The 226363-nt window shown below is 37.4% G+C and overlaps 6 protein-coding genes and 1 long non-coding RNA gene across 21 annotated transcripts; 3 read left to right on the top strand and 4 right to left on the bottom strand.

Moving 5' to 3' along the window:
* Positions 1–10708: 10708 nt before the first annotated feature.
* LOC120419090 (uncharacterized) lies at positions 10709–29827 on the bottom strand. The gene is made up of 6 exons (XM_039581682.2): positions 29474–29827; positions 19009–19419; positions 18616–18951; positions 18024–18551; positions 16909–17767; positions 10709–10967 (listed from the first exon to the last, which is right to left on the bottom strand). The coding sequence occupies exons 1-6, from the start codon at positions 29612–29614 to the stop codon at positions 10816–10818; spliced, it is 2427 nt and encodes an 808-aa protein (XP_039437616.1). The 5' UTR covers positions 29615–29827; the 3' UTR covers positions 10709–10815.
* Positions 29828–35246: 5419 nt separating this feature from the next.
* LOC120419452 (uncharacterized) lies at positions 35247–131937 on the bottom strand. Of its 14 annotated transcripts, XM_052710250.1 has the most exons (12): positions 131168–131937; positions 88822–88953; positions 86892–87327; positions 85031–86511; positions 67110–67201; positions 56649–56882; positions 56161–56588; positions 55787–56097; positions 55564–55722; positions 55416–55489; positions 43956–44279; positions 38677–39715 (listed from the first exon to the last, which is right to left on the bottom strand). In XM_052710250.1, exons 3-12 carry the CDS (start codon positions 86896–86898, stop codon positions 39631–39633), a joined length of 3195 nt encoding a protein of 1064 aa, XP_052566210.1. In that variant the 5' UTR covers positions 86899–87327; positions 88822–88953; positions 131168–131937; the 3' UTR covers positions 38677–39630. The 14 variants fall into 14 exon arrangements, 12 of the variants coding, with proteins under 12 accessions (XP_039438115.1, XP_052566210.1, XP_039438095.1 ...); XM_039582161.2 differs by having other exon boundaries at positions 85031–87327; XM_052710251.1 differs by lacking the exon at positions 86892–87327.
* Positions 131938–149526: 17589 nt separating this feature from the next.
* On the top strand, positions 149527–214908 carry LOC120418577 (myotubularin-related protein 13). 2 transcript variants are annotated; one of them, XM_052711086.1, is made up of 9 exons: positions 149527–149670; positions 149733–150219; positions 201771–201856; positions 201916–207215; positions 207272–207427; positions 207485–207706; positions 207768–207892; positions 207958–208046; positions 213769–214908. In XM_052711086.1, the coding sequence occupies exons 1-9, from the start codon at positions 149617–149619 to the stop codon at positions 213859–213861; spliced, it is 6612 nt and encodes a 2203-aa protein (XP_052567046.1). In that variant the 5' UTR covers positions 149527–149616; the 3' UTR covers positions 213862–214908. The 2 variants fall into 2 exon arrangements, with proteins under 2 accessions (XP_052567046.1, XP_039436960.1); XM_039581026.1 differs by lacking the exons at positions 149527–149670; positions 149733–150219 and adding an exon at positions 181104–182106.
* LOC120419030 (zinc finger protein 316-like) lies at positions 150345–167320 on the bottom strand. The gene is made up of 5 exons (XM_039581593.2): positions 166343–167320; positions 165707–166281; positions 165558–165650; positions 156813–157277; positions 150345–150490 (listed from the first exon to the last, which is right to left on the bottom strand). The coding sequence occupies exons 1-5, from the start codon at positions 167162–167164 to the stop codon at positions 150415–150417; spliced, it is 2031 nt and encodes a 676-aa protein (XP_039437527.1). The 5' UTR covers positions 167165–167320; the 3' UTR covers positions 150345–150414.
* On the top strand, positions 167841–169942 carry LOC120419378 (uncharacterized). The gene is made up of 2 exons (XM_052711087.1): positions 167841–168425; positions 168490–169942. The coding sequence occupies exons 1-2, from the start codon at positions 168171–168173 to the stop codon at positions 168583–168585; spliced, it is 351 nt and encodes a 116-aa protein (XP_052567047.1). The 5' UTR covers positions 167841–168170; the 3' UTR covers positions 168586–169942.
* A 5134-nt stretch (positions 214909–220042) lies between the features above and the next one.
* Positions 220043–221441, bottom strand: LOC120419308 (dehydrodolichyl diphosphate synthase complex subunit DHDDS). The gene is made up of 2 exons (XM_039581980.2): positions 221215–221441; positions 220043–221148 (listed from the first exon to the last, which is right to left on the bottom strand). Exon 2 carries the CDS (start codon positions 221132–221134, stop codon positions 220181–220183), a length of 954 nt encoding a protein of 317 aa, XP_039437914.1. The 5' UTR covers positions 221135–221148; positions 221215–221441; the 3' UTR covers positions 220043–220180.
* Positions 221442–222309: 868 nt separating this feature from the next.
* Positions 222310–224532, top strand: LOC128093448 (uncharacterized). Its single transcript, XR_008212476.1, has 2 exons — positions 222310–222789; positions 222848–224532. It is a non-coding gene; the product is annotated as an uncharacterized LOC128093448 (long non-coding RNA).
* The last annotated feature ends 1831 nt before the right edge of the window (positions 224533–226363 follow it).

Below are 226363 nucleotides of genomic sequence, written 5' to 3'. Positions count from 1 at the left end.
CCAAGTTATAATTACAAATGTTTACGGTAGTCGAGCTCGTACTTGTGTCAAACGCGTTCTTACCCCTTTGGCCAGTTATCGCACTTATTAAAATTTTCAGGCTGTGTCAAGATAGCACGAAATTGAAATTTCTTTTATACGAAAAGTTACAAAAATGACCGGGTTTTTTTCGGGTTTTATTTAATATCTTAGAATTGAAATCGAATTTTGGCGATCTGTGAAGGTCAAAAGGTGAGCTGCACGAAATGGTGTTCTTAACTCAATAATTGGCCCAAGTTTAACTGGGCAGATTTAACTGAAGCTGGATTGCATGAGTGAAGAGGGAGATCAGAAACCTGAAGAACAACAGAGCTGCCGGCAAGGTTCGGTTACCCGGTGAGATCTTCAAATATGGAGGAGAGAAACTGGCGAGTGCGCTTCACTGTGTGCATGATCTCCAAGATCTGGTAGGAAGAGAAGCTACCGGAGGAATGGATGCCCAACGTGCCCCCACATCACATCTTCATCGATTTCAAGGCGGCCTATGACACAGTCGACCGCGAGCAGCTATGGCAGATTATGCACGAGAACGGGTTACCGGATAAACTGACTCGGCTGATCAAGGCTACCTTGGATGGTGTGATGTGTCACGTGCGTGTTTCGGGGGATTTAACGGAACTCTTTGGATCACGCCGAGGGCTGCGGCAAGGTGATGGCTTATCCTGTGCGCTGTTCAACATCGTCCTTGAGGGCATTATTCGAAGGGCGGGCATCGAAACGAGTGGCCCGGCGTCCGAAGCTAAATTGCATTTGAAATATCCGTTTTTAGCTCGGTTTTTGGAGGACGATAGTTCGGCAGACGAGTGTCACGTCTGTTTGTCTGTGGTACAAGCAAGGCGTGTAGGACTTGGCATGAATACGACGAAGACGAAGTACATGAGAGGAAGTGGATGGTGATGAGTTGGAGGAGGTGAGCGAGTTCGTGTACTTGGGATCGCTGGTAACCGCCGACAACGACGCCAGCAAAGAGATCCGGACTCGTATTTTTGATGGGAATCGTGCGTACTTCGGATTACGGAAAACCCTCACATCTGATCGAGTGCAACGCCACACGAAGCTGACGATGTACAAAACACTGATTAGACCGGTAGCTCTCTATGGCCACGAGACCTGAACGATGCGACAAGAGGACGAACGGCCCTTGGAGTTTTCGAACGGAAGGTGCTGCGAACGGTCTACGGTGGAGTGCAGGTGTCTGACGGAGTGTGGCGACGACGCATGAACCACGAACTGCACGCGTTTCTCGGGAGGCTCAGTTGGGCCGGCCATGTCACCCGAATGGACGAGAGCCAGCCTGTCAGACTGCTATTTGACCGCGCTGAACAAGCTGGGGAGATCAAGTGAATGGTGATATCCGGAAGATCTGTAAAACAACCGGGATTTAGAAATGAGGGTTGATTTGGATAGGTTTGCGGAGCAGAAAAACTCGATGTTGTCCGTTTGGAGTTCAGCGGTAAAAAGAGGCCGAATCGAGCGCAAGCTCGTTTATTTAAGGTCAGATAGAGAACGCGCGTTACATGTATTTGTGCTGTCATTTGACGGCACTCAAACGAGGGGTACTCAACAGTCCTCCCCCCTTTGCTTAAAACTAAAGTTAATCGAACTCATTGATAAATGATAACAAATAAATGGATATAAAGAAAACTGTATCAAGTACAAATCTAATTCAACTGTTTGTATTAATTTGAAAGAACAAAGTGTTCTGATTAATCATAAATGAATTCACTGTTCGAAACAGGCTTCCTGTTTTTCTTCGAGCGCCGAAGGCAGACCGCCGGCAATCCGCCGCGGATGCGTCTCGCTTCCGGCTTCTGGATCGTGCCGCTGCAGCTTCCGGGAAGCCCCGGAACAAGCCGCTTCCGCCGTATCCGGCCCCCAACATATCTTCATCCAAATTCAACATCTCAACGTCCAAATCTACCACTGCCGCGTCCGGCGCAGACTTCTCGAACGGCGTCATCAGGTTCGGCCGTTCGTCTTGTTGTTGGTAATGTGGTTTAAGCTGATCGCGATGCGCTAGCCACACCGCGCTTCCAGCCGACACCGATGTCTTTCGAGTCCACAACACGACGATTCGTGCTACTAGGCGCCATCGCGTTTTCTTGTCCTCGCTCCACTGGGAACCGTGTTGAACGAGTATCTGTTTAAAATACAAATAAAATCGTTTTATGACATTTATAATGAAAACTGTAATAACAAATCTATAACTTAGGACAGAAATCCAGCATATCATCCTGTGAATAAAGCCAATAGACCTTGATACAACAAGTAATTCATCACTATTGTGGATTTTCGATTGGGAATTAATGCAAACACTGCATGGAGTCGAAATATTTTGATCTATTTTATGAAAATATATGCTAGGTATGTCCCAAGTTAAAGAGACTACCTCATTCACCACCCTTTCAAAAAGTTTCCATTGAAACCATTGAGTTTCCACATCTACTATCTGATCATCTGTCAAACACTTCTCTTGAAAAGTTTTAGTTTTAGGTATGCTATAGTTTAACTTGTTTATAATTTGCTTTTCATTCAATGTACCATTGCACACACAACTATTTGAAATTAAACTAAATTTCCATGACAGACAATCATCGTCTTGAATAAAATAAATGAACTGAATTGAACAAATGACCAACAAACTAAAATTATGGAATTCTCCATTCGTCACTTTCGTTAGCCCGCGATTAAGATTTCTTAGCAAACAAATTGAGAAAATTAATCTCAAATATATAAATGACACAATGACTATTGCCAAACTGTCCAGCAAACAATTACATTCAAGCGAACAAACCAACAGTTTTGGTTTGATGCTTTTAATAAGATCTCTGTTCAACATTTGTTGTTTCTCAATCGTGTACCAAATATGACTTTTCAAAAACAGATTTAATGATTTGGCATAGATGACTTGTAAACATTTCAATTTCCCGCTTTGAAAAAATAGCGGTTTGCCAACTTTGTCATTTAACAACCAGCAATCGTCCACAAATTTTTGATCATGCCGACCACAAAAATTGTCAACAAAGCGATTGTCTAACTTTTTAGCACATCCTTTACTCAAAATCAAAATAAATTGCAAATTTGCAATGCTCGTCAAAATTTCAGTCATCAATTTGTACAGAAACAACGAATTTTGTATAGCTTTAAACCCATTTTGGCAAACAATTACAGCAATCATAATCAAAAATATTATCATCAATTCAATGTTTTGCATATCATACTCGTTTTTCAAATTAGATTTACATAGCTTTAAACTCAAACTACTACCTTTTCGCCCTGACATCTCAGAAACTTCGTCAAATAATACTTTTTCAAAACAAACACTTTCCGAACTTTCTTGAAACATTCCCCAAATTGGGGTTAAAATCAAATTCTGAACATCATCAATACAACACTCAATTCCACAACCATCATTGCCAATCAGCAGCTTTTTGTCCGAACTCTCACAGTTATCAAGATTTGCTTGATTTGAGTTATCAAATAAACATTCCAAATCAAAATTATCACTGTCTTCCCAATTTGAGGTATAATATAAATTTGCTGCTATTGCATTGCTTGAAATATTCCTTTTGTTATCAAAATTATGTTCAATCGAACCCACGTTATTTTCCAACATCACATCTTGTTTCATATCCAAAACATCGTCATACAAAAATAAGTTATTCAAACCACACACAACATTTTCTTCCCAATTTGGGGCACCTTCAAAACTCACGCTGACATCTGCTAAAAGTTCATTAAAACCTACATTCTTACATTCACCACCTTCCATGTTCTCATCCTGTAAAAATCCAAAACCACAAAACAAATTTTCATCCCAATTTGGGGCATCATCACAATTTTCATCAATATTATAACAAGTCTTATCAAACACATCGTTCAAATCCAAAATCGAATCATCCTCCCAATTCGGGGTAAACAAACTTTTCAAATCAATGTCAACATAACTATCATCATCAATTGGTATAGAAAATGTGCTGTCATTCAACAAGCAACTATCATCAACTTCCAAATCAACCATTTGGTCCTCTATTTGTGTTTCATCCAATTTAACATAAGTTGTGTTCAAAACAGTAAAAATTTTCATGCATTGGTCGTTATTATCTTGAAAGTTTTCTTTTTGGTTGAACATTTCCGCATTTGCGTACTCAATTTCACCACCTTCATTGCAGGAATAATCATCTGCAGTACTCTCACCCATGAAATTCACAAATTGTCTGTTAAAGTAATCAAGTTTGAAGCAATTTTGCTTAGAATGACCCATTTTCCCACAAAAATCACACGAAATTCTAGTCTGAGGATATCTCCTATCATAGCTTTTGTCAAAATACCTTTGTTGTTGTGTTTGGTTATTGAACCTTCGGTTAGTGTAAACTTGAGAATCAGAATTGTAGTTTTTATAAGGCTGAAATCTGGAATTGTTTCGCCTTTCTGGAAAATTTTGCCCTTGCAACCCATCATTTTGTCTGTAATTTCCGTACCGTGAAGACCCTTGTCTTTGTGTTGTTGTCTTTTGAATGTAATGAATTTGTTCTGGTGTAAAGTAACTGTACTGTCCCAATTGAGATCCTCCAGGTTGATTGTTTAATGCTTTAACGTTTTGTTTTGCTATGTTCCATGTTGTGATGAACTTGTCCATCTTGTCCAAAGTCAAACCTTCCTCCTTCAGCAAATTCTCTTTGAGATTCCCGTCAAGAAGACCCGCCAGAACCCTGTCCATGATGGCCACGTCCTTAAACGCCCCAAAACCACAGAATTCCGCCTGCAGCTTGACCGCCTGCACGAAATCCTCATTGGATTCATCAGGTTGCTGGTTTCGCTGACTAAAACGAAAGCGCTGGACTAAGTCCGGCTCCGTTTTGTCCAATTTTTGTTTCAGTTTCAACACAATGTCAGCATAAGAGGCCTTATCCAGCTCATCTTTGCTGTAGTGCAATTTTAATTGAGAAAAGAGAAATGGACCACAGATCGTCATGAAATGCGATTTCTGACGATCATCCGGCACTTGATTTGCGTGAAAGGTATAGGCTAGTCGATCGGACCAATCCGTAAATGACGTATCCTTCCTAAACATCTCAATAGAGGTAGAAATCCCGTTCGAACCCATGTCTTAAAAAAAAAATCACGAATAAAATCAAAATTCAAATTTCCCAAAGAAAACAAAATAAAAGAAAAACACACAAAAATCTCAATTACTGCAAATCCAGGGATCAAAATAAAATAGCTTTTCACTCACCGATCTCCTTCCCGGCCTTTGCCAGCAAGCAAACTTAACCTCCTGCACAAACTCGTCGCGCGCACCGTGCACCAGCACAGGAAAACGTCGATCAGCGAAGCAAAAGTTTGTGCACCGGCTCAAACAGCTGAATTACACCGTGGCGATTTGGCCTCACTAAATTAAAGAAAAAGAAAAACTCTCTTAATGAACCAATAAATAAAATGGCGAAACCCTTTGTTCAAACGAACAAAAGATTCACACACACACTTACAAAGCAACCCGGTTTTAGTCGATTAATAAGCTCACATGAATTTTTCCTCACAAACTCCTCAGTGATACTTGCTAAGGAATTATTTTTTATTGAAATTATTTTTGGCAAAAGATCACTTGACCCCAATTGCCCTAGCTTACCAGAGCTGCTTTCTCCCGGTTCAAGAATAAATCGCCTGGCCACCGCCGCCAACGAACGCTCTCCTTTGTCCCAAAAATGCCGCCGGAACTGCCGACGCTCCAAACTACCGCAAAAGGCAGAACCTTCACCGCACCGAATCAGCAAAAAACCACCAGAATCCGCCGCGCAAAATCGTGCCACTTGCCGCTCGAACCACGGAGTTCGCCGTGCTGCAACCGTTCCGATGCGAATCTCCGGCCAACAGGTACCGCACTTCCAGGCACACCGACAGAATCCTCGGTTTTTTGCTGCTGCTCACTCGGCGTCGGTTTGTAGAAAACAAAATGGTGCCGCCGCTACTCGCACACAATGGCTAGCAAATTTCTTCCCCGATGCGTGCACACTAGGGTGCCCAGAATATGGGACTTTTTTTCAAAACCTCGCTCCACACACTGAAAGAAACCAACATAGCAAACTCAAGTGTTTTTTCACGTGAGAGTCGCCAAAAATCAACACAATAAATTCACGTGCTTTTCCTTTGATCCACACATGTTTTACATATCAAATAGATGTGAATATCATTTAAAACCAGCTGATCGCTATCCAAAGACCTTTTACTCTCTTTTCGAATGCTGTTCACTTCATGTTCAAAGGAATTTCGTTTAGATTTGCCCCATTTGACATTTCCTTTGATTTCGAAGTGGAAATCACGTTAGATTGGAATGTTTTGGTTTTGAAATGCGTGTGGCAAAAAAAATCTCCATTAGTAAGATGGCCACGGACGAAGCCGGTGCAAAATTTGCGATTCGGAACAAAAAAATCTTTTTGCCAACGAATTACCTAAGTTTATATATTTGTCCGCTGGTGGTAAGTAAAAACAAAAGAAAACCAGTACATATGATTGAAATTAATGTGGATTTACATTATCATTTCCAGAAAATCAGGTTCCAGTCAGAGGTCGTCTATCAAATCTGCTCCGATTCGGAGCTCTTAGTCCTGGCGAAAAATTGCAAGTGGTGTTTTCGAGATTCACCATGGACATCAAGGGCGGGCTACGCATTCACCAGCTGCCGGATCGAGAAGTGTTTGATGGTCTTGGGCACTTTTATTCGCCCAGCTTGAACCCGTTCGCGAACGAAGTTGACCGTGACATTACACCGGCCCAGCAGAGCGTATTTCTTGAGCGCCTAGCTGGTCATGTATTGCAGAGATCGGCACAACGTCGTCGGAACCTGGTCTGCATTCTTCATTGCAGCAGTGAAATTGAAGTGAAATGTGTGATTTTATGCAATGTATTCAAAAATATGTTTTGATTTCGAAAAATAAATCTTATTTATGTTTGAAACCGTGGAATAATTTTATGAAAAAGCTAATGAAAACCTCTCTCTTTGTTTTACACGTGTGGTGCACCTGAATACCATTGGAAACCCATTTTATTTGCACTATACACTCATTTAACATTAATAAGAAAAGCATTTCAAATTCATAAGCATCGTCACGTGAAGTTAACGTGTTTTGCTTTTGAATTTACCATGTCGCGCAATGAAAATTTGTCAAGTGATTTGCACATGACATTCATATGCAACGACGTATGGGGCAGATTCACGTGTTAAACATGTGATATTGCTGTGAGCCTTTCTTTCAGTGCAAGCTGAGTATTGTTCCTTGACCTATTTTAGGACTCTGGGCCAAATATGAGCAAAATCGGTCATCATTTACCCATTGATACTCGGAGGTGAAGTTTGTATGGAAAAAATCGAAAAAATGTATGGAAAACCCTAGTTTCTTACGTTTTGGTTTACACGGTGCGCTACTTCCATCCAAATATTCCCAAAAGTGAGATTCTTATTGAAAATTTAATGCTCTACAACTTTGTAGAACATACCAAAGCTGTGAAACTCGACCCTGAAAAGTTATCAACGATTTAAAAAAGTAATTTTTGTATGAAAAACATTATTTTTACCATCTTTAGGCTCGAGTATCAATGGGTTAATCTCATCCAATTTCGCTCAAAATTTACACAGATGCTTAAAATAACCCAAAAACCCGTTTTCCGCTTGTGGAGCAGGGGGTCATTTTTTCTGGGCACCCTAGTGCACACCCGAACAGGACGATCGTTTCAATCCCGCAAAGGAAAAATTGATAAAAAAAACTGTCCGATTAAATACACCACCGAAAGAAAAAAATCGCTCGCGTAGTTCTTCACTCCTTCGTCGCCAATTAAAACAACCGGGATTTAGAAATGAGGGTTGATTTGGATAGGTTTGCGGAGCAGAAAAACTCGATGTTGTCCGTTTGGAGTTCAGCGGTAAAAAGAGGCCGAATCGAGCGCAAGCTCGTTTATTTAAGGTCAGATAGAGAACGCGCGTTACATGTATTTGTTCTGTCATTTGACGGCACTCAAACGAGGGGTACTCAACAATCTGTAACCTGGGAAATTAGCATTGCCTCAAGAGAGAATGACACCATCAAATGCGTCAATCTCTCTCGTCACAAAATTTGTATCGAATAAACAGTATCGAATAAACAGTATTATGAAGTCCTGCTCAAAGGGCTGGTTGTTCCTAAACGGGGCAGGAAACAACGTGACGCGGATACGGATGAGGTGGAATACTTTGATGATGATATGGACCCACCAGAAGCTGAAGATTGAAAGTGGTTTGATAATCTCGTTGATTCTCCAAAAGTCAGTTACTATGTTGTGATAAATAAAACGATGTGATACATAAACACCATTTTGTTTTAATGTTCTTTTTTGAATTATTACAAAGTCTAAAGAAGCAGCAACTTTAATCACTACAATCGCCATAGTTATGAATAACAAATTTAATTTAATTATATTTGTCTTAGAACGCATTGGGTAACCGAAGAAATCGATTTACGGGCAGCGGTAACTTCCAAAATTGCTTCTGTTGGAAATGATGATCAGGTAAGAGTCCCAAACTTGATAAAAAACGTCTTCAGAGTTGACTGGTAAACTGGTTCAATCCTCTCACAATGTTTTAATTACCAACTCCGACTTAAAATCAAATTAAATTAGGGCACAATTGAAAACCAACGTCTCAATAAAGGGCACAATTGCTTTTGTTTACAAGAAACTGATGGGACTAAAAACATGACAGATCTCCAAAAAGGCCTATTCGAAAAGGGCTTATTATAAGTTTGGAAACTAAAAGGGCACATTAACTATTTTTGGACTTTTCAAGGCTTAATTAGCAAAAAAAACTATCGACAAGTATACAGAGTTGTAATAACCGTTCTTTGTTATCAATCGCTGCTCAAAAATCTATATAATTTATTGCAGATTTTAAATAGGATTTAAAATAAGTGACCAAAATTTCAAACTCGATTTTCTCGAATCGTCGTTTTTGGTTTTGTGCCCTAATGAAATGTTTGGCTCGAAATCTCCAACGAAGGCGCGATTTTATGTTTCTGTTGATGTTGACTTTGCAAAAAAAATGCTGATAAGCTTTATTCGAATGCTCTGAGTCATTTTAAATTACCCATTTTGATTGAAACTTTGGTTTTATTTCAATGTTTAAAAGCTTGTACTGATTTAATTCCTTTGCAAAGCCGATTTTTGTTAATTTATAGTGTTTGTTTTGTTGAGCTTATTTGTTTATATGCGACGAAATGACCGGCAAATCGTCTTCAACGCCACTTGCTACGGATTCATCCTTGGCGGGCCGACTGGAGCGGCTGGTCAACAACGAAAAGTTCGCGGACGTGGCCTTCCGGGTCGGCGAACCCGGTGAGGTCATATTCGGCCACAAGGCCATCCTCTCGGAGGCGAGCGAAGTGTTTCGGGCGCAGTTTTCCGGAATGTTCAAGGAGTCCCGGGAGAACGTACGGGAGCACGAGATTCCGATCGTGGACATCGAGCCGGGCACGTTCAAGGAGCTGCTGCGGTACATGTACTGCGAGCGGGTCACCGTTACGGCGGACAACGTCGTGGACATTTCGTACGGATCGAAGAAGTATCTGCTGACGAAGCTGAACCAGCTCTGCGAAAGCTTCGTACAGCAGAACGTAACGGAGGACAATGTGCTCGGCGTGTTCGACAGTAACCGGCGCTACGAGCTGGAAGGGATCAACCGGATTTGCCTGGATATTGTTTGCGACAATCCGATTAGGATTTTTGCCCACGAGTCGTTTCTGACGCTGGCCCGGGAATCGGTTCGGTTGATTGCCTCCCGAAAGGCCATGAATTGCCAGACGGATCAGCTGCTGAGCGCCATCGAACGGTGGCTACAGGTCAACGAGGATGAACAGGAGGACGGGACCAAAATTGTGGCCATGGTTCGCGAGCAAAAGGGCCGCGGTGTGGTGTGCAAGAAGATCCACAACTTTGCGGCTGGCCACTACGTGACTAGCAACGGGTTTCTCAAGCCGGCTCAGCTACCTCCACCACCCTTTAGTTATGAAACCGCAAGATCACCATTTGGCGTAGTGTCAGCACCCTCAAATATAATCGAAAGACCATTATTTGGAAGTTCGCCCATTATGCCGGCCGCTCCAACCAATAGCTCACCAACCCAGAAGACGTTCATCCTGAAAATTGACACCGACAAGCCGTGCTCGATCTACGGCGTCGGAATCTACATCAAATGCAAACAGTTTGAGCAAACCGTCACCATGGACATTTCGGTCGAAAGGACGGGCATGTTTCCGACCAATGAGAAGCGCACCGTAACCGCGCGAGAGGACCTTTACGTTGAGGAAGTCCTGTTCCAGAAGCAGCCCATCGATGCGGGCGTAACGTGCACGATCAAGGTGCAGATGCACCACGGCATAACGTCGCTGTTCTGTCGGAAGAACTTTGAATCGGAGCAGCCGGAGAGCGGGTTGCGCTTCGCCTGCAGCAATGCTGCGGATCCTTTGATGGTTGGCGGCCAATCTGGCACCAACTGCTGCGTGGCGTACGTGCTTTACAATTTTGGACCGGCCGGAGAGGAGCGGAAGAAGCTGGTCCCGGTTAAACAAAAGTTGGCGGTACAGTTGTAACGTGAAACGATGAATCATCAAACTTTTAAAGAGTGACAATATAAATAAAATAAGGATTTTAATTTGATACAGAACTTTATTCGAACAATCTGTAACGAGCTAACTCGGAATGAAAAGATCGAAAAATTTTGAAATATTCATTTGGAGATGAACAAGCAGCGTCCTAGTAAACGTCCATTCCGGCACACAGACAGGTACAGTTCAGCCCCATGATGACCTTCTTGTCCCGGGCGCGCAGCTCCAGCCAGCGCTTCTGGTTCGGCACGAACATCTCCGGCGGCAGGGGCGCTTTGTCGTCCTCGGTGGCGGGTGGTTCTTGGAAAAAATAAAAAAAGAAAGACGGTTTTTTAGCGTTTTATATGAAGCAGCAATTTGTTCGACTTTCTAGTGGTTTGGATTTGACTGAAGCTGTGAGAGTACTTTTTGTTTGACCCTCGGTTTGACCAAAGAGACAATTATACGTGCATACAAATCTTCATACAATTTAAGCAGCTGTTCTAATCTAATCTAATCTAATCAGACCCTAGCGCAGCCAATCTTTCGAAGGGATCCTGGAGAGTGCCTTAGGTTAGATGACGCCTAGCACTCTTCTTGTCATTTATTAACATTTGTAGTGCGCCATTGCATTAGAATGCATTGAAACATCACAAGCGTTAAAGCGGCCAGGCCTACTGCGTAAAGCCGTATCGCAGAGATGACTCGTAATTGGGTTGAGTTTGAGCACTGAGTGTTCGAACAACAACACAATTCTGAATCGACAGGGGAGGAAGAAGCGTGGGGACACACCACCATACGCTCCGAGATTTTGGTTGTATTCGTTGGGAGCACCATGCTAAGAAGGTTTGGTACTCCGGGACCCTCTGGGATGGGACATTGTATTTCCACGAATGTCCTGGACACTATTTGCCGTGGTTATAGCGCCACAACTCGCTCTCTGTAACAGTATTCCTAATTCCAGTCCACGCTCACCAAGTCGTCATGGCCTAGTGGTTAGCATTTTTGCTTACCAATCCAAAGGACGGAGGATCGAACCCCGCCGCGAGCGACTTTAATTTTTCGTTCATATTCATCATTTCAAATTTCTGTGTTCTTAAACTTTCTCGTTGGGAGCAGATGGGCATCGAACCCAGAACCATTCGCTTACAAAGCGAACACCGTAACCAGTCAGCCACGGCCGCTCTCTTCATACAATTTAAGCAGCTGTTCATAAAAAAACTAAAATCCCTCCAATATATTCAAGAATCAGTATCTTAAGAACGAATTTTTCTGATCGATTTGGTGGCTTTTTCTAATGCAAACATTGTTTTTATCAAAAACAAGCCGATTTTTTTTTACATCAATCGAGATTTTTTGGATGGTGAGTCATATTCAGAGAACGAACATAGGCACCATGTTTTGCGAAATATCAAAGGTGCAGTGCTTTAGTTGTCACCAGAACCCATTATTTTGGGTGCTTATAATAAGCACCCCAGTTTGAAGGTGCTTATTATTAGCAACATTTTTTTTTAATTTAATTTTAATTAAATTTGGCATTCGGTTTGATAAATTTGTATTTAGATTTGGAGATAATTGTTGTAGCTGTTAGTTTAAATGTCAATCTTCTTGCTTCTTGGCATTTTTTGAAAACGGGAAGAATTGCCGCAGCATTTCCCTCAGCATAGGTTTGACCTTACGAGAATTGACGCCTGACATTTTTGAAACGTTTATCATAGAGATCGAGGGGAACGAGGGGATTGTGTCCTGCGTTCAAAGTGGCTTTTATGACTCATATTATGGCAAAAATGTAAAAATTAAACTTAATTGAAAAAATACAAAACAAATATAAAAAAAAACGAATAAAAGCATTTGAAAAATAAATAAAAAATACAAAGCTCAAATCAAAATAATCAAAAATCTCAACAATTCTGAAAATAAAAAAATCTAGATATTAAAAAATTAAAAATAAATGAAAATAAAAATTATTATTTAAAATTAATTTTAAAATTATTAAAGAAAAAACTTAATATGAAAAAATACAAATAAATACAAAAATGCAGATAAATAAAAAAAAATAAGGAAATAAAACAATACCAACATTAAACATTTAAATGACAAAAAAAATATTCATGAAAAAAATCTAAAAACCTTCAAAATTAAAAAAAAAACAAAAAAAGTATAAAAATTTAAATTACGAACCATGGTTTCAACCTTTTAATGAATAAAGTAGAGGTGGGCAAAACCACTCTTTTTTAGGAGCCGCTCATTTTCGTTCGCTCATTAAAAAGAGCCGCTCTTTTGAACGGCTCTTTCGCTTTTTTCCAAATCTGGATGAAAAGGTTTTTTTTAGAATCGTGTGATTTTATAAGTTATTTCACATTGGACTTTTACAAATTATTTGATAAAAAAATTAAAACTGAAAACGAGAAGATGCCCTTGAAAACCATAGGTCTTGGCGGTCTCTATGTCAAGATTTCTACTCGAACCTAAACATTCGAGTAATTGAATGGCATCCAAACTTAAATCTAGGATGTTGGAAAAATTGCTATTAATTTTAAAATTGCGTTTATTTCAACAAAAATTGAACTAATGCTAATATTTTATTGGGAAAAAAACATTCTGTGAACTCTTTTCTACATTCTGATTTAATCGATAAAATATATAAACGCTAAGGTTTAATCGGACAAAAGGATTTTTTTTCCAAAATCTCTAAACTATTCAGTAGATTTTTGGTAATATTTTACAAATTATGCAATTTGAAATGCTCAAATTTGTATTCCGGTAATACTTTAATGTACAATCAGTTGTAAAGTGAAAAGTTTTTTTCATGTTGTTTAAAAAATCATTTACTTTTGGGATTAATTTTTATAAGCATTGAAATATTTGAAATTGCATTTTCAATTCTCAAAAACAAATTTAATACTAATTTTTTTTGAAATTCAATAAATTATATTTATAACAAAAATCATGCCATCTTGAGCCGGTTCTTTCAAAAGACTGAAGTTTAAAAAAGAACCGCGGTTCTTTTTTTGTGTGCCACGGTTCGTTCGCTCTTTTCAGTGAACCGGCTCTTTGAGCGGCTCGCTCTTTTTTTGCCCACCTCTAGAATAAAGTGTTTTAAAATGCATTATACACCTGTGCAGTTGATTTGCCATTATTAGTTTTCAAAATATCTAAGTATTGACGAGATTTTCATTTTTTTGCGAAAAATAATTTAATAAAAATTCAAAACACTTTTAAACAAGCCCAAACATGCTAATTATGATTATCAATGCAGAAAAATGCATTTTAAATTGTTTTCAGTAGATTAGAGTTCTATTTTCATGAACCCTGATTTTTCAGACCAATTCTGAAGGGTGGGGGGGGGGGGACATAAACTTCGAAAAATATTTGCAATGGCCTATGGCATTAAAAATATAAAATTAAAATAAATAAAAAAGTGACATAAGCTCAGAAAATTATAAAAATCTAAATTCTACAAAATTAAGCATAATATTATTAAAAAATAAAAACATTTAAAAAATGTTAAACTTCAAAAAATCATAGAATTTAGAAAATTTAACAAATTAAAATATTCTTATACTCAACATAAAAAATCCTAATATACAAAAATGCAAAAATTCAGAAAACAACGAACTAAAAAAAACTAAACAATTTAATAGTAAGGCAGTTGAAGCAGTTGTAAAAAAATATGTTCTCCTGGAAAGAACCAAAGTTTTTTTTACATCCGTAAGAAAAAATTGTTCCGATTTTGTGGCTTTCAAGGGTCAATGTTTTTATTCAAAAAAATTGATATAAAACATGAAAAATTGCCGTCGGTCTATACATCAATCGGAAGATCACAACAAAAGCTTTCAAATTGAGGTAAAAGGTAATCATTATGTTCGATTATCGATTTTCTATGACTTTTTGAACATTGGTCGATCTGTAAACCGTTCCGAATATGTGGGATGACTGTACTAAAGTTTAAAAAAATTAAAATATAATGAAATTTAAAAATAATCACAAATTAAAAAATCAAATGCATAAAAACAAAGAAATGCAAAAAAAAACAAGTTCTAAATTAAATAATAACGCAATAAACGATTTTTTTACACCAATCGGAATTTTTTAGATGTTAAGTCGTAATATAACGATAGCAAAAATTCAAAAATAAAAAATAAATAGATCAATCAACACAAATAATATACATGCAATAGTTACAGTACAAAAGTAAAAAATAAATACAAAAGCAAAAAAATAGCGAAATTTAGAAAATTTTACGAAAAAAATCAAATGTATGAAAACAAAGAAATAAAAAAAAATAAAATTAAATAATAACGCAATAAATAAAAAATAAAATAAAAATGAATCAGATTTTTTTTTATTCCGGTCGAGATTTTCTAGATGGTAAGCAGTGATGTCAACCATCGCGACGCTCATTTTTGGTTCGCGGCACATTTTTTGTTTGTAATGCTTTACAGTTTCGGAAAGCGACATTTCTTCAGAACATTGTATAGCAGTAAAATTCATACGCAAAAAGTTACAAGAAGATTTCAGACCGCAGGACCAATGGTTCGCGATGCTTTCGTTTGCCTAACGCATATTTGGTTGTAACTTTTTTTGTATTCATCAAAAGTCAATACTATGTTCAGCAAAGTTGTACGATTTGGTGTGTTCTACAAGTCCTTCATACACAACTTTGTCAAATTCCGTAACTGAAAAGCACTACAAACAAAAAATGTGCCGCGAACCAAAAATGAGCGTCGCGATGGTTGACATCACTGATGGTAAGTCGTAATCTGACGATAGCAAGAAAATAAAATAAACATAAAAAATGAAATAAATGCATTAAAAATTCAAAAGTTTCAAAAAATAAAAAAAAGATCCCAAAAAATCGTAGAAAAGTTACAAAAAAAAACAAGTTTTGTAAAATCAAACATAAAAAATCGTAATAGATAATTTAAAATAAGCTTAAAAAAAAACAAAGAAAAAATTCAGATAATAAAAAACAGCAAATAAAATAAATCTAAAAATAAAAATTACTAAAAATTGCAAGGAAGGGAAAAAATATTTTTTTTAAGAAATAAGAAATACGAAAAATAAACAAAAAGAAAGAGACCCAAGAAATATTTTTTTTTCAATTTATATGGTGATGTACTAATTATGTATGCAAAATCCGGCAAACGGAAGCAAAATTTCAAAATCGGTTTAATTAACAAAAATACCATCAACCTCACCGAATACACCAAATCCATCAGAAAAACGTTACTTAATCCACCCTTAGGTGGTTGGTGCCTTCCTCACATTTAAAGGGTAATGTTATCCAAAATAGACAGCAAAGGGCGGACCTTTCAGTGTTCTATAAACTTGACTCTTTTGTCATACCATCAGATTGGGTAGTCAGATCTTCATATTTCAGGGCACTTATGTGCTTACAACTTATGATAGGGTAGTCAAATGTCCAATTCAATCCATGCTCGCTGGAAAGGTCTTTTAATTACCTATCCAAAGATAGGTCGCATGATATATCTGGATAACGTTTTCATCAAAATATCTGAGATCCGGCCTCCGAAAAGTGTATAAAAAACACTTAAGTGCTTATAACTTTTGATAGGATTGTCAAATTTTCAATGTTTTGGACGCGTTGAAAAGGTCTTTTGATTACCTACCCAACGACAGATTGCATGATAGTTCCGGGCAACGTTGTTATCAAAATATCAAAATATCTATCTAAATATCACTTAAGTGCTCATAACTTTTGATGCAGTTGTCAGATCTTCAATGTTTTGGCCGCGTTGGAAAGGTCTTTCAAATTTGTTTCTAAAAATATATAACATGAAGGGTTTTCTTACAAAACACCCTTACACCCTTTTTACAATCTTCCGGACTCAAGTCGAAATCGTTTTTTAAGCATAACTTTTAAAGTACTTAACTAAACTTCATCATTTTCTATAGCGACTTATGGGACCCCAAGACGGATCGAATGAGCCCAAAACGGATAAAATCGGTTCAGCCAGTGCCGAGATAATCGAGTGACAATTTTTTGATCAGCACACAGACAGACATTTGCTCAGAATTTGATTCTAAGTCGATATGTATACGTGAAGGTGGGTCTACGAGGTCATATGACGAACTTCAATTTCCGAATGATTTTATAGCCTTTCCTCATTGTGGTGAGGAAGGCAAAACCACTCCAAGGTACTAAAAGATTGAAGTATGAAGATTTGTAAGGAAGTAACGCAATTAAATATTTGATGTTCAAATTTCCACAGACCTGCTCTGGGAGCTACGCGCTTACCTTCCTCTCCCCGGCGGCCGGTCTTCGGGCTCGGCAGAATCGATATGGTTTCGTCTGGTTTTCGCAGCAGCAGCTTGCCGACGCCCTCGCACATCCGCAGCACCTCGTGCTTCGAGAGCATTTCCTTGAAGTTCTTGTCGAGGACTTTGATGCTGTAGATCCAGTCGGCCACGCCGTCAAAGTCCTTGAGCAGGTTGAGCGCGCCGGTGCTGCTGAACTTAGTCTTCTTCATGTAGATGTGGTCGAGCCAGGCCTCGCAGATGATCTTGAGCGTGAGCTTGAGAATGTCCAGATCGCGGGTGGCCTGAATGACGGGCAGGTAGACCTGGTTGAAGAAGTACGCGACGTAGTCGTTGGCCGCGTCCTGCAGCAGTTCCGTCTGCCAGTGGCGCAACGGTGGAAAGCACAGAGTCAACGAGGCGAGGCTGGTCGTTCTGCAGACCGCCGCTAGCACGTCGATGCATTCGGCGCTGGCTTGCTTCAGCTTGCGAATGTTCTCTTTGATCTCGGACACTAGCTTCTCGCGCAGAGCGACACAAACCTGCACTTGGACCTCGAGCGCGCTCGGCGGAACCAGCTCCGGGACGCGCAGGTACTGCAGCTGCTCCAAACAGAGCCCGATGTCGTTGTGGACCACCTTGAAGAACATCATCATGTTCCAGTCGGTGCACAGCGAGCGGGCCCGGTTCGAGGCCCAGATTCGCATCGAATGGATCGAGTGGTCGAGCCGGTGAAGCACCGGAATCTGCTCGACCAGTGGCAGTTCGTTCGGGATTGTTCCTACGTCGCAGGTGTTGGAGATTTGCGCCAACTGGTACAGGAGCTCGCTCCAAACCTTGCCGCAAACGGTTCCCTCGACCTGTAACGAGGGGAGAGTGTAGGGGGGTTGTCTTTCAAAATAATAAAAATAATAAAAATATCTCGATAAATATATTGAGCGTGTACTTGATTTTGACAGCGAATGAAAAGTGGCGCGTGTTTATGTTTACGGTGTGGACAGTTGAGAGTGAACGTTCGGCGTGGAAGTGTGAGTGTGGTTGAATTGTGCTGGAACCGGTTGGCGGAATCCGGAATAGGACACGACGCAAGCGGACATGGGGTCAGGGATAGCTTACCGTCATGTTGGCACTGTAAAACTCCGACTCTTCGAAGGGATAGTCGACGGGGAGGCTGGACGCGACGACCGCCAGCCGGAACTGTCGATCCCAGATCGTGCTGGTCACGTGGACCGTCAGCGTTTCGGCGAGACCCTTCAGCATGGACAGTATCGGTTCGGGAGCCTCGTCCGGGGTTATCAGCAGAAGCCAGTCGCGCAGGTATTTGGCGCAAGCGGCCGGCCGGCAAGCCAACGGTGAACTGCTCCACCAGAGGACCACGTGCTCGAGGGTGCCGCCGACCTGCGTCCAGAGGCCACGCGTGCCCCGGTTAACCCACTTGATGAGTTCGGACTTGTCCAGGGTCTTGTCGAACGCGGACGGGCACAGTTTGACCACCTTCATCAGGATGTTTGCGATGAAGATCTCCTCGTCGGCGATCAAGTTCTCCAGCAGGTCGATCCCTTCCGGCTCGTTGACCAGGTAGTTGATCGAGTTGTACGCAGCGGCTTCGGCGGCCATTTCGTCGAAAAAGTTTATGGCAGGATCCTGCAAAGAAGGGTTCTTGTTAGATTGCGATGCCCAGCGCGCAAGCCGTTGATCGCGAGTTCACGTTATGCTCCGACTCGTCCGGTTCCCGGGATTCTGGCTTCACGATCGGACTGATCGTGACGTGCTTGTCCGTTGGAGGTGGCAGTTGGCCCATGTGAATTTCACCGCTGGCGATCAGATTGATGCTCGCTTTCCGACGTGTGTTCAACTCCTCAAGAGAGGGGTCCACTTGCTTGTTGCCCTCGTTGAAGTTGGCCGTCAGGGTGCGCAAGATCTCCACACTGGAAGAGTCCGACTCGTCGTCCTCGAGGGCGGTCGTGGTGGCGCCCTTGCACGTGACCAGCAGACAGTTGATCAGCATCGCGCAGCACTGCTCCGACCGTTGCTTCGTTACGACCTGCGATGCGTGAGATCGTCGAGTTGGGGTTGTGAACCTTTGAAGAGACTATCCTACCTGCAGTATTGTTCCAATGTCCAGCTTCTTCGGCAGATACATCAACCCGGGAAACGAGTTGCTACAAACTTGCGCTCCGTCCTGGGTGCGCGCCTTCGTCGTCCTCAACGCCAACGCCACCGCTTCGTTGTGCAACGTGGACAGCAGCATGGCCCCGTCGATAACCACCTCCGAACTGTACGTGAGTCCCAGCATCAACCGAACCATTTTGTGCAAGATGAACATCAGCTGAAAGTGGCGCTTCCGCAGACTCTGCCGGATCAGGTGAGCCTTCCGGTTGATCAAAATCCTGAAGAAACTACGCTCGACATTCTTGTCCGCCGACGAGGCCGACATCCGGATCAACCGCGTCTGGATGTGGGCCGACAGTTCAAAACTCTGACGACTCTGCTGCAGCAGCCGTTCAAATTCCTACAAGTACAAAAACCAAGCATGAATGAAAGCCAGGATTCTGCGCCGTAGGCGCCCTCCGTAAACAACAGGATTACGATCAACCCCCACTAATCAAAATTTCGTTTAACGAAATCATCATCGTCGAATTTCGCGCGCTCGCCTGTTTCAATGAACCTCACCCTCACCCTAGGTTGGCTGCCTTCAGGCCTTCACGAAAGCAAACAATTTCTGTTCGGCCGTGATTTTGTTTGGTGAAAATTGACACGACACGAAATGGAAATGGTCTAGGTCGTGAGCAGGTAGCACGCGAGCGAGTGAAATTCACCGTCACACAGAGCATAAATCCTTCACTGGTGTAGTACCACGTGGTGGCCGTAGTGGAAGGAACTCGGGTTCGTGTTGTTTGGCGATACTGAGTAGGGAGGTAGGGGGGCATTACTAAAATTACGTTTCCTCCCTGCTATTGCTCAATTGAATGGAGTTCCATTGCTTCTCGATGTTTCGAATTCGTGTCATATTTTCAAAATTCTAACGAAGAAGGCGTTCTAACAAATTCGTTAACAGAAAAAAAATAAGTTTTCATGGTCTCCAGTCGCTTCATGCATTTGTATTTTTTTATCTGGTTCAAACCTCGGTCTCGGTCTGAAAAGTTTCAGGTTTTAATTAAGGGATAGTGTTTTTTTTTTGTAAAAACTGTTTTTTTTTGTTTCGTGTACCCATTTTTTCTGAATATTCCTTATAAATAATTACAACTTGGCCGAAGACATTGATCAGAAAATTCCAAAATGCGTACCATTTTTGTATGGACAGCTGCCCAAATAGTATGGGTGAACAGGGGTGAACCAATGACACAAAATGACCCTTTTGGTGATAGAGAAGGCCCTCTCAAAGTTTGAAACCAAAGAAAAAAAACAAATACAAATGCACAAAATCGGCTGATTTTGTAATGAACTGCTCACACACAGGAAAGAAACACGTAAATTGGAGTTTACTAAGTCTCACCCAAACAGCCTCTCATTTCCAATTTTCAATGAAACAAAAATAAAAATTTATAAAATTTTGTAATGCTTTTAAAACAAAAAAAATCAATAGAAATAATTATTACGAGACCCTATATATTTCTAAAATTTCAATACAGTAACTAAAAAAAAATAAAAGTCTTGGACTTAAATTTTAGATTTTTTTTATCGAGAGGATCAGAAAATTTTATAGAAGTTTAATTTTTTAACCCTCTACAACCCAACCCCGCCTCTAGACGGGCTTCGATTTAAAAAATCGCCAAAAATCCATTTTTCAATAAATTTTTGATCTTCAAAAAGCATTGGAAAGAAGAACTTTTAAAATTTTGGAAAATTTTAGGGTTTGAAGTTTTACTTGTTTTATGTGACTTTGCCAATGTTTTTAAAAATGTAATTTTTTTAGGGGTCAACTTTGGCTGTGTTTTTTTTACTAACATTTCTTATATTTTAAGTAAAAAGAAGTATGCAGTAATTTTTGTAGTGTCCCAGACTATGCCTCTACGCGTTTGTTTACAATTTTAATGATGATGGTGCCATTCTATAGCGGAAAATGTTGAAAACATGCAAAAAATTGAAAAAGTGACTGTAAAAACGTGAAAAAATTAGTTAGGAAAAATGTAATTATATTAGGTGGTAGAATAGGCCAAATACTACCAAAAACAAACATAAACTAAACAAGAAAAATGCAAATTAAAATACTAAAAAAAAAACAAGAAAAACATAAAACAAGAGAAGTAAACTTTTTCGTAGAACAATTCAGCCGGTTTAATGCATTTGTATTTTTGTTTATTTGGTTCAATCTTTGTCTATTCAAAAATGGTACGTATTTTTTGATTCAAAAATCTGTATTTTTGTGATCAATGTCTTCGGCAAAACTGTAATTATTTATGAAGCCTATTTAGGAAAAGTGGGTACACGGAATAAAAAAAATGTCTGTTTTAACAAAAAAAAAAAAAAAAAAAAAAAAAAAAAAAAAAAAAAAAAAAAAAAAAAAAAAAAAAAAAAAAAAAAAAAAAAAAAAAAAAAAAAAAAAAAAAAAAAAAAACAATTTCCCCTACCCAAAATTCACAACTTTTGAGCCACCGAGAAGACTCAGACACAAATTTACGATTTTTTTTTGGGAAAAATGGAATCTTAGAAATTTTGATAAAGTGCGCCGTTTTGAGCCGCCACAGTTTGATCTTAACTGAAAAAATCAGTTTCAAGTGTTTTAGAGAGAGTTTTGATTAGAATGTCCATTTCTGAAAATAATTTCCTATCCAGATTTTTAAGCAAAGATTGCGTTACAAATGGTGCACGCCCGAAATGTCAAAATCACGCAGTGGTACCAACATTGTGGTTCTTGATCTCGTTACTTTAGATACAGCTGATAAAAAAAGGTAAATTGAAGTTTACTATGTCGTCAGTTGTGTGCTATCTTGTGACAACGACCATTTGGTACTTTTCGAGAAAATCGATTTTTAAAGTTTGTTGGTAGGGGAAAGTGGGGCAAGTGTAACAAGCTAAGGAAATGCTCGTTATAACCCATTAAAAACGTTAAAAAATCTGTCAGATTTATTAGAATCATCTTATTCCAGGTCTTGACTGAGACTTTGATAGAACAAGTTTTAAAAAAATCCTGTTTTTTAATGCAAAAAAATGATTTAAAAAAAATGATTTTCCGTACGTTCTACTCAACTGGTGGGGCAAGACGAACAACCCGTTGGGGCAAGAGGAGCAATGCATGAAAAAAACATGTTAATTTGCTAACAATTGAACTGTTATCACTTAGATACATCAGATTAGGATGTATTTGAAACATTTCTTTCATTTTTAGATTAAATAATAGTATGTTACTTAAAATTTGATCGCTTTTACGAAAAAAAATATTATTTTGATGAAAAAAGGGAAATTTTCATAATATCACTATATTTTGCATGGACAATTTTTTTAACAATTGTTTACCAGTGTTTAAGTACGTTTATGTATTTATTTTCCAATAAAATATGTTGTTGCAGCAATTCGTATTTTTTTCCATACTAAAAATGCATATGGTACACTTGCCCCACCTGAAAAAGATTTTTTAAAAACTCTCAACAAAAATAACCAAAAGTTAAATCATACTTTAAAATAGGTGCAAGTCATTGGTAGGGACACTACTGATCTAGGAAAAATTGCATTTTGATAAAATGAGCCTTAAAACGAACCCTAAGCCTTATTTTGTACTTTCCAAATATTAGAAGAAAACAAAGGGTTTGAAAAAAACTTCATTAAATCTTATGCTCCGTGGCGTTTACGTCGTTTTGGCAGTTATGTGGTAGTAGAATCAGCTAATTGCATTGTTAGCAACAATTCCTCATACTGGAAATAATCAAAATTGTAAAAATTACGGCCGTACGAGCGATTGTTCCTCTTGCCCCATATGGTCGTCTTGCCCCACCTTCCCCTAAATAATTTCAAAACTATGAATGATGTAGCCAAACTTTTTGAAGCAATCGGTTCGAATACTATCGCTTAACAAACGCTCCAAGTTTCAACTAATTTGGTTACACCAATTAGAAGATACAGTAAATAATGTAAACAAAAATCTGAAAAGCATGTGTCACAAGTGTGTTTCGAAAGTAAATTTGTACTACGTGTCACAAGTGTGCACAGAATTCCCATACAAACTAAAATAGACATAAATCAATAGTTTAACCGACTTAATCAGTATATTTTCGAAAACAAAAGATTGCATTGCCTTTAGGAAGTGTGTATCAACATAAATTTGTGAAAAACAAGAAATTTTTTCCACATTTTCCAACAACATGTACGACGTATCACAAGTGTGCAAGATTATTTTGATGATAAATTGGTCTATGTCACAAGTGTGTATTGCGATATCCGGGAAACGGAAGCGAGTTTCCAAAATCGGGTTAAAGCATCTTGTAGTGTTTGTTAAGTATAGCAAAACGTTATCATTAACTCATTTTCGACCAAAATGGTCTATGTCACAAGATAGCACACAGCTGACGATGTCTCACCCAAACAACCCCTTATTCCATTTTTTTAATGGAACAAAAATAAAACATATGTAAATGTTTTTAATGTTTTCCGGATTTTTTTTTATGTTTTAATAGATATAATGATTACGAGACCCTTTAAATTTCCAAAATTTAAAAATATTTTATATTAAAAGACAATCACACCGTCTTTGCAGACTGAATACTAATATTAACGGGACAAACATTGAACGAAAAGCTCCAGGAGGATAAGGCGGGAATCGAACCCGCGCCCCATAGCAACTTAGGGATCGGCAGCCGTAGCCGCTAACCATTGCGCCACGAGGCCCTCCATATTAGGCCATTTTTAAATAAAAGTCTTGAATTTGAATTTTAGATTTATTTTATCGAGAGGATCAGAATTTTTTTTGAAGATGTTTCATTTTTTAACGTCCAATCACGGACACTTTTTTAAAAATAAATTAAACAACTGTTTTTTTAGTTAAAATTAAACTTATACCTCGAAAACGGCGCACTTTATCAAAACTTCTTTTGAGCACTTTAAAAAACTAAATTTCAAACCATATTTTAAAATTTTTAAAGCGAAAAGTATCACAAATTGTTTTATACATCTTTACAGTTATGCTAACATCAAAAGGTTACAAAATTTCAATGATTTTTCGTTAAACGACATATATTTTTTTCGCTTTCAATACTTTCACAGAATTCTTGCTACATGTTGGTTAGATTGGTCTCTGCACGTGTTGATACTTTTTGGTAACGATATTCCTTTTCTTGGTAAAGTTATGAAAATCATCATTAATCAATGACTGTTTACACGGTAGTCAATGATTACTTCACAAAATTATATAACATTTGCGACACATTAGATTCAGATTAGCTATTTCTGGCTCTCGGGGAGCTAATGATTAAGCACATCTACAATGGACAAGGTTGAAAAAAATCACTGACTGCCACTTGATTGCTGAGTGTGGCAGAGACGAATAAAAATTTGAATAATTGGGTTTAGTCGTCAACTTGCTGCGATCTGATTATAATTTTAAGATAGGACGTGTCACATCACAGAAAAAAATATTCCTGTAAATTTACATTATTTATCATGTACCAAAAGGTATCATGATAAACGATGTATATTTACATTAGATCTTTTGGAAATTTACATGTTTTTCATTGTAAATGCTTCCAACCAAAATATGATAAAATCGTGTAAATTTCCATCAAAAAATAATGTAAATTTACCAAAGCAAAAAAAATTTTTTGCTCCGCTGGAATTAGAATCCAAATTGATTCTAAATCCAACGGAGCAATAACATTATGAAAAAGTAACGAACGCTGATTTAGATCATCACCAACAAAAAAAAAACAGAATGAGAAAACATCGTTTCAGAAAATAAAGATGAATGGAAATTCTAAATCAAAACAACAGCAGACTAACAAGCAATCGACAGCCCTGGCCTTACTCACCAGTACAATGTTTTGCAATTCTTTATGTAAACTAATGTCAAAAACCAAAACAATGACTTTTATATCCCGCCGTTTGACATGCAAGATTTTTTAAACCCGCCAAACAAATCGCAGCAAACTAGGCGTTGTCAAGTTATTTTTTTTTTTTGACGGAACGTTCAAAACAAATGTTCAAGTTTGTTTCAACGTTCAAGTTTGTTTTGTATTTAATAAATTGATCTTTAGCTATTTTATCTTAAATCGGCATAATCCAACCACGTCCTCCCCAGGTTTGAAAATACCAACTTTCGCTTCAAATCATTGGAACGTCCGGCTCATGTATAAGACGGCCGTGAAGATGGCCCTGTAACCGCCTCCGGTTAACTGATGGAGAACGCAATAGCAAAGCAAAATGTTGTTTGATCACTTACCCGCGATTTTTGTGTAGGTCATCTGTAGACCAACAACAGGTTCAATGGGCAAATTCCATCCAGATGCGGCCGGAAGCGTCGTTGTTAAAAATGTTGTTCGCTGGTTGACTTTCGCCCTCTTTGTACTTCAGCGGACAATTCTCGTTCAGTGGGGCTTCTCGACGTACCGGCACAGTTCAAAATAACTCCACGCACCAAGCATGACTCGTCGGTCCATTCACCGGGAATCTACTCCACCTTTGACCACCTCCTCTAGCTTGGCCTTGCCTGCCTTGGCCAACGGAACGCAGGCATCCTCCTACAGCAGCTTGGTCATGTCCTCCAAAGCCTCCCGGTACGTCCAGATGGGAACCGTCCGATGAATCTGTTGCTGCAGGAATTGCTCCGCCACGGCCAACATTTCACCGGCAATCACCGAGGTGGTTCCATCGTCCTAGGTGCTGGCAATCTCGATCATACTCTTCGTCGCTGTATTCAGGAATCTTTGGTTTTTCTGTTTTGACCTGAAAGTGGCCAAATTTATTTAATTCACATCTCGCGCCCGATGAACCGTCCACTGGTCGCTTACCTATAGCGAGAATGAGCTTTTTCGGAATTGTACGGCGGATTTTGTGAATCGAGCTGGACATTGTTTACTTTTGGCGCACGAAAAAAAACGGTACTTCGGGAGGATGACAGCTCCCGCAGCGGTGTTTGGCTCTTTCACTTCTTTAGGTTGGTAGCACAGGAGAACCTGGGTTGTTGGACACTATTAAATTTCTGGGGCAACATTTGAAAGGGGCGGTACGACATTGCTCTTACGGCCTTTCATTACACGCGTTTAAATGGGACGAAAGGCCGTAAGAGCAATGTCGTACCGCCCCTTTCAAATGTTGCTCCAGATTTGAATCGAGAAATTAAAAGTGTGCGTGCAACACGAAGTTAAACTTTTTGAAGTGCCATGGGAAACTTCACAGCAAATGCACAGAAAGTTTAACTCCATGTTGCAGATTTTTACAGCTCGATAGATTTTTATTATCGCTTGAACATACCTTGGTTGAATGGTGAGAATATTTCGTTTATTTTGCCACTTCGCGGAAGTCGGTTCAACCAATGGACATTCTAGCAAAACAATGTAAATGGCCCAATTTCGAAGTGTAAACAAACAGTCTATCCTGCTCACGTCAGTTGATGTTCTTATTGAGGCCGAAAAGACTCTTTGTTTACACTTCAACATTGGCCCAATTAGGAAAAGCGTGTGCAAAATGTTAATTGTTTTTCAAAAATGTATTGAAATTTTGAAGGTTTTGTGAATATCTACATGTCGTCTCGGAATTTACACAATAATTCCAGCTGCTCTTCAAATCCATATTTTTTTCTATAATACCTTTAAAAAAAAACTTGAAATGTTGCTCCAGAAATAACTACCCGCATAATCAAAAACCATCGGGGGAATAGTCCAAACTATATTACTACTAAAAGAGATGTAGTTACCACATACTTAACCATTATCATATAGTTACGGCACTATACAAAACCATAACGAAACTGATCGTCAAATGATGACGTTTTTATTGAAGTAAATCTAATGATTCTAACTATTTTTGAACTATTTGGGGTACAATAACCTTACACTAAACAGTTCGGATTGTTTAGACAACGTGACGTGCGAAAAAATGTACAAGTCCAAATAGTTCAAACAATTTATCAACTGTATTGAGAACAATATATCAAAATTCCACAGATTTTAGATTTTTATAGTCAGAACCTGTAAGAACTAAAAACCTACTATAAATGCTATAGTAGAACACAATTGATGGCGGCCACATTTTTTTCGATAAGTTTGTATAATCCAAATAATTTGTCAACTTACATGAAGTAAAATTACTATACACCATACTATTTTGAATTAAAAGTTTCTATAAGTCCAAATAGTTCAAACAATATTTCAACAGTATGGAGTACAATTACAGTTTGTTATATAATCCAACTATATGTTAAACGATTGGTACAAAAATTTCAACTTTTATCAAGTAAATTGATCACAGTCGATTCCTCTGGATGATAGAGAACCTTCAACACCCCCACTTCTCCTCAGATTATCAGAAAACTCCCCAAAAGAAGAAAAATGTTACGAGGGCTCATGAAATTGACTTTCACTATTCCAGAAAAAGTAGGCATGCTGTTCTTACCATACACCAAAAATATGTGTACTACATGGTGGATTATTACTGTTCACTATAAAATGAGTCAATTGTTTGGACTACTTGGACTTATCGAAAAATACTTGCCCCCGAGCTTGCTCCCTTCTAACACAACATGTCACCAAAATCACTGAAAAACCACCAACAGATATAGATCAATCGGATAAGGCGGCAGCAGTTCGGCAGCAACGTAAATAACATCACATATAATGGCGGTAAACATTCACCAACTATCGATAGAACTTAAAAATCAAATTTGATTATATCCGAAGTAGTTATCACAACAATTGTAGGGTTCATTTTTGCGGTCTTTTTTAAAGTGTCGGCAAAGTAGTGTCGGTAAAGTAGTTTTTCAGAAACTATATAGGGAATAGTCAATTTTTTGGGCAATGACTATTTGACGTAAAATCCAAGTTTATAAAAATATTTACATATGTATGAAAACCTCATATAGTTTTCTGCCTAACAACTAATTTCTCATATAGTAAAATCGACCAAAACTATTTTGGGAATGGAATTAATGGTTTGATATATCGTACATATATAGTTGGGTTACAATTTAATGAATAGTAGAGACCATTTGATAAATAGTTGAGTAACTATTTGTCATATAGTAGTTATATAGTTCATGACTATGCGGGTAACCAAAAACTATTCAAACTAATGGGGGTCTAGTGCACTCAAATGTGTTATTCCTTTTAGTTATATGCCTTTTGGCTTATGTCTTTTTTCCAATCCCTTTCTTTTTGACAAGTAGTCTCACACGTTCCTGCGTGCAGCAGGCTCCTATAAATTAAATCTCCCATGAAAAAAATATTTTGATTTTGTGTCTACCTACCATTTCGAACCGCTTTACGGAAATCGGTTACTCGTGAAGGTATTTACGTTTGATACGGCTCGTTTCTTGTAGTGTCCCCCACTGGGCATTCGTTGATCGATTTTGCTAGAACGTTTCAGCCAGATCTTCTAATAATCTCGGAGCCGTCAGTGCTTTCTGCCTGCATAAACAACACCCGATGCATTGCTCCTGAATTCGTTCACGACCATCCGGCGGATCTGGCCCCGAAGGATGTTTGGATTCTGCCTACAATCACCACTCGGATTCATCCGTTCTCGACTAATCTCGAAATGAATCAAACCTACGTGAGGTGCGTCGAGCGTTTTCACCTGGGTAGCAACTCGGAACTGGACGAGGGTCAGCAAAAAGGTAATTCAAGTGGAATTATTAGGTATAAACAATTTTGAGAACAAGAACTTACCGTTTCCGCTGGAATCAGTTCTCTCGATTCCCTGCAGACAGCGTCGGAACCTGCGTCACTGTTAAATCCAGCAGCCTCCGCTGTGCCCTCGACCTCGGATATAGTAGGAAATAGGTCTTTTCTGGCGCAGCGGAGACAGCAGCTCAACAAACAACATGATAATCTTTTCCCAGAAATTACCAACCGACGTGATAATTCTCTTTGCTGCAAACTATTCAAACGTTCGGACAATGTTTTTTGAATGTAAACATTGTTTGCATTTAGATAATATAGTCACTTACTTGGCAAAATCGACAAAAACAAGCTATTATTACTAACAACACTTCCACTCTGTTCAAAACAAACATCTATATTGAAAGCAAACTGTTGCTGTCAAACTAGATTTCCATTTGAATTTACACGATTTTTGTTTTACATCACGAATATTTTACATTCAATTCGTCTTTTACATGATTGAAAACATAGCAAAATTGGAAAACAATCATGCATTTACATGAGATTCAGCAATTACATGTTTTTTATATTTACATAACAGGTTTTTACATAAGATTTAACCTTTTACATTAAATTTAATTTGTACATTGAGCAAGTTTACATGCATAATACGGTTTACATGAGATGGAAATTTACATATTTTTTTCTGTGTAGATTATATCCTCCAATAAAACAGAATCCAGTGCATCGAAAAATCAATACCCCCCCTTCCTGCCAGAGGCCAACTGCGATGAAAGTTCCTCCGAGCAGAACCATACTCACATAGTAATCCGGCAAGTCCAGGTTGATATCCGTGGCGAACTTTTTCCCGAGCACCCGGAACTCCCGCTCCAGGGCCCGGGTCTGGTCGAACAGCTTGATTACTTCATAGTGCTGCTTCGGTAGCCATTTTGAGATGTTCATTTCGAGGGTTTAGAAGGTGGCAAAACAGCGCGTCGAATATTCCCGTGTCTACAACTTCCGCTCAATTAAACAATCCCACGGGAGGCACCACTACTATCCCTGCGCCAAAGTAGGTCACTTTCATTTTCACTGCAACAACCCAACGGGGCGGACGGGGTCTCTCCCGTGGTTGCTTCTTCAAAACTTGGATCACGACTGGCCTACTATAGGATGGGTTCGCGCTTTCGGCCTGAACCTAACCTTGAAGCGAGTGCAGCCTGCTGGCGCGGAGAGGAGCTGTTTTATTGATTTAAATGCGGTTCCCATGGAGACGGCATTGTTCCGCGGGACCGTCACTCGGGTTGTGGCGCCCGCGGAAAGTAAGGTTAGGTTCGTTCGGAGCGCCTGGACAGCCAAGGACCTCCCGAAGTTTGGTTTTAGGGGGTTTTGAGTCGTTAGTCATTAGAAGTCTTTGAAAAAATGCCTTTTTTGAAATTTAAGTAAGATGATTGGAGGTAAAATTGAAGATTGATTTCAGGGCTGACAACAACCGCTAGCCACCCTCCCCTAAAGCGATCTCGCTGCAATGCAGCACCTCAACGGTCAAGGGCCAATTTCTTTCCAATGACTACTGCGATTGCTCCATTTCGTCACTTAGGTTTATTTTCAAGTATTTTTTTTTGTTTGTTTGTTGTTGTGTGTTGGTTGGTTTGCATTTCCTCAGACATAACCCTAGTTATTGTTAAGTATTTTTATATTCATGTGTTACTTAATTTTGTTCCTTGTATTTTTTTGCATTTCCGCTCGCGCACGCCCGCACGTTTCGTGCGGTTGACTCAATCTCGTGTTTTTTTTGTTAAAGAATAAATAATGTTACTTAAAAAAATACGTCACCGCACAAGGTTAACTCTACAAACTTAGTTTAGTGGCGTTGCTCTCTCGCTACAAATTCAACTTCATTCATACAAAATTAAAAACAAAAAAAAAGTTTCACTTCCTTTCGTAGTATTTTTTGTTTGTTTGTTTAAATATGCATACGTGTGCTAGAGCTTAGAAACTGTCTGGTTTGACAGTGAAATCACCTTTATGTTTCGATTTCCGACTTATACTTAGTTGAATTTTTATAAATAGGAGCTGGGGGAGAAACGCACCACTACAGCGGGGGTAATTTGTGTACCTTTGATAATAATTTGATCTAAATAATTGGAGGCGCGTGTGTAGATGCGATTTTGAGGAGGGGAAACGCAAATTTGTTCAACACGATGAAAAAGCTCGACGAAGTTGTTTGGTTCTGCGAGTGAGAACCCGAAAGCTATACTCAGAATAACTCATTTCGTTTAATGGTTTTGTTTAATAAATAATTTGAATGTACCTTAAAGTCAGGTTTTTGCGTTGGAAAACTTAGCATAAACTAGTTTAAAACTTAACAAGTTCCGACCGTCGCTGCAGTATGTTTCAATCTGGTCAGAGTTGAATGTACATTCGAAGAAGCAATTTTAAAATAATAAATTAGACAGTGGGTTTATAGCGATATAGATTGCTTACACGTGAGAGAAAGAGCGCGCTCAGCTTGGCATGGATTATAGGCTCTCTCTCGCTCTCACCTTCTCTTGCTTGGATCTCTCGTCACATAATCTTCTGGTTAGCACAAATTGGACTAGATTAGGGTTACGAATTAAATAACTAGATATGCGCTGGTTGGTTTCTGTTGGTTTGTTCCTAATCAATTAATAATATGGAGTACAAACAACTGTTGAAAGATTACATAGGTCGATAAACGTGGTTTTGGATTTCCTTTCTTCATACTTTTCTTCTTTTTTTTTTGCTGCGATTACATCGAGGAGTTGAGTGACACTTATGTTGCAGTTTGGTAGACACATTTTAGACTGCTCGCATATCCTAAGTTGGTGTGAATCATTTCCAGAGAATACTTATATTTTATGTGTTCGGTTCTGTTCTTTTTTGTTTTGTTCTGTAGCATATTGTGCTTGGCCTTAGAAAATTTTCTTAGAAAAATGTCCTTATTTACTAAATGTTGTTTTTTTTTTGTGTTTTTCCATCTATCGTATCAAATTTTCCATCGTCTATTTGGTTTTCTATGCTTGTGATTTGTGTTGTTTATGTGTATGAATTTCCAGAGTTTGCTAGCCATAAAATACATTGAATCTCAGCCGTACTCTTTTCTCCGTGTGTATCTCTCTCTCTCTGTTTATTTATACTTAAATCCTTTGGACTTTTAACCACTATCATCATTCGGGGAAAAAGTTTGATTATAAAACTAATCGATTTCTCTGCCTATGGTTAGTCACTAGAGATAATTTCATGGTATTTGTTTCATCCGTTCTGCTTCGCTTCACTTTAACGTCATGGCATGGCGTCAGTAGATTGGGGGAAAGAAATTCGTTTTTTTCATCTTTTTTTTTTATTTGAACAAAACTGTGGTGTGTCAAAGTTTGGGGGAGCAATTTTCTCGAAAACGAGCAATTTTGTTTGGAATTTTGTTTTTTCACTTCGGCTTGTATTTCTGAAAGCCAGAGAAGCATTCGAATTAATTCAAAAGGTCTTCTATTCATTTTTGACAAGTCCATAAACAATTACAAAAAAAATGCCGATGCATCTTTGTCTTGAGAACAACTTTACTGATAAATTTGCTATACTCAGCAATGTTTGTGGTAATTTTTAAACTATTATATTTTAGTTTTAATAATCACATTTGAAAAATTATCATCTTTTGGCTTAGATATTGGACAAAAATGCCACCTTTTCAGCACGGACGAACGGACATGACACGGGGTTTCAAAAAGTGAAGCCGGTTTTCTTTTACTTCTTCTTGGCGCAAACCTGCGCAAGCGAGATCGCTTGTGTCAAAATCATCGCGCCACGTGGTTTCAAACGTAAACAAAGCCAGCTGATGCTGCAAATTCATGGGCACTTTTTGAGATGGGTGTATGAATTTATAATAAAAATACATTTTTTACACATTTTTCGGCAATTCTACTAAAAAAAAATATTACCTAGAATCATAAAGACAAACTTAATGCCAAAAAACTGTTTCTAATACCATACAAATGCTGAAGATTTTAATTAATTATTTCATAACACATTTTGAGAAATCATGCGTAATCGCTCGATGCTACTTCGACAACTTGAATGTAGATGGTGCTAGTGATAGTTTGCTTCAGAAATTCGAAGAAAATTTCTAGATTAAATTTTCAAAACAACCTATCCCTCATGGGTTTCCTATGCAGATAGGGCCTTTTGAAAATTTAATCGAGATTTATTCCTGGTGTCATGTCCGTTCGTCCGTGTTTTCAGCAAACACAAGGAGATGTAAAATTATTTTTCAGTTAGCAACTATATCGAGTCCAAAATTTAAGACGATAACTCGAAATAATTCATCCAGGTTTCAATGTAAAAATATAGAACATTTGCACAAAACAAAACTATTTTAATAACATGTTTGCCCCATTTTGAATAGCATGGTTGATTATACAGCAATTCCACGCCAAATCAGGAAGATCCAAATAAAAAATTACATTTTTTGACTCTCTCTTTGATTAAGTTGGTCCTTGCCTTGGTCCTTTTTATAGGGTGGACCAAAATATAGCATTTTTCAACATCCAAAAACACATTTAAAAAAAATTCAGACATTTTGTTTCGTTTATTTATAGATGATTCATATGATATATCCAAAAATGGTAAATATCCATCCGCAGGATTCTCAGATATGATTTAAAAAAAATAATTTATCGAATTCTGTACATTGATCGAACCTAAAACACCTTGCGTCTCCAGCACAATGTACTGGAAACTTATTTCTATGGAGAAGCATGGTACTCTAAATTAAGATCGGTGTACCGAAAATTGCTGATTAATATTCAAATAATCATATCTTAGAATCCTGTAAATTGATACTCACAATTTTTGTTCATACAAGAGTGTACCCCTCTCAAACCTTATGTAAAATGTGATTTTAGTGAAAGCGATACAATCTTGTTTACAAAAGTTATGCGCCCTTTTGAAGTGTGAGGCTCCAAATATCCCAAAAATATATTTTCAGATGTAGGATCATAGGTCCCGAGGCCGTCAAATCAACAAACAAAGTTTTCATTTGACCTATTTGTATACAGTCGTGCCTCGGTTTAGCACCGCATATGGGGGATGCAAAACCGAGGCGTGCATAACCGAGGTACAGAGCTTATGGGATTTTGGCTATATGGGAGACATTGGCTTTAATCGTACGAAAAATCATGCAAACATCAAAAAATTAAAGTGTTTTGGAATCGGGATGATGTCAGCTATCCATTGAAATTATTATTTCATGAAAGTTTTCACAAAAATACGTATTTTTCCTGTATTTCGAAAATGCTTATTTTTTCTCTAAAGAAACCAAAAATAAATTGTTCTTGCAATATGGGTATCGAATGATCAGATTTTTTTCATACATTTTGGATGTAATAATAACATTTTTAGAAAATACTCAAAATTTTCACAAAACTACGTTTTTTCGAAAAAATACTCAAAATTTCAATTTTTACAATATGGGTATCAAACGATCGGGATTTTTTCAAACATTTCGAATGTAATAACAATATTTTTTGAAAATACTCCAAATTTTCACAAAAATACGTATTTTCGAAAAAAATACTCAAAATTTAAATTTTTACAATATGGGTATCAAACGATCGGGATTTTTTCATACATTTCGAATGTAATAACAATTTTTTTAAATACTCCAAATTTTCACCAAATTACGTATTTTCGAAAAAAAAATACTCAAAATTTCAATTTTTACAATATGGGTATCAAACGATCGGGATTTTTTCATACATTTCGAATGTAATAACAACATTTTTTGAAAATACTCAAAATTTTCAAAAAACTTCGTATTTTCGAAAAAAAAATACTCATAATTTCAATAATTACAATGTGGGTATCAAACGATCGGGATTTTTTCATACATTTCGAATGTTATAAAAACATTTTTTGAAAATACTCAAAATTTTCACAAAACTACGTACTTTCGAAAAAAATACTCAAAATTTCAATTTTTACAATATGGGTATCAAACGATAATAATATAACAATAACCGCAATAACTGATTTTTTTTAAATAAGAAGTTTTGTGAAAATTTTGAGAATTTTCAAAAAAATTTATTACATTCGAAATGTATTAAAAAATCCCGATCGTTTAATACCCACATCTCAAAAAAGGAAATTTTGAGTATTTTTTTCGAAAATACGTAGTTTTGTGAAAGTTTTGAGTATTTTCAAAAAAATGTTGTTATTACATTCGAAATGTATGAAAAAATCCCGATCGTTTGATACCCACATTGTAAAAACGGAATTTTTGAGTATTTTTTTCGAAAATACGTAGTTTTGTGAAAATTTGGAGTATTTAAAAAAAAATGTTATTACATTCGAAATGTTTGAAAAAATCCCGATCGTTTGATACCCATATTGTAAAAATTGAAATTTTGAGTATTTATTTCGAAAAAACGTAGTTTTGTGAATATTTTGAGTATTTTCTAAAAATGTTGTTGTTACATCCAAAATGTATGAAAAAACCTGATCATCTGATACCCATATTGCAATAACAATATATTTTTGGATTTTTTAGAGAAAAAAATGCATTTTCGAAATACAGAAAAAATACGTATTTTTGTGAAAAATTTCATGAAATAATAATTTTAATGGATAACTGACATCATCCCGATTCCAAAACACTATAATTTTTTGATGTTTGCATGATTATTCATAGAATTATAGCCAATGTCTCCCATATAGCCAAAATCCCATAAGCTCTGTGCTTCAGTTAAGCACTCGGCCGTGCTTAACCGAGGCAGCTGAACGGTGCAAAACCGGGGCAGTGCAAAACCGAGGCGTGCAAAACCGAGGCATGACTGTACTCAGTTATGTTCTGAAAACTTTTTTTTCATAAATTCCAACTTATCATTTTGCTTTTGCAACGCAGGTTTTGCACAAATTTTTAAAGAACGTAATTTTTTGGACCACCCTAACCCGGCTTAGACCACCATAATAAAAAAAAACAATTAAAAAAATACGGGTCTAATTATTTTAGTTAAGAAACTCCTAGACCAAATTTGAACAATTTTTTTATTTGAATCCTGCTGTTTAGTACTTTTTTTGTAACAAGTTGATTTCCTCAACCGGAAAAAAAATCGCTGAAAAAAATCGAGTTTTGCAACGCAACTTGTATTTGGTCAACTCAAAAATCAAAATAGGGTCGACAAGTGGAACTTTTCAGCACACAAATGAATGCTATTGACCTTTTTTGGAAGTTTTTTTACATTGAACTAATGAGTGCCTTATTTTTGATGATTTTCAATGATCAATTCTGAATGCCTGTCACAACCCAGTAAGAAATGAAGTACAGCGAAAATTTCAGTAGTACAGTGAAAAATAAACATAATTTAACCCAAAAATGACAAACTTCTCATCACAGTGTCCTGATGCAAACAATGATCGAGATCGAGCTGTCACAGCCCTGCGAAATATGAAAAAAAAAAATGCTAGAACTTTTGCTAGAAAGAGATAGCAAATCTGATGCAAACAAACCCCCAGCTGCCATGTAAACACACTATGAATGTTTTGGTCAAGCTTTTCAGTGGATCCGCTAATATTTCAAAATGGCTGATTTTTAAGTTTCATTTTTTAAACAGTGCGACTTACTACTACACAGAAAAGGCTAAAATAATTTAATCAAAATTAGTTTTTTGCTTTAGCGTACTGACTTCATTGTCTTATGAACCAACGCTTAATACAAAACTTCTTGAATCTTTCAGCAAACATGTTATCATAATTTTCAAACAAGGAGTTTCAAAGACGGTCTTATTTTGAAATTTCGAAAATATCTATTTTTATTTTATTTATTTACAAATTTTGAAATAAAATAACTTTTTGAATCACTGCAAAATTGCGATGTGTGACTTACACACTCAGATTTTTTTTACCAAATCCGGTAAAGTCTACCGAATTTTCAACTGCTGAATAGTTCGGTAAACTGAAAATTCGCGAATTCGGTAAAAACTTACCGAAATTCGGTAATGTTCATCGTACAGCCGAAATTCGGTAAAATTTTGTCATTTTGACAGATGGTTAACCGATCTAAACATTACCGATTCTCCAACTAATGAATTCGGTAAAATAATCTAAGTGTGTACAACGGAAAATTAAAAAACACTTTTTGTACAATCTTAAATAAATGTCTAAAATTTCATAATCATTTCATAAATGGCAACACTACTAAAAGAATTTTGACCATCTTTGGTTCAAATCTCATATTAAAAAAAAAAACAAAAAACTAAACACAGTTTCTTGTGTTATAAAAGTGAAATAAAATAAAAGTTACTGCAACCATTGAAGTTGTTGTCTTCTTATTCCAAAATTGTCAAACTTACGGACCCAATCCTGCAAAAGTCTAACTTTGTTTTTTTTTTATGTTTTGGGGATGAATAAAAAATTATACCGATAGTTCCCTTAGTTTTGAAGATACTAAAAAGTCTGTAATATAATTCTTGGTGCAACAGCTCTGGTTTATGTGCTCCATTAACTGCAAAAAGTTTGAACAGTTCTAACTTAAGGGGTTAGACATCAGTTTGATTGAAATAAAGTTCTCAAGACAAAGATTTATTTAAAATTCTTTGAATGCTTGTATGGACGAAACATCTTTGATAAATTATTTATCAGGTCATAGACAAAAATACAAGAAGTAAGATCTCGTACAATATTGAAAAACGCGTTTCAATAATAACGGTCATTTCGAAAAATGCTGCACCGTGAATGATGTGCACGCTCCCAAGAAAATACGCAAAATATGGGTGATTTTTGTTTCTACAAAACACTTTGATGCCACTATCGCGATCCTCATTTCCCACCAAAGAATCTCAATTAATTGTGTTTTACCTACACTCACGTTCAAAATCACTCAGTTTTCGTCAAAATCGCACCTTTTCAGAAATGAGTAAAGGGGGCATCTGTCAAATTTGAGTGAATTTCACTTTTGAATTCGTAGAATTCCGAGTTAAATTCACTCCAATCCAATGAGTAGGTTCGGTTTTGACGAAAATTAAGCGATTTTGAACGTACGTGCATACCTTCTTTTTCAAAATTGACAAGGAAAGGGAAAAGCAAACTCATTACTGGAAGGATTAGGGGGGCACCCTTTCTACTTCCTCTTCTTCTTGTTGCGTCGCTTGCGCAGGTAGCGCTCCCGCCAGCTTATCCGCAGGCTGCGGACGTTCTCCGAGTCCGAGTCCGAGTCCGTGTCGCTGCCTTCCCTGCTTAAAACAAGACCACAACAAGACATACATTCGACATACAAAACGGCAACAGAGAGAGGAAAAAAGAAGAAGATAAAACTTGTTTAGTTTCGTTACGGGTTTTTTTTTTGGGAAGAAAGCAAGATGGCGAGACGCTTTGACGTTAGTGGCATGATGTACACGCTAAAATGACGCGACGCTGATTTTAAATTGATGAGTTTAGTCTGCTAAAGCTTTGGACGATGGTGGTCGCAACTTAAACCGCTGGCTGTTACATTTTGTGTGTGTGTGTGTTTGGCACCGCTGGCAGCCTCTCGTCAATTTTTAAAACTTTGTGTATACCAATTTCAACTCCCTTCGCCCTATCGGCTAGTTAGGCAAACACATTCTACCGATTAAAAATGGGTCCCTTTAAAAAGGGATTTCCCCTTTAATTCCGACTCAACTGAGTGAGTGCTTTCACCGTTGACACACCAAATCCGGTCTTCTACTAAATTTAATGCAACATTCAAATGTTTTATCAGTTATTTGTGTGTTGTTTATCTCTCATAAGTATGAATCTTTTCGCTACTGATCAGTGGCTTCCCTAAATTTCAAGTCTGGTTCTGTGTATTTTGTTTTCTAGCACATCGATTTCGCCCTTTTAATATCATCCGCTTGATTTTTTTCTTTAAATAAAAAGTTTCTACAAAATCAACTAGCATGCAACAAATGGCGATTCAATCGAGCTTTGTTCTGTTTGTCATGATTTGTTTTGGTAACTAGTAACACACTTATCAAATAAGAGAGAGAAATGAAAGGTAAAACTATACAATATGATAATTTTGCATTTATCGCTACATAACAAAATTAAAATCATCAAAATTTGACAACGATTACTTCGATTTGTTTGTTTTGTTTTTGGCTAATAAGCAGGCGTGTAGACTAAAAAGAAAATGATCAACATTGTTCTCTTCATCAACGGGTTGTTTCTCTTTGAACGTGTGCATATTCACGTGTATGACACTAAGAATTCAATTGTTTTTTTGTTTTGTTTCGGTAGTTCTGTGTGTGTACGTTTCATTATAGAATAGTTTGAAAAATACTTGCATGTTAAAATACACACACAAAAACCTGTGTTTTTTTAATCAGCACATTCTTACACAGTTTCCACGGAATCGACGACAAATGAGTAACACACTGGTATGAGCTACCGATGAGACAGTGAAGGTTATGATGATGACGCGGCGCTATGATTCAGTTCTACATCCGATCCAAGGTCTCATTCACTCCAAGAGAAAAAAAAATCCTACTCAGGCTAGAGGGGAAAAAATCTACAGGCTATACAAAAGAAGTTCACTTTTCTCGCGTCGTCACCACCTCGGTATCTCATCGCTGAGTGACCCGACCCAAATGAGTTACCGCGAGCACGCCCGCTCGCGCTCCCTCGTTTACGCTCATCTGATGAGAGTATTGTGTGGTGCTGTTGGAGTGAGTGAGTGTCGACACTGACGATGAGTGACTCGCGCGCTCTCTTCCGCTCTCTCTCCCCTCCCCCCTCTCTGTCTAAAACTGGTTCAGCTCGTCCAAAATCTCCTGCTCCAGCCGGGCCAGCTCCTCGTCCGGCAGCGGCGTATCGTCGTCCTCATCGTCCTCCTCGTCATCGTCGTCGTCGTCGATCCCGATTTGGCCACTTTGCTGCTTTTTTCTGCGTCGCGCCAACCAACCGGTGGTGAGCAACTTGCGGCGGCCACGCGGTCCGCCGGTGGCCCCGTCTCACCACTCGTTCAGCAGGCAGTCGTCCAGCTGGGACTCTAGAATATCAATGTTGGACTCGTAGTCGTCGTCCTCGTCGTACGACCTGCGGAAGAGAACGAAGGCGCGTGGGGGGGAAAGGGATGGGGAACAAGGAATTTGGGATGAGTTCCGAGAGCGAATGATGTGAGTGAGTGAGTGAATGGATGAGTGGGTGAGAGAATGAGAGAGGGAAAGTCGGCGTTCGCAGAGAGAAAAATACGTTTGTTAGTGAGTTTTGTTTTTGACGGCTTTTCGCTTGGTTTGAAGCGGCTAGCGTATGGGCACTGATGAGTTACTTAGTTACTATCGAAAGTGAACGTTATTATTGATAGTTATAGTGATGATAGCTTATAGAATGCTTTACGTGATGCAATAAATTTGTCCGATGAAATGAGCAAGTGAGTGGAAATATTTTAGTATATGGCTTATGCTAGGTAGGATAGTTGGAAACGAATTACAAACAGAAAAGCATTTACACAGACATAGCTTCATAGAGAAATATAGATAAGGTTAATAATAACATATGGCACATAAAACAATACAAAATATATACACAAACATAATTAAAGTTATCCCTTTTAACATCAGTCTACAGATCATTGAGTTTAAGAAATGGAGATTTACATAATATTTTTTTTAAATTGATTTGCTTTTTCGATTTAAAACAATTTGTAATTTGTTTAAACTTTAAGAAGATTTGCAGTAAAGATTTTTTACAGCCCAGCTTGGAATATTGCTCATCGAAAAAAAATATTTGTCTTTCATATTTCTTGAAAAAAATCTTGACATAAAACTTTAAATTTGTGGTTTTTGTCATTTAAAAAAACTAGATTTTTTAAATTTCAAATTTAATAAAATTTAAGAAATTGCAAGTAGGTTTTTTTTTATCTGATTCATTACACAGCAAATAAAGCAGTAATCCAGCTGCTTGTAAAAGGCATGGGTGTAAAATAATTTTTGCATTATTTTATGAAATTCTGTGCAATATTACACCCTAAAATATGTAGCCCATCAGTATGGGTATGGGTAATGTCAAGCTCACATATACGTTTATCCTTTCCATACGTTATCCTTATACGTTTATCCTTTACAATCTTGACAAGACTGACACTTTGACAGTTTAGAAAACTTTAGCATTTTTTCAAAAAAAAAAAAATGATTGTTTATTTTAGTTTGTTAACACTAAAAACTCTAACGTATCGTCAGCACGGGAGACGTACTATATTAATTTGCATAAACCCTTTTCCACAGTGAAAAACTATTCAAAATTTTGTGTTTTTCGACACCCATATTTCAAATTATAAACATTGGATTTGGAGGTGAAATTGAGTCATACAAATTTCTGCATTTTTGTATAACCCAATATTTTGTGAAAATTTTAGTATAATCTAAAAAAAAATTAATCGTCCATAATACATTATTATTATATAAATTTGGAATTTTCTTAATAATTCTGCTAGAATCAGCTAGAACCTTGAGATGCGATTTTCTGATCGATTTGGTGTCTTCGGCAAAGTTGTAGATATTTGTTGGGACATTTCAGAAAACACTAGGTACACGGAAAAAAATCCACAATTGTTTATTAGACTTTTTACACAACACACATATTTTTTTTATTTTTGTAAATGTTTTTTTTTCAGGATAAAAAGGCATATTAAGCGCTATAGTTTAAGATTATGCAAAATCTGGAATCGGAGTACACTCAAACCCCGGTGGTTGGTCACTTTTTCGTTTGAAACTTTTTTAGTTTGTACCCCCTTGGTTGGTCAAAGTCAAACTAAAAAGTGACGAACTGTCACTTTTTACACGGCGCTCACGCACATTATCAAAACAAACGTGTGTTAGTGTGTGTGGACTCCGTGTAAAAAGGGTGTCAAACTAAAAAGTAACCCCGTTCGTTTGACAACAGTTGGTGTCAAACCATCGGGGTTTGAGTGTAATATTTTTGGAAGAAACTTGTTTTATGAAAAAATCTAATTTTTTTCTAACGGAATTTCAAAAATCCTTTTTAGGTGAAAAATCAAATTTGCAACAATCGAGACTTACTTAAGGAGGTATTAGACTATGGCAAACAAACAAACAAACTTGCACTTTTTGGCACTTTTTTAGACAGTTTGCCAAACTCGCAAACAAGAAAAAAAGTATGCAAGCTGACGTTTCTGCAAACAAATCCAACTTTCAAAATGTGCGAGTTTGTTTGTTGTTCAACACAATTTGTCAACTCCTTAGCTCTAATTTTTAATGGTAATGTTGTAACCCTTGGGAATTTTTTTTGCTCTTCTCAATAAAAATAATTGAAAGTATTGTTAAATTGCAAAAAAATTAAAAAAAATCGAGAAATTTCATAATAATTTGCTTACAACTTGAAAACGGTGCCATTTATCAAAAAGTGTGTAAAGTTATTTTTGATTGCAAATTTGATCATGCACCTTGAAACTTATATTTGAAATTTTGTTTGACAATATTTTAGTTTTTTTTTCCAAAATCGCATTTTTTTTCAAAATTGACTCAATGATTTACTTGGTACCAACTTTTTGCACCACCCTATGCTCTAACGCAAAAGAGGCCTTTTTGTAATTTTGAAAATAAAAAATACGTTTTTGTGTTGAATTCACTTTTTATTATTAATAAAAAGTCAAATAAAATAAATAGGATTTTTTTCCGTGAACTTGTTTTTTTTTCTGAAAAGTTGCAATTATTTTCTGCAACTTTGCCGAAGATACCAAATCCATCAGAAGATCCCTTATTATTATACAGATTTCGAATATTCACATGCCCATTTTCTATGACCCGCAACATGGTATGAAGCTGTGTATGGAAAATCCAATTATAGTCTAGACTCGATTATCCGAAGGCCTCGGAATAATTTTACTTCGGATAATCGAACCATGAAAAAAAAATTCTCGTTGTCTTATTTTAATTGTTGTTGTTGTTAATTTCTTTATTTCCGGCAGCTTTAACCTTTCGGTCATTCGCTGCCCCATTATTTTAATTGGTTAGCTTAAATATGACTCCTAAACTACTCTAAATTGATTTAAAAAATTGAAAATCCAAGATGGCGGCCAAAATGGCGTTGATGAAATATTGAAAAAATGCATTTTTGTTATTTAGTAGGCAATCAACCATTCTAATTTAATTTAGTAGGCAATCAACCATTCTAATTTGACTTAAATCGAGTTATTCGATATTCCGAAGTTCTATCCAAACCTTTGGAAAATCGTGGCCTGTTTTGATGTACAAATCTGAGAGGGATTTGTTTCAATAAGTAAATTTAAATAAGCTAATAAAAACGAGTTATCGTCGATTGCGACTGATAACTTATCGCCAACTATCAACAACGAAAATTTCATCAGGATTAATTCGCCATTAGTAAACATTTCCTATCGACAAATGTCCAATAAATTCATTATCCACAAAATCATGACAACACATTTCGCGGTATTTGAAGGTGTTTCACATGTGAACGTTTCAATAAGCTCAAAATTTCTCGCGATATTTTCGAAAATCGTTTCCCCGATATCTCACGAAAGAGAGAAGAATGATTTTATATTCGATGCTTTCTCTAAGTGCATTTTTAATTAAAAATTTTGAGAAGATTCACGTTGATTTCATTTGCTTAAACAAACATTTACATTTTCATTCTAAATTTTGAACAAAATCTTAACAATAATATAGTTTTTCATGAAAACATTCAGATTATATTTTTGTTAGAGGGAAGGTAAAAGGAGCAACATGTAACAATAAGATATTTGAAACCATCTACATAAATACTCGCATAACATCGAGGCAGACACTAGAGAGCGTGTGTGTGTGTTCGAGAATGTGGGAAGGAAAAAAAAGTAGACATAGACAAACAGACTTTGGATCGAGAACAGTATCCACAGGGAAAGAGGACGCATACCGAATCTTGTCTTTATCAGTTCACTTTTTGTACACATCTACACGCACGCACGCACGCACCATCTATATGTGTGACAGGAAAAAAGTGCACGATTTTTCACGAATTTGCCAGATTGGAGATTTTTTGTTGGTTGTTAAGTTTGTACAAGAGACACATGGAGACCAATTAGGTTTAGAATAAAACATTGCTTTTGGAAGTCGATTCATTTTGTTGAAGCTAGATCGGACATATTGAACACAGAGAAGGTCATTCTTTGGAGAAGATTTTACAATACAAAGGGAACTTTTGAAGGGGGGGAAGGAAACTAGTTATCGAAAATAATGAAACTGGCTTGGAATTGCAATTTTTGGTTGAGGTGTTTTTTTTTCTTGGTAAGGTTTTTGCTTTTAAAAAGATTACTTACACACAGAATGCGTTAAAAAATGAGCTAGAATCTTTCGGTTGACGGCGTGGTTCATCGTCCGCTTGGTTAGTTTTGGTGCTGGAAAAGGCTTTCGAGGAGGATCTGGTCTTGGTCGTGTTGGCGGTGGCTGTGGTGTTGGCGCTGTGCTGACGGGTCGTACCCCTGGCGGAGGACACCGTACTAACGGTCCTGCCGCGGGTGCTGACACTTGCAGTGCCCAACGCTCCGTGACCCGGCAGTGGCTTTCTGGCCAAACCGTCTTCGCCGTTACCACCGTACAGGTCGTCGAGGTCGTCGTCGTCGATGGGCGCGAAACAGCCAAATCTTTTGGTTGTATTTTTTTTCCGCGTGAAAATGTGTGCAAGGAATTTTGGTTTGGTTAGGTGGCACACAAACACACACACGTGAATATATATTTTGTTATTTTTGTGTTGGCATTATACGGTATCAACGGGAAGAAAATATGAGAAAAAATAAATGTTAGGCCAGAATTTGGTAGACGAACAACTACAAAGGGGGGGAAAACTGCTAGCTTTACTTCAATATAAAATGGACTGGATTAGGCTACTTGGGAAATCCGGGAGCCAAAAAATGGTTCATCTAAATGAGTCTAGCTAATGTTCAAACCCAAATCACTACGCGTCTCCATTGATTTTTTAAAATGGGGGACGTTTGGTTCTACAAGACAATTTGTTTATAAAACAGTAGACTTCCTTACACTCTTTAAAAATCAAATTGGTCTCCATTTTGTGTTTACGTTCAATAGTTCAATGAAAAATAAAAGTTTTCCAAAGTTTTACAAAAATATTTAAAATTGACCCTCACTTAATAGTACTTTTATCTTCTCTGATTGTAAAAGTATCTTCCCAGTTCAAACTTCAACCCTAAAATTCATCGTATCACAGAAAACAGTAATCCCGGCACATCAGTGTTAGCTTCATTTTAAGAAAAACCTACTAGATAGAAAATAAGGGTGTAAGGGTGTAAGTTTACAAATCGCCATGTCGTTGAAATAACGTTCTTGTTCAACGTGGATCAGGGTGGCCACTTTAAACACATTTGGATCGGTATTTTTGATTTTTTATTTTTTTTGGTTTGGATGAAATTTTGTGCATGCATTCTCTTTGTCAAAAGAAGCAATTATGTATCATTAGTTTTACAGTTAAGGGGCTATTATAATTAAGGGGCTGGTCAAAGTGTGTACGTAAATTTATGAAATTCTGTATCTTGAGAAGGGATTTTCCGATCGTCTTCGGCACAGTTGTAGGTAACATTTGAGACTTTTTGGAAAATAGGTACACGGAAAACAACAATTCCATTTTGTAATTTAAATTTTGATAACTAAAAGCGAAATTCCCTTAATACGTGTTTTATAATTTTCGATATTTCTATATGTTTTAGGGGACTAACAAGGAAATCTTCTGAGCCATAGTGCGTGATGATGCTGCAACATCTGGTTTAAGAGCTATGTTTTTTTCAGTCGTGTTTTTTTTTTGAAAAATATCGAAAACCTGGACGAAAAAATTATGCAAAATAATTTATTGAAAGCAAAATCGAAAAGTACTTAATTTTTGTTTCTTGATAGAATGCACCATATTGATGTTACAGCTTCTTTTAGGTAAAAATTTTCGAATTCTTTTCGTTTTTTTACATTTTAAATTTTTTCTTGGAAGAAAACCACCCACGAAAAAATATTTAAAGTTGAGAAAATTGCCAACAATTTTCTTTTTGGAACTTTGGAAATTTTGAATTGACTATATCTCGGAAAATGAGATTTCTTGCGAAATTGTTTGATCGATTCAATAAAAATATTTCAATTTTTTTAACGTCTATAATTTTTTAACACAAGTTAATTTCATAGTCAACAATTAAGAAAAAAAAATTGAAAAAAAAAATTAAAAAATTAAAATATTATTATTGAAAAGCTAAAAAAAAACGTTACTTAATCCACCTTAAGGTGGTTGGTGCCTTCCTCACATTCATGTTTTATTTTAGGTTGTATTTACAAATTAATTTAAGGGTTTTTTTTCATATAATTTTTTAATAATTATTGTTTTTACCATAACAGCAATTTTCAATTCTTTTTTTACCAACTCTCCAAAATAAAGAAGAAAAGGGGGGGCTGTAATTGAATTTAAAAGTACTGATATGCCAACATTAGGTGCGCGAAGGAATTGCATGCTGCCCCCCTAGTCTTAGTAAACAATGTCTTATGAGTTGTTATATTTCAGTAAAAAGTTTGTGTAAATCCTTGTCTAGACAAAATGATGTATTCAGCAACATAATTAATACAGACTTTTTCCAGAAGAGACGCAGACACTGATTAGGCATTGTGGCAACCAGGCGATACGCATGCTGTGCGACTCTCGCGCGTATGCAAAAAGACCCGGCCTTTGAGGTTATGCAAAAATCACCCTTTTTTGTAACTACAAAAAAACTTTTTCATGGCATAACGTTAAAAGTACTTCACTAAACAGAATAAAATTTAATAGGGTCTCAAGGGACCCCAAAACGAACAGAATAAGGCGAATCCGGCCAAAATCGATTCAGCCAGTTCTGAGATAATCGTGTGGAAAAAATATCATGTCTACACACATCCCCACAGACATTTGTTCAGAATTTGATTCTGAGTCGATATGTTAATACGTGAAGGTATATCTAGGAGTTGTATTTAAGAAGTTCATTTTTCGAGTGATTTTATAGCCTTGCTTCAGTGAGGTGAGGAAGGCAAAAATCGCTAAAAGTCTCATTTTCCGAGATATTCACAGTTGAAAGTTACAATTATCTATTTGTAGACCTTTCCTAAAGTCATGCTCGATTTTAAAATTAAATTGGATGAAATTAATTTTTCTAAGCGTCACCTAATTAGCCTGCAATTTTTAACAGACAATATCTCCGAAACTATTGGTCTGATTAAAAATGTTAAAAAATTAGACCTTTTGCTAAATTTCCTGATTTTTCCAATAAAAATATTTCAAAAATTTGATAATTTGGTCTATGTCTAAATTATAAATTTTTAAAATTTAACTATTTGTCAAAGTCAGGCTCGATTTTGAAATTTTGAAATTATTTTCAATTAAAACATTACAAAATTTCACAAGAGTTTCATTTTTTAACATAGAAAATCGGACCAATAGTTTCCGAAATATCGTCAGTTGAAAATTACAGGCTACACGCAAAAAAAAAAATGATGGTAACATTCATCAGGAAATGGTGACAGATTTTGTGTAAAACAAATGATTAATTTTACCCCAGAAAATGATGAATTTTCATCAGTTTTTGATGAATATTCATCAGGTTTACATTTTTGCACATTTTTTAATGTAAGGTAATATGAGGTAATATTCAACCTACCAAATTTTCAACATTCCAAAATTCAACTCTTTTTTGCTGTGTAATTAAGTGACACTTAAAAAAAACTTATTCTCATCCATTCGAATTCTTGGTTAGGCAGTATCTCAGAAACTAATTGTCCATTTTTTAATGACTCCGAGAGAAAATTGCAGTATAAAATATTTATTTCGAAGGTGCTTATCAAGTAGTTTGAAAGTGCAAAAAAATAAAATAAAAGAAATCAAAAATATATACCCAAAAGTGGCTATATTTTCATAACGTACATTTGATCAAAAAAATGTAAAAAACTTTTCAATAGCAAATACAATTAAATTTTTAGAATCCTTTTTTTTTTTTCAATATTGTTACTTTTTTTTTTGGGAAATTCATACCTCCGGAACCAAATTTTTCACCATCTACACAGAAAAAAAAATTGAATCTTGGAATGTTGAAAATTTGGTAGGTTGAATATTACCTCTTTTTTTTAGTGTAAAAATGTGAACCTGGTGAATGTTCATCAAAAACTGATGAAAATTCATCATTTTCAGAGGTAAAATTAATCATTTTTTTTGACACAAAATCTGTCACCATTTCCTGATGAACATTACAATCATTTTTTTTTCTGTGTACCACTATTGGTGGACTATGGAAATATTTATTAGTCCCCTGAACATAAAAATAAAAAAAAAAATATTCAGAATTCAACTTTTAGTGATAAAAAAGTTATATCAATAAAATTAAAAACCTATAAGTCCTAATCATAACCGACAACATTGCCAAAGACATCAAATCAAATCGATCAGAAAATTCCTTCTCAAGATACAGAACCTCAAACATTTTATAACCATTTTGTATGAAAGGCACAAAAATTTGTATGGAGATTTGTGCGGAAAAAAAGGAAATGTGGATTTTTTGGTAAATTTTTAAAATCGGGAAGGAAATATGAAATTTAAAATAAATTTGTACCAGCCTGCGACCACAGATTGGAAAAAAGGCGTAAAACTTAATGTAAAAAACACAGAGTAAAAACTCTTTTGTAAATCCATTGATATTTTGCAGAGCAGTAGCGTAACATTAATCATTTGTAAAGCATTTTGTGTCACCTTTTGTTTAAATATTTTGCAGGGTAGGCTTGAAATTTCAATTAAGGTTTTTATTTTATGTTCCCCCTCTCTCGACTTTGAGGTCGACCTAGGCTATTTAGACGACGGCAGAATCGAATTCTCGTGAATTTCGCAGAACTTTAAGGTGTTGGAGTTGTGTTCTCAATTTAAACAAAAAATCGATAAATTTAGTTTTTTTTCTGAATTGTTGCAAAATATCGATTGGTTCTCAGAATTACCGATTTTTGACATGAGTGGTCACCATGCTGGACACGGCTTGCCTGGATGACTGTTTTCTGTGATAGTTTAAAATTTTCCACTCGAATCTCTAGAAAGGTGCCACATGTTACAAATTAGTAAACCTTAAGATACAGGCAGTTATGAGAGTTAGTCACAAATCGTATACACTTGCTGAAATGCACGAAAAATGGCATGAAATTGGATGCATTTTGTTTCGATATGAAAAATGTACAGGCAAAATCTGTTAAGCATTTTTTTATCCAGTTTGGTATCGTGAAACGTCGAAGGGCGGGCTTGGAAATGATTTTCGTTTGGTACCTACTGATTGGAGATTGAGAAAGGACACCTTTATGGTTAGGTTGAGCGAATTAAGGATTAAGATTTTTATTTCAGCAGCGCGATTAGACAGATACATATTTGCTGATAGGGGCGGAGAGCATTTCGCTGAGTTTTTTTTTAGCATATCGCTGAGTTTTTTTTTATTATATTTTTAATAAGAGCAAGAGAGAACGAGCACGAGATCACGCGTGAGCAGATGAGCAAGAGACAGAGCGCACTAGTTTAGTGTTAAATGATTCATTTGTTTGATGTTTTGTTGTTGATTTGTGAGTGTTTTTTTTTTGTTGTTTTCTCTTACCCCCGAAATTTTCACGCTTTATTTCAACACTCAAAACTCATCGCTCTCTCACAAAAACCATGTGGACCGAGACCCCATCATTCCTATTACAATTGTGTGCACCCGCGGGAAGGGTTTGTGTTCTCTATCGGGTGGTTTCTTCCTCCCTTCACGCCGTGAAAAAAAAAAAAAAACAAACAATACAAAACACAAATCGTGTGTGTGTAATATAAAAACGGGAAAAAAGATATGAAACGAAAAGAAAAACTTGTTTGTAATATGAGACAAACCGTGATTTTGTTGGAAGAGGGTGGCAAGTACAGATTAAACCTAATTTGAGTAACTTAAGTAAAACTTAAACAAAAAATGCGTTGCTTTCGGTTCTGCGAATCGGTTGCCGGTAGGGGTAGGATGCCAAAAATCAAATTATAAAAATTAGAGGAGGAAAAATGCTACACACTAATAATAATATCATCATCAACGCTAGTAATAGTAGTAGCAGCTGTTTGGAGAGGGACCTTTGCATTGGATCGGAGCTTAATGGATTTTTTTGGTTGTTGGTTTGATTAGGTGGAAATGCCTTTTAGTTTGTTGGTTTTTTTGGATGTAAGCCGACTGAATTAACTGACACATGAGGTAGAGAGGTATAGAGCAGATTGAAGCTAAGTACGGAGCTCGGAAGAAACGCGGTCGAGAAAAACTGCGGATTCTCTTCTTAATTTCAAAAAACACCTAGATTTTAAAATTCTAAAACTACAAAATTCAAAAATAAAAAAACAAATTCAAGAAATAAAAAATTCAAAAACTTCCAATTTTTAGATCGATTTTATTTTATTTCGAATGCAAGATTTGTTTTTATTTAATAATTTGTAGCATTTTAGAATCTAAATTTTCATAATTTTAAAATTTTCCGAATTATCAAAAAATTTCAAACTTTTAGAATTTTATAAAGTTTTTAAATTTTAAGAATTTTTAGCATTTTTAAAATTTTCATATCTTTAGAATTTTTAGAATTATCATAAATTTCAAAATTTTCAATATTTATGTTTAGATTTTTTTTTAGAATTTTCAGATTTTTCAGATTTGTCAAGTTTTAGAGATTTTTTATTTTTTTCAGAATTTTCTGATTTTTTTTAATTTTTAGAATTTTTTGGTTTTTTTAATTTTCAGAGTTTTTTTAACGTTTTGAATTTTCTGAATTTTCTGGATTTTAGAATTTTCTAAACTTTCTAAATTTTCTGAATTTTCTGAATTTTCTGATTTTTTTTTGAATGTTCTGAATTTTCTGAATTTTCTGAATTTTCTGAATTTTGAATTTTCTGAATTTTCTGAATTTTCTGAATTTTTTGAATTTTCTGAATTTTCTGAATTTTCTGAATTTTCTGAATTTTCTGAATTTTCTAAATTTTCAGAATTTTCAGAATTTTCAGAATTTTCAAAATTTTCTGAATTTTCTGAATTTTCTGAATTTTCTGAATTTTCTGAATTTTCTGAATTTTTTGAATTTTTTGAATTTTCTGAATTTTTTGAATTTTCTGAATTTTCTGAATTTTCTGAATTTTTTGAATTTTCTGAATTTTCTGAATTTTTTGAATTTTCTGAATTTTCTGAATTTTCTAAATTTTCCGAATTTTCTGAATTTTCTGAATTTTCTGAATTTTCTGAATTTTCTGAATTTTCTGAATTTTCTGAATTTTCTGAATTTTCTGAATTTTCTGAATTTTCTGAATTTTTTGAATTTTCAGAATTTTCTAAATTTTCTAAATTTTCTGAATTTTCTGAATTTTCTGAATTTTTTTGAATTTTCTGAATTTTCTGAATTTTCTGAATTTTCTGAATTTTCTGAATTTTCTGAATTTTCTGAATTTTCTGAATTTTCTGAATTTTCTAAATTTTCTGAATTTTCTGAATTTTCTGAATTTTCTGAATTTTTAGAATTTCTCAATTTTTTAGAATTAACAGAATTTTAAAAAATTTCAGAATTTCCAAAATTTTCTAAATTTTAAGAATTTTGAGAATTTTGAGAATTTTGAGAATTTTGAGAATTTTGAGAATTTTGAGAATTTTGAGAATTTTGAGAATTTTGAGAATTTTGAGAATTTTGAGAATTTTGAGAATTTTGAGAATTTTGAGAATTTTGAGAATTTTGAGAATTTTGAGAATTTTGAGAATTTTGAGAATTTTGAGAATTTTGAGAATTTTGAAAATTTTGAGAATTTTGAGAATTTTGAGAATTTTGAGAATTTTGAGAATTTTGAGAATTTTGAGAATTTTGAGAATTTCGAGAACTTTGAAAATTTTAAGAATTTTGAAGATGTTTGAGAATTTTGAAAATTTTGAGAATTTTGAGAATCTTAAGAATTTAAAAAATTTTGAAAATTTTGATAATTTTGAAAATTTTGAGAATTTTGAGAATTTTGAGAATTTTGAGAATTTTGAGAATTTTGAGAATTTTGAGAATTTTGAGAATTTTGAGAATTTTGAGAATTTTGAGAATTTTGAGAATTTTGAGAATTTTGAGAATTTTGAGATTTTTGAAAATTTTGAGAATTTTGAGAATTTTGAGAATTTTGAGAATTTTGAGAATTTTGAGAATTTTGAGAATTTTGAAAATTTTGAGAATTTTGAGAATTTTGAGAATTTTGAGAATTTTGAGAATTTTAGAATGTTCAGAAATTTGTTTTTAGAATTTTCAAAATTTTCAGAATTTTTAAAATTTTCAGAATCTTCAGATCTTTGTTTTTTTTTGTATTTTTAGAATTTTCAGATCTTGTAAAATATTCAGAATTGTCAGAATTGGTCAAATTTTTAGAAGTTTCAGAATTATTCGTATTTTCAGAATTTCTAGAACTTCAAAATTTTGAAAGTTTACAGAATTTTCAAAATTATCAGAATTTATTTTTTTCTTACAATTTACAGAATTTTTAAATTTTTTAGAATTTTCAGAAATTTTAAATTTTTTTAAGATTTTTTAGAATTTTCTGAATTTTCTGCATTTTCTGCATTTTCTGAATTTTCTGAATTTTCTGAATTTTCTGAATTTTCTGAATTTTCTGAATTTTCTGAATTTTCTGAATTTTCTGAATTTTCTGAATTTTCTGAATTTTCTGAATTTTCTGAATTTTCTAAATTTTCTGAATTTTCTGAATTTTCTGAATTTTCTGAATTTTCTGATTTTTCTGAATTTTCTGAATTTTCTGAATTTTTTGAATTTTCTGAATTTTCTGAATTTTCTGAATTTTCTGAATTTTCTGAATTTTCTGAATTTTCTGAATTATCTGAATTTTCTGAATTTTCTGAATTTTCTGAATTTTCTGAATTTTCTGAATTTTCTGAATTTTCTGAATTTTCTGAATTTTCTGAATTTTCTGAATTTTCTGAATTTTCTGAATTTTCTGAATTTTCTGAATTTTCTGAATTTTCTGAATTTTCTGAATTTTCTGAATTTTCTGAATTTTCTGAATTTTCTGAATTTTTTGAATTTTCTGAATTTTCAGAATTTTCAAAATTTTCTGAATTTTCTGAATTTTCTGAATTTTCTGAATTTTCTGAATTTTCTGAATTTTCTGAATTTTCTGAATTTTCTGAATTTTTAGAATTTCTCAATTTTTTAGAATTAACAGAATTTTAAAAAATTTCAGAATTTCCAAAATTTTATAAATTTTAAGAATTTTGAGAATGTTGAGAATTTTGAGAATTTTGAGAATTTTGAGAATTTTGAGAATTTTGAGAATTTTGAGAATTTTGAGAATTTTGAGAATTGTGAGAATTTTGAGAATTTTGAGAATTTTGAGAATTTTGAGAATTTTGAGAATTTTGAGAATTTTGAGAATTTTGAGAATTTTGGGAATTTCGAGAACTTTGAAAATTTTAAGAATTTTGAAGATTTTTGAGAATTTTGAAAATTTTGAGAATTTTAAGAATTTTAAAAATTTTGAAAATTTTGAGAATTTTGAAAATTTTGAGAATTTTGAGAATTTTGAGAATTTTGAGAATTTTGAGAATTTTGAGAATTTTGAGAATTTTGAGAATTTTGAGATTTTTGAAAATTTTGAGAATTTTGTGAGAATTTTGAGAATTTTGAGAATTTTGAGAATTTTGAGAATTTTGAGATTTTTGAAAATTTTGAGAATTTTGAGAATTTTGAGAATTTTGAGAATTTTAGAATGTTCAGAAATTTGTTTTTAGAATTTTCAAAATTTTCAGAATTTTTAAAATTTTCAGAATCTTCAGATCTTTGTTTTTTTTTGTATTTTTAGAATTTTCAGATCTTGTAAAATATTCAGAATTGTCAGAATTTGTCAAATTTTTAGAAGTTTCAGAATTATTCGAATTTTCAGAATTTCTAGAACTTCAAAATTTTGAAAGTTTACAGAATTTTCAAAATTATCAGAATTTATTTTTTTCTTACAATTTACAGAATTTTTAAATTTTTTAGAATTTTCAGAAATTTTAATTTTTTTTAAGATTTTTTAGAATTTTCTGAATTTTCTGAATTTTCTGCATTTTCTGAATTTTCTGAATTTTCTGAATTTTCTGAATTTTCTGAATTTTCTGAATTTTCTGAATTTTCTGAATTTTCTGAATTTTCTGAATTTTCTGAATTTTCTGAATTTTCTGAATTTTCTGAATTTTCTGAATTTTCTGAATTTTCTGAATTTTCTGAATTTTCTGAATTTTCTGAATTTTCTGAATTTTCTGAATTTTCTGATTTTTCTGAATTTTCTGAATTTTCGAAATTTTCTGAATTTTCTGAATTTTTTGAATTTTTTAAATTTTTTAAATTTTTTAAATTTTTAGAATTTTTAGAATTTCTCAATTTTTTTGAATTAACAGAATTTAAAAAAAATCAGAATTTTCTAAATTTTAAGAATTTTGAGAATTTTGAGAATTTTGAGAATTTTGAGAATTTTGAGAATTTTGAGAATTTTGAGAATTTTGAGAATTTTAGAATGTTCAGAAGTTTTTTTTTTAAATTTTCAAAATTTTCAGAATTTTCAAAATTTTCATTTAAATCATTGAATTTCAGAATTTTAAAAATTATCAGAACCTTCAGATCTTTTGTTTTTTTTTTGAATTTTTAGAATTTTCAGATCTTGTAAAATATTCAGAATTGTCAGAATTTGTCAAATTTTAAGAAGTTTCAGAATTATTCGAATTTTCAGAATTTCTAGATCTTCAAAATTTTGAAAGTTTACAGAATTTTCAAAATTATCAGAATCTATTTTTTTTACAATTTACAGAATTTTTAAATTTTTTAGAATTTCCAGAAATTTTAAATATTTTTTAAGAATTTTTAGAATTGGGAGAATTTTTCAGAATTTTCAGAATTTGCAGAATTTTTAGAATGTTCAGATTTTTTTTTTTTAATTTTCAAAATGTTCAAAATTTTTAAAATTTTAAAATCATTAAAATTTCTGAATATTTAAAATTTTCAGAATCTTCAGATTTTAGATTTTTTTTTAATTTTAAGAATTTTCAGATCTTGTAAAATATCCAGAATTTGTCAAATTTTAGGAAGTTTCAGAATTATTCGAATTTTCAGAATTTCTAGATCTTCAAATTTTTGAAAGTCTACAGAATTTTCCAAATTTTCAGAATATTCAAAATATTCAGAATTTTCATAATATTCATAATTTTCAGAATTTTCAGAATTTTGAGAATGTTTAGAATTTTAACTTTTTTTAGAATTTTTGGGATTTTCAGAACATTTATTTTTTTATAATTTTTAAAATTTTCAAAATTTACAAAACTTTTAGAATTTTCAGTTTTTTTGATGGTTTTATTTTTTTTTTGAAATTTCAGAGTTTTTAGAAACAAAATGTGACTTTTCTTGACTGTTTCTTGAGCGTTTTTTTCCATTCCTTCCGAACTCCGTACTAGCCTAAAAAGAAGATTCAGAGAGAAAGATAGACAGGTTCTCAAAACGCTGTTAGTAGTTTGAGTTGGTAGTTAGATTTGAGAGTTTGAAAATGAGAGTAGTTGGAAAGGTTCTATTCTAGTTGGTGGTGCGTTAGTTGGTTTGGTGTTTAGTAAGTTCAAAAATAACCCTTTTGAAGCGGGCTGAGAAGGTGAGTGCATTGTTTCATAGTCATAAATGTGAGTGGATTCTCAATAGCTTTAGTAAAAAAATAAATAAAACTAAGCAAACAAAAAGAGCCGACTTACCCTTGCGTATCACCTCCCTCTTCGGCCACCAGCAGCTCGTACTCCTGTGCTGCGTACCGATCCCAGTCGGAGAGCTGAAATTAGACACAAAAATCAGGATTGCAATTGCGATTGGGATTGTGAGCGTTCCAGCCGACTGGATTCCTACATCGTCATTATCACGCTGCGCGAACGGATCCCGCTGTTCGTGCTCCATGTACTTTTCCAGGTTGAAGAACGTGTCGAAGAAGATGGGCGTCATTTTGCAGCGCTTCAGGTCCGCCAGCGTGATGCAACCGGGCGTGGTCGGTTTGATCATATCCAGCATCTGGGAGGAATATACATTATCGTAAATCATTCGTTCTGAACAACAATGCCGCCGCCGCAATTACCTGGCACAGACAGTCTTCGAAGGGGAGCGTCTCGATGCCGAGCGACTCCATCCGGTGCTGCTGCTCCTCGTAAAAGTACTCCAGCTCGTACATCGACAGCATCCCGTCGCCGTCGACGTCCATGCAACGAAACCAGTACTCGATGGCCGTCGGGTGCGTCTTGTCCTCCTCGGCCAGCAGGAACCACACAAAGTCCGTGTAGGACATCTTCGGCCCGTTCGGGCCCATCACGATCGGGTTGGCGTTGCCGCGGCGTGGACCCCGCGTCACACACCCGGAGAAGATGCGCTCGATCATGCGCGAGGACAGGGCTGAAATGAAGGGAAAATGTCAACTAGCTGCTCAAACCTCCCCTCAACCAAGAAAGCACCTACCGTGGTCATTGTGCCGCGCCAGGTCCTGCTGGTCGATGAACAGGTCGTGGTCCCGGTCCAGCTCCCAGAACTTGCAGTAGATGACGTAAAAGTGCTCGTAGCTAAAGTACGCCATAATCTGGTTGATGTCCTCCTCCTCCTCGAGCAGCTGCATAACGTCCAGCAGGTTCGACTTGCGCAGCTCGGGCACCGTAATCTTCCCCGTCCAGCTGCGGTTCACGCTGTAGAAGATGCGCGCTATCACGGTGTGCACGTACCGCGAGTGGAACTCGGCCGCCTCCTTCAGGAACGCCAGCCCCGGGTGCGTGTCGACCACGTCCTGAATCAGCGGCGCAAAGTCCTCCGGCAGGATGAAGGACCGCGTCCGGTCCCCGCGCGACATGATGTACACGAAGCGGGACGCCGGATCGTGGCAGAAGGAGGTCATTCTGAAAAATCCCAAAAAATTAAAACCCAAACTCAATTCGTACCATGTTCATGCCACTCACTGCCGCCAGAACGAGATGAACTTGTCGCCGTTGACGCAGCCGGTCGCGGTGAGCGGGGTGCACATGAACAGGGGGACGCGCCAGTACAGCGGCACCTGGCACATCGTCACCACCTTGTGGAACTTGTCCCGGCTGCACTCGTAGTTGGGCAGCGAGTCGAAGACCTGCTCCAGCCGCTGCATCGTCGTCTCAGTCGTGATGGCCGCCGGGGGCTTGCCGTTCGGGAAGTGGAATCTGTTGGCGGTGGAAAAAGAAGAAGAGGTGATTAGAATTACACGCTTCAATTCAGGCAACAAGAAACTAACTATATGACAAATAAGCTTTGTATCACTGAAACACCATGCGCCTCCTTTATATCGAAAAATTCGTCATGGAGGCGCATGGTAGACTAAGTATTTTACTCTAACGCACAGTGCATTTATTCCGTCTTCCTTGACCAAGTGCGTACACGGCTTAAACAATTTACGTCCATACAAAAATAATATGCCTCCGGAGACTCCAATTCTACCTCAGATAAAAAGTTTCCGAGACCTCAGATAAAAAGTTTCCGATACTAATTTACATGTACAATTTCTAGAGGGGTAATTCTCCGCCAACTCACACAGCAGTTGCCCCGACCCCTCTTCGATTTGCGTGAAACTTTGTCCTAAGGGGTAACTTTTGTCCCTGATCACGAATCCGAGGTCCGTTTTTTGATATCTCGTGACGGAGGGGCGGTACGACCCCTTCCATTTTTGAACATGCGAAAAAAGAGGTGTTTTGCAGCCTGAAACGGTGATGAGATAGAAATTTGGTGTCAAAGGGACTTTTATGTAAAATTAGACGCCCGATTTGATGGCGTACTCAGAATTCCGAAAAAACGTATTTTTCATCGAAAAAAACACTAAAAAAGTTTTAAAAATTCTACCATTTTCCGTTACTCGACTGTTAAAATTTTTTGGAATATGTCATTTTATGGGAAATTTAATGTACTTTTCGAATCTACATTGTACCAGAAGGGTCATTTTTTCATTTAGAACAAAATTTTTCATTTTAAAATTTCGTGTTTTTTCTAACATTGCAGGGTTATTTTTTAGAGTGTAACAATGTTCTACAAAGTTGTAGAGCAGACAATTACAAAAATTTTGGGGTTTGCTTATAAACATCACGAGTTATCGCGATTTTACGAAAAAAAGTTTTGAAAAAGTTGGTCGTCATCGATCATGGCCGTTCATGGCACTCGCGACAGACACGGACGACAAAACAAAGAGAAACGCAAAAAGTAACTTTTTCAAAACTTTTTTTCGTAAAATCGCGATAACTTGTGATGTTTATAAGCAAACCCCTTATGTCTATATATCAAAATTTTTGTAATTGTCTGCTCTACAACTTTGTAGAACATTGTTACACTCTAAAAAATAACCCTGCAATGTTAGAAAAAACACGAAATTTTAAAATGAAAAATTTTGTTCTCAATGAAAAAATGACCCTTCTGGGACAATGTAGATTCGAAAAGTACATTAAATTTCCCATGAAATGACATGTTCCAAAAATTTTTACAGTCGAGTAACGGAAAATGGTAGAATTTTTAAAACTTTTTTAGTGTTTTTTTTCGATGAAAAATACGTTTTTTCGGAATTCTGAGTACACCATCAAATCGGGCGTCTAATTTTACATAAAAGTCCCTTTGACACCAAATTTCTATCTCATCACCGTTTCAGGCTGCAAATTATTGAAAAACACCTCTTTTTTCGCATGTTCAAAAATGGAAGGGGTCGTACCGCCCCTCCGTCACGAGATATCAAAAAACGGACCTCGGATTCGTGATCAGGGACAAAAGTTACCCCTTAGGACAAAGTTTCACGCAAATCGAAGAGGGGTCGGGGCAACTTTTCCCGATTTCGTGTGAGTTGGTAGAGAATTACCCAGAGTTTGTTTGAAATTACCAAAAAACTGAAGCTGAATGTACCAAAAAGACGGAACAAAACTTTTCTAAACAATGCAAAACTAAGAGTTGTCATTAAAAAGTAAAAAGAGGCTTTCAACATTTATTGTACAACCCCTATCAATCAAACCATGCCGTTTCCATACATCATAGCCGCAATCAGATTGAACAAAAATCTCCAGATTTGTAAGCGAAGATGGCATTACGAATGGTGCCACATTTTTTCTAATGTTGGTACCACTTCGCGATTTTGACATTTTGGGTCATTGGAAATAGAAAATAGGATTTCAAAGAAATAGGTAAGCATTAGGAATTATGGAGCTTTTGGAGAAACGGTAATATTTTTTTCTGTTTTTTTGTAGAGATCCTTTCAGAAGAATATTTTTAAAAGGAAGCTCTAGATTTTTTGTTCACTCTTGAGTAATTTGGCAATTCATTAGAATTTGGCAAATTGCTCGAGATTTTTAATTTAGTTTTTTTCTCAATTTGGATGAAATTAGTCTATGCATTTCCTATGTTGAAAAAAAAAAAACATTTTGCATTATTACATTTTCCATACAAAGTTTTACAATTTTACAAGCTTTTACAATTTTGCGGACTGGACATGTAAATATTCGAAAATCTGTAATTTACAAAAGGATTTTCCAATCGATTTGGTGTCTCGGGTAAAGTTATAGTTTATAATAAGGACTTAACAGAAAAAAATAGAAAACAATTGACTTTTTATAACTTCAAGATAAATTCCCAAAACACGTAATTTTTATTATTTTGGATTGTTTTTATAAAAAAATATTATCAATTGAGATGACCCATGGGATATTTATACGTAGAAAATTCCTGATTAAGATTAAGTTCGATTCAAAATATTCTATCGGTGAAAATTGCGTTTTTTTAGAAACACGCATCAAAGAATCACAGGAGACGCATGGTGGCTCAAATAAATTTGATTATTTTTTATATAAGTCATATAATATGATGTTATTCAAACTGTTTTGCATTTCTATTAACTTTAATTAGAATGAACTTAAAAAAAACCATTTTTAATTTTTATTTAGTGCAATTGTTTTCGGAAAAACACAATTTTTACCGAAAGAATATTTTGAACCGAACATATTCTTAAAAAGGAAGGTGAAGTACAACTTTCTACACATAAATCTGTCATGGGTCATCTCTAGGGCTAGTGATTTGCCATTTGGCATGCCAATTTCAAAACATTAGAATTTCACGCCAAAATTTGTTATTTAAGAATCATTGTGTACCAGTTTGTTTACTGAAAAAGTTAACAGTTGTAATGCATACAAAAAAAATCATGGCCAAAAAATAATAACTAATTCATTTAAAATTTTGCAAAAATATTATCAGCAGAATTTTTGATCCAGCTATTCTATTTTTACTATGATTTTAGAAATTGAAATTTCTGAAATATTTGAAAATGAAGATCATCCCTAACGAAGAATCCGCCAAGAGAAGAATGAGTTAAAATAAATATGAAATATGTATTAAATTTGGTTTTTATTTCAAAAAAGTTCAGTTAAAATTCCAATAATTAAAGTGTTTTTATAAAAAAAAGTCAATATTTCCAGCATACTTGAAAACCTTGCTAACTGCCTAACATTTTTCTTACAACAAAAATTGTATTTTTCGCAAACCATAAAAACAATATCTTCAAAATTTAAATCCAAAATACGTTATGTTGAATATCTATCTTGTTAATTGTTTGAGATAAAAGAAGTCGATGTTAAAAAAAACACTAAGGAGCACTTTCCCAACAAATTATTTTGAATTTCGCGGCATTTCGCGATATTTTCCATTTTCCACGCTTCTTCTGCAAAATTTGATAAAAACACATCAAAATCTCCCGAAATTAAAAATGTGAATTTTCGTGCAATTATTTTTTAAAGCAGCAGTGGGCGAAATGGAACCCAAAAACGGACCTTATTGAACGCGGCTGGTTCCCTGGTATGAAAAATAGTGTTTCTTATGTAAAAAAATCCGGGGAATCGATTGGTGATGGTTTCATCCACCGCACGAAACGGCAAAGGGTTCATTTTGCCCCAATTCCTTATTTTTTTTTTTTTTTTTTTCTAGAAAATCGGTCGGTATTTAGAGCGGAGGCTTTATGCGGCCATCCAAAATGCACTCAACTTGTGTGAAAATGTCCCAGGAATCCAGTAAAAATAACCACTTGCACCGCAAAAATCATCTAGGGTCCATTTAACCCCAATTCCACTCTCAAAGCGTTTTTGGCCGTTTTCAAATGTTAGGTCAGATTTTAAAAATCTGAAAATATTTTAATCGGAAAGATCAGACAATTTTACATAAGAATGACGGGTTGCACTTGATAGTTTGACACATTTATGTTGATAAAGAAATTAAACTAAAAAAAAAGATTGAAGAATCATTTTTGGGCCAATTTTCCCAAACGCAGAATAGACTGCCTTTTACATAATATTTATTTTCATCAACATAAATTTGTCAAACTATCGAGTGCAAATCGTCATCTTATGTAAAATTGTCTGATCTTTACGATAAAAATATTTTCAGATTTTTAAAATCTGACCTAACATTTGAAAACGGCCAAAAATGCTTTTATAGCGGAATTTGGGTTAAATGGACCCTAGATGATTTTTGCGGTGCAAGTGGTTATTTTTACTGGATTTCTGGGACATTTTCACATAAGTTAAGTGCATTTTGGATGGCCGCATCCCAGTCACGACGTTCTAGCAGGATTCTAGCAGAGTTCTCACAGAGCTGGATATTCTTACAACATTCAGCAGAAATGTTTCACCGTTCTAGCAGGATTTTGGCAGAACCAGCTCTGCTAGAATATTTCGTGACTGGGATAAAGCCTCCGCTCTAAATACAGACCGATTCTCTAGAAAAAATGTAAAAAAGGGGAATTGGGGCAAAGTGGACCCTTTGCCGTTTCGTGCGGTGGATGAAACCATCACCAATCGATTCCCCGGATTTTTTTACATAAGAAACACTATTTTTCATACCAGGGAACCAGCCGCGTTCAATTAAGTCCGTTTTTGGGTTCTTTTTCGCCCACTGTGCACTATTTAACATTGTTTGAACTACTCCTATACATGTTTAAGAAACATAAATCTTGAGACAAGCCTTATCAGTTGATAAATATATTTAAAAATAAATTGGATTCTTATCAATGTCACCCCTGTTAACATAAAACTAAAACTTCAAATCCATTTCCAAATGTTCATCGCAAGCTGCGAAATAAAAACTATTTAACGGTGCACATCAACCAGAGCTTTGGCACCCAGATTTTTGTTACAGACATTTTAGTATTTTCAAAACTACGGGTACTATCGAAATATTGTTTTATTCATCCCCTAAAGTACTGTCCACAAAGCAATTTACAACAAAGTTTGTTTAATTTTACAATCCCGTTATTGCAGGATTGGGTTCGTAAGTTTGACAATTTTGGAATAAGAAGACAACAACTTCCTTCGTTGCTGTGCACCCTTAAATAAAACGACAGTCAAATATACTGTCGAATTTCCTTCGTCTTCATTTAATTTTTGGCACCGCTCTTTTGGCAGCAGTTTTAAATTCCACTGCAAATCCAGCGAAAGTGCTCCAGGGCGGCTTACATCGTCGACGACGCAACATTGGCACACGTACTTACGTACAGCTATTCGGTACCTACGCCAAAGCCAGTTTTGCAAATGACTTAACTTTTGCACGTTTACCTCGTCGCCCTGCAAAGACCGACCAAGTGACGCGGCTTAAAAATTTTATGAATGAAAAAACAACTTTTTGGCCGCACATGCACACACACACACACATTCAGTAAAAAAAAACGTGTGTCTTTGTCGCTGCTGGCATGTTTCCCTATTTGTTCAGTCTGTGTGTTTTTTTTTCTTTCTGTATTTTCAAACAGATTTGAGAAATTTTTGGCACATCGTGAGTTTTGCTGTGATTTTTTTTTTGTTGCTTCAAATTGACACGCCAAGCTGTTTTGGGAGTGTCATTGGCGACGCCGCCACCGCCGTTTGGTGACTTTCGAGGAATGTATAATTTAATTTGAAAATGAATTTTGTGTCTAATGGCCGGCGACATCGTCGCTTTCATTGGCAAACGCAGTAGGAAGGTGGGGCAAGACGACCATATGGGGCAAGAGGAACAATCGCTCGTAAGGCCGTAATTTTTACAATTTTGATTGTTTCCAGCATGAGGAATTGTTGCTAGCAATGCAATTAGCTGATTCAACTACCACATAACCGCCAAAACGACGTAAACGGTACGGGACATAAGATTTAGTGAAGTTTTTTTCAAAACCTTTGTTTCCTTATAATATTTGGAAAGTACAAAATAAGGCTTAGGGTTCGTTTTAAAGCTCATTTTATCAAAATGCTATTTTTCCTAGATCAGTAGTGTCCCAACCAGTGACTTGCACGTATTATAAAGTATTATTTATGTTTTGGTTATTTTTGTAGAGATCTTTTAAAAAATCTTGTTTAGGTGGGGCAAGTGTACCATATGGATTTTTAGTATGAAAAAAAATAAGAATTGCTGCAGCAACATATTTTATTGTGAAAAAAATACATAAAAGTTCTTAGAAACTGATTAACAATTGTTTAAAAAATTGTCCATACGCGATATAATAATATCATGAAAATTTACTATTTATCATCTAAGTAATATTTTTTTTCGTAAAAACGGTCAAATTTTTAATAAAATATTATTTTTTAATATAAAAATGAAAGAAACGTTTTAAATACATCCTAATCTGATGTATCTAAGTGATAACAGTTCAATTGTTAGTAAATTAGCATGTTTTTTCAAGCATTGTTCCTCTTGCCCCAACGGGTTGTTCGTCTTGCCCCACTGGTTGAGTAGAACGTACGAAAAATCAAAAAAATTGAAATCATTTTTTTACATAAAAAAACAGATTTTTTTAAAAACTTGTTCTATCAAAGTCTCAGTCAAGACCTGGAATAAGATGATTCTAAAAAATCCGACAGATTTTTTAACGTTTTTAATGGGTTATAACGAGCATTTCCTTAGCTTGTTACACTTGCCCCACTTTCCCCTACATTTTTTTCGCTTGAACACTCTTAACCGACGAAGGTGGTGTGACTCAGGGTTGCGCGATTTGCATCAGAGCAACGGGGGAGGGAGGATGGGATCGAACGTGACTGTGTGCTGGTCATAAATTACGCAACACGTTTGGTAGCTTTCACTGATAGTTTTTTTCTTAGCGAGACAATGACTGGGCATTATCTTCATAAAACTACGACCAATTTAACCTACGAAAATGAAAGATTTTATTTTTCGAAAATCCTATAGTGCCCCTGATTGCATAAATGTCCCATATGCATTTTCATCCCTTTTGAGTTAATGATGCAGTTTGTTTCAAAATCGAAAACCCAAAAATATCCAGTACTCTGTTCTACAAGTCTGGAGGAAATCCAGTTTCTCCGCGAAAAGTTTAAACGTAGCCTTAGTGTGGGACAAACCTGTCTTGCGTTTTTATCAGCTTACTGTTTTTGCAAAAATATTATTTCAAAAAACATTAAAATTTCAATGGAAATAGAAGTCTAATCAACTCAAAGCAATCTTAAATGCCCTTTTCTGCATTGAATATCATATTTAGCTTAATTGAGCTAGTTTAAAAATATTTTGATCTTTTGTGAAATTACAATGTTTAGCCCCGCTAATACTTTTTTTCTCACAAAATAAAATTTTCGTCAATACTTAGAAATTTTGGAAACTTATGATTTCAAAACAACTGGACAGGTGTATAATGCATTTTAAAACACTTTTTTCGTTGAAAAGTTGAAACTGTGGCGTAATTTCAATTTTTAACCTTTTTTTCAAAATATCCAAAATATTTAAAATATTCAAAATATTCAAAATATTCAAAATATTCAAAATATTCAAAATATTCAAAATATTCAAAATATTTAAAATATTCAAAATATTCAAAATATTCAAAATATTCAAAATATTCAAAATATTCAAAATATTCAAAATTTTCAAAATATTCAAAATATTCAAAATATTCAAAATATTCAAAATATTCAAAATATTCAAAATATTCAAAATATTCAAAATATTCAAAATATTCAAAATATTCAAAATATTCAAAATATTCAAAATATTCAAAATATTCAAAATATTCAAAATATTCAAAATATTCAAAATATTCAAAATATTCAAAATATTCAAAATATTCAAAATATTCAAAATATTCAAAATATTCAAAATATTCAAAATATTCAAAATATTCAAAATATTCAAAATATTCAAAATATTCAAAATATTCAAAATATTCAAAATATTCAAAATATTCAAAATATTCAAAATATTCAAAATATTCAAAATATTCAAAATATTCAAAATATTCAAAATATTCAAAATATTCAAAATATTCAAAATATTCAAAATATTCAAAATATTCAAAATATTCAAAATATTCAAAATATTCAAAATATTCAAAATATTCAAAATATTCAAAATATTCAAAACATTCAAAATATTCAAAATATTCAAAATATTCAAAATATTCAAAATATTCAAAAAATTCAAAATATTCAAAATATTCAAAATATTCAAAATATTCAAAATATTCAAAATATTCAAAATATTCAAAATATTCAAAATATTCAAAATATTCAAAATATTCAAAATATTCAAAATATTCAAAATATTCAAAATATTCAAAATATTCAAAATATTCAAAATATTCAAAATATTCAAAATATTCAAAATATTCAAAATATTCAAAATATTCAAAATATTCAAAATATTCAAAATATTCAAAATATTCAAAATATTCAAAATATTCAAAATATTCAAAATATTCAAAATATTCAAAATATTCAAAATATTAAAAAAATTCAAAATATTCAGAATATTCAAAATATTCAAATTACAGTCCAGACATTCTCCGAAATCTTGACTATCCGAAGGTTTGTAAGGGATAATCTAACAAAACAATTTGTGTGTATTTTTTTTTATTATACGACCAAATTCAGTCAAATTTAAATGTTTGATTGCCTTTTAAATTAGCAATCGCATTTTCTCAATATCTCATCACCGCCATCTTGGCGATTGGATCTAAAAATCTGAATCACTAAGACTGGTGTATGGGTTATATTGAGCTGGATAATAAAAAAAAATAAAGCAAAAAAAAAATCCTGATTGACTCAAGTAAATTTTTGCGGAGTCTAGAGTCTAGACTGTATTCAAAACATTTAAAGTATTCTTAAGTTGCACTGATCTACAAGACAAGGAAATTCAAAACTGACCACAAATTGAGTTTTGCTTTGCTCATCAAATCAAATCTGTGTCATTTTCAAAAAGGCACGCCATACAATCGGTAAACATCACCCTTAAAACCAAATATCATCTTGAGAGTGACAGGAAATTCTAGAAGCTAGTCAGACAGCCGGTCTTGTGTGTCTCGCCAGACCAGACCTCTCGCGGAGACCGACTAGTTATTTAGAGCCCCGACAAAACACAAACAAACAACCAACCCACAGCAGTGATGCCAGACGAATTTCTGCAATAAATCTCTAGGGAATCAATTATGTTTCGTCGGCTAGCCAGACAGGCTAGCGGAGAGCACAGATTTTCTAGATCTCTTCTTTTTTTTTGTTTTGTTGCTCGTCCGCCAAGGATACAGAATACACATTTGAAAACACTCGACGATGAGCATCTGCTCATCATCGTTTCAAGAGTGTGTGTGGTGGCAAAACAGAGCAAAAATAAAAAAATGAAGAAGCCTTTTGTGACACTAGCCAGCGATCAAATGTTCTAGCGGGTCACATTTTTCAAACGACTTTACGAGACGCACCAAGCGAATCAAAACAAAGTTCGTGGCGCCGTATACGTCAAAAACAACGATAAATAGCAGATGAATTAGGGTCACAACGCCACACACAAAATGACAGTAATGTCTGCAAGGTTGTTGGACAAAGGTGACAACATGGTTTGAATTTAAGTTGACAATACACAGAAAAAAATGATCGTGGAAATGGTGATAGATTTTTTGTCAAAAAAATGATCAATTTTACATCAGAGTTAATATTTATCACATTTTTACACATTTTATAGGTAAAATTACTCAAAAAAGAGGTAATATTCAACCAACCAAATTTTCAACCTTCCAAAATTCAACTTTTTTTTTCTATGTAGCGATGAATTAAATTTTGTGTAGTACATCTTATTCAACGGTTAACATCGATCAGAGTCTTTTGTAATAAGATTTTTGTTGCATATATTTCAGTATTTTAAAAACTACGTAATCTATCTACATAATTTTGATACGTCTCTGAAGCTATGCCTAAAAAAGGATTTACAACAAAGTATGACTATTCTAAAAACAAATTGAATTGAAATTGAAGTTTGAAGTCTCCTTAAACTAAGCAAACTGAAGGTGGTATCCAACTACGGCAATCTTTCCCACAAACTTTTCTGACATTCACAGAAAATATCTTTTCACAAGTTGGCAAAAAAAGTTTCCCGCAGTGGAATACCTCCTTAATTTAACAATAACGTTCAATACTTACTGTGGTATGTAGGGAGCTTTCGTTGAGTTCTTCAAGTGTCGTTGAAGCGTTGTGTGAATGTTTGGCGGGATCAGTCTGTTGACGGGTTTGGACTGCGAAAAAAACAAGATTGAACAAAAAAAGAATCGTCAGCGGATAATGTTAACACTCTCAGTTCGGTGAAATGCTTCTGATTTTTTGTTTGTATTTTTGTTTCAGAAACATTTCACTTTCCTTTCGGTTTGATTTCTTGGTTGATTCGTGTTCTTTGTTGTACTGTTTCTGACGGATACTTTCCGGTATTTTACTCTTTTTTGGGGTGGGTTGGTGACAGGAAATTTGCCGGCTCTTCTTTCCCACGTAAGCACACTTACGGTTTGCCTGTGTTGACATGTATGTATGTATGTAATTGGCTACTCTCTATAGAGTGGTGGGTGGACCAATGACCGACAGCTCAAGAGCACGTCAATTTGTTCCGCCACGGGGACGTGGCGTTGAGTGACATGTGAATGATTGAAAGTTTGGGAGTTTATTTTTTTCTTTTTTCAGTGACCAGATGCTGAGGATGCTGGATGTATAAAAAACTGATAAAAGGTGGCAAAAAAGTTCTGCAAGTTGAACATAGATTCTGATAAAAATTAAAGTGTTTTGAATAACAATTTAAAGATTTAAGGAGCAAGAAAAAAAAACAAATTCTTTAAAAAAATGGGCAGCAAAGCGCACTTGATAGTTTTCATACCGGAGTAAGATAATTCCCCACGTTTTCCACCCTAAGCCGCCTAAAGGTGCCAAGAAACCGTGATAACTTTCAATATGGAAGGCCCCGTCAACAACACATATTGGAAAACATCACCCTCACGAACCGTGACGGCACGACTGCGGTGTTTTTTTTTCGAGTCGTCGAGTTTAATGAAATGATCGTAACCACTGATGAGCAAAATTACCGCATGATCACCGCCATTTCCCTTCATTTAACGCCTGACTGACTGACGAACTAAAACTGCACACACGTTCAACCACCGTCGACATTTACATACGATTTTTTTTTTGCATTAATTTTGCTTGGATTTACATGCTTAAAGCAGTGCAGTTGTAAACTGAGCAAGATCTGCCAAAACGACAAAATTCCTATTCATATGCAGTCCCTTAGATATGTTACGAGTCTTATAGTATTCCTCCTTTACCTTGACTCTTTTTTCCCATGCATAAATGCACGTGAGCAAATAAAGCAACCAGCAAAAATACCTTCATAATCTGCTCCAGAATGTAGGTGAGTTTGCATACCACGGCATACAATGGCGCAGACTAATTCACCTCGCAGTGCAGAAACATGCTCTTCAACAATATCATCTCCTTTCAATCAACCTCCAAGAAATCAAACATAATTGACCTTCAACCAAAAATTTCAAAACAATTATTGAACTTTCACACGGCACACACGATTTGAGCAAACAAACCATTCGGTGTTTACACGCTCGACCGGGCATAAATGCCCTCTCCAAGACACATGCCATTCGGCGTTGTGCATGGCACCTTAGGCGAGGTTCCTTGTAGTGTAGTTGCTGCTGCTTGCTATAATGATCATAAAAATAGTACGTAAAATCCTTACCGTCAAGGTGGGTTAAATTGAGCGTGCATCAAAAGTATTATGAAAATATTCGAAAAATTGTTCCTCTCGAATGATTTTTCATTCACTGGTGGTTGGTCACTTTTTCGTTTGACACTTTTTAGTTTGTACCCCGTTGGTTCGACAAAGGCAAACTGAAAAGTTACGAACTGTCACTTTTCACACGGCACTCACGCACACTATCAAAACAAACGTTTGGTAGTGTGTGTGAACTCCGTGTAAAAGAAGTGTCAAACTGAAAAGTGACCCCGTTCGTTTGACAACAGTTGGTGTCAAAAAATCGGGGTTTGGGTGTTTTTGATCGATTTTATGTCTTCGATAAAGTTAAAGTCTGATTAAGTTTGTTCTAAGCAAAAAGCATATTTTTTTAAGTAGCGGATTACAGTAGGCCAGACTGCAAAATAAAAGTTGAAATTTGATGTTTTGTTAAAATGCGCTATTTTGGTGTTAATGTTGTTTCAGAAAATATGTTTTTTTCAGAAATATGTTTGGGATTGTTTTGCTTCAAAAAAGTTGTTGGGTTATAAAAAATGTCGTGCAAAAATGAGAAATTTGTCAATTACATGATTTACCATTAAAAAAAAGTTACCAAAAATCTATATTTGACGGTTTACTAAAATTTTACGGACAGTCTCGGAATAAGTGGGCATGAACATCTTTTGACATTATTAGGGTGGTAATTCTTATAAACCAATGTATCTCAACCGGTGAGAAGTTCCACTCTGGGGAGTAGTTTGACTATTCTTGGAGGGATAACGATGCAATAGAAATCCAATGCGTTTTTGTACAACATATAAATCTTTATCTGTACTTTTTCTGAACCATTAAAGCTCACCATATATTTGAATTTATGTGAATTTAATTGATAAGATACACCCGCAATTTAAATGTCCTTACATTTACACAGTTAGTTTTTTTCGCCGAAATCGGTAAATTTTACCGATTTTTCAACTGCTGAACAGTTCGGTAAACTATTAACTAGGGAAATTGGTAAAATCTTTCCGAAATTCGGTAATTAAATTCATTATTGTTCATGTTCATCGTATCACCGATTTTCGGTAAAATTTTGTTCATTTGGCAGATGGTTTACCGATTTTTCAACAACCGTTATTCGGTAAAATAATGTTAGTGTGTAATATTTGCAGGTGTTTTAAAAATATAGTTGACAAAAATTAAAATTCAAATATGCTTATCGAAAAAATAGATTCCATAAAATAAAAAGTTTTCTAAATATATTTTCTCGTGTTTTTTGCAGTCTTTTTTGAGATAATATTTTATAATTTTTGTTAGTTTTTGCATTCTCTCAAACATGAGATGTTTTTGAAAAATGTGTTTTATATCAATTTCTGTGAATATTCACATTATCTTAAACAAGAGCAGAAGTTTTTTTTTGTTATGATTTTCAAAAATGAGCTGCACTTAATTTTTTTCAAGATAATGTCAAGAGTTGAGTTTTTTTAATTGTATCGATCATGACCTATTTTTTTAATTTTTGTCAGGTTTTTTTAGTTTTTTGTTGGGTTTAGCAAATTTTTTGAAAATTACTTTAAATTTAAATTCTTTGAAACTGAGCAGCTTTAGAAAAAATATATGTGAGGTTTTGCGTTAGTTCGATTTTGTCAGAACATTATTAATAAATTTCTGAGAGTTTTTGAGTCTTTTTAAGCAAAGTTGTATTACTTTGAAAAAAAATCGCATTTATTTTTTTTACTTTTTTGACATCTTAGTTTAAAACTGTAAGCTTTTGCATGTGTTGCATGCAGGAACATTTATAAATAGATCATTTAACAAATATTTTCCGTGAGGTTGTACATTCAATTATATATGAGCAGGTAATGCAATATCGTTTTAAAAATGCTTTAAGCATTTGTAAATTGCTGCGAATGAAAAAAAAATAATGCGGTAAAAAAATATCTTTCTGCAAACATTAATGCCAGGTGAAGTTCTTGAAATGATGCCAAGGGGGAATGGATAATAAAGGTTAAAAACCACTGTTATAAACTATAAGTCCGATTTAAATTTTCATGAAAATCGCATTTTTAATTTTTGATTTAATTTTTTTCTTTCGATTTTCTAGGTTTCATTTAGGGAGCTTTATACATGTAAATCAGTCAAACTTTAAATGTTGGTATAAGCTAAATTCTGAATATTTTTAAAAATCTGTTTTGAAAGCATTTAAATCTACAATTTCAACAGCTCAAAATTTCCCTTTTATTTCATTTGGTCAAAACAGACTGAAATATGACAATTGTGAAATTACAGGATTAAATATCGAGTGTTTTGATATCTAATGACTACTAAGTTGATATTATCGGAATTACATGGAAAAAAATAGATCAACTTTGATGGAAGATGATTAACATCCTTCCGGATCAAATGCAACAAACCATCAAAATCTGTTGAAATATCACAAAGCTCGACCCCGGTATCGCTGTATGTGTTAAACAATCATGAAAAATAATTTTAATAGTTTTATAAAATGAAATCCGGCTTAGTTACACCCGGGGAAATCTTGTGAAAATATTACTCACAAATTTAGCTCATTTGGTCCACCCGGGCTCTCTCATTTTTTTATATCTCAATTTTTTTTTTCAAAGGGTTGAGAAGATTCAATTTTATTCTTTTTTGGAACTTTGTTCATCGGACCATGAGCTTATATAAAATTATTTAATGTTCCAGAGTTGTCTGGGAATAAAGAATCCAAGATTGTGGCTTTTAGGCAAGCATTTAGAATATTGTTAAATATTGCGATTATTCTGTAGTCAAAAAACTTGAATATTTAAGCTAACAGTTTCTACTCAACCATGGAAATAAAGGACAAATTTTGCACAACGAATCCTCAAACCACGGTAAAGCGGTGTTGTTCCATTCACACACCACTGCCACAATGACACGAATGTCGGTTGGTTGTTGTTTGCGACGGCTCTGGTGGTGGCACAACCTGATCCACGTGCGTCGTCGTTACCTTGGGCTCGTGGTTGCCCGCGCGGCCCCAGAACAACGGGTCGGCCATAAAGATCCAACGAGGTACGTACCCTGCTAGAGAGGTAACATCTTTCGCGCTTGAGAGGCCTATATAGTGTCAGTTTACGACACATACCCAAATGCACACATGTAGGTAGTCAAGTAGGCATAGACACACATTTTCACACAACACTTTTCGTTCTTTTTCTTCTTCTTCTTTTTTTGTTGCTTGATTCGGCGACTCAATATCTCTATTATTATTTATGAGGGGTGGGGGGGCGAGGGGAGAGGAATCTCCATCCCTCCCCCCTTTTTTCCATGATCCACCCACAGTACATGACCCTTCATTCCTAAGGTACCGTGGTGACCCAGTGTGGGAAAATCTTGTGTCGTCTTGCAAGAGCCTGTACTTTGCACCATTCAAGTGCGAGTACAAAGAGTGTATTCTTAACGAGACGACCTAGTGTTGTTGCACCCGACTAGACGGTAGAACACAATTATATGTAGTTTTGTTGTATGATTGATTTTTTTTTTTTAGATTTGGAAAACAGTCATCAAACACAAAAATAATCATGTTGTATTGACAAAAAAACAACATCATAATAACAAAATTTGTTTTTCAACTGTTAAACCCTTCTGCTCGGGTTCTGCCACAATTCAAAAGCTTTAATTAATCGACCTCGGCGAACTCTTGGCGTTGGCGCAAAGATCTTTTAACCAAAAGCAAGAAAAAAAAACAGACATTGTAAGGGTGTTACACTCTCGCGGTGAAGAGCATAAGATAAATTCCGAGCTTGATCTTGACGGATGACAGCCAAGAGTTTGAGATGGATCACCACCGCAGACACATTCGGGGTGCGACACACTCTAATGGCACGAGACGTATGAACTTATATCGTGGCGTATAAAAAGTTGCTCAGTTGAGAATTTAAGCTATGAGGAAGTTGAGAGAATTCGCAAAAAAAAAGCTTTGGTCCATTATTATTGAGCAATTCTCTACGAAATCGGTCTTTTTTCTTCAATTTTAATTTTTGTATTTTTTAATCCGACTGAAACTTTTTTGGTGGCTTCGGTATGCCCAAAGAAGCCATTTTGCATCATTAGTTTGTCCATATAATTTTCCATAAAAATTTGGCAGCTGTCCATACAAAAATGATGTTTGAAAATTCAAAAATCTGTATCTTTTGAAGGAATTTTTTGATCGATTAGGTGTCTTCGGCAAAGTTGTAGGTATGGATATGGACTACACTGGAAAAAAATAATACACGGTAAAAAAAATTTGGTGATTTTTTTATTTAACTTTTTATTACTAAAACTTGATTTACAAAAAAACACTATTTTTAATTTTTTTTATTTTTTGATATATTTTAGAGGACATAAAATGCCAACTTTTCAGAAATTTCCAGGTTGTGCAAAAAATCTTTGAGCGAGTTATGATTTTTTTATCAATACTGATTTTTTCAAAAAATCGAAATATTGGTCGCAGAAATTTTTCAACTTCATTTTTCGATATAAAATCAAATTTGCAATCGAAAAGTACTGTAGTAAAATTTTGATAAAGTGCACCGTTTTCAAGTTAAATCCATATTTAGGTGACTTTTTTGAAAATAGTCGCAGTTTTTCATTTTTTTAAATTAGTGCACATGTTTGCACACTTTTGAAAAAAATATTTTTGAAAAGCTGAGAAAATTCTCTATATTTTGCTTATTCGGACTTTGTTGAAACGATCATTAGCTGCTGAGATATTGCAATGCAAAGATTTAAAAACAGGAAAATTGATGTTTTCTAAATCTCACCCAAACAGCCCACCATTTTTTAATGTCGATATCTCAGTAACTAATGGTCCGATTTTCAATGTTAATATACGAAACATTTGTAAAATTTTCCGATCTTTTCGAAAAAAATATTTTCAAAATTGTTATACCAAGACTTACTTTTTAAAAGGGCGTAATATTGAATGTTTGGCCCTTTTGAAATGTTAGTCTTGGTTTAAAAATTTAGAAAATATTTTTTTCGAAAAGATCGGAAAATTTCACAAATGTTCCATATATTAACATTGAAAATCGGACCATTAGTTACTGAGATATCGACATTAAAAAATGGTGGGCTGTTTGGGTGAGACTTAGAAAACATCAATTTTCCTGTTTTTAAATCTTTGCATTGCAATATCTCAGCAGCTAATGATCGTATCAACAAAGTCCGAATAAGCAAAATATAGAGAATTTTCTACATCATAATTCTAGAATAAATTTTCAAAAGGTCCTATCTGCATAGGAAACCCATGAGGGATAGGTTGTTTAGAAAATTTAATCTAGAATTGATAAAAATGTAAAGGAGACGCATGGCACTTTAAATTAATTTTAAGGAGGTATTAGACTATGACAAACAAACAAACTCGCACTTTTTGAACGTTTGCCTGCATTTGTTTGTAGAAACGTCAACTTGCATACACGAAAAAGTCGGAGTTTTTTTTTGTCATAGTCTAATACCTCCTTTAGTTATGTGCTTTTTTGATTTTTTGAATAAACAATATTTTTAGTAGAAAACGTTTACGTCACTTGGCAAAAATATCAACGTTTATATTCCTTTTAAAACCGCAATTCACCCACTTGCTGGTTTATAAACAAACAACCAAAAAACAAAATATTGTCCAGAAAGCAGAGCAAAACAACCTTTCACCACAACAAGCGCCCAATCAACCAAGTTTCGAGCCACCGGCATCAGCTCCCCGAAGCTCCATCAACAACAACAACAACATATCAACAGTTTTACTTTCATCTGAATAAATTCCAAACATTTACCCCTCGTCACTCCACCGTCTCCTCCTACTCCTCCTTCTTTGAAGATTGCTGATCATTCGCGCATTATTGTACACACATACATTATGGAGGAGTGTTTGTGTGTGTATGCTCAATTAGAGAAATTATCAGTGTTTAAAAGTGTATTCGAGCATTCGCGCGAGTGCTCAACGCGATCTGGCGCTCCTGAAGTCGAGACTTCTTGTTGGCCTTTTGGGGCTCATTCGCAACATCAACACTCAGGTCCAATTGGTGCGAGTGGAACGGAAGATTACTTTAATTAGTTTAAAAGATAAAAAAAAGAAGATTAATTTGAGTTTGGCTTATTCTTAAATCTAAATAAGCAGACTTTTTTGGGTTTTTTTTTAATCTAGGCAATCATCTGCTGAAAATTTCTTCGGTAAATTTCTGACGTTAAAAAAATAAAAACTGTTATAGATGCAATGTTGGTATTTCGTCGTTGTCGTGCTATCATGTCGCACGTGCATTTTGGGGCAAATTGAGTTAAGAACGCCATTTTGTGCAGCTCACAATGACCTCACCTTTAACCTTAACAGATTCCCAAAATTTGATTTCAACCCTGAGATATTCAATAAAAACCGAAAAAAAACTCCGTGCATTGTTGTCACTTTTCATATGAAAGAAGTTTCAATCTTGTCGTGCTTTTTTGACACACCTTGAAAATTGATATAAGTGCGACAACTTGCCAAAGGGATTTCAGGTCAGAACGCGTTTGACACACGTACAAGCCCGGCTGCCATAAACATTTGTAATTATAACTCGGGACTCCGGCGACCAAATTCAACCAAACTTCGGGACAATGCACAGAATGGTCAACTAAACAAAACGTGTTTGTTATTGTTTAAATTGCGTGTTTTTTTTTTTGTTTTTTCAAGGTCAAACTAAAAAACGCCTTTTTCTCGGAACGCAAAAATTTGACGTGCGACAAAATAGCACGACAGCGTCGAATTTGAGCAGTTCTCTTCAAAATGAGCATTTCTTCAAATTTTAAATTTTGTATTTTTCAATATGGCTAAATTTTTTTGGTTGCCTTCAGTATGCCCAATGAAGCCAAATTGCATTAACAGTTTGTCCATATCATTTTCCATACAAATTTGGCAGCTGTCCATACAAAAATCGATGTGATCATTCAAAAATTTTTAGCTTTTGAAGGATTTTTTTTACTGTTTTGATATCTTCGGCAAAGAACTATACCAAAAATAGATAAATGAAAAAATAGATAATTCTTGAAATCACGTTTTGTCATTAAAATTTAATTTAAAAAACACTATTTTGATTTTTTTTGAATACGTTCGTCCCTTTCAAGCCATACATATGATGACTAAAAAATCAAAATTTCCATAACTATCCTATAATTTTAGTATGATCATACAAATCATTTCCCCATCGTTAACCTAAAAAATATTCAAAAAAAAATGAGGACTGGAAGGGTTAACGGGGCATATAAAATGTCATCTTTTTAAAAGAACTCAGAATAGGCGTGATTTTTAGAAAAAAGGTCATACATTTTATATAACTTTTTTTACTGTAAAATTTAATCTGCTGTTTGATAGTATTAAGAAATAAAATTTTGATAAAGTGCACCGGTTTCAAATTATATCCAGATTAAAATAACTCATCTGAAAAAAGTCGTAGTTTTTAAATTTTCAAAAATACTGCCCATGGTTCGATTTTTATTTTTATTTAAATGAAAAAATCCTGAAATTTTCTAATCTCCTCAAAAACATTTGTTTTCAAAGGTTGGAATTTGAGTAACATTTCAAAAAGCAGTGATTTAAAAAATCAGCATTTTTTTCGGTGCCGTCTTCATCCAAACCTACAACTTCACAGATGGCACCAAAAAAAAAGCTGTCATTTTTGTATGGGAAATTTTATACAAACATACATTTTTCTTGTCATGCATTCGGGCATTCCCCATACAATTTGAATGATTTGATTGATAAGTGCCCCAAGTTTCTTCATCTAAGAATTTTTGTTATAAGAATCAGAAATTTTCATGAAAATATAATTTTTTGACAGAAAAAAAATTCGAGCTTGAAGAATTGCTCATTATTGAGAAAAAAAAAACCCAGATTTTAGCTAAAATTTAAAACACCAAACCATGTCCTGGCAAAAAAAACAAACTATCAGGATATCGTTTAAAAAAAAATTACGATTTGCCTTGAAAAATTAGAGAGCCTATATGGAGGAGTCAGATTGGAACCTTAATCAAGCGAGAATACTACTATAAAATTCTGTTCAAAGAATTATGTTTTATAAAAACAACATTTTCACCAAAAAAGTTTGATAATAGATAGGGTAGGGTAGTCATCAATGAGACACTTTTGGTTTTTAACTTTTAACGATTTTTGTATTTTTTTTCATCAGCATGTTTTAATGAGCTTTTTGTTGCATTTTCTTTCTTTTAATGTGTTCTAACATTGACCAAAATATGAGATCGATCCGACCTCTACAGCCAGAGCTATCCAACTGTCTCATTGTAGACGCACTTGGCAGGAACAATGAGACAGGTGGGGAACAATGAGACACTCTACAAAAATCAATACTTTTCTAGTAAAACATCATGTTTTTATATTGTTCCATTGCAGGTGACTTACTTTGAACATTTTCAAGCAATTTTGTCAACATGAAACTTCAATTAACAAAAGTTATACTAAAAAGTATTTAAATTTTGTAAAATCCATATATTTTACCAAATAACTTTATATTTTTGGTTAAATGAAGTTCAAACTCAATAAATATGTCAAAAATCACTACCAATTCAAGTTTTGAAAGATTTCCATAGATTTTGAAAAGTTTAATGAAGAAAAATCAAAGTGTCTCATTGTTACCCATGGGCCGAGAACAATGAGACAGCCCTGGATTCTGGGTACATTCTAAATATTGGTCAAATCTAATAAAAGGACATTGTAGCCCATTTCATGCTCTGTGAAATGACGAAAGAAATTCGGAGAAATATTAGTTTTTGTGTTAATGGCAGCCTGTGAGCGAAAATGTAATTTTTAGTCATAATTTACTTTTACACCCCAAAATCAAACATGTATGAATAACTTTGCAAGGGAGCGTACATAACCAAAGCCACTTTTATGGCAGACGTGTATCTAGTAGACACACCTTTCTCCCAAATATGAGCCTGATTGGTTGAAACTACGTCTTGTGAGAGCCATTTTATCATTGTTCCCCGTGTCTCATTGATGACTACTCTACCCTATCTCGATATTTGGTCAGAAATATGTTAAAGTGATATTTCAATCCTATACTTGCGAGGTCATTCGAATTTATTGTTGATTGTTGTTTATTGTTTGAAAAAACAAAATCTCAGGGGATGGTATTTTTAATTTAAATTTGGTTTCAAAGATGATATTTTATGCAATTTTATTTTTTGAGTTTTTTCTCAATAGTTCTGATACAGCAGTACACAGAAAAAAAATCATGGTAATATTACATCTGGAAAAGGGTACATCTTTTATGTCAGAAAAAAATTGTAATTTTACCTCTGAAAATGTGTAATTTTACCACTTTTCTGTTGTAATGTCGCTTTTTCAGTCTAAATTGAGGTAAAATTACATCATAAAAGAGGTAATATTCAACCTTCCAAAATTACACCTTCCAAATTTACACAATTTTTTACTGTGAGCTAACGAAAAAGTTGTCAAATCATCAAAGCTCACGAAAAGAAATTTTAAATACTGTCTGACACTGATTACATTAAAATGGTTTCAAGGTCATTGAAAAATTTATTCTGCTTTGAAATCTAGAGTGTTGCTATAAACTCATATAAAAAAATAAAAATAAGATGAAAAAGAAACATAAAGTTTATCTAAGCGAAATGGTAAACATTCTATCCCGCATAACATGAAAGATAAACCTCTCAGCAACTCAAATTGAAAAATAAACGTGATTAAAGCCCGCTAATTATAACCGCTCTAATCTCTGAAACAAAGTTGCCAAAACCCAAAATCAAAAATTCAAATTTCCCTCTCAACCGGCTCCGTTTAGCTCATTATCAGCCGTTTTGTAAATGTTTTTTTCTTTCTTTTATTCATTTTTGTTTTCTCTTTTTTGTTCAACCGCATGGTAGCGCGCATATTTTGTTTTAGCTTCTTTTTTTTCAGTGTTATTATACACTTTACATTTTTTTCCCTCTCTCTCGCTCAAACGATAAATGAAACAAACAAAGTTGGCCGGTGGCGCTGCTGGCTTGCGTTGGGCATGAACATTCCTCAAAGTCAGTGCCAGAAGTGACTCTCCCTCCTCGCCCTTTTCCACGATCGCGAGGTTTGTTTACATCTTTCGATTGACTTATTTTCTGCATTTGTTTTTTTTTTCTTGCGCGTTCCCTCGCCTAGATACGGGGCCAATTATACCGTTTGTGCTCAAGTATTTGTGAGCGAAATGCACTCCAACGAGCTGCTGTTTTGTTTCAATATGAAAACGAAGCAAAAGAAGGACCAATAATGCAAATAAGTCACTCATTTAGTGTTTGCGATAGTCGTGGTAAAGTATCGCACAGCACTACTCGACAAAAAATGGGTGATATTGTATCTGAATGAAACTGATTCAATTTTTGAAGAACTTGGCTCTTTCCAATTCAGCGTATACAAATTAGAAAATCTGTAACGTGAACGTAATTTTTATGTAGAGCAGTGTAATGTAAACCACCACCAACAACAAATGGCAACAAGGCGAATAATGATTGAGCTTCGTGCCAAGTCAAACAGATGTATAAGGGCTAGAACTATTTTTGAAAAGGACGTAGAGGATGAGATTAAATGTTTTCTGAAAAAAATATTTGAATAAATTGTAAAAATATGTCAGTTTGTATTCAATTGAATTTTATCAACAATGCATCTCTTTGAACTGTACATGAAGTTTCAAGTGAAATCTGTCATTTCTGTTGTAACTGGATAAATGGTTGGATCATCGGTCCAAATTCCAAGAATCCACAAATGAATCGTTTTGAACTCGAAGGAGGCCACTTTGTTCTTCATAGTGTCGATGCTGGCTTGGATAATAAAATTCCATGTGTTTTACATGATTTCTCATCGAATTTCAAATTTTGGTATGTAATTAACCTATTTTTGTTTGGTAACAATAATAAAAATATTGAGAATAATCTCATGCAAGGTTTTTAACGACAAACCTATCGTGTTCGATAACGATAACAGTGGAATTATTGCTATTGTTATCAAAATACGATAACCAAACTTTAATGTAACTCATTTAATATAACTTTTTAAATGTTACGTTGACCATTGCAAACTTTATTTCAAGTTTATTTTGTTCTCAATAAATGCGGGGAAAAAAATATTGACTAAAATTTCAATTTTCAGAGGAAAAAACATGGATAATGCTCCGCCAACTCACACAAAAGCGGAAAAAGTGTTCTGAGGATTTTTTCGATATCTCGTGACGGAGGGGTGGTACGACCCTTTCTATTTTTGAACGTGCAAAAAATACGTATTTTTTCAAATTTTCAGCCTGAAATGGTGATATGATTAGGAAATTTGGTGTCAAAGAAACTTTTAACTGAAATTGGATACCCGATTTAATGGCGTACTCAGAATTCCGAAAAAACGTATTTTACCTAAAAAACACACACACAAAAATAGTTTTAAAACCCTGCAATTTTTCGTTACTCAACTGTAATTTTATTTCAAATCTGCAATAACACAGAAGGGTCATTTTTTCATTCAGAACAAAAATTATCATATTAAAATTTCGTGTTTTTTTTAACTTTGCAAGGTTATTTTTAAGAGTGTAACAATGTTCTACAATGTTTTAGCCTTTTCCCAAAATTGATCTATGAACTTAAGGGGTTTGTTTGTAACCATCTCAAGTTGTTTTGAAAAAGTTATTTTTTGACACGCCTTAAAAAAATGTTACAGTTGAGTACCGAAAAAAGCACAGTATTTATAACTATTTTTGTGTTTTTTTTTCGATGTAAAATACGTTTTTCCGGAATTCTGAGTACGCCATAAAATCGGGTGAGTTAACAAAGAGACAACGGCTGAAAACTTTGTTCGTGGTTTCAAATTTCATGAACACTTGTTTACGATTTTGGGAACTGATTTTTCTCCGTGAAGGAATTGATTTTAGTTTTACATTCGTCGGAAAAAAACGAATGAAATAGATTTTTTTTTACGTTTTCACGAATCGACTTTTCTTTAATTTTTTTGATTAAATCAAAACATTGTTTATGTATTCTCCATGTTAAAAGAAGCCATTTTGCATCATAAGATATCCATTCAAGGCTTAACAGGTAAACAAATCTGTGTAAAATCGCATGCAAAAGCATGCACATCACCTTTGTGAGCAAAAGCATGTTATTTTGTATGAGAAAACGTGTACATAAAAAGCATGTAGGGAAGGTGACAAAGGTGATTTGCATGCTTTTGCATGCGATTTTACCATCGGATTTTTTGCTGTGTTCATACAATTTTGCGGGCTGGTGACATACAAAGTGAGTATGTGAATATTCGATAATCTGTATCTCGAGAAGGGTATCGATCTAATCGGTTTGGTGGCTTCAGCAAAGTTGTAGATTTTTTTTAATGACAGGCGTAGTCGATGTCGTATTTTTTTTTTTTTGCTGATTCGACTGAGATAAGTCATAGATAGGTCCTACGTTCAGCCAGTCATAATTCCGGATCAATAAAAAAAATCTTATTTTTGAATATTTTCAATGAAAAATTCTTGGTAAACAGAATTCTAAAAAAACTATCAAAAAAACTCTAGATCATCAAGTTGGTCCATGTTGCGTTTCGTGAAATTTTTGAAAAAATACGCTAAGAAACCGAAAAATCTGACTGGAAAGCAATAACCCCACCGATCAGCAAGCCCGGAAATCCGAAAACGTCAGAGCCTGCTACTGCACCATGTAATTACCCGTACGCCGCCGCCTACGTGACTCAATTTCCGAGGTTACGTCGCGAATCTGTACTGAGTATAGCTGTGCCCTCTTCGAGAGCAAGCGGTCAATTTGTCCGCGGACCAACGAAAGGCCCTTGTATGGAAAAGTGTTCGGCATTGAGGCTCCCATAAAATTTAATTACCCCCTCCCAGCATCAGTAGCATTTTGTACGACGTCTACAACTCTTTGTAGAGTTTTTTGTTGTTGTGTACAGTTGAGAGCCTGCGGATGTAGCAAAGTGAGTACAAAACACCAGCGGATCGATTCGTTGTAGTCGTTAGTCGCAGGTTGGACACCTCTTTATTCGCTCACCTAGTGAAAAGAGCTAAAATTTTAGGGTTTTGGAGGAGTTTTTCAGAGAATTTGAAGTTTTGCGCAAAAAACACCACTCGAATCGAACTCAACCGAGAACCAAGCCCCAGCATGGGCGCATAATTCGGACCGGTTTTACCTGTGGCCAAGAGGCGCCCTGGCAAACCACACTTGATCCCACCACCGCCGACTGACTGACTGACTGGTATTCGAGGGAAACATACCACAACAGACCTCTAAGGTTGGTTTTCGTGTAGGTTTTACCTGTTTTTGTCGACTTTTTCAAATATAGACAAGGTATCATTTACCACCACCGTGCTGCTGCTGACTTTAAAGAACCAAAACCTAAACCAAATGGATTCGAGTATTGTGGAAGCCTCTGTAGAGAGAGAGAGGACGTGCTTTGGGCTAGGTCAGGGTAGAAATCATGATTAGTCGGTATAATAAACCGAATGGAAATCGAACCCCGACTCTAATCTGTGTGTTGATATTTTAGTTTTTATTATATAAACCAAACGCTTCGTTCCGGTAAAGCTCTGGGGGAGGCATTGGTTGGATCAAAATTGCGAGATTTTATAGCGATGAATCATCATCTTGAATGTGAGTTTCGTAAAATATTGAGGATTGTTTCGTGCTTGTTTTGGTCAACGATATGAAACATAAATTTCATTAGATTTTTTTTTTCAATAAGATGCCATGAAACTGAAAGATAGTTTTGATTTTATAATTTTGAACATATGATCAAAAGACCGTAAAATTCCACAAAAGTTGTATTTTTACATTATAAATCGAACAAATAGTTTTCGAGATATCGTCAGATCGACATTGCCATGCAATATCGCAGCAAGTCACTTTTTGACGTTCCGGGAAAAAACACGTTGTAATATTTGACCCTGAATAAACAAAAAATAGAACACACAATGTAAACAATAACAAACACGTTTTGTTTGGTTGACCATTCTGTGCATTATCCCGAATTTTGGTAGAATTTGGTTGCCGGAAACCCGAGTTAAAAATTACGAATGTTTACGGTAATCGGAAAACCAAGCTTCATATAAAAAGTTGGTGGTTTCTTATGTGAGCAATTCTCTACGGAATCGGTCTTTTTTCTTAAATTTTAATTTTTGTATTTTTTAATCCGACTGAAACCTCTTTGGTGCCTTCGGTATGCCCAAAGAAGCCATTTTGCATCATTAGTTTGTCCATATAATTTTCCATACAAATTTGGCAGCTGGCCATACAAAAATGATATGTAAAAATTCAAAAATCTGTATCTTTTGAAGGAATTTTTTGATCGATTTGGTGTCTTCGGCAAAGTTGTAGGTATGGATATGGACTACACTGAAAAAAAGTGATACACGGTAAAAAATTTTTGGTGATTTTTTATTTAACTTTTTGTCACTAAAACTTGATTTGCAAAAAAACACTATTTTTAATTTTTTTTATTTTTTGATATGTTTTAGAGGACATAAAATGCCAACTTTTCAGAAATTTCCAGGTTGTGCAAAAAATCTTTGAGCGAGTTATGAATTTTTGAATCAATACTGTTTTTTTCAAAAAATCGAAAAATTGGTCGCAAAAAAAATTTGCAATCAAAAAGTACTTTAGTGAAATTTTGATAAAGTGCACCGTTTTCAAGTTTAATCCATTTTTAGGTGACTTTTTAAAAAATAGTCGCAGTTTTTCATTTTTAAAAATTAGTGCACATGTTTGCACACTTTTGAAAAAAAATATTTTTGAAAAGCTGAGAAAATTCTCTATATTTTGCTTCTCCGGACTTTGTTGATACGACCTTTAGTTGCTGAGATATTGCAATGCAAAGGTTTAAAAACAGGAAAATTGATGTTTTCTAAGTCTCACCCAAGCAGCCCACCATTTTTCAATGTCGATATCTCAGCAACTAATGGTCCGATTTTCAATGTTAAAATATGAAACATTTGTGAAATTTTCCGATCTTTTCGAAAACAATATTTTAAAAATTTTCAAATTAAGACTAACATTTTAAAAGGGCGTAATATTGAATGTTTGGCTCTTTTGAAATGTTAGTCTTGATTTGAAAATTTTGAAAATATTTTTTTCGAAAACATCGGAAAATTTCACGAATGTTTCATATTTTAATATTGAAAATCGGACCATTAGTTGCTGAGATATCGACATTAGAAAATGATGTGTTGTTTGGGTGGGACTTAGAAAACATCAATTTTCCTGTTTTTAAACCTTTGCATGGCAATATCTCAGCAACTAAGGGTCGTATCAACAAAGTCCGAAGAAGCAAAATATAGAGAATTTTCTCAGCTTTTCAAAAATATTTTTTTCAAAAGTGGGCAAACATGTGCACTAATTTAAAAAAATGAAAAACTGCGACTATTTTCAAAAAAGTCACCTAAAAATGGATTTAACTTGAAAACGGTGCACTTTATCAAAATTTCACTAAAGTACTTTTTGATTGCAAATTTGATTTTACATCGAAAAATGAAGTTGAAAAATTTTTGCGACCAATTTTTCGATTTTTTGAAAAAATCAGTATTGATTCAAAAATTCATAACTCGCTCAAAGATTTTTTGCACAACCTGGAAATTTCTGAAAAGTTGGCATTTTATGTCCTCTAAAACATATCAAAAAATAAAAAAAAATTAAAAATAGTGTTTTTTTGCAAATCAAGTTTTAGTGACAAAAAGTTAAATCAAAAATCACCAAAATTTTTTCTACCGTGTATCGCTTTTTTTTCAGTGTAGTCCATATCCATACCTACAACTTTGCCGAAGACACCAAATCGATCAAAAAATTCCTTCAAAAGATACAGATTTTTGAATTTTCACATATCATTTTTGTATGGCCAGCTGCCAAATTTGTATGGAAAATTATATGGACAAACTAATGATGCAAAATGGCTTCTTTGGGCATACCGAAGGCACCAAAAAAGTTTCAGTCGGATTAAAAAATACAAAAAAAAATCGAATGACCGAAATCTGAGAGAATTGCTCATGTAAACAAGGTTTTATCTCATACACGTTTGACAGTTGAGATTTAAAAAGTTTTAACCAGCTTCAAGGAGCACTACAGGAAACACCACAAACATGGAAGTGGCCAAGCCTACTTCGTAGAGTTTACCGCAAAGATGTTTCGTTGAAGCTCGGGAAAGTTACTTATTTATGTGGGATTTCCAATTTTTGGAAGATTACTTATTGAAAACTATTCTCGACAAAAAAAAAAACCTAAATATGAATAGATATATCATTTTCTAGACAGAACAGAGAAAGAAGAGCCAGCCCTCAATACAACTACAAGTTCTAAATCTCAGACTCACCTGCACCTTCACCGGCTCCTTGGCGCGCTCGCGGGGCGGCGCCTTCTCCGGGCACTTCTCGAAGATGAGCACCCGCTCGGCGACCGACCCGCGCGACAGGAACGGCCTGATCGGGCTCGGAATGGTTTTGGCCTGGAAGTCCTCCTTCTTGTCCTGCTGGCCTCCCCGGCCAAAGTCCTTGGGCAGTCTTGTGGTTGCGACGTTGCGGGTAAAGTTGGTGGAGAGCTTCTGCTGCTCGTGGATCTGGTGCAGGCTCATAATCGGGATGTGGTTCGGCTTCATCGGGACGCCGTTCCAGTGCTTGACGCCGGCGGCGTTTCCGCCCGCGTTGTTCTGGCCGTCGGCGGCACCGACGGTGGTGCCATTGCCGTTGATGCCGTTCCCGTTGGCCATTAGGGTTGACGAGGTCACCATGTCTGCGCCGGGACTGCTACTGCTGTAGCCGTAGTCGGGTACGTCTCCGCGGTCGGGGACCAGCGTCGAGGTGATCACCTCCGGAAGTAGTCCGTCAGTGTTGTTCAGTACGGTGCCCGTTTTGAGTGCGTTTATCAGACGTTCCTCCTCCCGGGACACTTCATCCATAAGCTCCGCGGTGTTTTTGGAGATGAGAGAGCTGTTAAGGCCACTGTTACTACTAATATTACTACTACTGCTTCCGGGACCGCTTCTGGGAGCTGACGAACTGTGGTGATGGTTTTGCTGTGGTTGTTGTTGTTGTTGGGGTTGCTGGCCTGGAGTCTTCACTACACGATTCTTGAGCGGCCAGCTAGGAACATGGTTAAGCAGATGTTCCGGTTTCACCGGAGTCTGTGGTTTTTCACGGGGTTTCTCGACGACGATCGTATCCTTTAGCACATCCGGTACATTGTTCTTGTCCAAGGTCCCGAGATTGTTGTTGTTATTGTTGTTCACTACCTGTTTCACGCCGGGTCGGATAAAGTTTGGCTTGTTGACCGGCGAGGTGTTGAGGCTGCTTTGAGCACCGTTCTGTTCGAACTTTTGTAGCACACTCTTGATGGCGGAACCGGCGGCGGCTGTCCGTCCGGCTACGGGCGATCGCTGCTTCTGGGCGGCGATCCGAGCTTTGTCTTCGTTGACGAACGAACTGACCAGCTGCTCGAGGCTGTTGTTGGACAGTTCGGGTGCTTGCGCGAGTAGCTTTGCTACACCGGAAGTAGACGCGGAAGCGGCACCTGCTGGCGATGCTGTCGGCGATGGCGCTACCGAGGATGTCGGGCTCAACGTCCGGCTAAACGCATCCTCGCCGTCCACGGTCGGCAGTTGGCAGTTGAGGATCTCAGTTGGCGCGAGGCCACGAGCCTTCCATGTCTGGTAGATCGCTTCGGCGTGATCGGAAATCTGCTTCGCGATCGCGTCAAGGTCTTCCTGTTGTTGTTGCTGATGTTGCTGTTGATGTTGCTGCTGCCCTTCGACGAAACTGCGTACCGTCGAAGAAGGCGACGAAGCAGACGACTGCTTCGCTGCGGTCGCCATGGTAATCCGATTTGCGCGTTTTCGTGACGTCACACAATTTTCGTGCCAATTTTCACGCACAGTTCACGAATCATAGATTTGTTTCACACATTGAACACAGATTTTGATATTTTTTCCCAATTTAAAACGAAACGAAATAGAGAGAGATTATTAGGTTTTGAGCTTCGCCGGTCACACGTGCATTCCAAAACATGAGCATAAATATTTTGGTGTTTTCCTTGGTTCACATTAATCACAACAAATAGATGACGCACATGAGCGAGTGACACATAGAGAACACAATCCTTCTTTACTTTCTCCCCCTTCTTTCTTTTTTTGCGGCAGCTATTTTACAAATATTTTCCTATGATTACAATACTTTTCTTACACATCATATTATTCCACAATCAAGGTTGGCGCTGCTGCTGTTTCGGGATGCACTGCACACAAACACACGAGCAGCAGCAACGGCACACGCACACAACACACACTGGTAACGATGGTGATTGCGCGCGATGAGTGTGATTGCGTGTGTATTGGTGTGTTTACTGATTCGCTTGGTTCTTCATCTGGAATGCAGCGGCAGCAGCGTCGCTATTGGTTGTGATGATGACGACGACGACGACGACGCAGACGCCTTTGTGACGTCACGTCGCCCACAGCAAACACACACGCACGCACACATATGTATAATTTTGTTGTTGTTGTTTCGATTTTGGTTGTTCACTTTTTTTTTGTGCACTGATCTGATATTTTCAACTTTTTTAGATTTTTTTCCAAGCGAATTATTCCTTGCTAGTTTGTATTCTTTCCCAAAACACTAGCTTTTTCGTAGAATCACACACGCACACATAAACAAAAAAGAGAAAGATAGAAGCAAAAACACGCACAAAGACAAACACACACACACAAGTTAGTCAGGTGAGTGAGCGTGATTGTATGTAAGAGAGAGCTGTTGCGCTCACAAATACAAGCGCGCGCGATTCACAATGATCTCGGTGGGAGAGAACAATATCGCGCGCAGTAGGCGCGCTCTCTCGCATTATGAATCAGGTGAGCGGATATCAGCGGCACACACGCACGGTGAGTGTGAGAGAGGAGGATGGCGATCGGTTTACAGCGGAGAGCGGTTTGTGAGATTTGGTTAGTGTTATTTACACTGAAGTGTTAGTAGGTGTTAGGATTTGTTATTTTTTCTTGTGGTTTCCTGTGGCAGGGCAAACAGTTTCATTACCGATTGCTTTCGGGGTGATTTTTTGGGTTTATAACATTGATTTTTTTGCTGGGGGATGTTATTTCATTAGTTTTCCTTTTTTTTTTGGTTCGCACTTTTGGTTTTTGGTAAATTTTAAGGGTACACGAACGATTGGTCACCGGTTTGAATTATTTGGTTTTATTTGTTTTAAAAGGTTGCTACTACTGGTTTGTTTTTTTTTTTTGGTATTGGTTGGTGAAGGAAAGGTGGGTCTAAACACATCACATTACACAGTGTAACGTTTGCAAGCGACACCAGTATCGAACTCACTTATCGAGAACAAGTTTTGATAATAGAAATTGAATGCCTCATTCATTGAGGAGGATGTTTGGTTTGCTTTGGGTTCAGTGTGAACTAGAAAAAAAAACTTTCGAGATCCCCGATCGAACAAGGTCGATACGTTCTTCACTTTTCATCGAATCTTCTTGCCGCCGCGCGCATCATCTTATTCTGCGACTTGACGACGAACGTTGCACAGCAGCACACGAGGTGCCGCCACTTTCTCGAGATTTCTAATTTTAGAACCGCACTTCTTTTTCGGTTTCGATGGGGAAAAACTCGAACCACACACCCCAACCCGAAAATGAATGAGATTTTTCTTCACCGCGCGGAAAATCTTTCCCCTTTGCACTTTTTTCTTCACTTTGTAGCCATTATTCAGGGTGGCGCTTTTGAGACTTTTTTTTCACTTGCAATTTTCCGCAAGTTTCACTAATTGACCACCAGAAGGCGCACGCGCACGAATCACTTTGGGACCGCCACGCGCAATACTTAAAGCCACACACGTCCTACGAGTTGAATCGTTCTCTCGCGACTGAGCTAATCCGCTGCGATTCCCAAACTGTGTTTGCTGGGCCTCTCCCAAACTCACAATATTCACCGCCCTCTCTCTCTCACTCACACCGCGTGCCGACGATCACGGCGAGATAAATCTCCGTCCGCGCTGATCTTCACCACACGAAACGCGCAATACTGGTGTTACGAGCACACCAACACACAAGTAGGCTGATGTTCTAGGCAGCGCCTACTAGATGGTGACGATCGCGGGATTAGACACACGTACCCATTGGGGGTGCTATTTGAAGAGAGAGACCCGTACACGTCACGGGTTGCTGCGTCGTGAAGTTGGTGTTGTTCTGCGCGGCGTGGTCCAAAGTGTTGACTTCGCCGAACTTCGCCGCGGGTATATTTAGAACTGAAAGAACAAGAGGAAAACCCCGAGATTAGTACTGGACGCGTGTGCGTGAGTATTACGCAAGTGTGTGTGTGTGCATGTGCGCGGGTATGTGTGTACATGAAAACGAGGAAGGGTCGTCGCCGATGGACGGACGGTTGTTGTTAATGGTTCGAGTTATTTGAAAATTGTTTTATTTTCGTTTTCGTTTGCCCAGCATCAGAATCTAGCCGGCTAGCTCTCGTGGCGGCGTGTTCTGACCTGGGCGACTCTGTAATGTTATTATGGTGTTTGGTTCGGTTGATACCAGAGGTTATGGATCCAATCATTTACTCGAGAGTTCAGTTCAGTGGTCAACTGGCCCCGGGCAGGCAGTTATGGCCGGTGTAGGTATCTCTGTGTTGGTCAGTTCATATTGGATGAAGTGCAGACTAATGATATTACGCAAGAACCGTGGTTTATAATTGTAATGGAATAATTAAGCTAGCAGATTGGACGAAAGCTTTAAAAATCAATCAAGATAATGTTTCAAAACTTCTATAATATCACAATTTAAAAACTTTCTTTATAAAGAAAGTTTTGATTATCAAATTATGAAAATAGTTTCGTTTCAAATTTCAGGTTTTTGACCTCTAATAGGATCCCTAGAAACTTGAAACGATCCAAACGAATCTTAAAATGTGTAATTCAAGATGGCGGCCAATATGACTGCCACTCAAATTTAATTTTAAATTTAAATTGTAGTTACCAAGCCAAAATTTGTCAAATTTGATATATTTCAGTAATTGATGCATTTCACAATCCCCCAGAAATATTTGAACTATTCGACCAGTGCCAACTTGGATTGAACACAATCTCAAACTACTTTTTAGGAATGTTTGACATAATTTCGAATATTAAAAATAATATGACGTAGGGTAGTATTTCTGAACTAGGGCAGCGAATAACCAAGAAGGTTATCGCAGCCAGAAATAAATGAATGAATAATTTCCATAAGGCTTTTAAATTTTCTTTTGCATGCCCCAATTTTTTCCTCAAACGTGAAATTACTAAATCTTCATTTTATTTTTGATATTTTTTTGAATTATTACAGGATTTTGATTTTGAGTTGAACTTTAAAATTTTAAAATGTAACATAAGATTATATTTGAAATACAACAAAAACAAGCCACTTAAAATTCAATTTTGGTATCTTTCCATATAAAAGTGCCATGAGCGGTTAAAATCGGTATCTATTTTTTTTTAATAATCGGTTTCGTCTCTTCAGCAAAATTGTAGGTATTGATGAGAATTCTAGGAAAAACTTAAGTGTAAAAATATCCCCCTTTTTACTCAAACGGAATTGCGCAAAATATATTTTTTATGTTTTTGATTACTAAGGATTAGGGTTTCTGAAATTTCACGTTTTCGCGGACAGCCTGAAATTCGCGAAATTTGTATTTTTCCGCGAATGATAAAGTGAAACTTTCTCAAAATATTTTATCAAACTCAAAAAGGAATAAAAATAATTCATAGAACTACTGTAGAATTAAGCAAGTGAATACCCTTGTTCAATTACTAATAAAGGGTTAGTAAATTTTGATGATTTCCGGGCGGTGTGAAATTTTTTAAATTTATAAATTTTCTCAAATCATTTTTTTTCTTCAAATAACATCAATATTTCAACCATAAAGACTATTTGAGTAAATGTTATAAGATTTCAATTGAAAAGCTTGATATGAACCATTTGAAGAATTATTTAGATTTTTCAGTTTTTTTAAGAACTAACAAAATTTAGTAATATTTTTTTCGAAAGTAGTAAAAATTTTACTACTATTTAATTTAAAATGTAAAATTTCATAAGAAATTAAAAGAAATAAGCTTTGTTTTATCACCTTTTAAAAACATTTCCGATTTTTTTTCTAAGTTCTGTTTAATTTTAACTATATTTGATTATTTGGGTGGATGATTCCCGTGAAAGTTGAAAAATGCCATCTTTTTTTTGTTTTTTGTTCTCATTTTTAATAAAAATTTCGATTTGGTACAAGTTATATTATTTTTGTCTATTGATTTCAAAGTTGAAAAGAGAGATGAAATCCTTAAAAAATATTTTGAATGGGCTAAATGTCGAAGAAAATTCAAACTATTTCACTCATTTTGGCTGAACAAGATTGTTGAATCTTGATTTGATATGAAATTCAATACAATGTAAACTGATAAAACAGAAGCAAATTAACGAAAACGTTTTTGCTTTAGTCGAATATAAAAAAAATAGTTCAACCAATGATAATACGCATGCAGCATGCCCTACATTTTCTTTTAAAATATAAAAAGAGCTCATCCATAAACCGGGTGAAAACTTTTTTGAAAATTATGAGATTTTTTTTGTGTCACTTTCAAATTTAGTGAAGATTATTTTAGTTTATTGAAGAATAATATATAATGAAGCATAAAAAGTAGTTTCTGTGATTTGAAGTCAAACGTTGTTTGTTGCTTTATCACATGAAGAATCAATTAAAATCAACAAGAACCCCATTTTTGTTCTCATGTTTTATATGCCTAAAAGTGATTGTTTGCCTAATAAATTACTCTTTTCCAGTAGAAGTAATAATCAAGGTTGACCAACTAAAATTCCTGTAAATTTATATTATTATTTTTAAAATATAGAATTACTTAAAATAAGAAAGATATGGAAATTTTAAAAATATGTTAGGTTTCAAATATCTAAGACATTTATACATTATAAAACTAGAAAAAAATATTCCTAAATCCCAATTCCCAAAATTTATACATTATAAAACTAAAAAAAATGTCATTTTTTCTCATGAATTTTGGCCATTGCAAATAATTTTCAAGGTTTATTAAGGACTAAAATTGAAATTTACATTGAAAAAACTTCTAAAATCTATTGTGGATTATTCACAAAACGTTGTTTAATGCATTTTGTGATTCTTTTTGTTGCGAAATTTCGAAAAATAGGCTTGACAGTTATTTTTTTAACGATTTGAAAAAAAATCACATATTTAAAAAAAAACGGAAATTCTCATTATCTTCCGGAAAATATTTGATAAACTGAAAAAATATGATTAAACTAAATCAAAAGAAATGTTCCTCGAACTAAAATAGGTACTCAATAAAAATTTTTTGAAAATTACTATTTATCTTTAAAAAAAACCAAAGAACCCGATTTTTAATATTTGTCTTTTAAATTCCCTGTCCGTGTCATCGAAAGTATTCCTAAGCACAACAAAATGTCCCTAAATAATAACTAAATAACACACATATCCTTTCCCCTACAATGTCCCAAAACACATCACACACCATAACAAATCATTCAACCGGAGCGTTTGGAACGGTATGTCCACGCATCCTTCCTCCCATGGTGATTCTGTGAAATATGATCCGAGTACAGAATATGGCTTTGCGGTTAATGCAACGCAGTAGGTCTGACAGCTTTAATGGTCGCGTTGCATCTTTGAATGTACAGAATTTTTTTAAAAGATATAAATGATAAAAAGTTTATTTAAAAAAATGCCAGGAACTGTTCATATAGAAAATTAAGAAATCATGAAAATAAATACAAATTGTAGGAATTAAAAGAACACAAAATGAAAAAGAAAATAAAGCATTTAAATCTTAAATTAAATCTGCTGATATTAAAAAAAAAGCAGCTCACAAAAAGGCTAACGAAAATTGTAATTTAAGTTTATGTCTCGGCTCAAATAAACTTTTCCATAATTAAATAATCCGAAATGAGATTGTGTGGCAAGCACCTTGTGTTTAATCGAATCAGAACTATAATCTTGATAGTTTACATCCTGCAGTCTCAAGTTTGTTCAACCCATAAATTACGACAAACTATTTAATGTCAGCCCTGATGGGGCGGCGCCACTGCAGATGAAAATCCTGGGAGAAAATCTACCAAGGACATCTCGCCATAAAAGAGAAAAGTCACCATCATCTTCAAACGGACCATGTCAAACACAGAAAAAAAAACGGAGAATGCACATCTTCACATCGATTTGTTCTGTTCTGCTGGGGCGTATGTGTGTGCGCCACGTATGTACGTGTGACATGAGAGGATGTCTGCAGAGAATAGCTCGTTTTGGTTGTGCATTGTAGTCGTACGAAGGTTTTTGAAGTTGCAACGCTCTAAAGGCAATGTTTTGTATGACGTGTGGCAACATTGCAATTTTTTTTTAGTTTTTGTTATACCGTAAAACGGGGTGACTTTGATAGCCGGGGTGACTTTGATAGGTTTGCGATTTTTCCGCAAAATGAAGAGTACATTTAAAATACGTAAGGAATGGTTTAGAAACATACTGACCGTGGTAGAGAAGTGTTCAAAGTACCTCAAGAAGAACTTTTCTTAAATTTTTGAAAGGTTTATAAAGTTAGTTAACTATAGTTAAGAAAATGTTGATGGAAGTCATTATTTTAAACTTCTCAAAGTGTCATGATTTTCTCAATGAACATGATTTTTAATCGGAAAACGGAATGCATTTTCGGATTCTTTGGACAATTTTCCACTAGGAGAAGGTTAAATAAGTTTGTAAATAATAAATAATATGTGTTTTTGAAACACAATTAAAAAAAAATCTCCAAATTTATAGGCAATTTCAGTTGAACAAATTTCATGTAAAATGTGAAAACTTGTGATTCGTGCTTCGAATTCAGTATAAAATGCAATATAAATCGATAATTTTATAAACAAAACTAGTTTTAACAAATTCCAGGCAAAATTTCGATTTTTTAACAATTTTACCTAAAATTTATATGTATTTTGTTAAAAAGCTTATAAACTTAGTTAACTTAACATAAACATTGATTTTTTTTCTTACAAACTATATCAGCTACTTTAGTGATGGTACATTTAACGTACAAATAAAGTTTGAACATCTTAAATATGATTTTAACAAGAAAAACTATGACTATCAAAGTCACCCCGGAATTAAAACTAAGAATTTTTAACGTAACTATTTTTTCTAAACACTATTGAAAAAACTTTTTTTCCAAAATAGTGCATGGACTTTGTGTGGCCTACCCCCAAAATAATAATCTTGAGAAAAACCTTACCTGTTGGAAAATATTCTAAAAACAAATTGAAATCCTATCAAAGTCGCCCCGGTTTACGGTATTTATTTGCTTTAAAACCCAGGTTTGAGAATCTGTAAAGGTCACAAGATTAAGCACGGGAAGCTGTACAAAATGACGTCTTTAACGCAAAAACGACGTGCGTCGGCAAAGCACAACCACGACAATCTTTGAAAACAAACAATGACGGGGCATCGCCATCTCCGATCTGACGGCAACGACGACCTTGGCTGACACCGTCGAACTTTCTTCTTTTTGGCTTTGAGGGGTTACTGTCTCTGTTAAGCCATGCACAGTTCTTGACTTTTTTTTGATAAGGTCCTATAAACAAATGTAAACATTGAGTGTATCCCTTTCACACCTTATGTCAAAGTCCATCGGAGTAAGCGGGATACACTCAATGTTTACATTTGTTTATTGGACCTTATCAAAAAAAAGTCAAGAGTTGAAAACGGATATGCGACAGAGACAGGAAACGGAAACAGGAACGAATAGAAAGGGGGGAAGGTAAGTTGCACGGTCATGTAACTTTTAATAAGTATTATTAGATTTATTTTTTCAAATTTAGGTTCATACATACGCTTTTGATAATGTACAAAATTATGAAATGATATCTAAGATGATTATTTAATTTCCTTCCATCGATACAGCATTTAAAAGCCATAAAAGAAAGAAATTACATTATGAAACATATGAAAATTAATTATAAATAAGTTTGAAGCTTCCAGTGCTGATTTAGAACTTTGCTAGTGCTAGTTGCTACACGGAGAATGACTGAGTGCTCACTTTTGCGTCTTCGCTCCGTCCAATCAACCTGACGTGACCGCATGCACGGTCAATTGGTTTGAGTGAATTTAGAAATTCTATATTTGACGAGAAGCGGACGTAAATTGGGAAAGGAAGTAAACGCCACCTCCTCCCGACCCCCTCCCTTTTCGAATGTTTTGTCAGCAGCGCCACCGACGGATGGACGTCTGTCGAAATCCGGATCATGCACGTAAAACCGTTATCGCGCACGGACGTAATATTTACATGTCACGAGGAAGGGAGAGAGAAACAAAAAAGTCATAGCCGTGTGACGGCGAAGAACCGTGTCACGAAAACAAAACTCACGTCGAAATAGACAAGTGTATGGCATAACAGCTCAGGCCCAGGTTCGTCAGTAAGACAAAACATATCGGAGAGGGTAGTTTGTCAATAGTTGTACTCATCGTGACTTCAACTTTATTTTAAAACAAATCAATCGAGTAAAGCAGAATAATCTAAAATAAAATGTTTAAAAATCACCAACAAAATCCTCGTTAAACAACTGCCAAACGACCCCGCTAGAGCGGAGATCGTTCGATCGGAAGAACGCGGTTCGGTTCTTCGTGGAAATAGGGAGAAACCAAAAAAAAAAAGACGATAACCGCGCCGCAGTCGCGCCTCGAACGGAAATCATTTATCGAGAAAGCGCCCGAAAATCACCCGATCCGAGAATTGTCGTCGTCGTCGTCGTGACGGAATTCGGAACACGGATCGCGGGCGGAAAAGAACGAACAAACGAAAGAAGAAAAGTATAGACGGATAGACAGAAACGGAGGGTGTGATAAAAATAGAACACTGTTCAATCGAATTGACTAGCTTTTCGATGGGTTAAAATTTCATGGGGAGAAAATTTGATCTAATTTGTAGGTTTTTCGTCGCTTGGTTTGGGTGCGCTAGAATTAGGTTACAACTAACGCGTGTCGTTGGGTAAGTTCAAAAAGATTGAGCTGTCTCGTGGTGACAGAAATGAACAGATTATTTTTTCTGGAAACTTTGTCGATTCCCATTCCCTATGTCAAAAGAAGCTATTTTGAATCATCGATTTGGTGAAAAATAGGTACACGGAAGAACAATCCCGATTTGATTATATGACGTTTTATTACTAAAAGTTGAATTCCAAAAATATATATATTTTAAATTAACAATACTTTGGAGAATTCCCAATGAATTCCCTAAAAAAAATCAAATGTAACATCATTCAGTAATTCAAAACTTGAGGAACAAAAATAACAAAATTCTTAAATTGTCACCATCTTAAATTACAGAATATTAAACAACTTTGGATAATTTTTGAAGTCATATTTCGTAATTCGGAACCAAATGTTGGAGAGAACTTCGTACAATCGAGAATTTTAAAATTTTCATGTTATTGATTTTAGAATTTAAATTTTTTTGCAATTCTCGATTTTTTTTAACTTTCAGTGCTTGAATTTTAGAATTTCTCAATTTAGCTTTCTCGATATTTGTTATGTTTGAATATCATTTATTTTTATTTTGGAATTTTGACCTTTTGCAATTTTTTGAGTCATATTTTAGGTTAAACGTCGGATAATCGAGTACGAACTGTATTCAAATTTTAAAAGTCCACAGATTTTAGAATTTTAAAAGTTTCATGTTTATGATTTTTGAATTTTAAAACTTTTGTATTTTTTAATTCTTGTTATATTTTTTAATTTTTAGTGTCTGAATTTTAGAATTTCTGATAATAACTTTTTTGATTTTTTTTATTTTAAAATATATTTTTTTTAATTTTGAATTTAGACTTTTTGAAAGTTTGAATTGTGGAATTTTTGAATTTCAGAATTTAAAAATTTTAGAAGTTTTGAAGATTTTTAGAGTTTTTTTTAAGTTTCAATAAGGCCGATGCAAATATTTTTCAAAGTTTTTGTCCCTCAGCCCTGGCCGAGGTCGAGGGGGAACAAAATACAAAAATTTAAATAACAAGCCATAATCTCAACATTTGAATGAAAAAGGTATTTTAATATGCATTTTACACTAGTTAAGTTGTTTTGCAATCATTATTCTTCAAAATATGTTAGATTTGACGAAAACTAAAATTTCAACGAAAAAAACTTTTTTCGATACAAAAGATCGAAAAATTTCCAAAATTCAAAACATTTTTAAATCAACCCAAACATACTAAAAATTATACTCAACTCAAGGGAATGCATTTTAAATTAATTTCAGCTGATTGCACTTAAATTTCCATTGCAATTTTGAAGTTTTTTGAAAAAACAAATAATATTTTTTTGCACTCTGATTGTTCTGGGCCTAAACAATATTTTATTTTATTTTTTTGCTTTCTGGGTTTGTTAATACCCCTGCCTCAATGCGTTTCCAAAATTTCCCAAAAGGTAAAAAAATGAAATGAAAAAAATGAAGTAAAAATAATAAAAAACTTCAGATTCAGATTACTGTATTTTTTATTTTTCAATTATCATTATTTAAAGTTATTTTTGAATATTTTGAATTTTTGGTTCTTTTTGTCAGAATAAAAAAGGGGATTAAAACAGGTATATTTTGCGCTAGAGTTAAGGATGATAACCTGGTACCGAAACTTTTTGAAAAAAAGATTTAAAAAAAATATATTTTTCAATTAAGTACACCGATTTCAAAAAAATACAAAATTCAAAAATATTGTCAAACCAAATAAAAAACAAGCTTGTGCAAACAAGGTGCAAAATCCATTTAATAATTGAAATTTTTTTGATAAAGTGCTCCATTTTCAAGTTTTATAGGCAATTTTATGCGATTTTTTCAAAAATATACAGTTTTGGGCAATTTAAAAATACTTTATGAAGGAAAACCCTGCCAAAAATTTGAGGGACTCTTATTTTGACTTTGTTGATCAAACTATTGGAAACTATTGGTCTAATTTTCAGTGTTTAAAAATGAAACCTATGAAAAATTTCTTCTCTTTCCCATAAAAATAATCTCGAGATTTTGTTTAAATTATTTTTTTACGGTTTTTCCAGGTTTTTTCGAAAAAATATATTTTTGGTTCCAAATAAAATAAAAATCAAAAAAGTCAGTTTTTCCGTGTACCTTTATCTGGTAGGTCCTTCTCACAACCTACGAAAAAAAACTTTGCCGAAGACACCAAATCGATTAGAAAATCTCTTCTAAAGATACAGATTTTCAATTATTCGCATGCCCTTTTTTGAATATTTTTTATTTTTTTTTCCTGATGAAAAAGTCTGGAAATTTTTCCGTGTACCATTTTTTGCCTGAAAAGTCCTTATCATAACATACAAATTTGCCGAAGACATAATATACATTATGCTGCATTAATATACCGAATGCTGCTCGCTAACTGGGCTAAAAGAAAAAAAAAAAAAGGGGACGACCGATGCATAATTTTTTCTCAATGAAATACAAAAATAAAAGTTACTCAATTTTTTTTTGCAATGTTTACTTTTCATATTTCTCTGATTGTGACCTGAAATTTATAAAAGTTTGAAAAAGTTGTTTTATTAATTGAACTTTTGCATAAAATAATCCCTCGGTCATTTTGGGTTGTTTTGGTTTTTTGACGTTTGTCTGTTTTTTTTTTTAACTGGGCTACGGCCCTGTTATCGAGAGCCCAGTTATGCAACGCCGAGTTACCGAACAAGTACTGTAATCCGTCTCAAGATAAAGATGTTCGAATATTCACATGCCCGTTTTGTATGGAGACTTGTATGAAAAATCTTATGATGCAAAATTGCATTTTTTGACATGGGGAATGTAACACCAAGAAAAGTCGATTTGCAAAAAAGTAGAAAATAACTCGTTTAAACTTTTGTAAATTCTTATTTCCAAAGGGTCAAAAATCTCTGCAGTTTTGAAAAACATAAACATACCATCATTAATAATAAATTATGTATCCAAGTGCAATAAATCGTTGCTCAACTTGTTGATACCGTCAGGTTGCGGCGCATCCTCGGTCGACACCACCAATCCATCCATCTATCCAACGTACCTCGGAGAGCTTTACTGCGAACCTCCACGGTACCTACGCGATAAATTGGATTTCAGGTTGTAATTTATATTTGATGTAAATTTAATGATTCGATTCGTTTCGGTGTAACGAGGCACACAAATTTCACTTTACCACCAGCCATGGCTTGCAAGCCGCGCATCGCGCTGGAAGTGCCTGGTGCAAGTGTCGTGCCCCTCGCCGAAGAGAGTGTCCGCGTCCATGTTGTGGCCAAGAGAGCGAGGTGCAGGTGCACAACGTCCGCGGGGTTGGGACAAAGTTATTCCGTGCTGCAGTTATGTTGAGTGTGTGTACGGAGAGTTTGTTGAACTTTTGTGGGGGGTTTTAAATGTTGTTTAGGCTGTTAAGAAATATTTCTAAAATAGTTTAATTTAAAAAGTGTTGCAAGACCTTCAGAAGCTTCGACTATATACCGGCGAATCTTCAACCGTCCAAATTAACCTAATCTAACCCATTGTTGGCTTTATTAGTGACAATTGCGACTTGCGCGGGTTGAAAAAGTAGCCAACTAGTTGCACTTTTGGCCTTATTCGCCTCCTTTGGCTTATGTGCCAGTCTGCCGGTCTGGCGGCCAGTCAACGCGACAAGTTGCATACATATTTCAACTGGAGAGTCACTTTTAAAAAGGACTCATCATATTTTTTTCTTCAAAATTCAAAAAAATAAGTTGAATAGAAAATTCTAAAAACATGAATTGTTGATCAAATTTACGTCATTTTTAAGAAATGACCAACAGTCGTAAGTTAGCCGCCGGATGGAGATCCCACTTGCTATGGGGACATTTCGTAGAAACAGTCAGTTGGACAGACCAACGTGGCTATTTCTAGCAGTTCGTTCCGCGTGCGGCTTTTGTGGTGCTCCTCGGGATGAATTTTGCCAGGAAGAGAGCGCGAGTTGCATATATGTGCAGCGGCTGAGACTTACAACTGTCACACGTCATTTATGCATGAAAATGAAGACTCGTTTGTACCCCCCGCGCGAGGTTTGCTGCCCGTCCTCAAAACCCTAATATATCCATCATGGATGAACGAGGAGGGGTGGGGCACTTTTGATGTTTGCAGTTGTTCCTAATAGCCAGTTTTGCTCAAGTGAGTGCTAATTCTGACTGACTGCCGAAGTAACCACAAGCACTAAATTGAAGTATTTATTCAGTACTAAATCAGCACTCGAATGCTTTGAAGTAGTAAATAAGCTTTGCGAATGCCTCAAAGTACCAAAACTTTGCAGGATTACAACTGGCATTAAATCACCATTTACGACCTTGAAAATGTGCTTCAAAGCATTTGATGTTTATCAACAAAGTAACCCATCCATACGGGAAACATTTCAGCCAGTCACGATCTTATTGACTTTTATCCTTCTCCCGTTATACTGTTCCAATAGGCGTGCGTGCTAAGGCGCATTTCCCCCAGTGTGCAACAGTTTTATTTTTGCGTGAACTGGGTTCAATTCCCGCTGATTGAAGTTTTTTTTTTGTGGAAAACTGCAGCCTGTAATGAAGCCAATTTTTTTTAAACATATGCCCATAGCACAAAGGACATTATCAAAAAATCTCCGGTAAATTGAATGACTTTTCTCGCAAGCAAAAAGCTGCTTTCCGGAAGTCTGATACACTTTGTGAAATTTTGTCAACCGTGGACCAAGCACTCCTCGTCCCTATTAACCCCAAGCCTTCCGTAATTGATTGTACTGTACTTGACTGGATGGCCGCAATTTGCTGAGTGACTCGTCAATAATTTTCGTCCAACAAAATGACAACGGGTTTTTCTCATGAACCAGAAACTCGAAGCAGCAGAAATAAAGTCTTCCTTAATGTTCGATGCATCAACCACATCGATTAAAACTTTCAAAATAAACACTCATTTCAGAATACATCAGTTGGCTGGCGCGCATCCTGGAGATCGACGAGAAAAATGCAAGAATAACATCAAAGTGTCACACTCACACATGAAACGCAACAGGAGAAAAAAAAACAAAGGAGGCCCACCACCAAGTGTGTGGAGAGCAGCTAGCTGTCCTTTTTTTTCCCCCAGCCTTGACGTCGATAAAGCAGTTTTTTTTGTTCGAGCTTTCGGTGAGGCATTAAATCGGCATCACTGTGCGCTAGCCTGTCCCATTTTGAGGTCATGTCGAGGAATTTCAGGTGCTCACTTCTTAAATGATAGATTATGATGTTAGGAACAATGTTTTCTTAGACAAGAAAAAATAATAAAATACTTTCTCGCACCCCCTAGTCGATTTACTGAAAAAAGTCACTTTTTTGAACAAATTTTCTAAAATCGCTTGGAATCAGTACAAAAACTGTTTCGATCAGGTGTGTATTATCTTCAAACGATAGGTTTTTGTCCATAGATTAAGATGCACTATCAATATTGGACCAAAATTTAAGTTTTCGGACTCTCCCAGGCGGATTTGTGTCGAAAAAATCGATTTTTTTCGAATTTTTTTTCAGAAATGTTCATTTAATTTAGGGTAGCCTATTTTTCCCAGTAAAACCAATACATGCAGCTTGTAGGAAATTTAATGGCGAACATTTTTCCCTCTGAGAAAATGCAATTTCGACACTCCAGAGCCGAGATATTTGAGTTTTAGTGAGGAAAAAAGTGCCAATTTTCAAAATTTCTCAGAATTCAGAAGCAAGGCCTACTAATTACACGATGTAGCAAGCATATGTCTCAAAGGTCAGGGTATGCTTTTTATAGTAATTTTGGCCACTAAATCCGAATCTGAAATCAAATTTCATGTAAACAGTGATGTTTTGGAGCTACACCCTTTTGGAATGTTATTTGCGTGTTTAAGAGGCAGTTTTTGTAAATATTGCTCGGTTTGTTCTAGAGGTCGTATCGAGGTGCTCCGATTTCGATGAAACTTTCAGCGTTTGTTTGTCTATACATGAGATGAACTCATGCCAAATATGAGCCCTCTACGACAAAGGGAAGTGGGGTAAAACGGGCATTGAAGTTTGAGGTCCAAAAAACATAAAAAATCTTAAAATTGCTCGCATTTTAGTAAAACTCCATCAATTCCAACTCTCTTAGATGCATTCGAAAGGTCTATTGAAGCACTTCAAAATGAGCCATAGACATCCAGGATTGGTTTAACTTTTTCTCATAGCTTTGCAAATTACTGTTAAAATGGTTTTTTTTTAAACCTCAATATCTTTTTGCAACAGACTCCAACACCCATACTCTTTTAGTTCAAAAGTTTGGGAATTTCATGGACTATAAGCCTACGGTAATAACTTTTTGGCCAATCGCAGTTTATCTCATAGTTTTTCGATTTTTCTATAACAAACATTTCACAACGTTTGTTATTGTCCTGTAGGCATCCATAGCGGCACTTTTTAGTCTCACTTTTGTCATATTCGAAATCCTCGGAAAATTCAAACTTCAATGCCCGTTTTACCCCACTTCCCTTTGTCGTAGAGGGCTCATATTTGGCATGAGTTCATCTCATGTATAGACAAACAAACGCTGAAAGTTTCATCGAAATCGGAGCACCTCGATACGACCTCTAGAACAAACCGAGCAATATTTACAAAAACTGCCTCTTAAACACGCAAATAACATTCCAAAAGGGTGTAGCTCCAAAACATCACTGTTTACATGAAATTTGATTTCAGATTCGGATTTAGTGGCCAAAATTACTATAAAAAGCATACCCTGACCTTTGAGACATATGCTTGCTACATCGTGTAATTAGTAGGCCTTGCTTCTGAATTCTGAGAAATTTTGAAAATTGGCACTTTTTTCCTCACTAAAACTCAAATATCTCGGCTCTGGAGTGTCGAAATTGCATTTTCTCAGAGGGAAAAATGTTCGCCATTAAATTTCCTACAAGCTGCATGTATTGGTTTTACTGGGAAAAATAGGCTACCCTAAATTAAATGAACATTTCTGAAAAAAAATTCGAAAAAAATCGATTTTTTCGACACAAATCCGCCTGGGAGAGTCCAAAAACTTAAATTTTGGTCCAATATTGATAGTGCATCTTAATCTATGGACAAAAACCTATCGTTTGAAGATAATACACACCTGATCGAAACAGTTTTTGTATTGATTCCAAGCGATTTTAGAAAATTTGTTCAAAAAAGTGACTTTTTTCAGTAAATCGACTAGGGGGTGCGAGAAAGTATTTTATTATTTTTTCTTGTCTAAGAAAACATTGTTCCTAACATCATAATCTATCATTTAAGAAGTGAGCACCTGAAATTCCTCGACATGACCTCAAAATGGGACAGGCTACTGTGCGCCACTGGAAATATTTCTCAAGGGAAAAGTGCTGATTTAATGTTTTGAAGCATTATTTGCTGGTATTAAATGCCAATATAATGCTGATTTAATGCCGCTATTTAGTGCCTCGCGGTTACTTGGGTGTACAGTTACTGCTGCTCAGGCTTAATATGAATAAATAAAATGAATTTATTCTGCTGTTGCTTAGCATTTTAATGTTGAAAATACTCAAAACATTTAAAATATTACAAAATTTTAAGCTTCGACAAATCGACAAATTAATAGAACGAAAAAAAAACATTTCTGGCTGCACTGCGTGAAAAAATAACTCATCCGCTAGCACTGCATCCCGAAAAGCACCGCCATCATGATGTTGTTGCCCCCTCCAAAAGTCACGCAATTTTAGTTGGGGGAATGCCGGCTTGCGGTGTTGGATTTGACCTTCAAGTTTTGTCGATATATAGGATTCTCAAGCTTTGCCACAGCTTCGAGTCAAACTTTATATGGTGAGCTTGAGTCGATTTTTTTCTTTCTAAGGTAAATTTATTGATGAAAAATGCATTTATAGTTTTCCAATGCGGCAATTCAATGAAATTTTTAAATCACTAGAAAATCAGCTGTTTTCTTTTTTGCCAGTTTCAGTAATTGCTGAAACCTTAAAAAAGTTCATTTTGGTGAACGTTGACCCTTTAATTTTATTACGCCAGTTTTGGTTGGAAGTTCCATTTTCTAAGAGTACTGGCTCATTATCGAGGTATTTTCGCAAAGGTCATCTCACGGGCACAAAATGAGACGTCTTATTGTTGCGAAGGTGAAAATTTCTTCCGGTGACCTTTTGCGAGGTGTTAGACCATTGAGAAAAGTTTGCAACATGGCGAGATTTATTTGATTTATACGCGTGGGTTAAATAGGGAAATTCTTGCACTTGACTTTTGCCTGTGACGGCAGAATTTTTTACACATCTCGAGTTTTTTTTGAAAAGGTCCTATAAACAAAATTTTTAATTTTTGCTTTTTGGGTGTTTTTAGAACCGCCTTGAGTCAGGGGTATTCAAAAACACCCAAAAAGCAAAAAGTGAAAATTTTGTTTATAGGACCTTTTCAAAAAAACTCGAGACATGTTTAATTTTGCCAAGGAATAAGTTTGATTTGAAAAGGTACACATCTGTTCATACATTGTATCATTAGATTAGTTATTTACACCTTGTCAAATTACACCCTGAAATATGTAGCCCATCAGTATGGGAAACCTGCTTGACTGAAATGTCGAGCCCATATATGAGCAGTTCTCTAGGATTTTGGTCATTCGATTTTTTTTTGTATTTTTTAATCCGACTGAAACTTTTTTGGTGCCTTCGGTATGCCCATAGAAGGCATTTTGCATCATTAGTTTGTCTATATAATTTTCCATACAAATTTGGCAGCTGTCCATACAAAAATGATGTATGAAAATTCAAAAATCTGTATCTTTTGAAGGAATTTTTTGATCGATTTGGTGTCTTCAGCAAAGTTGTAAGTATGGATACGGACTACACTGGAAAAAAATAATACACGGTAAAAAAAATTTGGTGATTTTTTTATTTAACTTTTTATCACTAAAACTTGATTTGCAAAAAAACACTATTTTTATTTTTTTTTTTTTTAATGTGTTTTAGAGGACATAAAATGCCAACCTATTAGAATAAGAAATACCTCCTTTCCTCTAACTATCCCCTATCTATTAGCAATTTCGAAGGTTATTTTGTAACTTTTTTCCTTCCCCTGCTCAATTTTTCTCCCGTGTACCAGTAAACTCTAACACCGTTTGAATTAGTCAGCTGTTGAAAGGTACCCCATATCTCAGCTTAGGATAATTACTGCACTTATGTTTTTGCCAAAACAATCCAATAAATGAAATGAAATGAAATGAAAAAAAATGCCAACTTTTCAGAAATTTCCAGGTTGTGCAAAAAATCATTGACCGAGTTATGAATTTTTTTATCAATTCTGATTTTTTCTAAAAATCGAAATATTGGTCGCAAAAATTTTTCAACTTCATTTTTCGATGTAAAATTGAATTTGCAATCAAAAAGTACTTTAGTGAAATTTCGATAAAGTGTACCGTTTTCAAGTTATAACCATTTTTATGTAACTTTTTTCAAAATAGTCGCAGTATTTCTTTTTTTTTAAATTAGTGCACATGTTTGCCCACCCTTGAAACAAATATTTTTGAAAAGCTGAGAAAATTCTCTAAATCTTGCATTTTTGGACTTTGTTGATACGACCTTTAGTTGCTGAGATATTGCAATGCAAAGGTTTAAAACAGGAAAATTGATGTTTTCTAAGTCAGCCCCCCCCCCCCAAACAGCCCTTCATTTTTCAATGTCGATATCTCAGCAACTAATGGTCCGATTTTCAATATTAAAATATGAAACATTTGTGAAATTTTCCGATCTTTTCGAAAACAATATTTTTAAAATGTTCAAATCAAGACTAACATTTTAAAAGGGCGTAATATTGAATGTTTGGCCTTTTTGAAATGTTAGTCTTGATTTGAAAATTTTAAAAATATTGTTTTCGAAAAGATCGGAAAATTTCACAAATGTTCCATATTTTAACATTGAAAATCGGACCATTGAAAAATGGTGGGCTGTTTGGGTGAGCCTTAGAAAACATCAATTTTCCTGTTTTAAACCTTTGCATTGCAATATCTCAGCAACTAAAGATCGTATCAACAAAGTCCAAAAATGCAAAATTTAGAGAATTTTCTCAGCTTTTCAAAAATATTTTTTTCAAAGGTGGGCAAACATGTGCACTAATTTTAAAAAAAGAAAAACTGCGACTATTTTGAAAAAAGTTACATAAAAATGGCTATAACTTGAAAACGGTGCACTTTATCAAAATTTCACTAAAGTACTTTTTGATTGCAAATTCAATTTTACATCGAAAAATGAAGTTGAAAAATTTTTGCGACCAATATTTCGATTTTTTGAAAAAATTAGAATTGATTAAAAAATTCATAACTCGGTCAATGATTTTTTGCACAACCTGGAAATTTCTGAAAAGTTGGCATTTTATGTCCTCTAAAACATATCAAAAAATAAAAAAAATTAAAAATAGTGTTTTTTGCAAATCAAGTTTTAGTCATAAAAAGTTAAATAAAAAAATCACCAAACAGCTGCCAAATTTGTATGGAAAATTATATGGAAAAACTAATGATGCAAAATGGCTTCTTTGGGCATACCAAAGGCACCAAAAAAGTTTCAGTCGGAAAAAAAATACAAAAATTAAAATTAGCATAAGCATAAGCATAGGTGCCCACCCGCAGTTGCTACTCCGTTATTGACCAGGACCTCCAGAAGTTACATCCACGAGCCGTGGAAGATGAGTGGGTGCTATCTTTCCTCGCTTCGCAACTTCTCAAAGGCCCCTATCATGCTGATCAATACCGGCGCCGGCCACGACCAGTGGTAGGGTCACGGGGAAGTGGATGGGAATGTTAGTCCGATACTTGAGTGATAGAGACCGCCCAATCGACTGCTTCTCCGACAAAGTATCACATGAGTTTTGAGGGGGTTAGTAGATGGGTATGAGGTCAGGATTCACGAGTGGCAGTGATGTGACCATGAGCATTTTGTTTATCGGTTGAAATTTTTAAATCTTAGGCAGCCGGCTGCGGAAAGATAGATAATTGATTATTTAAAATGGTTTATTTTTATCGAACGCGTGCCAGCCGAGCATTAGTGCTATGGGCTGGACTTATCAGTATAATTTTACTGTTTTTACAATTTAGATAACGCGAGCAAATTTCAAAAATAGTGAATAAATGACGCTTTACTCTTCATAAAATCGATAGTTTGATGAGTTAATACTAAAACTGAAAGTTGGAATAATTTTTACGATCATTTACGACGAAAATTATCGCGAAAAAACCGGACTGTGCGTCCCCAGAAGCACTGCACTTATGAAGGCATTATTCAATTATTATGACCAATCACCCCATGCACACAAACAGCGACACAAAAGAGACAAAAATTATCGCGAGAAAACAGGACTGCGCGTCCCCAGAAGCACTTCAATTATGAAGGCATTATTTAATTATTATGACCAATCACCCCATGCACACAAACAGCGACACAAAAGAGACAAAAATTATCGCGAGAAAACAGGACTGCGCGTCCCCAGAAGCACTTCACTTATCAAAAAATACAAAAATTAAAATTGAAGAAAAAGACCGATTTCGTAGAGAATTGCTCATATGCGTTTATCCTTGCAATTCTTCATCGGTCTGATGGCCGAGCAGGCTAAGGCGCCAGTCCTTACTGTTAGTGGTTGGTTTGAATCTATTCGGTTGCAACTTTTATATGAATTGGCCACCCCTCCAGAACCGACTACACAGGAACGAATGTCGAATTCTACATCAAGAGTACGGCTTCCGACATGTCAAACGACACTGAGTTCTGGAGTCATTTAGCCACCCTGCCACCAACCCGGAATATCCGTAAAATGGTTCCGATGGACCAATTTCGGAAAAATCACAAGTGTACCTTCCGACATATCAAACAACACTGATTTGGCTAAGGAACTCAAAGTATTTTTTTCAACTTAAAAAAAACCTTTTTTTAGGGAACTGAAGAGTTTGGTACGGTATGTCCACGCATCCTTCCTCCCCTGTAGATTCTGTGAAATGTGATACGTTATCAGAATCCTCTCTGCGGTAAACAATACGCAGTAGGGTTAGCCGCTTTAAAATACTGCAGAGTTGAGCAATCATATGAAGGGCCATTGCAATAAAATAAATAGTGCTTTCAATAAATGGTGGGCCTCGCGGCGCGGTGGTTAGTTGGCGTTTTTGAGTTATTTGGGCAAAATTATTTAATTTAACATTTTTAAACATTAAATATGAAGGGACCAACCTAAACTGCCCATGAACACTTAAACGCTTGGGTAGTGATTTTGACCCTATTGTTTCTTTAGAATCTTCTAACTTTTTATAGTAATGACCAAATTGGTCCTTTCGGTTGCAAACGATCCGGATTTGGCTGTATTTTTAACTATCAAGTACCCCGGGGCCCTGGAACCGGTCCCAAATGGTCAACAATGGACATCAATTCAGTGATAACAACTCTTCTTAGCAAATGACTATCCAGACCTGTTTCGAAAGGTACCGGTCAATTTGGCAACTTCCGATAAATCCGGAATTCCGGTCCCTGATGGGATACTTTTCTAAAATGATCGGATATATCATCCGACATATCAAAACACTTGTAATCAGTGTTATACACAAATAAAAAGATGTAAAAAAATCAGTTTGGACCATCTGACCAAAGTGGCCAATTCCAGTCATTCCGGAATTTCGGTCTCTACTGAGATCTTTTTTTTTTTCAATATGGTCGTTTATATCATGCGGCATGGCAAAACCCTTGTAATCAGTGTTATTAAACATAAAAAGATGTAAAAAATCAGTTTGGACCAGCTGGCCAAAGTGGCCAGTACCGGTCAATCCAATATTTTATAGTTATGGGTCAATTTCATTTATTTTTATTTTTAATGCATCAAACTAAAGGTAAGTTTTGTTTTTTTTTTAAATATTTTGATAAATAAGTAAATACGAAAATTGTCGAAAAACATGTGTTTTCATAGCAATTAATAGACATAATTTGTGCACAAAAAGACAAAACAAACTTATAACTCAAATTCAGCTCTATTTCCCTTTTGAATTATGCTGCACTCTTCCGAAAAAAGAGACCCGTTTTGCATTTTGAACTTTTCCAGTTTGGAGACAATTTGAATTACCATAATTGCTTCATTTACGGCTGCTCACACTACAAAAAAAAGGTTCAATGTTCAGTGAATTGTCAAGTGTTGCGTGGTCCCGAACCTCTGGTTTCCAAACGCCCCTGACTAACACTTAATTTTAATAAATTAACACAACTTTTGAACCTTTCCGGGGCCGCGTTGTCAAGACGCGTTCCCTGCCGGAGAAGGTGGAGGAATGTATAATAAGGGGATGTTACGCGGCAGAAGTCTACATTTCGTTAATTTTCAGTACGACACACTTGGGCTTGTTCAAACTGGGCGGAGGTTCCGCAACTTTGGCGTGGGTGTTTGGTGTTAGATATAGTTTTTGCTTTGTCGTAGGTGTTGGTGGATGCTTCGCTGGAACGAAGATGTTGGGAAATTGTTTCGAAAAGAAGAATCTTGGGTCAAATTTGTTTCACTTTTTATGTAGTTTAGATGAAATTTCCTGAAATTAAAAATTATTGTGGAAGAATTTTGTGTCAACTCAAATTAACAAATTAATCAAATTAAACAAAATTACTGTAAATCTAACTGATAGTTTGAACAATCACCCACTATCTCCTTCATATCCGGTGGAGCAGCTTTGAAAAGTGTCCAACGCCGACGCTGATGGTCTAGCGAAAGACGCCGTCACCAAGCCAAACTCTCGAGCTAATGACATCGCGTAAAGTGATCGAACAGCCAATGTAGGATCCATCGATAGTTTGTTGGAGGTATTTTTTGGTCGCGTGTTAATGTCGGTCAAAACATCAATTTCTAGCGGAATTGGCGACGTATTTGGTTAATTTCATGCAAAGTTGGGCGATAAATTTTAGAATTAATTTTATGGGTAAAATTTTTATTAGATTTTGTCTTTAAATAGTTCAGAATATTGGCACGTGGTGAGATTGGAATAAATAGAGATGAAATTGATTTTCTACACCCACAGGCAATAAATGCTGCAGAATGTGTCGTCCAGGGGTTGCTGCAATTAATGATGAGTATACTGTCAAAATATGCATGAAACACACTTTTTTCCAAATGACACCTTGACAGCGATGTTTTTTAGGCTGGATAATTATTTGTTAATTTTTAATCAGAAAGTAGATGTTTAACGAACATATTTGAATGTTGCGTATCCCAAGTAACATTTTAAGCTTTATCAAAGCTGTCACAACCGCTATAAAACCAATCGGCCAAAACCAACATTAAAAATACTTAGTCGTAACAGCCTCACAGAACTCCGATAAACCTCTCTAGGACCTAGGAGTTCAAGGCTTTATAATTGAATCCTAACAACCTCTTCAAAGACATTTCATACAAGATATTTCATACACCTTCAAACGTTTTATGTCAGACAGGCTTTATTTAGGAGCTTATGGTTTTAAGCACTAGTGTGCACAGGGTGGGGCAACATGGGGCAACTGCCCCACCCTCCCTATGAAATTTGTTCTAAATTTGGTCAGGGGGTGTCCATATATGACGTAGCTTTCAAAACGTCCATATTATTGACCCACCTTCCTCAAAGAGCTGGGCACGCTAGTGGTTTTAAGTAAGCTTTTTGCATGCCTAATGGCACTTGACAGCTACAACACCCTTGGTTTTAAAGAAGCATGCAATATAACTGTTTGGCATGACATTGCCATCGGGTTTCCAAGACTCTTTCAAAACTTTTATAAAACCTTATTGAAAGCCATTTGGATATTATTGGCACCAGGCATAAAACCATCTTAGAACCTTTAAATCAACCCATGCTTATTGGTTGTTGTGAATGCCATCATAAAACTTATAAGCAATCAAGATGCTATCATAAAACCTCAATAAAACAAGGTGGTGGCTAGTTGGTTTAAAAATTTTGGTGTTTAATTATAAACAATAATTTTTTTTTTTCAAATATTAACAAACTGAATTTTGCAACCCCACGATCAAGTCACAACAAAAAAAAACTTGCCTCAAATCAAGTCAATCATAAATTCGCACCAGATTTGACCGATGCGTCGTTCGTTTGGCAATAAAACCCAGTTACAGCAGAAAAAAAAGGTTCACCGCGACCAATTTCCCTCTCACTTTCGTGATGATTACGATCTCGCACTGCGGGCTGGCCGGTTTGATGGTGAAACAGAGCAAACGAAACGACGACGATCATCAATCGTTACAAATTTTGAAATTGGGTTATAATTGTGCTACCGATGCCACTGTTGTGCGTTTTTTTGAAGATGATGACCTAGTATTTTTTCTCAAGTAAACAAAACAAATTCGTTGAAATTTTGTTGCTTTTTTGTCTAAAAAGTAGCAATGACAAAATCAGACTTTTCCCATGTTTGAAAATTTCTTGAAAAGAAAATGTACACTTTAAGCCATTTTTATAAGTTAGGCACGGATCCTTTCACTGCCGATACGTAAACCACTTACTAGAGTGAAAAGTGCCCTTTTTCGAACCAGCAAATCGACTGCCAATTGATGGGCCAATGATCGTTTGATGGCTGATGGTACTTGCGCGAAGAAAAACGTTCATGGGCCCGTGAAGGTTGTCTGAAGTGTTTTTTTTTCTAATTTGCTATTTTGAATGCAGCATATTTTGGGAATGGAATGAGTTCTTTGAAGACTGAGCGTAAACAAGAGTGTAATTTAAGTCGTTCTTTGATTTTCTTCACATCTAAAGTGCAGTGTTGCCAGAAAGCATAACAAGCGTTTCTAACATGGTTACCATCGCTAGAATCACATTAACCTTCACGTCGCACTGACACCCCGTGTCACGCAATAATGGTACCAGACCAGAAGAAAGAATCACTTTTAGCCCATCAGCGGCCATTATAATCGGATTTAACGTCGGTTCTTTGTAGTTTCAACGCCCAGCTTCCTCGCCATCGTCTATGTTGGCCTCCTCAACAGTGGTCGTCAAGCCTTTTCAGTGTCGCATCATTGAGGGGATTGAGCTCATTCAAAGGGATTGAATGAAAGCTCGAGCACGCTTTGATTGTTGAAAATTAGCCAAGGCAAAACGGCCCACCACATGGGCCACTCGGACAAGTGCCAACGTCTTTTTTGTGGCCAGGGATGCAAATATTCAACGAAAAAATCATCTCGATTCATTTCATCGCCTCTCCCCTCGGGATATGACAGTAAGCCAGACACTGAGCAAGAGAGCAACTCTCTTTCCACCAGAATGCGGGAGCAAAGCTTCTGTTTTGCGCTTTCACCGTATCAGACGGGAGTAAAACAAAGGAAACGGGAGAAATTTTGAAGTAAGAGATTTGCTCTCTTGCTCACTGTCTTATTTACTGTATTGCTCACTGTCACGTTCCTAGCATCAGGCTGACAAGTTTTAAATTTTGAGTTGTTGATAAACTCGAGTGACCGAATCGAATCACTGGCTGTGATGATTGTTGTCGTTGGTGGAAATTAGGTTCGTCTTGCCAGCAGGTGGCGACACCGGCATAAAATTGATTTTTTCGCCACGGGGGAGGTCAATTTGACTCGTCGAAGAACGCGCGCGGCTATTTTCGGCAAAGAAGGTCGAGGTTGGGCCAACATGTTGTACTACAAACGTCAAACTACGTCGCGTCGCCGACGTCTCGTCAGGATTCGACGGGGCCCCTGTGTTTACTAAAAAGTGGCAAAATTAGAAACCGCAAGCGCATGCCTTCGAAGGGTTCGTCGACGTAACTTCCCCGGCCGGAAATTTTGCGCTTGGGCCGTAATTATTGGCTCTATTCGATACCCCCATAACCGGGCCTCGCGTCACGTCACGTGTGCGAGTCCTCTCCGGAGATCGTAGTAGGCCGTCGAAGCTGTGCACACATTACGTATTGAAACGGTTGGCACCATCAGGCAGAGAGTAGACCAGAGGTGAAAGCTACTTGGATTGGATGCTGCCGACCGGCCGACCGAGGGCGAAAACCCAGTCTATTTGCGGTTTTATCGAGATAATCTCCATTATAGTAGTAGCAGCGGCAGTAGGTAGGACTGTGGCCACCAATTTACCGCTTCCTTCCACGTGCACGTGGACCTCTTTCTCCGATTTATAGTGGTTTTGCAGGCAACACTAAATTCGAATTGTCTCGATTGGAGATATCACGTGAAGCTCAGCCTCTTTGGTGCAAGAATGAAAGGGTATTGAAGTCAGAGATTGCTTTCGAGATTTTCGTTTGGGTTTTCCCCGGCAGCACTTATCTATGTGAAGAAAAGTTATATTGGAAAGTGTCTAAAGTATATTAAGCAATGATGCATCAGATTATCTTATCGCTGGGACGATAACTAAAAATTTTATAGTTCGCAAAAATACTAAATTCTAATAAATTAAACAATGGATACAAGTTATGCGTGAACTTTCAAAACGTTGATACTTTTGCACTCAAATTAAAACAATATGACTTTCATACAGTATACTCAAAATTGTATACAGTCATGGCCCGGTTTTGCCCGCCTCAGTTTTGCACTGAACTTGTAACTGAAGTACAGAGCTTACGGGATTTGGGCTATTTGGGAGATATTGGCTATAATCCTATGAAAAATCATCCAAACTTTCAAAAATTATGGTGTTTTGGAAACGGGATGATGTCAGCTATCCATTGCAATTATTATTATGTATTTTGAAAATGCAATGTTTCTCGAAAAATACTCAAAGTTATTGTATTTGCAATGATCGAATACATTGAAATACGCAACTTTTAGTACCCAGACATGTATTGGTCATCGCTGACATTTTTAAGTTATCGCAGTTTTAGTGAAAATAGTTGATTTTTGCCGATTCCGTCATTTTTCTGTTTTTGCGCGTGGCGCGTCGAAAAACTCAGTTTTTAATTTTCAAAAAATCAGGTCTCGGAAACGTACGGTTCGACATCGCCAATTTTTGATATGTTATGTGAAATTTTCCGAGGAATCCGATAAAAATATTTTCAGACAGGCTTTTTGATCCAGGCACGGTCAAAACGCCATTTTAAATTTTCATACGACTTTTTTCAAATGTTAAGCTAGATTGTTTAAACTTCTTACTATTTTTCTCAAAAAGGCAAACTAATCACCTTTCCTTTGCGTCTAAGACAGCTAAAATCGGATAAAGTGACGCGGAAATATGATTTTTTGAAAAAAATAGTTTTTGCGAAAAATTACGAAAATTGCAATTTTTCGAACCACCCTAGCACGATGTAGGTCACCCTAATGGCCAAACAAAAAAAATACGGGTCTAATTATTTTGGCCAAGGAACCCCCAGAAAAATTTTAAGCCGAATCGGAGAACTTTTTTTTCGGTTTAGGCTCTTTTCAAATGGAATTGCTGATAAATATAACTTTTTTTTAACACTCCAAATTTTCACAAAACTACGTATTTTTGACAAAAAAAAACCCAAAATTTTAGGTTTTAACAATATAGGTACAATTTTTTTTCATACATTTCGAAAGTAATAACACAAATTCTTGGCATTTTCATAAATAAAATTTCCTTTGAAATGTATGGAAATGTACTTTTTCAAAAATACGTAGTTTTGTCAGAATTTTGAGCATGTTCAAAAATGTATGTTATAACTTTCGAAATGCATGAAAAAAATCTCGATCATTTGCTACCATATTGCAATCACAACAATTTTGTTTTCTTTTTTCGAGAAAAAAATGCAATACATTGAAAATACGTGTTTGTGTGAAAATGTTCATGTAATTATAATTGAAATGGAAAACTGACATCATCCCCATTCTAAAACACAATATTTTAAATGTGATGATTTTTGATAGGGGAACATCCATAAACCACGTGGACACTTTTTTGGAAATCTCAAACCCCTCCCTTCCCCTGTGGATTTCCATACAAAACAAATCTTTTTGTATGGAGCGTGGACAAACGCCAAATATTTTTACAAATGTTTTTAAGAAGCAATTTTCTTATCGATTTTGTGTCTTTGGCAAAGTTGTAGGTTATGCTTAGGAGTTTACACGGAATCAAACAATTCTTAATTTTTTATTCCACAATTTGTCACTAAAATTAAAATTCTCGAAAAACGTAATTTTTGATTTTAGATTTTTTAATATTTTTTAGAGAACTAAAATGCATTTTTTAACACTAGAGTATAGGATGGTGCAAAAGCTTATACCGGAGATATGATATTTTTTTTGAATAAATGATGATTTTGCGAAAAAATCTAAAATAAAAACATTGTTATACGCTAATCAAATTTGCCACCGAAAATTACTATACAATAGCATTTATTTTTTTTTTTTTGTAAAATGTTAAAACATTTCTTGCATCAAAAATAACTTTTAAAGAAAGGATAAAGACACTTATTTTGGACATTTTCAAATGATGGCTGTATTTTAAAATTTTGAAAAAAAAATTAAGGCTCTGCAAGGTATCACTCCCGGTCGGCCATTTGATTACCATGTTTGTTTTAGAAAAACATTCAATCTTGATTCAGAATGTATCAATCAAAAATGATTTTCTTTGTGTTGTTTGTCATTTCAATGTGCTATTTCTGGACCCTGAATTCAGAACCATCATTGACAGTCATTGCCCCTAGAGTGAATGACACCATAAAAAAGCAAAGTAATCCACTTTAACGACCCCCGGGTCTTTTGTGGTCTCTGTTGCAAGTTTCTGCTCATTTCTAGGCGTCCGAAGGTTATGTGTGGTGAGTCACCCAAAACCTCTTTTACGCGAATGGACCGACGACGTTTTACTTCCCCATCCGAAAGAAGGCGTGGTCAGGCAAATCTCGTCTCGAAAAATGCCACCAGGTCCGTCTGGGATTGAACCCAGGCCATACTGGGGTGAGAGGCTACCACGCTAACCACTGCGCCACCGGACCCGGCATTGACACCATCTACGACCTTAATAGCTTTACAGCATTTCGAAATAAATTTGTCTCAAGTGGTGGAGTTTTGGAAAAAAAATCATTTGTTCACATTATAGGCAACCAACCACTTGAATTTCACTAAATTGATTTTGTTGAACACGAATTTTAAGTTTGTTAAATCAATAAACAAAAAATCATGACTTGATATCTGAAGATTCTTTAGGATAATCGGTATTAGAATTCAATTGGCATTTCCAAATCAAATCGAAACATTTTATGTTACGCTGAGAGCTGAAAGTGTTTGGAAAATTGATTTGGAGTTCTACCGGAAAAAAGTGCCCCAAAGTGACATGAGCCAAATTTACGCGTTGATGCGTGGTCCGGACGAAATTTGGTGTTAAGCTCTACAGATCGTCCGTCCATCGGACGTCACGCAGCAATCGATGCGGTTCAAAATTAGAAGAAGAAAAAAAAAGATCCACTCGTTTGCCAGCGATTGGCTAAGCTATGCGTTTAGAGGTACACATACAGGGTAAGTTGCCCTTATATGGTCTTTAAAAATATTTTAATTTTCAGCTTTTTCCGTAAACCAAATTAGATAACCATAGAGTTCAAACAAAAGCTGCATAAACCAATAATAGGTCCTTCTACCCTTTGCCCAGTGGCGGAATGGTGGATCAACTTTCGCTGCGGTGTTTATGACTTATTTCGGGATGCGTTTGAGTGCCGTATAAAACAAACTGCTAGTGTTGCTGCTGAATTCATCACATAAGCCATCAATGCCGAGACTCGAGTAGGACGGAAACCTCAATTTAATCAATTTTCAGTAAGTTATTTTTTTTTATAATTGGTTAGTTTCAAAACATGTTAATAGAGTTTATAAACTAAACCGTACAGCTCGAGGGTTAACTGTAACCATTTCCGTCAGCGTTAGTCGTGGCTTGGGTACATGTTGCAGTAAAATCAATGCGATTAGCATATTTTGCTCCCCACTTTAGCTCAAGGGGAGGTGGTAGTCCAAGGCATGTTTCGTGCCTCCGTACACGCGATCATCACCAGCACCATTCGTCTAAACAGCTGGAGAGATCGTTATAGGAAAATTTTGTGTCACAGAAGCTGAGAAGGTACGGAATTTAAAAATTCATGAAACAATTTCTCAAATTATTTTTTATGTTTATTTAAAATTACACAGAACAAAAGATAGACCTAAAACGACTAATGTAAAAGATTTAATAAAATTTTCAATGTCAGTAGAATTGAAACAGTTCTCGAATGTTTATAAATAGAACCTTAATCTGATTGGGAATTCTTAAATCTGGCAAAATTCCCCGTTTTCAAGTGCCGACCGGGCCCCAAATCCCACTTCAGCTCAATTTCAATAACTCAAAATCCGCTTACTTGTCAAACCGGACGAAAAATTTCAATTACTCCTACACTCTCTTTTGTTGGGCCCACCGAACCAAACCAAACGAACGAACCAACGTAAACGACGACGACGACTACATTCTCGTATTGAAATTGTACTTGAAAAAGCTCGACAATGCCAACAACACAGAAAAAAAAATGATGGTAATATTCATCAGGAAATGGTGACAGATTTTGTGGCAAAATAAATGATAAATTTTACCCCAGAAAATGATGAATTTTCATCAGTTTTTGATGAATATTCATCAGGTTCACATTTTTACACATTTTTTATGTAATATTACACAAATAAAGAGGTAATATTCAACCTACCAAATTTTCAACATTCCAAAATTCAACTTTTTTTTTCTGTGAACCATGAGGGTATTTGTAGCCAGCCAGCTGGATGTGTTATTTGATTTTTTTTGTCTCAACACAGCACTCGCTGTTTATTTTATTGGTATTTTTCCCGATTTTATGCCCCGGCGCACTTATACACGGCCGACGAATAAAACGTGTTTGGTTTGCAAGTGAACACCCCGGGTTGTGGTCGTCGGTGCAACCGGAGTTGTCACTGATCAAGTGGAATTGTTGATGATGTTTAAAACTATAAACAATTTTTGTTCAAAAACATTTCGAAACAAAAAAAATCGTACTTTTGAACTTGTTTTGAAGATCTTTCAATAATCAATCCCAAGAAATTCTCTATGAAATCGGCCGATTTCAACCATTTTTATTTTTTGTATTTTTTTTTCACACAATCTTTGTGGGGGCCTTCTCTATGACCAAAGAAGCCATTTTGTGTCATTGGTTCAACCATACAAGTCTCCATACAATTTTGGCTGCTGTCCATATAAAAATGGTATGTAAATATTCAAACAGCTGTAACTTTTGAGTGAATTTTCTGATCAATTTGGTATCTTCGACAAAGTTGTAGGTATTGTTGAGGAATGTTCAGAAAAAAGAGTACTTGAAAAGCCGCATGAGTATAGTCAGAAATGTTGCTGCTTAGTTACTATTTTTTGGAAAAAAAATGATTTTTGGAAAAAAAATGATTTTTGGAAAAAAACGAAATTTTATGCATTTTTTTGACATAATTTTTATATGTAAATTTGAATTTGCAATCGAAAAGTACTTTACAGATTTTTTGATAAAGTGCCTCGTTTTCTAGATATAGCCACCGAAAGTTTGATTTCAGTGAATAATTTTCATTTCTGGAAATACATTTTTTTTTTAAGATTGGAAAATTTGCTATAAAATTTTCTAAGAGATATTTTAAGTGTTAAAAAATGAAAAAATCGTGAATTTTTCCGATCTTTTCAAAAACAGTATTTTTATTTTTTTTAATCAAGACTAACATTTCTAAAAGGCGTAATACTGAAACATGTATAAAATCTCAAACATAAAAAAATGCTATTTTTTGGGAAATTGAGTTTTTGTTTGGTTTTTGTAAAAAAGTCAATTAAAAAATCAGCAAGTTCGAAAATTAGGGGGCATCACAATTTTTTTCTCAAAAAAAAACAATTATCGTCGATAATATTATCGTCTAACGATAACGATAATGGTTATCGTTATCGTCGATAATCCATCGTTATCGTTATTCCGATAATTCTATCGGCGATAATTTTATTGACGACGACTTATATTCAATATATTTCTAAAATTGACTAAAACCAACCAAATTATGTTGAATTTTCAAGCATCCACTAAAAAAACACAAAATACCGTATTCTTTTGAAAGTACTATTTTTTTAATAATTTGCAATATGGGTATCAAACGATTCGAAATTTTGCATGCATTTTCACTGTTTTAGAGTTTTTTGAATGAAATACTCAAATTTTCACAAAATACCATATTTTCTCGAAAATACTCAAATTTTTATAATTCGCAATATGGGTATCAAACGATTTGAAATTTTGCATGCATTTTCACTGTTTTAGAGTTTTTTTTAATGGAATACTAAAATTTTCACAAAATACCGTATTTTCTCAAAGCGAAATTTTACCTGCTTCTTCATTAAAAAAAACTCTACAACAGTTAAAATACTTGTAAAATAATTATATTACAGATCATAAAAATTTGAGTATTTTCGAGAAAATATGGTATTTTGTAAAAAAAAATGTATTTCATTTAAAAATCTCTAAAACAGTTAAAATATCGCAATTATTGCAAATTTTAAAAATATGATTATTTTCGACAACTTACGGTATTTTGTGAAAATTTTAGTCTTTCATTCAAAAAACTCTAGAACAGTTAAAATACATGCAAAATTTCGAATAGTTCGATACCCATATTGCGGTTTACAAAATTTTGAGTATTTTCGAGAAAATACGGTATTTTGTGATTCTGTTCTGTCACAATTTAAAAAAATTAAAACTTCGACTATTTATTTAAAAAAAGCTGCCTAAAAATGGTACTTTTTGATTGCAAATTCGATTTTACATCTAAAAATGAAGTTGAAAAATTTTTGCGACCGATATTTTTTTTTTTAATCAACATTGATTCAAAAATTCATAACTCGGTCAAAGATTCTTTGCACATTCTGAAAAGTTAGCATTTGATGTCCCCTAAAACATATCAGAAAAAATTTAAAAAATAAAAATAGTGTTTTTTTCAAAACAAGTTTTAGCGACAAAATGTAAAATTTTAAATCACCAAAAAAAATTTCACCGTGAATAATTTTTTTCAGTGTAGTCCTTGTCCATACCTACAACTTTGCCGAAGACACCAAATCGATAAAAAAAATCCTTCAAAAGATAGAGATTTTTGAATTTTTATATATCATTTTTGTATGGACAGCTGCCAAATTTGTATGGAAAATTATATGGACAAACTAATGATGCAAAATGGCTTCTTTTCTTTTTCGAGATTTTTTGATATGTTTTAAGAGACCAAAAGCCGTAACTTTTGAGCCATAGAGATGTACAGGCAAAATTTTGCCCCTTTTAAATTATGATTTTTTGAAAAAATAGTCATTTATGGAAAAAATCTAAATTTCATACATATTTTTTGCCAAATTTTTTAATGTAAATTTGAATTTGCAATCAAAAATTACTTTGCTGATTTTTTGAAAAAAATCCTCGTTTTAAAGTTTCAGCGAAATATTTGAAGTTTTTCGATTTAAAAAAATAGTGAACTAATGGTCCGAATTTCAGTGTTAAAAAATTAAACATTCGTGAAATTTTTCAATCCTTCCTAAAACAATATTTTCAATTTTTCGGCATCAATATTAATATTTCAGAGGGGCGTAATAATGAATCATATAAAAAAATCTTTTTGTGAAAAAAAAGTTAAATATAAAATCGGCAAGATTGTTTTCCCTTCAAAAGCATAATTTTACAATCCTATCTAGAAAAAAAAAAGTTTGTGCCATTTTTCTATATCTCAGTAAATATAAAATCTCCAAAATAAATTTGCAATATTTATTTTGTCAAAAATTTAAATTACAATTTAAATTTTTAAATTTAAATTTTAAAATTTAAATCACAAACACTGAACCAATCCTACAGCTGCCGCCCACTTTTAGCAGCTTTGACTAACGCTCCAGCTATTCAGTGTGCGGTGCGGATTCTTTGCGCTGTGTGTCTGTATTTTATTTTATTTTTCGAAAAGCCTCTCAGCACTCTCCAGCATCTCCCACACGATCAAGAAATAGAATCCACCGCCGTAAAATTGCCATCTAATTGCAAATTGGCTCGTCGAGCTTCCTCTTCTTTATTTGTTTTCGATTGTTTTTTTTTGCAATTTTTTTTATTATTCTCCGCGATAATTATGATGACATTTTTACAAAACTCAATTTCGTCTGCTCCATGCTAATTAGGCTGCATTTATATTGCCAATTTCGAACCACATCGCGACCGTGTCACGCATATTTTCGTTGAAAACGACAATACCGTCACGATCGATAAACAATACACTGGCGCACGTGCTAAGGGTGTACTTAAATTGGAATATTAAAAACAAGTTACCCGTACTCCGTCTGGAGGTGTTGTGCGCACCTTCACATAAAATAGAGTTTAAAAAAAAACGTGCGCGCGCGCGTTGTTCGCGATAGAAAGTTTCGCGCACGGTTAAAAACAGGAAATTGCGCTAGTCTGCCGTGCACACACCTTTTTCCAGCCGTCACCACACAGAGCATAACTCCAGTCAGTGTGTGTGTGTTTGTGTTTGGGTGTATGTAACACGCTGCTCATTTACTATTCAAAACAGCGCACCCTACTCACTCTCGAAACGCGACAATATTCAGCGATTTTCTCCTTTTGGCGGCGCTGGATTGGCGCAATTTCCGCGACAAGCGCAATATCTAGTTTTATCCTGCGATTTATAACACTTATTTCCACTCTTTAGATTTACCCAGAAGCCAACACTTTACACAAACCGAGATCGACAAGATAAATTGCGCAGATTTATTCCTCCATTCCCGAAACCGTCGTCACCGTCGATCAACTGGAAATCAGCGAAAAAAAATCCTCTTTGCACACTTGAAAATTCATCGCACCCACGCGCTCCAGGAATTCGCGCCACAAAAAATGAATTAAATCACGTCGCAAATAAAAAAAAAATAAAAAGCTCAGAACCACTCAGAAAACACCCCCGCACGTCCGTTCACGCGCGAGCACTTCCAAACGCCGACTCTATTTTTCCCTCGAAACCGACAATACCTTCGCCGCGCAAGTGTCACCGAGAGACTGATCGTGATCGACCGCTCTTCCAGCGAGCAGCCAGCTGCGATCACCGCCGCAGCCCTGTTCGATTCTGGAGAACAAGAGACAATCTCTCACGATCAAAGTCACCTCTCGCGGAAGAGAGCGCGCTCACCTGGTCTTTGTTTTCGTTTGTGCTCGCGCGTGCGCGCGCTCGCCCTCTCTCCTTGTTCCATGCTCTTCTATACAAACAACAAAATCAAAGCGCACTGCGATCGCGCCGATCAAAACGGCTGGATATTTTTATTGTTGCTTCTCATTCTCCCGTCGTTCGTTCGACGGTCTGTTTATTAAAAATAGTTAGGAAGGGGAGACCAGAATTTCGGGCGACACCAATACTCGCGTCACAGTTTGCGACACCGCACACCAGTAGCGCGCACTGGTGTGAAATTCACAATACAAACATGGCGGGGATTGATCGCTTTATTAAATTCTCTTGCAAGATTGCAAGAGCTGCTGGAATTTTTCGATAAATTATGGTGGACTTATTTAAAATTTATGATCCCGCGGTGAATCATGACTAAACCATACTTCTTGAAAAAATAAACAACTAACATAAACTTATTAAAATGACTTTGAATCTGCTTAAACGTATTTGTTTTTCTACACAAAAAAATGATTAGAAACAGACTTGGAATCATAACTTTATTGTCTTTTATAGACAACAAGAAAGCTGTTAGGGGTCGTGCGTAAAATAAGTAATCACATTATTTCAATGTTTTAAAGGTGCACTACTTCTTTGTGTTGCTGTGCACTCTTTAGGCAAGAAGAAGTATGATTACTATTTGACGGATTTCTACAGATTTTTAGATTACTTTTGGCTTTATTATATTTGCGATAGTCCCTAGGGTATCTTTATTCTTTTTTTTTTGCTTCAATGTGTGAGATTAAAAAAAGTCGTAAATATGATTTAGGTAAATATTTAAATGTCAACTCGCAAAATAAAACTTAGGCCGTTGCAAATATTTTTTGAAGTTTATGTCCCTCGACTCTGGTCGGGGTCGAGTGGGGGGCAAAAAAATAAAAAAAATATAAAAATTGAAATAACAAGCCATGGTCTCAACATTTGAATGAAAAAAGTGTTTTAAAATGCATTTTACACCTGCCCTGTTGTTTTGCAATCATTAGTTTTTAAAATATCCAAGTATTGAAGAGATTTTATTTTTCGCCGAAAAAAAAACTTTTTGTGGTGCTGTACATTGGAATTCTACAAAAATTTAAAATAGTTTTGATCGATCCCAGACATGCTAAATATGATTTTAAACACAGAAAAATGCATTTCTAATTGTTTTCAGTTGGTAAGACTTCTATTTCCTTTAAAATTTTGAAGTTTTTTGAAAAAATATTTTTTTGCCCCCTGATTTTTCGAACCGATTTTGAAGGGGGGCGACATAAACTTTGAAAAATATTTGCAACGGCCTTACAAAAATGGAAGGATTTTTTTAACGAAGTTGAAATTAAACAACAAAATAGCGATTTAATGAAAGTGTTTCGTTTCTAAATTTATTTTTTAAGTAAAAAAAAGCTGGCCAACTTACATTTAACCCTTTATAACCTAACCCCGCCTTTAGGCGGGCTTCGATCTAAAAAATCGCCAAAAATCAATTTTCCAACCGATTTTTGATCTTTAAAAAGCATTGGAAAGAAGAACTCTTAAAATTTCAGAAAAATTCAGGATTGGAAGTTTAACTTGTTTTAAGTGACTTTGCCAATGTTTTTAAAAATGTAATTTTTTTAGGGGTCAACTTTGGCTGTGTTTTTTACTAACATTTCCTATATTTTCAGTAAAAAGAAGTATGCAGTAATTTTTGTAGTGTCCCGGACTATGCCTCTACGCATTTTTTTGCAATATAAATGATGATGGTGCCATTCTATAGCAAAAAATGTGAAAAACATGCAAAAAATTGAAAAAGTGACTGTAAAAACGTGAAAAAATTAGATAGGCAAAATGTAATTATATTAGGTGGTAAAATAGGCCAAATACTACCAAAAACAAACATAAACTAAACAAGATAAATGCAAATTAAAATACTAAAAATAAAACAAGAAAAACATAAAACAAGAGAAGTAAAGTTTATCGTAGAACAAAAGTTGCTCAAAAGGAGGTCACGGGAAAAATAAATATTTTGGAAGAAAAAATTTGGGCAGTAGAGGGTTAATTCAACCAAATCGTGTTTAATTTTCATTGTTTTCTCCAACAAAATATTTTTTTAAATGTAGTAAGTTTCAAAGTATAGATACTCAAAATTGTTCACAAAATACCGCATTTTTCAAAAAGACTAAAATTTTTATAATTTGCTATATTGGTATCAACAAAGCGAAAATTTGTGTGCTTTTTCACTTAACTAGAGTTTTTTTTAATACATACTAAAATATTCACAAAATATCATATTTTTTTCGAACATACTTAAATTTTCAAAATTTGCAATATGGGTATCAAACGAATCGAAATTATGTATGCTTTTTCACTTCATTACAGTCTTTTTACAAATACTAAAATTTTCACAAAATACCGTATTTTTTCGAAATTACTCAAATTTTTAAAATTGCAATATGGGTATCAAACGAAGCAAAATTTTGTATGATTTTTCACTTCATTACAGTATTTTTGACAAATACTAAAATTTTCACAAAATACCATTTCAAAAATACTCAAATTTTCAAAATATTCGATAATTCAATTGCGATTTTATTTTTTTAAACAAAAAGAGTAAAAAAAACATTATTCACTTCAAATTTGCATTAAAAAGTATCTTAATCAAACTTGCAATAGAGACCACAAAAGACCCGGGGGTCGTTAATGTGGATGGTTTGATTTTTTGAGAGTTTTTTTTACAAATACTAAAATTTTCACAAGATACCGTATTTTTTTCGAAAATACTCAAATTTTTAAAATTTGCATTACGGGTATCAAACGAAGCAAAATTTTGTATGATTTTTCACATCATTACAGTATTTTTGACTAATACTTAAATTTTCCTAAAATACCATATTTTTCGAAAATACTCAAATTTTCAAAATATTCGATAATTCAATTGCGATTTTATTTTTTTAAATAAAAAGGGTTAGAAAAACATTATTCACTTCAAATTTTTATTGAAAAGTATCTTAATTAAATTTTGATAAAGTGCACCGTTTTCCGAATACATATAGTAAATTTTAGGTAACTTTAAAAAAAGATTTCTCGGGAACTATTGGTCCGATTTTCGACGTAAGAAAAAAATAAAATTTTGTGAAATTTTCTGCTCTTTTCAATAAAAAATATTTCGAATCTTTGAAATCTAGCCAAATATTTGGAATTGTCAAAAATAAGTGTTCTTAGCTCTTTCAAAAAGATATTGCTAATTATAAAAATTCTAAACCTGGTAAATTTTTTGCCCTTTCTGAAATTTTCTGAAAAGACGGCATTTTATGTTCTCTATTCACAATTCGTGTCAGTGGTGATCGATACTTTCCCACAGTTGGCCCAGTTTCTGTATGCAGTAAAACTTATTCAAGATAATGCTCAACCAGTGAGCATTATTATCCTTAAGAATAGGCACAACGAAGAAAGAAGCGTCAGCTAAACTATCGTAAAATGGGCGTATTATTTTTTTTTCACCCCCGAGAGGTCGCTTCCAAACGAGAACTAATTTCCATAATGGCAGGAAGAAAAAGACTGGTTATAAATGTCAGGAAGGAAATGGTTAGCCCAATTGTGCCCATTGAACTGAAATTCTATATTTTGAGATGTAAAAGTAAATTTCATGAAATAAAAAAAAAGACTAAATTAGTTGTTAAATAAAATTGAAATTGATAGAAAAATGAAATTAATTTGAAAAATCAAAACTGAGCCCGAAAGGGCCAACAATCCTTCTCGTCGTTGGAGACGGCCTTGGGCCACTTTCCGCAGCACTGTTGGCCTCCCACTATTCACGATTCGTGCCGGAAGGACGTGTCGTGTGCAAGGGAAAAGAGGTGCTTATTTACATATCGATCATCATCATTATATTACGTTGCATATTGGCAACGCTAATTAACGAAAAGTGATTTTTAAAATCTGGCCGATATTGCAAATTGGCTCTAGGGCAGGGAGAAAAAAAAGCGCCATAACGATGGAAGGTCATTAATTATTTCCAATTTTTCAGCCAGCTTTCAGGCCAGGGTGCGAAAAGAATAGAAATTTAATTAACTGAAGGTGGTGATTTTGGGGAGTGTCGCTAGCTGAGAAAATTGATGGATGATTTTTTAAAAGTTATTAAATAATTCCAAAAATAAAGAGATATCAATATCACGTGTGATTTCACCAACCAGGTATCATTTTTCAATTCCATGTGACGAATTTTACGCAAAAAAAAAATCCCAAATCAAATTCACACCATTTTCAGTCAGTCAGATGATATTTCATTTTTCGATTCCCAGCCCAGTCGAAGCCAATTCGGCATGATGTGTGCACTCGCTTCGGTGATTTTTCCGCGTGGTGGTACTTTTCAATCTTCTTCTGCTTAATGTTGGTGTATTCCACTGACGAGACTCCGTGCACGTAAATGAGCAACGCAAATATTTGCTGAAAATTCTAAATTTAGCGCCGGTCGAAATACACTTGTACTCTCATGGGTTGATGTACAACACACGGTGGGAGGATTTCTGAAAAAATGGCAAAAAAAATAAAGCTTTTGCCCAACAAACAACAGATTTCATATATTTTTTAATCATATTCATAAATGATGTAGTTCACAAAAAAATTAAAAAAATATGAAGATGTGAAACCAACTATTCACCAGTTCATGAACAAAAATGCATGACTTCTTGAATACTTTTGTCCGTGTAACGACCCTAAAACATCACTCCAAAATTTTGACCAGTTTTCCACCCAAACTATCCCCACTGTTCCCCAAAATCAGAAGACGCGATTCTCTGCCGTCTTCGTCGTCGTCACGTTCGGTTTCGACGCATAACGAAAACAAAAACAGAAACCGAGGGCCTTTGGGACCGGAGGTTTTCCCGGACCGGGGGTTTAGGTTTTTCCCCTCCTGGATTGCAACCAGCAAAACTGCTGCCGCTGACTCGTGCGTGCGTGCGAATTTGTGGATCATGTGGGAAATGGAAAATGGTGCGGAAAATACGAAGCCGCGCACGATTTTTTTTTGCTTCTTCGAAATTTTGATTTGTACATTTGGCAATAAATTTTGTTCGTGGAAGAAGACATACATTAATTTCGAGATGTTTTTGCGTTTGGGCTGACATTTTGGACGTGTCGTGGAAATTATGAATAAAACAATTTGTTGGAATGACAGCTTGATAAACATATAGAAATAGAAAGTGAAAAGAGAAGAAAAATAGACAAAATACACATAAAATCATGCAAAAGATCCAGTCATCATAGTAGAAAACATTGTTCACTTTTCAATTATTAATTTCAAGTAGAAAATCTTATTTTTTGTGCCGAGACCATTGAAAAAAAAAATCCTGGAAAATCAATTAATTTTTTTCGGATCCCAGATGTATGTTAAAATTTCTAAGCATTCTCCAAAAATTGAAAAAAAAACTGTTTTCGTACAAATATTTAAACTTTGAAAATGAATATACATAAAAAAAAAGACAAATATGTATCAAAGTATATGTTTTCAAATATGAAAAATCATAAGTTTTATTCAGGACAAAAAAAATTAAAACAGTCAGTCCTTTAAATATAATTAAAAGCTTTATTTACAATACAGAAAATTACAAGTTTCATTAAAAAAGCAAAACTTAACATTCATCCACACGGCGTCTTTTTCAGGGGGGTAGTATTTTTTGAGAAATAGCAAGAAAACTGTCATATACATATGAAAGTGTGGAACATCCCCGTTCATTTGCGGATTTTCTGATAAAATTGCACACCCCTTTCCCAAAAACCGCAATGTTTTTTGATATTCAGATCATTATTTCGATGAATTATTTTTTTAGAAATGTTTCTGGGCCCCGAGAAATTTTCCCCGACCAAAGATTTTCGTTCGACCCGCAAATGAACGGTGATGTTCCACACTTTCATATGTATATGACAGTTTTCTTGCTATTTCTCTTTAAAAAATATTACCCCCCTAAAAAAGACGGCGTGTCCAATATCCAAATTTATTTGGCAAAAAGTGAAAAATAACCAAATTTTATTATAGTGTAAGTAAATTTGTTGAAGTTTCAACAAGATTACAGTTATGATTCTTTAAAAAAAAATTGAAAATATCTAGGAGTTTGTTAAAAATATGTTCCAATCAAGCTTCCCTTTTATATTTGAATGGTTTTGATATTGAATTTAAAATTCATCAATGCTGATTTAACAAGTTTTCAGCATTTGTTTTTTTTGTCTCATTTTATGCCAGATGAAAATTTCTTGTGTTCATTTTGTCAACCTCTTTTCAGTTAAGAGTTATGAGTAATATAATTGAGCTAATATCTCTAGAGTTGTTTTTTTAAGGTCCAATAAACCAAATTTTCATTGTTTTGCTTTTTGAGTGTTTTAAAAACTGCCTTAAAAAATTTCCAGATCAGTTAGGTCATACTTCCAATTTAAATGCTTTAAAAGGAAAGGCAAATTAATGGAAAATTTAACGAGATTTTTAAAACTATTGTCAAGACTGATAAATGACCACAAAACAAAACAAAATTGTCGAAACCCCCTGATTTCACAACATTTTTTTAATCATTTTTATTTTTAAGCCGCTGTATATACAGAAGGAGTGAACTTAATACAATGGTCAATATGCAGACTTTTATATAAATTTGAGTAAAGAATCGATTCGGCGGTTTTGAAAATTTTGACTTCTAAACCACTTTTCAATTTTGTATGGAAATTTGTATCGGAAACTCGATCTAAATCTTAAATATTATTACAGATTCGGATTAGAAATTGGATTTTCTACAACAAGTGACTACGGAAAACTAATTTTAAGTCAAAAGGAGGTATAAGACTATGACAAACAAACAATTTCGCACTTTTTGACTGGATTTGTTGCCAGAAACGTAAGCCTGCATACATTTTGCGAGTTTGGCAAACTGTTAAAAACGAAAAGTGCGAGTTTGTTTGTTTGTCACAGTTTAGTACCTCCTTAACTTCTTATTAGCCACATCGATTACTCCGTGACGTTGTACCGGAGTGAGAAATTGCGAAAAAAAATGATCTTTGTTGGTTTCATATAAATAAAACAACTCATGTTTTAGTTATGACTAAGACTACCAACTCTTGCTGAGCAACAATCCGTACACTGAGCCGATTTAGCTGAAAAATGGAAATAAAATAAAGTTTACAAAATTTCAAGTTGTCTATTCCGAATGATATTGCTCTCAGCACAATTTTGGAGTTTTTTTTAAAAAAGGTCCAATAAACTTTTTTTTTTTTTGGTTGTTTTTATTAAACCGCCATGTGTCAGGGGTACAGGGTGCCCACTAAAATCCCATTTTCAAATTCCCGACTTTTTCAGAAACTCAAATAATAGGTATTTTTTATCTAAAGTAGGTATGTTTAAAAAACGGAAACTCTTTATAAAAAAAAGTCAATTTAGCCATCGAACAAAATAAAAAAAAATGTTTAAAAATAAGGAATTAAATTCAAAAAAATACTTCAAAAATTAAACCAATAATAATTCAGAATGAAAACAAACAATCAGTCTTTAAGAAATTACCAAAAGCATAACAATAAAATTTCAATCTTATTTTTAAAATTGCCAAACATATAGATTTTGATATTTGGTTTTAACTGGAAATGAAAAAGGGGGCACAAAATTTAAGATAAATTTTACATGTTATTGATAATTTTATATTTTTTTTATCGAAAAGCGCTTTACAGTTATTATTCTTTCAAAGTATTTCAAAATACCTAAAAAATCGTTTGAAAGATTCCAGGTTCCCTTAATATTTCGTAAATTTTACTATTTATTTTAACCTTTGTTGATTTATCGCGTTGACAGTATTTAAATGTTTTAATTCTTTTCAATGAAAAATCTGGATTGATAAGACCCCATGTTTTACCACAAATTTTATGCGAAATGATTGAAGAGACAAACATATTTGTAATAAATTAAACTAACATGTCTAGAATTTAATTAATTTTCTATATTTTGCATTTTTTCAATAAGATTTTATTCGATATTAAAGTTTTCCGATAACTGAAAAGCTTTATTTATAATTTATAACGATTAGCTGTTTACTCATACTCGCAAAAATGTTTGAGGGAATTAAACATATGGAAAATATATTTAAAATGGCCTAATAAATTTCTTTTGGTTCATGAAAAATTCTATGAAAATCAAATGCTTGCAATATTAATCATCCAATATTCATTACGTATGTAATTTTTGTGTAATATCTTAAATAGCCTCAAATGAGTGAAGTAGTGAATAAAACCTTAAATTTAAAGTTAATTGCTGAAAAATAATTGATTGTAATTGGTTAGTAAGCAGTAAACAACATTATAAGATAATTCAAGGGATAAAAAATAATGTTCAGAAAAATCGAAAATTCCCGACTTTTTCCCGTTTTTTACAGATTTTGGTGAATACACGACTTTTTTCCGACTTTCCCGATTTCGCGACTTGAGTGGCCACCGGGTTACAAATATTCAAATAATTCGGATTTTCACAGGTTTTCACAAGCTTTTGATCAGCAGAAAAATCATCTCAACCTTCTGGACTTCAAAGAGCCTTGTTTTGTATCACCCTGTCTAAATTTTGGACGGGTAAACTTGCTTTGTAAGAAATTTGAAAAGAACAATTGATAATGCAATTTTAACATAACATTTTAAAATCAAACTGACAGCCTTGACAAATAAGCAAAAAAGCATTTAAAATACAAAAAAAAAAATATTATCACCATTAAAATCGGTACAAAACCGTACAAAAATCCCCCGATATTCTGTAAAAATCCAATAGGAGTTCCATATGCTGAAATGTTTTACTTGAAACAAAACAAACATTGATGTTCTGATTGCAAAAGTATAAATATTTCCTATTGGATTTATCTTGTAAAAATCCAATAAAATTAAAAACAAACTAAGCAACCTGAACCAAAATGTTTGCAAACACTAAAATCGATTCAGTAGTACTACTACCTTGATCCGAAAAACCTCCCCGCTCGACAGGACGGCACACACAACAGCGCCCAAGTAGCCGTCCCCTTATCGACACTCTGGACATTCAATCCACACGCAAGTCCTCACTCATTTCTCTGTGGGCTACTTGACCCGGCTGTGGCACCTTCGCCGTTGTCGTCGTCTGCCTGGCCAACTATGCTGCACCGGCCGAGTGTGGGCGGTGGAAAATTCCTCCCCTTTCTCCCCCTCTTACGGCTCTGACTTTTCCAGACTACTTGGATTGTGTGTTGTTGATGGAGAGAGGAACTAGGACAGGGTAGAGGAGCAGGGGTGGATGCAGATTTTACACTCCACAACAAGGTTTATGGCCCGTCGTAATTTATGGTGGCACCATTTTTCCAAAACCAGTTCAGCGCAGAGATAAAAATAGTGGCAGAGTGCAGTGGACTCACCGTGTGTGTTGGAGCTCCCCTTCCGGTGTCAATGATTGGCTTGTCTGCTGCTAGTCGGGTTCGCCATGTTTTGCGACGACCTTTTGCTCACTCTCTCGGCTTCGCCGAAGGAATCCGATCCGCGGCAAGTATCCTTTTCTAGTTCCGGTGGCAGGACCAGCAGCCAGGAAACCGGAAATCACGCACTTCACCGTGTGTAACTTCAGTCACTGTTTGCAAATCTTATTTTGCGTTCTTCCCACGGCGGCTAAATTACCGCAAATATCGATTGCAGCTTTACAACAACACTTTCACGGTGGTGTACTGTAATCCAACTTTTCTTCACTTGATTTGCGAGGAAATTTTCCATCAATTCCACAACCAATCAATTCAACCCGAACTTTCACTTAATTTTCAACATTTATCCCAACTTGCAACACACAAACTCAAAAACTTCTCTTTTCCAGACAAAGAGCAACCCATCCAAGCAAGCTTGGAGCGGAGCGGTTCTTCCTTGAGATTAAATTCCTCGCACAAAATCCGCGTCGCCAAAATCGGGGGAAAATCGAAGTCCGTGTCCCTCCACTTCTTAAAGTGTCCAGTCTGTGTCTGTGGTGGCAAGAACGGCGCGCACTCTCTGGGGCTGCCAAGCTGGCTGGCTGCTGGTCGTCGGTGTCGTTTCCAAACTCTCTCCCGACGAAATTTTCCTCCTTTTTCCACGCACGCACACTCACGAGTCGAAAGTGCAAGATGTTTTCCTTCAATGAAAAACACTACACCAATACTCGCGCGCAAATGTTGTCTGCTGGTCAGGCGGGGCTGAAAATTGAAAATTTATAATTAAATAAAAATTACACAATTTTTATAAAACCATTAAAAAAATGTATTCAAAAAAACCTAAAACTAAATAAAATCAATTTTAAAACCATTATCCCGCAAACCCACCGTGCGGATTGTTTTCCAAATCCGTCCCTGCACCAACACAAACGTGGCTCCCAACAGAAGGAAATGTCACCCCAAAATACTATACACATTTACACCGGGAAGGGAAGTCACAGGACATTCATGCTTGGAAGAGCGCAGCAAACAGGAAAAGATTCGGCCGCCGCCGTGTAGAGGATTTTCCAGGTGGTGAATGTGTGCGTGTGAGTGGTGAGCACGGGAGAGAGAGTAAAGAGAAATAGAGAAGAGCGAATGGTTTGATCGATTTGTCGATGATTGAGCATACTCACCGCGGATCATAATGTTTTAATGTTTGAGTCTTTGGAGGAAAAGGTGGTGAGTTTATGCTGGTGAATGAATTTAAACTATAATAACCCTCGCATTCATTGCTCCGGCAGAAGTCTCAGCGGTTAGTCGTGTTTTTTCGCGGTGTGTTTGGCGCGTTTTTCACGGCGATTCCGAGGCGTGTGCGAGCGGACAAGCCCGTTCCGGTGGTCAGAGAGGCCACAATCTGGTCGTCGTGGACACGGCGGCGGTGCAGCAGCGGAAGAGGAACGAGTTCCTGCATCCGAGCAGCAGCAGCAGGAGGAGTGAGCAGCAGCGGCCGCGGAGGCAGCTGAGGCGAGAGACGGTCGTTGGTCGGTGGAATCGGCCCCGGAGAGTCGACTGCGGTCGGCGGACCAGTTTTCGGCCAGGCCAGGTCGGAGACAACCCCGTTGTTTACGTGGCTGGCAGCAGGCAGCACAACAACAACAACAAGCGCGCGCAAACGAGCTTCCCGCGCATCCCGCTGCGGGCGGCAGCCAGTGCGGCCAGTTCGGCGGTGAGTGCGAAAGGCGAGTTTTTTGTTAGCGTTTAGTTTTTTTTTTTTTTTTTTTTTTTCTCATAGTTTTTTTTTCTCGGTTAGTTTTTTTTTTTTTCCTTTTCTCCTTTTTTACTTTTGCGTTTAGTTTCATAATTTTCATTTTCGTTTAGTTTATCGCGTTTCTTCGCAAACATGGATCCGACCAAGTCGGACCATGAGGAATCCGATTTCGATTCAACCCTTGAGGGTGACGAGGACGTGGAAATGGAGGACTCCGTTTTGGGAGTTCCTTCAAACACCACCAACAGGGACCTCTTCCTGAAGGATAAGAATGATGGCGGTAAAGGGGGATCCACGGACGGGTCTAAGAAGACGAAGCGAAAGCGTCCTAAATCAGATCCGAATCCGGTTCCCCCTCAACCACCGATTCCTCCCTTGACTCCAGACCCGATTCCTCCCTTGACTCCAGACCCGATTCCTCCCTTGACTCCAGAACCGATTCCTCCCAATCCAGATCCAATTCCTCCTAAAACACCGGTGCCGAATCCGGATCCAAATCCTCCCCCGCCCCTGAATCCTCATTCTCAAAAACCGATTTCTCGTCCTCGTCAGTATCAAGAGGGATCGCAAACGGAATGGGTGGTCTTCTTCCGGCCCAAACAGAAGCCGTTAAACTTTGTACAGATCACCAAGGATTTGCAGAAGCACTATCCTGGGGTGGTCGAATGTACCAAGCTGAACAAGAGCAAGCTCCGCGTGATCGTGAACTCCGCGGTGCAAGCTAATCAGATCGTAACTGATCTGCGGTTCAGCATTGAGTACCGTGTTTGGATTCCGGCCCACAAAGTCGAGATCGACGGCGTGGTGACCGATGACAGTCTGTCGCTTGTCGACCTCTCAAGGGCGGTGGGACGCTTCAAGAACCCTAAACTTCCAGCTGTGGAGGTACTCGAGTGCCGGCAACTGGGCAACGTCACCACCGAGGGTGGCCAGAAGAAGTTCATTCCTTCTGCCTCGTTCCGGGTGACTTTTGCAGCAACAAGAGCAAGTGCTCAAAGTGCGCAGGCCCCCACAAGGACGTGGAATGCCAAAAGCAGGCTGAAAAATGCCTGCTTTGTGGCGGGGAACCGCACAAAACTCGGCAGTGCCCAAAGTACAAGGAGCGCGAGGACAAGATGAAGCGATCCTTGAGGGAACGCTCCAAGAAGTCCTTCGCGGAAATCCTTAGTCAGGTGACCCACCCCAATCGCTTCGCTCCTTTGGCGGACGAAGATTCGGGGGACGAAGATTCCGATGTGGAGGTCCTCTTCCAGAGAGACGAGGAAAGTGACTCTTCCGGGCCAAACCCGAAGCGCAACAAGGCTTCCAAGTCCAGAAAAGCCGCTGGCGGCAAGGGTAAGGAAAGTGACTCGTTGAACTTCGAGGAGGATTTTCCTTTCGGTCCGTCGGGTAAGCCCGCTCCGAAGCCGGCACCGAAGCCGGCACCGAAGCCGGCACCGATTCCTCTCAAGCCGCTGAAGCCCGTTCCCAAGCTGCCAAAGATCCCCCTGAAACCGGTTCCTCAACCGAATCCGATCACCGATGCCTTCAAAGGAGTCCTTACTTTTTCCACAATCGTGGAATGGCTGTGCTCTTTTGTGAGTGAACCGACGCGTTTAATCATAAAGCGGTTTGAGCCTCTCGCTAGACACATCGGGAAACAGCTTGCTAGCACGATGCCCCTCTTGTCGTTCATTTCCTTTGATGGGTAATACACCAAAAACGAAAAACGGCATCTCCTTTCTACAATGGAATTGTAGAAGTTTAACCCCCAAGTTAAACGATTTTCAACAATTCGCATTCGAACGAGACTGTGATGTGTTTGCGCTGAGCGAAACGTTTCTTATCGGAGATGAGACGCCAGCTTTCCGGGGGTACAACATCATCACAGAGAGCAGGGCAGGACCAAATAGAGGTGGAGGCGTACTGATTGGGGTCAGGAAATGCCACACTTTTAGAAAGGTCACGCTCCCGAAGCTAGGAGGAATCGAAGCAGTCGCAGTACAGGCCAGGATCAGAGGACTGGACATTTGCATTGTGTCCGTCTATGTTCCCCCACAGGTGTCGTTAACTCGACAAAAGTTGTGGAGTATGCTTGAGCTGTTGCAGGCACCGCGACTGGTTCTGGGTGACTTTAATCTTCACAGCACCGAGTGGGGAAGCCACAAGTCAGACCCTCAAGCATATCTGATTCATGAACTGTGCGACGACTTCCAGATGACCCTCCTAAACAGGGACAAGCAAGTTACGCGGATTGCAACACCACCAACGCCAACTTCGTCCGGTACGAAGGCGAGTGCCATCGACTTGTCGCTCTGTTCCAACAGTCTGGCAGTTCTTTGTGACTGGAACGTGCTTCAAGATCCTCGTGGCAGTGATCATTTGCCGATCGCTATTCTGGTTAGCCATGGCCCACAGCAATCGACAACGGTGGAGATGCCTTACGATCTGACGCGAAATATCGACTGGAAACAGTACGCGGAGGCAGTCTCTATTGGAGTTGAGTTGCGAGATGGGTTGGCACCGCTTGAAGAATATGCGTATCTGGCTAATTTGATCTATGACAGTGCGTTACAAGCTCAGACGAAACCCGTCCCGGGACCATACATCCGAACGCGCCCTCCACTCCCCTGGTGGGACAAGGAGTGTACGGATCTCTCGGCGGCCAGGTCTGAAGCTTATGTGGACTTCTGCAAGTGTGGAATCCGAGCGAACTTCCAAAAGTACAGAGCTCTTGATCGCAGGTACAGTAATACTCTGAAGCGGAAGAAGCGAATGTACTGGCGGGAGTTCGTTGAAGGACTACCAGCAGATACGTCCATGAGCACTCTGTGGCGCGTTGCGAGGGCCATGCGTAGAGGTTCCGTTCCGAACGAGAGTGTGGAAAAATCGGACAAGTGGATATTGGATTTCGCCAAGAAGGTGTGCCCGGACTCGGTGCCGACACAACCATCATTCGACGTTGTTGATGGGAGCGATTCTAATCCTCCCTTCTCGATGGTAGAGCTCTCCATAGCACTATTGACGGGCAACAACACTGCTCCTGGTCCGGACAAGATCAAGTTCAGCTTGCTGAAAAATCTTCCGGACGTCGCCAAGCAGCGTCTGTTGAATCTGTTCAACACGTTCGTGGAGCAGAACATAATTCCACACGAATGGCGACAGGTCCGGGTGGTTGCCATTCAAAAGCCCGGTAAGCCGGCGTCCGACCACAACTCGTATCGTCCAATCAGCTTGCTGTCGTGTCTACGCAAGCTGCTGGAGAAGATGATCCTCGACCGCCTCGAACCATGGATGGAACGAGAGCACTTGCTGTCTGACACGCAGTATGGCTTCCGGAGAGGCAAGGGAACAAGCGACTGTCTAGCCTTGCTGGCCACAGGGATTGACATAGCCCGTGGTAAAAAACAGCAAATGGCTTCTGTCTTCCTAGACATCAAGGGTGCATTCGATTCAGTCTCCATCGATGTGTTGGGAGTAAAGCTGCGGCGGAGCGGTCTCAATCCGACGATGTGCAACTTCCTCATCAACCTGTTGTCAGAAAAACACATGCACTTTGTGCAAGGTGATCTGGCAATCACCCGGATAAGTTACATGGGTTTGGCACAAGGCTCACGCCTTAGCCCATCCATGTATAACTTCTACGTCAGCGATATCGATGATTGCTTGACCGGAGACTGCACCCTTATACAGTACGCAGATGACGCAGTGGTTTCAATCGCTGCCAAGAAAGAAGTCGATCTGCTAGAACCCTTGCAAGATACTCTGAACAACTTGGCCCATTGGGCAGTTGGAAAGGGTATTGAATTCTCTCCGGAGAAGACGGAACTGGTCGTTTTTACGGGGAAGCATGAACCGCCGCAGCTCAATCTTTCTCTGTCGGGAAAGACTATCGAGCAGTCGGACCACTTCATGTACATGGGTACCATCTTCGATCAAAAGGGAACATGGGGGAAGCACATTAACTACCTGAAGCAAAAGTGCCTGCAAAGAACTAATTTTCTGCGCAGCGTCTCTGGCAACCGGTGGGGTGCTCATCCTTCTGACCTGCTTCGACTGTACAAGACAACGATACTCTCGGTGCTGGAATATGGCAGTTTCTGCTTCCAGTCAGCTGCGAAATCACGCTTGTTGGTTCTCCAGCGGATACAGTACCGAAGTCTTCGCATTGTCTTGGGATGCATGCACTCAACTCACAACATGACCCTCGAGGTCTTGGCGGGAGTATTGCCTCTGCGAACTCGTTACTACGAACTGTCTTACCGGTTCCTGATCCGGTGTGATTACAGGAATAAACTGGTAATTGACAACTTTGAAACGTTGCTGAACCTTCACGTTGAGTCTCGGCGCATGCTTCTATATTATGACTTTATGTCATCGTGGGAGTGGAGCCCGAGCACAGCGGTACAGCGCACGCCTCCGTTAACCAGCAGCACCCTGATTGGCTTCGACACGTCCATGAAAGCCGATACTCGCGGTATCCCAAACCATCTTCTGCGGGGAGTTGTACCGTCGATCTTCGCATCTAAGTACAACCATGTTCCTCCAAACAACAGATTCTTCACCGATGGCTCCAAGCTTGACGGCTGTACGGGCTTCGGTGTTTATCATGAATCTTATCAGCTGTTCTTTAAGCTGAAGGACCCGAGTTCGGTTTATGTCGCAGAGTTAGCCGCGGTTTACTGCGCACTGCGAATCATCGAGACCATGCCACCTGACCACTACTTCATCTTCACCGATAGCTTTAGCTCTGTTGAGGCTATCCGGTCTCTGAAGCCGACCAGGGAGTCTACGTTTTTCCTCACGGAAATACGTAAGACTTTAAACAACCTGGCGGCTCAGTCCTTCAGCATCACGGTGGCATGGGTCCGCGCTCATTGCTCGATTCCGGGTAATGAGAAAGCGGACTTGCTCGCCAAGAAGGGTGCTGAGAGTGGAGACATTTTTGAAAGGCCAATTAGCCTACAAGAATGTTACGGTTTCCCGAGGCAGCGTGCGCTTATGGATTGGCAAACACAATGGGACGGCGACACCAAAGGACGTTGGATGTATTCCATACGACCTAAGGTGCAAAGAAAAGCCTGGTTCAAGGGAATGGACTTGACGCGTGGATTCATCAGAACGATGTCCCGCCTTATGTCGAACCATTACTCGTCCAAGGCTCATCTGTACCGTATCAACATGAGTGATACGAACCTTTGCGACTGTGGGCAGGGTTATCAGGACATCGACCATCTCGTATGGGCGTGTCCAGATCACCAGGCTCACAGAATTAAGTTGAAAGATACCCTCAGGGCCCGAGGAAGACCACCAGAAATCCCGATGCGAGACGCGTTATCTCAACTTGACCTTGATGTTCTCTATCCGATCTATCAGTTCCTCTCAGATTCCAAAATATCCATTTAGCTTTCTTCCAGTTAGTTTTCCTTCAGTTAGTTTTCCTTCTGTTAGTATAACTCGCCTTCGCACAAAGCCGTCGTTTCTGGATTGCACCGGAAGCAAAGCAAGAACGCCCCAGCAGCTGGACACCGAGTTGCGGCTGAGGACAAAACGCAAAGGCCAGCAGAGCCAACCAAGACCCCTACACAATCCCCCTTCCCTTCCCACGCCTTGTCTTTAACATCAATCCCTTCCCTACTAACCCCGAGTAGGCCGCGGGTAATCGGCTCCCCTCCCACTAACATTTACACACAAGATCCTCTGTAATTATTAAGCCAAATGTAATTACAAAAGCCGACTCGGTCCTAACCAGGTCCCAGTACCGAAAAGGACCTAATAAAAATAATTTTATGAAAAAAAAAAAAAAAAACCCTCGCATTACAATAAAAACTGACTTTTTTGCTATATTTAATTTGCTAAATTAAAAAAAAAATCGTTGGAGGACATGGGTTACATGAGCTTATTTTTTTGATCAGGTTTTATTTCTGTTATAATCTATGAAAAAAAATCGTATTTTTTATTTTATTTTATCACCGCCATTTTGGCCGCCATCTTGGGTGATGTATAAGCTCAACAACATAAAATAAGTCAACGAAAAAAATGTGTTTCGCTTATTCAATGTAAAATTTTCCGAGGACTCCGGATAATCGAGTCTGGACTGTATATTTATTCAATTTGCCCAGAAAAAGAAGTGCTTTAGAATATCTAAGTTCTCTCTGGAATTTTTTTTTTTTTGAATGAATGAAGAACTCTTGAAATTTTAGAATATTTATGGGTTGGAAGTTTTACTTGTTTTATGTGACTCTGACTTTGCCAATGTTTTTAAAAATGTATTTTTTTAGGGGTCAACTTTGGCTGTATTATTCACTAACATTTCCTATATTTTAAGTAAAAAGAAGTATGCAGTAATTTTTGTAGTGTCCCAGACTATGCCTCTATGCATTGTTTTACAATTTAAATAATAATGGTGCCATATTATAGCAGAAAATGTGAAAAACGAGCAAAAATTGAAAAAGTGACTGTAAAAACATTTAAAAATTAGATAGGCAAAATGTAATGAAAGGAGGTGGTAGAATAAGCCAAATACTACCAAAAACAAATATAAACTAATCATGATAAATACAAATTAAAATACTAAAAAAGAAACAAGAAAAACATAAAACAAGAGAAGTAAAGTTTTTCGTAGAACAAAAGTTGCTCAAAAAGACAGGAACACGGGAAAAATAAAAAATTTCAAAAAAGATTTAGGCAGTAGAGGGTTAAAGAAATGCATACAAATAAACAATAAATACCAAAACTTGATTCTTTTTTATTACAAAATATGTGAAAAATGAAAAGAAACTGATTGGAATAAATTTCTTAATGATTTTTTTTCGATTTTCCCTTTAATAATTTTTTGTTATTGTTCATTTCAGATCAAAAAATTTTATGTTCAGAAAAAATGTCTCAATCATAAAAATGAGTAAATTCTTTTCAGTCATACAACTTCATAAAACATATTTTTTATAGCTTTTTAGCTTTTTTAAGGGTTTCAAATCCTATCCTATCTGTTGTAATCGAAAATTCACAATTAAAAAATATATAATGCCGCCATCCTAGATGTTGAAATCAGATTACATTTTTGGAGTAAATTTTTAGGTTAGATATTTTTTGAAAAAAAATTCGATTAACCGGAGTGAAAGTTTGGCGAGGACTTCGGATAATCGAGTACATACAAGCTGTTATACAAATTTTGAAATCCCCAGATTTTTTCAAATTTTGAATAATTCAGATTTTTTTAAAAACTTCTTAAGAGCGAGTCCACGAGCAAAACATACCCATCTCGCATCGACCTCACCAATATGCCTGAAATTTTCAGGGGTTGTTTGTACATATAAAATTAGCATCTGGCCAAAATATGAGCACTCTAGGTCAACGGGAAGTGGGGCAAATCGGGACACAAAGTTTAAAGGTTTAAAAACGTCAAAAATCTTAAGAAGGCAAGTTAGGCAAAATTCAATTTAATTTCAAAATTCAAAATGCATCTGAAAGGGCTTAAAAAATGCAACAAAATGCAGGGTGGAGCATCCCAATTGGTTAAATCTAACGGGAGTTAATGGCATTTTAGTGAAAAAATAGCATAATTTTCAAACTCAAATAAAAAAGTGTTCCATCCAGATATCAACTCGGTTCGACCTGCAGCTTGTAGGGGACATCTGGGACTACCATCTGAGACTGAGAACGCTTTGAGTAAGGCAGTTTTACATATTAAATAGACACTTTTTCTTTTAGTTATTTTTTTGGTTGAACATTTTTGCTCGGGGGACCCCTTAGATCACATTTTCCGGTGATAATTTCATCATATTCGTGTTTCTGAGACAATTTCACAATAGAAACATGCATAGAAATGTTTGTTTTTATCCATTTTAACCCTTTAAAAAATGATAGTTAAAAAAATTCTTCGATTCACATTTCTAATCTAATCTAATCTAACCCTAGCGCAGCCAGTCTTTCGAGGGCATCCTGGAGAATGCCTTAGGTTGATTGACGCCTAGCATCTTCTTGTCATTATCAACATTTGCAGTGCGCCATTGCATTAGAATGCATTGAAACATCACAAACGTTAAAGCGGCCAGGCCTACTGCGTAAAGTTTACAGCAAAGATGATTCGTTGAATTGGATTGAGTTTGAGCACGAGTGTTCAAACAGCAATACATTTCTGAATCTACAGGGGTGGAAGAAACGTGGGGATCCCCCGCTCACGTTCCTGTTTGTTTTGGCAATTTATCGTTGGGAGCACCATGCTAAGAAGTTTTGGTGCTCCGGGACCCTCTAGGATGGGACATAGTATTTCCACAAATGCCACACTATTTGCCATGGTTATAGCGCCACAACTCGCTCAAAAAAAAAAAAATCTTCGATTCACATTTATTGAAAATCAAGTTCGTTTCCAAGACATTGCTCCGGCAGAAGTCTCAGCGCGTAGTCGTGTTTTTTCGTGCTCTATCGAGTTGTGTTTGGCGCGTTTTTCACGGCGATTCCGAGGCGTGTGCGAGCGGACAAGCCCGTTCCGGTGGTCAGAGGAGCCACAATCTGGTCGTCGTGGACACGGCGGCGGTGCAGAGGCGGAGAAGGAACGAGTTCCCGAATCCGAGCAGCAGCAGCAGGAGGAGTGAGCAGCAGCGGCTGCGGCGGCAGCTGAGACGAGAGACGGTCGTTGGTCGGTGGAATCGGCCCCGGAGAGTCGACTGCGGTCGGCGGACCAGTTTTCGGCCAGGCCAGGTCGGAGACATCCCCGTTGTTTACGTGGCTGGCAGCAGGCAGCACAACAACAACAACAAGCGCGCGAAAACGAGCTTCCCGCGCATCCCGCTGCGGGCGGCAGCCAGTGCGGCCAGTTCGGCGGTGAGTGTGAAAGGCGAGTTTTTTGTTTGCTTTTAGTTTTTTTTTTCTCATAGTTTTTTTTTTGTTAGTCATATTTTTTTTTCTCTTCTTCCTTGGGTTTTTTTTTCTTTTTCGCGTAAATCTTGATTAGCTTTTGTATTAGTTTTTCTTTCGTTTTTCATTCCAACCATGGATCCGGATGAGGACCAGGTGGAAAAAATGTCCGAGTCCGAAGACTGGGACACGGACAACGAGGGTGAAGTTGATCCTCTCCCAGGAGTGCCTTCTAACCAAACCGCGTTGGAACTCTACGGAAAGGACACCAAGGTCGTTGTGAAGGGCACTGGTGGGCGCAAGGCGAAGAAACGCAAGTCTCGACTGTCTCCGAAACCATACCCAAAACCTGATCCCACTTCCCCTCCAACACAAAAACCGGATCCAGCTCTTCCACTGAATCCAAGTCCTCTGGTCCCAACAAATCCAACTCCTATTCCAACGAACCCAACCCCTCCGATCCCGCCAAATACGAATCCAATTCCACCGGCTCCAACCCCTCCGATTCCGCCAAATCCGAATCCTATTCCACCTCCAAATCCAAATCCACCAGGTGACAAGGAAAGACCAGTTCAAGCTCGCGCTCGCCAGTACGTGGGGGGCTCGCAGACGGAGTGGGTGGTCTTCTTCCGGCCCAAACAAAAACCCCTTAACTTCGTTCGGATCACAAAAGATCTGCATAAACATTATCCTGGGCTGGTACAATGTACTAAGCTGAACAAGAGCAAGCTCAGCGTGATCGTGAACTCCGCCGAGGAAGCTAACCAGATCGTGAAAGACATTCGGTTCTGTGTCGAGTACCGTGTTTGGATTCCGGCCCACAAAGTCGAAATCGACGGCGTGGTGACCGATGACAGTCTGTCGCTTGTCGACCTCTCAAGGGCGGTGGGACGCTTCAAGAACCCTAAACTTCCAGCTGTGGAGGTACTCGAGTGCCGGCAACTGGGCAACGTCACCACCGAGGGTGGCCAGAAGAAGTTCATTCCTTCTGCCTCGTTTCGGGTGACTTTTGCAGGGTCAGCTCTGCCGGACTACATTGAGCTGTACAAGCTTCGGCTTCCAGTTCGATTGTACGTTCCGCGTGTGATGAGCTGCGAAAACTGCCAGCAGTTGGGACACACCAAGACCTACTGCAGCAACAAGAGCAAGTGCTCAAAGTGCGCAGGCCCCCACAAGGACGTGGAATGCCAAAAGCAGGCTGAAAAATGCCTGCTTTGTGGCGGGGAACCGCACAAAACTCGGCAGTGCCCAAAGTACAAGGAGCGCGAGGACAAGATGAAGCGATCCTTGAAGGAACGCTCCAAGAAGTCCTTCGCGGAAATCCTTAGTCAGGCGAACCAATCCAATCGTTTCGCCCCCTTGGCAGATGATTCGGGGGACGAGGAAAACGAGGAGGAAGTCCTCTTCCGGAGAGACGAGGAAAGTGACTCTTCCGGACCAAATCCGAAGCGCAACAAGGTTTCCAAGTCCACAAAAGCCGCTGGCGGCAAGGGTAAGGAAAGTGACTCGTTGAACTTCGAGGAGGATTTTCCTTTCGGTCCGTCGGGTAAGCCCGCTCCGAAGCCGGCACCGAAGCCGACACCGAAGCCGGCACCAATTCCTCTCAAGCCGCTGAAGCCCGTTCCCAAGCTGCCAAAGATCCCCCTAAAAACGGTTCCTCAACCGAATCCGATCACCGATGCCTTCAAAGGAGTCCTTCCTTTTTCCACAATCGTGGAATGGCTGTGCTCTTTTGTGAGTGAACCGACGCGTTTAATCATAAAGCGGTTTGAGCCTCTCGCTAGACACATCGGGAAACAGCTTGCTACCACGATGCCCCTCTTGTCGTTCATTTCCTTTGATGGGTAATACACCAAAAACGAAAAATGGCATCTCCTTCCTACAATGGAATTGTAGAAGTTTAACCCCCAAGTTAAACGATTTTCAACAATTCGCATTCGAACGGGACTGTGATGTGTTTGCGCTGAGCGAAACGTTTCTTATCGGAGATGAGACGCCAGCTTTCCGGGGGTACAACATCATCACAGAGAGCAGGGCAGGACCAAATAGAGGTGGAGGCGTACTGATTGGGGTCAGGAAATGCCACACTTTTAGAAAGGTCACGCTCCCGAAGCTAGGAGGAATCGAAGCAGTCGCAGTACAGGCCAGGATCAGAGGACTGGACATTTGCATTGTGTCCGTCTATGTTCCCCCACAGGTGTCGTTAACTCGACAAAAGTTGTGGGGTATGCTTGAGCTGTTGCAGGCACCGCGACTGGTTCTGGGTGACTTTAATCTTCACAGCACCGAGTGGGGAAGTCACAAGACAGACCCTCAAGCATATCTGATTCATGAACTGTGCGACGACTTCCAGATGACCCTCCTAAACAGGGACAAGCAAGTTACGCGGATTGCAACACCACCAACGCCAACTACGTCCGGTACGAAGGCGAGTGCCATCGACTTGTCGCTCTGTTCCAACAGTTTGGCAGTTCTCTGTGACTGGAACGTGCTTCAAGATCCTCGTGGCAGTGATCATTTGCCGATCGCTATTCTGGTTAGCCATGGCCCACAGCAATCGACAACGGTGGAGATGCCTTACGATCTGACGCGAAATATCGACTGGAAACAGTACGCGGAGGCAGTCTCCATTGGAGTTGAGTTGCGAGCTGGGTTGGCACCGCTTGAAGAATATGCGTTTCTGGCTAATACGATCTATGACAGTGCGTTACAAGCTCAGACGAAACCCGTCCCGGGACCATACATCCGAACGCGCCCTCCACTTCCCTGGTGGGACAAGGAGTGTACGGATCTCTCGGCGGCCAGGTCTGTAGCTTATGTGGACTTCTGCAAGTGTGGATCCCCAGCGAACTTCCAAAGGTATAGAGCTCTCGATCGCAGGTACAGTAATACTCTGAAGCGGAAGAAGCGAATGTACTGGCGGGAGTTCGTTGAAGGACTACCAGCAGATACGTCCATGAGCACTCTGTGGCGCGTTGCGAGGGCCATGCGTAGAGGTTCCGTTCCGAACGAGAGTGTGGAAAAATCGGACAAGTGGATATTGGATTTCGCCAAGAAGGTGTGCCCGGACTCGGTGCCGACACAACCATCATTCGACGTTGTTGATGGGAGCGATGCTAATCCTCCCTTCTCGATGGTAGAGCTCTCCATAGCACTATTGACGGGCAACAACACTGCTCCTGGTCCGGACAAGATCAAGTTCAGCTTGCTGAAGAATCTTCCGGACGTCGCCAAGCAGCGTCTGTTGAATCTGTTCAACACGTTCGTGGAGCAGAACGTAATTCCACACGAATGGCGACAGGTCCGGGTGGTTGCCATTCAAAAGCCCGGTAAACCGGCATCCGACCACAACTCGTATCGTCCAATCAGCTTGCTGTCGTGTCTACGCAAGTTGCTGGAGAAGATGATCCTCGACCGCCTCGAACCATGGATGGAACGAGAGCACTTGCTGTCAGACACGCAGTATGGCTTCCGGAGAGGCAAGGGAACAAGCGACTGTCTAGCCTTGCTGGCCACAGGGATCGACATAGCCCGTGGTAAGAAACAGCAAATGGCTTCTGTCTTTCTAGACATCAAGGGTGCATTCGATTCAGTCTCCATCGATGTGTTGGGAGTAAAGCTGCGGCGGAGCGGTCTCAATCCGACGATGTGCAACTTCCTCATCAACCTGTTGTCAGAAAAACACATGCACTTTGTGCAAGGTGATCTGGCAATCACCCGGATAAGTTACATGGGTTTGGCACAAGGCTCACGCCTTAGCCCATCCATGTATAACTTCTACGTCAGCGACATCGATGATTGCTTGACCGGAGACTGCACCCTTATACAGTACGCAGATGACGCAGTGGTTTCAATCGCTGCCAAGAAGGAAGTCGATCTGCTAGAACCCTTGCAAGATACCCTGAACAACTTGGCCCATTGGGCAGTTGAAAAGGGTATTGAATTCTCTCCGGCGAAGACGGAACTGGTCGTTTTTACGGGGAAGCATGAACCGCCGCAGCTCAATCTTTCTCTCTCGGGAAAGACTATCGAGCAGTCGGACCACTTCATGTACATGGGTACCATCTTCGATCAAAAGGGAACATGGGGGAAGCACATTAACTACCTGAAGCAAAAGTGCCTGCAAAGGACTAATTTTCTGCGCAGCGTCTCTGGCAACCGGTGGGGTGCTCATCCTTCTGACCTGCTTCGACTGTACAAGACAACGATACTCTCGGTGCTGGAATATGGCAGTTTCTGCTTCCAGTCAGCTGCGAAATCACGCTTGTTGGTTCTCCAGCGGATACAGTACCGAAGTCTTCGCATTGTCTTGGGATGCATGCACTCAACTCACAACATGACCCTCGAGGTCTTGGCGGGAGTATTGCCTCTGCGAACTCGTTACTACGAACTGTCTTACCGGTTCCTGATCCGGTGTGATTACAGGAATAAACTGGTAATTGACAACTTTGAAACGTTGCTGAACCTTCACGTTGAGTCTCGGCGCATGCTTCTATACTATGACTTTATGTCATCGTGGGAGTGGAGCCCGAGCACAACGGTACAGCGCACGCCTCCGTTAACCAACAGCACCCTGATTGGCTTCGACACGTCCATGAAAGCCGATACTCGCGGTATCCCAAACCATCTTCTGCGGGGAGTTGTACCGTCGATCTTCGCATCAAAGTACAACCATGTTCCTCCAAACAACAGATTCTTCACCGATGGCTCCAAGCTCGACGGCTGTACGGGCTTCGGTGTTTATCATGAATCTTATCAGCTGTTCTTTAAGCTGAAGGACCCGAGTTCGGTTTACGTCGCAGAGTTAGCCGCGGTTTACTGCGCACTGCGAATCATCGAGACCATGCCACCTGACCACTACTTCATCTTCACCGATAGCTTTAGCTCTGTTGAGGCTATCCGGTCTCTGAAGCCGACCAGGGAGTCTGCGTTTTTCCTCACGGAAATACGCAAGACTTTAAACAACCTGGCGGCTCAGTCCTTCAGCATCACGGTGGTGTGGGTCCGCGCTCATTGCTCGATTCCGGGTAATGAGAAAGCGGACTTGCTCGCCAAGAAGGGTGCTGAGAGTGGAGACATTTTTGAAAGGCCAATTAGCCTACAAGAATGCTACGGTTTGCCGAGGCAGCGTGCGCTCCTGGATTGGCAAAAACAATGGGACGACGACACCAAGGGACGTTGGATGTATTCCATACGACCTAAGGTGCAAAGAAAAGCCTGGTTCAAGGGAATGGACTTGACGCGTGGATTCATCAGAACGATGTCCCGCCTTATGTCGAACCATTACTCGTCCAAGGCTCATCTTTACCGTATCAACATGAGTGATACAAACTTATGCGACTGTGGGCAGGGTTATCAGGACATCGACCATCTCGTATGGGCGTGTCCAGATCACCAGGCTCACAGAATTAAGTTGAAAGATACCCTCAGGGCCCGAGGAAGACCACCAGAAATCCCGATGCGAGACGCGTTATCTCAACTAGACCTTGATGTTCTCTATCCGATCTATCAGTTCCTCTTAGATTCCAAAATATCTATTTAGTTTTTCTTCCAGTTAGTTTTCCTTCAGTTAGTTTTCCTTCTGTTAGTATATCTCGCCTTCGCACAAAGCCGTCGTTTCTGGTTGCACCGGAAGCAAAGCAAGATCGCCCCAGCAGCTGGACACCGAGTTGCGGCTGAGGACAAAACGCAAAGGCCAGCAGAGCCAACCAAGACCCCTACACAATCCCCCTTCCCTTCCCACGCCTTGTCCTTAACATCAATCCCTTCCCTACTAACCCCGAGTAGGCCGCGGGTAATCGGCTCCCCTCCCACTAACATTTACACACAAGATCCTCTGTAATTATTAAGTCAAATGTAATTACAAAAGCCGACTCGGTCCTAACCAGGTCCCAGTACCGAAAAGGACCTAATAAAAATAATTTTATGAAAAAAAAAAAAAAAAAAAAGTTCGTTTCCAAGGATACTAGATGACACCAGAAAAAAAGCAGAACAGAATTGAATTTTAGTGAATTATATGCCAATAACTAAAATTGTTATTTTTCGGGTATTAATGCTATGAAATCATATTCAGCAATCATGCGCACCCCCTTATTTTTACTACTCCCATAGATAAAGGAAATTTACAATTTTATGTATTAGCAGCAAATTCACTAAAATTCAATTCTGATTATTGGATCGTGTTCAGGGAGCCAAAATCTATTAAACCTTGATGATACTGAAGGGTTTACTAATAGAAACTTAAATCTCGAGTTGTGTAATTATTTAAGTTTTTGTCTCTCTACCATAAAACAAAATTTAAAAAAACAGATTTTTCATAAGCGGTACGCAGCTGAAAAAAAAACAGTCACGGAAAGTGTCATTCTGTCGATTGGAGCTTGATCAGGAAGACCTAATCTATCATACCTAGTCGAAACTGAACCGTTTACTGTCATCAGCTTCAAAAATGTCGAGTTGTCCTGTTTGCAATTTGAGGTTCGAATAAGCAAAAATCTTCTCTATAAAATTAAATATAATTTGAAAGTCCAACCAAAGAGCATTTTTTTAAACAAGTACGGCGCAACTTTTTGTTACTCAAGATTAAAAATGAGATCACATTTATTTCAATATATATTAGGGGAAATATACCCTTTCTAATCAAACACCTATCTTCGTCATATGAAGAGTTTGATGCTCGATTAAAGCTCCAAAAATACTATTTAGGCTATAAACTTACCAGCAACAGCACCGCCTCGAGTAAGCACGCAAATTTATGCCATTTACTGGCCAAAAAGATCAAATTTAATGCACTTTTGATCATAATTTCTATTTTGCGAGACCATTTCTCATCATTTTGGTGGCACACACATCCACACGCAAGATCAGAGGTTAACTGCTTAACGAAAGTCGCCATCAATATCTTTTCACTTGCGCTAACGATTTCAAAGCGCTTAAGATATAAAATTGCTTCCAACTACCGGCAACATGTTCTTTTGCACATTAGTTAGTCACTCACTTGAAAAATAATCCCGAAAAATGTAAATAATTAGCAAGCACCATCAAAAAAACAAACGCGCTAAGTCTTTTGACGTTTCAATTTTGAATACCCATTCCAATCGAAGGCTGAAGAAAACCGAGCGAGGAGCGAAGGCAAATAAAGAACAAAGGGTGGCCACCAACACTACCAGCAGCGCCTGTTGGAGTGAGCAAGTGCTGCCAGGAAACTTTCGCTATAAATGCTACTTTTCGTGAGTGTTCGCTTAAAATTTCATCAATTTTGGCAGCACTAAGCAGACCCAAAAGAGCGCTGGAAGAAAAAAAGAACTAAGCTGAAAATAGAAAAATGGGCGTGGCCCAATGCACTCGACTGATTAGAATGCATTTGGGAAATATTTTTTTTAAATGCTTGTAAAAGGAATAGCATAACTTTTAATAAAAGTGAAAATAAACAGAAATGTTTACAAAAAGTTGCTCTACTCGCTGGTGTACTTGGTTTTAGTGAATTTCAAGGAACAATCCAGATTATCCTGCATCATTCAAACACGACCGCTTATTAGGCTTAAAATGGGCATATTTCCCCTAGTTAAACCAGTTTCGATATATAAAGACAGGAGCCAACCTATTTAAAACGCTCATTCATGTGCGGGGTCGTGTCTTCGGAATGGAAACCAACAACAAAAATCGCCTGCTTCTCACCTCATTCATAAAAGTGGTGAAAATAAAATGCCCGGCTCTCTGTCACCTTTTGTTTGTGTTGCCATTTGGCAGCGTCTATCATTCGCAAAAAGAAAACAGTTTCAAAATGTATTAGATTTTGTACCCTTTTAATCATGTAGAACTACTCTTAAAAATGGGATTCAAACCTCACCCTAAAGTCCCGTCCTTTCTGCTGCCAACGATTCGGGTATGAATGGTCTCGTTTTCATTCATGAAAACCTTAAATCTTCACCAAAACTTATCTTACAGTACGGTTTGTTGTTGTTGCTCTCTGCCGGCTGCTACTGGCACGCCCTGCCCGGTACCTTCGTGTTCGATGACTCGGTGGCGATCGTCAAGAACCCGGATGTCACCGCGAAGGACACTCCGCTGGGGGACCTCTTTCGGCACGACTTTTGGGGCGCCAACCTGACCGATCCCACGAGCCACAAATCGTACCGACCGCTCACGATTCTCAGCTTCCGGCAGGAGGTTCAAGCTTTTGGGCTGGACGCAACCCGGATGAAGACCACCAACTTTTGGCTGCACACCGTCATTGGGCTGTTGCTGCCGAGCTTCTATCGGGTGGTGGCTTCCGGTGGGAGGAAGTTCCGTGGGGAGGCCTACCTGGCGGCGGTTCTGTTTGTGGTGCATCCGATTCACACGGAGGCGGTTTCGGGCATTGTGGGACGGGCGGAGCTGCTGGCCACGTTTTGGTTCGTGGTGGCCGTCCTCGTGTACGGCAGGTTGATCAGAGGTAAGGGGGTTCGGATATTCTAAAACTTGAGGCTTAGACTTTCTAGAGAAATGGTTATAATTCAAATCTTAAAATTCAATGTACAATTGGGGTTTTCTCTAAAATACTGTCCAAATAACTTAAATAAGAACACTTCCTTATCATATAGAATAAATACAATTCATAGAAAACTATAATCAGCAAACAATGCAGTACTCACCTGCAGGCGGTCATCCGGCGCGCCTTATAGGCCGAGACAGATTGAACCGAGCGGGACATTTCGCGGACCGATCTGAAAGAATAGAAAAAATGATATAGTACGATGGTCTTCAAAAAGGTCTTCATGACTATCAAGGACCTGCACTTTCACCGCACCACAAGACTTAGCAGTTTTGTAACTTCCGCAGTTAACGCACTTGACGTTCGAATTGTATTCCTGGGAATTGTCGTTTGCACTAGCAAATTGCGCTGTCCGCTTTGTAAGTGGATGATTCGATTCCCATCTGCTCCAACCTTCCATCGGATGAGGAAGTAAAATGTCGGTCCTGGCCTTGGTTGTTAGGCCGTTAAGTCATTCCAGGTGTAGGAGTCGTCTCCATGCCATAAGTACAAACAACACACCAAACCAAGCCTACTCCGGTGGAATCGCTGGCGGCGGTTGGACTCGCAATCCAAAGGTCGCCAGTTCAAACACTGGGGTGGAAGGTTCCTTGGAGTAGAAAGAGGTTTTGGTGCTCTCCCCATTCAAGCCTTCGGACTTCTAGGTTCGAGCAGAAACTTGCAATAGAGACCACAAAAGACCCGGGGGTCGTTAATGTGGATGGTTTGATTTTGACTAGCAAATTACTGTTGATTTTTTGTTTGCAATGTGTGTATGATTGTCATACCCGCATGCAACTTGGTACTGGTAGAATAAAATAGATGGCATCGCCTCTCCCCAAGCAAAGGAAATTTGAAGCGGCATTAGGGGCACTTCGCATAGACGCCCTTGTTCACATTACGAATAATTACGAATTTGCTCTTGTTTTAGACCAATAAAAACGTTTCAAGTTGACTTTATTAAAATTATCACTGGGTAAAAATAAAGTTAGAATAACTCAATAGATGTGAAACCCGTTGACTAAGTTTCCATATTTTCAAATTTAAAAAAGTATTTGATTTATTTCTTGAAAACTTATCTTAAAGTTTCCAGTACTTAGAAAATAATGTTACAAATTATGAAAGATTCCGAAAAGACGTGAAACCTCAAGAAAAAACATTCATTCAAATTTTCTTTTGCATTAGCATGACTGAATAATTATTATTTTCTAAAATTCTAAAGGAAAATTTTAAAATATCTAAATTTCAGAATTTAAATAATATTTTAAAATTTCCAAACATCTGAAGTACCAAAATTCTAAGATTGTGAAATTCTATTTTTTATGAAAAAAAATCCTAAAATTCTTTGATTTTTTAATTCTGAAATTATATAATTCAAAAATTTGAAAATAATAAAATTCTAAATTTCTTAAATTTCTTAAATTTCTTAAATTTCTTAAATTTCTTAAATTTCTTAAATTTCTTAAATTTCTTAAATTTCTTAAATTTCTTAAATTTCTTAAATTTCTTAAATTTCTTAAATTTCTTAAATTTCTTAAATTTCTTAAATTTCTTAAATTTCTTAAATTTTTAAAATTTCTTAAATTTCTTAAATTTCCTAAATTTCTTAAATTTTTTAAATTTTTTAAATTTCTTAAATTTTTTAAATTTTCTTTAATTTCTTAAATTTTTAAAATTTCTTAAATTTCTCAAATTTCTTAATTTTTTTAAATTTCCTAAATTTCTTAAATTTTTTAAATTTCTTAAATTTCTTAAATTTCTTAAATTTTTTTAAATTTCTTAAATTTCTTAAATTTCTTAAATTTCTTAAATTTCTTAAATTTCTTAAATTTCTTAAATTTCTTAAATTTCTTAAATTTCTTAAATTTCTTAAATTTCTTAAATTTTTTAAATTTCTTAAATTTCTTAAATTTCTTAAATTTCTTAAATTTCTTAAATTTCTTAAATTTCTTAAATTTCTTAAATTTCTTATCTTTCTTAAATTTCTTAAATTTCTTAAATTTCTTAAATTTCTTAAATTTCTTAAATTTCATAAATTTCATAAATTTCATAAATTTCTTAAATTTCTTAAATTTCTTAAATTTCTTAAATTTCTTAAATTTCTTAAATTTCTTAAATTTCTTAAATTTCTTAAATTTCTTAAATTTCTTAAATTTCTTAAATTTCTTAAATTTCTTAAATTTCTTAAATTTCTTAAATTTCTTAAATTCCTCAATTTCTTAAATTTCTTAAATTTCTTAAATTTCTTAAATTTCTTAAATTTCTTAAATTTCTTAAATTTCTTAAATTTTTTAAATTTCTTAAATTTTTTAAATTTCTTAAATCTCTTAAATTTCTTAAGTTTTTTAATTCTTTGGTTTATTTTGCAAATTCTTAAGTTTTTTAATTCTTTAGTTTATTTCTCAAATTTTTAAAATTTTTAAACTTTAAAAAATTTTAAATATTGAGTTAAAAATTTCTAAATTTTGAGTTAAAAATTTCTAAAATTTCAACCTAGCATTGCAAATTGTAACCCAAAATTTGTAAAATTTGTAAAATTTGTAAAATTTGTAAAATTTGTAAAATTTGTAAAATTTGTAAAATTTGTAAAATTTGTAAAATTTGTAAAATTTGTAAAATTTGTAAAATTTGTAAAATTTGTGAAATTTGTAAAATTTGTAAAATTTGTAAAATTTGTAAAATTTGTAAAATTTGTAAAATTTGTAAAATTTGTAAAATTTGTAAAATTTGTAAAATTTATAAAATTTATAAAAATTATACATTTAAAAAATTTCTATAAATTTAAATATTTTGAAATTTTTAAAAATTTCTGAAAAAATCAAAAATTTAGAAAATTATTTAAACTCTATAACTTTTTTAAAATTCTAAAATTTTCCAAAAAAAAAAAATCTTAAATTTAAAAAAAATTCTAAAATCTTCCAAAAATTTAAATTTTGAAAATTTCTAACATTTTTAAAATTTCTATGTTTTTAAAATTCTAAGATTCTGAAATTATGAAATTCTATAATTCTCGATTAAATTTTCAAAAGGTCCTATCTGCATAGGAAACCCATGAGGGATAGGTTGTTTTGAAAATTTAATCTAGAATTCTATTATTATTTTAAAATTCTGGATTTCAATAAGAGAAAAAAAATAAAGTTATAAAAACAAAAACTCCAAATTTAATTCCTTAAATCTTTTAATTCTTTAAATTTGAAAAAATATCAGTTGAATTTAAAAAAAAACTTGTTTTAAATTGTTTAATTTTTGAAGTTTATTTTTCATATTTGTTGTAATAAATGTATATTTACGTCGTTGGTTATATTTGCAGGCCAAGGATTGATACCTAAGAGCATGCAATGGCACTGACCTTGTTGCGTGCTCTTCGGTTGACGTCCACGTAAGGAACATCCTGGAAGGAGCGTAACTAACTACATCCGTAGTTCTGTTAGATCATCCGAATTATCTTGATCAGAACAGTATAGCTCTGGTTCCTTGCGAGTGTCCTATTTTCTTACCTCCACGTTGGCTTGGTTTTCATGATGACCTAGCTGGTGACCTGTGGAAACGGATCGTAAACCTTTGACCACCGCGGGTCAGAGTCGAGACGGCTAAAAGAAAGGGGCGCGACAATGTGGGAAAGGGAAGTAATTTGTGATTGTAGACGGTATTGTTTTGATTCGCAGTATGTTGAGTCAACTGCTGTGGATGTACCTGAAACATCGCACAACGGGGTTTCTCTTCTCTTCATTCTCAGCTACCACCTATCTCCTATTTTTATTTTGCTCTACTGATTCTCACTTCTTCACTGATTCTTCTATTTAATATCCATCATTTGATTTTGATTTTACTAACTTTTGATTCTCTTATCTCTCAAAGCTTTTCCACTCTTTTTTACCAATTGATACTGCTGTAACAAACTTTGATTTTTTCCTTAAAAATATACGTTTCCTTAATGTACTAGTAATATCAAGTCTATTTATCATTTGCCTAATGTTTTTTGATTTTATTGCGAATTTATATATTTGATTAATTCTTTATCTGTCCTATAAATTATCATTACTATTATCTAAGCTTGTTTTGTATCTCTATTTATTAACTATTGTCTAATTTTACATCTAATACATCTAGCTTCTCATTTTTATTCTTTAAAATACGCTCATCATTCTCTTACTATTGATTCTTTGTTTTCTATTGTTTTCAATCTTCACCCTTTTTTCAAACAAGTGAGGTTTGAGCCCTTACTCAATTTATGGAATGGTTAAAGGATTAAAACAAATATTACTATTGTACTTTTGAAAAACTTTTATAACATGCTTAGGACCAAAAATTGTAACAAAACACCGCGACAAAAGAAATAGCTACATATAAACACGACTCAACAATAGGGAAGATTTCAGGAGAAAACAATACACAGTTAATAACAATTAGTTTTTGAATTCAAACTAAAAATAAAACAGTTCTTGCTTTAATGAAAATTGATAGGAACACTATAAATGGTTAGGCGCTTATACTTACATCAAACCCTACGTAATGTACCACCCCCGGCCGAGTTAAAATGCGTAACCGGAAAAGAAGGTGTGCATGCCTGGCACGAACACTCAAAGCGTGTTCTAGCGTGCTGCTCGTACTGACTCAGAGCAAGGGTGAGATGTAGGTGTAAGGGCAGTGCGTGTTCGTCGGGAACCTAGTGCATAAGATCGGTCAAGGCCCGTTCTTACACTGAAAATTGCGAATTGCGAATTTACGTCGTTGGTTATATTTTCAAATTTTACAATATAAAAAAAAAATATTCTCTTCCATCTTTCCAGCACGCGACACCTCACCAACCTTGCCAACCCACCTGGCCGTGCTGACCTCCGTCATCCTGCTCACAATCCTCTCCGTCCTCTGCAAGGAAACCGGCATCACCATCCTAGTAACCTGCGCCGCCCTGGACATCCTAACCCACGTCAACCTTCACAACCCGCTCGCATCCTTCCTCCGAAACCGCCCGCTCATCGCCCGCGTGACCACCCTACTCGCGGCAACCTGCGCCATCGTGTACGCCCGCCTCTGGCTGCAGGACTTTAGCCGACCCCAGTTCCGCGACAAGGACAACCCGGTCGCGGTCAGCGCTGGGGTCACGCGGTTTCTCTCGCAGAGCTACCTGTACGCGCTGAACGCGTGGCTTCTGCTGTGTCCGGACTGGTTGAGCTTCGACTGGGCGCTGGAGTCGATTGGGTTGGTTGGGGGGTTGTGGGATTTGCGGGCTTGGGTTGTGGGGGTGTTTTACGGGGTTGTTGGGGTTTTGGCGTGGCGGAATCGAGCGAGGGGGACGGTTTTGAAGGGGATGGCTTTGGTGGTTGTTCCGTTTTTGCCCGCGAGTGGGCTTGTGCGGGTTGGGTTTGTGATTGCGGAACGCATTTTGTACATTCCATCGCTTGGGTTTTGCTTTTTGGTTGCGGTTGGGTTCTATAGGTTGTTGAACGGTTGTAGAGGGGTGAGTCGGAAGGTGTGCGGGGTTGGGATCGTCGTTACGTGTGTGCTGCTGGCCGCTCGAACTCACCAACGGTCGTCGTACTGGGCTAACGAGCATTTGCTGTTTAGGTCCGCGCTCCGGGTTGTACCGGGGAACGCCAAGGTGCACTATAATATTGCGAGGTTGGCTACCGATGAGGGTGATCGGACGACGGCGTTCCAGTTCTACCGGCAGGCTATTGAGTTGTATCCGGAGTACGAGGCGGCCCACATGAACTTGGGGAATTTGTACCGGGATGAGGGGAAGTACGAGTTGGCGCTGAAGCACTTGAAGAAGGCCATAGAAATTCACGAGGACTTCCATACGGCCTGGATGAACCTGGGAATTGTCTACGCGGCTATGAAGAACCACGCGGAAGCCCTGGTCTGCTACCAGAGGGCACTGCAGAGGCAGAAGCACTACCCCAACTGCGTGTTCAACCTGGGGAATCTCTACAACGACATGGGCAACGCCAGCCTGGCCCTGGCCACGTGGAACGAAACGGTCCGCCAAGATCCGCAGCACATCAAGGCGTGGAACAACATGATCAACGTGTACGACAACGCCAACCGCCAGCAGGAGATCCTCGTCCTAACCCATCGAGCCCTCGGCCACCTCCCGGACAATCCAACCATCCTCTCATCCCGTGCCACCGCTCTGGCAAAGCTGGGCCGCTTCCTGGACGCCGAGCAAATCTACGCCCAACTCGTCCACGCACATCCCCGCGTCGAAAAGTACCTCCAGAACATGGGCGTCCTGTACCACCGCTGGGGCAAACTCGACAAAGCCGAACGACTGTACCGGCAGGCCCTCGCCCTCAACCCCAACTCCGACATGGCCAAAAACAACCTAGCGAAGCTACTCTCGGCGCGACGAACGCCCCGAACTACGTAAAACAATAAATCGAAAAATACTTTTTAATAAACCCAAAGGGCGTTCTTTTTCCTGTTCTACCGAAAAAAAAATGTCCACCTCTTCAAAATAAATAAAAACATCTCTCCTCTTTATATCGCGCGTCCTCCCCCCCAAAACTCACCCACTAATGATCCGGATATTGCCGTAGTCCCCTTCAACCAGCCCGGCGACCTGGTTCGCCGCCAGCACCGTCACCACGTTCAGCAACGGGTCGTCCCCAACATCCGTCCCGCCTCCAGCATCTTCGGAGACCGCCGCCGTCGCCTTCGCAATCATGTAGTCGCCAATGTTGACGAGCTGACCGAATGGGTTCACGACGCCACCATCGCTAGACCCCTCCTCCTCGTCTTCGTCGTCGTCGTCCACCAGCCGGAAGTCGCTGGACGCGCTCATCATGGCGTCATCTTCGTCCATCGGTGTGACGGAGTCCGCGGCGGGAGTAGGGTCGGAGCAGCTGCTCTTCAGGTGGTTGTTGTTGTTGGTGGTGCTTGTGTTTGGTGAGGAGGAGGATCCGCCGCGGTAGTGGGTGTTCAGGTGGGCCTTCAGGTGGTGCGATTTGGCGAAGCGCTTGCCGCAGTCGGGACATCTGGAAAATACATTTGATAAGCTCGATTTTTCAAAATTTCATGAGCTGTTTGTATGTGGGTACAACTTTGCCGAAGAGTGCGAAGAGATTAGTTCACTCTGAAGATTTATAAAAATTAGTAACATCAACCCTCATTCTAACTTTTTACTTAGGTTTTTCGTCAGCACTATAAGCTTGCTTAGTATGCAACCATTTATCTTAACATGGAAAAAGAACATTTTTGGCAGTTGTGTAACGTTCTTCAGAGTGGACTAATCTTTTCGCAATCTTCGGCAAAAACCTAAAAGCATCCATTACTTTTCAGAATTACAACGCCAGATTATTTACACCTACTTTTGCTAATTTTATCATTTTATGTGACTCTTCCAATCTAAGTTAGTTGAGGAAAACTTTAAATTTTTCATTATTTTTTTTTAATTTTAAGTGCTCTGGTGACGTTTGGATATTTGATAAATTCTGTAATCCAACGTTCTAATAACCCTAATTATTCATATTTTTTTTCCGGAGTATCGTATGACCAAGATTTGGGCTTACCGAACTCAATCCAATTTATTTTATAATACGTTAAGATAGGGAAGGGGGAATTTGTTTGCAAACTTGTCGATTTTCCGTGAAATTGAAAAAAAACGATAATAAGATTTAAATAAATTGTCAACTCGGCTCGGCTCGGCAGAAAACATTTTTTCAAAAAACTTCGAAATTTAAGTGGAAATTCAAGTGCAATCAGCTAAAAACAATTTAAAATGCATTACCCTGCGTTTATAATTTAGCGTAGAAAATTTTCACCGCACGAAGCTTGCCTTATTAAGAATTTTATTTAAAAAAATAAATCTTTGGAAATCTTAACTTTTTTTTTTAGATATTCATAGTTTTGTTTTTGTTTCATAATCTCTTGATACAATTTAAGATAAGGTCCAGAGTTTAATTCTTAACCAGTCTCCTTAACATTTTCGATGACAGTACTTGTTCGGTAATTGGGCTGAAAGAAAAATAACGATGGGACCACCGATGCAAAATATTTTCTTTGCAGAATAAAAAAACAGATCGTTTTAATGTGTTTGCAGAGCTCACCTTTAAACGTTCCTTTATTTTTGACGCTAAACTTCATTAAAATTTCAAGAATTATTTTTAATTTGTTAAACTTTGGGTTGAACATGCTTTTTGCATCCACTGGCCCCTCGATCATTTCGGTTTGTTTTTATTTTTTTACGTTTGTCTGCTTTTTAAATGGGCTACAGCCCAGTTACCGAACAAGTACTGTATTTCGAACTTTGAATGTAAACAAAAATTGGATGGAAAACAGGTGAGATTAAAACTCATACTATTGAATTGGTAGACTAAGGCTTTATCCAGTGCAACCTAGCCGCATGATTTAGTGTTATATATTTCGGGATTCCTCGAAAATACTGCATTCATTAAAATTGTCTTGAAAAATGATGAGATATAAAATGTGATAGAATTTGAAACATCTTTAACCGATTAAAAACATTGAAAATATTATTAATAAAAATGTATCCAGGTTTTTAAGCGTTACGAATGGTGCACGCCCGAAATGTCAAAATCACGCAGTGGTATCAACATTACAAGAAAAAGTGCCATGACATGACAGCCACACGTTTTTTTTCTCATGTTGGTACCACTGCGCGATTTTGACATTTCGAGCGTGCAACATTCGTAACGCCATCTTCGCTTAAAAATCTGGATAAAATTTGGCTAGGGAGGTCCTAAAAAATATTTAAAATTATGTTGTTGAAATTTTTGAAAGAAATTTATAACTCAAAAAAGAATCTGAGCAACGAATAAGGGGCCTTCCATAAACCACGTGGACACTTTAGGAGGGGAGGGGATAGTATGAGATTTCCTGCTTTTTACAAATTCACATTGGCCATGTTAAATTGTTTTGCTTGATTTACTACCAATATTTGAATAAAAAATAAATAAAATCAGTGAAATATACTTTTTGAAAATTAACATTTGATTCTTTAAAGTGATGCAATCTAAAACACTCGTTTTGTACATTTTCAGATGCAATATAATTTTTGAGGGCCACGTGGTTTATGCACAATCCGTAGGTACGGATCTCGGCAGGAACGCGGTCAGGAAAAGTTGCACATTCTTTTCGTGACCCCCAAGAAAAGTTGACAGCGCGTGCGCATGAGTATTTTGGGAAAAAATAAAAAGTTTGAAATAAAAAAAAACTTAAAAATTTAAAAGTTTAAAAAATCGAATTCAGATTCAAAGAAATCGACGGTAACATTTTAAAAGGCATCATGTACATTTTGACACTTTCTGAGTTATTGCATATTCTGAAAGTACTCCTAATAAGCTACCTTTCCACCAAAAATGAGCAAAAGTTACTTCAGTAAAGTCTGTTTAATCAACCTGTCAACCTGTCAAACAAAAGACTACATGAACCTCGTGACGAAAAAAAAGCAACATGAACAAAACGCCATGTACATTCGGCGAAGAAAAACGAATCATAACAAAGCGTCTCCCTCAATGACAGCAGGGTGATATAGACGTTGGTGATTTCAAAAGAAGTTATGTTTGTTTTTCTCAAATAAAATTACGGAAATAATGTTTTATTGAAGTTGGATGATCAAGTATCAATAAAAGCAACGTTTTTCATCGTTTGTTATCATAAGAACATCTTATTTTGCTTTTATATTAAAATGGGAATTGAAAATGGATGCTCAACATTCAAATGCGTTTTTCTCAAAACGCATGGTTTGTACATGATGCTTTTTGAAATGTTGGCGTCGAAATTCAAAAATTATAAAATTCTCAAAATATTTGCCGCCATCTTAGATTGCCAAAAATCAGATAACTTTGGAGCTTTTTTGAGTAAAATTTAAGTTTAAAGACCCAAATTTTGAGAAAAACAAAAAAAAACAAATGATTCGATTATCCGGAGTGAAATTTTGGCTTGGGCTTCGGATATCGAGTACAAACCGTATTTTTGTTTTTTTTTTTTAATATATTGATTTACAATATTTGATCGAAATATTTCAAATTCTTCAGATTTTGAATTGTTTTTTTATTGTAGAATCCTAAAATTTAAATTTTTCTACAAGTTTTATTGGTTTTGTTTTTATTTTTACAGTTTTGATTTCGTTTTTATTCTTCGATTTTTAAATTTCTGATGATTTTAATTTTTAAATTCATTAAAATGTTTGTTTTCTAAAATAAAAAAACAGATTTTTTTTATCTCTACACATCTAAATGTAATTTTTTTTAATTATTTGATTTTTTTCATTTTTAAGTTTTAAAATTGTTGTGTTTTTGAGTTTCTGAATTTCTGAGTTTTTGAGGTCGAATTGTTTAATTTTTTGAACTTCTAAATTTTTAAAATATATATTTTTTTGCCAGAAAATATGAAGATTATTGTTATCTTTCTATTTTACTTCATTCGGATGATATACAGTAGTTGTTCGGTAACTGGGCTGCTTTTTAACTGGGCGCTCGATAACTGGGCCGTAGCCCAGTTAAATAGCAGACAAACGTCAACATACCAAAACAAACCGAAATGACCGACGGGTTATTAGATGCAAAATCGTGGTCAATAAATAAAAAAAAATTGTTCAAACTTTTTTGTAATTTCAAGTCAATTAAAGAAAAATGCAAAGAAAGCATTGTAAATAAATTTGAGTATTTTTTATTTTTATATTTTATGTGGAAAATATTATGCATCGGTAGTCCCCTCGTTATTTTTTGTTCAGCTCAGTTCGTGCTTGCCATTTCATTAGGGCACATAACTTTTTTAGGCAAGAGTGTGTCACTTTCACACCTTTATGTAAACTGTCATTTGAGTGAAAGTGAAAGGGATACACTATTGTTTACAAAAGTTATGTGCCCTTTTGAAATGTTAGGCTCCAGTTAACGAACAGCATTCGGTAACTGAGCTACGTTCTCTGCCCAGTTACCGAATAAGTTCTGTATCATATTTGAGGACCACGTGGTTTATGCAAGATCCCTTCCAGGGTTGCCATGTCAAAATTGAAACAATCTTACCGTACTTGGCTGGAAAAAAATAGTCTGGAAAAATCTGGCAAATGAAAAACTAACAATTATGAATGGGAAAGCCACATAAATTTTTATTCTGACTGACACTTAAAAATCTGGCATTCCCAGATTTATCTGGAAACCTGACAAACCTGGTCAGACAGTGCGTGCGCATCAGATTTATGGGTACAAAAAAAATTTAAAGTTTAAAAAAATGTAAATGTTAAAAAAAATAATTCAAATTCAAAGGTTCACAAATTCTAAAATTAATAAATTCTTACATTTTTTGCCGCAAAATTGCAAAAAAAAGAGATAACTTTGGAGCATTTTTAAAGTCAAAGTTTAGGTTAGAGACCCAAATGTTGAGAAAATAAAAAAAAATGTGATTCGATTATCCGGAGTGGAATTTTGGCGTGAACTTCGGATCATCAAGTACGAACAGTCTTTTAATTTTTAAAATTCCTAGATTTAATTTTTTTTTATTTGAATTTGGTGAATTGTATTTTTTAAACTTTTGAACCTGACATTTTTCTATGTTGTCACAATTTTATTTATTTTCAGGTATTTTAATGTTTGCAGTTTGATTTTTTTTACTGATTTATTTTTAAATTCGTTAAAATGTGTGTACCGTAAACTGGGGTCAATCGGGACACATGGGGCGAATTGGGACAGCAGTTTTAACCATGTTGGAGCACAATATTTTGATTTTTCTGGTTGGTTTCGGTTAGAACAGACTCAGACCAACAAAATGTGTACATCCATTTCCAAATTTAAAAGCTTTAAGTGCTCTAAAAACTGCTGTCCCTATTCAGACTGTAGTCCCGATTCGCCCCAGATTACGGTACTCAAAATTTTTAGTTATTAAATTGCGATTTTTTGATTTCTAAATTTCTAAATCATTGTTTTTTTTATATCAGAGATTTCTGATTTTTGAGTTTTAGAATACCGTAAACCGGGGTGACTTTGATAGGATTTCAATTTGTTTTTGGAATATTTTCCAACAGGAAAGGTTTTTCTCAAGATTATTATTTCTAAAACATGTAGGGGAGAGTGGGGAGACTTGATCCCCTTTTTTTGTATCGCACATAACTCTGTCAATTTCTCACAAAACTATGATCTTTTTGCATGAATTGAAAGCTTAAACATTCAACTATGTTTGGCTGATAAGGGTATTTCATCAGATAAACTCTTCGAATAATGCCAAGCGTTTTAAAAAAATATTTTAAACCGGCATTTTCAAAATGTTGGGGGTAATTTGATCCCCCTTTCAACATTTTGAAGAAATCTTAAGCAAAATGTTTCTTATAAATCCAAACTTTTTATTTTCTATAAAATACAGCAATTTCACATTAAACCTGTACGTTTGTGTTCAAAATATAACAAGTTTAGCATGTAAAATATTTAAAAACTTAAAATTTTCTTTTTTAGACCAAAATTGAGCATGTTTACAAAAGCTGGTCATTTTTGTTTACAAAACTTTTGAAAAATGGTTCAAACTACAGTTAGTTATGTACAACTATACTGAAGGAAACTATGTACGAAAACCCAGCCAAATTATTTAATCTTGAGGCTGATTCCAGTGACTGTAAAAATGCAGGGATCAAGTCTCCCTAAACGCACTTTTTTAAACAATTGATTGTAAAAATAGTATGACTATAAATTTAACGTCAAATGCGTAAGGGTTTTGGAGTTGATATGTTTATCGAACAATTCATGTATAAAAAATATTTTTTTGAATAATTTTTGAGTGTTTTCTATACTTATCAAAACAAAGAAAAAAGATCTCTTGGAAGTTTTTTGCAGCACTTCTTCGAAAAATGTGTGTAACTCAATCTAAACATTTTTTATTTTTTTTCTTTGTTTTCTACAATGAGTTTTAGTCAATTTCGCACAACTTTCTAGAACAAAGCTAATTGTTTTACCCACATGCTGACGAGATACAGGCTTGGGATCAAGTCTCCCCGGGGATCAAGTCTCCCCACTCTCCCCTACTGGGGTACGCCACACCAAGTCCATGCACTATTTTGGAAAAAAAAGTTGTTTCAATAGTGTTTAGAAAAATAGTTACGTTAAAAATTCTTAGTTTAAATTCCGGGGTGACTTTGATAGTCATAGTTTTTCTTATTAAAATCATATTTAAGATGTTTTTTTTTTTTTTTTTTTTTTTGCGGATCGAGGTGGGATAGCCAGGATCAAGTCAGTCCAAGTCCGGTTGTGTAAAGGAATGGTAATGGTCGTGTCAATCACATGCGGATCGCTCGCACTCCATGGGAGCGGGGATTGAGGACATGATTGGGTAGGTTAAAATGAGATTGTGTTTGTGAGAGTATGTAATCGTGTAATGATGTAAATAAGCTAAATAGAAACTTCGTGCTCAATCGCCGCCCCCAATGTTCATTAAAAACCCCATTTGCACAAGCTTCCCAAAATCAGTGCTGTAGGTTTGAACTGTCGAGACTGTTAAAACCTACAGAACTGGCCCCAAGGAACTCGAGCAAACGGGGTACACTATCCACGCACCAACGGACTTTTACTACGTGACCCTTAACTGTTCCAACAAAAGCAAAATTATTAAAATGAATTCATATGTTGAGATTTAAACTCAATTAGCAAAGGTCATTATTTAAAAGAAGCAAAGAAACACACCTCGGGCAAAATTTTCCCACATAAAAAGGACTTATATAAAATGTTTTACAGTCTTGCAGTCCCCTGTCCTGTCACGTTCGTCAAAAGTCTTGTCAATTTTGCTGAAAATTAAAGTGGTTAGTGTTGCAGTTAATCGTATTCAACATGGCCAGAAACGGCAGGCCTGTAATACGATTATCATGCATGAGTACTTAGCTTTAAAGAGGACGACTCCGCAACCGCCGTCAGATGTCCTCGATCACCTTCGCCAGTATAAGTCGCAATTGGCCACGAGTTTGTCCTGGTCGTCCTTTGACCAGCTCCGCGGTGGGTTTCATCATATCGAAATCGGAATTCCATTACACTACGCAACCCGGCCGCTAGGTACGCTCCAGTTGCTCCGAATTTTCCGACGTCAGGCAGCATTCGATCATTCGGTTCCGTCTGGATTTATTCTTCAAAACTGTGGCACTGCAAATATTCTTCAAATAACTAATAAAGAACTATTAATATTTCCAGACACCACTCGGCAAAGATCAATGTGTAACATCTTTGACTGGCGCTAGTATGGGGAACAAATGCTCCCCTGCTCTTTCCGTATTGGTAAAGTGCATTACAAGCCCTCCGACCGTCCCATGCTTTCCATGGGGGCAAGGTCCCAGCCGTGCGGAGGGAAAATCATATTTAAGATGTTCAAACTTTATTTGTACGTTAAATGTACCATCACTAAAGTAGCTGATATAGTTTTAAGAAAAAAAAAAACCATGTTTATATTTAGTTAACTAAGTTTATAAGCTTTTCAACAAAATACATATAAATTTTAGGTAACATTTAGGTAAAAAGTCGGAATTTTGCCAGAAATTTGTTATAACTAGTTTTGTTTAAAAACTATCGATTTAAATTGCATTTCATACTGAATTCGAAGCACGAATCACAGGTTTTTACATTTTACATGACATTTGTTCAACTGAAATTGCCTATAAATTTGGAGATTTTTTTTAGTTGTGTTTCAAAAACACATATTATTTATTATTTACAAACTTATATAACCTTCTCCTAATGGAAAATTGTCCAAAGAATCCGAAAATGCATTCCGTTTTCCGATTCAAAATTATGTTCATTGAGAAAATCATGACACTTCGAGAAGTTTAAAATAATGACTTTCACCAACATTTTCTTAACTATAGTTAACTAACTTTCTAAACTTTCCAAAATTTTATGAAAAGTTCTTTTTGAGGTACTTTGAACACTTCTCTACCACGGTCAGTCAGTATGATTCTAAACCATTCCGTACGTATTTAAATTGTACTCTTCATTTTGCGGAAAAATCGCAAACCTATCAAAGTCACCCCGGCTATCAAAGTCACCCCGTTTTACGGTACTTGTGTTTTTGATTTTCTAAATTTTGGAACTTTTGAGTTTATAAACATTCAAATTGTTTAATTTTTGAATATAAGTATTTTAGAATTTTCGAATCTCGAAATTTTGAAATTATTCATTGTTTTTTTTTGCCAGAAAATGAAAAGATTATTTTGTATCGGCATTTTAGGATCGGGTCTTATGAGGCATTTATGGACATTCAATTTTATTTTATCGAATACAACATTATTTGAAGAAATGTAATTTTCAGGTTCAAGGCAGGGTTCTACTTACGGATACTTCTTCACACCGGTGTGCGTCAGCATGTGACTGTTCAACACGTGCGAGTACGTAAAACTCTTGTCACAAACCTCGCAAACGTAGGGCCTGGAAACAAAGTTATCAAAATAAATTTCCAAATATTTAAACAATTTTCTTTTTACCTCTCCCCAGTGTGCGTCCTCTCGTGCTTAATTTTACTCCCAAAATCGGAAAACTTTCGCTCGCAAAACTTGCACTTGTACGGCTTGGCTCCGGTGTGGGTTCGCATGTGCCGGCGCAGCTCAAACGGCACCACGAACGCCTTCTCGCAGTCGGAACATTTGTACGGTTTGTCCCCCCGGTGCCGGCGCATGTGCGTCTCCAGCGCGTGCTTGTACTTGTACGAACTGTTGCACAACTTGCACACGTGCTGCTGCTGTTGGGGCTTGAGGTTGCGCTTCACCCGGATCACCGTCTCGAGGGATCCGTCTGGACCGGGTTGGGTCGTGACGGCTTCGATGGTTGGTTTTTCCTCGTTCGGGACGTTCGCCTTCCGGATGGTTTGGAGCGTCTTCATCGGAGTCATGGCCGGTGGATCTGGGGGTGGATCCGGGTTGGTTTCGGCAGGGGGAACCAGTACTATCTGTTGGTGAACCGGTTGCTGGTCCTCCCGCTCCGTGATACTCGACTGTGGTAGCTTCTGGAAGTAGCTGGTCGTGTTTGAGTGGTCCTCACCGCTGTCTTCATCCTCGTCGTACTGGAAGAGCAATCGAGAAATTAGACATGGAAACTATTTGGAATAGTCAAACAATACTCACGATAATCTCCCAGTCTTCCGGATCACTCTCGTTCTTGATGTGCGCCAGCTGGTCCAGCAGGTCGTCCTTGTTCACGTACACCAGTTCCGCGTTGAAGAAGATATTGGCACTGCTGTCGTCCACCTTGTCTTCCTCATCGGCAAGCCGGATATCTTCCTCCTCCTCTTCCGCCATCAATCCCGTGCTAATAAGCGCTGGTCGCTCTTGAGTCCCTTCGTCTTCCTCCTCGTCAGCTCGGGACGTCGAAGGCGCCAGCTCATCGTCATCGAACGTAATCAACGACTCTGCCGCATCGTCATCCTGCAACGGTTCTGGTGTTTCCGGAACGCCATCCTGCTCCTGCTCCTCCTGTGCTCCACACATCACAATCTCCCCGTTATTCTCCAGCAACATCCTCGGCACCAGCTTCACGTTCAACCCGGTCGGTGGCTTGTAGCTGTACACCACGTCCGACCCGATCGGAATCTGAATCTCCGACGAAGACCGGGAATCCTCCTGCTCCTCGCCCACATCCTCCTCCTCATCCTCCAACCGGCTAGCCTCCCTGTAAGACTGCAAAATCGCGTCCGAGCTCTCGCAGTTCACCCGGAACCGGTACGCCACCGTTAAATCCCCAATACACCCCGCGCAAATCTGCTCCGGCAGCGAATCGTGCCGCCGGATCTGGACGCTGGTGCACTGCATCACCTTGGCGCAGTAGCTAAGGTTCGATTCCGGACACAGATCGAACAGCGAGGATCGCGCCTCGGTGCCCTCCTGCAGACACACCCGGCAAGTGACCGTCCACTCCGGGTTGAATTTCGCTTCCGCCGCCAGAGACATCGCCACAAATGTTTTAAAAAGCACAACTTTGCACTAAACCGGCCATAGAGAGCTGAAGCGTTCGCACATTACTATTGAAACAATTTAATTTGATTTGCAAATAGTTTCAGTTTTTGTTTTGCTCCGATTTGTTTTACACCCGATTCTGTTTGGTTTTGCGCTTGAAGGGTTGTTTACGTCAAATGACAGCGCGAAGGAAGGAAAAAGAAAGGGGAGTTGGATAAATTTGAGCTTCCCGGGAATTTAAATATTTGCAGTCTTCAATCAAAATAGGGTCCTAAAACAAAAAAATATTTCAGTTGACTTTTTTTTATTTAATTCATGAATAACAATAAAAAGACAACATTTTACCATTCTGTCAAGGAAGGTCGTGTAGTTAATTTTTCAAAATTTATTTAAAAATCCATTACCGTAAACTGGGGTCAATCGGGACACATGGGGCGAATTGGGACAGCAGTTTTGACCATGTTGGAGCACAATATTTTGGTTTTTCTGGTTGGTTTAGGTTAGAACAGACCAAGGGGGTTGACACATCGAATATTTTTATTCGAATCATTCCGTTCATTCCAGAATTATTCCAGAATGATGGTGGAATGATTCATTTTTGCAAAATTATTGTTAATTTAATTTTTGCGTGTAAGCGCTGATCTTCTGTCAAACTGCGAGAAAAAGTAAACATGCTTCTTAAATCAAATCAAAATTTAATTGTCCGCAAATGTTCGAGGCAAAATCCCGCCGGAATCTGCTCCAACTGACCGAGGTAGGCAACACGGAACCGGAAACTGTCAGAATCCCGCACCCGGTGGTGCTGCTGAGTATGGAGGACCACCTTAACCGGACGGGGAAGATAGACAACCTCATGGGTGCTGCTCGGCTGCTAGCGGAAATGACCAAAAAGGGCTGCGTAGAAGGGAGCGGCGGAAAAGGCTGTTGATGCCGACGCCAAGACTAAGGAGACTGCGGTCGGCCCCAAGAAACCAACCTTGGTGCCACTGTGGCTACTACAATGTGGTCACAGGACCGTTTGCGCTGTGCAGCGCAAGATCCGCACTACGGTCATGTTCCGTTGTCCGCGTACTCTGCGTCTTTCCCGCAACTCCAAGTTCCCACGAAAATCAATGCCAACACGCTGGTGGTCCTGATCTACCTGGGCGCCTACAAGAACCACGTCAAGGCTGCGGTCAAGAAGCTGTACGGCGTCAAAGTGTACAAAGCGCAAGTGTTGTGGCCGGATGGTAAAAAGAAGGCGACTGAGACGAAGGTCTTCGAAGTTTTTTTTTCATTTTTGACAAGTTAGATGGTTTTAACTACGATTTTTCTTTCAGGACTTGAACAAAACAACTCCGGCTCGTCCGCCGTCAACTCCTCTGTCGAAGGAACAACAATCTATATACAATCCGGGTCTTTGCGTTAATCGCTGACAAGATGGCTCTTGTGACGGAGAACTCACCATGCAGCAAGCCGCCCAGGAAACTAGGAAGGGTCCCAACAGCGCCCTGTCGTTCCTCTTCCGAAGACCCCCCCCCCCCCCCCACCCTCCTCCAACGACGTGGCAAACCCGGAAAATACGGACCTGGAACCGCTTAAGCACAAGAAGTGGAAAGGCGAACGGAGCATGTCGTATAAGCCGGAAGACCTCTTCATCGAACCAACGAAGCACCGAACGAAGGATTGGCCATCGCGAGAAGTTACGAAGAACTTAGTCAGAAGCCCGGCAGCAAACTGGCCGTAGTACCAGCTTACACACGAGAAGGTAAACACGGGCATGAACCGGCCGGAATATCTAAGCCAGTGGACGACCCGAGGAAGGCGGCAAGGCTCAGATCAAGACGCCGATCAAAACCGTCGAACTGCAGGACAAAAAGTTTAAACTGCCGGACGACGACCGGCGATGCCGAGTGTTCTACGATCCGAGCACGTGACGGAACGCGAATGGACGTTCGCAGAAGGGACAAATTGGATCAGCTCGAGTGTGAGCTGACCTCAAGAACTGGGAACCGGGAGCTCGCCTACACGGGTCAACTTACGACGAAGATGCACAAAGAAGCTCGGAAGTTATGTGGTTGTACATCCTCGGTGATGTCAGACTTGGCGCTTTGGAAAACGTCTCCCAACATTTCCAGGCTTGCCGGCCTGGACCCAAAAAGTATTGAGAATCGTTAAAATGTACTTATGTGAAGAACAACGTTCTACGCCGTTTCGTGGTGAACCGGTCCGACGAGGACCTCCTTCGACACGTAGTGGTCGTGTTTCGGGACATCGGAGCGGTGACCGGAGAGATGCGTACGCTGGTTCTGGTGGGGAGTTCTCGCTGAAAACGATGAGGATGACTTTAGTCGGGATGGCGGTATCATCCGCGTGGATCGGATTGCGTACATGAGAGACAACCTTGGCTCATTCAGCAGGGGGCGCTAGTCGGGATGAACCTGGTGAGAATCGGGAGGCTGGAGCAAATGTAGGTTGGCTGAATAACAGTTGGATTCAGGCCATCGACCTGCCGACGAAGTGGTCCATCGACCCGGCGAACGTTGGCACCGGCCCTTCAGGTTGTGATGCCACTGATTCCACGAAGCTTTCGCCGGTCAGCAGCAGCAAACGCATCCGCTAACATTCACGTGAACGAAATTGGCAATCATATTGCGAGCAGGAGCTGATGTAGCTAATCACGCGGAAACAGACCAAGCTCAGAAGTTTATGAATCTTCTAATTCATTTTTACACAGATTTGAATATTTGATGTTTATATTTCTGCAAACAGCTTTGGATGTTAGAGGGTTTAAAAAAATAAAATAAAGTTTATTCAAAGTATACATTTACTGCTTATAAAACTCAATTTATTCTCTTACAACATTGTACTAAGGACAAACATATGAACCACCTGGATGAATAAGGTATAGGAGAAATCAGATAATGATCGCGCTGCGCTCCTTCGCGTCCAAGATCTTGGCCGTCTTGCTCGCCCCGGCCAACTCCCGCACCAGCGCGAAGATCTTGTTTTGGGCGCTGAGAATACAAAAAATTGTTGATGCGGTTGGCATTTAATAAGATACTTATTTAGTGGTCTTCTGGTTGGTTTGGTTCAGCGAGTCCTTGGGCATTTCCAGCAGATGGAGGGTCTTCTGGACGTTATAGACCTCGTCGGCCAGACGGGGTAGGGAAAGGGCGGTCAAGAGGCGCGAAATTCCCAGCAAGTTTCGGGTCGATTCGTGGTTGCTGCGTGCCTCGCGGGGAAGTTTAACGTACGCGTTGACGATGCACTCGGACAGTTTCGGCGTGATGACCGGCATTTTGCGTTTGCACAGTATGATGGTCTGTACCGGCGGATCAGCGACATGTCTAGAGTTTTGATGGGCGATGGAGTCTGCATTCCGTGATGTCATGATGTGTTTGGCCAGACGAAAATCGTTGTCACGGTCCGGTTTGTCTTTAATGAGCCAGTGATGGGCGAAACTGCTCGTTGGTGTGACGTAGGTTCCAAGGGCCGTAACGGTCACACGTTGCCACCGTCATCATGGGCTACACCTCGTTGCAACGGGCAACGATTCCTCTAACCGTGAACAACTTGCCGATGCTCTCCGCCGCAACTCCAACTCCCGGATTGAAACCGCCTTCGACACGCTCAGTGTACTGAACTAAACTTAGAAACACTTGACCAGCTTGGCTGGAATCATGTCCCGCGCATCATGCGTCTCGATTGGATTCCTCGTCCGGGAATGACCAAGAGTCCGGGAATGCATCGTCAGTATAACAGTGAACGCGATCAACTGCTTGCCGGTAACACTGCTTTCCTGACAAAAGGTTTCTTCACCGTTGATCAGCGGGGCTTCCTGACCGGAGCCAGCGGGCGCATCTCCCCGATCACCGTTTTGAGGTCCCGGAGTACGGCCACCACGTCCTTGACGGATTGTTTCACCACGAGACAGTCTTCCGCCGAGACCATCTACTGGTGGAGAAGATCATCGTGATGGAGGTGATGACTGCGATAGGGGCTTGTTGTCCTCTTCCACCGGCAAATTCCGCAAGATCCACTTCCAGGTGCTTGGTTCACGTTGGGAGGCGACCAGTTTTTAGTAGTAGGAAACACAACTTCTTCCGTTCGAGACGGACCGTCCCTGCAGTGATTTGGCAGCATTCTAGCATTCACTAGCAGTATTAGCTCCGGAACCTGCTGGGCGCCGAACACCTCTGACGGGACCGGTTTCAAATTGCAAACCCGTTACTTGCATTTGGGGAAAAAATTGAGTTAAATTTAAATAGATTCCATTATTGGAAACAAAAACGCAACCACGCAAAAAAAAAAAACTTATTGTTTATGTTGCCGATGTTTTGACGTTTACACGGTTAAGTGGAAATACTCATGAAATAGAACAATCATCCTCATCATTCCAATTATTCCGGAATGATCCTGGAATTATTCCAGAATGATCGAGTGTCAACCCCCTTGGAACAGACTCAGACCAACAAAATGTGTACATCCATTTCCAAATTTAAAAGCTTTAAGTGCTCTAAAAACTGCTGTCCCTATTCAGACTGATGTCCCGATTCGCCCCAGATTACGGTAAAACCCTTTGTGGTCGTGAGAAGTGTCTTTTTGCTGATAAAATTGAACTTTATCGTTATGAACAATGATATCAACACAATGAACTTAATTTTAGGACCCAATTCAACCAAGATTATCTGAAGTCCTCGCCTAAATTGCACTTTGGGTAATCGAATCACGACAAAAATCGTTGTCTCGAGCGTTGTCTTGACTGTAAGATGGTTTGAAACCAACAGTTGGCAAAGAACGGGGTCACTTTTTAGTTTGACATCCCTCTTACACGGCGTTCACACACACTACCAAACGTTTGTTTTGATAGTGTGCGGGAGTGCGTGTAAAAAGTGACAGCTAGTTCGTCACTTTTTAGTTTTACTTTATCAAACCAACAGGATACAAACTTGGTACAACCTAAAAAGTGTCAAACGAAAAAGTGACCAACCACCGGGGGTTGAGTGTATTTTAAATACTGCGGCCTACAACTTTCGTAAAAAGTTCGAATGAGTGTTTGGAGATTTTTTTGATGTCTGCTCTTGTTAGTTTTGGGCAAATATGAACAAAAATTCAAAATTTCAAGAATTCTAAATTCAAAAAATCTTAAAATTCTAAATTTTTAAAAATACAAAATTCTAATAATCAAAAAAATTAAAATTAAAAATTTTAATTTTCCAAGCACACAAAGAAAAAATACTCTAAATTTAAAAAGATCGTTCGTTGGATTAAAAGTTCGCGTTGGTGAATATTCGTAGAAAGCTCAAACTTTTCAATTTAAAAGTTGGAAAGTTTTTGATACTACTGATACTACCATGCATTTATGGAACAAAATCGTTGTATTGGTAAAAGTGTTTTACTTTTAATTTGAAAAGAAACCTTTTATAGCAAGAATAAACAACATTTAATACTACAGTGATAGTTTCAGAAAAATGGGCTTGATTTTATGTTTATTTTTAAAAGTTTTAAACAGTATGTTAAAAAAAGACATTTTGTTATTGTATTAAACGCTTCTGGCCAAAACCCGAGTCCAAGCTGTACCGATTCTTATGGTACGCCACCGGTCACTTCCGAAGACCCCAAGCTGGACAGTTCCGGATGGACGTTTCGACGCGCGACAGCAAAGTAGAGAACAGGATGGTCACGTTGCCGGCCTTCATCAGGACAGGTTTGGAGAAGTTGACTGTAGATTCGGCAAGGGTGATCGACGTTCCCCGGCTGTAAAGTGAAGTGCCTGAACGGAGAGTTCCAGATTCTGGAAGCGCATCCGGAACATTGGGTTGATGAGGCCCTCGGAACGGAATTCGACTTCGAGCACTTTATCCTTCTTCGAGAATGACACAGATTTTTTCGGCACGCTGTCCAGGTTCATTCGGTTGGAGCTGCGCCGTCGCGAGATGAGCATTTGTGGGCGGTTAGTTGCTAAAAGAGATGGAAGTTAGTGAAGTTGGCAAGCCACTGCACACATTCTCATTACTCACCGGTTGTTGTAAACCGCCGGCACCGAGTGCAACATCCGCTCTGGCCACCTCCGATTATCCCGCTTCTCGTTATAAAAAAAGTACAAAAAACTTAATATTTTAAAAATAAAAAAAATATTTCACTTTGAATTTTACCTTTTTCCTTTTTTTTTTTTTAACCAATGCAGACAGAGAACCTGCAGGGAGCAACAATTTTTTTTATGAAACTTCAAAATTTCAGTGGAAATTGACGTCCAATCAACTGAAAACAATTTGAAATGCATTTCCCAGCGTTTATAATCAAATTTAGTTTGTTTGTACTTGTTAAAAAAATATTTTTACTTTTTTTGTTTTGTAAAATCCGTAGGATTTACACAAAAAAGTGTAATCGTAGTTGAACTGAAAAAATCGTATGGGGTGGTGCGGAAAGGAACTCAGCAAAGTGCGATGTTCAGTTACTGTTCGGGTGCTTTAGAGCAACTCTCCCATCTGGCGATTTGGCAACCCTGCGCATTTGACAGTTCGCCCGCAAGAGGCTCATTGTTGTTCACGACTCGAACGAAACGGACGCAAATAAACACTAGTTAAGTTTAGTTGGTAAACACGGTCGTCTTTCTTTCCCACGGGATCTCGCGTTCCGTCGGCCCAGTCCAAGGTCCAAACATTGGTCCTTCGTCGCCGGATGGGTTTCGCGAACCGGTCAGTATGGACAAGCTGGAACACCTTCGAAAGGTGTGCTTGGTCCGCGTGAGTGGGGAGCTGGTGGCAGCCGGGAAACTCGCTGTACGGAAGGCGTCCTTCAGCGAGGCAACGGAACGGCTCGAACGGCTCCGGGAGCTTGCTGGGAAGTTCCGGCGGACGCAGCAGAGCATCGAGGAATTGCTAGACGACCCGAAAGCAGTTGCCGCAGAGCAGAACAAATCCGTGGAGTTTTTTAAGGCCTACCAAGCGGCCAAGGAACTGCTCGAATTCCACATCATCAACACAACCCCGGTTCGAGCAGTTACCCGGAAATCGAGCAGCGGCAGTCTGCTAGACGAGATCCGGCAGTTTCGCAAAGAAGTGGACGCAGCGATCGTCGGCCAGTTCGGAACCATTCCAGGTGATCCGAATGGCAGCGCTCAGGTGTCGAGTTGCGCACCCCTCTCGGGTCCAACAACAACAAGCGACAGCCAGTCCAGGTTAGTTTGTGCGTCCGCTACGGACCCAACAACGGTTTCAACGCGGGAAGAAGTCGAACAGATATCGAGTTGGTCACCGCTTCCGGAGAATCATCACTCTTCCATATGGGTGTCGACATTCCACCCTGGTCAAGCGATGTGTGATAACGGTGAAGATGGTCCGGAGACGCTCATGGAGGGCGTAGAGAAGGCATCTGCAGGAGAGGCGACAATGCAAGGAAACAACAACAAACAGGAAGAAGTGGATGGAGCTGTCATCAACATGGCGGTGGCACAGGATCCGAGGCGAGTGCAGTGGAAGGCTCTTATGCCAACTGAAGCCGTCAGTGTTCGGGGAATCGACGTGGCTCTTTCCCAAGCATCACTGGACTCCAAAACCTGTGTCGCGTTACCAACAAGGAACAGCCATCGGCGGTTGGGGAGTCAGCTACCCACCCTGTTTGGCTGAGATCTGACGGAAGTAAGGGTGGTCCGGAGACGTCCGCGGCGGGCGTAGAGATGGCACTCACAGACGGCGAAGCATCGAAAAACACGCTGCACCCAGATGCAGAACAGTGCGAGTACACCTCAATGAAGCACTCGGAAGCACAAGCGGAGGTAACAGTCATCAACGAGATGGGGGCGCAGGACCCACGGGGAGCACAGCGGAAGGCAAACATCCTGCCGACTGAACCGGTCAGTGTTCGAGGAATCGACGTGGCTCTTCCTCGAGCATCGCTGGACTCTAGGGTCTGTGTCTGGATTGGTCGGCCAAGGATCCAATCTATCAACACATCCAGCGTCCGCGCAATTGGACCGGCTGTTAAGATACAGAAAGGAAAGCAGAACATCAACGGCGAGAGTTTCACGGAAAGGGAGGGAGATCAAGCGCTGGTCGACACTGATTCGACTGAACCGACAAGAAAGTTTAAGGACGTCGCTGGTTACGTCACTCTGTCACGCTTCAAGGACGCCACGTTCTCGTTCAAGCAACTGTGGATTCGTGACTACATCCGGCGCCTACTCCAGGTAGAGCGGATCGGAAACTGGACACACCATCAAACGGCGAGCGCTGGCGAAGGCAAGGGATTGCAGCTCAAGATCAAACACACGACGAAGAAGATCGTAGCAGCTGGCGGAGTTGGTGGTTTGAGGCAGATGTGCCTCAAGGCGGGGGAGAATGTTCGGGTGCTTTAGAGCAACTCTCCCATCTGGCGATTTGGCAACCCTGCGCATTTGACAGTTCGCGCGCAAGAGGCTCATTGTTGTTCACGACTCGAACGAAACGGACGCAAATAAACATTAGTTTTAGTTAGCAGTAAACGCGGTCGTCTTTCTTTCCTCCGGGATCCCTCGCGTTCCGTCGGCCCAGTCCAAGGTCCAAACAGTTACAGTGCACACAAAAAAATATTACTGTAATGACAAAAGTAACTTAATTTTAATTTAAAAAGCTGGCAAAATTTGCTCGAGGGAAAGTTTTTTTCTTGTGTTAAAAATAATAACTATTACTGGTAAAGTTTTTTGAAATCTCTTCACTAACTGATTTAAAAGTCTTAACTTTTAAATATTTAATACGACTGTATAATTTCTTTCATTTTGACGTTCTCGTATAACCGAGTACGCCTAAGTCCCAAATGTAAACAAACACTTTGGTGGGTCCGGTGCACCGCGGTGGTGCTAGTGAGTCTAGAACGCAAAGCAAAGCCGACGCGGAAACTTTTGTGAGCCAAACAGCAGTAGCGGAACGCCTTCGAAGAAAGGGGGTGCGGGTGCGGGACGGGGTCGAGTGCTCAAAAAGGACAAGGCCAGCTGTTCCGGGACCGGAATGGGTAAAGGAAGCTTGGGTGCTTTGTGGGGTTTGTGATTAATTTTGTTTGTTTTTGTAGGATGGAAGGTAGGAATGTGGATTCGCACCGGTTGTATTCGGTGGTGGTGGCCCGGGATTGGAGGTTGAAGGTCAATTCCCGCGAGGACTGGGGCGAGATTATCGAGGAGATGGCGCTGCCGCAGCGTTGCATGAACAACGAGTTTGCGTTGAAGAAGATTAACGTCTGGTTTTTGGACAAGTACGAGAAAGTTAATTTTCACGGTGAGTTGACGGATCCGACGAAGAGGAGGACGACTAACGGCATAATCGGAGGTGGTCAGAGCAGATGTTGCACTCGGTGCAGGTGGTTTACAACACCGGTGAGTATTGAGAATGTGTGCAGTGGTTAGCCAACTTCACTTACTGCCATCTCTTTTAGCAACTAACCGCCTACAAATGCTCATCTCACGACGGCGCAGCTCCAGCCGAATGAACCTGGACAGCGTGATGAAAAAAATCTGTGTCATTCTCGAAGGAGGATGAAGTGCTCGAAATCGAGTTCCGAGGGCCTCATCAACCCAATGTTCCGGATGCGCTTCCAGGATCGGGATCTCCCTGTTCAAGCACATCACTTCCCAGTCGGGAAACGTCGACCACCCTTCCCGAATCAACGGCCAACTCCTCCAAGACTGTCCTGATGAAGGCCGGCAACGTGACCATCCTGTTCTCTACACTGCTGTCGCGCATCGAAACGTCCATCCGGAACCGTCCAGCCTGGGGTCTTCGGAAGTGACCGGTGGCGTACCGTAAGAATCGGTACAGCTTGGACTCTGATGTTGGCCAACCTTGAGCAGAAGCGTTAAATACAATAAAAAATTTTTTTTTAGCATGCTGTTTTGAACTTTTAAAAATAAATATGAAAATCAAGCTCATTTTTTGAAATTATCACTGTAGTATTAAATGTAATTTATTCTTGCCATAAAAGGTTTCCTTTCCAACAAAAAGTAAAACACTTTTACCGATACAACGATTTTGTTCCATAAATGCATGGTAGTATCAAAAACTTTCCAACTTTAAAATTAAAAAGTTTGAACTTTCTACGAATATTCACCAACGCGAACTTTTAATCCAACGAGCGATCTTTTTAAATTTAGAGTATTTTTTCTTTGTGTGTGTGATTGCAAAACAACTGGAATGATGTAAAATGCATTTTCACACATTTTTTCCATTCAAATGTTGAAAACATGGCTTGTAATTTAAATTTTGATATTACTTTTTTTGTGCTTAGAAAAATAAATTTTAACGTTTTGCACAATAAAGTCCTTTATTTTAGTATAATTTTAAAACCCAATAAAAAATATATTTTATGTATTTTTTTATTTTTTTATGTATTATAGACATTTATTTCAATTTTGTTTGTTTTTTTCCAGTTTTTTTTAAATTTATTAATGTTTTTTGAAATTTTTGTGTCAGAATTTTAATTTTCTTATTTTTTAATGATTTTTTAATACTCATGTAATTTTCATTCATTCACGCAGAAAAATTAGGCAACTTAAACATTTTGAAGATTTGAAAATCAAGATTTTTTTTAATCAACGCTAAACGTCAAAGCAAATTTTTCAAAACAACAAAAGATTTTTGTGGAACTGAGAAAATCAAGGTTGGTTTCAACGCAAAAATTGTTGAATCAAACCTTTTACAGCCTGATCGTTCAAAATATTTTTCTGCATGTTTCAAACAATTCTTCTTTAAAGTAAAAACTTTCACTGGCACAAGGGCAGCGAATGACCAAAAAGATCAATGCTGCCAGAAATAAACGAACCAGCAACAACAATTTCATAAATACAACGTGATTCTTCTACAGAAACATAAGGCTCTCTAACGAAAACATCTAACACGCTTAAAGCGGAATGGTGGTTTGTTTTCCACACAGTTTTGTTTGTGTTAATGATTTGCAACCACTTCCCCATACATAAATCGCACTGTTTCATTATGGTTATCAAATGAACATTTGCTATAACTTAGCCTATTATTGAGTCAATAGAAGCGCAATAATTATTATCCAAGCACTAGATTTTATTTATATTTTTTGAGTTGGTTCAAACTTTGCGGGGTCCTTCCCGATGACCAAAGAAGCCATTTTGTGTCATTGGTTCACCCATACATGTCTCCATACAATTTTGGCAACTGTCTATACCAAAATGGTACGTAAATATTTGATAATCTGTAACATTTGAAGGAATTGTCTGATCGATTCGATGTCTTCGACAAAGTTGTAGGTATTCTTGAGGACTATTCAAAAAAAAATATGTTAGTTTTTATATAGAATTTTCCAAACTTTGTGTTTTTTTTATTTTTTTATGTTGTAGACAGACAAAAGAAACCGCAACTTTTGAGCCATGCACACAAAAAAATATTACGGTAATGACAAAAGTAACTTACTTTCGAATTAAAAAGTTGTTAAAATTTGCTACATTAAAAGTTTTTTTCTTGTTTTGAAAATGAAAACTTTTACTGCTACAGTTTTTGAAAATCTCATTGCTCACTGATTTAAAAGTTTTTCCTTTTAATTCGACTGTAAAATTTCTTTCATTTCGACGTTCTCGTGTAACCGTGTACGCCTAAGTCGCAAATGTAAACAAACACTTTGGTGGGTCCGGTGGTGCTGGTGAGTCTAGGACGCAAAGCAAAGCCGACCGCGGCAGCAGCCAGGACTCGGACGCGGAAACCTTCGTGAGCCAAACAGCAGCAGCGGAACGCCTTCGAAGGAGGGTGGTGCAGGAGCGGGACGAGGTGAAGTGCTCAAAAAGGACAAGGCGAGCTTCCTGCAGGAACTGCAGCTGTTCCACGACCGGAATGGGTAAGAAGAAAGCTTGGGTGTTTTGTGGGGCTTGTGATTGATTTTGTTTGTTTTTGTAGGATGAGAGGTAGGAATGTGGATTCGCACCGGTTGTATTGGGTGGTTCGCGTGAGGACTGGGGCGAGATCATCGAGGAGATGGCGCTGCCGAAGCGTTGCGTGAACAACGAGATTGCGTTGAAGAAGATTAACTTCCGGTTTTTGGACAAGTACGCGAAAGTTTATTTTCACGATGGGCCTCCGACGAAGAGGAGGACGACGAAAAGCTACATAATCGGAGGTGGTCAGCGCAGATGTTGCACTCGGTGCCGGCGGTTTAGAGCACCGGTGAGTATTGAGAATGTGTGCAGTGGCTAGCCAACTTCACTTACTTTCCATCTCTTTTAGCAACTTCCCGCCCACAAACACTCACGTCGCGACGGCGCAACTTCAGCCAAATGAATCTGGACAGTGAGCCAAAAAAAATCTGTGTCATTCTCGAAGTAGTGCTCAAAACGTGCTCAAAATCGAACTCCGTACCGAGGGCCTCATCAACTCCATGTTCCGGATGCGCTTCCAGGATCGGGAACTCCCCGTTCAGGCACTTTACTTTCCAGCCGGAAAACGTCGACCACCCTTCCCGAATCCATCGACCATCGTGTTACACTGCTGTCGCGCGTCGAAACCTCCATCCGGAACCGTCCTGGGGTATTCGGAAGTGACCGGTGGCGTACCGTATGAATCGGTACAGCTTGGACTCGGATATTGGCCTACCTTGAGCTGAAGCTAGTGGAGAGGCATTAAATACAATAAAAAATGTTTTTTTAACATACAGTTTAATTTTTTTTAAATAAATGTTAAAAACCAAGCACATTTTTCTGAAATTATCACTGTAGTGCTAAATGTTGTGTATTCTTGCCATAAAAGGTTTCTTTTCCAATTAAAAGTTAAATACTTTTACCAATACAACGATTTTGTTCCATAAATGCATAGTAGTATCAAAAACATTCCAACTTTTAAATTGAAAAGTTTGAACTTTATACGAATATTCACCAACGCGAACTTTTAATCCAACGAACGATCTTTTTAAATTTAGAGTAATTTTTCTTTGTGTGTATTTAACAAAAAAATGTTGAATCAAACCTCGTACAGGCTGATTGTACAAAATATTTTTCTTCTTTAAAGTAAAAACTTTCACTGGCACAAGGTCAGCGAATGACCAAAAAGATCAATGCTGCCAGAAATAAACGAACCAGCAACAACAATTTCATAAATACAACGTGATTCTTCTACAGAAACATAAGGCTCTCTAACGAAAACATCTAACACTCTTAAAGCGGAATGGTGGTTTGTTTTCCATACAGTTTTGTTCTCGGTTTTGTTTGTGTTTATGATTTGAATGATTATGGCGACAAGTTATCAAAAAGACACTTGCTAAAACTTAGCCTAATATTGACTCAAGCGCAATAATTATTATAATGCACCAATACCGAAACTGGATTTTATTTATATTTTTTGATTTTGTTCAAACTTTGCGGGGTCCTTCCCGATGACCAAAGAAGCCATTTTGTGTCATTGGTTCACCCATACAAGTCTCCATACAATTTTGGCAGCTGTCCATACCAAAAATGGTACGTAAATGTTCGAAAATCTGTAACTTTTGAATGAATTTTCTGGTCGATTTGATGTCTTTGACTAAGTTCTAGGTATTGATAAGGACTATTCCTCGGACTATTCAAACAAAATTGCCAATTTTTAAACAAGTTTTTTGTAATAAATATTCAACTTCCCAAAATCCGTATTTCTTAATTTTTTTTTTGTATGTTGTAGGCAGACAAAAAACCGCAACATTTGAGAAGTATGGAGAAAATGTGCCACTAAGTTATAACATTTTGAAAGTTTGACTCGATTTTTTTTTACTTAATTTTTTATTGTAAAATCAAATTTGCAACAATTTTACAGATTTTTTAAAAAGTACACCATTTTCAAGCACTTAAAGTTTTATTTTACCTGAAAAATTCCCGCATGTGATTTTTTTTTTAATTCCCGGAAATCCAACTCCCATCCCCCATCATCATCACCCCCGTTCTGTCATTTGACGCACTCTGCTGCCCGCGATGACATTTTTCCAGCCAACCCAAAAGACGTGCGTGACAGTTTGCGTTGGTTCTTCGTCGGTGTTGGTGTGCGCTCTTTGCTCCGCTCGTTCGCAGTCCGTTTTGCTGACCGTCCAGCAAAGTGCAAATCGCAGGACTGTGAACGCAGATTCCGCTTTGTGCCCTCGCTCGGGTGCCTGAAAGTTACTTTTCCGCGAAAACGGTTCCTCCGGTGTCGGGTGGTGCTTCGGACGGGCGTGATTTGGGTGGGAATCGCCCTTTTGGAGGAGGGACGGCGGAACGACAGAAAACGGTGAAAAAAGAAAGGCGTTTGCACCCCTCCCAGAAGAAAAAAAACGAGAAAAAAGGAAACGAAAAACAAGAGTAAGACGAGCGCGGACGGAACAGGTTCAGGGGGTGGGTCCCGTGCCGTAACTGTTTTCCAGCTGGAACAGCTGGATTACTTGCTGGAGGATGTTCCAGGTTGAGGATTTCGCCACTGCCAGCGGCAGCTATTAATCGCTGTCCTTCCCCCCTCGGGAGATTGCTGACCTCTTCCTCCCCGCTGGCCCCGTGCCCTGCCCTAGGGAGATCTGCAAAAGAGGCAGCTCACAGAAGGAAAAAAAAGTGAATGTTTTGTGTGTGAGGAGCTCTCAAGAGTGTTATCACTTTTCGGGGTTTTGTTGATACGCGGGTTGTGGCCAGCCTCGGTTCCTTTCTAGGGGATCTTGAGGCGAAAGAAGGAGACACGAAACACGGGGAGAAGCAACAGCAGCAGCAAGTGAATACGAAAATGGTGGACAGTGGTTGACATTCTTCCCTCCGCCGCGAGAGAGTGTTTTGTGTTTTTGTTGGTCGTGAGGACGTGTGAATCGGGAAGAGTGTGTCCCCGCTGGGCAGGAAGAACCCACACAGGAAAAGGATCCGCGCGGAGGGTCCCTGATCTGACCCTCCGTCAACAACCGCCGCCGCCGCCGGAAATCGAAACCAAAGCAAAAGATGTCCCGGCTGGCCGATTACTTCGTAATTGTCGGCTACGATCACGAGAAAGAGCGTAAGTGGCTTCTAATAGGTGTTGCGACCTCCGGGGTCTCCAACAATATCATGAATTATTCAAAACATTCGTTCGTCAATTGAGATCGTTTAACCAGGGCGCACAAATTATTGGGATGGAATTTTCGCTTTTCTAAAAACATTACGAAGGCTGGGAGGAGGGTGCAAATACGTGCGATTGCAATGGTTTGGTGGAATTGAATAGTTTTTGAAGCTGGGCCTTCACGGTGAATGTGTGGAAAGGACGTGACACGAACAATGAAAAGCGTTGGTCTTTTTTTTTTAACTTCCTTTGTAAATTTGCCTTGAATTTAGAAAATAGTTCTGTGTTCCGTACTACCTATTTTTTCTGTCATACTCGAATGAAAAAACGGTTAATTTTCATCGCAAAAAATCATCCATTTGAGTGTTACAAAAAAAAAGTTACAAAATAACCTTCGAAATTGCAAAGCTTTTTCATTCAAAAAACGCTAAAACAGTTAAAAAAACATGCAAAATTTCGAATCGTTTGATACACATATTGCGAATTATAAAAATTTAGGTATTTTCGAAAAAATACGGTATTTTGTGAAAATTTTAATATTTGATTCAAAAAGATCTAAAACAGTTAAAATATTTTTAAAATTTCGAATCGTTTGATACCAATATTTCGAATTATAAAAATTTGAGTATTTTCGAGAAAATACGGTATTTTGTGAAAATTTTAGTATTTCATTCAAAAAACTCTAAAACAGTTAAAATGCATGCACCAATATTGATTTTTATAAAAATTTGAGTATTTTCGAGAAAATGCGATATTTTGTGAAAATTTTAGTATTTCATTCAAAAAACTCTAAAACAGAATACAGGCAAAATTTCAAATCGTTTGATACCAATATTTCGAATTATAAAAATTTTAGTATTTTCGAGGAAATGCGATATTTTGTGAAAATTTTAGTATTTCATTCAAAAAACTCTAAAACAGTTAAAATATTTTCAAAGTTTCGAATAGTTTGATACTCTTATTGCAAATTATGAAAATTTGAGTATTTTCGAGAAAATACGATATTTTGTGAAAATTTTAGTATTTCATTCAAAAAACTCTAAAACAGTTAGAATACATGCAAAATTTCAAATCGTTCAATACCAATATTTCGAATTGTAAAAATTTGAGTATTTTCGAGAAAATACGGTATTTTGTGAAAATTTGAGTATTTCATTCAAAATACTCTTAAACAGTTGAAATATATGCAAAATATCGAATCGTATAATACCCATATTGCGAATTATAATTTTTTTAGTATTTTCGAAAAATTACGGTATTTTGTGAAAATATGAGTGGAGTTGATAATAACCAAGGTTGTTAACGATAAAATTATCGAGGCTCGATAACGCCCTAATTCTCCCTACAAAGATTGGAGAAAAACCATTCGGTCCTGTCTAAATATTTTTTAAATATTCAAAGTGCATTTGTTTTTTGGGGGGCCCAAAGTTCATGCTTCCCCCTTTTTGAAATGTAATACTTAAAATTGTTTACAAAATACCGTATTTTTCGAAAATACTTAAATTTCATAATTTGCCATATGGGTATCAGACGAAGCTAAATTTTGTAGGCCTTTTTAACTTTTTTATATATTTTTTATAAATACTAAAATTTTCACAAAATATCGTTTTTGTTTTCAAATTACTAAATCGTCTAAATTTTGTGAACATTTTAGTAAAAAGGTATAAAACATTTCGCTTCATTTGAAACCTATATGGCAAATTATGGAAATTTTAGTATTATGAAGAATACGGTATTTTGTGAAAATTTTAATATTTTCAACAAAAAAAAAACTCTTATAAAGTGAAAATTAGGTAGGTAGCAATTTAAAAAGGTGTAAGCCTTACGCTGCTGTATTTAATAAATAAACAAATTATACAAAATTTCGTTTCGTCCATATTGCAAATTTTAAAAGTTTGAGTATTTTCGAAAAATACGGTATTTTGTGATAATTTTAGTATTTTTCATAAAACTTTAATTATGTGAAAATCATACAAAATTTCGCTTCGTCCATATAGCGAATTTTGAAAATTTGAGTATTTTCGAAAAATACGGTATTTTGTGAAAATTTTAGTATTTTGAAAAAAACTTTAATAAAGTGAAAATCATACAAAATTTCGCTTCGTTTGAAACCCATATTGCAAATTATAAAAATTTTAGTATTTTCGAAAAATACGTTTTTTTTTAATTTTAGTATATATCAAATAATCTTAATAAATTTGAAAATCATACAAAATTTCGCTTCGTCCATTTTGAAAGTTTGAGTATTTTCGAAAAATACGGTATTTTGTGAAAATTTTAGTATTTTTCAAAAAACTTTAATAAAGTGAAAAGCATACAAAAATTCGCTTCGTTTGAAACCCATATTGTAAAATGTAAAAATTTGAGTATTTTCGAAAAATACGGTATTTTATGAAAATTTTAGTACCGTCAGTGGGGGTGACATTGGGTCTGGGGGGTGAGATTGGGTCAAAGTGATTTTTTACGGATTTTACCATTTCTCAGATTCTTCTCAATGAAACTGAATTCTGTTAAAAGGGTTGTGTAGGGGACATCTTAAGATGACTTCGCTGAAAAAATCTCGTTCCTAGAGCAAATCCTGTTATTTTGACAGCTGTCTAAAGTTGAGGTACGTTTTTGGCCAAAAATGACCTCTTGAAAAATCATTTTCTAAAATTTTTCTTGGGATTGCTCAAAAACTACCCAAATGTTTGAAAATCTCCACTTCAAACATTGTAGCATGTCAATACGATTCCCTCGAACAAGAAACATTGTTGGATGACTTGTTTTTACCATATTGTTGTATTTGAGCATCATTTTAGTTTCATTTGACCCAATGTCACCCCCTCTAAGGGGTGAGATTGGGTAAATTTTCAAACTATTGGCATTTAAAGTAGTGTTCACTAAAATCCACCATAGTTTGGGAAAATGTTAGTAAACTATCGAAGAACAAATCTACATTGGAAGATTTTCGATGTTATTATTTAAATTGTTTTTGTTATTAGGTAATTACGAGAGGTGTATCGTTTTTTTACCCATAGTCACCCCCACTGACGGTATATTTCAAATAACTTTAATAAAGTGAAAATCATACAAAATTTCGCTTAGTCCATTTGAAAGTTTGAGTATTTTCGAAAAATACGGTATTTTGTGAAAATTTTATTATTTTTCAAAAACTTTAATAAAGTGAAAATCATAGAAACTTTTGCTTCGTCCGTTTTAAAAGTTTGAGTATTTTCGAAAAATACGGTGTTTTGTGAAAATTTTCAGTTTTTAGCAAAAAAAAACTCTAATGAAGTGAACACGCATACAAGATTTTGCTTCGTTTGATACCCGTATTCTAAACTTTTAATATTTGAGTAGTATCGAAAAAATACGGTATTTTGTGACAATTTTAGAATTAAAAAACAAACTAAAAAAAGTGAAAAAGTTCACAAAATTTCGCTTCGTTTGAAACCCATATTGTAAATTATGAAAATTTGAGTACTTTCGAAAAAATACGATATTTTGTGAACAATTTTGAGTATTTATAATTTTAAACATACTAAGTAGTAAGTTTGCAAAATAATTTGTTTAAAGAGTGAAAATCTGCTAAATAGATGGGAATAGGAGCGAATCCTCAACCTGTCAAACATATGAGTATTTCCTCTAACTAAAAAAAGCTTTTCAAAAAAATCAAGCCCCCATCCTTCCAAATTTCCAAATTTATGAAAATATATTTTTCCTGAAGTTGCAGTCTTTTTTCTATCCATGGTCCGAAAATTCAAAACTTGCAAGAAGTCTAAAAGGGACCTATTTGATTAAATAATCAAGATTAAACGTTATACAATATATTTAAAATAGTTTACAATTAGTTGTACAAGTTTTTTTTTTTTCAATGAAAATTTAAATTTTCAGCAATATTTTTTTCTTTTGGGGCATTTTTTAAGGGGGTGGGAGGAATGCAATGGCCTAACTGAAACAATGTATAAAGTATGTTGTGATTACATCACAATATTCCTCTAATTGGTTGCAGTGGTCACAAGGCTCAACAAAATAAAAAGTTGTGATCATTCTTTCTCCAAAGTTGTTAAATTTATGCTTGAAATATAAAATTCAGTTAAAACCCAGCAGAACGTCATTCATCCTCTCACGGATTTCCCCAAAGTCATAATCATTGATAGCTCATCCATAAACGGTCAAGTTGTTCTTTTCTCTGTTTTGTCTGTGATCTCGTTCCAAGCCCTCACGGCCACAATTTGGCAACAGTTTCGTACTAAATAAACCAAAATGACATCATCATCACCTCACGTTTACTGCCCACTATCACCTATCTCTCTCTTTTTTATGCCATTTGCATTTCCTTTTTATTGCCACTTTGGAACTAGTTTTAAATTTAGTTCAGAAAATTTAGCATAACTTTAAGTTTTTTAAATCATCGATAACGCCACAAGAACCACTTTCAAAGTGCAAATTCGATTCGCTGCCGCCGTTACCGGAAGGTCAACCTGCCGGCCGGATGACGCAGAGCCAGTGCTCCAGTGAAAATCGTCGAGAAAATCAACTTTGTATAGGTAGCATGTGCCTAACCAAAGCGAGACGGGCCGCAACCTTGACTCAGGCAGAGTTAATTAAGTTCGCGGTGTGTTTAAGCATTTAATTTTTTACTTAAGCGTTTGGTACGGTATGTCCACGCATCCTTCCTCCCCTGTAGATTTGGTGAAATGTGATTCGTTCACAGAATCCTCTCTGCGGTAAAAACAATGCAGTAGGGCTGGCCGCTTTAATTTTTTGTCCAGCATGCTTCCATCAGACATGCAGCGTCTTTATTAGATTAGAGTAAAAAAAATACTTATTCTTGAAAATGTAATATGGAGTATCAATAAATTTTAGATAAAAAACTGCAACAAAAAACACACCGTGCTGTGTAGTATAACTTTCCAGTCATTTTGGTCTGAAGGTCGTGGCGATGTCGTTCATCACCAACGCGTCGTCGCTGCCGTCTAGCAGGGGCAATCTTCCGTGATCTACTCTATTTACTCCCAATATGTATGTGCTCGCAAGTTGGAGTTAATTGGCATCGACCAAGAATGTGTGCACTTGTGTCAAAACATTCCTCAACGCATCATCACACCGCGTCTGAGATAATCTTTCGTCACCATTACCATCACCATCATCGTCATCATCGTCATGTTACACTTCATCAAGTCAGCAAAAAAAAAGAAGCTCTAGATATTCAAGAAATTGCTCACTTTTAAGCGATTCACTCTCGATGCTGCTAACGAAAGCAAAAAAAAAATAGATAAAAAATGAATGAACGAACTAATAGAGTCGGTTACATAAAAAAGAAAGAGTAAAAAAAAAACAAAATAACTAAATGCTTTATGGATCGCCACCCGCTCCACGAAAAAAAAACCTCGCAAGTGTGTGTTTTTGCTTTCCTCAGATATTTATTACCCTCACATTTTTTCGTCTCCAACCGCTCCAGTACCCTGCCTTCTGCAAAATAAAATTTGCAGCCTCCAGCAAAAAAAAAACTGTATTTTGAGTGACTTTGTACCTTGATTTCATACCAATCACACGCATTTCACTAATACATCTTTATATTTGACGCGTCGCTATCTGTAAACGGGGACTGTTCAAAAATTACGTGCAATTTTTTTTGAACAGTTTTACAACAAAAAAGTTAATCGAGGCAGTACCGTCAAATCACCCCCTTTGACGGTACTGCCTCGACTATTCTGTTATTTGTCCATATAGAGTTGGAACCCCTTCCCTCCTCTAACCACCTCTTTCCAATAACTGTTGCTGGAGTCGCGGCTTGGCCACTTCTATTTTGGTGTGCCCCTTGGCTGATATCTGGTCCGAAGCTTCTGCTTCTTTCGTAAAGAGCGGCTCATCTATCTGTCTGGGCTGTGCTGTGTGTGTTTGAATTTGCTGAATTGGTGTTTATATTTCACTTTCGCTACACTACTTCTTCGGCCGTTGATGCTGTTCATGCGGAGGAATTGTGGGCATGGGCGTTCGGTTTTGTTTAATTATGATTTTTTATAATGACTTCACTTTACAATTGAATTTCTCAAAAACACCGACGATTAAGGCTATTTTTAAGTTGATATCGTTTTTTTTTTCAAAATAAATTATGACAGTGTTGCCAGTTTATAAAATATAACAGGAAAAGTCAAATACCTATTTTATTAGGATATTTTTTTCAAGATGTTCAATATATGACCACACCGTGAAAATTCATTAGTTATTGTGGAAGTCTTTTGCCTTCCTCACCTTACTGAGGAAAGGCTATAAAATCACTCGGAAAATGAAATTCTTAATTTGACCACCTAGACCCACCTTCACGTATACCTATCGACTCAGGATCAAATTCTGAGCAAATGTCTGTGTGTGTGGTGGGATGTTGATCATAAAAATTTGCACTGGATTATCTCGGCACTGGCTGAACCGATTTGGACCGTTTCGGTCTCATTCGATCCGTCTTGGGGTCCCATAAGTCGCTATTGAAAAGTATAAAGTTTAGTTAAGTATTTCAAAAGTTAGGTTAAAAAAACGATTTTAACAAAAGTTCGGAAGTTTGTAAAAAGGGTGGTTTTTGTATGAAACCCCGTCATGTTATACATTTTTAGAAAGGTATTCAAAAGAACTTTCCAACGACCTCAAAATATTGACGATCTGAAAACCCTAGCAAAAGTTATAGGCACTTAAGTGTTATTTATGTACTTTTTAGAGGCCGGATCTCAGATATCATGATGAAAACGTTGTCCGGATCTGTCATGCGACCCTTCGTTGGATGGGTTATCAAAAGACCTTTCTAACGAGTCCAAAAGATTGTAGATCTGACAACCCTATCAAAAGTTATAAGCACATAAGTACCCTGAATTATGACTGACTACTCAATCTGATGGTATGAATAATGAATCAAGTTGATAGAACACTGGAAGGTCCGCCCTTTTGTATCTATTTTGGATAGTATTACCCTCTAAATGTGAGGGAGGCACCAACCACCTAAGGGTGGATTAAGTAACGTTTTTTATCAATAATTGCATTCTAAGTGGTTATTTGAATTTTTATTATATGGATGTCCATATGGGAGGGGGTCCAAAATTCATAAAAATGTCCACGTGAGCAATTCTCTACCAAAACCGGAAATGGATTTTATTTGTATTTTTTGATTTGGCTCAAACTTTGTGGGGGCCTTCCCAATGACAAAATAAGCTATTTTGTGTCATTGGTTCACCCATACAAGTCTCCATACAATTTTGGCTGCTGTCCATACAAAAATGGTACGTAAATATTCAAACAGCTGTAACTTTTGAGTGAATTTTCTGATCAATTTGGTGTCTTCGGCAAAGTTGTAGGTATTGTTGAGGACTATTGAGAAAAAAATAGATTCACGGAAAAAAAAATTGCAGATTTTTTTATCAACTTTTTTTTCACTAAAACTCAATTTCCCAAAATACGTATTTTTTGATTTTCGAGATTTTTTGATATGTTTTAGGGGACAAAAATCCGCAACTTTTGAGCCATAGAGAAACATGGTCAAAAAATCTGCCACCGAGTCATGAATTTTTGAAAAAAATATTGATTTTTGGAAAAAATCCAAATTTCATGCTAAAACAAATTTGACGTTATTTTTTAATGCAAAATTGAATTTGCAATCGAAAAGTACTTTACAGATTTTTTGATAAAGAGCTCCGTTTTCAAGATATAGCCACCGAAAGTTTGATTTTAGCGAAATATTTGCAGTTTTTCGATTTTTAAAAATAGTGACCATTAGTGACCATTTCTAGAAATATTTTTTTTATTGAAAGTTCATTAAATTTGCTATAAAATTGTCAAAGAGACATTGAAGATTCGACCTCTGGTTGCTGAGATACAGCGGCTTAAAGAAAAAGAAACACGAAAATTGAAGTTTTCTAAGTCTCACCAAAACAACCCACCATTTTCTAATGTCGATATCTCAGCAACTAATGGTCCGATTTTCAATGTTAAAACATGAAACATTCGTGAAATTTTCCGATCTTTTCGAAAAAAATATTTTGAAAATTTTTAAATCAAGACTAACATTTTAAAAGGGGCAAACATTGAATATTACGCCCATTTAAAATGTTCAAAAAATACAAAAAATAAAAATGGTCGAAATCGGCCGATTTCGTAGAGAGTTGCTCACGTATTATATGCATGGCCCTTTAACAGTGTTGACATATCTTCGATATCTTCCCTTATTGGGAGAATGATTAAAATACCTTTAACATAAGGACATATTTTCTCTCTAAACCCACAATTTTCAGACAAAACTATTTTTGAAAATGTTATTTTCAGTGAATAAATCAGTAAATTTTGAAAAAGGCATTTGTTAAAAACAAACAATAGCTAATTTGGTGATACCTTGAAAAAAATATCAAGCAATTAAGTGTTTAGGTTTAGAGGCAAACCATTGTGCAGGAAATTTCTCAGCTTTTCGAAAATATTACATTTTTCTAAACTTTATTAAAATTTGAATTACCATTAAAAAAATACTGGAATAAAATTCTGTAGGTGAAATATACCTATTTTCGGCACACTTATCTTCAATTCTCATCACTTTTGCAATTTTCCACTAGGGACCATCCATAAACCACGTGGACACTTTTTTTGAAATTTTCACTGAAATCAACGAAGGAGAGTTGCTTGCTTACAATTATTTGAGCTATTTATTATTTTTGAAAAAGTCTTAAACACTTGACTGCCGTTCTAAGCATAATTCTAAGCATAATTCACTGGGCTTTGTCATAATGAGTGTCATAGGTTTGATGCTTGTTTGGCAAAGAGTATGATTTGATTCGATGTGGAATTAAAATCGAAGTGTTCAGTATATTGCTGAAGCTTCCATTTTTACACATGGACACCACTTCATGCTGCGAGAACCCACTTTGGCGCAGTCTCAGGGCTTAATCGATGGCCGGTAAGCTGTCATCGAGACAAGGAGGTTCTCCGATAGTGGAAATATCACATTTGTACAATGAACCGCTACATATGTGATTTTTCCCTATCTTAATGTGGGTGTCAGGTTAGGATGCGGGTTTTTAAAAAAAAATAGTTTTTGTAGAATTTAGGATTTTAACTATAAATATCAACTTTTTATACTTTGCCTTTAGATATTTAGGGACAAAATTAGTAACAGTGAATTTAGTAATTCTATCAGAATCGGTGATTTTCATTCAAGTAGCAAAAAACCAATCTGATTTGTCAAAATTTCCGTAGAGTCTCGATCAATCAATAGTGAAATGATATCGGACTAAGTTCGTTGATCTGTTGAACTAACGGTTGTCGGATTATGATTGTATCGACCATTGTTGCGAATCGAGGATCTACTGGAATTCTGACGATCAAATGGTCGTTTCTTTTTCAATTCACGACTTCTAAAATATGAACTGTTATTATTTTTTTTTGTTTTTTAAAAAGAAGCCAGACAGGTTTTAAAAGAAACGTTTTTTTGGCTATTAATTAAAATGTCGGGGATTTGAGATAAGAGTAGCTTTCGGATAGGTTGCTTTAAATCTTGTATTCAATTCAAGTTAGGTAGTTATCCGCAAATGAATATTTGGACTTATATGAATAATTGAACATTTTGGACTTATGAATAACACACAACTGTGCATTTATTCTAGAGTCAGATCCATACAGCGTCAGTGTTTATTTGGTCGAAGTGTACTAATTCATTGGCAGATCTGATTCTAGTTGTAATGTACGACAAGACTACTGACGGACGTGACAGGACGAGGACCCAGTTTAGAGGTTTCGACATCAACGATGTGCGGCTGGAACACCCTCCCAAAAAAAAAATAAAAAAAAAAAAAACTGCCGTTCTAAGCATAATTGTCCCATGTAATTTTTTGACGATTTTGACTTTTTGACATTTTTGAGTTTAATTTTTCATATACTTTAAGAAAACACATAACATCTAGTACTTTGTTCGGAAACTCATGAAAAAAAAACACCAAGTCTGTTTGTCCCATCGTTACTCTTTTACGCATAATTGTCCCACCAAGTATTTTCATTCACGAAATCATTAGTTTAACGAAAAATTATGCCTTGTTTTCCTATTAAATAGAAAGAGGATGACAAATAAGAGTGATAAACTACTGACTGGGGTGATAAGGGACACATAGGGCGAATAGGGACCTCCGGGACAAATATGTGTAGAAACACAGAAATCGATCAAAAATTTCAATGGCGTTTTTCTCAGATGCACTTTTTTGAACATGGGACAATTATGCGTAGAACGGCAGTTTAGGGCTCATGCATAAACCACGTGAGCAATTTCCCACCATTTATTATTATTATTTTTTTTTTGGTTCAAACTTTGTGGAGTCCTCTCCAGCCAATATCCAGAAGAATAGGCACACGTAATTTTTTTTTGACGACTTTTAAATTAACCTTTTTTTACAATAATCTATTTCAATTAAACCCTTTTTTTTTTTTTTTTTGGTTTGTTTAGGGACAACAACATGCAACTGAGCCATAGAGAAGCATGGACAAAAATGTTGCCGCCAAGTTTAAGATTTTTTTGAAAAAAATAGAAGCCTACTTCATTTTGACATTTGTTGTACAATCAAATTTGCAATCGAAAAGAACTTTACAGATTTTTTTGATAAAATTCACTGTTTTCAAGATATAGCCACTTAAAGTTTAATATTAACCGAAAATTTCCCGTTTTTCGATTTCAAAAATAGTGTCCACGATTATCCATTCCTGAAAATATTTTTTCGAAAAGTTCAAAAAATTTCCAATAAAATTGCCTAATATAGACTCATCCTAACATTTCCACTTTTTATAATGTCAATATTTGAAACATTTGTAAAATTTTATGATCTTAAAGATCATAATATTTTGAAAATTTTGGAATCAAGACAAACATTTCAAAAGGGCCAAACATTCAATATTAGGTTATTCTATAATAATTCGAAGAAGGAATTTTGAGAAAATATTGTAAATGAAGCAAAATTTATATCGTCCATCATGATGGAAGTCGTCACCTTAAACCAACTTATAATTTTAAACGGTATTATTCAAATCCAGAATTTGTTTAAAAAAAGGTCCTATAATCTATTGTGTTTCATATGTTTATACTGCCCATGTTCGCATAAATGTCCCATATGAAAATACAGCAAGCTGAGAAAAATGCATTTGAAGTTTGGCCCACACATAAGGTTACGTGTTAAGTTTTCACGAAAAACCTGGATTTCCTCCTGATTTCTAGAACACAGTACTGGATGTTATAGGCTGTTTTGAAAGAGCACACGATTTTGAACCAAACTGCACCATTACCTCAAAAGTGCCGAAATTGCATATGGGACATTTATGCGATCATGGGCAGTATAGGACTTATTAAAAAAAACTCTAGAAATATATTATCGATTGTGACCACCGAATAACATGGAAGCTGGTCCTGGGTACATAAATGACACAATCCTCTTTTAAAACAATAAGATTTATGAAATCACGACTTACATTTCAAAAGGGCCAAATAATATGTTTGAGCAGCGATGGAATAATCATCATCAAAAGAAAATCATTGGACGTTCATCAAGAGAAAAAATCCGAAGGGAGCATGGCTCTCCTCTCTCGCGCACGAAAGATCGGTAAAAGGAATCTAAAAAAATCATCATCTTGATTATTCGGCGGAACATCTTTTTCACTACTACACTTGCAAGTGTAACGTCACACGTCGAAAAATGACCTGTCAAATTTTGTAGTTGGGCAATGTGTGTAAACAAAGTGAAATAAATACTTTTACGTGGTGCTGAAAAGGAAATTCACAAAAAATCATCAGCAGATTGATTTTCTTGAAGAATTTCGGGAGCGATTTTCTTTTGCGTGATTTGCCTCCTCTCTCTTTCGCGGGTGAAGAAAGTTCGCTAGCGAAATTGATTTTTTTTGCGATTATTCCATCCCTGTGTTTGAGGCTTTTTTGACATGTTAGTCGTGAGTTTAAAAATCTAAAAATATTTTTTCAAGAAGTTGTGAAAGTTTCACACAAGTTTCATATTTTAACATTGGAAATCTGATCAATGATGATGATCCAAGATTTCATCGATTGAACATTGAGGATCAACTGCAATAAGTGATATTATGTTAGTCCCCTAAATCGCACAGAAATCGTGAAAATTATAAAAAAAAGTTAAGAATTCAAATTTTAGTGATAAAAACTGTAAAAAAAATTGGGACATTTCTACTAAGGCAATTAGACACCAAATCGATAGGATCATTTTTTTCGATTTGTTTCAATCCTTCATAAATAGAAAAGTAATTGAGCAATTCCATCTCAAATCCGGAATTTTTCTGCTACTTTTGTACCCGACCCTCTCCAAATTCAATGAAACTTTGTAGACATGTTATCTTAGGCCTATATAAGCCATTTTTTTGTATATGGAGCCAATTGTACTCGAAAATGACATTTTCCTTTGGCCTTAAGGCAAACTTATGGGAAATTGGACGAGCTTTCCGATAAAAATATTTTCGAGACTGAAAAATCAATTCTGTCATATAGAAAATGCCAAAAACCACCAAAAAAGCTGTTTTTCAACATTTTTATTTCTAAAACCGCTGTAACTTCGCAAGGGTTGGACTTAGGACAATGGTCAATATGGAGACTTTTATGTAAAATTGTCTGGAGAATCGATTCCCACTATCGGTTTTTGAAAATTTTGACGTTTTGACCACTTTTCAAAAAAACAGTTTTAGTAAATGATTTTTGTATTTTTTCAGGAGAGACATACCATCCTGCATTTTTCTTGAGTCTTTTTGTAACATTTTAGGCGATTTCCTCAAAAATTTTGAACGAAAAAAAAATTGTGACTTCACCTTAACATTTAACTTTTAACCATAAAAATTTAAAAATCCCATAGAAGTGGCGTGTATTTTTCTTTCAGTGTATTTTTATCAGAAAACTCGTCTAATTTCCTACAAGTTTGTCTTTGACCACTTTTTGGTACGATGCAACGGCTTCGAGATACAGTCATTTTTAAATTACAGAATACAAAAATATCTAAATAACTTACGCCCTTCTCAAATGTCATTTTCGAGTACAATTGGCTCCATATACACAAAAATGGCTTATATAGGTTTAGGATAACATTCCTACAAAGTTTCATTGAAATCAGAGAGGGTCGGGTACATAAGTACCAGAAAAATTCCTGATTTGAGATGGAATTGCTCAATTGTAATTGGTTCTGCGAAAGCAGAATTCCTCATTTTGCGTGGGATCGACCACATTTTGAGCCGATCATCTCCCTGGAATGAAATGAATCAAACCAATTGTCTCCAAAAAGAACTATACACGATCGTGGTGTCGCGCAGTCAGCTGGCATCGATATCTGAGTCACAGTCACAAGTTGTAATGGGTCTCAACGGGGTCTCCTCCTCCTCCTCCGGTTATCGTACAGCAAGTTCGCCTGTCGACGTAATGACTCAGTCAGCTGCAGCTATACGAGGAGGAGGAAGGGGGTTGAGTTAATGAACGAGCCCCAATTATAACCTTTTGCACTGGCAAGTGGTAATTCGATCGAGAGACGACGTCATCCATTCCGCCTGCAATTGTCTCAGCTGGGCTTCGAGGAAGTGGCCCCCGGGCCGGGCCGGGGCAGTGATAATTAAGACAAGATATCGTCGTTGTGAAGGAAAAAGTGCGTGCTCAGCTCACACAAAATCTCTCAGCAAGTTGTACAATACTCGCGCCGGGGTGGAATAAGATTTAATAAGGAACTGTAATGAAAACCATCATAACGAACTCCAATCAACTGAAACGGGTAATCATCATATATGTGTGTGTTTGTGTTTGGGGGGATGGATATTTGCTTGTTTTCGTGTGATTTTTATGTTGGGTAGGTCAAAATTGGACACCGTTTGTTTTTTGATTACTACCGCAATGTTTGGTTCGACCGCGGGGTTTCGGTTTCAGCCAGGGGTTCCTGTTGGCTTGGGTGGTTACATGCTTCGTTTTCATTTGTTTTTTTTTATGTTTTTGAATGCACTTAAAATAAATGTTAGGGCAAGATTGAGCCAGTTTTCTTTTACTTATTTTTTGTATTTTAAGTACAATTTGTATGACAAAAGAAGTCTTTTTCGTAGCATCAGTATCTCCATACAAATCTTCTTTAAATTTTGGAAGATGTCCATACCATAAATTCTTTAAAAAATTTCTAAGATCGTTAAAATATTTTCATATACCTATTCATTGAATTTGGGCTTAAATGTTAAAATTATTATATAAAACAATTTCTCCCTCGATCAGGGTCGAGGAACAAGACCACACGGAGAGACCGGCCAGGGCAAATCTAAGAAAATCTTGGTTAATTTAACTAAAAGTATGGGTTAATTTTTTACACAGCTTTTTTTCAACAATCGATTGTTGATTTTGTTTACCCGAAATTGCTGACCACCAGTAACTAAAATTAACTAAAAAAATAGTTGGAATTGCTATTTTTGTTGGTTAAATGGCCGAAAAAAATTCTAGCAGTCGACTGCTAGAATTTTTTTTTCAGAAAATTAACTAAAAATTTCTTGTTTTCAGCTGAAATATTGTGGAATATTCCGTTAAAAACTGGCTGGGACATATTTTTCAACTACTTTTCAACAATTTTTTTTCGTTGTATCAACCGAAATATTTTTGCATGCAGCAAATTATTAGTGGTTTATAACAAAACATTTCTTAATTAGACATAATTTATGTAAGTGTTGATATATATTTTCTTTAATTATCTAACGATATAGGCTGGGCCAAATTTCTAGCTATATTTTAACTAATGGCTTACTTGAATACAGAAAAACATTCGTACATGTAGTCAATAATTAGCTATTGTTAGCAATATTTTTATTGAATTTGCAGTAAAATTCATAATAATGCCTCACAAATTAATGCTGGGTGTTTTTATATTCGCATTTTTTCTGCCTTAAATAAATCTAAAAAAATAATTAAAAAAAAAGCATATTACATATTTTGTTGAACATATTTAAAAATGTTGTTTAATTTCTCGTGATTCCTTAAAATAGAAACCGAGCAAAATTTTAACCAGGTTTTAAGCTTATATTTTTATTATGTTGTATAAAATGAAGTGTTGTATTCACTTACCATCACTGTGAAATCATCCGATAAGTCATCATCATCTACAACGGTCTCAGGTTTAGTTATTTTTCTTGTGGTTGGACACAGAATTTACACCAAAGCGAACCTTTTGCTGCAAATAGACATATGAAATTTATTAGTAATTTTATACAAAATTCTTAATTTCGGCTATAAACTGAAAAATGGAACGTAAATAAATGTAATTATAATGAGGAAAGAAAAAATATCAATAATGCTACTTACCAAGCTTGCATTAATTTATTGCATTTGATTCAATTTATTTAAAGTACTCCGATTCCTGAAAACAATATTTTGAGTTTTACTTACCAATTTATTAAGCAGTCTTCTTTCAACAGCATTTTTAAAATATTTATATCTTCTTTTGTATATTTTTTATAAATTTTGTTTTTTAGACATTTCCCATCGTCGAATTTTTATGTAAATATTATGTGTACGCATTTCCATTTTATGGTTGATGATTCTGAAAAAATAAAGGTTCATTAAAATTGTATCCATCGTAAGCACGAAGGTTTTTAATGATTCAATTTTCTAATTAAAATCACAGTACATAAATTGTTGTGTAAAAATAAACCCATACTTACTTAGATTAACCAACATTTTGTTAAATTTCCCGTGCAAGTATTGTCGTGCAAAAGTTCGCCCGCCTCTTCCTTCCACTGCCCTTCCCTTTCCTTCAAACATTGTCATGAAGGTCCCTTGCATCAGAGGTCCTCATTGCGAATGTCCTCATCTTGCCCTCATAGTTTATCACCTGCAAGGAAATCATCAACAAACCTATACTCACCAATTTCACCGCCACAGTTGCTACAGTGTTTACTGTGAAGTTGCTCCCTTTAACATTAACCAAATAGTTTGATTTGCATCTTTCACATCCTCTCACTTCATAATTAAAAACAAAACAAACTCAACAAATCGACAGCTCTTGTTCGAATCCTGACTTCAAATGACAGACGTAAACAAACCCAAGTTCATCTTTTAAAAATGTTTAACCAATTGTTAATTACATTCAACAATTTTTTTTATTTTACTAAAACCAAAGCTAACAGTTGAGCACGTTCATTCGAGTTCGGGAAATTTGTTAGCTTTTTGCCTCTAGCATTTTCAACAAACAGGTTATTAAATTAATACTGAATTTTAGTTAATTTAACTGAAAATTGGCAGTAACAAGTACGTTTTTGTTAAAATTTACGACAATTTTAATTGTTAAAATTTCTGGGCACAGTCTCTCCGTGCATCAAATTTAATTTTGAATAGTCTGATTGCAAATATTAACCAATTCAAAATTAAACAAACAATAGTCTTTCTTATATATTTGGATTTAGTCATTATTTTCAACATAAAAAGTTCTGTAAAAATAAATTAAGATTCAAAAAATATTCTTGCCAGATTTGGATTTTTTTTAAATTACCAGTTCTTTTTTAAACATGCTTTAAAAAAAATGGTTTTATTCTTTCAAACAGGAGCAGATTCAGAAAAGAAACTGGTTTTTAAAAACACGTTTCCATGAAATTTGTCATTCTATCAAACAAGAACTGCTCATGATATAAATAATTTTAAAGATTATTTTTCAATTTAAAACTTGCAAAAAGTTATTTGATAAAAAAATATTTAAAAATATAAAAATTGCAATGGCCTGTAAAAAAATGAGTAAGATTTTATTTCTATTTTTTTTTTTTCAAATCTTGCCTTGCCGTACTTCTCTATTGTTCAAGTGTGGCCGGTTTTTGTCCCAAAAAAAAACCAATTTTAGGCAATTAATTTTCTGTAAAAACAAGATTATTTAAAAATCGGTCGTGTATGAATCTATTATTTTCTGAATAGTCCTCATCAATTCCTACAACTTTGCCCAAGACTCCAAATCGATCAGAAAATTCCTTCAAAATACACAGATTCTCGAATATTTACGTAAATTGTATGGAGACTTGTATGAGTGAACCAATGACTCCAACTGGTTTCTTTATGGACTATCACAAATTTTGAGCCAATTTAAAAAATGCAAAAAAAACAACACAAAAATTTACGATTTTGAAGATTAAATTGTACATGAAAATTAATTGTTAAACTTATTTTTCAAAATAAAAATCTTTGACGTTTGTCCACGTTTTTGACCAGTTGTTTGAAAACAAACTGGGTTGAAATAAATAGATCTTAAATATACAAAAATATAATAGCCAGGGTTTAAAAAATAAATGAAGTTAAATAGAAAATATTCAAAGCGCTAGGAATTTCTGTAAACTAACACTTTAACAATTTTCCCTGATAAGACAAATTAATGCAGATATAGGTCGAACACAGTCCAGACTCGATTATCCGAAGGCCTTTGCCAAATTTTACTTCGGATAATCGAATCACGATTTTTTTTTCGTTGTTTTATTTTTAAACTACTTTAAAGTGATTTAGAATTTTTTAATCCAAGATTGCGGACAAAATGGCGCTTGTGAAGTATTGCAAAAATGTTTTTTTTTATTTTACAGGCAATCAACCATTCAAATTTTACTAAAATGGGGTCGCAGAACTCGAATTGAATGTTTAAATTAAGAAAATTAAAAATACAAAAAAAAAAATTGTTTGTGATTCGATTATCCGAAGTCCCATACAAACCTTCGGATAATCGAACTTCGGATAATTGAAAAATCGGATAATCGAAACTTCGGATAATCAAGTCTGAACTGTACAAACTTTAAAGCTAATGCTAATGCTTATCGATTACTAAGTATTCAGCTGTTTATCTATTTCCACAACCAAATCTGAATTTCCAGACCAAAATAAGATTTTTTTTTCAATTTCGGGAATGTCCGGGACTAAATGAAAAAGTTTCGGGATTCGGGAATTCCCGGTTTTGGAAAAAATCCCGGGAATTTTGTCCCAGGAATTCCCGGGATGGATGCAGTATTTTCAAATATGAGCAATTTATAAAAATGAGTTGATTTTTTAGTTTAATTAAATTTTTATTTTGTTTATTTTTGCTTTCTTGAAAATACTCAGTGTTGAAAATATTTTTTTACATCAAAAAAATAATCGATTTAGTAGTTTAATAGATAAATATGGCTCTTTCCAACATCCTTCGGTAAAAAGTCCCATTCGGCGAAACGATTTACCTGCTGTTTTTTTTTTTAATTCGGCAATTCGTAATGATTTTTTCAATTCAATTCAATTAGTGTTTATTAGTAAATAATCAATTTACAATTTCGTGTTTCTTATAACCTAATAGAGTTTTGGAGTTCCTTTCAACTATGGTTTACACTATAATTCATTTAGATGTAATTGGATATTCTAACAATGGATTTGGCAAGAGAAGGAAAACTAAAAAAAACCTTCGAGATCATAATGATTTTTGTATTTGTATTTTTGAGTGTTTTTTTTTTTACTTCAAAGAACCTTTTTAAAAAATGTTTGGTTGAAATTTAGAAACAAAAATTAAATACATATTGAAAATGCAGATTTATGAAAACATCATATCAAGTATTGTAAATTTTCCTGCTTTTAATATAACAATATCCTTGAATACACAATTTTCAAAATACTCATGTTAATCCGAAATTAAATTTAGAGAAAAATCCTAAAATTCCAACAATCATTGAGAAACCCTGCCCGGTATGGCCTACTGACCAGCCATTGCGGGGCAGTTGTAGCTGTGCTGGGAGACCTCACGCGGTGGGGTCTCTGAACGTAATTTGCAACAGGTGCACCACAAACATACAGATACCTACATAACATCACGCTGTTTGCGGTTCAGTTGTTCATGAACGGGCGGACTCGGAGTCAATCACACTATCTGGCTGGAATGGATTGGGTGTCGAGTTGTAAAATCGATGGATCTTTGAGGAGAAGGGGAGGGGTGTTCAAAATTGCGGGGAGGAGCATTTTTAGTTGTTATATTGATTACGCGCTCACGTTACTTTGGTTGCTCCAAATGCGAGGGGAAAAACATTTTTGCTTGAATGCATATCTTGGAATCAACAAATTCGATTGGAAGGTGGCTTACCGGCGAGGAATGCAATGCAATGCAACAAAGGTTAATAAACGATTTGGATATTTAGCTACTCAATGAAACATATAATACCGCAATGAGCTATGTCTTTTTGAAATGGGTCCTAGACTGCGATAAGCTGTATCAGCAGAAACCAAGTTGATACAAATTATACTTTCCCATAATTTCGTAGCCGGCCTACACCAATTTTAATTAAAAATTTAAAAGAATTGATCTTTTTCATTAGAATTCTGGGATTGCTTGATCTAGACCTTAAATTGAAACTCACACTCTGAACCAGGAAGCAAGAACAAACACAATACTCTTGGAAAGTCACACGCAGCATGGAATTTCCATGTTGAACGTTCAGTCACTTCGTTATGCTACCAGCTTAAGTCTCATTAGGCGGTGGGAAAATTCAACTCACTCATCATTTAAATCATGATTACTACAGCGTATGATGGAGTAGAGTTGAAAGCATTTTCGATAACCTTGAACTTTGCCATTGACTTTGCGTGGAGAAAAGTAAAACTTGTTTCTTCTTCTTCGTTACAGGAACCGGAACAAGAAATGGAAAAATCCTGCAGCGCTTCCCAGAGAAGGACTGGCCGGACACCCCCTTCATCTGTGGCATCGAATGGGTAACGCGTAGATCACTCCGCGATCATCTGCTCATACTAATCCCCCACTTCCATTTCAGTTCTGCCAACCGCAGGGCTGGTCACTGTCGACGGTGCGCCAGGAGCCGCAGTTCTTCGTGTCGGTCCTGACGGACATTGACGCGAACCGGCACTACTGCGCGTGTCTGTGCTTCAACGAGACGATCGCGATCACGCCGAGCAAGCCGATCGACGAGGAGGAAGAGGACGATGCGCTGTCGCCGAGCAGCCGGGCGCTGCTGGCGGCGAACAGTGGACCGCCGTCGATCACGCACCACAGCATCATGTACGCGCCCAAGTGTTTGGTGATCGTGTCGCGGCTGGATTACATCGAGACGTTTCGGAACTGTTTGGGGACTATCTATACGGTGTATTTGGAGAGTTTGAAGTTCCATTTGCACCACCTGATTGGGAGTATTTTGGGGTGTATTCAGGTTCCGCCGCCGGGTGGTCCGCAGGTGCGGTTCTCGATTGGGGCCGGGGACAAGCAGGTGCTGCAACCTCCGCTGTCGCACACACTTCCGGTGACGGGGTCTTGCGTGAGTTTGCTGTTTCACCAGCTTGGCATTAAGAACGTGATGTTGCTGTTTTGTGCGGTGATGACCGAGCACAAGATCCTGTTTCATTCGACGAGTTACACGCGCCTCACGGACAGTTGTCGCGCGTTGACCGCCCTCATGTATCCATTCCGCTACAGCCACGTGTACATTCCAATTTTGCCGGCGTCGCTGCTGGAGGTGCTGTCGACGCCGACGCCCTTCATCATGGGCATTCACAGCGCCATGCAAACCGAGGTCACCGAAGTGTTGGACGTGATCGTTGCCGATCTGGACGGGGGTTCGATCCACATTCCGGAGTCGTTGGTTCCTCCGATTGCGAAACTCCCGCGAGCCCTGTGGGAGTCGACGGAGAGTGCGCTGCGACTTGTGCTGCATCCCGAGCTGGCCCTCGCGGATTACGCGTTCCCACCCAACAACAACAACACCAACAGCGCCGGGTTCAGCTTCCGAGAGCAGAAAAACGACTGCCTGCTGGACAAGGAGATCCGGGCGGTGTTTATGAGATTATTCGCACAACTCCTGCAAGGTTACCGGTCCTGTTTGACACTCATTAGGATCAACCCGAAACCGATCATCCAGTTCCACCGGGCCGGCTTCCTCGGCGCCCGCGATCTCGTCGACTGCGACTTTCTCTCTCGCGTCCTGGACAGCATGTTCTTCACCGAATTCGTCACCGACCGGGGTCCACCGTGGCGACCCTGCGACGCCTGGGACGAACTGTACAGCTCAATGAACGATCTGCTCAAGCAAGAAACGCACGACCCCACCCTAATACTCAGCCACATCCAAGACCTGGCGAAGCAGTTGTTCAACAACGAAAACCCAAACCCACAAACCTACCAGCAAAAGGTTCTCCGACCCCCAGAAGGCGCCTTCGCCCGGATACACCAACCTTCGATGCCGCTCATCGACGCCCAAGAAGTTCAAAAGGTCATCAACGATGGCCTAGCCGCGAACGACCTGCAAGCGCGACTTCAAACCATCCGACCAACGCCACGGATCGTCCCGATGGGCCCATACCTGAAACCGGTCCCCGAACTTAGACCCGTGGTCAACAACAGCGCGCGCAAGCTGGAAGTGCTTAAAACCTGCATCAGCTGCATCTTCGACAACAAGATTACGGAGGCGCGCAAAAGTTTCCCCGCCGTGCTTCGGATATTGAAGCAGCGGGACGCGCGATTGACGCTGTGTCGAGAGTTGGCGAAGATCGCCCACGGGAACAAGCAGCTCGACCACCAGCAGTTTGACCTGGTGGTGAAGCTGATGAACCGGGCGCTGCAGGACGACTCCTCGAAGGACGAGTACGGAGTGGCGGCGGCGTTGCTCCCCCTCTCCACCACCTTCTGCCGGAAGTTGTGCACCGGGGTGATACAGTTCGCGTACACCTGCATCCAGGACCATCCGGTGTGGAAGAACCAGCAGTTTTGGGAGGACGCATTCTACCACGACGTGCAGAACTTTATCAAGGAGCTGTATCTGCCGCGGTCGCAGCACTCGGCGGACAAACCGTACAGCAGCTGGTCGACGGACAACAACGGGCTGACGCATTCGGCCTCGCGGGACAAGCTGGACCGGTCGACGTTGATGTCGCGGGCGCAGGAACCTTCCGCGCTGGAGATCGCCGCCGATCAGATGCGGATTTGGCCGTCGATGGACGGGGAGAAGCAGACGGAGCTGATCAGTTCGGAGGAGAAGACGCTGTACAGCCAGGCGATTCACTACGCGAACCGGATGGTGTTCCTGTTGATTCCGCAGGACGTGAACAGTGGGGGGCGGGTGCAGAAGCTGGACTCGCATGCGGATGACGACGCGAGCGTTTCGAACAGCGTGATTGAGTCGCACTCGCACAGCGATCATAGCGATGAGGGGTTCGAGGATAATGATCCGAGCGAGGTGGGCGCGCAGGTCGCCAAGATGGTGTGCAAGTTTATCGATCGGGTGTGCAACGAGGGGAAGGTGACGGCGGAGCATTTGCGGAATCTGCACCAGATGGTTCCGGGGGTCATTCAGATGCACATTGAGACGCTGGAGGCGGTGAATCGGGAGGCGAAGCGGATTCCGCCGATTCAGAAGCCGAAGCTGCAGTATCCGCCTTTGTTGTTGGGAGAAGAAATCGTCGGGGATCCGATGCGGGTGTACTTGCTGGCGGACGGGCGGGAAGACAAGGACGTGGCGCAAGCGAGCAACCTGCTACTTCCAGCTGAGGGCGCCCTCTTCCTGACCAACTACCGCATCGTGTTCAAGGGATGGCCGTGCGATCCGTACTGCTGCGAGCAGAGCATCGTGCGGGCGTTCCCCATTTCTTCGCTGACCAAAGAGAAGCGGCTGACGGTGATCTACCTGCAGCATCTGGAGCAGGTTCTGCAGGAGGGAATGCAGCTGCGGTCGAGCACGTTTCAGCTGATCAAGGTAGCGTTTGATGAGGAGGTCATGCAGGAGGCGATCGAGGGCTTTCGAAAGACGATTCACCGGGTGCGGCATCCGGAGGACGAGTTCGGGCACTTTGCGTTCGCGACGACGCACGGGATCGTGAATCCGACGCCGCTGCACAAGGTTAAGGAGAAGAACGCCACGTTGAAGGACTTTGCCAAGAAGACGCTGTTGAGGACGGCGAAGAAGGCCGGGTTCAAGCAGAAGAGTACCACAAAGCGGAAGTATATTTTGCCGGGGGCGGACAATGAAGACGGGTACGGGGGAAGCAGCGCCACGGGGATCAACGAGAACCCGGAGGATGAGGACGGGTCGGACGAGGGTGCGGATACGATGCCCCGGGTGACGGTGAAGGACGTGGAGCGGTTGAAGGAGCGAAGTTACGTCAAGGATTGGTTCCGGGTTGGGTTGGGTGATGTGCAGACGGGTTACCGGATAAGTTCGATCAACTGTAACTACAGTCTGTGCCGGACGTACCCGGCGATGCTTGTTTGTCCGAAGGACGTGAGCGACGACGCGTTGCGGAATTTGGCCCGCTGCTACAAACACCACCGGATTCCGGTGGCCACGTGGCGACACAAGAATGGCGCGACCCTCTTGCGAGGGGCGGTTCCGCTCGCGAAGGGAGTGATGGGCATGCTGAAGGGGCACCCGGGATCGGCGAATACGTCGGCGGATTCCGGATCGTTCCAGGAGCAAGATCGGTACTTTGTGTCGGTGATCAAGACTACGCCGCACACGCGACCCATCCGGCACACGTGGGGCCTGTCCGACTCGAACATCTCGCTGGATTCGCTCGCCCTAGCCGCGAACAATCTGATGATCCGGTCGGATATGGCCACGCTTACGCCGGACATAAGTCGGAAAAACAACGTCGGTCTGTACTCGATGAACAACTCGAGCTTCTCGAGCTTTGGAGCGCTTCGGTCAAACGCGAAAACCAACAAGTGGGGATCGCTCAAGCCGGGAAGCAGCGCTGGAGGTGGAGCAGGTCAGAACAGCGGGTCGACCCTTCGGGACGTCAACCATTGGGACCCGTCCCAGCAGCAGTATACCTTTCAACGTGTGCCATTGTACTTCCTCGGGGAAAAGTCTCAGTCCAAGTCGGCCAAACTGTCGGAGATGTACGCGGAGTTCATTCCGGTGGACTACACGGACGTGCGCCACTCGCGGACCGCCTTCAAGAAGCTGATGCGGGCCTGTCTGCCGTCGTGCGTCAACACCGAACCGGACCAGACGTTCTCCAAGCTGGTCGAGCAGTCCGAGTGGCTGCAGCAGATTCGGGGGTTGCTTCAACTTTCCGGCGCCGTCGTAGACTTGATGGACCTGCAGGAGTCCAGCGTGACGCTGGCGCTCGAGGACGGCTGGGACGTAACGGCTCAAATCTCATCGCTTGCGCAGCTGTGCCTCGATCCGTATTACCGAACCATCGAAGGCTTCCGGGTGTTGATCGAGAAGGAGTGGCTCGCCTTCGGGCACCGCTTCGGCCATCGCAGCAATCTCAAACCAAACAGCAGCAGCGGATCTCCGTTCGCTCCGACCTTCCTCCAATTTCTGGACGCCGTGCACCAAATCCAGTCGCAGTTCCCGCTGGCGTTCGAGTTCAACGAGTTCTACCTGCGCTTCCTGGCGTACCACCACGTGAGTTCACGCTTCCGAACCTTCCTCTTCGACTGCGAGCTGGAGCGGGTCGACTTTGGCATCACGGCCATCGACGACAAGCGCGGTTCGCTCAACTCGCACCACAAGCACGTGGTTGAGACGCTGACCGTGTCGGACGACGACAACATCTACCCGGGCGGCGTCGGAGGTCGCGGCAACCACGCGTCCAACACGCAACGGTTTGGCCCCTCGCTGTTTGACTACATCGAGCGGCAGCACACCAAGAGTCCCATCTTCTACAACTTTATGTACACTCCGGACCCGGAGCGGCAGGTGCTACGACCGCAGAGTTCCGTGTCGGTGTTGGAGATCTGGTCGTACTTCCTGGACGAAGAGCTGGCGCAGGGACCGGCGTACGATCCGGAGCTGGTGAACGGGGACAACCTGGAGGAGGACAGCGATTACGCCGGAACTAGCAGCAGCGGCAGCGGCAGCAACTCCATGGCGAACCGCCATCCCCGCCGAAAGGTCGTCTCCGTCGGATACGACAGCCTTCACCGGTACGACGCGGACGCGTTTTCCCGACTGCTCGAGGACCTCAAGAACGCGGAAGCCGAGCGCGGACTGTTGCCGCAAAAGTGGCGCCAAGTTTGGGACAAACTCGAGCTGCCACACTCGGACTCGCTGACGCGGCACGCCTCGTTCAGCAGTGCCCTGGTGCGATCGCACGGCCGCTTGCTGCACAAGAAGTTAGTCTCTTCAGGGTCGCGATCTCAATAACTTCACTAAACGCTCCTTTTTTCAGATCAACGCTGGAGATCATCATGCGCGGCCGACAGGTCGGTTACCACCAGGAGAACTTCCTTCATCCGCATCGGTTCGAGAAGCACGCCTACTCGGCCCCGATCAACTGCAACCACTGCGGCAACGTCCTTTGGGGACCGCTGCTCAACGGGCTTCGGTAAGATCGAGCTTTTCAAATGAATATCTTCAACTCTACATTCTTGCCGTCTTACAGATGCGTCGACTGCGGCAACACGTACCACGAAAAGTGCGCCGAGTCGGTGCCGAAGAATTGCACCAAGTACAAGGCGGTCGAGGGCAACCAGCAGACGCTGGCGCGCAACCAGGGTGACAATGGGAGCGTCTCGTCCAGCGTCAACACGACGAATACGAGCAACATGCACCGCTTCTATCACGACTTTGATAGCAACGTGGCGGACGATCGGACGCATGAGGGGTGAGGGTTGAGATCCTGTGCCAAAATTTCTCAGCTTGTTACAACACCTTTTTGTCCTCAGATATCTGTACAAGCGGGGTGCGATCCTGAAGAACTGGAAGCAGCGATGGTTCGTGCTGGACTCGCACAAGCACCAGCTGCGCTATTATGACGCCATGGAGGACGGCAACTGCAAGGGGTATATTGGTGAGTTGAGTTTGTGTAATTGTGTTGTAGCTATGCAATTAACAACTTTTTGAACTACTTTGCAGAACTTGCCGAAGTGCAATCGGTGATGCAGGCGCCACCCCAGGCCACGCCGGTGCCCTCGAAGAAGATTGACGAGAAGGCGTTCTTTGATGTAAGTTTTTCTTTGTGTTTCAAATTTTATTAAGTTTATTTAATTTTCAAAATGGTAAAATCCAACTAAATTTATACAATGTTGTTCATTTCATATTTAAAAAAAAAAATATAATATATAATCGCTATATCAAGAGGTCTGCGAGTTATCTTGTTGCAGTATACTTTCATATAATTTCGCTGCCGGCCAGCGAGTCATAGTAAATTTGGCTTTCAGGTCAAATAAAGTATCCCAAGAAAACATAGTCAATCTGTTAAAAAATAAATTAAATAAAAAAAAACTATTTAAGGTAACTAAAAACGCATCTTATCAGTCGTAATTTTTTGTGACAGTTGACTGAACCCGTCTTTCGCTTTCGCAACGTCCGTCTGACTTTGATACCCTGCTCTCGCTCGCACACATTCAAACGAATGAACGCAGCGCAAGGTCACTCACACGGTCGTTTGACTCTCACCACCTCTCTCTCTCTCTCTCATTGGTGCTCGTTCGTTTGAGTTCTACCGAAATTGCGATCACTTGGCCCATGACTGCGTTCAAACGACTGCTGTTGCCACGCTTACACGCACAAGCAAGAAAGAGATAGACAAAAATAGAGTGTCTCTTTCGTGAGTTTAGTGACATTCTTTCGTGTCAACTGACGATTGCATTCAAATGATGATTCGGTTACCGGAGATATATATTTTTGAAAACATTGTTCATTTTTGTAAAATCGAAAATATATTTGGTCAAACAATATTTAAAAAATCATTTTTAGATGAAATATCAAAATTGCAGTCCAAATTGACTTTTCAAGTTAGGCCGTTGCAAATATTTTCTAAAGTTGATTTGTAATTTCAGTTTTTTATTAATTTTTTTTAATAACTTGAAAGTGATTTTTTTCATGGACTTTCGATATTCAGACTGAATTCGAAAATTTGTATCTTGTAGGTTATGATCGATACAAATTGGAAGCAATTTTTATACTGTGAAAATTTACTTCTAACTACAAAAAAACAATTTTCGTAAACTTTGTTTTTCGTTTGTTTAATAAATTTCAGAGTTTTTTTTAAAGTCCTATAAACATATGGAAGACAAAAGCTTATTGGACACGGACACGACTGTCATCCACATAGAAAGCGAGTGAAGTCAAAATTGAACCAAGATCGAACCAAGTTTTTGCAGCGAGGTTTTTGAAAATGTTGTATGCACATGAATTGCAAAAATAAAAACTTTTTTTTTTAATCACCAAGTTTTTTTTCAAGCGATTTACATTTAATTTGAGATTTGAACTTTAATTAATATTTAAATAATTTGTAGCAATTGTAGTTTTTTTTAACGATTTACATTTAATCTCAGATTTGAACTTTAATATTTAAGGAACTTGTAGCACACGTATGTTTGACTATGTCAATGTCACTGTTGGCATTTATTCAGTTTGCTTTCTTTTTTCTATAAATGCGGTTTTGTTGGTGTATTTACTAGCAAATCACATTTTAGAACAGGATGCAATGAATAATCATCGAAATATGTTGTTCAAACTCGTTGTTGAATTATGTTTAAATGTTAAATTAACTGAGTATTCTACAAGTGTAATTGAATTTAAACCAACAGTCAGGAAGAATCTTACAAAGCTAATTTTGTTTCAAGGAAACTGAATATTGTGGTTTGGTTGAGCGTTTTAGCAGAATGCATTACTGTGAATACAAAGAGACGAGTTGTTCCTTTTAATTCCGCTATATATTTTTAATATCTTGACAGATACGTATTTCGTCTACTACTTGCAGACTTCATCAGTGTTCTGTTCTCGACTCGACGAGAACAGAACACTGATGAAGTCTGCAAGTAGTAGACGAAATACGTATCTGTCAAGATATTAAAAATATATAGCGGAATTAAAAGGAACAACTCGTCTCTTTGTATTCACACAAACTGAATATATTTAATTTTTAGTTTAATGTTACGTGTTGTTCTAGTACAACTTTGTTTATCGGTCTTATAAATAATAAATGAGGAAATCTGTACGTAATACTTGCCATTTACTTTAATATATAAACAAAAGATGATTAAAACTTAAAATTAATTAATTTTAAGATAAAAATTAATTAATTTGTTTCATACAACCTTTTCAAAAACCCCACGTAAACAACATTGACAGCGCCGCTGGCGGTGACTTCGGGAAAGTGCATGCCTGTCAGATCCCTGTTATTGGACCTTTTAAAAAAAAAACTCAAGAAATATTGTTTTGTGGACAAAACATACCAGCTTTAAGTTAAATAAAACTGAGTTTTAATCAAAAACTTCTTTTTGTAAAAATGGGATAAAGTTCACCGTTGTCGTGTTATTCTTATTTTAAGATTATTTTTTCAATTCAATTCAATTCGGTTTTATTAGTGAATAATCATGTTACAATTAGTTCATTCGCAGTACATAACAGAGTTTTGGAGTTCCTTGCAGCTGTGTGTTAAATCTCAATCCATTTTGGAACGATTATTGCTTATGACTAAGAGATTACCACAAGTAAGAAAAAATAGAAAAAAACTTACTGAAATTGCAAAGGAAAGGGGATAGAAATAGAAAAAGCTTAAACTAGATCACAGTATTTTTTATCTATTGTAGATGTGCTTAATCATTAGCTCCCCGAGGGCCAGAAATTGCTCCGCCTTGTTACGGCAGGTCCGGAACCGCGTCATCATCTCACCCGCTAGAGCAAAAAACTCCGGCAAGGTGAAGAGATCTTCTCCGGTAACCTCTTGCTGGGCCGCATCGCCGCTACCGGCAGCGACCACGCTGGCGAACGATCGCCCCCATCCAGGAGGGAACGCTGAGTTGTCCGCTGGAACCGTACGCTGTCCAGCTGCAGGAACGGTTGCGCTCGTATTCCGCTGAGAAGGGTGGGATGCAGCTGCTTTCTTCTTCCTCTTTTCCTGCTCCTCGAGGTACGCCTTGCGCGCGACGCATCCGCGGTAATTACCGGTATGGTTGCCGTCACAGTTGGCGCACTTGATGCGCGCCTTGGTGTGCTCTGCCTTGTCCCCCAAGTCCGCCTTGCACGGCAGTGCACACTTCTCCGAGAGGTGTGTTTCACCGCACTTCACGCAGCGGGGCGGGAGGTTGCAGTTCCGCGAGCCGTGGCCGAACTTCTGGCAACGGTGGCATTGCGCTACGTCCATTGGGTTTTTGGAGTAAAACCGCCAGTTTACCCAAAAACCGTCCAACGCCTTAGTCCGTCGCAGGTCTTGGATTTTGACGGTGCCGCGGTCGAAGTACAACAGGTACAGAGTGTGCGTACCTGTGACTGTTGTCTTGCGCGAGAGCACTTTTATCTCCCGTGGCGTTATTCCGGCACCCGAGAGGTGTTCCTTCAGGTCGGCGATTGGGCGGTCTTGGTAGCCCTGCAGGACTACCTTAACCGCGGTCTTCTCAACTGGATCGAATGTGTAGAACTTGAAGTTGCTACACTTCAGTTCTTTCACCACCAGGTCGAAATTCTTTTTGTTGAAAGTAATCACTTGTACTTTCGATTTTCCAATTTTCAGACTATATTGGAGGCCTTCCAGCAACTCGTCAACATCGTCCGCCAACGTATCCAAAACAAAAATTGGAGGTGGTCGCCGTTCCTTCGGAGAATTATCTTTTTTTGTCGTACTACCTTTTTTGCGTGCACGTCTATCATCGTCGTCGTCGTCGGTAGTGCTGCTACCGTCGGTGTTGTTGTTGTTGGTTTCCTCGTCACTCAGCCTCGCGAACTTGTTACTGGTGGGAATGTTGGCGGATGTTGATGCGCCACCGGTCGACAGATTGCCGGAAGTACCTGAGCGGAGTCTGCTTCTTATAGGGCTGCGATCCTGGACACGGTAATTAGCGTGCAATAACTCCGGATTGAAACCATCAGCGCACACGCTCCCCTGCGCGATGGCGGACGACGCAGCGGCGTTGTTTTGTTTACCTTTTTGCACTCGGCCGGTAGACGAACTTCGCGGGTTTTTCGAGGCCGCACTCGAACTGCCACGGCCACGGCCGGCCTTCGGCATGCTGGTGGAGCAAACTCGCGGGTAATCACGGTCGATTGCGGCGGAAAATTCGAAAAAACTTCTAGAGCACTGAGCTCTTAACTGCTGCTTGCTCTGGAGGATACACGCAGAATGAAGATTATTTTTTAAAAAGGCAGTTTCAAATACTTTTTGGAGTTTATGTCCCAGACTTTGACCGAGAATGAAGAGGGGAAGGTAAAAATGAGAATGAATAGGGGGAAGATAAAAAAATGAATCAATATTTAAATAAAAAAAAAAGCGTTGAACAATGCAATACACACAAGTTTGATTGTTTTTCAATCATCAGTTTTCAAAAAATCCAAGTTAAAAAACATGGTTTTGGCTGTACATTGAAATTTCACTAATGTTCAAAATGTTTTTTAAGCAAGCCCAATTATGCTTTACATGACTATCGTCGCAGGAAAATCTATTTGAATTGTTTCAGTTGATAACATTTTACTTACATTGAAGTTTTGAAACTTGAAAAAAATATTTGTCCGCTTTCTTACTTTTTAGGCCAATTTTGAAGGGGGCGAAATAATCGTTGAAAAATATTTCTACTTTACTTAACTTTTCTACATTTATTTTAAAAATAGTGTCCATTTTTGTTATCAACTTTAAGTCTCAACTCTTTGAAAACAACTATAAGCCCGTTTATTTTCCTCTTTTGAAGAGTTGATTAAAAATAAGTTTGGAAATAATTATAGCTGCACTTTAGATGCTTTTAAAAAATTACTACATATTTTTCAAAAAATCATGATTTGGCCAAAAATTAAAAAAAAATCAAAGTGTATAAGTTGGCCGCAACCAAGTTTGTTTGTCATAGTCTAATACCAGCTTAAGAATTTAGTCCATATCTCAACTTTAGGAGCTATTACACTACGACAAACAAACTCGCACTTTTAGACAGTTTGCCTGCTTTGTTTGTTTGCTTGAATTTGTTTGTACAAACGTCACCCTGCATTTTGCCTTGTTTGCGAGTTTGGCAAACTGTCAAACACGGAAAAGTGCGAATTCGTTTGTTTTTTTTTTGCGATAGTGTAATGGCTCCTTTAGGTTTACCAAGGAGGTATTAGACTATGAAAAACAAACTCGAACTGTTTCATGATTGACAGTTTGCTTGTTTGCGGCAAACAAAACAATGCAGATTGATGTTTCTGCAAAGGGGCGTTTTTTATTACGTAACGCAATTTATTTTTATTTTGTGGACCCCCCCCCCCTCGTAACAAGATTTCCCTACAAATTTAAAAAAAAATGTATGGGGCGTAAGAGGGCCATCGGCTCCTCCTCACCTGCGTTACGTAATAAAAGAACGCTCCCAAACAAACAAAACAGGCAAACTGTCAAACAGTGCGAGTTTGTTTGTCACAGTCTAATACCTCCTTTACTGCACTGATATTTTGGTTAAAAAAAACTCATTAAATGTAATGAGATGGAATAAGTCAAAAAGTGACATCAGAAGTTTTAACAAGTACATACTTATGTTTTATTACCGAAATCAGAAGGTGAAAAATCACAATTTTTCAGATCGGTAAACCATCTGTCAATTTTTGTTTTACAGATTCGGTAAATTTCAGTTTACCAAACTGTTTATTAATCGAAAAATTTGGTAACGAAAACGAGGTTTGGATAATACAGCTTGATAACAGCTTTTGATAACAATTCAGAAAAATTTAAGATTTTAATCATTTTTTTAACAAAAATTTTCACAGCTGAAAACCAGCCGCCGGACGTACAACTTTTACGCGGTGGACGCCAACAGCGCCCAGGAGTGGATCGAGAAGATCCAGGCGTGTCTGCAGTAATGCAAGAAAGAAAGAACGCATGAAACTCAACTCTAGCATTTCCCAACGGATTTCGTCAGTACACACACACTCATTCAAGCACACACACACATACAATGATAATATTAGCAAAAGGTAGTAGCAGTAGTAAAAATGATTTTCACATACAGAAATTATGGACCGAAGCAAAACAAAAAGAAGAAGAAAACGCGCGTTTTATGTGAAGCGGAAGTATGAAAAGCTTAAAATTTCATATCAGTAAAAAAAAACTCACAAGAATTTCAACGTTTAGTTTATAAACATAGCTAGAAAGATAATGATGATTCGCTAATATTTGATGTTACGCAGTTGAATGCTTAATTTTTGCGTTTTTAGATGGAACTGTTTAGCGCTATTAAAGTAAAGTAATTATATTTAGCTAAGGGACGAAAGATGTGTCATACTGGTAAAGAGAGATTTGCAAACATTCTCGAAAACAATCAACAAAATGGAAAAAATGGGGAGAAGAAAACAAGCTTGGCATGAAAGCTATACCAAAAGATTTGTGTTTTATATTTTATGTGTTTTTTTTTGTGAATATCGTTTTTTTCTGTTCTTCTTATTGGGTTTATTCCGATACACTAAAGCTTGCATTTACCTTTTTATTCCAAAAAGAACTTTTATTTAATTTTATGTTTTTTTCTTGTAAGACTCTGTATGTATTATATGTGTATCTTATCTATCATTTGCCGTAAGATTTTCGTTGGTTTGTAATTGTTGTAGTCGTAAAAAAACGCTAGGCTAAGGCTGACGACGAGAAGAGCTCAAATACTATAATTTAGCCTAAACACTCACCATCAATGATAAATACTTAGAAAACTCGAACCGTGACAGAAAAGTAGCAACTCACACCTCCACACACATTTCAAATCAAACCTTCCACACACACACCTTTCTCAAATGTGATATTTTCTTGTGCGTTTAAACCAGAAAGCTTAACGATCGTAGCTCGACAACCATTATTTCAACATAGTTTTTAACGTCCAACATGTATCGAATAACGAACGAACGCGAGTCCGATCTCAAAAACTAAAGATTATCATTTTTTGTTCTTTCTAATCAAATCAACCAGTGTTTTGCGGTAGAGGAAACATTCCCCCTTTTTTGTATGTGTGTGTGAGGTATTCCGTTCGAATAATTTAGCTAGTGTTTCACCACGGTCTTCCTTGTTATTTATGAAAATAAAAAAAATCTATTTACTTTGTTGTCCCATCTTTCCCTTGTTCACACCAAAAACTTGAACATTCTTCCAGCGATCGCGATGATGATCTCTTCGGTTTTGTTTTTGTACAGTTACCTTTTATCTTCTACCTTTTTTTTAATTTCCAAGCGACAAAATAAATAGCATCAGTTCGATTCATATCAAAATGTGTTTGTTTCAGAGCAAAAGTATTTATTGTCGAAACAGCAAAGAAGAAAACAATGATCAAAACCACGCCAGAAAAAAAGTAAGAAGGAAACAATTAGAGGAGCGCGATATTAGAGCCGTGGATATTAAACCCTGTACAAATTTTAACAAGTAGTTTCTAGTGGAAAAAAAAAAACTCTGAGAGGAAAAGAAATTCGACAAAAAAAATTAAGCAAAAACAGAGAAAAAACAGAACCATGTGAGGTGTGTATCGATAAGTGTCTATTATGAATAATTTAAATGCTATTATGAAATTATTACTATTGCAAATATATAACTATATACAAATTTAAAAATAAGTCGTGGAGTGAGTTTTATTTTGAATCCGAAAGTTTCATATTATTCAAGCCTTCAAAAATTCAGCAAAAGTTCCGAAAAAATCTACTTAGAAACATCAACATCAAACAAAAAAATTGAAATTTCAAAAATTCAACAATTTAAAAATGCAGCAATCAGAAAATTTTTAGGTCTTAAAAAAATATTAAAATTTAAAACATTTAATTTTTAATTCAAAAATTAAAAATGTTTTAAAAAAATCACCAAAACTCAAATTCTCAAATTAAAAAAAGGAATGTTTCCAAATTTTAAAAAAACATACAATTTTTATTTTCGATTTCAAAACAAAAATTTGCATCAATTGAAAAAAAAAATTTACCAAATTTAGAAAATTAAGAAAATCCCAAATTCTAATACTCTTAAATTCTTAAATTCTTAAATTCTTAAATTCTTAAATTCTTAAATTCTTAAATTCTTAAATTCTTAAATTCTTAAATTCTTAAATTCTTAAATTCTTAAATTCTTAAATTCTTAAATTCTTAAATTCTTAAATTCTTAAATTCTTAAATTCTTAAATTCTTAAATTCTTAAATTCTTAAATTCTCAAATTCTTAAATTCTTAAATTCTTAAATTCTTAAATTCTTAAATTCTTAAATTCTTAAATTCTTAAATTCTTAAATTCTTAAATTCTTAAATTCTTAAATTCTTAAATTCTTAAATTCTTAAATTCTTAAATTCTTAAATTCTTAAATTCTTAAATTCTTAAATTCTTAAATTCTTAAATTCTTAAATTCCTAAATTCTTAAATTCTTAAATTCTTAAATTCTTAAATTCTTAAATTCTTAAATTCTTAAATTCTTAAATTCTTAAATTCTTAAATTCTTAAATTCTTAAATTCTTAAATTCATAAATTCTTAAATTCTTAAATTTCATAAATTCTTAAATTCTTAAATTCTTAAATTCTTAAATTCTTAAATTCTTAAATTCTTAAATTCTTAAATTCTTAAATTCTTAAATTCTTAAATTCTTAAATTCTTAAATTCTTAAATTCTTAAATTCTTAAATTCTTAAATTCTTAAATTCTTAAATTCTTAAATTCTTAAATTCTTAAATTCTTAAATTCTTAAATTCTTAAATTCTTAAATTCTTAAATTCTTAAATTCTTAAATTCTTAAATTCTTAAATTCTTAAATTCCTAAAATCTTAAATTCTTAAATTCTTAAATTCTTAAATTCTTAAATTCTTAAATTCTTAAATTCTTAAATTCTTAAATTCTTAAATTCTTAAATTCTTAAATTCTTAAATTCTTAAATTCTTAAATTTTTAAATTCTTAAATTCTTAAATTCTTAAATTCTTAAATTCTTAAATTCTTAAATTCTTAAATTCTTAAATTCTTAAATTCATAAATTCTTAAATTCTAAAATTCTAAAATTCTAAAATTCTAAAATGCTTAAATTCTTAAATTCTTATATTTTTATATTCTTATATTCTTATATTCTTATATTCTTATGTTCTTATATTCTTATATTCTTATATTCTTATATTCTTATATTCCGTCATCAGGGGTGACATTGGGTCTGGGGGGTGAGATTGGGTCATACAAAAACGCTGAAATTTGTATGACCCAATCTCACCCCCCAGACCCAATGTCACCCCTGATGACGGTTCTTATATTCTTATATTCTTATATTCTTATATTCTTATATTCTTATATTCTTATATTCTTATATTCTTATATTCTTATATTCTTATATTCTTATATTCTTATATTCTTATATTCTTATATTCTTATATTCTTATATTCTTATATTCTTATATTCTTATATTCTTATATTCTTATATTCTTATATTCTTATATTCTTATATTCTTATATTCTTATATTCTTATATTATTATATTCTTATATTCTTATATTCTTATATGCTTATATTCTTATATTCTTATATTCTTAAATTCTTGAATACTATCATTCTAAACCAGGCCTGCCCAACGTCCGGCCCGTGGGCCGGATCCGGCCCGTGAAGCTATTCTGTCCGGCCCGCGACGGCTTTTAAAAAAAAGTTCTATGACCGGCCCTAAAGGCTGATCATGAAATACTCAATTAATAAATTGAGTGTAAAAATTTAAAAAAAATCTTAAGATCAAAAGTCATTTGCCTTTGTATTTTTTTAAATGATTTTATTTCACATTCACATATGTTTGAATTTAATGGTTATCATTTCTATATTAATATTTATTATACTTGAAAAATGTGCAAAAAGATTGCAAAAAGACACTATATTTAAAATTCTTAAAAATTTTCATAAATGAGTTAGCTACAATAATGAATATTTTTCAGAACAACTTTTCAATGATAAAGATTTGCTGAAAAAAAGCTTAGATCAAAAATTAAAATCGCTGCAAACATTTTAGAAATATTACAATATGTTTCAAAATGAGTCAAGAAATCAGATAGCTATTTTTTTCATGAACTTTACTAATTCTATGAAATTTGAAGAATGACGAATTAAAAACTATCAGATAACTATATATTTTTCTACACTTTTTTAAATTCCGTGTCTTTAGAACCATTTTGGAATGCTTTGTAAATTATTTGAATAAAGGTGCACAACAACGCAAAAATTGTTTTTTTTTCGTAAAGAAGATTTGAATCCAAAATTCGTTTCAACTTTAGCTTGTCTCGTTAATTTTTCAAACTGAACAAAAATTGCTACGACGCAATTTGAATGTTTTTTTAGTTAATGATGTCAGGGCATTGAATTTCAATCGACAAAAACAATTACAATACAATTTTAACCAAAACAAAATAAAAATTAATTTGATAAACACATCTTTGAAAGTAATCTTTATTTTCTTATTAAAAATCAAGGTATATGAATTTTATTTGTAACACAAGTTTATTTAATTGTTTACTTAAAACAACCTAATAAAATAAATGTTATGATTTTTTTTAGCTTTTTTGACCTTTTACCAACATTAGTTCCGGCCCGCCACTGCTTCAGAGAAATCAGACCTGGCCCGCAGGGCCAAAGGGTTGGGCACCCCTGTTCTAAACAAAATCAAGTCCACCATTTTCCGCCATTCAGATAATTTTGGAGTTATATTTTAAGCTAGAAACCCAAAATTTTAGAAAAAATAAAAATCATCGTGAAATTTTGGCGAGGACCTCGGATATTCCAGAATCCGTATTTAAATTTTGAAAATTCCTAGATTCTTTTTTTAATTTGGTAATCTTAAACTTTGTTGGGATTTTAATTTATAGATTTTTTTTAATTTTGTATTTTTCCCCAGAGTTGGAATTCTCGCGCTCTCGCGAGAAATATTCTTTTCGCTCGAGCTGCCGAGAGCAACTCGTCGATTGCGTCGTAGCGCTCGTGTACGTGCAAGTTCGCGAGCCAGAATTGCCCGCGAGCGAGAAGTAGAACGAGTTGCGAGTTTTACTTTCCCATCGCGTCATTCGCTTTCATAAGTTTGATGAATAAAAACTGCTCGCTTGGAACGAACGACTATCGAGGAGAGGAAGGATTACTAACTAGTTCTCTCCCTCGCTCGCTCGCGAATTAACTTTCCTTCTTCTCGCTCATTCCATTTTTGAACTTGTTGAGCTTAACTATTTTGTTTTTATATTGTTTTGGATTTTTTTTTTTAATTTTAATTGCAAATTTTTGTATAATAGGTTTGTTTTAAATTTATAAACAATATAACATTGAATTTTTGTATTTCGATGCCAACATTTCAAAAAGCATCATGTACAAACGATCCTTTTTGAGAAAAACGCATTTGAATGTTGAGCATAATTTTTCAATTCCCATTTTAATATAAAAGCAAAAGAAAATGTTCTAATGATAACAAACGATGAAAATCGTTGCTTTTATTGATACTTGATCATCTAAATTCAATAAAACATTATTTCCGTCATTATATTTGAGAAAAACAAACATAACTTCTTTAGAAATCACCAACGTCTATATCACCCTGCTGTCATTGAGGGAAACGCTTTGTTATGATTCGTTTTTCTTCGCCGAATGTACATGGTGCTTTTTTCATGATACTTTTTTTCGTCACAAGGTTCATGTAGTCTTTTGTTTGACAGGTTGACAGGGCTATATAAACAGGGACTGCTGATGGCAGAGATTTTGTTTATGTTACTTTATTTAAAATCATGATTGAACAGACTTTACTGAAGTAACTTTTGCTCATTTTTGGTGGAGAGGTAGCTTATTAGGAGTACTTTCAGAATATGCAATAACCCAGAAAGTGTCAAAATGTACATAATGCCTTTTGAAATGTTACCGTCGATTTGTGCATTGAATTTTTAAAATTTGTATTGAATACAAATATATTTTTTTATTTCTAAAATAGGGATATATGTATATCAATTTTGAAGTGCTTAAATGTTGTCCCAAATTGATCATTTTCATCCCTGATTCTGAAACAAAAATAATTTGGTGATATTCACAACAGACATCTAAAAAAAGCCAGTAAAATAAGATAAATTTATTTTCTGAAAAATTAACACACGATATTACTTAAATTGGAATATGATTGGGTACCTTAACACTAATTCGGCAAGTCATCTACAAATAACAGGACGAGACTTAAGTTGTGTGTTCATTCACTCTTCCAGCGATATTGCCCCCGTCAACTTCACCAAACTCTCGTGATCTCTCCGCTCGACGTCGTCCAAAAAGCGGCGCACCCGTTCCTCGCGTTCCTTCTCATCGGTCACACTGCTTTCACCCTCACTCGCTTCGATTTCACGTTTTCCTCCGGCTCTTAGCTGCCAATGGCATCGCTGGTAGTAAAACACCGCCCCAAACAGCTGCCACACGTTGAAATCCGGCCAGAGGGTCTCGGTGAAGTAGATGACCGTTGACTCGGACTGCCAGGTGAGAAAGTCGCTGAGCCGCACCTCGCCGGATGTTCGCACGAGGAGGTCCGGGTTGGTTCCGTGCTTCGTGTACATGCACCGGGAGAGCAGCTCTTCGTCGATGTCGTCCTGCTGGAGCTTTCCCTGGGCGAAACCTTCCGCCACGGTGCGAATCGAGTGGGCCATTTCGTCGCGCGACGTGTACGAAAAGGCCACATTCAGGAAGGCTTTGGTGTTGTTGCGCGTGATGAGGACGGCCTCGGCCAGGAAGCGCTGGATATCTTCGGGAAGGAGGGCGGTATTGCCGATGATTCGAATGCAGATTCCTCGCTCGTGCAGTTTATCCCGTTCCTCGAGCAGCTTGCGGAACTTTTCCCGGGCCAGCGACATCAGCGTGTCCACCTCTTCCTTGGTGCGTTTGAAGTTTTCGATGCTGAACGCGTACACGGTGACCTCGCGGATGCCAATGTCCTGACACCACTGCAGCGTCTCGGACAGCTTGTCAAACCCCTTCGAATGTCCCTCCGCCTTGGCAATGTTCTCCTTCTGGGCGAACCGCCTGTTTCCGTCCATGATGAAGGCCACATGCTGCGGAATCGGTCCCGCCTTCAGCACCCGAATCACCCACCGATGGTACCACAGCAGGTTGCTCTCCCGCACCCAAGTGGCCACTCCGTTGCTACTTCCTGGCGTGGACATCGCCCAAATCCGTCCTAAAAAGCACAAAACGTTCCTCAATCAACTCAAAGTACAGACACGATTCTCGTTACGAAACTTACCTCGTTCCGGCCAATTAAACTCGAAAGACCCGCGACGTTCAGGTGAAATTTCACCTTTTTGTGTCCGCTCTCTCGCGGTCGTCGTGAACAGGTGGGGCCTCGAAACCGCAGACGATGTTGGCTTGACGGACGACCGTGCTGCTGGCTGAGCTGGTTCGTGTCGATTTGGAAAGAAAAGCGAAATCGCACCAGCGACACGAACGAACTCACATGACAGCGGTTTGTTTTGATAATGTGCGCGAGAGAGGGAGCATCAGGAGGTGGAAGCCCGAGCAGAATTTCGTTTTGGTTTGATTTCTGTCATTTTTGATGTTTTTACAAAGTGGCGTAGATGCCATATTAAAGTTGTCTACTCAAAAATGAGTAGAGAAAAAATAAACGTCAGTTCGTCGGTGGTGTTACTCAGATTTGAGTGAATTTCACTAAGAATTCAAAGAAAATTCTGTGATATTCATCCAGATCTGGGTGAAATTCACTGAAATTTGACAGCAATGGAGCACCCGATTCGAGTGGTAGAAATGACAGTTCTCCCATAAGGAATACATTGTAGAAAAAAGCAAAAACTGCTCGAATGGAAATGCTCCATTGTAAGGTTCAGTTCTGACGAAAATTGAGTGATTTTGAACGTGCGTGTAAATTTCGAATCTGTAAGTTCAAATTTTAGAAACATGTTAATATTTAATAATTTAACAAAAAAATAAATCGCAGAATTGAGATTAGGTTCTTCAAAATTGTATAAATTTGTATGACCCAATTTCACCATCTCGAATCATAGTCACCCCTGCTGACGGTAAAAAAAAGAAATAATGTATCGCCGGATTCGAGTGGTAGAAAAAACAGTTCTCACATAAGAAATACATTGTTGAAAAAAGGAAAAACTTATTCAAGAGTTTTTACTTGTTGATTTTTTGAATTTCGAACCATAAATTTTGTGGTAAAATTTTTGCTAGAATTTTGGTATATTTTTTTATTTTTCGGTACTTAAATTTTTGAATTTTGTAGTACCGTAAAACGGGGTGACTTTGATAGGCTTGCGATTTTTCCGCAAAATAAAGAGTACAATTAAAATACGTACGGAATGGGTTTGAACGAGGGGGGCGTCACTCCGCGATAACACACTAAAACGCTCAAAAACGAGCTCGAAAAGCATCAACGCTACTCATCGTGCCGAGTTTTCACATAACGCCACCTTAAAGCAAGTTATCGCAAGTTAACGCGCGTTAAAGCGAGTTAAAGCGACCAGCTCCTGCTCGACTTTTGAACCAGGAAAATCTATCTTGCAACCTTGCCGTCGAGCAGTTTTTGGTTATGTTTGGCAACTCGGTATTTGTTTTTGTTTTTTCAAGCAGTTTTGACAGAAAGCAATATTTGTGATTATTTTTATCAACGGACGGAAAAGTTTCGCCGGTGTGATCGCCGGCTCCACCTTCCACAGAGCAAGGCGCACGTTTTGACGACCGCACCGGACCGGACCGGATTCCAGGTGTGATGGGCGTGATCGGCGGCTGCACCACAAAGAAAAAGAACTTTGGCGGAGAATCCTGACTCAAACTCAAGGAGGAGGAAAGTTTTCTGGTAATGTTTTTTTAGTAGTGCGATTAACAGATTTTAATTGTGATTTTTATTTTTTTAGGCTCATAATCGAGGCGCTTGGCTGTAGATAAGCCTAGACTGGGTTAATTACAGTAACTATCTCCAGCTCTTGCCCTGATTGTGACCGTCTCCCAGCCAATCGTGAAACGTTTGCCAAGCAATTGACAAGTTGCGCAAGTGCACGGGAGTGAACGCAATACTCAGGCAGCACCAAATATCACGAAGGCAATGAAGCACCGGTCGCGAGGACCCCGAAGGATCAACGTGGAGGAAGTGGACTTGCCGGAAGACGATTGACACATCCTGCTGGGCATTGTTATTTTAGTGCGGCTCACCGGTGAAACGTACGCCCAGTGCGACCCAACCGTGTCCGTATTTGTCGGGTGTCGGTCCGGATTCCAGGCGTCGTCTCTCATGCTCGAAAAGTAAGCCGGAGGTCGCAGTACGGAAGCAGAAAGTTGCGGTTAAGGAGGAAGCGGAACTTGGCACCTGGTGGTGTCGGTGCACGATGGTATCACAGACAAACAGACGGGACACTCGAGTTCGGAACCATCGTCCTTCAATAACCGAGCCAAAACGGTTATTTCAAATGCAATTTAGCTTCGGCATCCACTCACCCGGCGTTGATGGCGCTGCTGTCGTGACAGCTCGCCCGTCTTTCCTCAGTGTGTGTAATGTGTTTTTGTTGTTGTAAAGTTGAGCGTGAGCACGTGGCAGCAAATGAAAACAAAACAAAATATGATAGAATTCAGGAATTCTAACGGTGATCCACAATCGCGGCTGACTAGCGAGGACATACCCTTTGCCCCACTATTAACCCGGTAGGCCTGCCGCTGCCGAGGCTGCTGATGAGGCGTCCGCTACTGCGGAGGAAGCCAGATTCTGTGGTGAAGTCATCTCCTTCGGAGCAACCTTGGAGCAACCTGCTTATCCTTCATGGATTGCTGCTCAGATTGCTGCTGCTGGTCGTCCTTTTGGCGATGTTGCGTCGATCGTGAGCGCCACTCAATCTTCATCTACAGTTGTTCTGTTTCGATGTACCTAAGAGTTTGCGGCAGCGTTTTTTGGAATCTTTGCGACTTTTTTCATCTCATTCGCCACTTTTTGCTGTTTAACGCAACTTAACTGCGCCGTGGACACGTTTCCCGCGGATGTTTCGAAACGAAACGCGGATGTTTTTGGGAGCAACGGGGAGGACCAGTGGTTTGGTCTCTGTCGTTGCGGTTGTGGTGCGTCGTTGCTGATGCTGCCGCATGGTTTGGCCGTCATCTTCGGCCGTCGGTGTTAATTTTTATTTTTATTTCATCGAGTACTGACGATAAGCAACAACAACATTATTTAAATCAGCTGTTGATGTTTACAATCGATAAGGCTTGATTGTCTCACGCATACACTGACATGACACATGACAGTAATGGGTTTGTATTGGTATGTTTGGGCTGCGCTTCGGCATAAGCTCACCAGGCAGCGCTGGCGTCGCCGTGATTTGGTGGTTTGATGAAGGACGATGAATTTCAAAAAATATTTGTATGGAGAGTCACGTCTGTTTGTCTGTGATGGTATCTTCAATTTGGAGCACGATTTGGAGATTCAACGCCAGCTGTGTGGAATTCCACCGCAGGATTGCAAAGAGCGGATTATAAAGGACGCCGCGGCAGGTTCAGTAAATAAAAAACAATCTGGAATAAATCGAGTTGTATAAAGTAAAATTCACTTTCAATTCAATTAGTGTTTTTATTACAATTAAACAGTTTCTGGTTCAGCTCTAGGATGTTACATTTGCACATACAGAACATCCGGACCGTAGAATTGGCAGTGAAGTTGAAAGTCGGCTAAAAGCGCGGATTGTATCCGACTTGAATCGGTCCCAACTCGCCAAAATTGACGATCGGATGGACCAGTTCCTTCTCGACGCACGGACAAACGGTGAAACGATCAACTCGAATAGAACGGTACTCTGCTTTATCATGTCCGTGTTGACCGGGAAGTGGGACACCGACGAACGCATGAAACACTGTCCAGAGTATCCCTGGTTCTGGTCCTGAGTGAAAAACTTGGTGGTGACCAAAGGCGCACTAGTCCGGCCGCGTTCGTCGCAGACTCTCCACCGTACGACCGCTGATTCTTGCTTATTTCCTGAATCGAATAGGGCATGCTGTCCGGATTAAGACGATTCTGGACCGGTGGTGCCAGTGTAGGTGGATAGTACGGAACGGTGAAACCGGTTCCATTTCTGGGCTCAAATATGGTCCATCTACGATTACAGCAGCCAGTCGGAATTCTTCAACCGGTCAAGCTTTTTTCGACTGTCACAACAAACTGCTCGAATGATTTGACAACGAGAACTGTCATTTGCTCTTGACAGTTCTCGCTGTCAAAAAAATCGAGCAGTGTGATGCAAGAACGCAAGAAAAGGCAAGCCAAAAAGCAAGTTATCGCGGTTAACGCGCGTTAAAGCAAGTTAAAGCGGAAAGATGAAAGTGAACGCTGCAAAGGTTTGAAAAGGAAGCTTCACTCAAAATCAGAAGTACCCTTCAAAAAGGGTTTTATCTACCCTTTATCTGTCATCCCATAGAAAAAAAACCCTTTTTGAGGGTTACTTCCACCCTTTTTTCAAGTTTACCGGTAGTAACCCTTTTCAAAAGGGTGACGACGGGTGAACTTGAAAAAAAGGGTGGAAGTAACCCTCAAAAAGGGTTTTTTTTCTTTGGGATGACAGATAAAGGGTAGATAAAACCCTTTTTGAAGGGTACTTCTGATTTTGAGTGTTTATAGCTCGGTTAGCGCGGAAGTGACATCCCCCTCGCAGATCTGTGTAAAATATTACACAGATTTTCGATCAGCTTTCGTTTCAAATCTGGGTAAAAACCAAAAAACTTAAGATGGCGACTTTCATGCAGCTCCGAAAAACTTGGTAAGTTATTTCTCGTGATTTTTTCCATGAATGGAGCACTTCCATTCGAGCAGTTTTTGCTTTTTTCTACAATGTATTTCTTATGGAGCGAACTGTCAAAAACTGCTTGACGGCGGGTACTCCATTATTGTTAAATTGTCTTTCTCTATTAGATTTTTTATCATTTCGGCCATCGGTTCCAATAAGAATCAGTCCTAAATTGGATTTTCAACTTTTCAGGTAATGCATCTCATGAAAAATAGCTAACCTTTATTCTAACCTCTCACGATTTTTATTCCAGATCGGTAGCTTTTCTCTTGGATGTCCTACTTCGTGTGCCGCAGAAGCGCCAGGCTTGCCCGCTGCGAAACTATCCACACCAGCTATTCCAGAGGAGGAGTTCCGAAGACAACACGAGCAAACGGATACTGCGGCTCCTTCAAATGTTTATTATGTTTAAAATCTCAGACTTAAGCTGATAAAATCTCGAGTTTTTTTTGAAAAGGTCCTATAAACAAAATTTTCACTTTTTGCTTTTTGGGTGTTTTTGAATACCCCTGACTCAAGGCGGTTCTAAAAACACCCAAAAAGCAAAAAATTAAAATTTTGTTTATAGGACCTTTTCAAAAAAAACTCTAGAAATGTGCTTTATTTTACCTTATA

This window comes from Culex pipiens, chromosome 3, assembly GCF_016801865.2.
Source record: "Culex pipiens pallens isolate TS chromosome 3, TS_CPP_V2, whole genome shotgun sequence".
Classification (NCBI taxonomy): domain Eukaryota; kingdom Metazoa; phylum Arthropoda; class Insecta; order Diptera; family Culicidae; genus Culex; species Culex pipiens.
The sequence above is the reverse complement of the archived record's forward strand: the minus strand, read 5'-3'. Positions and strand labels throughout refer to the sequence as shown.

What these genes read in the sequence shown, in the direction of transcription:
- LOC120419090 (XM_039581682.2), bottom strand. Translation starts at nt 29,614, where the DNA reads ATGAACATCTCAAAATGGCTACCGAAGCAGCACTATGAAGTAATCAAG. An exon ending in CGGACGAGTCGGAGCATAAC is followed by an intron (nt 18,552 to 18,615) that starts GTGAACTCGCGA and finishes CCTTCTTTGCAG; the next exon opens with GATCCTGCCATAAACTTTTT. An exon ending in CGGCCGCCGGGGAGAGGAAG is followed by an intron (nt 10,968 to 16,908) that starts GTAAGCGCGTAG and finishes ATTTTTTCCAAG; the next exon opens with AACCACCCGCCACCGAGGAC.
- LOC120419452 (XM_039582137.2), bottom strand. Translation starts at nt 88,074, where the DNA reads ATGAATGAGGCATTCAATTTCTATTATCAAAACTTGTTCTCGATAA. An exon ending in AAAGCTCCCTACATACCACA is followed by an intron (nt 56,883 to 67,109) that starts GTAAGTATTGAA and finishes CACCGCCAACAG; the next exon opens with ATTCCACTTCCCGAACGGCA. An exon ending in GAGGGAGGTGATACGCAAGG is followed by an intron (nt 44,280 to 55,415) that starts GTAAGTCGGCTC and finishes TACAACCAAAAG; the next exon opens with ATTTGGCTGTTTCGCGCCCA.
- LOC120418577 (XM_052711086.1), top strand. Translation starts at nt 149,617, where the DNA reads ATGGGATTCAAACCTCACCCTAAAGTCCCGTCCTTTCTGCTGCCAACG. An exon ending in GACGATCGGACGCATGAGGG is followed by an intron (nt 207,707 to 207,767) that starts GTGAGGGTTGAG and finishes TTTTGTCCTCAG; the next exon opens with ATATCTGTACAAGCGGGGTG. An exon ending in CAACTGCAAGGGGTATATTG is followed by an intron (nt 207,893 to 207,957) that starts GTGAGTTGAGTT and finishes ACTACTTTGCAG; the next exon opens with AACTTGCCGAAGTGCAATCG.
- LOC120419030 (XM_039581593.2), bottom strand. Translation starts at nt 167,164, where the DNA reads ATGTCTCTGGCGGCGGAAGCGAAATTCAACCCGGAGTGGACGGTCACT. An exon ending in AGGACGCACACTGGGGAGAG is followed by an intron (nt 165,651 to 165,706) that starts GTAAAAAGAAAA and finishes CTTTGTTTCCAG; the next exon opens with GCCCTACGTTTGCGAGGTTT. An exon ending in ACCGGTGTGAAGAAGTATCC is followed by an intron (nt 157,278 to 165,557) that starts GTAAGTAGAACC and finishes TGTATTTTCCAG; the next exon opens with ATGTCCCGACTGCGGCAAGC.
- LOC120419378 (XM_052711087.1), top strand. Translation starts at nt 168,171, where the DNA reads ATGTGGTCACAGGACCGTTTGCGCTGTGCAGCGCAAGATCCGCACTAC. An exon ending in AGAAGGCGACTGAGACGAAG is followed by an intron (nt 168,426 to 168,489) that starts GTCTTCGAAGTT and finishes TTTTTCTTTCAG; the next exon opens with GACTTGAACAAAACAACTCC.
- LOC120419308 (XM_039581980.2), bottom strand. Translation starts at nt 221,134, where the DNA reads ATGTCCACGCCAGGAAGTAGCAACGGAGTGGCCACTTGGGTGCGGGAG.